The following is a 272,823-nucleotide window of genomic DNA, read 5'->3' as shown; positions in this document are numbered from 1 at the left end:
TATTATTAACTATTATAAGTATAGTTTCCTTATATAATATACTTTTTATATATATATAAGAAAATCATTAAGAATAAATTTATAAGCTAATTTTAAAGTAATACTTCTTTTCTATATCTTAAATTATATTACTAAATATATTTATTATACTATTATATAAAATAACTTAAATTCTTTCAAAATTTAGTAAAGTATATAACTATCAACTATGCTTACGTAAGAAATATAAAACTAATATATTATTTTAAAACTTTTTAATTAATTAAAATATTTACTTTTAATAAAGTATAATTATTATAAAATAATAATATTATATAATATTACTATACTTAGCTATAGTTATAAAGCCTTTATAAATAGATATACTAATAAATAAAAAAATCTATAGTATTATTAAACTTCTTATCCCCTAGTTTTAAAAGTAAATATTTAGTTTTTAAGAATAATAAACTTTTTTTTAAAAGATAATTAGAATTATCTTATTTTTAATTTCTAATTTATTATACTAGCTTATTAGATTATAACTTATACTAAGTCTTTTAAAGACTAAATAAAATAAACTAAAATAGTAAAAGTAAAATATAATTATACGTCTAATATAAGCTATTATATATTAATTTTAATCTAAAGATCTAGATTATAAATCTACTTATAAAGACTTACTTAGTTAAGTATTTAAACTATTCTTATTCTTAAAAGTTAAAAACTTATTAATAACTTTTATATTAATAAGTATTTATTATACTTACTATTATAAGAAATCATTACTTATTTCTATTCTATTATATATTATCTACTTAGAATAGTTTTAAAACTATTATTTATATTTCTATATATTATTTTATAATTATTATAAAATTATATAACTAGTTTATTTATTTCTACTTTTAATAATCTAATCATATTAGTTTTTACTAGCTTATCTTAAGAATTTCATAATATATTTAAATAATTTATTCTTTATATTTTGTATTTTATATTTTATTTTACTATAAGTATATCATTATAAATCTTTTTATACTTTAATTATTACTTTTATTAAAATCCTTATATTTATATACTTACTATAGTATATATATATAATAAGTTTCTTAATAATTCTACTAATTATATTACTATTTAATATTTTAATAAAAATACTTTTAGTTTTATTATTATAACTTTATTAAGAAAAAAAATCAATTATATAAATATCTTTTACTTTTCTTTATAACTACTTTTAATTTTCTATATATAAATATATATTATATTATAGTTTACTAAACTATATTTAAGATTATAACTATTATATTAATATATATTAAAGATTTATATATATTATATTAGTTAATTGTTTAATATTATTATATATTCTACTATTATTATTTAATTTTATTTAGTAAGTAGTTACTTTTAAGTAAGAAAAATATACTTATACTACTTTTATTTATTATTTTTTATTTTTATTAAGTCTTATAAAGTTTAAAAATAGAGTTAAATCATTATATATTATATTTTTTAATAATTTTTATAATACTAAAATAAGCTTACTTATAAGTAAATTAAATACTTTATATATATCTCTCTTTAAAACTATTAATTATATATATTTAGTATTTATCTAGTTACTATTAGCTTTAGCCTTCTTTGCGAATGATAACTGTTTATGCTTGTCATGCTTGTAGGGGACGAGAAAACTATTCCCATCATGTCATAGTGCATCTCTTAACAGGGGGTATGCATGTGAAAAAAGTGGATGGCCAGTCGGAAGCAAGGGAATGGAAAAAAAAAAAAGTGCAAGCTCTCCTGACCCATCTCTGCTGTTGCCCGGCAAATAGATGAGACCCCTTCTAAACAGACCCTTAATCCCATGTACAATTCCATCTTATCCCAATATTCTCAAAGTCTCGCCTATCGTTCTACGAAAACATTATCTACCAGTCCAAATTCCACATTTCATTGACGTTATCTATATCAATCAACAAAGAGAGTGAACAATATGCCGTACAACACTCGACGAAAGTCACTGTCCCTGCCCTCCCTGGGTATTCATGTTCCTGGAAGCCACGCGAGCCGCGTCCCTTCAACCGCCACTTCGAGTCGAAATACCCCCGACAATACATCGAGACGTGTTTCCATTGTATCAACAACCATAGTATCTCACCCCAACAAGAGACAGAAACGATCTCACCAAAATGAGGCGGCTGGGCGTAGGGTTGACTCCTCCAAAGGGCCCGACGAACAGGCGATGTTGGAGCACACGCCTCCGCCATCGCCTATAACCGACGAGTCAATGGAGTTACAACACACCGCCAGCATCGCGGCAGCATCAAGAAAGAGAAACCAAGAAGGTATCAACGACGAGATCGTCGAGGCTGTTATTGCGCAGTTACAAGCGACGGCTAATCGGCCACATCTGGTGAAAGAGCTTGCAACCGTCTTGTCAAAACAATTGTCAATTGTTCAACAGTAAGCCTAACTCGAAACTCTTTCCTGTTTCACTCCCTTCGTTTGACTGTCGTTCATCAATCCCCTTTCTTTTTGCACGCAAGTAGCGCAAAGCTTTTCACGATGTAGTTGCTAATTGTTTTTAGCTCCGCAAATCCTTGTGCTATAATCTCCTCCCGTCTTGCCGCCTACCTCAAGCGGTCGTCTTGGAGCGCCCTTGCGCCTTGTCCCCTAGCCAAGGAACTAGAAGTAGCACATCCTCGGCGGACGTACTTCTACCTTACGACCTGTCCAAGACAACCTTTCCCCGCCGATATGGCGGTGCCCCTAATCTTGCAGCGATCCGTGATTTCACCTTCAGTGTCCAGTGTCACATCAGGGTCTGATGATGAAGATGATCTGGATCTGCGCCGTAGGGAGTTGAGTCTGTCTCCAGAAGTTGATCTTTCGTCCCCGGAGTTCGACGACGCAGACGACGACTTCGCCATGCCCACAACGCCTGTTGGGTCACTTCCCAATACCCTGCGGCATGACAGGAGTCACCGCAGTGCGTCACCACCTCTCGAAAAAGACGAAAGAGAATTTACCCAAACTGCCGACGTACTCCAGAAGCGGAAGCTAGCCCGAGATTTTCCGCTGGTTGTTGCAGGAGAGCACTGTGCTGTCAGCGGCTATGACCAGGCGCGCGATGATGCCATATTCGACGAGAAGCAGAACATTACCGTGAATGGCGGCCCTGCTCCTATGCATTTCATCACTAGTCCTGCCGTTAAGGCATCACTTCCCTCCAGCACTAAAAGAGACGCTGATGGCGACAGCTGGTTGAAGCTTGGGACATTACTAGAGTGGGATCATAGCCCAGAGAACATTGAACTCGACGAGCTTGACTGTTTACTGGACTCGTGTTGATTGGCCCTGAGTGACGTGTAAGGTGAATATGAGAAATGCCCTATTGACTCTTTTCATCGTGCCGAAACTCTACGAAACTCATATGGGGATCAGCAGCGGCTGCGATACGATGCGATCAACACTTTGGATCTTGATCGGAACACTTGCATGCGTGGAAACGGAGGGGGTTATATCAGTCGCATGAATTTCGGACATTTGGGCGAATTAAAGGGGCGTCTTGTTTTGATAATTGTACAACAGCTCATCGGACATTATGCGTCTACGAAGGCTTGGTGTTAGGAATTGGGGATTAGGACTAGACAAAAGGAGTACTGAAGTTGCCGGGTATGATTGAAACGAAATAACAAACCTCTCCTGTCCTTACTTTGGCCCATGCAGTTGATACAAGCCTGTCGTGCCTCACTGTCCGTGGTTATCTTTGCGGCATGCAGCCTTGTGTAATCCGAGATATGAGTGGCGTTTAGAATTCCCCTGACTTCCTTACCCTCAGTTCAATCCACAAGGTGGTTCCTAGTTGGGTCAGGTATGGGCGCTCTATCTTGACAATTTCAAGACCTGGCGTCGATTTGGCAGTGTTTTCGACAATTTCGGCAATATCTCGATTCCACCAACAACCATATTTCTGGAAGTGGGATGCGGCTGACTTGTCCAGTAAACCATTGACAATACCCCACCATCCTCTGCCGTGCTCCACGAGGATGATCCTTCCAGTGTCTGGCTTTACCAAGCTGGCCAGGTTTTGAACCACCCGCTCCGGGTCTTGTACGCTGCAAAGGCCAAACGTTTGAACAACCGTATCGTATCTTGCTGGGGTGGATGTCTGCTGGGCCGGTGGAGGTATGGAGTTGTGAATATCTGTACGAATGAATCGTAATCTATCCGATAAATAAGACACAACGGTTAGGCCGCTCGTCGTCGGAATTTGCATTTTGACTGTTGGCTCTACGCCCTTTAGTTGAGGAACCGCCGCGGAAAGCTTTTCTATTGCGACCTCTAACATTTCGCCTGAAATGTCGACTCCAGTGAATGAAAGTACGCTTGCTGAAGCAGACTTCCGATTGGTCTTTTGCGCAGTCTCGACAGTCTTTGGCGAAAAGTTGGGTTGTAGGACGAAACTCCAGTCGTAGAATGACATATTTCGACCAGTGCCGATGGCGACCTCCAGGACATGCCCTGAAGCTTCAGCTGCTAACTTCTGCCGGAGGGATGTGATACCCATTAGCCATTCTGAGCCATCAAGGCTCTGGTCAAATTTACGCGCCGACTCTTTGGTGAATACGTTGGGCCGACCTGTCGGAACTGCACCTGGAGTAGTTTCCAGGCCATGACAGCTAGGCGAAGAGAAAAAGGAGGAGGCAAGCACACTTATATATACTCCTAGGCCAAGAGCAACCACACCGGAGGCTAGCAGGGGGATTTTTCGGGCCTTGAAAATGACATCGGCGGTCTCAAGGGCATTCGGGGCAGGTGTGTTCGCTGGAAGTCGAGCAGAACGGAGAGGAGAAGCAGGGTGGTGGTAGATTTTGGCAGGCCTCGTCCTACATCCGAAATTAGAACCGCCAAAGCTGCATAAAAGATCGAGCCTACGTTTGCGTGATTTGAGACTGTCTTTTTGATGCTCGAAATGAGGCTTGACGTCGCGCAATAGATGTCAAATCCAAACGCAGTGTCCAGCCAGGTTCTGAACCAACCCGTCGTGCCTGGCCTGCAATTGAAAATGTTCGTATAGTTTGATTCAGGGCCCCCATCATCGACAACACTTACTCACATTTCAACCCATGAAAAGCTTGGCTGTGGTAGATCTTGCAAGAGGCGATTACTTAATTGCGGCTGTTGTATGTTTTGGGTCCATCCCGCTGAGGCAAGATATTTCGGAAGATAATTATCGCATGTCCGCTCGCCCCTTGGCGGGAGACCAGGGCTATCGTGACTAGATCAGATCCTGCTTTTGGACCAGAGACACTTTCGGGAGGATTTCCTGTGAAAGACAACCCTATATCTGGATGTTCAAATAGCGAGGATTTGCAGAATTGATCGCAGAGCATTTGGAGATTGATGTTTTTGCTAGTATTCACGACGGCTGCTTGCCAGTCTTTGTATCGCCCGTATCCGAACATCGTTGGTTTTGAGTTTCAATGGCCTTTTCTTTTCCATACTCAACCCCCATCGACGCCGTATTCTCCTTGTGTCGAAGTTCCAATATAGTGCTCAGCTTTACCCATCCCTTTTCACCCCAACCCGAGGGCCCAGGTTCAACATCTGGCCTTACGGTCATGTACCAAGACCAAGCTCTTCGGTCCATCTCAAGTGGTGTTAGATGAGAAGCCCAGCTTTCAAAGAGGAGTCTCAATGCCCCAAGTAGACACCCCAAATATTTTGAACTCTGAGGCTCGACATTTGACCTACCCGTTTTCTTTGATTTCAACTTACAAGCGACTTCATTTTCACCTACGCTTGTCTGCTCTTCTGCCGAACGACCTACACTGAAGCTTTTCAAGAGGTATGCCCTTGCCAATTCAGGCCGATGAGTTACGGCCCCAGAAACAGTGCGGCCCCGATGGGTCAAGTCTCGGGAGCTACTCGCCTGTCCTCGCGGAGTTTCACTCTGGTGCTGTCGGTCGAGAGCCCACAAGGCAGTGTCGTGGCATCCAGCCTGACTGTGTTGAATTCGTAATCGTTCTGCCAACGCCTCCATCACACAACCTCGCATCAACCTCCAACGATCTGGTCCCAACATCTCACCACCGAACCATCTAGTGACCACAACTACGGCCCCAACCACATTGGCCTCTTTCATAAGTCGTAGGATAAATTCGCCACACCCCCTCTCGCCATCATCCCTGTAATCTTCCCGCACCTCTTGTACCCCTCCGCCAATGCTATCACTATGAACTTCAGACTTGACCCGGTAACCCCAGGCGTTATGAGTTGCCGTTCGGAGGTGTGGCTCACACGAAAATAGCGACCGAATGAGCGCTGCAGCGTCATTTGGGTGCTCCAGAGAGGAGACTCTCGCAACGAAGGTTGAAGATTTGTACGTGATTTGTTTGCTACTGGTCCACTGGGAACGACCAGGAACAATACTATTCTCATTGACCTGTGGCGGGGTAGTCGGAGCCGTCATACAACCCTCAGGCTGATTGTCAAAGTCTCCCCGTTTGAGGACAGCAATGCTTCTACCCATGACGGTTACCTTTGGCTGCCCCTCATTCCAGGATATATCATCGCGAAGGACGCTGTCCAGTCCAAGGATTGCAGCTTTGGATATGGAGTTGGCGCTAACCACAGCTTGAGCGAGGCTGAGACGACTGGATAGGGGCTGTTGAGGCATCGTGAACCTTAGAAGTTCGACTCCGAATGCGAGCATCAAAGGGGCGCGATTTATGTAAATAGAAGCTCTTGCTATTTCATCCTCATCCGTCACAAGAGGGAGAGCCAAAGCACCTTCTTGCTCTTTTACGCTCTGAGACTTGTGCTCAGTACTAGTGTCGGCATACTGAGCTGTTCTTAAACGTTTTGCGCTGGGATTGTTTGAAGTAGAGTCCCCCTCACGCTTACTGTTTGGCAGTTTCAAATAGGATTTGCAGGATGATTGCAGAGACTTAGCCGTCTTAGAATTCCCAAGCGCCCTTTCAATGACATCTGGCTGAGCGTCGGCAATTTGCTGAATACTGTGTGGCGAGTTAGCAAGCGTGACTTCCCGCAGCTGCGCCTTCAGTATTGAAATCTATCATCACACATACCTGCGCAGGTTCACGCCTTGAAGTGCCTTCACTTGGCTCATGGCTGTCATCATGGGCACTTTCCGGGCTGTAATGAGGCGGAGGAGCTCTTGGAGATCATTCTGAGAAGCCATCCTACTGTTGTTTTGCTTAGCGTGGCCAGACTGGGTGTACAGCACTGATGGTAGTACTGTGATAAATGGAAAAAAAAAAGGGTTAAGTGGCAGGACATTGCGGTCTAGCACAAATTAGGTAAGAATGTTGAAATCTTGATACCAAGTGCTGGAAAATCAAGTCATACTAAATCAACCTTTGAGACATCGCTGATAATAGTCTGATATCCTTTCAAACCCATTCAATGAATGCGAAACTTACTGCACCACTTTGGAACTCAATACATACTACTCCATATGATTGCATGTGTTTCACTTTCAAGCCCCATTCCTCACGTGCTCGATGCAATCCTCTGAGCGAATCATCGCCACACTGGCAAAGTCAATTACAGGCCATTTACAGCAACCGCCAAGCTTTGGTCGTACAGTTCTGCCGAAAGCCGCTTCTAGAGCTGTGAAAAACCGCCATATTTTTAATAATCTCATTATCTTACATTACCGACATCAATACCAAAGGCCGAATCCCCATTTGCCCATGCAGAAGAACGCCAAGAGTTAAGAATTAATCACCAGTAACCTCAACTCTGTGATAATAGTGCCTGAGACTTTTTCAAACCCCGTCTTTCCATAGGTAAGCCCGTTTAGCGTGGCATTCAATTCACGCCTTCATGTTGGCTGCGCTGATAATAGTGGGAGTCCGTATGTAAGCGTCTAAGCTCGCTGCAAAACAGCATGAAATCGTTCGATTACCTGCAGTCTTATTAGGTAAATGTTCCAAAAAAGTATGGACTCAACGTCCAGATGTTGACGATTGGACTTTACTTACCTCTGGGTTTGATTTTACGAATGGGAGGTCAAAGAACATGTACTTTTCATTCTTGAGCAACTCGACAACTGTCACCATCAGCCCCCATGGTTGGGGCCAGTATCCGATGAGGCGTTCCCAAAGCACTCGGGTAATCTGTTGACGTATATCTGTTTCTTCTGGATCGCTCATGTCCTGGCCAAAGATCTCCAAAAGGACCCGGCTGAAGTAAGTTGTATGTGCATTAGGAAATCGAAGCTGATTAGTTATGCTGGTAATCAGGTAGTAACGGGCCTCAGGAGGTAGCTCGTGAAGCAACAATGACATGACAGCCACATCCGAGGAGGCAGGGTTGAAAACATCAGTTCCCTTCGCCGTCGCTTGCTCCACGGCATGGTTTCCCACATGAAGGGTAACAGCCTCAATAACACGAAGGTTGGCATGGATTGGCACGTAACCGAAACCGGTCTCGGTGCGCTGACTCTCAACTATGGCTCGAGTAATATGTGCCAAGGTATCCTCCGATGGACCGTTTTGTAAGGCATGTTCAAGCACTTCAAGCAGGCCACAATCTTGTAATACGGTTGTTGAGTTGTCAAAGCTTTCAGGTGACTCCCGCACTTCATCCATACGACCCCCCTGTGGACCTGAAAACAAAGGATCTGTTATCTTGGGGTGAGCAGCGGGGTTGGCTGTCAGGATTGCGTTGATGAGCTGCTTGCAGTGAGGCGGGACGCTAACTGTGAGTTGGTGCGAATGCGCAGAGAGGTACTCGGAATAATCATGCTGCAAGATCACGAGCAGCTTGAGCGTGGCACGGTAGATCTCTCGTGCCACGTTAGAGGGCTCAACTGCCTTGACTTGTTCCCCAATGTGTTCCAAGAGCAGCTGAAGAAGCTTAGAAAACGCAGCCCAACCGGTTCGCTCCTTCAGAAGACTTGGGAGGAATACTCGGTGCTGAATGAGAGACAACCACCCAAAAACGAAACCCGGCAGATGTTGTGGTCCAAGATCTGCGAGCCTGGCTGCGAACTTGAGATAAAGTTCCAACCTCTCAGTTTCCGGCAGCTGTTCTGCTGTAGAATGGATTTCGTAGAGCAGTACTGACAACAGCCGATGGAAAACCCTCTGGTTGAAATGTTCAGCACGTTTGACATGGTGATGGTTAAGCACCAGAGTAACTAGTGCCAGAATCGAGTCCAGATAGACTGCTCGGCTTGACGTCACTGATGACTCTGGACCTCCATGTAGCCTAATGAAGATGTTGATCAGTTTTGCCAGAGCATCAACTGCTAGGAAGGCATCGGTCAGCGTTCCAGTGGAGTGAACAATGTGCTCAAATCGATCAACCGACATGTCTGTCGCGACTCTGATGAATAGGAATAGATCATCCTTGCTTTTAACGACACCCCGAGCCTGCATCTGCCGTACAAACATGACGGTGGACGTCTCCGATGCATTGGTGTTGTTACAAAGATGAATCCATTCGTCGAAAACGTACTCCATCTGATCCTGTTGGAACGCAATGCCGCCCTCTTGCTGAGCATTTTGGGGCAGTGTTTGGCCGGAAAGCTTGGCCTTCACACGTTGTCCAACTACCGAGTCTGGTTCGTCCTGAATCCAGACCCAGGCAGCTTCCAGCGTTCGGACGAAGTCTCCGTAGAGCACCAGCGGGCGGTTGCCAAGCAGTGTCAAATCAATCATCTGCTCCAAGAAATCCAGAGATCCTTCCTTTCTTTGCTGCAGTGCCTTGGCCATCGACATGTCGATATTCCTCCAGTCCAATAGATCGGTACGTAGTAACGCTGCTAGCAAAGGTAAATGAAGAAAGTTATTCCCAGGCTGCTGACGGAATAAAGCTGTGACCCGATTGTTAAGCGTCGGACCAGAGATCTTCCTCAGCGTCTCAAGGACATGTACCAAGCTCTCCAGCGCCAGGTTGTCTTCAACTTGATTGAATATAAGCTGAATGATCTGGTCGGCGGCATAGATCGCAAATTCCTCGGAAGATTGAGAGGCTTTGATCATGTGTTGCACTAAGGCGTCTACAACATCAAGAACGGGATGGGGTCTGGGAAGCTCTGTAAAATGTTCCTCACGTGCCTCAGTCGCCACACGCTGAAGCTCTATGAGCAGCTTTTGCACACGCTCGACCAACGCCCTACCATCCATTTGGAATGCCTGAGGTCTCCCACTTGCCATTCCGCCACTGTGGACGCCGGCATATTGTTGAAGCTGGGTGTTGAGATGCTGGACTGCTGGTACTTCTGAGGATGAACCTAGGGTAGGCACAGCGGAGAATTGGTCTTGCAGAACCTCGTTGGCAAGTGAGCGAGTCGCATCTGAGGCTGATGGGACATGAGATGGTGCATTAGAAGTGCTCGTTCGGGGCTGGCGTGCAAAGTCATCGTAGATAGCCATCTGCTCTGGGTTCAAGCCGCCCATACTGGGAGACAACTTAAAGGGGTTGGGGATAGTCCATGCCCATCGACTAAGGGAGGCATCAACGTACGGCTCGTTGGGCCGTTGCAACCTATGACGACGTCGCGCCTCCAGCTCGGGTTCAATCATTTCCTCAATCTCTGGAATAGCTCTCTCCTCAGCCTGTTTCTCGATGATGTTACAAGCGAGGTCGAGGTTTGAGTTGACGCACATGATTATTGTGCCTTCAGGAAGACCTTGTGGGAGATCGTTCGACAAATTTCGCATGTAATTTGTGAAGTTAGCTCTTAAAGGTTCCTTCGATGTCACTAAGGCCAAACTGCCAGCTGTGGCTTTGACCATGTTAACAGCTGACGTTCTCACTCTGTTTTCGTCCGGCTCAGTGGCGAAATCCTTGTGGATCATCTGCTGCGTAGAGATAGCAGCAATAGTGACTGAACGGTCGACCACAGGCTGTATGATGTCCTGCAGGGCCCGCGTAAGGGCGGTGCGTACGATCTCATGCAGGCGCGTAGCTGTGACTACCATCTCGTTTGTAGGAGGAATATGAATGAGAGGTCCCAGATCTGGTATCGAGGCTGCAGCAACCTGAGGTGAAAGACCAGCAGTGACGCCGGCAGCAATTCCATTGAGGGTTAAGTTTTCAAAAGGTTCTAGGGTTTCTTGCGGCAAGAGCTCTTGAGTCTCTTCAATAGCCGCACGATTGAGGATCTCTCCAGAAGGTTCGATGCTTTTGTGATCTAGATTGAGGCCCTTGCACAAAACTTCTATCTCGAATTTGAGGTTCAGTTTTAGTTCGGCGTGGTGGTATAATTCGATGAGCAGGTGAATAATATCCATAAGCCAAGGATTAGGCGGTCGGAAAACAGTCGAGGTAGCGCCTTGGATTAGGACCTTGCACACAAAGGGAATAACGACAATCAGCCGCTTCGTATCGTGAGCCTCGATAAGAAGCTGTTTGAAGGCAATGTGTTTATGCTTGATTGGCTTATCACGAGCAAGAGTCAGAAGTCCTAGCCAACCGCCGAGATTTTTCAGATGGGATCTTTCGGTCGAGTTTTGCATCGTTGCCTCGGAGTTGAGCATACGTGCAACACTGAGATATGTCTCTCGCAAAACTTCACCCCAGAGGACCTTGTCCTCAAAGAGCTTGACTAGCTCAAGGTATACCTGATGATAGTTTGGCTGCATTTTTGCTCGCTCTTCAACAAGATGGCTAGCGAACCATTGCTGGTGACGCTTTTCAAGTATCTCCCGTAGTTCCTGACACATTGTCTGCAGAGTTGTCTCGGTCAAATTGTTCAAAACGAACTGAATTTTGCCCTGTGTGTCGCTTGAGGGTTCTTCGAAATCAACGCCAGATAAGCGCTCAGCAGCATTGATAGACGTAAAAGAGGGTGGCTGGCGTTCTGTAGTCCTCCCATCGTTGTTGTTGTTGCCGTTCGTGAGGGGTTCAGCGTTGAATGAAGATCCGTGTGAGGGTGCTCCTATGCCATTGCGTGATCGAGAGACTTCCTCTTCATGATCTCGGACAACATCTTCTGCCTTTTTCCACGCCTCGGTGCCTTGCAAGCCAGGAATTTGTAACAGCTGCCGACAAAAGCCGGGCCATTCTCGAAAACGAGAGAAGAGCTGCATCAACGCCTGCAGCCCAAATTTGTACATTGAATCCTCTGGCAAATAGTCTCTGACAGCTTCCAAGATCATGCCGAGCCCAATTTTGAGCGGTAAGTCGGAGATTAGTTTGTGAGAGATGATGCCTCCAAAGAGCACCGCAGTTGTCGCGAGAGCTTCAAGAGGGTAATCAACATAATGGGCGTACTCGTCGAACAAGCCATGTATCATGCAAGCGAAGACGTCTTGATCCAATGGATCACGGGAGTGCTTGTAGCGGTCCAGGATCTCAACAATGTTACGTACTTGAATTTCGTCGCCGTACATCTTCTTGTAATGTTCTTCCATCTTGCTGTTGGCTGCACTAGGTAAAGCATTGCCATCCTTACCATTGGCATCGATGATGTCGTCAAAGCCCTCGCCATAGTTGATTAATCTTGGATAAACGGTGATACAGGACCGTTGGACCATGATGAGGTCCTGAAGTGGAGTCTTTGGCAGAAAGTCCTCCAATATCTGCAAAAAAGCGGCCACAGTTCTAACTTGAAGGGTCGTACTGGACTTGACAGAAGGTTGACCATCCGGGGGGCGCTGGTACTGCAACTCAAGGTTGGCCTTGATAAGCAGGAATTGAAGTAATGATCGCGCAATCTCGTTGCTTCTCTCGGCATTGCGACGAGCCCAGCTAGCTAGATCGAGGTATCCTTCAGCATGTGCTAAAGCCGCAAGATCAAGCCCAAATCCGTTTGGTAAGTACACTAGTTCATCTAGCCACTTGTGTTTAAGAGCGTGCTCAAAAATCAATGGTAAATCGGTTGGTTTTATAGCGTGTGCATCGATCAGCCGTTGAATTACCCATTCCTTATCTTTCTTCCATAAGCTGTCAAGAACAAAATCATATTCTGTAGACCGCTTGTATAGGAAACTCTCAAATAAGGAGTTCAGAGTATCTACTGCCATCGGTGGCCAAGGCTTCGGCACCCCAAAAGCAGATACAACGAAGATGTCCAAATTTGGCACTACAACCTCTTGAAAGAGACGCTTTGCTTCTACGCTTTGCGACGCGTGGACCGAGTGGAGTGCAACATGGAACACTGCCGACAACGCCTCAACAGATACTAACGCATGCTTGACTGCGAACGCTGCCCGTTGCTGAACCTCTGGGGGTGATTGCGCGTATGTCTCAAGGGTGAGCGTTGGTACCAAACCGGGTATAGAGCTAGCGTCCAATTGATCGGGCTGAAGGGAGGCAAAGGCGCATATGAATGAGAGCTGTGTCTCTGGGTGCTCCCAATTGCCACCCCACAGCTTCTGGATATCGAAACTTGGGTCATCCTGCGCGATTGGCAGTAAGGCGTTGTATAGATGTAGAAACTGCCGGGATGAGATTCGAGCAGATCTATGATCAAAATATGACACTACGTCTTGCCACCTAAAGGACGAGGAAATTACCCGTCTAAGGGCAGCGGACAGGGTTGAGGGATCATATTGCGGAGTCTGACTTATTGTGCTGTAGGTGAGGGCAATAGACACTTGCTCCTCACTTAGTTGAATACTTTGGGGCCGGTTCTGCAGATACGAGACGCACACCTCTATGTCTCTGGTGAAATCGACGCCGACTCTTTGGATGTAGGTAGCTAATGCGTTTGGAGGTTTATCAGCTAGTACCCGCATAAGATCGAGAGCTGCAAGGACTTCGGATGGCGGTGGCGCTTGGGTATCATGCCACCTTGCCTGTACTTTGTAGGCAAGTTCAGCCTTAGCCGCAGCGTTCAAATTCGGTGGCTGGTACTGGATGAAGCGATCGACGAGGATGGCAACGAAAGAATCCGACAAATCTGTGTGATCCTCGTGATCACGCTGGTTGAGAATATTGATGAACGTAGGGAAATTGGTCGACAATATAGCATCAGCTGGCATCAGGCATTAGTATTGGCCGTACGAAAGAACAGGCCGAGCTAGACTAACCTTTGGTCTTGAGGTCGGATCGTGATCCCATTTTGAAAGCCAAGGCGAGTATTGTCTTTTCGAGGGCATCTAGTTTGAAAGCTTCCATAAAGGTGGACATGTCGAAGTCACGAAATATGTCTTCTGTCCCTGTCTCGATGGACTCGGCAATTTTGTTAGCCTGGCTGATATCATGCGAAATTTTCTTCATCTCATTCATGAGCAGATGAAAGTTTCCATTGCCCCCAGACCGTGGTTGGCCATGAAAGATATGGGTGGCATGGGCCGCGACAAGGCGCGTGAAATACTTCGAGAAAACCTCCATTCCGTGTTCATCGATGAGCTAGAACAGCGAACGCGAGGAGGGTTAGCATGATATCGGACCAGGTTGTATTACAATAGCAAGTTGGTATAGGGTGGTGTTACTGCGTGCGTACCTTCTGTAGTTGTTCTGCTTGTGTCTCCCACTTAGCTCGGTCCTTGTCTTCCTTGATAGCTCCCAGGAGGAGATAAACCTGGGCAACGGCGATCTTGACCACGGGATTGGGCCCTGTCGGACTGCTAGTACTTGGACTTGCGCCTGCACTCAATGCAGCGGATTGTGACTGAAGGGGCAAGTGCCCGATTCCTGTCTGCAGTGTCTGTGAAGGATGTGGAGAGAATGATCCCGATCTTGTTTGTGGGACCATGGGATAGTATTGCCAGATAAGTGTGCGGAAGGCCGAGGCGTCTGTCTTAGGAGAGACCAGACCAGCTTCCCTTCGCTAAGGCTTCCTGTGTCGTGCCGCCCAAAAAAGCTGCTATCCAGAACGCCCACATGAACAATGGGGGAATTTCAAGAGTTGCGGCGACGCGGGGCTGATGTTGGCCAGGACTGACAAGCAACAAAGCCGGTGGTAGGAGGGTGCGGACGGGAAGTATGTGGATGTGGGTGAATTGTCGAGAGAGGTGAGGCTTGTGATACAAATCACTCCAGATCGGATTTGCCGCGGTGAAAGAAGGGAAGAGGAGGGGAAGGGACCTGGCTGCAGTGCCAGGTCAACTGAGAGCGCAGTCAGAAGGCTTGCTGGTCTTAGCGAGGAGTCAACCTTGCGGTTTTTTGATTTGTTCCTAAAACGTGCGAGAAGATTGAGCAGATAGGGAGGAGGGAGCGAGGTCGGCAAACGAGTGCGACGTTGATCGTGGCCGTCTGTCGTTTGGGACTGTGCTGGGAGGGCAGCTTCGCAGGAGAAGAAAATAGACTCTGGTTGGACTGGCCTACGTGAAGAGGTGGAGGCTCCAAGTCACAAGCAGGGGATCGGATTGGACCTGACCAAGAGTTGAGTGCCCCCGAAAGGCTGGCAAGGTACGAAAGGCCAAGGTAGCTTGTTGGAAGTACAGGCACTGCACAGTTACCAGATGGGATACACATTCCTCGATTAGGTAAACCACTTAGCACCACATCGGAGGCTTAAGAGCTGGGGGAAAAGCCGACTGTGTGGCCACTGGTACCCCCAATTTGCAACTAACCCGGAGAGCACGTGATGGGTTGTAAAAGGGACTTGAGCCTCAGGCTTCACCCAAGACTGTTGATTATATAATCTGGGGCGCTGACGTGGTGTAATAGTACCTTGGATATTGTGGAGACAATGACAGAGCACGTAAGCGGGTGGAGCATACAACGGGACCGGCTTTGCAATTTCCCGAAGCAGGCGTGCCAGGTGATAGAAGCCATAGTCCTTCATGGGCTCGTAGTTGGTTACCCAGCAACGCCTGTAAACAATATCCCTACTCTACCATTCGTCTAAATACCTACCTACATGTAGTCAGTTCCGATGCGTATCTGCCGGCAAGAGGTGCCCCATCAGTATCTGGAAAACCATCGCGACTATTTTGCCGTATCAACTTGTCTGTTGACCACACTCCATACGTGGCTTCCTTCACAAGCCAGTGAACAAACAACAACAATCTTCGACGGGCTATTGACAGCCAGAATTGACCCTGCCGGTTTGGCTTACAATCGCGGGCGAGATGCCTGCTTCGACGATGGAGGGTCCAGTTGTGGCTCTATCATGTGCGCTGAAAACTCATCATCGCTTGCGTTCGAACCTAGCGCTAACATACGTCAGTCGCAAACAACTTTTGGGGCAAGGAAGATGCAGGCGTGGGGCCCCTTCTCGACCGCATGCACGCAGCCAAGCAGACATGCGATGAGTTGAAATACTTCTACAGTGGTAAGTCTGCTAATACATTGCACATCTGTAACAGATCCCGCCATAGCTAATCAACAACTCAGCTCGCGCCTCGATTGAAGAAGAATATTCTCGAAAGTTGCTATCCCTATGTCGCAAGTCCTTAGGCTCCCAGGAGACGGGAAGTCTGAAGACTTCCCTTGATACGGTTAGAGGTGAAGTTGAATCGATGGCAAAGCAGCACCAGAATATTGCCGCGCAGATGAAAACCGAACTGGAGGAGCCACTTGCAGCCTTCGCTGGTGGTATGAAAGAGAGGAGAAAGATTGTTCAGAACGGCATAGAGAAGATTCTCAAGACCAAGATACAACAGACGCAGCACGTCAACAAAGTAAGTTGAGCCTTGAAAAGCTTGGTATAAATCAAGCTCGCCATTGACACATGACATAGACCCGAGACCGCTTTGAGCAGGAGTGCCTCAAGATCAAAGGTTACCTGGCTCAAGGTCACATGGTCATGGGCCAAGAGGAGCGAAAGAACAAAGCAAAGTTAGAGAAGACGCAAATTAGCGTTGCAACCTCGAACACCGAGTATGAAAATGCGGTGAAGGCCCTCGAGGACACCACGACGAGATGGAACCGCGAGTGGAAAGCAGCGGCAGACAAGTTTCAAGATCTAGAAGAAGAACGGCTTGACTTTACAAAAAGTAGTTTGTGGACATTCGCCAACATATCTTCCACGGTTTGTGTCAGCGACGATGCCTCGTGCGAGAAGATTCGACTCTCGCTGGAAAAGATGGATGTTGAGACAGACATTGTCAGCTTTATCAAGGAGCGGGGAACTGGCCAAGAGATCCCCGATCCACCAAAGTATATCAATTTCTGCCGAGGTGACGTTAATGATACGCAGTCAGAATCTTCTGATGACGACAATTATTCCGTTGCACAGTTCCCGAGGAGTATCAACCCGGCGTTTCGGACATCTTCGCCGCAGCCGTCAACTTATGAGTCACACCATGATCCGAACTCAAGCCTTGCACAGGATCTAGGTCACAAGGAACCAGTGCCGACAGCTACTAGGAATGGCTTTCCCGACATGGGACGGAAAGATACAAGCCCTGCCTCTACGAGACAGTTGGTGCTGGAGACAGGTCGTAAAGCAAGCCCTTCTCGAGACTTGGTACCGGATACCAGGCTAAAAGATGCAGGCTCTCCTTCCAGGAGCTTTGCACCGGATCTTTCTCACAAAGATGTCAGCCTCTCATCTAGAAACTACTCCCAAGAAGCTTCTCCCAGAGATGTCATGCCCCTTGCTACCAGGGAGTCTTCGAACCTTACACAGAGAATGCCACCACCTGTCGAAAAGCCACGCCAAACTGCTCCTGTTGCCCACCAAATGTCTCAGCAGACCCGGCTTCCCCTCGATGTCACCCAGCATGGCCCTTTCCCGTCAATCCCACATGAGCCATACCCTCTTGAAGGTATGACAATGTTGTGCCGTACCGGGCCTTCTTCGGAGCGTAGTTCACATCCTCCGTCAGTCCGGCCATCGAGTCGCGATTCTCAGAGCGACTATTCGAACCCAACCTCACTCTCAAGTCAAGGGCCTTCGAGCGGCAAAGTGTCGCCGATTAAGCAAGAACAGACAAGCGCTCAGGTGTCATCTTCTGATCAACAGGTCTTAAAGAAAAAGAGCGGCTTCTTCCAGAACCATAGTCCGTTCCGTCGAAAGAGCGTCAAAGAAATACAAACACCACCTACCAATAGAAACACCTGGCATCCCGTATCAGCTCAAGGGAGTCCATCTCGGCGACCTCAATTGTACAATCAGGACACTCCGAACCTGCTATCGGACAGGCCAACCATAAGCCCTGAGCCAATTGACGCAAACGCTAGTTTGGCGTTGAATGTAGGGCGCAATGTCTTCTCGGTCACTACTCCGGACCTAGAAAAGCGAAAGGGTTCTAATATCCAGTCTGCCGAGCAAGAAACGGACCCGATCGCTTTGGCCCTCGCCGAGCTCAAGGGCGTCGGTGTAGGCAAGCAATCCAGTATCCGCGTCTCAGCCGACCGCTATCATGGCATCGCAACACCTACGCCAGGCTCGCAGCCCTTTTCAAGGTCGGTTCCTCCAGCTGTTACGAATAATACCGTAGCTGCAGCGCTTCGAGGGACGCCGCCTCCTTCTTATGATCAGCAAGTTGTCCAGAGGCTCGGCGTCCCCCCACAAGCTGTAACGGCCAAGGCTATGAAGGAAACCTCACAAAAGTTCGCTGACCAAACCCGCACCATGTTTAACCCAGTAGCCCGTCCAGGGACTGGATATGCTGGATCACCTACCTCTCGGCCCATGACAAGAGGGAGTGATGTTCCTCGGGCAGCTTCACCAGCTCCACTTCGCAGCGCCTCCCCAAGACCTGTAGCAACTGAGGATTCTCGAAACAGCTATAGAAGTTCACCACGCAGCGGTTCTCCAAGAGTCCCGGCAAGCGATGATGTCCGAAGCGGCTATCGGTCTGCGTCGCCCAACCCTCATAGTCCTCTTGGGCGAGGCCCATCTCAGATGTCACAGATGAGCAGCACACCCAGAAGAGGCTCGGAGAAACCGTATTACCGCCAGAACTCGCCAAGCAATATTTCTAGAACGGCGTCGCCGGCATCCTATAGAGAACAGACGCGCCCAAGCAGCAGTCATACTCAGAATGACATGGCGGTCCAACTGGCGCCTGTGGGGGATGACAGCTACGGGTCGGTGCGCGGGCGAGCTGGTAGCCGACCAGGAACAAGCTTGAGCAACCGAGCTATGGGTCTGTACGAAGGCGGCGGACCACCGGGCCAAGGCGAATCAAGACAGCGAAGTAAAAGTGTGGCTGACCCCTCGCGACAGTACACGCGTGATGGCCGACCAATCCTGCACTTCGGTAAGTGCGTGCGACGGCATTTGCTGATATAGCGCTAACATGTCGAATAGCAAGGGCTTTATACATGTACCAGGCCGCTATCCCGGAGGAACTGGGCTTCTCCAAGGGTGACCTTCTTGCGGTGTTACGGCATCAGGACGACGGGTGGTGGGAAGCTGAAGTACACGGAAGCAACGGACAAATTGGGCTGGTCCCAAGTAACTACCTTCAGCCTTGCTAAAGAGATTGGAGGAGAGATATTATGACAACGAAGGGTAGAGACTCGATTCCATTTCTTGGAAGTGCAAGTAGCATGATCGACCCGCGCTGATGATGGTTTATGATGTTGTTGCGCGGTGATAGGCTTTGCTTGTTTTCGATTTTGTGTTCTTGCATGTTAGGAGTTCAGGTTTTGTATGGATATATATTCCATAATAATGTGGTTTTTTTTTCCTTTTCCTTTCATGATGGCTAGGCTTTGAGGGTTTGAGATTTAGTTTACATTCGTGTCAGGAAACGTCTGCAAGCCCCAAAGTAAATGACGATCTTGAGAAATTGAGGGCATGTGTAATCTAGTAAAGATCGATGACACACCAGCTAGAGCTAGAGCTCCTTGGGGAACTGGAATTAGCTAAACTGTGCTTGGATCAACTCATTCCAGCTGTTGGTGGGGCCAGTAGCCACATGCTAGTACTATGTACCTTCCGCATCATGGTCGTTTTCCCTCAGTAGCGTGAGTAGTTGATTACAGACAAGCAAACGTGTGAGGTAGCCGAGGAGAAAGCTACCTAGCACTACCTAATTATATCATGGCAACTAGTAGATAGCTACGAACAGTTTGATCCTTGGCTTCGGTGGCTGAAGACGTCTTGTAAGGCTCTTTTTAGCTCAGTTCACACTCGCTGCAAAATTGGGGTACATTCATGAGCACGCCCCTTGTCACCAAACCCTCACCTCAAAAGTACTTTCTCCCTCTAATCCCATCCAACATTTTTCCTCGGGGACATGCGCAAGGTCATCTCCCTTGCTCAACCATTAGCGGTCATCTTGTGCTTCTAATACCTGCGCGCATTTCAAACAGACATCACAAATAACCGTGCTTGCAACCACCCAAAAGCTTTGCTACGATTGCGAGCTGCCCCGAATGCCAAGTGGTTACCGGTCGGTCTTAGTCAAGGTGTCATACGGCCTGTGACAGCAACTGCAGCAATCCGTCTTTGAGATGATGGTAGGTAACCCCATCTTTGACATAAGGTAATGATGTTCAAAACTAACCATTCGCGCAACCGCGCTACTCTAGGAGGCTTTGGGCAAGGCATCTCGAGCGGCTGCCTCCAAGACAGCACAGCGGACTCTGGTGAACTTGAGCCTTCTCATGGGAACCTCTCTGATACTCCTGCCCTTTGCCGCCATCGCTTCCGTCCTCTTCTTCCGCAACTACCTGCCCGATCATGTAGTAACGGTGCCCGTGCATCTCCAGTATGGGTGAGTTGGCCCGCCACATCGATTTCTTCTTGCTTCTACCTGGTTGCTCTCGCTTATACAGATTTCTAGATCAGGGGTCAATCCTTTTGGGATAGCCACCGTCCCAACCTCTAAGCTGAGAACTCAGCAGGAGTATGACGTGTCTGTCACGTTATCAATGCCTCGATCGCCAGCGAACTCAAATCGCGGCAACTTCATGGTCGCACTCTACTTCCTTGACGCAGGGCTCCCATCAACAGACAGTAGCTTCGTGCAACCTCATACCCTCCCCGAGCCCTACGGTCACTTTGACGACAAAACTGTTTTGTTTTCGTCGCGTCGGCCAACTCTCGTGCCTTACCAGGATCCATTGATATCAATGGCGTCGCGGATTCTTTTTTTACTTTACCATATACTCGTTTCAAACTCACAAACATGCGTGCTCACAATACCTATGGCTGAGCGTGCTGAGCTGTCTAAGGGCTCTGTTCTTCCATCCTCGGCTTATCTTGAGATCCAGGGTGGCCAGACAATTGAGACGTACCACGCGTCGATAACACTTACAGCACGATTGCGTGGATTACGCTGGTTGATGTATCGATATCGCCTGTCAACGCTAACACTCGCAATCTTGCTGTTCTGGGGATTTGAGGTCTTGTTCATGGGTGGCGCCTGGTTGATCTGGTCTGGTCTTTCAGGCTCGGGCTGGGGATCGAACGGCATACCGGGCGGCGAATCTTCAAAATTGACAGCGCGGGTTAAGAGAGAAGACGCTAGCGGTGTCGATGAACTATCAGATGCGCCGAGGACATTCCCTACCTATGGTAACCAGGCGCCGTTGAGATACGAGCCTGACGTTAAGGAGGAAATGCAAGCAAGCTCTCGCATGGAGGACTTAGTGCCACTGGGCGGTGAAGCGGACGATGAGGAGGAGGACGATGGACGGGGCAGTTTCAAGGGTGACTCAGGAATAGGAACAAGTTACAGCGAAGGGGGGTCCAGCAGTGTCCGACGAAGATCATCGCATAACCGCTAGGATGATGCAACCGCAGCATGGTCCCTGGCGGAAAGGGAGCAGAGGCGGTTGAAGGACGAGCCACATCATCACATTCATGTGCGCGAGAATGAGAGGCCATTCTGTCGATAATCAACCACAATACACCAAGCCAGGCAAACATTGAGGTCACTATAGATAATTAAGCTGCCCAAGCCCAAGATACTTTGCTTCGTCATGATACAATAGTCTTGATATAGGTATCGTAGCCAATAGCTTTATCCAATCCTCTACATTGCAAAGTGCTTGTCCACATGAGGTAATCGCGCAGATGTTGCTGTTGAAAACATTTTCTCATCTGTGGTGGTGAACTACTCATTCAGGTGCAGTGTTTCGAATAGTCAAGCCCCGTAGTTTATTGAGTATCTGCTGTAAGCTGCTATACAAATCCGTGTGTTCCACGTCTGATGTGCCTGCATGCTTAGATAATCTGAAGTCTTGGTCCCGGCTTCCAGGCCCATGTTCACTTAGGCCCCGCCACCCCCTCCAACTCCTTCCCCTCCCACACTCACCGCACTTCACACCGCAAGGCTCAGTGGGATTTTGGCCCCTGTAGGTACGAAGTGTGTACGTTTTCTTTGGTTCCCTTCTTTTTCTTGGACGACACTGAGAAAGGAGGGGTTTGTCGTTTTTCTCCCCCACCACCACTCTGCTTCTACACTGCAGTGCATTTCTCCCCGGCCATTCTCGGGGTTTTCCTTGTGCAACTGACCATCACACACTACCTCGCTACTTGTTTACGGCTTGCTGCTGTTTATCCGCGCTCACACCGCTGCCCTGTGCTGTTGACTGTCCCGCTGCTTGATAAAAAAAAGCCTTGCCCTAGTATTGGCTAAGGCAGCAACTGGCGTCTCTCAGCCTTATCAGTTTTCTTCCGTTAATACTTTGTGTGGTCACTGACGTGCGAGGTCGATTTTCAGCCTGAGCTGTGTCTGGTCCCAGCCATTGGGGGTATCATGCGCACTCGCTTCTAGACCTCTCCGCTTCAGGTCCCATAACCCGTCAGATCCACTCAAGTCTATCAGAGACGGTGAGGGCCAGCAAACCTCAACCTTAGCCTCACCACCTTGGCTTCATCTGCGCCATCCGTATCTTTCCTCCTCTCCCTTCCTCCTCTCTTGCTGCTGCATGCACTCAATTTCCTCCTACTCAAGCTTTCTCAACGGCCTTTCTTGGCCGACATCAACGCCCACTTTACTCAGGGCATCCTGCCCGCTCCACCGACCCTTTCTCTTTCGACACTCGACGTCACTCGCGCGAACCCCGCCACTGCAATCCGCTCCCTCGGCCGTCCCCCGTGTCAAATCCTAGAGCCCTTTCATAGGCATCCTTACCTAGCGAGGCCCCACCCCCGGAGCCGCGCGCCTTTGGTTTCCACGCTTTCGCGACAACCTTGCCCTCGATTTATCGCTTGATCGCAGGCTTGCGTCGCTGCTGTTCAGTCTCTGACGAATCCTTTGTGGACGAAATAGTGCGACGCGCCAACGCGACATAGCCCTTCGCAATCATGCCCTGCTTCAAGGGCATCGCCGTCAGCATACATGCTAACGGCGCGCCTCTCCCCGAGTATGGCATGCAAAAACAATCTCGTCTGTCCCGGATTAGTACCTATATACCTGTGCCCCAACCGAGCATCAGCCCCGATTCGAACAAACCAGAACCTGCAAAGTTTGCCATATCTATTACTCTTTTGACACCAGGGCTACCGATCCCTTACTCGACACCAAAATCCACAGAGAGCAACCCCTACCCGAAGCCCCAGTTCGTTGGGGGTCTTCCAACCGCTGCCCATGGCCCATCAAAACTATCTGGCGTGGTCAATCCCTATATTCCCATGACCAACTCGGAAAACGAAACGATAGCCGCCTATATTTATTTTGATGGGAGGTCAAAGGAGGAGGTTGCTACGCTCCTTAGGCCTGGGGAAGAGACTTGGGTTAATAGCCGCTGGGTTCAAGTCCCTGATTCGGAGGGCGGTGGTTTGGCCGAACGCGAGTTTCTCTTTCGGGAGGTTGGGCTAGAGCGCTGGCTGAACGGACTGGACCTACAAGGTCACGATGCTGCAGAGAAGCTTGAACGTCGGCGGCAAAAGTTCGAGAAGCGACGCCGACGTCAAAAGGTTGCCACCGAGTCTTCTGGCATGCACGTCGAAGATGGACCCAATGGACCCCGCGATACTCTCCGTTACGGTGCTGACGATGGGTCTCCTGTCGAAGCCGTCTTCGGTGAGGATGACTCTGACTCCTTGTCTGATGATGATGATATTCCTGAGGCAACTGGCCAAATCAAGGTGCTCATGTTTCGGGTGCTAGCATCTGGGGAGATAAAAAAAGGCGAATACTCGCCACAGTTTGACGCTCACGATGACGATGACGATACGGATGCTGCAAACGAGGGCAATGGAAACGCAGGCGTTGATGCCGATGTCGAGCACACTACGAGCTTTGCTAAGCCCAAGACTTTGGACCCTAAAACCATCAGCACCCAAACTGTGACGGGCATTGATGGTCCGGATAAGCCATATGCGTCCTTTACCTTCTTCTATCGTGGAGAACGTAAGTCTAACCTGCTATGCCTTGGACTGCCCTGTACGCTTGTTTTGTAAACTGCTAACACTTCTGCAGGGCAACTCCAAAAGATTGGCATTATTGCTTCCTCAAGAGCGCCCCAAACAACCCCTGGCTCGGCCAAAAGGCGATCAGGCCAGCTGGACTTTTCCAGTCTAGGACCTCTTAAAACATCCGGTACTGTCGGCTTCTCGGCCTTCAGAGACCAGGATACAGAAGCTGCTAGGAGACGGAAGGCCCGCAAGAAGAGCAACGGGAATGTTGGAGGAGCCCTCAATGATGATAGTGAGGATGATGACGATGAGAGTGAACTCATTGGCAAGATGCACGAAATTGACGAAAAGGATGTTAACAAGACATTCGCCCCTGAGGACGTCCAGTTTCAAGGAGAGCTTGCTGAGGGCGTAGATCGCATCCATGTAGGTGGCCAAAACCTTGCTCTCAACCACGATTGCTAACATGGTGTAAACAGTTAAAGAGACAACACTCAGCTGAACCTGATCGCCCTGCTACTGCGGCTGCGACAAGCAATGTTGGTCTATTTGCTTCCCTTGCGAACTCCTCCTCGGATGCTAGAGCGACCACTGAACCCGGTCAAGCACCGACAGACCAGGCTGTTTCAGTGGAATCATCAATCGGTAGCCCTCTGAAGAAGCACCGACCGAGTATTAGCGTCAAAGATGAGCAAGGGTTGGGGAAGGCGACTAGTTCCAACACAGGATTTGATGAAATTTTGAACCGTTCCCACGAATCAACAACAGCACCGCCAACTTCCCTTTCAAACGAAGCAGACGAAGAAGAGTTGTAAAGCAAATCATATCCCAGAAGACGGTAGCCACACTTCAAATGGTTGCATATCCAGTTTCGTGCGGTTGCCTTCTCTGATTTTCCTAAATACCATAATGGAGCCAAACACGGTAGGCGAATGAAAGGTGGCGCGGTTGAAAGACCAATCAGACAGCATAGAAGCCGGCGGTTACTGGATTACATTATGAAACAAAGGCGGATTAGAGACAACCAGTTGACCGGCTAGCATGGGCATCGGCTTTTTGTCGTGTTGTTGACACAAATGATAAAGTACAGAATAAACACTCAAAGCTGCCAGCCTTAAACCATATGCTAATGCCAATATGCACAGGACTTATGCCCATGTCATGTGAAATCTTCTTTCTGTTTTATTCAGTTTGGTCCCATAGGTGCCTTCCCAGAGTCAGCACATACGTGTATGCTGACATTTTGCGCTATTTGTACTAACTATTGGATGGATAGACAGGCAATTGTGAAGATGAAATTGCGTTTCCCTTCCTCACCAGGGCAGAACTGGGGTTCTGTGTGATTTCGAATTGTAAAACCTGCTTCATGAGATTGATAATTTGTCAAAACCCGTCTTCCAAGCATATGCCTGATTAGAGGCAAAGTAACATGGCTGGCATTCACTCAGTCAATGAACAAACGGGGAACACCAAGCAGGATTACGAACGGTCATATTGGCACCACATCAAACATTTACATGCTTTGAAGCAGAAGTGATGGTTCATACCATAACTTTATACTGAGCATTTGCAAATACATGGGTGTAATGATAGCAGCTTATGATAGCAGCTTGAAAAAGCCACTGGCACCAAATGAAAAACACTTTTTTCCCTTCGACTTTTCCGCAATGCCTGCATGCGTCAGTGCACAGAGGCGCGGACGAGATAGCCAACCTTGGAAGACGCTTTTCGCAGCGGAACACGCGTTAGACGAGATCGGATTGGTGTCATTATCATGGTCATCGATATGCCTACCGTACTTGGTGTTGTTCACCGGTTGTGAGGTCCTACTGCAGCCACGCGTACATTATGTTTGATGCTCTGCATGCTCGGAACTCACAAAGGGAGGGGGGGGGACACCTTTTGAATGCCTTGCATATCTCTTCGTGGGAAAGTCAGGAAACCGATCACGGGTTCGCATGCCACTAATATCACGGGAAGATTTGTTATGATGTCCGAGTACTTCGGTAAACTCAGACTGGACATAATGTTGTATACTACCCCTACTATAACCAACATTTCACTCGTGAGCTGCTGCACCCAAATCAAGTGCGTCAAAACGCGTCCCCTCAGGCATAGTGCAGGCTTGATCAAATGACTAAGATTCTCACACAGACGGTCTACGCGTTATGTAACAAAACATTCTCTCAAGCCATTGAATGTTAGTATACATGTATGTACCAAGACAATGGTATCGCTTTGGTCCTGCTTTCTGATTGTTACTTCGCTGATGTTGTTTGCCCTGCGGCTTTTGGCACCATAGTCACAGAACCAACAATGCTCTGCAAAGTATCGTGTGCGACAAGCTCGACCTGCAAGTTGAGGATTATTATTTCTAGAGACGCACGCAGGCACTTCTCACAGTGGCTGGTTCACATGCCTGATATTAGGAGTTGCCAGTGAAGTCATGTTGTTGAGAGCTAAGACGAGGCCAATGCCATCTTCCCATACCAACGTCCGGCAGCACCAATTTCTCACGAAGCGGATTGTTAACATGTGTAGCACCTATCCTGTGGTGACCTCCAGACACGGCCCTCGACTACAAATTTACTCTAGTTAGATGTTGCCCTTGCGAAGCTGAGGGGGAAGTTCAGGAGCATCAAACACTAAACACACATCTACACGTTCTGAGACATGCCAGTGATTCCTCGGGCTAACAGTTCATTTCACCACACGTGGAAACTCTGAACAGCATCGATTAAAAAAAAAAAAAAAGTGATATTACAATCGTTGAGTATACAACAATAACAGACAGTGATATTAAAGCGATAAATCGCCATTACTGATGACATCTAACGCCACCACTTTCACGAATCCTCCACGGATCCATGCACGATCTAGTCAAATAAGACCAAAATTAAATTCGGACACCAAAACCACCTGAAGCATTTGTTAGCAGGGATATCCAACCAATAAATGTCTTGCGGATGAACTATAAAGAAAAGCTACAGTCAGACTGTTGAGCTTGATAAATTTGAATCAACATGATTATTCAGTTGGCCGTTCTTAAGAAGAGGTGATCATCAAAGTAGCGAATCGAGGTTGTTTGTTAGAGAAAGGGGACTTAGTAGCCTTACCTTGTGTGACGAGACCAGAAGTGTGGCAAACTGACGATTAGCAGACTTGTGTATGATAGTAACCCACGGAACGGACAACCTTAGTCAAAGTTGGACTGTCAATGCGGCACGTCGAACAGGATGTAGATGGATGAGAAGAAAACTGCCTCGTTCTCTGTTGAGAGCAAATTTGTAGCTGGAGCTGGACCCATCATTAGCTGCGCACGGTTCAGGAAAATAGGTAAGCGAGATTTTATGCCGAGTCTATTGCATGAGTCAATACGACAAAGACATAACTTGTCATCCTAAGCTGTGTAATTGCATACGAGTCTGAGCTTTTTTTACCCAGTGCGCAAGGGGTTGCCTCTTGCGACGGGCTGCCGAGATCCACTGTCAATAATCGAATGCATGGAATATGTAAGGTCAGGCAGCTGCTGTGTGTGCCCTGCCCCGCCGCCTGTGTGATTGTCAGGTACTAACGCCTGTCAATGAGAATGTACCTCCAGGTCATGCCAGCTCTTTCCACCGTATTCTGGCTGCAAGCTGTTGCACAGCGATACATGACACCTATCAGTGACTCCCCGTACCCATAGCAGCCTTGACCCCTCTCAAGGTTCCTTCCCTTCACCCACTACCACCTCCATTTACTTCCATCGGAGACTCACCCCTCTTCCTCTCAGCCTGACGAAAGCTCCTCCCACCAAAAGCCCACCAAAAGTGTTGCCCTCGTAAACACTTCGTTTGCCCATCGACTCGATCCTCAACTTACTTTAAACCAGCAATCTTCCCCCAAAATCAGGCAAAATGGCTGGCAGTAAGACCCCCTCTGTACCTTTGTTTTTCTTTTTCTTTCTTCTTTTCGCTCTTCAGTTATGGGCTTTGTGTACAAGAAATGATGCTTATCGATGCGATGCGCTACGCTGTGCTTCCTCAAATCCTCTCGTTTTCTTGCTTCTGATTGATGCTCTCTTTGTCTTGCAGCGATCACTAACCGCAGTAATTTGCAGATTTCGAAGACGTCGCAAGTAGGTGTCTTCCTCACGACCTCGCCACAGCTCCCCACTTCCCATGATTATCGACATTCAATACTGAGCCCAAAAAGCTGATTACGTCCACACGAACAGAGCAGTTCATTGAGTTCTACTACAACCAGTTCGATACGGACCGGAAAGGACTCGGAAGCCTTTATGTGAGCTGTAATGTCTTTGTTATCTAGCCTGTCAAAGCTGACTACGATGAATAGCGCGACCAATCCATGCTGACCTTTGAGTCGGCCTCGGTTATGGGCGTCAACTCCATTGTTGAGAAGCTTTCGGTGCGTCCGGTGTTACTGACACGCAGTCTTGCGCGCTATGGCCTTCCTTAATTTGATAACTAACTGTTCTCGCCACAGTCTCTCCCTTTTGAGAAAGTCAAGCACCAGGTCTCGACTCTTGACGCTCAGCCCACCCTCGAGGGCGGTGGCATCATCATTCTCGTCACTGGACAGCTCCTGGTAGGCTATAATATACTTTCTCTGCGTTTGATTCTTCCATTTGCAAGACAAGACGCAGCTAATATGTGAGCCCACAGGTCGACGAGGAACAGCGCCCGATGAACTACACGCAGGCGTTCCAGCTCCTTCGCGATCCCTCCGGTAACTACTTTGTCTTTAACGACATCTTCAAGTTGGTATATGGTTAAGTCCATGATTTGGGATGAGGACGCGCGCACCGTTCGCAAGCGGGATCCGCGAAGTGCGGAATGTTGGTGGTTAAAGAGATGACGACGTGATGAGAGTTTCGGTCCCAGTCACGAGGGTCTGGGCGAAGGTGGAATAGGGCTCCTACCCGGTTTCTTCTCCCACCCTTCTCTTGTTTGCTTTCCACTATTATCCGTGGGGTTCAGGCGAACATGTCGACAGATTCGTTATTGAATTTGTTGAAAAATTTAAGACGCATCTTCACAGCCACATGGCTCCTTTCTCAGAAAAACAAACCGAACCAGAGAAAAAATTACATTGTGCCTATACCAGACGCCACTGACGCCTGCATAACATTTGTTAACTACAAAATCATCCTTTCTCCAGGCATCTTGCTTAGTGGACTTCCATGGAAGCATCCCCTCCGTCGCGGAAAACCAATTGTGCATGCGCCCCGCGGACGATCTCCTCTTCACCACCCGTAGACACGATGCCTCGAGCCCCGCCCGCTTTTGGTGTTCCAAATCCCAGGTCTCTGATGCGACCGCTAGCAATATCGAATAGGCAGCCATGCACTTGAAGACCGCGTTCAATGACGGCGTCCCGAATGGCCATGTTAGCCATAAGGACCTTCACCCCAGCCTCGACGTTCAATTCGGCAATACGAACAGCACGTGTATCCTCGTTTTTAATGGCAGCAAGTTCCTCGGCATAATCAGCCCTAACGGCTTTGAGGGGTGTCAACCATGTATCAAGGACACCCCCAACACGTGAGTCACCAAGCGCAGCCTTAGCGCCGCCGCAGGCAGAATGGCCACAAAGAACGACATGCTTGACTTTGAGGTGGACGACGGCGTACTCTATGACAGCTGAGGTGTTGATATCTGTTGGCGCGACAATATTGGCTATGTTACGATGGACGAAGACGTCACCAGGTTGCAGGCCGAGAATCGTGGTCTCTGGTACTCTCGAGTCAGAGCATCCTAACCATACTATTACAATATCGCCATATGTTAGCTGAGAAAATAAGCTTCCTTGATGTGACATCAAACAACTCGGTCGTTGGGGACGGGGCGGCGTGAGGTGATGAACATCGTGAGGCGATTAAAAGGGGCAAGGGAAGCATACAGATAGAGGGCGATTGGCCAGATGCCAAGTTTTTGAAAAAGGCTGGATTCTGATGTGACTTGTATCCTGCCCAAGCCTGGTTAGAGCTGAGGGCGTACAGGAACTTGTTTTCTGCGTCAGGCGAACAAATTGAGTCAGCTCTCATGTATCAAACGCGATTGACTGCGGTCCATTGCCCTTTTGTTTTTGTTTTATAGACATATGAACAGGTACTCACGGTCATGAAAAGCCATAGCAGTCAAGTCCGCGTTTGTCTTTGGGACAAACGGATGCGTGTAAATTCGCAGCCCGATGGATAAATATCCGAACCAAGCCAGATAGTTTCAGTAGGAGGGCTAAAGGGCGACGGGGCGAAAATGGTCGTTAAGAAGTAACGATATCGAAAATAGAGGAGCTGAGGAGGTCGAGCGGGTTCGTTCTTGTGCCTGAACGGCGTGATTTGCGACCTAGCCGAGGCCTGCGGAAGTAGTAACACTGTTCAAATAGGAGGTAATTCTAATATAATCTCTTTGTCAGATATATTCTTCCAGAGCTAGGTAGGGGGAAACACCCGGGCCGGTTGCCAGAGCACCTTTCCGGTTTCTTGTTCTTCGGTTGGACCGGTCCAAAACCAAGCTTCCGCTGAATAGGGGCGCTGTGGCAGGAGGCTGCCGGTCGGAATGGACGGCAAGTACATGAGCATGGGGATGGGTTGGACAGGTGGTTCTCACAGCTGACAATCGCCACACCGTAGACAGCAGGTGGGTTGCTTAAACTTCAAGGTCTTACAATGATGCTCGCGTGGTGGCGGACGCCGGGTGCCGTGGTGTGACAAGATTTTTCTTGCAGAACTGTTGTGCCACACAGCTGTAAGATGGGAGGTTTGCTTGACTGGGCAAGTAACGATAATTAGTGTCCGTCGCAAGGTTTCAGGCATTCGGCGGAGGAATCAAGGGAGGGGGGAATTCCCATGGTTGTTGATTGGGTGGGGGAAAGGAGCATATGTGAGTGGCAGCGTAGGGAAAAAAGGGTAATGGCATAGGGTATTCATCCCATTCATGTATGATGTGTGTGTATAGGTGATCATCTAAAGGGTAGCCATTCGTGCTAAGGACATACATAAACTTGCGTTAGGATGGGCAGAGGCATGCAGCCAGCGTGGGATGTTCGGGGCCCCGGCTTCGTTGACGAACCAATAAGACAGTACCGGGACGCGAAAGTGACTCCTAGAGTAAAACGGAAGGCAGGGAAGAATGCCGCCGTAAGAGAGCGCCTGAATCCAGCAAAGGTGAGTTCCTGCAGAAGGGGGCGAGACAATGTACGAAAAGGGTGGTGGTGGCCGATGGTATATGAGCTTAGATGGAAGGCATGGCGGTAATATAAGTAGAGAATGCTAACTGATTCACAGGTATATCGCTGGCCACGGCGGATTACAAAAATATCTCTACATTCTGCGACAGTCCCAGTCAATGACACAGGTCTGCGCTTGTGAACCAGACTTGCGCGTCTCTGGGGGAAAAGCTCCCCGCACCGGGGGAAATTCAGACAGAGCCAAGACTCAACGAGTCGCCCGAGACCGTGCCATCCCAGGGCATAGAAATAGGTACCTGTGAAAATATACATATGGTCTGGTGCAGTTGGTCTGGCGTGCGGAGAATAATCGCATACACAAACGATGTATTGTCGTTCCTTTGGGTCCATCCTTGCGCCGTTTGCCCATGCAAGTTCGACTCAGCCCAAGCATAATAATCTACAAGGCAGTTTCCAGGGCCCCATGCTAATCATACTTGAAGCGACAAGGACTACACGGCAACCACTGGACCTCCCTGGACATCTGTCACTCATGTGGTCGGCGGGCTGTCTGACACGCAGAGCGGATGTCTGGCTCCTTGAGTGTGATAGGTTCATCTCGCGCACGGACGCCATATCTTTGTGATATCCACTCCTAGAACATGAAGCAGGATATGATTGATAATAGTAGCGAGGATGAACCAGATCCAGGGCTTTCCCCGATCATGAAACAAGTAGTCTCGAACTGTTGATCATACATAGCTTCATCTGGCTTCGAAGTACTCACTAAATATGATGGATGGGATATGCTGAATCCACTGCGATCTGTTGTGCCTCCCCAGCTTGACCTGTCTTCCTGCTCACCCGACGGTCGTACGCCTGAATTGTTCTGTGCGTACATTTTCTCCCTACTTCTTAAGTGGCACTTCCGATTAGGAGGAGTTGCTTCTACCGTTTGATCTGACACCAAGTACAAATAGATATAGATCACCAGACCAATTAAATAATTCCCAAGAGGGGGAAATACTCAACAGAGGAAAGGAAGCATGAGCACAGAACTTGGGAAATGACCTGGCTCACCACTTTGCCCAGCAGACCTGTTAGAGGCACCGAATTTTGGTACATCTGGGCACACACTTGCGACAACCACCCGAAGTGAAAATCGGACACAGGCGACGTGAAGATATAAAGCAAAGGGAGACGATGAAATGCTTAGAAAAGCCTGAGATTAAAGGTTGGTTTGCGCAGCGTTCTGCGGCGAGCTCCATGCTTTCATTCGTCCCCCATCTGGACCGTATTTGGCCAGTTGCGGAACGCCGCGACGGATTAACGCGTGTGATCAAGAGATGTTTAAGAATAACAAAGGCTAGAGGAAACGCTTTAAACGCCTGACAAGCAAGAGTATGGTTGTTGCATTGGCTTGGCACGGCAGTTGCATTCATGTAACGCAGCTTAGCAGTAACTAAAACAACCTGATTTCAGACAGTGATCTCGCACATATGGACACAATCCTCCCTGGTGAATCACTTTCAGTTTCTATTTACGAGGGCCTATGCTGTGAACTACCCCTGTCATTGACCAACCCCGCCATTCAGCCTGACAGCTGAACTTCTACAACTCCTGAGCAGGTTAGGATGTTACCAAAGAACCAAGCCTCAGCATAATAGCGGTAACGTATGTATTTAACCTCCAAAACAGTGAGAACAAAGAGCGTTATATGGCTTTAGCAGATGCTTGAATGCCTGGGTTGGCTGACGTTGAGTATGCCTCACTATACACCTCTGCGGGGGTTTTAAATATTAGTTTAGTACATGCCCATTATTTCTTCCTTTTCAAGTAACAGGTTTCCAGTACTTAGATCTCGGGACTAGACGTAGCCAGTTGCCGAGTACCCGCTACAATCCCTATGAGTACTGATGCCGATACAGCTATCAGTTCCTGGGGGATTCCTAGTGGTTTGCAGAGAGAATATTTCTATCACTTGGATAACAGCTGGTTTGCGTTTGATTTATATTCACCTATCTTTATGGTCCTCTTTTTTTTGACGTCAGTTGTGATATCGCCTTAAACGAAGAGAATTCAAAGTTGTCAGTCCATAAAGAGAAACAGCCGGTGAGTAGTTTCGTTGTGGGTGAAAAATCGGGTTTGTATACGAACTAACAATTAAAACCCCGGCGGAGGTGTAGCTGAGGTGACAAACGCCAAGACCGTGGTAACCGGGTAATGCATCTTCAAGTTTGACGGAAAGGTTACTATCCTGCTCTAACCAAAAGCATGGAAAGAGTCTGACATGGGCATGTAAGCGAAATCTGGGCGGCGAACGCAACTGCGACGTGGAGACCAAAGCTGAACTGAAAACCCAAGATAGTGATCCCGACGCCATGCCAATTTTTTATAAATCCGATAACCTCCAGTGACCTAGTCTCCTAATGCACTAAAAGCAAGCCGGGCAGTGTACTATTTAGACCTTAATGGCGGTCTCAAGAGCCTTCTTCTTCTTCTCGGTGCGCTTCTGGGCCTTGGCACCCATGATACCACCACCCCACTGTTTTCTCGCCTGCTCGGTCTTCTCCAGGTATCCATCCTTGATGGCAGAAATGAGCTTAGAGTGCTCAGTCTTGTCCTCGGAGCGAACCTCGGTAAGTGCCAACACGGCAGCAGTCTGAGGGAAAAACCACGGGTCAGCATACCGAAAACCATGCAAGATTCAACCAGCTCGAGGGATGTATTCATGCTTACCTTCTTGTGAACAACAGTACCAAGACGAGCCTTGCCCTTGATGATAGCAAAGGGGACACCCATCTTGCGGCAGAGGGCGGGCAGGAAGATGACCAGCTCAATAGGGTCAACATCGTTGGGGATCAGAACAAGGGACGCCTTCTTGTTCTCAATCAGACCAACAACGTGGTTCAGACCGTACTTCACAGTGTAAGGCTTCTTGCTAACATCCTCCTTCTTCTTGCCCTCCTTGATGGCAGTGGCTTCCTTGACGAGGCGCTCCTTCTTTTCGGCCTTGGTCTCGGGTCGGTACTTGTTAAGAAGCTTGAAAGCCTGGGCAGCGGTGTTGCGGTCGAGAACGTGCTGGAACTGGGCGATGGCGGGAGGGACCTTGAGGCGCATGCTCAAGATCTTCTTCTGGCGCTGGAGGCGAACATACTCGGGCCACTTCACCATGCGGGAAAGGTTGCGGCGGGGCTGGATGTCCTGGCCGATGCCAAAGTTGCGAGGCTTGCGCTCGAGAAGGGGGTTCTAGGTAGCATGTCAGCCTCAATTGACCTAAGCAGCGTTGACGTTCGTAATGGAGGGTACTGACCTTAGGGGCCTTCTTGGAGCCAGCCTTTCCCTGAGGGAAAGGGGCGGGAGCCACCTTCTTACCGGACTTGGGAGGCTGTCATTGAGAAAGAAAGACATCAGCGAGTTGTTCCTATCAACTTGTGTCTTCCTTGAACTCTAAAGAGGAGAACGGCAAAACAGTTCAACACTTCTCAGTGTTTCAATGCTTTGCCCTCTCCTCCAGCCAAATCAACATCAACGCCACGTCCTACATGTATACATGACAGGAATAGAAAGGCGGATGGAATTCCATAGCACGTAGAAACGTAGCTGGATGTTCTGGCCTCGAGGGCAGACAAAGTCGTAACTGCTCAGTGTGAACTCACCATTTTGTTGGTTGTCGTGATGCTGCCTTGGGCGGATGGTTAAGAGACGTCGCACTTTTTTCGAAGGCGCAAGTTGGCTGAACGAGGAAAATGTAAATGGACTGTGGGTGGGCAGAGGGAAAAAATTAGGGCTTCCCAGTGAAGTGGGGCCAGGTGCTGGCCTGTCAGAGAGACTGGTATTGTCACGTGATCGCATACACAATTGTGGGTTTAGCAACGAACTGTCCCGATTGGTTCTGTCTGAACCAGATATCGGTACATCAATCTGTTTTCCTTACTGTAACAAAGTCAGATATTAATTTTTGAAAGGTCACTTGTTTACCTCGCTCAGCGACAAGGAGCACCTTATTTTTGCTTTATTGCCTTTATATTGTATCAGTTGTCTTATCTAAGCTGGCCCTCTGCGGTGATCTGTATCAGGTTTCTATTCAACATTTACAGCTTCCATTACTGAAGACACTGTTTCGCCTCTTTCACAAAGTCATTGCCCGTTCAGTTTCGTATCTTAATCTTGTCAGGAGGAATTTTTCATCGCAGGATAACACTCTCAGTGATGTGGGGTATATGTGCATAAGTGAACAATTACGGAGCACTTTTTAGTGCTGAAATTTTGGCCCGCCCCCCCCCCCCCCCCCCTTCCTTTTGTCTTCACCCAGTGCAGGGCTCTTAAAGTGCGGGGCATTCCAGTTGCGCCAGACACAGCCTTCTCAAACACACATCGGAGTCTTTCACCAAGAAAGCGGCAAGTTTCTGTAGTACTCTTCTTTGTGTTTATTCCACTATAATCACTTCATGTAGGCGGTAGCATTTCTGCTGGTCTTCGCCCCGGTTTCCAATTTTGTTCTGCTTCCCATCAGCGTCGTTCTTTTGCCACCTCGGACATGGCGCCTGTCCTTTGCGCAATTTGCAAGACGCAGCGCGCTCTGGTGAAGCGGCCAAAAAACCACCAGAAACTTTGCAAAGCTTGCTTCATATCTGTTTTTGAAGAAGAAGTCCACCATACCATAGTCTCTTCAGCCATTTTCGCTCGTGGTGAAAAAGTTGCGATTGGCGCTTCTGGTGGGAAAGATTCGACCGTGTTGGCAAGCGTCCTGAAAGCACTGAACGAACGATATCATTACGGCTTAGATCTCGTACTTCTTAGTATCGATGAAGGGATAAAGGGCTACAGGGATGATTCGCTGGAGACCGTCAAAAGGAATGCGCTGCAGTACGATATGCCTCTGACTGTGGTAGGATACGACGAATTGTACGGCTGGACAATGGACCAGGTTGTCGAAACTATCGGCAAGAAGGGTAACTGCACATACTGTGGAGTCTTTCGCCGGCAGGCATTGGATCGTGGCGCCAGAATGTTGGGTATCAAGCACCTTGTCACTGGCCATAATGCTGACGATGTTGCCGAAACCATTCTCATGAACCTACTGAGAGGCGACTTGCCCCGCCTCGGTAGAAGTACCAGCATTGTCACTGGCGACGACTCTAGTGATGTGAAACGCAGCAAGCCTCTGAAGTATTCGTACGAGAAGGAAATTGTATTGTACGCTCATCACAAGAAACTCGACTACTTCAGCACCGAATGCATATACAGTCCTGAAGCGTTTCGAGGTACAGCACGCGCTCTTATCAAAAACCTCGAACGCGTACGACCTAGCGCCATTCTCGACATAGTCCGGAGCGGCGAGGATATGGGTCGATTAGTTTCAGGGGCAACAGCCAACTCTTCTACGTGTAAAGGAGCTGCTGCCCACCTCCTTGAAGAAGGTTCCTCGGGCGGTTGCGGTTCCCACAATGGCAGGGGCTCGAAGGGAGATATCGCTCAGCTGGACGCAGAATTGAGCCGGATTGCTGTTGATGCAGACCTGGCGACAGATTTCACGGGCTCAAGACCTGCAACTACTATGAGCAACGACAATAGCCATTCTGGGCCAGTAAAGCCTGCTCCGAGTCGCGTACCACTTGGTACTCCACTTCAGAGGCTAGGTAAATGTGAAAGGTGCGGATATATGTCAAGCCAGGCCATCTGCCAGGCTTGTTTGTTAGTTGATGGATTAAACAAAAACAAGCCGGAAATTCGGATATAAAATATAGATTTTTTTTTACGCCATGGCATCTCGCAGCACCTCTTTGATCCCAATTCCATGGTCTTCTACGCTTATCATCGGCGCTATGGACTCGTCGTATGACCCATTGGACGAACGGCTTGTTGTGACTTGAGTATGAAGTTTCATTGTATGATTGAAGTACGCGAGGCAAGGTGAGATGACCCATGGTTCCAGTAGAATACACATTTTCGTCACAACCTGTTCGTTAAGAGATACGTTTTTCTAACTATTTCCTGGTTAGCTGCAGTGACATCTAGATTTTTTTTGTTTAGACTTACTCTCCAAGGGTTGTTCAGCTCGAAACCTGGCGGAGCTTCCGCATTGTCAATTTGTCCTCGAAGATCGCCCGTAAGTCGTCGATCGCGGTCCATCACTAGAAGGCAATTGTGTTAGTTTGAAATTCGTTGGGCGACCCATGGACCATATCATAAGCGGCATACTTTGCTACAACGATGGCCATATTAGCATTCGTAGCCACTAAAATATCTGAATAGAAGATACTTACTCTATCCCACTGATCCAAACCCCAGCGAGGCTTCTTTCCACCGTTTTGGATGCTTTTGATGACATGCAAACCGGTACCAGTGATGCCGAACATCTAAGTGCTTTCTTAGCAACATGAAAATGACATATAACCAATTGCGGCTAGTATGAAGAGATAGCTCTTACGGCAACCATGATTCCGTAAGGAATCAGCGTCTCGAAAGGAACAGGCATTGTCGCGGGGAGGTATTCGGTCGGGGATGATTAATGTATGTGAGTCCGCGGTAAAGAAATAACAGTAGAAGAGATAAGATGGCCGCAAGCTGTTGCCTTGGCTTTTGGTCGAGTTCAATCGCGATATTGATGGTACAGAGGCCGGACTTCCTAACTTCGTCACGTCGAATTACTGAGGAGAGGCACTCCCATCCAAAATGGAGGTCCACTGGTCCGGTTGGGACACGGCTTCATCACGTGACTTCACTATCGGCATAACCAGTTTTGTGATTAATTTGATTGGCCCTTTCGATTAGCCATTGAGAGCACCGGAGCGTTGGTGTCGCGACTAGCAGGCGGAACACAGTGTTTGTTAAATTGCAGGGGCCACCAGACGGTCTTGCCAGCCCAACAGCCGCTAGAGAAGTTCATAAACATCTTCGAAAACTGGTGCCAATGCATTATAGACACTGTACGTGTCAGTCCAATGTCAGGCACATCCCTTCAGTGAAGTAGACCCTGGGTTTGTTGATCTGAGAATCGACAGCGTATCATCTCTTTGCTTTGCGCCAACCGAACTTGCCTCTGGGAGGTGCATCTAGTTGTGCAATCTCGACAAGCTCTTTAACGCGATACGTTGTGATACCCTTCTTCTGATACATGAAGCGCAACTCAACAGACTCTAACTCGGTATCTCGTACTCGTGTCGTGCACCGTTGTCCTCAACAGGCAGAGAGAACAATTATCCATAGTACGCCGTACCTTCGCAACACGCCCACGCGCCAACCCTATCTCTTTTCTCCATTTTGTGTCAGCGATGGGCCGCGAATATCCAATCTTGGAGCTGTCAGGACGCATTACTCAGCAATAGTGCGAACAGAAGCACATCAAATCGTTGCATACTTCAGTAGAACTATAGGAAATACCTCAGAATGGCTAGCACTCAGCTCACCGAGGAACAACTCCAGCAGAGTGTGGTATTGTCGGACGAGGACGCCGAGTACGAAGACGCCCCCGCGGCTCCTACCGAAAAAGCCTCCAGAAGCACCGAAAGCCCAACGAATTCCAACACCCATGAGGATGCCCTCTCAGACGCAATAGACGTTGTGGATGAGGAGAGGGACGCAAGCATAGTTGGGGAAGACTTGGAAATGAGTGTAAATTCGGACGAAGACAGCGACCTCTCCGAGGAGGAGTCTCTTGATGACGACACTGACCATAACTTTGACGAGGAGGACATAGACCCTCACTTGAAACAAGATAACGGGGAGGAGGGCTCAGCAGTCGCGCATAGTCCGGGTAGCAGCCTCTTGGATGACCTTGAAGAAGACGAGGCAGAAGGCGTTGGCGCTGTCAAGATCCGACCGGGAGAAACCGACGATGAGGCCGAGCTAGAGAGCGAGCATTCCGACTCGCAAAGCGATTCTGGTAACGAATCCGACGGAGCTGCAGCATGGGAGGAGGTTGCCGAGGAGGATGAAGATGATGAAGACGGATCAGAGAATGCTCCAACTACCAAGTGCGTGTTCTGCAAACAAGACGAAGAACACGACCCAGGCGAGGAATTCGAGGAATACTTGACTTGTGTGGGATGCGGCGACAACTGTAAGAATATCCGTGTGCATTCAGTGCAGAATCTAAAGCTGACTAGTACATAGCACACCAACATTGCGCCCGGGAAGCTGGAGCCCTCAGAAGTCCTTACAGTAGGTTGTTCCTCATGGTTTAGTGTAAGCTCACTGACACCTTCGTCTAGGTCCTCCCCACTGGAAGTGTCTTGAATGCACCGCAGCAGAAAATGAAGCGGTCATCGAACCTGCGGATGAAATACCTTACCGGCCCAATCCTGTGCCCGAAGTTGAACTAGAAGTGTCTCCCTCTTCTCACAGGCCGACGACATCTGAAGTAGCGCGGGAAATGCTACCTGCGCAAATCGCCCCCACCGATCCTGATTCCCTCTCAGTCTTCAACCAACCTGTCTTGGATGGTGATCGGGTCCTTCGGAAGCGCAAAACATCCTCCGTCGAGGCGGATGACATTGTTATGTCGCTTCGAAAACGCCGGCGAAATACCTCTAAAGATCGTGAATCAAGCCAGGGTGCAGGTGCTTCTCAAGACGCTCCAAGCGAGGCAGTAGAGAGAGAATCCCGCCGCAAACTACGTTTGAATCCTACCAGAAAAGCACAAGCAGTGACCATCATTCGCCGCCATCGTTCAACAATCGTTAAGATGCGCGTACAGCCATCTGTGCTCAGTCGCCTTCTCTCCAAAAAGTCTGCATCAAATCGAAAAAGGAGGGAGTCGGGGACGTACTCCCGTAGGGGTATCACAGCTGCTGGATCGACATCGTTTGCTTCGTCAGATTATTCGCATCCATTCTATTCCTTCCTCGACCGGGAAACAGATGACATTAAGACCAAACCATACGGTGGGATCCTCAGCGAGGCCGAAGCGGATACATCGAGGACACTGCCCACCAATGATGACCGCCGACGTTTTGACGAGGCAAAGCAGAAGGCTGAGGAGGTTTGGAGGGCACGCCTTCAAAGTGTCCAGATCAGTCTAGGGACACCCGCTAAGAAATCAAAGAAAAGCTCGGGGCCAGCGAGTCAAATTGAGTGCATCGACTTTGGCGGTTGGGAAATCGACACTTGGTATGCCGCTCCTTATCCTGAAGAGTACAGTCGCAATCGAACTCTTTACATTTGTGAGTTTTGCCTCAAGTACATGAATTCGGATTATGTTGCTTGGCGCCACAAACTCAAGTGCCCGGCCAAACATCCACCTGGCGATGAGATCTACCGGCATGGATCCATCTCTGTTTTTGAGGTTGACGGTCGAAAAAACCCGGTGTACTGCCAGAATCTCTGCCTATTGGCAAAACTTTTTTTGGGATCCAAAACACTCTATTATGATGTCGAGCCGTTTTTATTCTACGTCTTGTGCGAATATGATGCGCTCGGTTATCACTTTGTTGGATACTTCTCAAAAGAGAAGAGAGCAAGCAGCCAGAACAACGTGTCTTGCATCCTCACGCTGCCCATACATCAGCGTAAAGGCTATGGCAACCTGCTAATAGACTTCTCATATCTACTTACTCGCGTTGAGCGCAAGACAGGATCACCCGAGAAGCCACTATCGGATATGGGTCTAGTCTCATATCGTAACTATTGGAGGTTGGTATTGTGTCGCTATTTTCTAGACCACGTCTCTGGTGAAAAAGTGGCGGCTGCCGGTCTAAGCATACGGCGGATCTCCGATGAAACGGGATTGACCCCCGACGATGTCATATCTGCCCTTGAAGGTCTCCGATGTCTTGTCCGCGATCCACACTCGGAGTTGTATGCTTTTCGCGTCGACCTGGCTTATTGCAGTGAATACATTTCTAAGTGGGAGCGCAAAAATTATGTCAAGTTACAGCCCGATGCGTTAACCTGGACACCGTATGTTATGGGACGGGGCAACGCCACAAACTTCGAATTGGGGCCTGCCATCAGCGCGATTGCACCGCGTGAGGAAGACGAGATGCAAAAGCCTGTCGAGGAATCACTATCGGTGGTCTCTCATTATGAGCTGGCCTCAAACGGGTGTTCTGTTGATCAAACAGTGGAAAAGCCTATCACTATGGAACCTGCGCCGTCTGATGTCGTTGGTGTCGCTTGCGAAGATCTAAACGAAAATGCCCACCCGCAGCTGGACGTCTATGAATCAACAGAATCGCAAGAGGACGGCTTCGCAAACGAAGACAACGAGCAAGATGTGGCAATTGAAGATACATCACATGAAACTTTGGCGATCCAGGCTATTTCCAGACAGCTGGTAGGAGATGATTGGACCGCCTTGTACAGAGATGTTCCTCCGTCGAGATTCGAAGTCTACCCGCCACCTGGAGGCCGCCGTTCGGACCGACCGCGATCAAGTGCTTCTCGGCCGGCTGTGCCTCGAAGCACGAGCAACAGCTCACGACCACGACGCTCAGTTGGCGGCAGTGGCAGCACCCGAAGATCAACAACAAGCCGACCCAAGAGCTCTTCGTCGTCGTCTCGAAGGAAGACTGGGGGAACGGGGCGTGGACCAGGTCGATGGCCTAAGGGCACCAAAAAAAGCGATTATGGCAACGCCGACAGTGGGCCCGGTCTCCCGCCGGCCTGGATTAAGGAGAGGGCACGTCTTGCAGCACTTACAACAGGCAAGGGCAGTGAAGGGGAAGGATCCATATTAGAAAGTAAGGAGACCATTGATGTGGCTCGTGTGCAGTTCGATGATGGTGCACGGATGTTAAGGGTTACTGGCGGAGAAGAAACCACGGGGATTGACACCGATCACAAAGGTGGTGAGGGCTATCCAGAGGATGAGTGAACGCTACCGGTGATACCCTAATATTCTGGTCTCTGGCGTGTTTGAGCGGGATGTAACATGTAATGTAACTAATAATGCAAAGGCGATGGCCTTGATTGAGAATGACAGCCCTGTGAATAATTGTCTGTTGTCAGACCTGGGATGTTTTAAACTCAGGCTCAGATGCGCATAACCAGATTGACTGCATTGATGTTTTCGATATCCAAGAGAAGAATCAACTGGGGATACCAGGACTTAGGTGCTGACAAGCTTTTACTTTTTACTGGGTCTTTCTGAAGTACTACACCGACATGAATTTAGCGGCAAATGTGTTCATGTCAGTTTGCCTGGGATGCACCGTTGATGCAGAGCGTAAAGATTGGTGATTAAACTGGCACATATCGCCCAGGAGTTCGTACTGTTCCACACTTCATAACGGGCAAGACTTCAGGTAGGAAAAGTACTTACTATGTCTGTACCTTTTGGATTTTACGTGTCTGTACATGTGTGGGTGTGTCGTAATTTTCTCATTTCGGGAGAAATGGGCAGAGTAACGGAATGGTGGAGCAGGGTCTTGGAGGGTAATCCGTTTTCAGGGAAGTGCCCGCCGGCCTCAATCACTGGCAATGAACCTAGACACAGACCAATATATGTACGGATACCTTTACTTCCTTGTGAAGGCACCTTGCATGGCCTGAACGGTAGTGACCTCATTGCTCGTCCACTTGAATTGTCAGCTTACAGCTCACCAGTCACTGTCCTAAGCACTGTCTAACCTTTTCCTTGGAAAATTACACTTTCATCCCAAACCATTGGGACCGCAATGCTCAGCCTCAACTGGTTCCTAGTGCATGCACTTTTTCACCAAGACCTCTCTACCATGAGCTCTGCAGTGGGCACGGTATCTTCTGCTTGACTAATTCTCGGTCACTTGACCTAGCTGGGTCAACCCACAACATCGTACGGATCCCTTACCTTACCTAAGGCATTCCTAGATTTACACCCACAGTCCAAGGTGTAGCATGCAATAGGCTCCCGAGCCTCCGCCTCCGCCCGCCAAGTCGCATTACGCACCTTTCGCCGCACCTTGCGGAGGACAGGCGTGACACTGCCCACACCCGCCAACCAACCCTCAACTTGTTCGACACTGGAACTCAGCGACCCAGTCCATTCACTTACCTAACTTTGACTTCTCCAAACCCCATCATCCCCAGGTCTGACGTCCTCAATCGGCGCTCGTACCAGCACCAGCAGAAGCTGTCATTGCAGGCGACCCATCTCTGGCATCATCCGCACCTGCTTTGTACCGCCGTGCTTCCAAAGTAAGTTAGGTACCTCGCCTCGCTGCGTCCTGCGGCATCGAGGCTGCTCGTTGTCGCTACCAATGTTGCCTCTCTTATCGCCCCTCCATTGCCCTGCGAAAAGCGTTGTCCATTCGACTTCTTGAATGCCGGTAATTAATTCTTTGCTTCTCTAGGCTCTTCACCTTATCTCGCACCAAGCTCGGCTTGCGACACCCAACGCTCGGCCGTCATTTCGATTACTCGTGGGACCGAAACAGCCAACCACCAGCAGCACCACCAACACCAACAACACACCATTCACCTCTCTGCCCCTCCAGACACCTTTCGTGTCCCGTATTCATCGTATCATTTGCCGACCGCATCGATTCAATCGCTCCCAACTATCAGACACTTTCGATAACCCTTCCGCCAACTCACTTATTGTGTCAGCTCTTGCCTGCGTTGGGCCCAAGCGCTCCGTCGCCCAATTGCGCCTGGCTAACCTGCGCTGTTCTTCTCGCCGAACCTGTCGACTCAAGGCTCCTACACCTAGTCGCCTTGATTTCACTTCGCTATTCCCAGTCGGCGGTTTACTTCGAATAATACATTGCCCTCTGTAACGAAATCACCTGCGATCCCGTTGTTCCCGCGCCACACCTATCTGTCATACCAGAGCTTGCCTTACCACTACGATCATCCACCGCCAACATGTCAAAAGTTATCCGTAGCGTCAAGAACGTCACCAAAGGTTACTCGAGTGTCCAGGTCAAGGTTCGAGAAGGTCCGTTTTCCCCCTCCATGCTTCCCCTTTCAGTTGCGCTTCTTTATTTGCTAACTGGCGCTTATGTAGCCACCAGTAATGATCCATGGGGTCCGACCGGAACCCAGATGAGCGAAATCGCTCAATTGACCTACAACACGTAGGTTCCTCCTGTGTACCACTCCAGTTGAAATGCTAATGGTAACGCAGCTCCACTGAATTCTATGAAATAATGGACATGCTGGACAAGCGCCTTAATGATAAAGGCAAGAATTGGAGGCATGTTTTGAAGGCGCTAAAAGTGCTTGACTACTGCTTGCATGAAGGATCTGAGCTGGTCGTGACATGGGCACGACAGAGTATCTATATCATCAAAACATTACGCGAGTTCCAGTATATCGATGAGGACGGCAGAGACGTTGGTCAGAATGGTAGAGTTACCCACCGGCGATACACTTGGTACTTGTCTAACTAGAGAGCACAGTCCGCGTTGCCGCCAAAGAACTTACTGCACTCATCTTGGATGAAGAGAGACTTCGGGCTGAGAGAAGCGATCGCAAGTCGTGGAAGTCTCGTGTCACAGGCCTTGAAGAGTACGCACCCCAGCAAGTGGGACCTGCACAACCGCGCCCCCGCCGGCGCCCGAGCAATGATGACGACGCTGAATACAGGCTCGCCATCGAAGCTAGCAAGCACCAGGAAGAGGAGGATCGCAGAAAGCGGGCAAGCCGTGCAGTCAACGAGGCCGAAGACGATGACTTGGCTAAGGCCATCAAACTCAGCAAGGAAGAGGAAGAGCGGCGTCGACGAGAAATGGAGGACACCAACGCCTCCCTACTTTTCGACGATTCCCCCGTGCAAACGACGCAACCACAGTATACTGGTTTCAATCAAGGCTATCAACAGGGTAGTGCGGTTGATTTCTTCGCCAACCCTATCGACCAGAATCAGCTCCAGCCCCAACCGACCGGCTTCATGCCTAACGCCTACACTGGCTATCAGCAACAACAAGCAACTGGCTTTCCCAATGGCTATGGTACTGGTTTTGGAATGCAGCAAAACATGGCTATGGACCCTTACGGACAACAGCAAGGCATGCAGGGCTTTCAGCCTCAACCAACGGGCTTCAATCCCTACGCTCAATCGCAAATTCAAAGCCCTGCCGCTCAGGAACCCGTTGCGCAGCCAGGGAGCAACAATCCATGGTCGACAGGCACAATGAAGCAAGCGCAGCCGATGAAGCCAATGCAAACTGGTTCCAACAATCCTTTTGCATCGTCTTTTGGGCGCCCTCAGCCTCAGAGTCAGCCTTCTATGCCTGCTCTTGGTAGTCTTCCTGAGCAAAAGACACTCTCGACCTTTAGCCAGCCCAGTTATACTCAGCCCAGTTATACCCAGCCGAATCAAACGTCCAGTGCTTTTGGTACTCCACAAAAAGAATTGACCGAGCACGAGGCCAAGCTCAATGCTCTGCTCGCTGGGGGCGATGGCATGGATACATTTGGCAACACCGGCCAAACTCGTATCCCGGCCCAGCACACGGCACCCGGAACATTTGTCAACAGTGCAGGAACCGGCGCCAACCGGCTCACGGCGGAAGCGACCGGGAACAATCCCTTCCTACGATCGCAATTTACTGGTATGCCTAACATGTCGTATGGCGGCACGCAAATGCCCACTGCGACGGGCCCTGCAGGGATTAATGGCAGCAACAACCCATTTGCTGCAACGCGACCACAACAGCAGAATGGCCAGACGCAAGATCTTATACAGTTTTAGCCTTCTTTTCCGCTTTGCTTGGTTATACCAGGAAGAAGTTCTGTCGACTATGGCTGCTTATTGTCGGCGTTTGTCAGAACAGGCTGCAGGTAGCGAGATGACCAATATCAGATTATCATTCTTATTTTTTCTTTCTTTACTACCTAGAAGTTGGGCGGGACAAACTATTTTGCGGAGCTGCGGCATGTTCCATTGGGTGGCTTTAAAACTTGTTTCTGTTCATACTCGGTTGACGACTCGTCCTCTACGCGTTATTTACGCAGCTTGCGCATATCACTTATTCCACCAACCGCGCCCCATGTGTGTTCTTCGGTTTTCCCTCGGTCCTGAAGCTTTCATGTAGTGTGCTAGGACTTGTCAGTGTCACTCTTTCCAAAGTCGGCTGTGACAAGCAGCACCTGCAGACGGTTGTTGCTGACATGCGAGACTATAATTGTAATGATTGCAGGTCGTCATGCCATAACTTGATGGCTTTAAATTACCTAAGTAGTTATATCAGACCGGGAATTCACATGTACCGGACTCTAAGATGATATAGGAAGTATTGTAAAGGTCGGTTAGGGCATGACTGATTTGATCATATAGTGCACTGTCAAAGCTGATGTGTCATCATCAAGTTGGACGTCCCCCCAAGTGCAAGGAGAGATATTGGTCACAAGAGGTTTGTATAGAAGACAGACGTGCATAGATATGACAGGGACATAAAGTTTGACAAATGTACCGCTTTTTAGCTGTGCCTCGATTCTGATTAATGATTACTTTCACTAACAAGTCCTTCCTGAGTGAGAGTTGGAAAAAGAAGGGTGGCTGACCCCAATCATGATAGGGAACAACGCTGGCAGTGAGCAAGAATGGGGGAATGGAGTGGACTGGTTGCAGGCATAGCACTGTGACGCATCTCGAGGCAAGCTCTGCAGGCAGGCGGAACTGGAAAGTATTTTACTAATAAGTGTAGGCGGAAGCTACATCTGCCTGCTCCTGCCTAGATGCTGTTACCATGCTTTCATTGGCTCCCACCGATGAAGTCTTCCCTCTGGACGAATCAGGTAAGGTAGCTGTCCTCAGGCAGCAGCAGCATCATCAGAAGTTCCATACGTTCAACCGCAACATACTGGAAAATTACCTAAGCTCTTGTCTCTGATGGTCACCAACTGGGCTAAGCTGTCTGCCCAAATCACCAGCGCGCGGCCCTACTTAAGGTGGTGAACCCTTTGCATCAGTGGGAGAGATAGAGCTCCAAAACAAAACGCAAACACTGCGAGCACCAATTCTCTGTGGCCCCCATCGTATGCGCCAGCATATTTTTTACTGCTCCGCTGTCGTCCATTACCGCTGATACAGTTTAAGCTCATCTCGTCTTCTGCTGCTTTTGGCTGTGCTGTTTTTATGGGGCACCTCCCCCCTTGCCCTTTGCTCCTTTCTATACCTAGGTAACGCGCGCTGCGGCATACCTTTCACCCACCCCAGCCACTTTTTCTCCACGTACCTCTCTTTCCTGGTTTCTTTGCGTAGCAACCAGAGCGAGAAAAAAACTCGACGACTAGCTGTGCTACAACACCACGCCTCATACCACGTCACGTCGCCAATTCATTCATCTGACGCGCCCACCGGTCATCAACACCGACGGTCGCCTCCGATCGGATCGCACTGCATGTCAGCCTTTAATTGATTGCCAGCGATTCAACTGCGTTCGCGACTTGGGACCCTCGTCCGCGCTCTAATTCCTTTCCCATCATCGAGTTTATCACGGCCGCTGCTGGTAGCCCCCATCCATCATGTCCGGGTTTGGCAGTACCGGCTTCAGTGGCTTTGGCCAGTCCAATAATCAGCAATCATCTGGTTTTGGCGGCTTTGGTACGAACAACTCCAGCTCCAGTACGGGTAAGTCGAAACTCAACCCCCTCCCCTTCCTTCACTACTTTGGCACGTCGTTGCAAAGTTCCTAACCGCCTATCTTCTTCAGGTTTCGGCTCTGGCAACACCGCGAACAGCGCTTTCGGGTCTACCAGTAACAATAATACTAGCGGTGGACTCTTTGGCAACACAACTGGTGCGTTCGGTGGTACATCTTCAGGTACGTTAACCCAACCATTGCGACATGCTATGTTCTTACTTGTGTTGAGCAATGGACTAACTGCTGTCTCTTCAGGTGGCTTTGGATCCAATACGAATACCAGCTTTGGAACCTCGAAACCTGCCTTCGGAGCCTCCACCTCTACTGGGGGTGGCCTATTTGGCTCCTCTAGCAATGCAACTAACAATACAACCGCCAACTCTGGCTTTGGTGGCTTTGGCGCCAATGCGACAACGAATACGTCGTCTCCCTTCGGGGGATCAGGCGGAAACTTGTTTGGTGCCAACAAGCCTGCCTTTGGCTCTACCACCAACACCGCTGGTGGAACTTCATTGTTTGGTGGTGGGAACACCTCCAGCGGCTTTGGTGGCAACACTGCGACGACTGGTGGCTTTGGCGCATCCATGAACCCTGGAATTGGTTCCGGAGTTGGCGAGCCGCCTGGCACCGCGCTCACGCCATTTCAAGCGCATCAAGAGAAGGAGCCAACCAACAGTAGCCAGTCAAACTCCTTTCAAAACATTCTGTTCCAGGAGCCGTACAAAAAATGGTCTGCTGAAGAACTTCGGCTTGCTGATTATGCTCAAGGCCGTCGCCACGGCAATGCTAGTGGGACTGGTGCCTTTGGTGTGTCCAACTTTGGTGGCACTGGATTCGGCTCGACAAACCAACAAAGTACGGGATTCGGAACAGGCACTGCTTCTACTGGCGGTGGTCTGTTCGGCGCCGGCAACAACAATAACAACACTACTTCAACAACCAGTGGCTTTGGGGGTACTGCGACGGGCGGGTTTGGATCCGGAGGTGGTCTCTTTGGTAATCAGCCAAAGCCGACTACTGGAGGTCTTTTTGGTGGTAATAATACAACCACATCACAACCTGCACAGTCGACAGGACTATTTGGTACGAGCTCCGGAGGCGGTTTCGGCGCTTCAAGTACAACAGGTGGATTCGGCGCCGCCAACAATACCACGGCCGGTGGAGGCCTTTTCGGCTCTAACACCACCAACACTAACAACGCTGCGAATCAGAACAAACCTGCTGGCTTCAGCTTCGGAAATACTGGTGCTACTACTGGTGGTTTTGGAAACACCAACACAAACGGCACTTTTGGGTCGAGCAATGCCAACAATACTGGTACTACAGGCGGGTTGTTTGGTAACAGCAGCCAGTCCACAGGCACAGGGCTCTTTGGCAACAACCAAGCGCAACCTCAGTCACAAGGCACAGGATCGGTTTTTGGTGGTGGCGGCTTTGGCGGACAAGGTCAGCAAACAGGCTCATCCCTATTCGGTAACCAGCAAAAGCCTGCGACAAGTGGCGGCCTTTTTGGAGGGGGTGGAACGGCAACTACGGGCGGATTATTCGGCGGCGGTGGCGCTACAACTTCCAATTCCTTTGGCGGAACCGGTGCGAACAACACGACGGGCGGCCTATTCGGATCCAAACCTGCCGCTTCTGGCGGAGGGTTGTTTGGATCTAGTACGGCAGGTCAAGGGACGAACACTGGTGGGGGTCTTTTCGGAGGAATCGGCTCGAACTCCCAGACCCAGCAAACTGGCCAGTCATCTCTATTTTCATCCGCTGGTCAGAATCAGCCTAAACCTGGCTTGTTCGGCGCATCTCAGCCGGCTGGCAATAGTCTCTTTGGAGGACAAAACAACCCACAGCAAGGCTTGTTCGGGAACAACAATTCACAGCAGCAGCCGCAGGGATCTCTTCTTGGCAATTCCATTCTGGGAAACTCCCAAAATGCCAACTCTGGCCCACAGTCATTGACGGCCAATATTACAGATGTCTCAGCCTTCGGCTCGCCGTCATTGTTTTCTAACCTCGCAAGTGCTGAAACCCCTAACCCAGGCCCATTGGCAACGCCCCTTTCCAGCAAGTCGAAGCCGAGACGCAGCTCTATCCTGCCTATGTACAAATTAAACCCCGCGTCTGCCGCCCGCTTTGTTACCCCCCAGAAGCGTGGTTTTGGATTTTCCTACAGTACCTATGGTACTCCTGGCGGCAGCCCATCCAGTGCGGCTAGTACACCGGGCGGTGCCAGCCGCAGTCTGTTGGGGTCATCAAGCCTTAATCGAAGCTTGAGTAAAAGCGTGTCAACTAGCAACCTGAGGAGAAGCTTCAACGCCGAGGATAGCATTCTCGCCCCCGGCGCTTTCTCGGCGAGCTCCGGTCCTCGTTACTATGGTAACAATGGCAGTGTAAAAAAGCTGGTCATCAACAAGGATATGCGCAGCGACCTCTTCTCTACACCGACCAAGGACAAACCTACGGCCGATCAGCTGAACGGTTCTCGCAAACTGTCCAAAAGAGTAAGCTTCGATACCAGCAATGTCGAGGCTCCCCAACCCGACGAGGCCGATGGTGCCGTAGTGTCGACACCCAGGGGTGGCATCCTCACGCAAGCTTCGACCCCTGCGAGTAATAGTACCAATGGAGCCAATTCCTCAGTGGCAGCAACTGGAGACTCAGAGCATAGTAAGGGCAAGGAGCTTGCTATTGTTCATGAGGAGGATGGTCTAACTCAGACCCATGAAGTTGCTCATGATGGCTTCGACAAGGCTCCTGGCACTTACTGGATGAGCCCTACCAAAGACGCTATAGCCGCTATGAACAGGATGCAGCGCCAGCAAGTCGCAAACTTCACTGTTGGAAGAGATAACGTTGGCTCCGTCAAGTTCAAGGTTCCGGTTGACCTGACTAACATCGATCTCGACGAAATCTTCGGTGGGATCGTCATTCTGGAGACGCGCTCTGCCACTGTGTATCCTATTGCGGCCAAGAAGCCACCGGTCGGTAAAGGCTTGAACGTTCCGGCCACTATCTCATTGGAGCAGTCCTGGCCACGCGGAAGAGATAAGCGCCCCAGTAACGATGCCAAAAAGTTCAGCAAGCATGTCGAACGGCTGAAGCGAATCGAAAACACTACTTTTGAGGAATACAATCCTGATACTGGGGTCTGGAAGTTCTCTGTGGAGCATTTCACTACATACGGGCTGGATTATGATGAGGATGAGGATGAACCCGAACATCATGATGGAATTTCAGCTCTTGAACCTTCCTCTCAAATTCACTCTTCCCAGCAAGGCCTTCATGAATCTGAATCTAGCCCTGGGGACGATGATACTTTCAGTTTCCGCAGAAACAAGCGTCGTGCCCTTCCTGGTGCTTTTGATTACCGAGATGAAGATTTCGGCGAAGTCGAAGACGACAGTGCGTCACGCCGTTTTCAGAGCCAGCCTTTTTTAGGGGATAGCTTCGCGGGTTCGACGTCCAATGCGCTGGTTCTTTCTACGGAAGGCGAAACGGTTGCTGATCAGGACACCGGATATGGAATGTTTGAGGACGAGAATATGGCGGGCACTCCTCTCAGACACCATCTTGCCGCGGAGCAAACAGTAGACTCGCCTGAGGGTGACATGATTGTCCCAGCAAGCGAGACCCCCGGAGGCATTCTCCGAGCGAGAATGCGAGCCCTAAAGGGTTCAGCTACCCCTATGAAACTTCAGGTTGCTGGCGGAGACGAATGGATCGACATGCTGCAGCGGTCTGTGAGTCCCAAAAAAAGAGACCGATCATTTTTGCGGAGCGTGAACGAGACAGCTTTAATATCTACTACGGATGAATCAGAAACAGGCCACAAAGGCCGTGTCGTGTCAGACGGACGAGGCTTCGCAACAAGCATCGATCTTATGAACTCGTTGTTTGAGAAAGCCAAGGCTCCAGCTGCTCCAGCGCCGTCGAGAGGATTTGTTCAGGTTGGTGAATACTTCATGGTCTAGAGATTTCTCCTTCCCGGTGCTGCTCAGATTGTAGAGCCAGTGACTGAGCAGTCTTCTGTAATTAATTAAGAGATCCTTTGACTAAGATAAATGATGATTTAGTGGCCATATCAACGACAGACCAAATCTTTTGTGGACCAATCCGGCATGACTGAGATCGATCGCTCCTACTACAACTCAATGAGACCTAGCTGGGGACCAGACGGAACCTTGATCTTTGCAACAGCTTGCACAGCACTCGGGACTGCTAGCAGACATGCCAAGGTGGACAGCCTCACGATTGCGAGGAGTATCATTCAAACGCATGATCGAGAAATTCAAGCGGTGAAGTTTTCCAACGAGGCAAGTGATTTTCCCTTTTTGTGCCCTTTTCTGGAAGACTTTTTCACATTGCTAACTGATCCCAGGCTTCCGCGAAAACCCTCGAAAATCAAATCCAGATGACGAATGTTAAGCTTGTTGCGGGTATCCCTGAAGTGGCCTTGCGTACCAACAGTCTCAGGTCTATCTTTCATGACCAAGATACGAGCAACCCTGCGAACGCACACGAAAAACTGGTGTGGGAACTTGCCAGTATTCTTTTCGATGGTCCAGTCAGCACTAGAGAAGGCACGGAGGGCGCATCTCGGAAAAGTAGTTTGTCTAAATTCTGGGCAGCACTTGTCGACTCATCGTCGTCCCGATCGATTGCGCTAGCCAAGTCAGGCGAAGAGAAAGCTATTGCAGCCCTATCTGGGCATCGTATTCAAGACGCCTGCAAATATCTCCTGGATGGAAAAAATTTCCGTCTTGCGACTCTAGTATCGCTGATCGGTACTAGTGACCAGTCTAAGAAGGACGTCCGTGAACAACTCAACGAATGGCAGGAGGCCAATTTTCTATCTGAGTTTTCCGACTCTGTACGTGCGATCTATGAACTGCTTAGTGGCAATTCAGGCGTTTGTGAGGGCAAGAAGGCGGTTCCTCTTGAGGACCGCATTGAATCCTTCATTATCTCGCAGCGATTTGGTCTGGACTGGAAGCAGGCATTTGGCCTTCGACTTTGGTACTCTATTTCACATAGCGACGACCTCTCGACTGCTGTCCGTATTTTTGAGGACGACGTTACCCAGGATAGGGAACAGCGGCCACAAACTTGGTATCTAGAGCAAGGTATACCGACGCTCTGGGAGGACCAAGATCTCAACGTTCGTGAAGACCTATTATGGGGGCTCCTAAAACTTTACTCAAACGAGGAGACCGACCTGGAGGCTGTTCTACGACCAGAAAACAGTCAGTTGTCACCCCTGGACGTTCGCCTGTGTTGGCAGCTTAGCCGCGCCCTGGTATCTACCAACAAGGTTTCGTATGGCCATGACGCGTTAGAGAAGGCCGATGCTTTAACCATATCCTTTGCCGATCAACTTATCAACGAAGGAAGCTGGCTTGAAGCTACATTTGTCCTACTGCATCTTAGCCGAACAGAGATGAGAGCAAAGGCAGTGCAGGATAACCTCTGCCGGCATGCAGCGCTCTTAGGCCCAGAGGCGGACAAGGCCTTCACAACACTCACCCAGACTTTCAAGATTCCCTCGTCTTGGATCTGGGAAGCCCAGGCCCTCTACATGCGAGCCGTCAAAAAGGACGCAGCGGCCGAGGTGCAATGTCTGCTTCGTGCAGGCTCATTCTCGGAAGCGCATGAAGTATTTGTCCATAAGGTAGCACCAACGCTTGTTATTAGCCGTGACTACGATGATCTGGCCGTCACCCTTTCTCGCTTCGAGGATCATGATGATGCCATTCCTGGCTGGACCCTGGGTGGCGAGGTTTACAAAGCTTTCCTGGAGCTTGTGAGCTGTTGTAAACAGCGACAGCAAGTCCCTTTAACTGTGTTCGAGAAGCTTGTCAGTGGCCTGCCGGCTATGCGTGAGAATGCTGAGAGCACCAACATCATTAGCTTGGCAGCTATTTCTGAGATGGGGTCTATTGTGGCCAAGGTGATGGCAGATGTGTCGAAGCAAGAACAGGTAAGACACTTCTCAAATTCGATTCTTGGTTGAGTGCCATTCGGTGCGCTAACGGATCTGTTACAGCATGATGCTCCACGGGTTTTGGGTCTTCCCCTTACAGAGGACGCCCACCTCAAACACTCTCTTCACCTAAGCCTTTCATACTATGAGGGATTGGTGGCAGAGGCTAGGTAACAAAGTATCAAGTTTGAGCGAGACATGTTCATGGTGGGAAAAGAAAACGGGATGTCTAAGTGGACGGTATGGGGCTTAGCTTTCCTTAAAGGATCACAGGCCATAATGTATTTATTGTGTACGTTGTAGGTGTAGCTACGTTCTGGTCTATTCAGGACGTGATCTCTATTGCGAATAAAAAGTTTGTATCAGATTTGACACGTCCCCGTTCTGTCATTTACAGTGCAGGGCCTAGAAATTGGCGCCCGTTTGTAAGCGAAAACACACATACAGATTCAGGACAAGGGCAACGATTGGATTGGCAGACCAGCTGCCTAATGGCAAGTGGGTCCCATTGTTAGAATCAACTCTGCTCGGTAGTGTAGTCGGAACCACTCAGCAAACAAGACTAAGACAGCGAAACAATACACCTATCTGCATGCGTTGTGCCCAGCAAGTCTTATTTGAGCTACTTCTCTCGGTAGAAACGCTACATATTTTCTCAAGGCATCTGCATTTCATGGCGCAACCCAGGAATTGGCCGCTCGGCCTTTTGTACCTTCCAAAGCCAATGCACTCGCGCCTGTTGAGTGAATCTCAACGAATGTCTATAGGCCAGCAGACAGCGGAGCTGCCTGAAATCCCAGCTCATATCACCTTGTTACCGAGTCCTCTGGTGAAGATCACTCCCATTACAGATTTCAAACACCCAGCGAAGGGTCAGTTTGGGCTCTTTGCGGCCCGGCATATCAAGCCTGGGACATTCATCATTCCTTACCTCGGGACAGTGCATCCAGACGTTCCCTCCAAGTCAGACTACGACCTATGGCTGGATCGAGAAGCTGAGATTGCTGTTGATGCTAGTGAGAATGGCAACGAAGCAAGATTTATCAATGACTACAGGGGGGTCGCGGAGCGGCCCAACGCTGAGTTTCGTGAAGTTTGGAGTCATAAATTCCGGCAACGGTGCATGGCTGTTTTTGTGCTGCCTGAAGGGAAGAATGGGCGCGGAAAGGGCGGGATTGGCAAAGGCGAGGAGATTCTAGTCAGCTATGGGAAAGGGTTCTGGGGGCATCGGATGTCAGAAGAGTGAGGTAGGAAGTTCAGTATTTAAGTATGAGATCATGTACCGCGCGTGTATTTCTTGTCCCTGCGAAGCAAAGACCAACACGACGTATGCATATGAGAGCTTGCGAGCAAATGTGGCTTTCGGTATTAACCGACATGCCATACAACAGAAGATAGAAATTAGCTTTGCCTGCCTCTTGCGCTGCTCGCATGCGCCTGCTCAATCCATCGTGGGTTCCTGACCTTGTACCGGTTTGCATACTACGTATATGGCCAGTTACTAGTCCACTTGTATTTCTGGCCTAAAGTTCCCAGCATTGCAAAGTGATCTCACTTTCTCCATGTCCTGGTGATCTACAGGTAATCCTAAACAATCGAAGTGAGAGTGACTGGAGTAGAAATAGAGGCGAAACGAAGCACAGTTTGCAGTGGCCCAAGCTTTTTCACCAGCCACATAAAGGCACAATCAACCCCAATAAGGGAAGTTGCTAAGCTAGCCAGATAAGGCTTCTGGTTGGTTTGTGGGCCCGTGCCTCCTCTAGTGATTGATTGAGCTTCCCCAAAAAATTCTTCCAGTCAGACCGTATACCGGAAAAGCCCTGACGCTGGCTTTCCCCACCCTTGGGTTTCCTCGAGACTCGAGCTGACTGAGGTCCAAGGTCAAAAACTCCAGCGTGTCCCCGGATCAATCAACGCCTTTCAAACCTCCATCGGCAGGCTGGTTCTTCCTATTCCGTCCTCCAGATCGCCTCTAAGCAGATCCATCACGAAGCCCGCGTCGGATTATTTTTTTTTGAAAAGAGGTCAGTCAGCCCGAATTGCTACCAACCCCCACGTGCATTGCTGCCAATTCCTGTTTGCGCCGGCACCGCACGATGGAAAAACTTCTTGTCATCGTCGCAATGCCTCGCGCGCGGAAGACAAATCGTCGCCGACAACACGGATGAATCTCCAGCTCTAGCTTGAGCTTCTAGCCAAAGCTGTCGCGCGTAGACGCACGGAAAGAGGAAGCTTCCAAAGGGGTCTAAATGCTTTGCCTTTGCCGGAATCTTGACTAAAGCATGTAGTTTCGCACAGAAATTTTCACCCATTGAGCTCGTGTCGACATTTCAGGACTCGGGCGCCTTGTCGTGCAACGGTTTGCGACGCGTTCGTGCATGCGCGAATCCGAACCACACCAGTCGTGGACGCGCGACTCTACCTCACCGGCATCCCGCTCTATCCAATTTTTAGCATCAATTTCCTTTGACTCGCGTCGAACTTCTCATTGCTTGCCTGTGAGGCCTGTACCTCTCTTCGCACTTCGTAACGTCGATCAAGAAGCAACTCGAACGTTTTTGTGTTAGTGGTCTTCTCACCCTGTGAGCGCACAACCAAACTTCCGTGTGCAACGCCTACCATGAGTTCGACACGCGAAGGCGAGACTGAGGAGGAGAGGTTGCAAGCGCAGGGCCTTCAAGATGATGGGATTTCACCGGACGAGAGGCTTCCAGAAGACCGAATGCAAGAGGACAGGATAACCGATGAGAGAATCCCAGACGACAGACTGCAAAGTTACCCTTCTCCTTCGGCTGATACTCAGGATGTTGGTCCCTACTATCATCCACCCCCTCGGGACGATTCTCAACAGGAGCCGCCGCCACCGCCTACACCCCAGCAGCAGCCGTCTCACTCTGCCAGCGTTGAGGAATTACAGCTAGCTGCTCAGCTTGGTCAGGATTTGGCAGCAGAACCCATGATGCACGTCACGGATCCTGGCATGAATGTCGAAGATCCAAACCTGCGAAGCATCATGCCACACCCGGAGCAGCCACAGCATCAGCCTCCTCCCCGACCCTACGTACCCGAGGAGCCCTTGCCCGAGCCGCTTCCTCAGCATGTCCCCGTGCCTGTGTCCCTAGACCATCACCACCTCCCCCAGTCCTACGCCCTTGGGGACAGCACACCGCCTAGAAAACGATCCAAGGTGTCACGCGCCTGCGATGAGTGCCGGAGAAAGAAGGTCAAGTGCGATGCTCAGTCAGACTCTGGTGATAACCCCTGCTCCAATTGCAAGCGTTCTGGTATTCGCTGCATGTTTAGTCGAGTCCCTCAGAAGCGAGGCCCGAGTAAAGGGTAACGTGTTTTTTCCACTGATACTTTATACTTTAGAGGACACAACACTGACACGATTCTCATACAGGTACATCAAGGAACTGGCAGACAGGATTAACAGTATTGAGGGCAAGCTAGAGATTCAGAGTATGTATCTGCAACTCGGGCTCCAGTATGGACTCGGCATGTTTTGTGATGCATCTCTAACATAAATCTAGGCCCCGGTGACGACGCCAGTCGGAAACGACCTTTCTCCAGCATTTCCAGCGCTGATTTGTCCACTCCAGCACCTACGCGACAGGCAGCCTGGAGCACTGAACATCGTCCTCTCCAGCCCATGACTACCCAGTCTGATAGATATCAATCATCGCCTTTCTCCGCCAATGGCTTGGCTCCCCAGCCACTAGCAATCAAGAATGACATGCAACCGCGGCCGCCAGTAGCGCCGATGGACGGTGCTGTGACGGATATGCCAGATATTGATCAACCCCGTGATGTAGATGACGCCGTATTCGATGGGTGAGTTTTTTATCGTTGTAATCTCGCCTTGTCAAGGAACTATGGCTCACCGCAAGACATGCAGGTACATCAACATCATTCAGCCATATCTTCCCTTTCTGCCGAACAGCAAGGCTTTAATCCAGGACTACCTGGCCCAGTGCCCTGGGCTCCTCCGCGAAGCGTTTGTTGAAGCATTGGCAGGGACTATGCATTCATTCCCATCCTTCCAGTCAGGCAACCCGGGCGACGTCAGACTAGCCCACACGCTCTTGGTGGAGTGGGAGGCCAGTGACTCCACATCTCGGACTCCTGCGGCCAACATCGTGTTTCTTCAGACACTTCTTCTTATGATTGTTGAAGCAGATAACCGACCATTGGGCTCCATCGGTGCACCCAAGGAATCACTTTTGGGTAGAGCGGTAGCGGGCGCCAATGCTTTGAAGCTATATCAGGCCAGACTAGAGCCATCTGAGATGGAGCTTGGTTCGGATACTGATAATTTGATTCGCGTTAGAATCTGGTGGTCTCTGGTTCTGCTTGATCGATGGAATGCGGTGGGTTTTGCGGTACCTTCCTTGATCAGAGACGAAAGTGTTGTTGTTCCCCCAGGCCTAAAGTTGGCTGTGGGCGAGGTTCAGTTCCTCTTGATCCGTAAGTCTGCACAGCATGTGGCCGATCTGTTTGATTAGCGGTAAACTAACCTTCTGAAGGATCTTCAAAATTTCTGAGCCGTGCCTCGGTCATGATCACAAATTTCCAAGAACCCCTAAACCCCTCGTTTGGAGATCGGATGGTTGGTACTTTCATGGACGCTTGGGTCGAAGACTTCCGTGAAGACCTACCTGCTCATATTGAGCCAAGTTCATATCCTGTGGTTCATCTTGTCTACTGGCACTGTCGGCTCCTGGCATATCTGCTTCACCCATCAGCCAAATCGATAGATGCTCTGTGGCCTTGCCAAGAAACAATCAGCCTCCTCATCGAGCACTCGCAACTTATTACACCTCTACATCATCACTTCACCATACTTGTAGTGCTGGTACTCATAGAGCTGGCAAAAGTGGAGAGGACAAAGGAGGAAGCAACAAGACTACTTGATGTGTTCCGTGAATCATCTCTGCCTGCTTCCGTGTTTGACGGGCTAGTTCGAGACAAGATTGCTGATCAGCTCCGTCCATCTACGAGTGCGGCTGCAAGTTCGGCTCCCTCAGCAATGGAGGCGGCTGCAAGTCAGGGGCTTCAGCATTTGGCCGATTTGGCCACTCTCTCATCAGCTGCTGCGGAAAAGGCTGACGGAGCCTCAATATATCGCACCTCACCGAATTACGAAGACATGGGTTTCGATCCACGGCCTCTACTCCTTACTGGTTACCTCAACGTTGTCCGCGCAACGCAACAGTCGGCTTAGGATGAGGTCTGTCGGCTTGTGCAGACGGGATGGGATCATCGTGCTGATTACGTTTTTGCTTGGCATTAGTGACCCAAGGTACAAGTTCGTTACTTGCACACAGTAGAGAGAGAGAGAGAGAGAGAGAGAGAGAGAGAGAGAGAGAGTAAAAGCGCGGGTGTCATGTGCACGTACACCAGAAACCAGAATCAAGTCCTCGGCCTAACTAAATACTTCATCTGATGTGTAAGGTACGGCCTTGATGGGACGTTGTTTTGTATTAATATCACCCGTAATATACAATGGATTAAGTGTAGGCCAAAACCTTACGCATGATGCTGCTATCATGCGTCTTTGGTACTCAATTGCTTCAATAATGTCTGTATCGATGTACCGCAACTGTGCTTTGTGGTGTAGTTCGCGCAGCAACCACGTTGCCATTACCGGGCTTTACAAGCGAGTGGGTAGTTGGTCCGGTGGAGTGGTTGATAATGCACAATGCTGAACGCATAGGCACAAGCCGGTGGGTTCCTGTCCTTCCTAGATGCAGCTGAACGATGTTGTAAAAGCCGGTCAAGAAACACGGCTATCCCGCGGTCTTTCGTACCTCGAAATATGACCAAAAAAAATCAAATGCGACCGTCACCCTCAACATAGCCGGAATTGTTTGCCAACACACGCATACGCGATGAGACAAGCTGCGTGATAACTTCAAAAATGGACAAGCGAGGCGGAAACTCGAGGCCAACACCGACATGAGTAGACAGTACAAACGTGACAATCTGCTCCTAGTTTCTGGTGTGTTCATTCAAGGCTCAAGCTCGCCCTGCCTCTTGGATCTGAAGGGACAGACTTAGGATTTCTAATACTGAGAGAGGCACCAGTTTCCATTCTTGAACACTGACATCGATTAGCTGCCACTCTATCATTCCGAATCCAAAGATTCATATTCGCGACTCTGATGCCCTGTCGCCATTGGCTCTTCTTGGCTCCTTCTTAATCGCTCCCCGAGCACAGCTTCCCCAAAAGACACTTGTCCCTGACGCCGTTGGCTTAGGCCACCATTACCCATGGGTACATCCGTGTGAGAATTGCGTTGGTGAGCAGTGCCAGTGCTGACACGCTATGATGACACACAGCCAGCATCACATCATCGGCTCCATTTCCTCTACTTTAGCATCACCTCCTCAATCCAGAGGGAATAGCAATACAATAGTAATAATACTAATAGCAATAACAGCAAAGTCTAGCTAGAGGGTTATACAACCGCCAGAGCCATTTACGCACGGTTGAAGGCACCTACCAGGCACTTGCGTTCTGTCGTTCCTTGGCCTTGGAGGGCCGAGCTGGCAAGCGTTCTCCGGATCTCGGACCAGTGCTGACCGGGGCCACGGCGTCATGGGGAGGGGAGGGGAGGGCGAATGCTCAGTGGGGCACAACCGGGGGAAATCAGTGCCGCCCGTTGCCCTGCCCTGCCCTCTGGGCAGAGGGCCTGTGACGGCTACCCTAAGAGGCACCCCTAGTCATACCGTGCGTGCTACGTATCTGTACGTATGCACAACAGACGAGAACGATGACGATACTTGGATGACACCTGTTGACAGCGCACACATGGCCGCACCACAATACCCACCCACCTCGTGAGGACCTCACGAGATCACAGACATTGGGCCGGGCTCCCATCCGACCTTACAAATGCATTTCGACACTGGCCTACATTGCATTCAGACAAACACTTACAAAGCCATATATGCATAGACAAAGGGACAGTAGAGGCAGATGGCAAGGCGAGTAGCCGATGGCATGCAGGAACGTGCAGAACCAGAAGACAACTGCCCCACGAGGGCCCCTGCCCTGCTCTTGCCTGAGGTTACATCAACAACCGACTTTGCTCTGTACCTTGCCTTGCCCTACCCCTACGTATACTAGTTGGCGGCGTTTGACTTGATGTCAACTTACTTGCCTGCTTGTCTGCTTGTCTGCTTGAAGCTTGGCTGACTTGCTAACTGGCCCTCGATGAGAACTACTGACTGGCAAGCATGCCCTCGTTCATCCTTTGAGCGGATGAAAAGAGGTCCGCATAACTCAATCGCCGCTGCAGGCCCCTTTATCTGGTTAAGTGGGGCATTGATTGAAACTACGTAGCTTGGGTTCATTAGGTCGTTTTGCGTCTGCCCCTCTTTCATCTTACTGCCATCGTCATATCTGTGACAGGTCATCGATGTGTTTGCAAGGTGATTCTTCAACACCATGCCGACAGGGACCAACAAATATAAATATATTGACAATGGGGTTGCTTCTTATTGAGCAATCGGATATCGCCGGAAGTCGCCCGGTTTGTCAAGTCCCAGCAGGGTACACTGCACTTGTAGATCGTGTGTTGAGTGTACGTGTGCATGGGTTGTGTTCGCTCTGGTCCTCTCTATTTACCCTCAAGCTCTCCGAGGAATCTATATCGCTTGAGCATTCTATATACAGCTTGTCCATGTGCAGTAGAAGACACGCGAATGTCGTGAAAATGCATCGGTCCCGACTATGCTGTGCTCAACGAGCCAAGCTGGAAGTCCTTGTACGTTATCTGTCGTCTGTATCCAGTCAACCACGCCTTCACCCTCACCAAGCCCCACGTGCCAGACGCCATGTCCATTGAAAATGATGATAATGTCGAGATGCAAGACACCCTCTTTTTGAGCCGCCCCCCTTCTTTTTTGTTTTTCAATACCGAATCCAAATGATATAAGAACCTGAAACCCCACCAAAAGAAAAGAAAAAAAAAAGCTGCTGAAAGAGACACGACCACGCCGACTCCAGAAATCAAGATCATGAATGGCCATACAATTGTGCCGTCCACTTCGTATAGATCCTGTTCCTCCTATGCTCGAATCCCTTGCGCCTGTGCTTGCCGTCTATGTTCGTAAAGCCGGATATCATGGGCGTGTACGCTTCGAAACATGCTCATATCAAAACGCCTTATTGCATTGTCCAAGAGTCGGGTGTGAATTGCGGCAGGCCATCGGGTGATTCCGTGTATGTTGCAATGCCGTCGTTGAAGTGCTGACCCCAGAAGGCAGGATCATCATCAAACGTGAGAGAGCCACCAGCGATGGGGCCCCCATCATCAAAAGAAGACGGTGCCGTCATGAATTTGTTTGTTGACGACTTGACAAAGCTGTCATAGTCAATGGTGCTAAGGTCCGTCCCAGTCGATAAGTAGCTTGCCGGGTGTATGAAGCTGTTACTACCGGTTCCGAATCCGTCGTAGTCGCTGTCACCTGCGATGAAGTTGTCTTCTACCTCGGACACTTCGCCGGATGTCGACGTGGTCGCCGCCAACGTGGGTGCCGGCTCGGAGCCTGCGCCGAAGTCGAACATGCCGTTAAAACTGTGAGCGCCTGCTTGACTATAGCTGGATGGTGCAAACTTGTCAGTCTTGTCGGCAAGGTCGATGTGACTCCAATCAACCGATGCTGTACTCAGCCCGGCGCTGAAGATTGGCGCATCGTGTTCAGACGACAGGCCAGAGCCTCCAAACAGGTCAAAAGAGCCGTTCGGGACATATGTCGGATACTCGATGGCAGACAAGTCCAGCGGCGGGAGTTGGTTGTTGAGCTGCTGGAAGCTAGATGAGCCTCTCATTAACGGAGATGCAGCCTCAGACTTGACAAGTCGCTGCTGGTGACCGGGCGCGGCTCGGCCTGAAATCGAGTCTTTGAGGGTGTTTTCACCAGCGCGCTCGGGCGAGTGGCTTCCCAGACTACTGGCGCTGTGCAACGAGTTTACGCGATTCAGCTGATAGGGCCCGCACTTCTGAGAAGCTTTGTTGTGCTTGAATGCGGGTTTGTGGTGGCCGTTCTCATCGAAAGTCAACATGCCGTCCGAGTGAACAGTGTTTGCTCGGCGCCTGCGAATTGGCGGCTTCGGTCGAGGAATATTGGCATCTTTGTCAGAATCGGACTCGGGAACGGTATCGAGGCCTGGTTCCTTCTTGTGACTACAGGTACATCGGCCTCCATGATTGCAGCAACAAGTTTCTGAACGAAAAGGGAAAAGTGCCAGGTTAGTAGGCTGCTGTATTGTTTTTTGTCAAACGGGTGGTTGTCCGGGATCGACTCACCACGGTGACCCTCAATGGTGGGCTGCAAGTGAGCGCACTTGCTCGTCTTCTCGCCACAGTCGCACTTAACGTGGGCGGACCGCGACTTGCGCATTGAGCGACAATGCTGGCATTGGGAAACAGGGCGACCCTTTTTGTTGATGTGCTGAAGAGGACGATCTACAGTAAGTTGAAGAGTCAGTTGCGCGTGCCTATGTTGTATGTCTGCAATTTCACCAGGGAATTTAATCGGAAGAGAGCCATGAACATCAACCAGAACCAACATCAACAACATTTACGGGGAGGAGGGTGGAGGAGGGAAGAGGAGAATGAGGGGTGTTTTGACTTACCAGAGTGTTGGCAATTGCTAACACGGTGACCCCGAACACAAGCCTCGCAGGCGTACTTTTCCCCGTCAATAATCATGACGGGCAAGTGTAGGGCAACTCGCGAGAAGACTGGGAGAAAAGAGGGAAAAGAAAAGGAATCCAAGTTCCCCGCCACAGGAAAGTGAGGAGGAAGGATCGAGACGATCGGCCGGGCGGTCGGTCGGTGTCCAAAAGAAACGGTCGAGACGAGGGTAAGGTACAAGCGGGCAAATTGGTAGGCTGGCGGGCTGGTCGGGTCGGCCTGGAAAGTGGGATTGTATTTTTTTTTTTTTTGCCCTTGCGTGGAGCGGGAGCTCTTCGGTCTCGTTACAGAATGTTTGGCGTGGGCTGGGGGGGGCCGTGTTAGTCCCTGGTTGAGGTGCGATAGATAAATCAGGGCCGGCCGGTAGCGGAAGACCTATGTAGCCGTCTCGGGGGTTGACGGTGGGAGGATGGGTTGGTGTGGGTGGCGGCTGCTGCGCTGCTCCCTCTGCACTGATATACCTCAGCCAACAAGGGTGGCCAGGACGACAACGGAGACTGAAGAACTGACACCGGCCAATACGAGGGTTATGAAGAGGACATGACCGTGGGGTATATCTGGCAAGAGATTTACATAAGAAAGTGAGGAGGAGGGGAGGGAAACGAAGGGGAGAAGGAGCGAGCAGCAAGCACGAACAAGTCCCATAAAAGAACTTCAGGGCCGACACCCAAAAGTACAGTGAGTGCACATGTACAAATCCAATTGAGCAATGTCAAGGCCCGGAGATTCCAAGTGGCTAGTGGGTAACTTTAGTTGGGTGGGTATCAAGTGGGGATGCTAATAGGCTGTCCTGTCTTGCCTGACCAAGAGTGTAAGAAGGGAAAAACGAAATGATAATAAAATATAATAAGAGAGAGAGGCAGAAGCCCGGTGCAAGGCGCTAACAAGACGGGATGCGAGTGCAGCTGGCTGGACAGGCGGGAAGCAAAGCCGATGTAGGTGTACGTAGGTACCTTGGTATACCGTCGGGCAGGTCAGCCAGACGAGTAGGGGGGAGCAAGCAAGGGAACTTGGCGTCGCCCAAGTCGTATTGTGCAGAAAATTGACAGTTAATGGCGGCGCCGTGCGAAACTCCTTGCGGAAAAGTCGACCGAGCCAAACGGTCACCGCATCTGCTTCTTGCTGGTTGTACCCCAAAGCAACAAGAACGGCAATAACAATAACAATGATGATGATGATAATGATAAAAATAATAATGATAGTAGTAGTAATAATAATAATGATAATAATAATAATAACAGTAATAATAAATCGATCGGTGAGTGGAGGACCAGCAGCAGTAGCCGGGTTAGGCGCCTGTTCAGCTTGTCTCCTTTGACTTTGATTGCTCGCTTGAACCGACTTGGAGGGGGTTGTGAGCGAGGTCAAGCAGGGGACGGGTTTTGCTGGGCGGCCCTGGTGCTGGTACTGATACTGCAACTGGTACTGGGTCGCGGGAAAACCTTGCTGGCTTGAGTAAGAGGAGGAGAGTGGGTGGATGGTGGGAGGATCGGTGGGGTTGAAATGGTACAACGGGTGGGGGAGGGAGGATCTCGCTGGTGCACTGGAGCGGCGTGAAGTTGGAGGTGGTTAGGTAGCTGGAGCTGACGGGGCTTGCAATGTGACTCTCGTTTCGATGTATATACCGAGACGAAGGCTGTAGGTAATATTGACGGGACGCCGAGGGATGCCAAGGTATCTTGAAAGGCCAGGTGCGGATACTTCAAAGGCTGAGCGAAGCGGTTGAATGCTACTGCGAGAGAACGGAGACTATGCGACCCAAACCGGGATGAGTAAACCTATGGAGGCTACACAGATGGGTGTGGATATGAATGTGTTCTCCTTCTTCCTTTTGCGTCTCCCCTTTTGCCTTTTGGGGGGGGAAGGGTTTGGACCTTGGGCGACGGCGGTTGGTCGGTGGTTTTTGGTCTTGATCGGTGGTGAAGCCAGAAGGAGAAGGGCCTGAGGTCGGCCAAGCGCGGATCCAGGGTTTGGGCCAGCCAAGGTATGGCAACTGAATCTGTCAGAGTAGCTGAAGACACCTTTGGACACCCTTGATTGGATAGATAGAGAGCTGAGCTTCACGATGATTGGGTGCGGCGGACAAGTGCCAGCGGAGTACCACGGGGTCAGTCAAATACACCTGTTGGGCCACTGTCAAGTTTTCGCAGCTGGTGTCAGCTGCCAGAACCCTTTGGATGTCTTCCGTGAAACACTGCCTTCCTTGTCTTGATGGGCAAAGAGGGAGGGCAACGCATCTCTAACCTGCCAGAGCAGGAGACGAGACCGCAAAAAACGACGGAGACAACCAGAAAGAGAGAAACAAGAGAGATGGGTGAACACAGGCTGAGGGCGGATGAGGGATGCTATTTTATTGCTTCACGTTGGGGCGAAAGCGGACGACCAAAACGACGGCCAAATGACAGCGCGGCTTCTCGTCCTTTTACGCTACAGATACCGCTGATACATCTGATACATGTATTATTGCTGTTACTGCCGCTGTGTCCTTCCCCTGTTACTAGGCTGGGAATGTTACCTGGAGGCAATGTTGGTGTAAAATCTGATGCCTCTCATCGGCCCGCCCTGGTCGATTTGACAGCGCCTGGATTGGGGTTGCTGGGAGCAGTAACAAGCTGACCAGCCCCAAGGAGCAAATGCATGGGTCCGCCCATGGCGTGGGAAGCGATGGGACGATCGCGTGCGTGTGAGTGAGTGGGTGAGAGTGTGGGTGTGTGTGTGTGTGTGTGTGTGGAGGAAACGGGCTGGGATGGGAAGCAATGGGATGGAATATGGATTGGTCTGTGTGCCTGCCTGCTGTCTGCGTTTGCGCCTGCGTCGGCGCCTGCGTCGGCGTCTCGAGGATGGTATGGTGTCAACTGTGTGGTTGCCCATGGGGGGTGGTGGGGTGGCGTCGCCGAAGTGAGTGCGGAACATTGGGGCCTTCTGCGTCTGGGTCTCAATCCAAGGCCAAGTCAGGTAGGTATTCGTAACCTCAGCCGTAGGTAATCAAACAACGTGGCAGAGTGAGAAAAGCACATCAGCAAAGAACATCAGAGACAGCCCAGAGACACCTTGCCTCCTTCCGCCCTGTCTAGTCCTTGAACTCTCACTGCCGTAGAGGACGAGGGGAAAGTGCGCCGAAACATGCCGAAGGGTGCTGTGCTTCGGGCGAGCGTCACTTCACTTGTCACTTACTGCCAAGGCACTTGCTCTCTTCCTCTCTTGCACCGAGGGGCTTGCTCAAGTTAAGACTCAAGTGTGATCAACTCCCTCTTCCCTCCTTTCCAGTCAGCCTTGGAGCAGCCACCTGACAGTACGGATTTAAAAAAACACAACTGGGAAAATTGGTGGTCGGCGACCAAAAATTCGGGTCAGAAACGCACTCCGTTGTTTCGCTTGCCCATTTTAGCTAATGTTGCTAGGTAATGTGATGCTGACTCTGTACGTACTTTGACTTTCATCAGCTTACCACGAGGCACGGGTATTCCTAGTATCGCAAGCATGGCCCAGCTGCCCTCCACTCGCCTGGACCGTGTTGATGGGCATGTTACTGACAGATCCAGGGTTACCAGCTAGCTTGTCCAGGACATGTGCCAAGACCAGATTGCGACTTCACTGCCCCGTTAGGCCATTCTGAAGCCTCCCACCGATCGTTCCTCCTTTAAGCCATAGGCTAGCAAACTCCAGCCTTACTCTGATTACGATGGGCTTTGGACATTTTCTTCATAAAGCAGGGCAGCACAGTACTCAAAGTATCATTCATGAGGGACTCGCCCAAATCCTGCGTCTCACATGCGATGATTTGTAACCTCAGCTGATTCCCAACTTCTCATGATAGTCAAGACGACTGCTCAAAGTCAGGTGCCCAGCAACGGGTATATTTGTTATATGCCAGGAGCGAAAACACCAACGTCGTGTGTGTACGACGGTCGATGCCGATCTACGCAGAACGTAGTTGCTGGCAATTCTCATTTCATCTTCTCCCTGTCCTTCTGGTTGAAATGTGGTCTCACCAGTCAGAGAGACGCCCTTGGCGCTACCGCAGTGTTTCGCGGGGGGTGTGGGTGGAGGTGGGGGTTATGCTACGTGAGAGAGTGCGAGAGCAAGGAGAAGTCCTGAGGGGTTAGCAGTCGTTTAACATGCCTTAAGCCTCACCAATGAGGGTAGACTGCTTTGTCGTCATCACCTCGATCTGCACGATAGCATCATGGCTCCGGCGGCCGTCTGTAGGCGCTTGCACGGAGAAGCCATGCCAGAAGAGCCAAACGCTTAGCGTGGCAGCAAAAGGCTTGTGCCGTGAATGTAGTTATGGCGGTGGGCGCGCGTTTCGACGCACCAAGCTTGGAGCAGTTTGCATTGCAGCATCGCGAACAAATTCATGTTGAGCTGAGCGATCTGCCGCGGGTGGCGAGATATCCAGCCAATCCGAATCAAGCTGAGCGGCGAGACGCAATGTTGAAACCTTGGTAAAGGTCGACCAAAGACTGGAGTGATAGATGGTGGTAATGAAGAATGGAAGCAGAGGGAAGAAAAAAATTTTAATATGTAGGAAAAAGTAGTGTGGTGATTCGGGAGAGGGAAGCGAGGGTACGTGCGTTACAGCATATACTCCGGAACCTGAGGCACCCTCACATTTGGTGTGAAAGCGGCCGATAAGATAGACAAGCACGCAAGCGATAATGCTGATATCTGGCACCCCCACTATGCTAAAGAACCTTACGTATGAATGTATGTGCTTCGTGCCTAACACAAGATCTCTCTTAGCTGCAAAGTCAGAGCGTACATTTGACTTATTGGTTGGGCGTGTGCACGGGTCAGCTTCTAGAAAGACGCATGGAACCTGCCTTGGTGCCATGACGGAGCTAATGGACGGGAGGGTGTGCTCGAAAACCCAGTGGCTCGTTTCATTTTCGTTGGCTGCCATCTGTCCGTCAAATTATCGGAACAGCCTTGGCCTACCTCGCTATTTTAAAATCGCCATGGAATACGGAAACGCAGAACCATGTACACCGTCGGAGAAGAAGAAGATGGCGTATCCTTCCGACCTACATGATGCAGGTGCTGCCAGCAAACCAACCGCCGTCCGCAATCCCCCTTTGTGCGTAAGGACCTTCCTGGCTGCCTTCTTTTGTCACTGCGCTTGTGTTGGGTGAAGCTTCGTATGGCTCCTAGCTTAGGCTGCGCAACTTCGGTCCCTGTTTTGGCTTCCATGCGCAACGGCTATGGCTCATGGAGCGGTATGCCCTGAAATAGGCTGTTGACATGTCCATGTCTCTCCAAGCTTTTACCACGCAAGCCTCTATAGCCGCTCGGCACGGAAACGACATGCCACAATGAACAGCGGCGGCCGACAAACCGCAGAGAGGAACAAGTGCAGTGGTGCCACCACTATACCTGGCTCTGTCCGCTGCCTTGTCTTCATCTTGTAGAAACGCATTGCCTGCATTTTGCCCCAACATGCAGGCCGACCGAACGGGACCTGGCCTGATAGAGGACATAACCGACTGACTGCATACCGCAATGGACCTTCTGCTCATCCAGATAACACAGCCTCTCTGGGTTCGACGGCCTCTGCCCGTTGTGTAAAGCACAGTCCAACGTTTGCTTGACCACACGTACGCCAAAGGGAACACATCAACTAGTCAGGAACAACATTGAACGGTATCCGTCTGAGATCGTTGAATAACTCACGCTTAGTGGCCAGAAACCAACGCAAATGAGTCGATTTGCATTGAACAGATCAATCGGACACCTCGGGGGGCTATGACTGCTGGCATTCGTTTTTTTCCTAGTGAATGGGTGTGCGGAAGTCTACAACTTGTTGCAGTTTTGGAGCCTCGAACTCGAATTGTTATTCTCCATTAGCCCGTCCAAGGAACCTTTGTATGTGAGTAGTCTAGTTCAAATTTAGATTATCCGCAATCCCGCCGTTCCCGAGTTAGTAGATCAAGGGTGGCAGTGAAGGATCACAGTACCGTCGCAATTAGTCGGACTGGATGGCCGAGGAAGACATGAAGCAGCAGCTCCTAGACGCGGCCATGGTGAACGAAGCTGCTGCAAGTTGCCCAAGCAGGAAAAGAGGTGGTGTCATTAGCATACGCGAGGGCCCGATAACTGATGCTGCCAATTATCAACCCCCAGCAATCTGACGCGCATGAGAGAATGCACATTGAGCCCAGGACAGAAGAGGACGGCAGCGAGGTTCTCGCACGAGCACAGGCACCCAGCGAAGGGTCTCGCGCCTAGAGAAAAAAACAGGGGTAGTCAAGGATAGGAGGACAGCGGTGATTGGTGAGGCCCCGAAGTTCGACACCTCCGAACCTGAATATGAGAAGTACAAATTTCACCTTCGCGTGACAGAACACTCGTCTATTTCTCCCGCTGAAGCGTGAACGGCTTGTCCTCTACGTGGGTGGCATTTCGGTTGAAGCTTGGAAATAAGTCGCCTGGCTCTTGGGATGCCAATCTCGAAAAGACGTAACTGGAATCTGAGGAAGAAAGCGCGTACCCCACCAATGCTAGGGTCAGTTTGATCCCCGTCTCGTTTGGCTGAGGTGTCCCTTACTCCACACTTTTAGGAGGGTGTGGTCAAGGCGACCATTGGGGGGGGGGATAACCTGACCAATTACCCACTTATTTTGTGATTTGTGGGGCTACCCTGAGATCAGCTGACCATGGTCAGCTAGTTAGCTATGGTCAGGTTGAAATTCCTTAGCGCGGTTTGAAACCTCACCCTTGACATACTTTTTGTAAGAACATACGACATTTAAACGCTTCCAAATCCGTTCCGAATCGATTTACAATGGCTCTTCAATCGATTGAAAATCTCTTCCCTCGCCTAGAGGGAATAAGTCCTCTATTAGAACCTACTAGTCTTGATGCAGAAGCTGAAGAAGACTTAAATCTTTACTATCAACTACCAGCCCAGGCCCAGTCTGGCTTACCAGTAAATGAGGAGGTAGGGATATATGAGAACGACTTTGGAATTAGTTCTAAATCGATTCAGGATCAACTCGAAACCGATTCAGAAATACCTCCAACACTTGTTTCATCAGAGGCAACCCGTTCTGGGCATAATAGCCTCAGGGATGTTCATGTACTTGCTCAAAAAGTAATCTTTCTACCTACATTTATAGAATATCCAGAAACAAGTGAGAATGGAGTCCTTTATGTATCCAGAAGTAAGTTTGGAATCCCTTCTGAATTGATTCGGAATTGGTTTGGAATGCGTTGAGAACTAATTCAAAAGTACTTAGATGTGCAGAATACGATCGCCATCTTTTAGAGCAGGATACAGTGTTTACAACACTAGGAATCCGGCTTTCCTGGAAAGATGTTTCTATTATTAGCCGTTATAATACAGCTGCAAGCCGTTTACGTAAGTTAAAAATACTTTAATATTTATTAATAATTATTTCTAAATTATTTTAGAACTTAAACGCCAACGCCAGAGGGAATCCCGTGAGCAACTAGATAATGAACGTGTTGAAAGGCTTTTATCAACCCGACTCTTTACGTCTAGTCCCTCAAGGGGTACTAATTCAAGAAGTCCATCCTCAATTCCGAATCGATCCCGAAGTCTTTCAGAAGCGATTCGGAATCGATCCCCTCGTCTTTCCCATGCTTCATCTTCTGGGGTTATTAGGTCAAATACTCTCCAAAGAACATCTATTTCTAACTTAAGAAACGAAATCAGACAGGGACAACAAGATGACTTTGACTTACAGAAGCAAAGTCTAGAATTAGAAGAAAAGCGATTAGAATTAGAAGCAAGAAAACTTCTAGTTGAAAAACAGAAGCTTGAACTACAAGAAAAGGAACTAGAGTTAGCAGAGCGGCGGAGAAGGTTAGGACTTTGATAGCATATAGGATAGGTAGAGAATCGATTCTAAATCATTTCTGTATTGATTTAGAAATGCTTTTTTTAAAAAAAAGCTTAAAAACCGAACGCCCCGGGTATCTATAAAGAATTGATTCTAAAGCGGTTCCAAATCGGTCCCGAAAGAAGTCCCAAACTGGTTCCAAACCGATCCTGAATTGATTCAGGCCTCATCTTCTTCATCATCCTCAAAGCGGGCCCAGACCTCACATTCCTGATCGCGAAGGGCGGGAGGACATTCTGAATCGATTCGTAATTAGTTCTGAACTGCTTCAAGACTGATTCTAAACTTACTAGCATTGCGGGCAGTGGTGCAGTAGGTGCACTTGCCCTTGGCAGGGAAGCCGGCGGCGCGACGCATTTCGGCGAAGTTGATCTGTTGCAGAATCGATTCAGAATGGGTTCCAAAAGGATTCCGGATCGATTGAGAATCATGTGGAATCGCTTCTGAATCACTTACCTCGTTGAACTCGAAGGGAGGAAGATCCTCCATGCGGTGGTTCTTGCCGCCCTGGAGAAGACCTTCTTTGTAGGTCTTGTAATCGTCCTGATTCTGAATCAGTTCTGAATCGATCCTAAACCGATTCCATTGTACTTACAGAATCCTTGTATGAAGGCATGATGTCGGATTTCTGAACTGATTCGGAAGTAATTAGGAATCGGTGCGCCAGGGGGGGGGGGGGGGCGCATACGATTTGAAAGGGTTACGGAGGGAAAAGGAAGAGAATCAGAATAGAATAGGGATTTAAATATTAATATGGGGTATGCACCCTAATCAGTAGTGGGACGCAATCAGTAACTGGTCCGTGCACCTGACCGATTAAAAATTCCATGGTCAGGTGGACCCACTTCACCTCAATACAGCCAATCATAAAATTGGTCAGATAGACCCATAATTCATTTAAATAAGTGGGTAATTGGTCAGGTTATCCCCCCCCCAATGGTCGCCTTGACCATACCCTCCACTTTTAGTCCCAGCCCCAGCCCCGTGCCCTAGGTGTACGGACGGTATAGCCAGGAAAGGAAGTCTGTAGCACTCAACCTCGTCAAACCCCGGCAAGTCCTAATCCGGCAGTGCCGCCCAGACAACACAAGTCCAGGACGAAACTTCTTAGTCTGGTGTTGACAATCGAAACCCTTGGTCAGAGTCACTTTTTTTTCTTGCTACAATAACGTTCAAGCAGCCCAGGTAACGGATAATTCTGAAAACGGTTGGTCTGAGACTAGGCATAAGTTGAGATATGCAAAATGGTTCGGGCAAGTAATTGGTCGGTGTCAATATCCGACACTACCCAAGATATGTAGTTTCTCATGCTTCATTACACTTGCTTACTTCCGGCCCAAGATAGGACTTTGAGTAGGTACAATGACTGTTCTGAAATCACGGGCTTGTAGCATTGGGGCGACCAACACTTCCTATTTGCAGGTGGTTCATGGCCCATGATTCATCCAGCCAAGCGCATCTGGTTTCCAGTTTTATGATACCCGCCGTCGATGGCCAACGATTTGTACTCGAAGAAAGTAATTTCAGTTTGATGCGCTTCGCTAATGATATTCATAAGATAACACTGAAATACATATTGGATGTCAAGGTATTTATAATCCTGCGTTTCAGTCGTCTATGCTCAGGGACCGCGTTCCAAGCCTCCTGGAACAGGCCTGCCTTTGCCGGCGTGCAATATGCCATGTTTGATGAACCTTCCAAAGTTAGAATGCAGTATGGCATTGCGTGGTAATGAGTTATAATGTAACAAAGTATGTGAACTAATAGTCATTAAGCCATGTTATCGAAATATTGGTCACTGGTCCACAGTCCTGGGGAACTGAATGATAGGACGTAGGCATATACCACAAACGCAGCACATTCATTGTAGCGAGCATCATGTTTGGCTTTTGATGTATATTCCATTGGATCTAACTATAGGTGTTTTTTTATGGCAGCCGACGAGATCTACTTGCCCCTGAGTTCACGTTAAACAGGCTGGAGATGTGTATGAGCTAGTCCCTGTCTCCGAAGCACATGTTTATTAGAGACACTAGGTTTCAACTTCGCTTTTTGGTCAATATCTTTCTCGAACTTGATATGATGACGTTTACAATACCAAGGGCTCGGTGTGGTATGGGAGTATCACGAACCTGAACTGATTCATTTCACGGGGACCTTGACCCATTGATCTCTATGTGTGAGGACATTGGACTCTTCTGTTAGCAGGATGGTTCTTACTGTGCCACCTGTAAAACAGAAACCTTTCAAAAGACCACGTTAGACGACGTGCCTTCCCGCCTGCGATCTTTTCTTGGATACAACGGATTCTCAGGAACTTACTAAAGAGTCCCCACTACACCTTTTTGTTATACTGAAATAAGCCATGGAATGATGAATATACCCTTAAGTTGTGTCTAGGAGAGAGAGTGTTGCCTACAACTCAATTGTTGTGACGAAGAGGCTTTGTGACGCGGCAGTGAGCCGATTGACATAATGTCTCGAATCATTGAGACTAGCGGATAGTTTAGCCTAAATTCTCACAGAGAAGTGCCTTGGAACTGTTTTACTGTCTGGATTGTTCATTCCGAAGACCACTGTGCCGAGTTCCCGATGCGAGGTTTTGACGAGGAAGTGACCAAGCATTACCATCTCCGATTGAGCCAAGGACATGTAGTCAGTTCAACCTTCTATCGCAAGTCAAGAAACATGTGTTGCAATCACTGGGAGTAGCAGAGCCATGTATGTATTTATTCACATGTGCATAAGTGTATAGAGGAGTATGATGACAGAATCACCATTGAAACGCGGTAAGAAGTCCATCTTCTGGAGCTGGTTTGAAGAGAACCTCACATAACGACTCGGCTATTGTCTAGTCGATCGTTGTATCATTCATCATAAAACATGTCATCACTACTGAAACTGCCCCAAAATAAGTAAAGGCCCACCAAGGCACCTATAATAGCAAGAAGAAGACATGAAGACTGGTTGCATGCTTCAGAATCCAGGTCCAGGAATTGTAGACATATATTGTCTGGCTATCCAACGATGAAGCGACGCGTAAATTACCGTCATACGAGCCGTAAGCTGAGTATCATGGCAATATACATATATGCTGGGATTATTAATATTGGAAATAAAAGTATCTAAGATTGCATGTAGGTATTGTTAGACTGGAGCATGGCAACCTTTACAAATATATCTTGACTGGTAAATGTATGAACACCACTCAATGTCCGTAGTTGGTCATCTGGTGCCAGCTGTCACCATGTTCATGATGGCGACATCCAATGTGGGGCGTAACGGCTCTCCTTGTGCCGCATCAGGGCGGAACAGCTAGACCTCGGTCAAGTCGAGGTGCGACCGATAAACGATCACAAGCATACCAAGCACAGTATAATACACTTTACCCCTAACAAGTCGACGAGGACCTGCATCATTTTATCCATCCAAATCCAAGGCAGGACGAATGGCCTCAAAAGCTGAGAAGTCCAGCGACAGGTACGCCTGACCCCTAACATAACCTCCAGAGGTTGCGCCGTCACTCGCAGACCAAAGCCAATGCTGACGCCTCTGCAACAGTGCTGTGAATATTATTTTCATCGGAGCTGGCGCCGTCGGCTGTTTTTATGCCTCCCGTCTACACCACGTGAATCCCCTCGCGATCTTGAAGAAATGTATGCACAGTTTTGCTGACTGGTTTAACAGCCTGACCGCAACATACACGTCTCACTGGTTGCAAGGTCGAACTACAAAGCTATTAACGAGTCCGGCGTGAAGTTGCAAACCCATTCTTTCGGAGACTACGTTTTCACGCCTCAAACAGCCTTTCCGTCTGTCGAGGCTGCAGCGGCATTGAACCGGGCAGGATCGACGTCCCAGTGGGACTATGTTTTCGTGACGACGAAGGCGCTGCCGGACCGCTCCGATGACTCCGCCATGATTGCTCCTCTTATAAGTCCCGCGTCCTGTATAGTACTGATACAGAACGGCGTCGGGGTTGAAGAACCGTTCCGTAAACGATTCCCCAAAAACCCCATCGTAAGCGCCGTGACGGTTGTTAGCGCGGAGCAGACGTCCCCTGGCGTGATCCGACAGAATCGCTGGACTAGAGTTAGCATCGGTCCGCATACGAACGGTCTCGGTACAGGCGATATTGAACTCGGCCAGTTAGGTACGCGGGCTGTTGAGAATCTCTGCAAGTGGTGGGGGCCTGGCTGGGGTGATATACGCGATATAGAGCCGCACGACGAGGTTGGGCTGCAAACGGTGCGATGGCATAAGCTCTGCATCAACGCGGCCTTCAACCCGAGTGCAGTGCTCAGCGGCGGTAGGGGCAACGCTGATATGGTGACAGACCCGGAACTGCGAGAGCATGTAGTAGGTGTCATGAACGAGATCAGGGCAGCGGTGCCCAAAATCTTGGGCCGCAAATTTCCGGATGATCTGGCCAAGCCGGATCGGATTGTCAAAAGCACAGAAAGGAACACTGGAGCCAGGCCGAGTATGCTGCTGGATTGGGAAGCTGGCAGGCCCCTGGAGCTCGAGGTGATTCTCGGCAATCCGGTGAGAATAGCGCGGGCTCATGGGGTAGAGATGCCACGACTACAAAGCCTCTATGCGCTTCTCAGAAGCGCACAGAAGAGCCGCGAGGAGAGAACCATAAAGGGAAAATTGTAGAATGCGCCACGTTTGCAACGCCGAGGCTGATAATCCGGCTTGCCCTGGCCCATCTGGCAACATTTCTTGTTTTCTTAGAAACTAGCAGTGATTTTGTATCAAATCTGGAAATGTTATTGAGACATTTGAACACTGGGTTATAATTGACCGAAACAATCTCATAAATCTCTGGCTTATCAGCGTTTGATCACAGTGCATGCATAGCTCCAACAATGTAAATTTCGATAGAGCAATCAACAAGTTGGAATTGGAATGTTAGGGCATGCGAGTTAGTAGTACACGACACGACGCGCCGCAGTCTCCAGGCGAAGCACTCCAGCCGCATGCTGATCGGTGGCGAGTCTTCACTGACAAGAGTCGGCACTTTGCCGGCAGGCACGTTCATTTGGAGCGATTTGAGGTTTGAAGGGTGGCCTGACGTCGTGCTTCATAAGGCGATGACAAATCCGTGGCGGTGGCGCTTGATGATGTTTGCGTACTTCGTGGTACGAAAGACGTCAACAGGTCTTGGACATGTAGGGGGCAGAGCAGCCACATCTCGTCTCACATCAGCGCCACAGACAGCTATGGTCCACATTCAGTGGTGACAACAGCTACCAATCCATGGGCTTTGTACGAGGAGATGTGGCGGTGGGAGGGAATGGGCTTGTTTGGAGGGAGGGATTCTGCTGCAGAGGGCACGAGCCTTGATGACGACATGATTTCCTGTTTTTCTGGGGTGGGGGGAGGGGGCAGCTTGTGGAAGCACCCACAACACGACGGAGATGAGGTGCTACGTACACCAGTAGTTTACAGAAGCTACGGATACACAATGCTGCTGCGTACCCTTGTTTTCCAAGGTGCCCTAGCTTCACCATTTCCTCTTGGTCTGAGATGGGATTCGGCTGGTGAAGGAGCAAACCTAGTGGAGAAGCCCAAGAGGATAGGTGGCTCGCGCTTGGCTCGCGCATGGCTGGCCTTGAGCCGTGGGATATGCAAGTGATAGAAAGATGCGACGGGCCGGTCAGCTGAGTCGAGGTTACCGACAGAATAGGTGGTGTTGGCAGGTGTGGCACCCCGTAGTATCTGGTTAAGCCTTATTCTCTGTACCACAGCGTTCAGGGCTGCAGCACCTATGCTTGGGGAGTGCTATGTTGTGGTGGTAGGGCCGATTCGCATCGCTTCGCATGAACCTTCCAGCCTGCCCGCGAAAGCAAGGAACCTCACCCCCAGTTGAGTACATTATCCCGAGGTTACCAGTACCCACTTGAGGTATCGGCCTTCTCCTCACTAAAGCAGGGATCAACAATTGCACAACCCATCGAAGAAGCATGGGCATTTTAAAAATCCCATTCGCTTCGTGAGCACAAGCTCATCTGTCCTCGCCAGCCAAATCAACCGCCGCCACCATGGATGGAGGGGTTGAGGCCCCGCCCCTGTTTTTACCATGCAGCTGTATCGGTGTCATGTATAGAAGGACGGAACCGATATGATATCAGGCGTTGAATCCAGGATGACTGGGTTTTTGTGGTTCCACAGAGCAGCATCTGTTGTTTAGTGCGGGCAGTGCGCGGGCTACAACCGTTTTTTTTTTTTTTTTTAAACATCAATACCTGGGAACTATCGAATCTCGATCTCGCATTCGTAAAGAGCTAATGCGGGAAGACAGAGCATAACAGAGTCAGAGCTGGTGAGGGTATATGAAGTGGTGAGCAGACATGAGACGGCAAACGAAACCAAACACCAACAGCAATCAGCAATGGCGGTGGCTTCCGCCTGGTTTTCTAGCCAACACCTAAAATTGTGTCATTTTATAATTTTACTTTTGTCACCTGGGTGCCCTCACTCCATCTCTCTCGCCCAAAACCAGCCAGCCGGATACGTTATCCCCATTGGTGCAAGCTCCGTGGCGCCTGGGAAAAGAGTAGTGTAATTTCTTGCCAGGGCACTGCTGGGAAGGCAACCGCACAGGACACGATTCAAATCAAGTTTCGTTTAATTCTCCTTTAGTTGTCTTTGTCTCCACTAGTAGTTCTGATGGCGCTGTACTTCTTCGAAGGTGGCGGGCAGGCGTGCCATGCTCAGCTCCATCCAACCCTTTCCCCTCGTGCAGGGTGATTCCATTGTTTCTGTCGTCTGCTTGAACCTGTGGCCCGCAACATTCGATACCTGATCTGCACCCTTAGTTCGGGACTCTGCGGAGCGAGCGTCAATACGGGCTTTGGGGTCCATCGCTTCGGGCAATTGCCGCCCACAGCACAGGATGCCTTGGCTCTCAAGCCGGATGTCCGTCATGGCCGCTTCCCTAATCGGATTTTCATCATAGTCCTTATGGTTTTGCCATTGGGGAGGGCGATTTTTCTTGTTTGTGGATGACAGTTCAGTCCTGTACGAATATTGTTACCGAGACTCTTTTCCCTGCAGGAATGTCCCATATTGGCCGGACCACATGTGCAAAGACTGTTCGGTGTCACGGATGACAACCATTACACATCTGGACCCCACGTTAAAAGATCACCATGTTTGAGTATCTGGGAATGACCCTGCTTTGTACAAACCGAGCAAGGCAAGGCAACGCAGCGAATACCATGATTAAGACTTGTCGGTATGTATACCAACGTTCATCAGGCCCCACGCCCATGCCCAGACTAGGTCTGCAAGACCTCTGCTTGCTTGGGTGGTGCTCGGAAATGATGGGGAATTAACCTGTCTTTTGGAATCCGACAGAATTGAGTACGTCTTGTCTTGGTCGTTTGTAGTTGGTGTTTTGGCCGGCGTACTAAAATTGTTGGTCGGACCCTGTCTGTCCTGAGATCGTTACCCCCCCCCCCCCTCAACACAGCTACCTCGATTTACTGGTCGAAGGAACTACGCATTTTTGATCCGAATGTTGGCTTGTGAGTGTGACCAGGAGTTTGCACCAGAAGAGCTGCTGCTGGGCTGGCAAGCTGGCACAGCTGGGTACATACCTTCCTGCTATTCGCCCCAGTTCTAGCTCAGACAGGCACTTGGATTGACCAGCGCACCGTGCTTCGTACCAGCACTACTGGCCGGAGGAAAATGTCCTTAAGGGCGGGTCAGGTTCAGTGAGCTATCAGAAGAGAAAATACTACTACGTAGTGCAGTGCCCAGGGTCCCCAGTCCGCATTTCCAAAACCCCCGTTGTCTGTCGGGGTATTGGCCTGCGGCGCATCCAAGGTAGCTTGCCATATTTTTGTTTGTAAATACATCTCACCTTTGGCTGAGGTGAGTGGAAACGCCTGTTGAATGCTTATATAGAAGTGGTTGGCTTTAACGAAGGAGCACATATGCCTTAGTAAACGGAACATCGGATTGAAGTCTCCTATGGCATGCATCACCTCACCAAAGTTCTCTCACTGTTCAAGGAACGGACACGGACACAGATATGGGGGATGGTTTGGTATGTCTACGATGAGGGCCACTTGACCGCGGATCGACGCGCTAAAACAGCCTAGGCCGCGCATCCACGATGACTCTCACCAGTCCTGAACCTCAGCTGCCCCTTGTCGATAGCCGCCACTCTTGCGTCGGCTCCTGGAGCTTGTGCAGGTTTCCCTGCCCTGGTCATTACTGCACAACGCCTCTATCGGCTCGGCCTGTTGCTACTGGAACTGTGGGCTGTAGACTGGACTGGGCTTCAAACTAAGGTCAACTGGGACCACCTACCGCGCCCTATCCTTGCTAGCTGGGACTTTGCTGGGCTTCTGCTGCGTTTCGCTCTACCTGTGCTCCTCGGTGGTTAAATTTCAGACGGACCGGGGAATGAGTGTCATCTTTCTCGCCCTCTTTGTTCTTGTCTTGGACAACGTAAGTACCCGCCACAGATACCTTAGTTAATCTAAGGTCCTTTTAAAGGCCAAATACGTTTAGGAGGAGGAAGGAAGGAAGGAAGGAGGGAAGGAAGAGTGTAGAAGGGGGAAGACAGCCAGAAGTAACTCGATTGGCCGCCTAGGGACGCTGGTACCTCGAGGAGGGCAATCTATGTAGCAAAACCGCCCGCTATGCACTTGAGGTACCTAACTTTGCCATGCTTCGAAGCGCCTTGTCTGGTTTGAATGACCCTGCAAAGCCTCGCTTTTCCCCTGTATTTCCTCGTTCTGGCACTGGCTCAGTCTTCCCAACCTGCTTGATCTGGCCGAGCCTTCCTTTTCGCCTTCTGTTTTTTTTTCTTCCCTTTCCCCTCTCTCCTTCTTCTGATGATTCCTTGCCACTCTGGGGTTTGTGCTTGTGACAGCCCTTGTTGATGTTTTCGACCTACTGCCTCCACGGTACTGGATCGGCTACCACCAGTCTTTCTTTCTGGTTTCCTTACCCTTAATGGGACCACAGAAAAACATTGCATTGCTTGACGCTACCATACTATACCTGCCTTTTTTTGCCTTTTCTACTTCCTGCTTTTCTTCACTTTGCTGGGCTTTTTTGATGCAGGAGTCCGAATAACTACTGTTGTGTCGTCAGCCTTCTCATTCTTATTCCCCGCGTCATCTCAAAGCCTGTGCTCTTTGTTACTACTAGTATTACCACTAGTATTACCACTTCCACCGCGACCACTACCACCGCCACATATCAACAACCAAGGAACTCGAGGGTGAATCTCGACATCTCCCTCTCCACACCCCACGTTTGCCGCACATCTGACGGATCAACAAAGGGGGAAAGAACGGGAGAAACGAAGAAGCAGACGGGAAGAAACGTCTTGCCCCTGTCGTTGTCCACAGCGAACCGACCCTGCGCATCCCACCTCACAACCCCCCGGCCGAGCACCGCCAACCTCGTTGTGCAGAATTGCATCCCACCCCCGACTTTCCCATAGCCCGCGCCCCTCTAAATCCGAATGATTGAGTAAACCGCCGCTTCGCAGCCCACAACACCGGGAACCAAGGCCCGCACCACCGCTTAGATCGCGCCGACTGTCCGTTGTCGTATCTCCAAGACAATTCACATCCCTTTCTACTCCTACCTTCACCCACAGCTTCCCGGCCCTTACCTATTGCACTTTTCTTTGGTTCAACCCACAAAGCGCCCTGTCGCCTCATGCTAGGCCTGTCTGACTGCGGACCTTTGAGCCTCTGGCGGGGTCTCGTCCAGCTTGCATACCAGCAGGAATCCATAGACTTTTAGGTCTTCCGTCTTGCCCCTCAAGTATGGACGACCAGCCCGACGTCCGGCGGCCTTCTGTTTCCTTTGCCGACAACTCGACGACAGACGAATCCTCCGAAGCAACCCCGATCGCGAGCAATCATTCGGGCGCCGCTGCGCCACAGGTGGCAGACTCATCCGCCCCTGCTGCCGACTCCGCCAACGCTGCCGCTCCAGTTGCATCTTCCGTATACGTCTCCGCCAATACTGCGACTGCGACCCCCAGCTGCTCCTCGTCATGGAGTGCTAGTTCCGACCGACAACTCGGGCATGGCGCCAGTCCCGATCCTTCAGACCGAGTCTTTCCTATTCGTTCTGTCGTGAGTGTCGACCGTACCGGTCGAACCTCTGGCGAGCACGACTATTTTCCTCGACTGCCCGACCATGGCCAATATCAAGCACCTCGACCTGGCAATCCTCGTATCGACACTGCCGCTCTTGAGGCCGTTCCTCGTCGCGATTCTATCTCTGTCTCTACCCCTCACTCGCTCCCTTCAACACTTACATCGCCAAGCGATCGACAGGCTATTTTGACCAGGAGAAAGAATACAGGAAGTGGGCCATTGTCTAGCGTCCAAGCTGACGCCGCACGCCACGCCATTTCTAAACCACTTGATATCTTCCAAGATGCCCCGTCTGATATTGAGGAAGATTCGGCGCAAGGTGATGAGTCCTCTCAACTTCAGGCTTCTAGCTCGACCAGCCAGCTCGGCGAAGCGGGCAATGAAGGCCTCTTCACGACACGCTTCAAGCATGTTGTGACTGATGAAGGACATCATGTCATCACTGGCACCGACAGCTTTCTACAGCGATGCGAAGATGAGCCGATCCATACTCCCGGTGCAGTCCAGGGTTTTGGTGCCCTAGTGGCCATTCGTGAGGAGACTGATGGCCGGTTTTCAGTCCGCTATGCTAGTGAGAATACCGAGAGGTTGATGGGCTACTCACCGCAGCATCTGTTCCGTCTCAACAGCTTTCTCGACATACTCACTGAGGAGCAACAGGATAATTTGTTGGACCACATCGATTTCATTCGCGACGAAGATGCTGACCCTGCCATTAATGGGCCGGAGGTCTTCAGCCTTTCCATTCGCCCGCCCAAGAAGAAGAGTGTCAAGCTCTGGTGTGCCATTCATATTAATCCAGCACACCCCGAATTGATCATTTGCGAGGTCGAACTAGATGACGACCACCAGTTTCCGCTTCGACCACCAGAAGAGGCTACCCCGAATACGCCAGAAGATACGTTGCAGGCGAATCCCACCATGGAGGAGCTGGCTGAAAGTACAGAAATTCTCAGCAAGCCATTGAGGGTTCTCAGAAGTGCACGAAAACGCAGAGGTGACGCAGGCGCTATGCAGGTATTTGATATTATGTCCCAGGTACAGGAGCAGCTAGCGGCAGCGCCGAACCTGGAAGCATTCTTGAAGGTCTTGGTCGGCATTGTCAAGGAACTCACTGGCTTTCACCGAATTATGATTTACCAATTTGATTCCTCGTTTAATGGAAAGGTCGTCACCGAGCTTGTCGATACCACACACACAAAGGACTTGTACAAGGGCCTGCACTTTCCTGCCTCCGATATCCCGCGGCAAGCTCGCAACCTTTACAAGCTAAATAAGGTGAGGCTTCTCTATGACCGGGACCTGGAGACCGCTAGGCTCGTTTGCAAAGCGAAGGAGGACCTGGATCTACCCTTGGACCTCAGTCATTCCTACTTGCGCGCTATGTCACCCATTCACCTGAAATACCTCGCCAATATGGCTGTACGATCCTCAATGTCGGTTTCTATCAATGCATTCAACGAACTATGGGGTCTCATTGCTTGCCATTCTTACGGTCGCAAGGGCATGCGTGTGTCCTTTCCAATTCGCAAGATGTGCCGCTTAGTCGGAGACACGGCATCAAGAAATATCGAGAGATTGTCATACGCAACCCGCCTTCAGGCTCGCAAACTCATCAACACTGCACCTACGGAGAAAAATCCGTCCGGATATATTATAGCTTCGTCAGACGATCTTTTGAAGCTTTTTGATGCTGACTTTGGTATGCTTTCCATTAAGGGAGAGACCAAGATACTGGGCGATATTGAGCAGTCTCAAGAAGCGTTAGCTATGTTGGAGTACTTGCGCCTACGCGAACTTACATCAGTCGTCACTTCTCAGGACATTCGGGAAGACTTCCCCGACCTACGTTATCCCCTTGGTTTTACAGTCATTGCCGGTTTGCTGTACGTTCCATTGAGCGTCGGTGGCAATGACTTTATCGTCTTTTTCCGAAAAGGGCAGGTAAAGGAGGTGAAGTGGGCAGGGAATCCGTATGAGAAGACGTTACGCGAAGGCACAGCCGCTTATCTCGAGCCCAGGAAGAGTTTTAAGACTTGGCACGAGACGGTTCTCGGCAAATGTCGAGAGTGGTCAGAGGAACAAGTTGAGACAGCAGCTGTGCTATGTTTGGTCTACGGCAAGTTCATCGAAGTGTGGAGACAAAAGGAGGCTGCATTGCAGAGCAGCCGCCTTACGCGGCTTTTGCTTGCGAATTCGGCGCACGAAGTACGCACTCCTCTTAATGCAATCATCAACTACTTGGAGATTGCCTTGGAAGGCTCGCTAGATCAAGAGACCCGCGACAATCTTGCTAAATCGCATTCTGCATCGAAGTCTTTGATTTATGTCATCAATGACTTGCTCGACCTGACCAAAACGGAAGAGGGGCAGAATCTTGTTAAAGATGAAATTTTTGACTTCGGAATGTGTATTCGCGAAGCGACCGATCCGTTTATGAACGACGCCAAGAGGAAAGGCATCGACTACCAAGTCATCGAGCATCCTGGCTTACCTCGTCACGTCTGTGGCGACAGTCGGCGTCTCAGGCAGGCTATCTCCAATGTGGCGGCCAATGCGGTGCAAAACACCTCCAGCGGTTATGTTAGGGTTGAACTCTATGTTAGCGAGGTTCTCGAAAGCCGCGTACGAATCGAAATTGTCGTAGAGGACACGGGCAAAGGAATGACGGCGAAGCAGCTGGATACTCTTTTTCGGGACCTGGAGCAGGTCAGCGTCGAACTTGATGAAACCACTCCACCATCCCAAGACGATGGAGTCGGCAAAGAAAGTAGGATATTGGGTTTGGGTTTGGCCGTTGTTGCAAGAATTGTCCGGAACATGGATGGTCAGCTGCGTTTGAAGTCGGAGCAGAGCAGAGGTTCGAGGTTTGTTATTCAGTTGCCCTTCGATCTTCCGGACGATGAGCCCGCACCTACAGAAGGTACCATAGCTTCGAAACCGAATACTGCGTCCAGCGTCGCGTCAGTCACGACTGCGGTTATGCCGGACAACGATGGCGAAATGATGCTCATCGACCGCGGAAGCAAGCTGACCCACAATAATGAAGGCTTTGGGGAGACGAACTCTGGGTGTGCAGGCTCGAAAGCGGAAACCCTCAGTCTTGGGAGCCAGAGAAGCGCCGCCACAGGAGCCAGTCGAACGAGCGACAGGAGTTCCAGAAGCGATGCAGATCGGCTTATTGATGCGATACAAACGCCATTTTCTATCGGTGATGTCCACAATAACCGGCCGGTTTCTCAACGCCAGTTCTCGAAGGAAACCTTGCACCGGCCGGCATCTTCCGATGATAAAGATTCGTTGGCCTCAGCCGCCAGAGTTCTGGGATCACCAACTTCACGGCGAACAAACCCTAGTGGAATTACCTCGACCGAACCAACGCAGCCATCCGAAGTTGGATACACCAACGTCATGGACACAAGAACCCCCATAAGGGCAATCAAAATACCTGATGAGTATTTCGACCAGCCATCATCCAGACCCCAAGAGAGCAACTCTTCCCGAGTGCTCTTTGAAGTGCCAGAACGGCCTAAGGATCCGGCAATATCAGAAAGCGGTACTATTGGGACAGCTACCAGCATCGTTTCGGGGGCAGATGACACCAAGCTGCAGGTGCTCATCGCCGAAGACGATCCCATTAACTTGAGGATTCTGCGCAAGCGATTAGAGAAATCAGGCCATCAAGTATCACATGCCGTTAATGGTGAAGATTGCGCAACAGTTTACCGCGACAAATCCAAGTCCTTCGACGTTATTTTGATGGACATGCAGGTATGTGTCTTAGGTAACCAGGCGTACACTTGTGTTCTCGTTCTAACTTTCGGGTTTTGCAATACAGATGCCAATAGTTGATGGGCTTACAAGCACCAAGATGATACGGGCGTACGAGCAGTCCGAAGGCCACGGGGGTCACTCCACGATAGCCACCCACAACGGCAGAATCCCTATATTTGCCGTCTCCGCATCACTTATAGAACGCGAAAAGGACAAGTATGTCGACGCTGGTTTTGACGGATGGATTCTCAAGCCCATTGACTTCAAGCGGCTCAACACCTTATTGTTGGGAATTGTGGAGGATGGTGTTCGTACGTCGTGCCTATACGCCCCCGGGCAATGGGAGCGTGGTGGCTGGTTTAATGTTCGAGATCGCCCTGATGATGATTGTCAGAAGCATCAGGGGCCACACACAGAAACTCTAACCAAATCCTCATCAGAGGAAGAAAACGGGAGCATGCCAGAAGCTGACTTAGCAACTTGACCTTTTCCTTACTTGCCCCAACTTGCCAAGTGACGGCATGGACGGAGGTGCTGATGATTGAATAACGCAAGTTGTACTGTCAACCTTCGCATGTCTCCCCCAGCTTCTCTCCCTCTCCATGAAATATGTGGCACGAGATTCTGGAGGCGACAATGGCGATGGTCGAGATTTGCATGGCCGAAGGAGATTGTTACTTTTGTGCGGTTCTTATACGAGTAACTTTGATGCAGACTGTTATGAGAACGCAAGCGCCACACTGTCTTCAAGAGGTTTTGCAGACATGGAGTTTATGAAGCTTAAGAGAGGGACAGGTTTGAAAACAGGAGCTAGCTTGTTGGAGCGTAGCGACTTAGATCGGGGAAAACGGTACGGTTACCATGGCAAAAGCATACGGATTGCATGGGGAGGGAATGGGCAAGGAGCCCGGCACTGGCAGGCGTTCTAAGTGAAATTTTACCTGTTACGTCTCTCGGCCTTAAGTGCAATATACCATCACGGGGTTATTTTTACTTTTTCCAGGACATGGCGCAGGCTTGGAGCTGCGGTGAAAGCGGATCAAGAGTAGTTGTTCGATGAAACGACAAGATGACAATATCACCTAAACGACGCACCACAGTTACATTTAGTAGATCGTGGCTGCGACGTTGATAATGGAACACTTTCAGAAGTTACCAAACCGGCGGGTTTCCCCTCTTCACGGTGTGATTCCAGTGTCTGCACAATGAGGATTAATTTTACAGGTTCAGTTACTGGGTATTATTGTTTGTGTGGAAGGTCGAGAAGTAAAACGCAAGTGACCTGACTTGGCAACTCAGTAGCCATTCAAGCTTCTTTCGGACTCGTTTAGCGTCTCAGAGCCCGTTAATTGTATTAAACCTTGGGCTTTAGGAGTAATGATCTAGTCATTCGAGTAGGTTGAGTTAGTAATTCAGAGGAGTGGGCGGGCCAGGAGTTCGTTCAATACAGTGAGAGAGATGGAGAACGTGGGTATGGGTGGGTTGGGGAAACTAGCGTAGGGAAGCATATGTGAGAGGCTTGGGTTTCATTCCAGACGTGGCTCCAACCACCCACGCCGTGCATGATGATTCCGAGGACAAGCAGTTGTGTACGGAGACGTGGCAGCCAATGCTACTCAATACTCACACGAAATGCGTCAAGTCTTCAGTCTCGTATTTCATAAGGTGAGACATCAAGTCTTGGGAGGTAGACGGCTGCAAACGGTAGGTAGGCCCCTGTCCATCTAGAATCAGCCTGTCTTGGAAGCGGCAGCAGCAACGACACTGACAGCAGTGAACGGTATATATATAATAAGGTGAGTGCCCACTATCGTGGATGAATCACTCTTTCACCGAAACCGATCACTGTCCAGCAGAGCATGTGCCATTTGTTCTGCTTGCCTGACCTCTAGTTTCCCTTAACCAGGTGAGCAGGTGGGAAAACGATAATCAGTAATGCGTCGATGGAGTTTTTCATGACTGAAACATAGAGGGTCTAGTACAGTTCACCCTTACTTAGATACCGCCTGCCCTCGTAGCCCTCCTTATACAAGTTATCACTGGGTGGTAGTTCGGAAGTAGCAAGAGCCGGGCGGCATAAGAAGCGGGCAAATCCTTGGATATATGTGGCGATGTAGGTGCAGAAAAAGACGGAGAAAATGTAATTTGAGAGGCAGTATATACACCAGAGCCATGAAAGAAGCCATTAACTGGTGAGCGTTTGATCGTGCATATGCCTTTTGGTTCTGATTCGTAGTGTCCAACAAGCACCATCCAATTGACCAGCAAAGTCCATCGGGGATTGATACCCGTGCACTTCCCCTCTTACTCCTTCAGTCATGATTGGCGTGGCCTGTCGTTACTGTTCGTGATTCGTGTGTCTCTGGAAAGTTAAAGTGCCCCTCTACACCAGCGCCTCGTCCTGCTGCAGTAGACGGCACTTCTATTGTGTACCCCGGCCTCTCTACTTATTCAACATGCAATCATCCCGTTTTAAATCAGAACCATCATTTTCTGTAGTTCTCACGAGCCTTTAACATGCTTCCCCGCTTTCCACTGTCAACCTCCCTTGAGATGGAAATAGCAGAAAAAGGTAGACTGCGCCATATTATATGGTATCTGGATATAGGAGGGATGATGAAGATATTACTAGCCAGCATATCCTTTTTAGTCTGGCTTTAGCTAAAAGAGGATCCTGGCAATTGGGCAACTCTGTTTAGGGACCGGCGGTTGGGTGGGCAGCGGACAAGGAAAAGCCGAGCACGGCAGTTTCTTTTTGGGTTTCCTCTGTGCTTCTCTCAGTGGACAAGTGACCAGCATTGCGGACCTTATATGTATGAAGAGAACGATGTGATGATGGGGTAGAGCAGTGGAAGTCCAACAAACTTCTTGACAGCTTTTGCTGATCAGCGTCCAACTCTCGTCAGCGTTTGCGTTGGCTACGACTTGATTTAGGAGGGATGCTTGTAATTCATCACAGCCTTTCCGACTAACGCACTCCCGTTTTTCCGTCTTAGTCTACTGAATGAGTACTCCTCGCCAAATCAATCAACTGGATCTCATCTGCTTTCTTCGCACACATACACATCCGCACGCGTGCGCACTCTTTCCCTCTCCCTCTCTGCATCTCTCTCGTCCTGCGCCTCCACGAATCAGAAAACGACATGGTCCAAGAAAGTCTTCCTCCTGAAGCATACGATGACAAGAGGGCAATCGTCATCGGATCAGTGGTTCTCTGCATCGGGCTTCCTGCAATACTGGTTGGCCTGCGAGTGTATACAAGGACTGTCGTCATTGCATTGTTCGGCATTGATGATATCTTTGCTATCTTTGGGCTCGTAGGTGATGTCTATACAAAGTAAAATAAGGCTGAACTGACATCCGAGCAAAGATGGCTACGACAGGCTGTGGTATTGCTATAGCTGTGAGTAAGTTTCGACCAACAACCCCTTCGCAAACCTGAATACCCGCAGTTGGCTTACCTAGGCTGGAGTGACTGAACATGGTCTCGGAAGACACATATTGACCCTAGATTCTTCTGTTATACCAGATTATCTTCACGTAAGTAGAAAATCAATCCCTTTCTCAAATTGATGTCCATTTCGCAATCAATGAGCTTACTTGCATGTCCCTCAGACCTTCTTTGTCTCCATCGTTCTCTACAACATCGCTCTCCTCTGCATCAAGTTATCTTTTCTGTTCCAGTACTACCGAATCATGGCCGTACCGAGAATGCGACGGACCTATGCCCTTGCCATGGTTGTCATCGGAGCATGGGCTGTCTCTCAGGTTCTCATTGCTACGTTCACCTGTATACCCGTTGAAGGGTTTTGGAACAAGACCATTCAAGCAAAATGCATCCCCTCGCAACCGCAGTGGTATATTAATGCAGCGGGGAACATAGCTACTGATGTTGCGGTATTTGCGCTACCTCTTCCCATTTTCTGGCATCTCAGCCTGCCGCGGAAGCAAAGATTACTTCTGATGGGTATTTTCAGCCTCGGCTTTTTGTAATTCACAAACCTTACCCTCCATCAAGTATGTTTGTTGTCTGCTAACTTTTTGTGAGCACCGTCGCCATCTCGGTTGTCAGGACCAAATACCTCAGCATTCACAAGGACTTCACATGGACTAATGTTGATGCATCACTCTGGTCCTTGGGAGAAATCGCCTCAGCCGTTACCACCGCATGCCTCCCTACCTTGCGACCTTTCCTGACTGCTATGTTCCCAAAAATGATGGCCCGGGTGAACTATTCGTTCCACAGTCATCAGACTGACACTCTGGGCACGTACCCCATACACCCTTATTCTGCCTTCACTGCCGACCCAAACGACGTCGACAAATCCGCAATGGAATCGGCCGTCTCTAGTGCAAGATCGAGCCATATGAAAGATGGCAAGCCGCCGACGCATGAATCGCCCTTTCAACATCACACCACTTCCACTGAAAGCATCTTCGGGTTGGCAAGCTTACGGGAGGACGCCATTACCCCCATGAAGTCTAACTCAAGCCCCACAAGTCCCAGGCTGATATGGTATCCTTCCAATAAAACCCCCAATCGCCTGGGGGGTTTTGACCAGCATGGTTCAGTGATCTGAACTTGTACCTGGGCTGTGTGGACGGTTCAGGCCATAGGCTGTAGAACCTCAAGGGGGCGAGGTAAAGTAGCACTGAACTGATGATAGTCCCAGAGATACGACCCTGAATTTGAGCAAGAAGAGGTGCTGCAGTACTTTTGCTGCGAACGGTAACGGTTACCAGATGCTTTATGGGCGGGTAAGGAGTAATTATAAGTCATTAATGAGAAGACCTAGGAAGTGACTCGTCTCTTCTTATGTCGTGGTATCTTTTCCGCAGCTGTAATCGGCGCCAGAAGGGGCCCCCGAGCGATAATTCTATATATTATGTACAATAATCTCTGTCTTGGGAAATCAACGTCTAAACTTCCACCATGGCTTCTTCTCCGACTCCTTGTAACCTTCTTCCTTGACGTTGTGCTTTCCAACGATGGTAAGAAAAACTTGATCGAGTGTTGTCGGGCTAACACTGTAATGCATGATGCCCAAGACTTCTCTCTGCTCTTCTAGCATGACTGCCAACTGACCAACTGCGCTAGATGACACATCCTGATCTGCTCGGGTGATGTCTTTGGTCTTGGGGCCACCAAAGGCCCCGAGAACCTCGCTTGCTGGCACAGAAAAACGCATCTGGCCATGGTATGTCTTTTCCTCCACCTCAGCCCCAGGAAATGTACTCTTCACCCAGCTGCGGAGGCGCTCGGTTTCATCCGGAGTGGTGTGTGGCGCTGTTTTGCTAATCAAGTGGACGTGAAGCGCATCTCCAAAGCGGCGACGAAGGTTGTCTGTCGTGCCAAGGGCCAGCATACGTTTCGCCAGAATTCCCGCCCGGCTAGCGAGAGCGTCTGCTTCCTCCATACTGTGAGTAGTGAGAAGAAGCGATCGGCCTGGAACAGTGGCTGCTAAAGTCTTCCACATAATACGCTTAGCGGCGGCGTCTAAGCCAGATGATGGTTCGTCTAGCAGGACGACCGTAGGGTTGCCCATGAGAGCGATGCCAAGGCTGAGCTTGCGTTTGTTGCCGCCTGATAAGGCGTGGGCCATACGGGTCGAGAAAGCCTGGAGGCCGACGGCGTGAATAACGGCATTGACATTGTGGTTGATGTCGGGAATGCCTCGGATTCGAGCGTAGAACTCGAGATGCTCTCGCACCGTCATCAAGTCCATAGCGTCATGCTGGGGGCAGACACCAAGATGTGCTCGAGCAGCGGGCAAATTGTGAATGACCGATTTGTCTTCAACCAGAATTTCGCCACCGTTGCGGCTTGGCTTGAGGTCCCCGCGAATTAAGGAGATGGTGGTTGATTTTCCAGCTCCGTTAGGTCCTAACAAGGCGAATACTTCTCCCCGCTGAATACCAAATGTGACGTTATCTACAGCAGTATTCCTGCCAAAAGTTTTGGTGAGATGCATCACTCGAAGTCCATCGTCATTACTTTGTGTTGTAGTAACCCTTGCCAACTCGTTTGCGAGCTCTTCATCGGATGCGGCAGGGTCTTCTTCCTCACTGTGCCGCCGCTGCCATAGCCGCCTTAATGATGAGCCAACAGAGCCGCTGTCACACCATAACAGGATGGCAAACAGAATGATCGATTGTAAAGCCAAATAGAGGATAGGGCCTCCGTACTGGAGCATCCCTCCTGGGTTCTGTGCAAGCTCCCGTCCGTCGCAAGCTGTCGAGAAGAGGTTGAGCGCCAAAAACATGGCCCGCACAACTGAGCCAATTGGTGCAACAGCAGAGATGACGAAATGGACTACCAGAAGGTAGTCGTCGACCTTGGTGACAGGTGCGTAGGTGACGGTGCACATATACGCAACCAGGTATATCAAAAACATAACTGCTTGCCCGGCAGCGACCCAGGCATATGTGGAAAGCTGCGTTTTGCAGAATAACGAAATTACGTAGGCCAGGAGAATGGCGGTCAAGCCGTAGAGCATGAATATGAGGAAGATGAAACCGACATGATACCAGATGCTCGATAAGGTAGCCCAGAGAATGGTTACCAGAGTAGTAGAGGCAAGAACGACAATGAAATCAAAGGCGAGATACGCAAGCCACAAAGGCAGCGGCCGGACGCCGTTAGAGTATTGTAGTCCGCGAACCATCCGTCTTCTTTCCAAGCTCGGGTATAGCGCGAAGAACCCGGGGTAAGCACTGAGAGCAATGCCGGTGTATACAAGGAATTGCAGCGAATTTCCAGTATCAGGGTCCCAGGGGGTTGCGAAGGGAGCCCAAGTCATCATGACTGTAACGTTGCTGAGCAACATGTTCATGAAATTTTGGGATAGCAACGGATTGAGAAGGCCGTTATAGTTGGACATGTAAGCAATGGTAGGTGCAACAGTATCGTCACCCAGCCAAAGACCACCTGGCAATGTCTCAAGGCGCCGATCGACAACTGTTCTTTTGAAAGCGTCAAATGTGTCTGCAAAGGTAGCATTCTGTTCGAGTAATTGCCGGGCGAATTCTAAGCCGGCACTGGGGTCAGAACCGGTGCTGGACCCAGAGTTGCCAGAAGCTGCGTTGAACACAGGGAGAAGAACGCTAGCAGCAGTAGCAAGATCAAGACTAGAGGCTGGCCCAATTACCAATTTCCAACTAAATTCGTTGAGGCTGAATCCCTGGCTCTGGTCAAGTGATCGCTCCTCCGAAGGAGCACATCCAGCTTGTTTTTGACCCTTGATGAATAGTGTAACAAGGCCAGCTGCTGCCACAGGAAGGATAAAAGCTGTGAAATGAGGGACCCAATTTGTCTTGAGAATGGTAATACGCTTGCGAAAGAGAACAGCAGCCTGCTTGAGGTACCCGATGCGGTGACCGTCTAGCAGCTGCAACCCTCCCTGAGGTACAGCGCCGACAGGAAGAACCTCGTCTGATGTCGCTTTCTTCTCGTTGTAATCCGAAGATGTATCAAGTGTGGAGTTCTCTGTTTCCCCGCGGACCTCTTCCGCCAGCTGTAGAAACACGTCCTCAATTGTAGGCCCTGAGAATTTGTACTCTCGAATGCCGTTGGCCTCCAATGTGCGGATAACCAGAGCAGCCAAGGACGAAGACGGGGCGATATAGCTCACAAAATCGAAGGAGATCTTCTTCTCAACACCCTCCACCTCAGGAGCGTTCTTGATTCCAGTATCCTTGTGAACATGAACTCGGTATCCGCCTCCAAGTCTGTCTTTTAGCTCGACTGACGATCCATCAGCACGCAGTGTGCCTTTAGAAAGAACGGCGATGTGGTCAGCAAGGAGATCAGCCTCATCCAGAAAGTGCGTAGTGAGGACAATGGTGCGCCGTCCGCGTTCAGCTAATAGGATGTCCCAGATTTTTCGCCGACTGAGAGGGTCGATGCCACTGCTAACTTCATCCACACAACACACTGCACTCCCTCCTGTAAGCATCATTCCTAACTGGAGCTTTCGTTTTTGTCCGCCAGACAGAGTTTTCGACATCGCTTTCCGTTTCAGTTCGAGATCAACAGACTTGATCAGGTCAAGAATCTCTTGTTTAGTTGCAAGGTTTGTAGGGGACTTGAGCCTGTTAAAGATCTGAATATGCTGCTCAACCGTCAAGTCGTCCCACATAACATTCTTCTGAGGTGCTATTCCCAGCCCGCCAGTCCCATCGATAGTGATTGAGCCACCTGTTAGCTTGTTGGTACCGGCGATGGAGTCCAAAGTGGTAGATTTACCACTACCGTTGGCACCTAGAAGGGCTAAGATTTGGCCTCTGCGGACGTTCAAAGTCAAATTGTCGACCGCAACGACGGGTTCGCGAGGGGTTGAGATGAAGGAGAACAAGCGACGCAAAGCTGAGGGCCTGTAGATTTTGGTAAAGCCTTCAAGGCGTACAGCGGCGTCATCTTCGGGGTTTTCAGTCGAGCCGAGTACAATGTTCCTGCCTTTAGCAGTAGTGCCGTGTAGTTTAGACTCAATAAAAGCTCCAAGTAAGGGATAGCCGAAGATTTGAATTATGAGGTAGATCCAGAGCACAATTCCAGTGAGTTCCCAGGGGCTCCCCGGTGCAACTTTGGTGAGATTCGTCGGGGCATCTTGAGCCTCCCAACGGGCCATGTATGTAATAAAATAAACGTAGTTGCACGGGGCAAAGAGAAGGCTGAGAATGCCGACGGCGGCGGTGTTGGGGTAAGAAATGGACTGCGCGAGGATGCCGAGTATTATACTCAAGAGAACAGCCGCAATACCGCTGATCTGGGCCTTCTTGAAGAAGGAAGATGCTAGAATAGAGAAGGAGGCCATGGAAATGCCATTGAGAACATGGTAAACCAAAACAGTGGCCACACTGGTCCGGGCGAAGACGCCCGCGCGCAATACCAGCGAGCCGATTACCCAGCCAGGGAGATAGAGGACGGTGAAGGCAAGATGATAGGAGACGATACGGGCAGCTTGAGCGTGCCATCGGCGTTTGACGGGCATCATGGCATCGAGGAGCCGGGTCATGCCACTCTCACGCTCGGTCGCAATGAATCCGGTGAGATGATAAGTGACGAACATGATGCTGGTCATAAATGCAACACCCATCCAATTGGTGATGGCGCTTTGATATCTGATGCGAATCTGAACGGCGCGCTCCTCTTGAGTTATGCTGGTGAAAGGATACTCGTCGACAGGGTCGGGCAACGAACGTTGCTGAAGTTGCGAGGATTGTCCAGATGCCGAACTCGCCTGGACGGAGGCGATAGCGGCATCGACTGCGCGTTGCAGCGGCAAGAGGTAGATTTGGGCATCGTTTCTGTCCGAGTCAACGTCAATGACCATGGATCGCAACGCGCCGTCGCTGCGAAGAGTGTAGTTCCAGTAGTCGCCAGGGCCCTCAGTAGGAGAGGCCTGAAAGACAACAGCGCCATAGCAGGTCGAAACTCCCCGGAGGTTGCTTCGGCAGTCGGTACCGAGGTCAGCCGTTGATGACCGGCGCAGGGCTGTCTTGCCGGTACTCTGTACGGAATCGACAAGAATTTCGATGACTCTATCGATATCGCCGCCGGCGAGACCATTGTTGACAAACACAACCGTCTCTCTACCGGCGCTGGATGCAGCGTTGAGAGCATCCGGGAGTGCGCGAATGTGTCTTGGATCAGATACACCATATGTAGACGGTGGGACAAAAAGGTTCTTGGCAAAACTGAAAAAGGTCGTCAGGGCAATCGGCAGGATAAGTGCGATGAATATGGCGGCAATAGAATGACGACTGACAATCTTCCAGTTCTTGCAAGTCAGTGTCCAAGTCTGGCGTAGGAATGCCATAATGACAGGCGTCGCCCAGAGCGGTTGGGCAATGAGTCGCTCGTCGTTTTCGTTGTCTGCGGATGCTGATGGTGTGGGCACTGACCACTTACTTCAGCGGCTCGCTCCAACACCGGGAGATGGTGTTTAGAACAGGACGACCACCGCTGAGGGAAGCAAAAATTATCGAAGAAAATGATTATCAATTGGTTGACCGAAACGTCAGGAGTAGTTGAGCAAAGAAAAAGATGGTGGTTGTGTGCAGCAAAGCGGCTCCACGGAGCGCCCACACGGGGAGTTCGTGCAGACGGGGTGTGGTTAGGACCGGGCTCAACTGGTTCGAGAAATGTTGGATGTCACCCGTCGTCAGAAGTTGGGAGAAGGGCTGCACGGCGTCGATCGTCCTCGGCCTGGAAGCCTGACCAGAAGACGAGAACGAAGAGACGTGCACACTTGAATGAGAGGAGAAGAGCAGTTTATGTATCGACAAGAAGATATCGGTTGTATAGGATGGAAAGATGAACAAGGGTGCGAGGATTAACCTTCATGCCACAGGGCAGATAGCAAGCATGAGATAAGACTGGGAAGTAGGTGTTCGTCCCAACAACAACGTTGGATGACAGACCACTGCGTAAATCTGTTCTCGGTTTATGCGACTGAGTCTTGAGACTCGGAGGTGATGGAAAAAAACGAAAATTTCTCCTGGCGTCGTGGATCGAGGCAGAACAGGAATCATGCCCGGATAAGAAAAAAAATCGCGGTATTCTGTACTACCTTATGGAAGGCACTCTTCTCTACTATATACGTACTCTAGCGAATTGGGGCGCCGCGGCCCGCTAGAAATCAGACCGAATCCCGGGCGGTTGTTAGCATCTGTGCCTCTTGAACGCGCCTCTTTGCAGTATTTGTTCAGGCATTTCCGGGCCACTTGGCCCACATCATGCACAGACTCACCTCGCTTACCACGTAGTGTAGGTAGTACCTGGGCTTCGAGCTTCAGAGCTCCATACATATAAAATGTGCAAGTGGCTTGGCAAAGGACCGTAGTAAGCTTGGCTGGCTGCACTTGTGGCTGGCCTACCATGACATGGCGACGTCTACCGGACCGTACAACTGAGCTCAGTGACTCTGCGTATTGGGGTAATTTACTCAGGATGGCAACAGTGCCTTGAGCAGATGGCGGTCATGATGTGTTCCAATCCTACCCAGAGAAGTAAAGTGATGGATGCCTGCTCGTACCATCTACACCAAAACGGCTTTCACCAAGTCCGTATTTGAGCCAACAAATGAGAGGGTCGCAACATCCCGCTCCTCTTCACTTCATCCAAATGAATTGATTGTTGTTGAGCCTTCATCTTGCCCGCGCGGTCTAACACAGCCCCTTTGCGCCAGATAGCTGCTATGTCTCGGGTGTCCGCCGTTGGCCACTAGTATACTGTGTTGCTTTAATCCCGGGCGTACCTCGCACAGAAGAGACTTGGGTCATCAGGACGCGTGTCACCGATGTCCAAGCAGCTACTTTTTGAGCATACAATTGCACAATCGTCAGCGTCGTATCACACATCTAGTCTCTGTCTCTCTTATTTTTTACATTAATTTATTTTTGTTCATTATTTATTCCGAGATCAAATGTTCAACACCTGGGAGATTTAGGACCATGTGGCCATCTGGCTTCGGGCCAAGCCGCCCTGAAAATCGTTGACGTCGGTCAAGAATGCCTCGGCTCTATTGGGGAATATGAACTACCAATCACGGTTGTTAAATCCTCCACTCTTCACACAACTCTGTGTCGCTTCTCGTGGTCGGATTTAGCCTCTCGCAATCCACGTTACCCACGCGGAGACATGCCCACTAAAACCACTCCACTGCGATCTCTCCGTCTAGTGTAAGTTAATGTGCATCGCGCCATGAAGATAGCTTGCTTTCTTCCGCCTCGCTCAAGCTCACCCCCTTTAAGTAGGAAGCACCATAAAACAAAACAATATTCATGTATCTTCAAAGTTTTTCCTGAAATCTCGCAGTAAATTTATTGACGCGAGACTACTGCCTTGAGAGCATACAGATCCAAAGGCTCTGCGTCGTAAGCTCGCTTGTCGTAACTCGCTTTGCGACACGCAAGGTGATCCTCGTCTACTCCACTAGAAATCCTCCGCCACCCCCGTCCTCTTCCATGTCGTATTCTTCGGTAACGTCGCTTGGTGCATCCTCAAGCTCGTCTCCATGTCTCTCGAACCCACCGCTGTCGTCTCCGGTCCCCATAACAACTCCGTCCTCGTCTCCGTGTTCGTCCTCAATCATGAATCCTCCACCACCATCCACTGCAATGTCATCTTCTTCCGTCCCCGCAAGCTCTTCCGTGATTCTTTGCTCCTCCTCGGCCCTCTCATCCGGATCCACACCTGCCCATACACGCTCTCGGATGCGGAGTGCTGTGAGGAACCGCTTCCAAACTCGGATTGCCATCAGAGACCGTTTGCTCTGCTCCGCTTGTGCATCCATATCCCCCAAGCCATCCATTACTGCCTGGACTGCCTCTTCATACTCTCGGGCTATTACCACGCCGTTAAGAACCGCCGTGCCGTGTTTGCCTTTGAATTGAAAACCGGTCAGCGCAGGTGCGTAATCAATGCCCAGAATGTAGGCTGCACGTGCAGCAGTGTCGAACTCGTCAGCGACGTGAACGCCCCCTTCGGGTACCATGCTAGGCACGTAAATATCAATATTGCCAAACTTGTTCTTCGGCACGCATCCGTTGACGACTGGTGATGGACGGTAGAGCTCAGTTTGTTCCTCCATAAACACCGGCATGCCTGCTGCATCTCTCTCATCTCCACCATAACCATCATCGACGTACTGGCCAGGTTTTGCATTGGACCTGCGAGGAAGGAATTTAACTGGAACCTCCATGGGCTTGACTTCGCGTCCCATGCGATACCACTTGTCTCTGCTCCTCGCAACGCGCACGTCTTTGCGACGGTATACCTTCTCTAGCGGGGCCTTGCTTCCGGCCGCAACTGTTCCTGCAGGTTGTGCTCCAGGTATGAGGACTTCGTTCCGCCGCAAGTGCCTTTCCAGCGCAAAGACAGGATGGTCTTTAAAGTCTGCCACATTACGTGGCATGGGCTCACGCCCTTCAATAGCAGTGAGCTCGTTATCTTCAATTTGATCAAGATCGGTGGGCCAACGCCGGGCAAATGGTTTCAATGCCTTGCGCCACCACCAGCTACCTTTCTCATCCGCTGTTTCGACGCGCAATCTTCGTGTCTTTGCGGCATACGCCTTTGCGTATCTTCTAGTCACGTCGCGGACAGTACCATCGGATTCAAAGGCAACTACATAACTCAGGCAGTTTTCTCGGTCAGAGGCTGGCGGCTCCAGTGCACGAGGTTTCCACATTGAATTAGTCACCAGGGGATCAACAGGTTGCCATTTCTGATGAGCAACATCTAAAACCTCTACCCAGTAGACCGGATATGGAGATTCCCGGATTCTTTTGCGGGCTCCCGCATGTTTGCGGGCGACTGGTGCCGAGCCTGGCATCAGTGGTAACTGGTATGCCGTAGCGTTTGGGTGTCCAAGTCGTTGCAGAGGCGAGGCTTTGCTCATGTCGGAGGATGAAGATGCTTCCTCGGGAGCCGAGTACTGAGACAGCTGTGCCTGAATCTGTTCTGCCTTGGTGGGTTTTGTTGCGGTCTTCGTATCACGAGGCTTGGGGAGTGTTGGCCCGCTTTGAGAAAATGACAAGGGTTGCAAGGAACAAACCAAGCGGGCGCGTACTCCGGCAGATCGTAACAGAGCGCAGTACAACTGAGCACCAACGTCTCGAGAACCATGCAACTTTCTGGCAGTCTCCCTGAAGTCTTGCCGGTCCATGCATGAATCCATATCGCTGGGGAGCTCGTACTATGATTTTGGCACTCAGCTATGCTGCATAAGCGACAGAGGACAAATGCACTTACTTTGACAAGATGACCTGGGTCTTCTGACCATAGAGACCGGCGCAATCCCCTCTCTGTGACCTGAAATTTAGATTTGAACATTGATCCCGCTTGTTGAAGGCCTGTTTTCAAAGATTCTGTCTGACCAAACTGTGGGAGAGTGGGCGCTGGATTTAAGTAATCGATAGTCTTTTTGGACAGTAGAGGACGTAGAGAAGCCAGGACCTGTTTGTCACCGCACCATCGATTTCTTAAAGCGCAGTGAAGGAGGAGACACAGTACATGTGCCTTATGGACTGATACACGACGTTCCCTTTCCTCCTTGGTAATTGGTTTCCGCCTGTCACCGCGTGTTTTGGTAGCCGCTGTTGTTCCTGCATGGATCGATAGATTAAGAGTAAGCTTCTCGGGTTCTTCTACTGTCCCTGACTCAGCCTGCACAGCACTGAAGTCAACGTCCTCGAATTCGACCTCTTGTTCGTCAGATTCTTCATCATCAGAATCTCTGTAGATAGTCTGGACAGTGGGTGCAGGGAGAATAACATCTTCGAACTGGATGTCTTCTTCTTCTCCATCATCATCATCCTCATTCACAGGCTGCCCTGGGGATTTGATAGAGTCAGGCTGTGCCTTTCTTTCCCCGGGCCTTTTCAGCTTTTTTGGAGGCGGTTCTGATGAGGCTGAAGGACCAGCATCCGCGGCTGCTTCAGCTAGCATCTCCTGATAGACATCTGGTAAATCAGACACTGCGGGCCTTCGCTGAGAGGCCCTGGTTCGTTTACGGCCAACCATTAGTGGGGGCTGTGCGGTATGGAAGAAAGTGTATCGGTTGTAGTAGTATAGAGGAAGTATTCCAAGCACATGTGAAATACGCTTAGCCAATACTGAAGATTATTGGTTGCTTAAGTATCCGTATGTTCACTAATGGGTCGAATAGGCACCTTGTTCTGACTGACTCCTTCTCAAGCTGACAAACTAGTAGTGCAACGTCATAACGCACAGGCCATTAACGCGAAAACATGTGACAAGACACCTGACAGTCCCATTCCACTCCACTGAACCCTGTCTATTGGTGCTCCAAGCAAAAACCCTCAGAGATGTTGTGTGTAAAACCCCCATCATTTACAGTGACCCTTTTCTCCAGCTTCCATCTCCCAACCTTTCACTATAAATATCCAACTCCCACACAGGCATATGCGATGATGTTTATCGTTCACTCGCATTTGGGTGAAACTCGCTCCGCCCTGTCAATCTGCAACTTAAACCCGGTCTAACATGTTTTGCAATCTGGCCGACACCGAGCATGTTTAACTGCGCACTTATGCCATATTGGTGTAGCGCCGGTTTCGCTTATAGCAAAATATCCTTTTGGGTTGGGGGCGGGAGGCGAGTGAGCCTCTAATTTTAACTGGTGACGTCTTCATTCTACTAGATGATTCATTACTGGCCGCGATAAAAAAGGGTCGTGTCCAGAGGCAGTTTCTCGCCCATCCATATGGCTCTCTGTGTGTGGTTACGTAGTTCAACGGCATTGTGATCAACCCCCTCTTCGACCGTATTAGGGTGGATGAGCACAGACAAAGGGCCTCTGTAGATAGCCAACCAGGGGATGAACGCGCCGAACTGGGCGGGCGTGAAGAGATTGACCTCGAACATGGCGACAGGGTGTGGGCCAATTGGCTTCTCCCAGAATCGGTAGATCCTCAGTTCAGGGACTGTACGAGGTTCAGTTTGCTGTTCACTCGGTTTAAATTAAGAGACTCACACTCCCTACGAATTCGCTCCCACAGTTCCTTGGCATGCTTGACTTGGTCTGGATTGCTCTGGAAGTGGTAAATATGAATGTCACTGAGGGCTGACTGTCAGCTCTCGAATCGCCAACCTGAATGCTGAGGGTCTGACTTACAAGCCTCCTCGACGTCCATTATCCAGTGGGGCTGGAAACATATCATATGCCTTACTCAAACCCTCACGTGGAGGGTTTTTGAAACTCTTCCCATCCTCGTTGACCTCATCGGGCAGAGGTGAGGCATTCTCGTATCCTTCAAGAGGGGAAACCCAAGTGTAGCGCGGGGGATTAGAGGCCATTGTGAGGGCTAGGTTGATTTAGTGACTCTATGCGTTGGGTACTTCAGCTTAACACTAGGTTTCCTGACAGGAGCGAGAGTTTTTGAAAAGACGTCAGACCAAAGGACCGATCCTAACGTTATATAGCCTCGGTAGCTAAAAGAGAATTAGATTGCCGGGCTACTTATACCACACTTTACGGAGAAGTTCAATTAAAGAGTTACTTAAAAGTTTTAGCCTTCAATGTGCAACGTTGTCTCAAATCACCAGCTGACGCCATCTATGGTAATCCCCCGACAGGGTCCCACCTATTTCTAAGCAACCGCGCGCGCAGAAAATCGAGCACTTCGCTAATCTGCGGCCATCCACATGCGGCATATGGCACCGCATCTTTCTGCCGCATCCGGCGGGTCTTCTGAAGTATACGGACTACTACCACGTATTCCCTCCTTCCATGCCCCATATGCTTAGTCAGTCACCCTGATCGACAATACACTGACTGGTCCTGGAAACATCACCTAATCCCATAACCAACACCACGGCGGCTGGCTTGTCGCATGAATACTTCCTTCGTCCAAACTTCGTCTCAGGGTCATCGGAAGCCAGATTGATCGTGTGGGTACCCTTGACTGTAGCATTTATTTCTACCCTCCTTCCGCTTTGCACGGCTAATTTGTCGTCGAAGAACTACTGATCTTTGGTGCCTGATTTGAGAAACCAAACAATGTATCTTACCGTTTTGGATTTCGAGTAGAAGAAAATTTGAGTTGTTTTGAATGAGGCTTACCTGCCCGTCAACCACCTCAAGGTAGGTTCTTTGCCTACCGAGTTCAGAACACAGCTCGCAACCATTATTACACGCAATATTTGTCTCCGAGCAACTTGTATCCGATGCCCCCGTAATCCATGCAAGAACAAGTTGCTCCCATAAGTCGCAACCTGCCGTTGTCGTTCGAAGCAAGAAAACGGAGAGTCTAACGGCAGGTTTTCCCTCACGCCCATCCCTGCGTTCTCGCCTACTGTGTTCAAGTGTTCATGAAAACATACAGCCAAACCGGCCTAACCAGATAGCTTGGTAATAGATCAGGCCGTGAAAATTTCTGGTGAATTCACTGTGGCAGCTCTTGTGTTTTGTGAGTAAACTTCAATGGTAGTTGATGGTAAGTGCAGGCAGATCATTAGCAACACTACTTCCAAATGGCTTTAGAAAGCATTGAGTACGACCCTAATTATAGGACCACCAGCACATGAACTAACTATAAACTGCTCTCAACCGGTGCAGCTTATTCCCCAGCCAGTTCACGACTCTCCGCGATATTCCTCCACCTAAATGAAGCATGTATCGCTGTCCTGGCAGAGGCCCAAGCACTAGTCCAGGATTCCTTTATTACCTGGTGGTACTATCCTATGTAGTTGGGCAACGGCAGATTCAGTCTCTGAACTGCCCTTGTGGGTCGTATTTCCAATCGGATATATACGCAGGAGTTGATCCAGATCCTCCATTGGTGGTGCAATAAACTCCTAACAGTACCCCTAGTCTGTTGTCAGCTCAGGCTCTGGTTTCCACGTATCTGGTTGTAAGGATCTTGCCTGTAAACCCCCAGCTGAGTGCAGCATTGGAAGCAGAAACGATTGTTTTCATCTGAGAAGCCGCACCGGCAGGGCCAGCAGAAAATGTATAGTGCGTCATATTAGCAGCTTTGATTTCTAGACGCAACGGCGTAGCCAGCCATTCCGATGGAACTGGTGCAACAACATCGGCTGGAACAGAAGTATACGACATGGCTCGGAACCTGAAGTGAAGCTTCAGCTCGTCGGGGTCACTGTTTGCGGACAGATTGCGCCCCGGGAACTCCTGCGTTCTCGCGCTTGCTGGCAGCAAAACTAAGCCCAAGTCGAAATGATGATTCTGAGTAAGAAAGGAGGATACGCCAGCTTCCTCCTCTTCCATTGTCGGCGCAAAATCAATAGTGACGCCGTAAGTGAAAAGGGTATCCTGCTGTCGCCTCCCGACAAACGTTAGCCCTGATGGGCCCGCATAATTGCCGTTGAGTGCTGTCAGATTGAGGTTTGAGGGTGCCAGGCGTAAGCTGTTAGGATACTCGGGTGGAGAGACTGAGTATGAGCTTTCGATAGGGTAGCGCCAGTGAGTGAAATGGGCAGGTAGTGCTGACCCTGGTACAAAATTAACGGCATCTCTCTCAACTTTACCCAAACGTATCCAGGGTCTATACTGTCAGCTAGAGGTCTGGAGATAAGGGACGGAGGCGTCTTTACCCAGGGCCCTCAACATCTAGATTGCTTGGGGGCATCCTCCATCCAGTCATTTTGCCTTTGATGGGCGACATATATGGCCACTCCCCTTCGTTCCACGTTACTGGAGTCAAGACTGTTTCGCGAACCATGGGAAAGTGAGAATATTCTGGTCCGGCTCTAGTCGATAGGGCAACGCACCACCTACTACATATTAACACAACGAATTGTCTGCAATGGTTTACTTACCAGTTCCCTGAGGCATCTTGGAAAATGTCGGCGTGTCCAACCGTCTGAACTGTGTAGTGTAATTCAACGTTAAAGAGGTTTTGGGAGAGGTTCCAAGTCACACTTACAATATTGCGTCTTGTTGGCGTTGGTTAGGATTGGGTTTGCTGGGTTTGACTCGTACGGTCCGTCAATATTCCTTGAACGAGCCATTGTAACCATGTGATCAAGCCCGGTCCCGCCTGTGACATGATATGATTTAGCGACTTGAGTTTTCACGGATACTATGCATACCTTCAGCGGCTAACAAATAGTAGTAGCCATCCTTCCGGTAAATATGCGGTCCTTCAGGGGCCTGGAAAAGCATGAGGCGTTTATCAATCAGCAGCAGTTTCCAGGAGACTCACTGTACCCCCCGTCCCATTCCAAACGGTTCTCCAACTCTGAACCTCACCAGTGTGTAGATTTGCCCTCGTCTGCTCGATACGAGGGCTTGCATCAGTTAGCGGTGGCTATAATTTAGTTGCCTGGCTTGCGTCTGAGTCTCACCCTACTTGCCAGGCATGAGCACCAGTTATGTAACTATTGCCTTCCTCGTCCCAGTATGGCTCCGTATCATACCCTTCAAACTCGAAATGGACGGCGTTAGACCAGGAGGCAGCGTCATAGGGGTCTTTTCCATGGAAGATAATCTGCTTCAAAGTTGGTACTCAATCACTTATCATAAATAATAGAAGTAGTTATTACGTTATCCCATCTTGACGGGTCATCTTTCGGCCTGTCATCATCGACGAGTGTGGTCACTAGCCAGAAGGTGTTGTCATGAAAGCGCAACGTTGGGGCCCAGATGCCACTGATGTTGTCAGATTTCGTTCGGACAGCTGCAATGCATCACATACCTCGTCGAGCGATTGGTCTCAGCAAGACGTGGAAGTTGTTCCCTTCGATTGAGTACATGCCCTGCGTTGTCTAAGCTAGAATTTGACACGACGAACTATGGAATACGAACCCACAAGTTTCCAATTCTGCAAATCTTTGCTTGCGTGAAGTGGAATGCCCGGGAAAGCATTGAAGCTTGACGACGCACAAAAGAAAGTATTGTCCCATTCTGGGAGAAATATGCAACTTGGATCAGGATGAAAGCCGGGCAGAATAGGATTGTAGAAAGTCGAATTCAAATCGTGATACGAGCTAGATTGACCGAGAGAAGGACATATCGAAGCAACGAGCCATAAAGCAGAAACTACGTGAAGTAACATTTTGTGTATTCTGTCTCACATGTAGGTAGTTCCAAGGGGTACATTTCTTTCATGAACGACCAGTCCGGCTTATATCAAGATCTAAAAGTATAGGCTAAACTCACCTGTGGGCCACTGCATGCCAAACGTTTACCCTGTACCACCCCGCATCATCCTCATGGGGTGACATCACCGGCTAAACATATTAGTAGATCATATGTAGTATATCATAGGACCAGGACTGACTGAGCTATCTTAACTTATTGGCCTAAACCTACCGGCCGGCTTCACCGCTAGATAAATGTGAGGCAGTCCCAGACATACCTTGAACGATTCGTGGAGCAGAAATTTTGATGACAGCCAGTTACACTTGACTTTTTTCCTTATTTAAACACTGATGACAATACGACATAGAATTGGAATGGACTTGGGTCCCTAATCCCATTGGTTCCAGTCTGAAGGTTGGGCACTTCCCCGCCATCAGGTGTGACGTTGCGAGCAGGCCAAGTTGGAATGGACGGTGGAGAAAACGTACATACCGGCTCGTAAGGACGGTGCAATCCTACTAAATTCACATGGCATAGGAAAGATCAACGAGTCTCGACGGTGGGGAGGTCAGCAGTTTACTGCCAGCAACCGCTGGGGCAGATTTACTGTAAGCTGTGAAAATCAATTTTAAAGAAATCATCAACATTTAGGTAGTATCTACTACGGATGTATCAAGAGATCAGTCACAAAGCTAATAACAAAAGGTATATGGGCTTTCGCACAATAACGCACATTATGTGGGAGCAAGTCCAAGAATGCGGTCTTTGAATCGACTGACGAATTACATGCAGTCTATATTCTGTCTCCCGAACCCAGAAATGCAGCGGCCGTCGAATTAAGCCTATACATCAGGCACTGTCGCCTGCAAAGAGAATCGAGTTTCGAGTTCGTTGGCGGCGTGAGTATTTTGTTTACTTCCGTTACGCACCCTCCTCAGCCAATTCTGTACCCCTTTTAGAAGAGTTGAAGCGGGGAAGTGGCCCCAGAACGCCTTCTAGCTTATGCAGAGCATCCACCTTGATCGTTGCACCTCGAACTCCGTCATCTTGCCCCATCTCGTAGGCCCTTCCATCTGGCTCGACGTTGATTTTCTCGCCATGGTCATGCGACGGGCTGCATAAGTCGCACGAACTCGAAGAACGTATCATCTGAAGCGCTCTCATTTTTCAAAGTTCTGACTCGGCACCGTTCGTCTCTACGTTCATCGGACTTCCGTTCTGTGTTTGTCTCTGTTGACGAAGACGTGCGTTGCCTCGGAGTGTGCGTCGTCGAGGTGCCGGCCGCCCGTTACCGTTCATGTTTTCGTCCTCTTCATCCGAATCCGGATGCTCTTCCGCGTAAATACGTGCCTCATCCAGCTCCGTCATATCATCTGGTCGGTCTCTAAGCCACTGCATTCGAGGTCCTGATTTCGCTATCTCTGAGACGCGGAACCCATAAATCCGAGGCTCGTATATCCGACCCGCGCCCAGTCCTGGCGCAATGTTCTTGGAGTACATGCCGTTTATCATCTCAAGGGAGTCGTCGTTGATGCGCGCACCCCCACTGCTGAGGACTTCAGCACCACGCTTAGTCAGGTCGTATTCAGGAAACGTAAGAAGAAAGAGGGCGCCAAAGGTGCGTCCGAAAAAGGCTCCGTCTACAGTCTGAAAGCGACTGTTGGGAGGAACATAGACGTCAAGACAAGAAGGGCAAAACAGCTTGACTGTGTCCTCGCCTGGTATGTCAGATAAACCAACGGGAAGTGTCCTTGCTTGGTCACAGTTCGTGCGGGGGCAGCAACCAAAGTGTCCCAACTCGTACTTCTCGCTCATTTGCTGTATTCCTGCTCTCGAGCAGATGAAGCGCTGGTGGATCAGACCGTAAAGCATCTCAGATGAGGACTCAATAACACTGAGGTCACTGGCCATCCGGCTGTGTTGTCTCCGGTCATGCCTGGGCCCAAGACGATCTTGATCCCCCGAGTCGTTATCTTCCTCGTCTTCCTCTTCCTCTTCCTCATCATCCTCATCCTCCTCGGGTTCCACATCGAGGATCATCTGTGAGAAGAAAATATTAGATCCAGGATATTCCTAAAATTTGGGGGGCGCTGCGGATGATAGGGCGTGGTATGGAAGATAATGGCAGAAAACAGTGATAACGGTAGGTGTTACCTCAAGCGCTTCCTTGTACATAGCGACTTGGTTCTGAAGACCCGTAAGATTAAAATCATCTTCGATGAACTCCTCAGACACCTCAGCGAAGTACTCGTGGCCGAGTAGAGAACAGAAGGAAGATATCCAAGACTCCGGGGCCCCCGAAGAGGTGGACATGTCGTCGAGATAATCCAAGGTGATGGTATTGACGGGGTGTCGGGTAGAGCAATCGGAGATGTTGCGCGAGGAGATGCTCGCGTTAGCCGGCGAATGGGATCGAGATCGCTGTTATCCGCACGGGTAGGATGGCTGGTTTCCCAGCAGGCGAAGATGGCGGGGTACGTAGGCGTAAAATGTCAGACACGGCGCATATCGAGCGCGAAGAAAAGGGACTTCGGTGAATATGATCGAATCAGAGTTGGTCTCGCAGCAGGTCGGAAGTTGTGCGCGCTGGCTTATTGAGTAGAGGAATGTGTTTTTAAGGGGCGACGTTCTGCTCTGGGCAAAGGAGGATGTATTTTGGGGAGCCTCTCAGCTTTTGCTGAACTTGGTGGGTGGGCTGTGGATGGTGGTGCCTCTCGACGACCAGCCCGCTTAGAGAAGCAAGATACGTCCAATCAGTTAAAGGTCCGTGCACAATCTGTTCACGGCAACCGGTCTAGCTTTAATCCGGGAGACCTCACCGAAGGTGGAATATCAGTTCACCGAGAAGACCGTACATACATCAGATCGTCTGCAACCAATGCCTCTCAAGATCTCTTGATCCTTGATAAATCGGAGAATTCTCTTCTTTCATTAGGCTTATGGAATAATTTTTTTTAAAACTCGACGTTTATTTGGAAAGAACAACGACTCGCCCGCTATGAGAGTGCGCCTGTCAGGCTGGCACCCACAGCTTGGACCACCAAGAATTCGTCTCTTACAACGAAGCTTTTCCACCGTCAAGTCCGTCAATACCGCTGAGACGCCTTTTGATTCTGTAGATATCACAGAATTCAGAGAAAATGCATTCAAACCGGGGCAGCCTATGCATTTCAGATGTCGCAAGGAATCGAGGAATCAGACACCTCTTCCAGCGTCATCAAAATGGTTCAAGCAAAATGAATCAATTCAACCCCTAACCTCACAGTCGCCGCCATCAATTGAACTTGCGCCGTATTTGACACAATTTTCTCATCATCTATTTCCTTATGAACTTATATCCCCGCAGCTCTCCGATGAAACGGGTCTTGTTATCGACACAATCAGCCAATTTCTCACCTGGCTCGCCTCAAGCTCTGATCCCATGGGGGCTGTGCTAGCCGGTATTGTCCATGCCGCTGCCCACCCTAACGCCACGGAACCGAAATTCTCTTCCTTCAGTGCACCCCTACTACTACTTTTGAAGGCTGCCGAGTTCAATACTCTACACGACAAGAAAATCAAGCAACTTTATATCGCCCAAGCTCAACTGCCTGATCTGCCTTCAGAACTGCAGGAGGATCTTCCTCCCCCTCTCATCGTGCGAGAGGCTGGCAAGGGCGATATTTACAACTCGAGCATATGGCTTGGGCTGGAGCCGACATACACGCCGCTCCATCGCGATCCGAACCCTAATCTCTTCTGCCAACTTGTAGGCAAAAAGATTATAAGACTGCTACCGCCAATGTCTGGTGACCGCCTTTACCGACGAGTACAAACGCAGATACAGCAGTCCGGTAGTAGCCGCATTAGGACGTCTGAGATGATGGAGGGTCGGGAGAGGCTTGTTATGAACACCGCCATCTGGGGCATGGAAGGCCCAGAGGATATAATTGAGGCAAGATTGGACTCAGGCGACGCCTTGTTCATACCAATGGGTTGGTGGCATAGTGTAAAAAGTGGACATCACGATGGGCGATTAAATGCGTCCGTCAACTGGTGGTTTCGTTAGTCAATGTAATCATAGGTGAAGGACGATACGGCACTATCCATTCCTGAAATATCATACGGTAACGCTGTACAAAGGTTAAGATAGCAATTCAATGCGAAGATTATAACAACTGTTTGTACTTGAATCATGACTGGAGGCTAATGGCTCTCATGAAATCGTTCCTACATGGCTGGCATGATCTGTATCTCAAAGTGAAAATTCATCTTTGATATCAGTCTTATATCAAAAATGCCTCCACTCAAAACCATCAGTTCGACCCACTTACGGAAGCACAATAGCTCAGGGGTAGAGCGCTGGGCTCATAACCCAGAGGTCCCTGGATCGAAACCAGGTTGTGCTATGAGAATTGAAATTTTTGTTTTTTAATCACCCTCTTATCTTGACGAGTATCTTGAAACGAAGTGAAGGTTCTCTCCTTCAGCTGGAATCTTTTATCTATTACAACCGAATGACAAAAAGCCGGCATCCAGTTGCGTTTCGTTTTACGCGGTGTAGACGTCGATATTGCGTCCGGTATCACTGGATAGTCAATGTCCACGTAAGACCACCTGGCTTATGTATTTAAATAAATAGGTCAGTTGAGGACTTTGATCCTGTTGTGCACCACACAAGGCAGTCCTTCCTTCATCGGAAGCGTGAGACTACTCTTGCTAACTCTCTCCAACTCATCAACCATAACAAAGTCAAAGTACCCCACGACCGTAGCAATGACTTGAACGGCAATTATCTCAGCCATCCTTTTACCAAGGCACATCCTTGGGCCTCCGTTGAAGACAGGAAACTCGGATGCGGTTTTGTTAACAACTTTGCCATCGACTAGCCACCGCTCAGGGCGAAATTGGGCCGCATCCGGACCCCATGTGGTGTGGGAGCGATTCATAGCCCACGTACACCATACAATGACGGAGTTTTTGGGGAGAAAAGTACCATCCGGAAGGGTTGTTGCCTGAACAGCCTGTTTGATCTCGAAGGGTATGGGAGGAAACAAGCGGAGAGCTTCGCAGAAGACGGCAAAGGTGTATGGCACCGATATTGGGTTACAGGTTCTCGAGATAGTCTGCTCAAGGACACCATCATCACCTGCCGTGACGAAATCTACCTCGTCACGGATCTTGGCTGCAATCTCGGGATGCTTCATCAGCATGTAGAATGTCCATGTCAATGCTTGTGCCGTGGTGTCTCTACCCGCCGAGAGGTAGTTTAGTGCAGCATCCGCTACCAGTTGCTCGTCTCCAATCGAATCTAAGAAAGACTGAATCAGGCTCCCCGATATGCGGTCTAGCTTGCCGCCAGTGGAATCTTCATGAGTCTTGGCCTCCATCTTATCGGTGCGGGTTTTCCTGTCGTTCATAGCACTGGAGACGATACTCCGGCCAAAGGACTTGACGATAGCAATGGAACTGCGTAGTTGAGCTCCCGTAATGAGTTCAGTGATGAGCCACATAGGGTTCTGGAACCGCTCAGCTGTTGCGCCAGAGGCGTAGTCAAAGGCGACGCCAAACTCATCTTGGGCATGCATTTCCATCTATAGCTAATGTGTCAGCCAGGGGATGTTCTCACGCAAATGGCCTCATTGAAAAGCCGCAGAGGTGCCTACGTTATAAGCCATCTTACCCATTAGCTGGGTTGTAATTTCGTGAAAGACAGCCTGTAAATCAGTTGTAACGCCATTCGCGGCTTGTCCCTTTAAGAAAGTCACGCTTTGAGACAAGTACTGAGGTAGGGCGACATCTGTCAAAACCCTCAAGTTGGCTGTGTTGAGGAAGTTCAAGCCGGCTTTTCGCTGGACCTTCCACAGCTCCCCATCGACATTGATAATCCCATTTCCTATAGATCGTTAGCAGGTGATTGTTCACAGACAATCTTGACTACAAACCAAACAAGTCCCTTGAACGTCCCTTGAAGAATTCGCCCTTGGCAAATATTCCCTCGTTCTTAAATACATAATCGAGGTTCTTTGGGTCACTGATGATGACTCCAGGCGGTAGACTGGGAACCGATATCTGTAGTGTCTCATAGCCATACAACTGCTCACACTTTGTGAACCAGTCAAAGAGCTTTTGACGGTCTTTAAGGAAATTGATTCCATTCCCAGCCAGAGGCAGAGTGTTGGGCGGGCGTCTTTATTACAGTTAACATGCTGTCGCTTTATGTGTTTCGTTTCATAATATATCTAATAGGAGATACAACCGATCACTTACCTCAATGGGATGCCGTTTCGTCTTAACTTTGTCTGTCCAAAGATACCATAGAACAAACAAGCGAAGGCCCCAACCAGGAGAACTACTGGTGCATTGATCAGGCCCATTTCTTGGGGTAGCTATCTATTGTGTAGATGTGCTTAGGGGACGACGAAAGTCCGATGGTGTCGAGGTCGTCACCAAGGTACAGCAAGTAAAGGTATAAGAACGTGTGGAGCTCTGTAGGTCATTTACGCTCATTTGCGTGATAAGGGAGGCTGCCAAGGGAAACTGACTGTTGTTGAATGGAATTGAGGTAAGTGTGTCGTGATCCAACGTCGGCTGCGGCAAGGTTACGTAGATTGGGGACTCAACGACTAGAGTCGTCCAGTCAGATGAAGGTGATTGGGGTTGACTCTGGGTTGAGCAGGAGGCCCCCACTGATTCCCAGCGGGTCATTCTCCATTACCTACCCCATGTGTCAGAGGGGCTTGGGTAGCCACCTGGGGATGCCGAATCCCTGTTCTGGAGCTTTTGCTGTCTCAATTGGTGTGCATACAAGCGGTAGGAACACTAGCGAATGCGATAGCTCCCTTTCCCGCTGGAGCTTCGGCACAAAACAGAGCAAGGTACCCAACGCTTATCGCAGTCCTTCTCAACAAGACCATCCAATATATAAACGTAGCGCAAACACTCAAAGTCGTCATTGGCTTCGCATTGGCTTCGCAAAAAATCAAACCTCGGACTTTTCACATGTTAAATTTCTCATAGTAACTCTTTAGCCATATCAAGAAGCCTTTAATCTTTTCACCCACTACCTCTCTTAATCCACCGCCTCCAACTCGAGTTTGTGCAACACGACTAGTCAAATACCAACGTCATTGCGATGGCACCTCTCATCCCGCGCTTTCACCTCTTTGAGATTGACGACCAGCCATGGTGCGTATGCATAACCTAGACGCACAGGCTGCACCTCTCCATGACAAGCTGTAACTAACACATCGCGCTTCAGGTTCCCTTCCTTCCTTCGCGCCCATGTCCAAGAAGCCCTTCACGCAACGTGGGTTAACCAATTCCCTGTGCTCCAAACCGCATCTCCCGCGCGCATCGCCGCTCAAATTCTACAACATACTCTCGGCTCCCGTCTTGCTTCATATACCTTCATCGACTTCTGCGCCGGTTCCGGTGGTCCCACACCTGCCATTGAGCGCGCCGTGAACCGTCATCTCACCACCCAGAAACAGCCCAACGTGAACTTCGTCTTGACGGATCTGTACCCGAACCCGGAGAGCTGGGCCCGCGCTGCTGCTAAGAGTGACCACATTGGCTACGAACCGAAGAGCGTTGATGCCGCCAATGCCCCCCGAGACTTACTGGCTAGCTACGGAGACAACGGCAAGAAAGTCTTTCGCCTCTTCAACCTAGCCTTTCATCACTTTGACGACCCGCTAGCTACGGCCATCCTGAAGAATACTCTGGAGACCTCAGATGGCTTTGCCATCTTTGAACTCCAAGGCCGTGACCTCTACTCTATTCTTATGCCTGCCATCCTCGGTATCGGCACGTTCCTCATGGCGCCCATCTTCGCATGGAAGCTGCGGTCGCTGACAGCCTTGATTTTCACCTACCTTATTCCCATACTGCCTTTCGTTCTGGTATTCGACGGCTACATCTCAGCACTGAGAACAAGAACACCCGAGGAGGTTAAAGCCCTGATGAGGTCATGCGGCGCGCGGATGGACGGCTGGGAGGTTAAGAGTGGAAGAGAGACGCACATGCCTGGCATTGGATATGTAAACTGGATTGTGGCAGAGAAGATATCGTCAAAAGACTGGTAAGATTGCGTGAGTGGGAATAAAAAAGGATTCGATCACAGCCGCGAACACTTGGTGAAATCCAGTGACGAGGAGCGACACATGCAGGAAATCCGTAGCTTCTTGCAGCGACGCATTCACCGAATCAGGATATTCATAAATTTGGCCTGCTTTGGCCGCTAATCAGGACAGAGATATTTGCTACGCGATCCGTTATGAACTGGCTCATACCGGTACTGTGATGATCGTCTTTTCGAACTGCCTCATCTGAACTGGCGCCTTGCTGCGTAAACTTGCAGTTCTTGCTGGTAACATAACATGTAAAGGCGCCCTGTACTTGGGCCCGAACAAGGTCAGCTAAAAATATGCCCGCAATGTCTTTGGTGATGTTTACTCTACGTCACTAGCGAGAGCATATGTCCTTGTTCGAGATTGAGACTGAGACGTTTGGTTTCAAGTAATTCTTTATTTTTTTCAATCTATCGAATGAAACCCAGAACAGATGACTCCTGTTTTTCCAGCATAAAACCCAAGGCCGCGATCCCAGCGGCATCGTGACGTGTCGAGAGCGTGTCATCGACATCGCAATTTCCCGGAACCCAATGATTAGAAAAAAGAAAAAGAAAATCGTTATAGCCCATCGCATGTAAAACCCTTTAAACCCAACGCTATACCAGGCATGCGAGCTGCTTAAACGACGGGGCCAGCCTTGACGACCTCCTCAGTCGCCTCGCTCGCGTACTTCTTGAAGTTCTCGTTGAAGAGAACACCAAGCTTCTTGACCTCAGTCTGGAAGCTTTCACCGCCAGCGGTCCAGGCAGCCTTGGGGTTGAGGAGCTCAGAGGGAACACCAGGGCAGGTCTTGGGAACCTGCAGGTTGAAGGTCTCGTAAGTCTCGTACTCAACGTTGGCGAGCTCGCCGGAGTGGATGGCATCGAGGATAGCGCGAGTGTACTTGAGGGGGCAACGCTTGCCGCCCTGGGCAGCACCGGCACCGACCCAACCAGTGTTGAGGAGCCAGGCGTTGGCGTTGTGGTGCTCGATCTTGTCCGCAAGCATCTTGGCATAGCGCATGGGGTGGAGAGCCAGGAAGGGCTGGGCGAAGCAGGAGGAGAAGGTAGCCTGGGGCTCGGTGACACCGTCTTCGGTTCCAGCCATCTTGGAGGTGTAACCAGAAATGAAGTGGAACATGGTCTGGGCACGGTCCAGCTTGGAGATGGGAGGCAGGACACCGCGGGCATCGCAGGTGAGGAGGACAATGTTGGAAGGGTGAGAATCGGACTTGCAGGGAATCTTGGCGTTGTTGATGTACTCAATGGGGTAGGCGCAGCGAGTGTTCTCGGTCAGAGTGCAGTCGTCGTAGTCAACAACACGGGTCTCGGGATCGAAAACAACGTTCTCGAGTACAGAGCCGAAGCGAATAGCCCCGAAGATATCGGGCTCCTTCTCGGCCGACAGGCCAATGGTCTTGGCGTAGCAACCACCTTCAATGTTGAAGACACCACGGTCGCTCCAGCAGTGCTCATCGTCACCGATCAGAGCACGCTGAGGGTCAGCAGACAGCGTGGTCTTACCGGTGCCGGAGAGACCGAAGAAGAGGGTAACGTCGCCGTTCTTGCCCTCGTTGGCGGAAGAGTGAAGAGTAAGCACATTGTGCTTGATGGGCATCTCGTAGAAGAGAACAGTGAAGACACCCTTCTTCATCTCACCGGCGTACTCGGTACCGAGGATAACCATCTCCTTCTCGGCGAAGTTGATGGCAACGGAGGTACCAGAGGTCATGCCTTCGGTGTATCTGTTGGCGGGGAAAGAACCAGCATTGTAGATGGTGTAGTCGGGATGGAAGTGCTCCAGCTCCTCACGAGGAGGGCGGATGAGCATGTTCCTCATGAACAGAGCATGGTAGGCGCGGGCGCAAATGACACGGACACGGATGCGGTACTTTTCGTCCCAGCCAGCGTAACCGTCGACGACGTAGATACGATTTCTTGTGTTGAGGTAGTCAATGGCACGCTCACGGTTGATTTTCCAGACCTATTGGATCTCACATGTCAGCGTTCGTTCAGTGAGTGGTCAGCCGAGTTCGGAAGTGGAACCAGGCCCGGGAAAAGCAGGAATATGGAGGCTGCGGCATTGCGGGGGAGGTGGGCAGGGGTGGTAAAGTTTAGCTCGGCTTGCATAAAAATTGCGGGGCCGTAGTCTCGCTTTTCTTGGGTTGGGGACCACAATGGGATAGGAGGGGTTTGCAGCCTATGACGACACGCTTGTTGTCGCAAACCGCGTGCCCAACTCGATCAGATTCTAGCAGCCCAGACCCAGTAAAAGGTCACTAATCTGTGTGAGACCGTCGACCACAATTACAGGAGCCAATGCGCATCACTCTGCGCAGATGGACCGAGTAGAAGTGGAAACATGGCCAGAAGTTGCAGCGCCGATCTGAAACATGACGTATCTGTCGACGACAAAGACTTTGGGAAAGCTAGCATTCTGACTCGGATTTGGACCGAGTGACAGACATGACGAGGCCAGTTTCTCATTGACGCTTTCCGGTCGACAGATGGTCGTGTGACAGTGGGGGGGTGCGTGCTCCTTGTGCAGATGCAGACGCATGTGCTGGGCTGGGCTGGGCTGGCTAGACTTGGTCGAGCTGGACTTGGCCGGGCTGAAGGGCAAACAAAGAGTGCCGACGAGAACCGCAGCCGCAGCTGGGAAGGTTGCGGCTGCACCATGACTCGATTTGGAGTTTTTCTTACCTCGGGAGACATGGGCTTGTTGACGGGACCCCACCTGCAAATGCATTGTTAGCAAATGGTTACGCACTTGATGGTCAGCGACAGCTGAAATGCTGCGCACCGACTTTCTTTCAATGCTGGGGGCTCGAGGACTTACCAGATGTCGTTCTTGGAGCTGTCCTCTTCAACAATTCGCTTGTCCAATGGAGAGCGGCCAGTCTTCTTTCCAGAGTAGGCGGTAAGGGCACCACTTGATGTGATGGCAGAACCAGTCTCATACACCTTGAATCTGTGTAAGCCTTGCAGTTCAAAGTCCAGATCTGTGGATAGAGTCTTTCATACCAGTGCATCTTCATACAGAGCCGGAACGGAGGGGTTGGGGATCTGGAGTGTTGCGTCAGCATCTTGGTCGATAATTTTCTCTTTTCTTTTGGACGCTCGTCTTACAATGGCAACGCGGTTGTAGTCAATGTGAGCGGTCTCGTGAAGCTCCTCCTCTATTCCAGTAAATCAGACAAATTCACACAAAGTGTAACATATACCGCTGCAGAGGATCGGCTCGAGGAGGGGAAAGGCTGTGCATACCGAGCTCAGTGTGCTCCAGGTGAGGACTGCAATATCAATTGTTAGCGCGAGCTCACTCAAGACTGTTTCGTGTCACGGAACACAAAGGCTGGGTAACATACGCGACACCACCGGGGTGGAGAGGGGTCTTGTTGACGTTGCTGGCGATCACTGTGAGGTTCGACATGTTAGCTGCTGGAGAGTGTTGTAGTATTGGACAAACAGGTCAGTCTAGAGGAAGTGGCCGTAGGTCATGTTTTAAGAGACTGAAGGCCATGACGTAAAACAGAGTTTGCGTCTAAGTGGGAGAAATCGGGTAAGAGTTGGGGAGATGACGAAGAATGGACGAACTTTTGCGTATATCTACCTGGTTTCCGTCGAAGAGGATTTGTGACTTGGGGCCCTTTACTGCTGGATCAGTGTAGGGAGAAGCGCTTCTCTGGACGGGATCCTTCATAGTTATAAAGATTCTGAGGGGAGAAAGGGATCGGGTGTTGAAGGCTTGGAAAGGGCTTGGAGGCTTGTATTCTCTTCCGCTTTCAGGGATCGTAAAGGAATCGTATCCACTTGGAGAAGTCAATGGACAAGGCTGCTTCGTGGCTTGCTCAGACCGGAACCGAGGATAGAAGGGCCAGGACGGGGTTGTCCACTTATAAGAACGGGCGCGGCGAGTGGAGTCGCGGGGGCGAAGGCGGTGATGTAACTGGTTGGAATATCGTCGTTGCACGCTTCACGATATTATCTCGGGTTCGTTGAACGGGAGAAGACCCTTGCCCGGGTTCGGGATAGAGGAGGAATAGGGAGAGAAGGGGGGTGAAGGAGGGGGAGGGACGGGGTGTGGGCGGAATAGTGGGTGTGGGCGGTGCAAATCTACGGCGATGAAGTGAGGTGCAGAATATCTTGGATTGCCTCATCGTCCCAAGATAGCGATGGCCCGACCCTGTCAGCCGTATGTTCCTTTTTTTTTTCGGGCCATGTTATCGCGGGGCCGGGGCAAGTCGTAGCTGAGGGGGCACGCTAATCGCCTTGGGTTTGATGTTGGCCAGTCCCATGTAGGTGGGACTGGGCACGACAGCAAGTACCTAGCCTACATGACCAGTAAATTGGCCTGGTTAGCGCAGTTGGGTTGGCGACCTGATGGAAGAAAAATACACGTATTTGCTACGGAAGAATAATCCATATCCAATACGCTGTGTGCTAGCAGCCAATAACCAAGGATTGTGATGTGATGGAGGGGAACACGGGTGTGTCACGGCGGAGGAGATGTGGAGAAGCCTCCCCACAATCTGCGGTTGTCCTCCCGTACGTCTCCGTTGCGTCGGCTTGGAACTCCCGAATCCTGGCTATTGTGTGGCCGATTTGGAAAATTTGAGGTTTGTGCTTAGCACCCTTTACCTCACATTTTGCCTATCGCGATGCTCTGCCCGCCTTCCTAGTACGTAAGGAAGTGTCTTGTTTGCTTCATAGAGGGGTATGATTTGTTGTTTTCGCCCCTTTTCTTTCTTCTCTCAGCATTGGTGCACGTCTCTCTGTTGGCATATTGTTACCATCAAACCAGACGGCTTGACCTCCGTTGTATTGCGCTAGCCATCTTTCGACGTTACTTTTATGTAGCAGGAAAGGTACGTCACCTTCACAGTTCGGGCGGCCTCCGGGGCATGCCTGGATTCTCCAGACTGGAGGTAACAGGCCGAGTATATGTACGTACCTTGTCACTATTTCATAATTATTTTGTTTTATTTTATTTTTCTTATGGACTGTTAATCCTAGATACCTGGCCGGCCTTGTATGCTATCCTACACACTGTTTACAGCCTGGATAATCATTCAAGTTCCTTTCTGGGACAGCTAACCACGGCTTTACTCTGTGTAGCACGTAAGAACGGTTCGCTTCAAACATATTGTGACTTTTCTTTTTCTTCCTCTTTGGGTCGCGTGACCGAGTCAGCCTAAAACAGATGGCCTTGCTCTTGTCAATATATGGTGTCGAATACAGACTCATTCCGTACCTTACCGTGCCTTGCTTTAGGAGCGCCGCAGAACTGTAGGCCACCTGGTACATGCGAGGTTGGTGTTCCTGGGTAAGGGAACGGACGCTGTAGCATCTCTGCAGGACCAGTCTGGTACAGATGCTGTTCCCATTGGTACCTTGCCGCCAGCGCAAGCCCAGCGTCTCTCCCCGCTCTCCCCGCCTCATCAGTGAGCCAAGCCTCCAAAGACAAGCTTGACATGGGCGTACCCCCCCCCTCCCCCCTATTTTTTTTTTTGTCTGATTTGGCCTGCCTCCTCGCCCTATGGCTCCGTTCGTTACCCTGCCATTGTTTCCAATTTTTTCCGCTTCTCGAACTCGGGAACGCTTGCACGGAAAGTCTAGTTGTTAATTTTTGCAACATCGGCTTTTTCCTTTGAACGCCCGTTTCTAGCAATTCTTTGTTCCCCAACTCTCCTCTCTGACCGGCACAACGCTGCCGTCCGTACGTTACTTTTCTTTATTACTTGCTATGTCTCTTCTCGTAATGTATCAAAAAAAGCTGAAACGACATGCACGAATTTTTTTAGGAACAGCCTGTCCGATGTTATGTCTGTTACCGATGGCAGCGGCAATGCAATGCGAGAAACAAAATACCATGTTTGTCAAAATAACCCTTTTTTTTTTTTTTTTTTTGGTAATATTTTCCCCTTCCTTTCCCGTCCTTCCCTACAAATCTGCACTGCACACACCCCCTTCATCTTTTCGTCTCGGTCGCATTTCTCTTCTCCATCGGGCCTTCACGGGAATGCATACCTGGTCATGATCGATAGAAGGCCTAAATCTGTTGCGGGTGAACCCCAAATCTTGCAAAAGATGACGTTCGGGTGCTGCATGAGAGCCGCTTAGCCCCGCCTCAATCCCACCTCCCACCTCACACCCCCAAAGTAGCCGAAAATCTAGTGCAAGTTACCCCGCGCTCCATCACCCATGTCCAATCACAGTCGCCCTTCATGCACAGAGGCTTACCTTTATCTGTTTGTTCCGACATTCTCCGGCAGACAATTCCAACTTCCTTCGTTCGCTGCCCTTCCTAACCTTTGGTCTCGGACTGGTCAATGTAAGGGCCCCAGATAGATAGGGGGGAGTGTGCGAACACGACAATCAAACTGACTGTGCTGTCCCATGTGGCTCCTGTCCGTAATTATCATCCATGGTCAAGTCTGGCCAGGGGGGTAGCCACTTGGCTGAATGTTGATCCATCGCCGCTATTGCACCTAGGGGGTTCTCGCTTTGACAAACGTTGCTATTACGTACATGCCTGCTTTACGAGTCCATGTGACTGACAGAAATCCAGCAGAAAAAACAAAATAGTCAGGCGCAGACTGCCATCATTCATGGGCACTGTCACTTGACCTGGCACGTTCCTCGAGGGTGCTGGGGGGGAAAAAAAAAGAGGAAAAGAAATGAGATGGCATCGTTTGTGGACTGGTCTGGCCAGCCGCATACCAGATGCGCATGCGTCAAGGCAGACAAAACCCCACGATACGGTGTTCCTTCCCGCTGTCTTTGACCAACAACACCACTAGCTGTCAGTGACCAACTAACTAACTTCCCTCCTGACTTTGGACTGGGCTGGGCTGGGCTGGGACGTCTCCGTTAGGCCGGGGCCCCCTCGGCTCCGCCGCCCCACCTCGATTGCCGTGACCCGTCATATCTCGGCTCCATAAATTTCTGCCCGAGTCCCTCACCCCTGCTATTGGGTGTTTCCAAGTCCACTTCGGCACGAGAATATCTCGGAACCCCCCAAGATGCTAGGGCATCCTTATCTTTTCCTTGCTTGTCATCATCGGTCCCGAAAAATGCCCTTATCATCGGGGCTTTTCGGAAATCCCACAGTTCCAGACTGTCCCCTCGGAATCTGTCAATCCTAATTTCCCTACCTTCAGAGGGTCAAAACGTGAAGCCATCGTCATGCGCATGTTTTGTAAGGTTTGAGACTGGTTTTTAGTTTTATTCCATTGTTCCATCCCTTCCATTCTCCCAGTGCCACTACATTTCTATCATGCCGGCCCTATTGCCGCCCGTCCGTGTTACAGAATTGCCGCTTTCCATGACGTCGCTCTGTCCTCTTTTTTCAACCATTTCAGGCCGATCTCTATGCATAGCGGCCACGGCCCAGAATTCCTGTATATCTCTCTACTCCTGGCTGGCCCGTCCACCATTTTGAGAGGAACTCAAATCAGCCCCTACCCATTGCCCGAAGTCGACCTATGGCTTGGTATCAATCATTGTGAACTTAAGACGTCTCATCGGTGATTAGCTTGGTAATCTTGCCAATGGCAATGGTTTGTCCCTATTTTTCCATATGTTAGCCATTAGGTAAACGATTAGCGGGGCCATCATCACGAACCTGATCTCTCAGAGTGAACCGACCCATCTGCGGGTAGTCCTCGAATCTCTCCACGCACACTGATCCAGCACCACCAATGACTTGCATGCGAGCAATGATGCTGTCGCCCTTCTTAGCGTGTGATGGCGGCAGCTTGCTCTTTCTGTTGGTACCCTTTTGCAGCTTATGAAGCAGGGCGGCGAAGGTCACTTCTTCAATGGCCGCATGGACGTGCAGCACGCAGTTAAATCCAGCAGTCAGGATGCTCTTGAGCTCTAGGATACGGATCTGAGCCTCAAATGTCGTGACGTTGTGTACCAAACGCTTAGGCGAGCACAGGACGAATCCTGGCAGAATGTCTTCTTCTTCAATACCCCTGAGGCGGATACGGACCTGGTCACCACATTGCGCAACCTGGGTTTCCTCCTCAGTCTCGCCATAGACAGCCGACACATCCACGCTCTGCTTGTTGGGCATCATGGTGAGCGACATGCCCTTCTTGATGACACCTGCTTCAATCTTACCCTCAACCATGGTACCCAGGTCGCGGTACTTGCCGGCCACTGCCATCATGAAAGGCGCGTTGACCTTACGCTCGAGGGCCTTCATGTTATCAAGGAATTCGAGCAAAGAGGGTCCCTCCCACCAAGGAGCAACTTCCTTCGGAAGCCTCTCCTTGATATTCATGGACTGCTGAGCGGCAACGGGCAGGAAGAAGACGTCGGTCTTCAAGTTGTAACCAGTGCCCTTGAGGAACTGAGACAGCTTGGTTGTGCATTCCTTGTAACGTTCGTGCGACCACTCAACAGTAGGATCGTCCATCTTGTTGATGGCCACAATCAATTTGTTGACACCCTGGGTCTTGGCGAGCATAGCATGCTCTCTGGTTTGGCCGCCTCGCTCGAAACCGGTCTCGTACTCACCCTTACGGGCGGAGATGACCAGAATACCGACATCGGCCTGAGACGCACCACCAATCATGTTGGGCACGTAAGTCTTGTGGCCCGGAGCATCGAGGATACTGTAGCGACGCTTTTCCGTCTCAAAGAAACCTCTGCCAACCTCGACAGTCTTGCCCTTGGAACGCTCCTCCTTGGTCAGATCCATAACCCATGAGAGGTACCAAGTGGGGTTGCCGAGCTCCTTGGCCTCGCGTTTGTATTTGTCCATCGTCCGCTCGTCGACCATGCCAGTAGCGTAAAGAATGGAGCCACCCAGGGTAGATTTGCCAGCATCGACGTGACCAATAAAGATAATATTGACGTGCTCTTTGCCGTAGATTTCCTTGAGAGTCTCTTCGTCAACATCAGCGGTCTGCTCCTTCTGCACAGCATCGGCCTCTCGAACGACACCCTTGTTGCCACCGCCAGAAGGGCTAGAGCGACCAGACGAGGGAGAAGGAGAAGTCTTGCCAGACTTAGTGGTCGAAGCTCCCGTCTTCTCAATAGCCTTGGTTGCTGTAGCCTTGGCTCCGGCCTCAGCTGCTGCGTTAATCTCCTTCTTAGGCTCCTCTTTAGGCGCCTCTTCCTTCTTCTCCTCCTTAGCCGGAGCGGTAGCACCAATAGAGAGCACCTTGGCCTTGGGCTTGGGAGCGTCACCACCGATGCTCAGGACCTTAGCACCGCCCTCCTTCTTCACTGTTGGCTGAGGAGCGGGGGCATCAGAAGTGGAAGCAGGAGCGTTGGCGGGACGCTTGGCAATGGTAGGGGCAGGCTTCTGGGTTTGAGCCTGGGGTTGTTGTTGCTGCTGCTGGCCATATTGAGGATATCCTTGGCCTATCAAATATTAGTATTGACGAAAGAGTCGATGATATCTGTACAAATGTGATAGGTTGTAATGCACATACCGTATTGCTGCTGGAAGCCCTGTTGCTGGCCATAGCCTCCGTACCCAGTTTGTCCGTACTGGTTAAATCCTTGCTGGCCTCCTTGCTGGCCTCCATACTGGGGAAAGCCACCACCGTAGCCCTGGTTGTAGTATTGCTGGTACTGAGGAGCGTAGCCACCATATTGCTGACCGGGCTGGAAAGACGAAGCGCCTGGCTGGAAAGACGAAGCGCCAGGGCGGAACGAACCGGCTTGAGGATTGTGTTGGTTGAGGTTAAGCTGCTGCTGGGCCTGTCGCGATAGGTTATCGTCCTGGGCAGCAGGATCATCTTCCCACGAGTTGAGGTTCGACATTGTAATGAACTGCGGCGGGGCGGCAGATGTAGCTGGGTGTCGAATTCGAGGGGTGTGAGGTGAGGTGGTGAGCGAGCGGATTCGGGAGATGCGGTCAGAGCTGGAAGTGGGATGGGATGTTAACGAGATGCGCCGCCCAGGAAAGATTTAAAGAGGGGCTGGAGGGCTATTTTTCCCCAGAGGCAAAAGAACCGGTAGCAGTACAGTGGGATTGAAGGCTGATTTGGGCTCAAATGACTCACACTCGGATTTGATGCCTGCCACGGGCTATTGAAAGGTCCAGTAGCAAAATTTGATAATGAGGGTGTAGGAAATTTAGATGCTGCCGCTCTGTTAACTTTTTTTCCCTCGTCTCTAATCATCTGGCACAGCTGTTCAAGTTTTGCAATCGAGACCAGCCTGATCCACTACACGGCGGGGTGCTGCCTTACCTCCAGTGACGTCGCACTGTAGCACAGCCAATTGAGGGGTAATTGTACCGCCAAAACCCACCGTGTCCCCCGCCAGCGCACGTGAGCGTCCTGTATTCGTACTGTGTTGCGCACTGAACCCCTCCACCCAAATCGGGCACCTGCGCCTGCATCGTCACTGGCCCAGCTCACTCACCTATGGCAACCTGCCTCAGGTATCCTGGTCAAATCCGATTACAAGTAATTATTCTCTCTTTGAAAGCCCAACTTCTTCGCCGAAGCTCCTCTTTCTTCTTTCCTCACTCTCTAACAACGTCATTCTGTTGACCAGGATCGTCATTTCCCTATGCTAAGTCTAGTTGTAATAGCATGGGAGGAAGTTATTGAGCAGCCATGGATGCCTTACTTGCTAAGCTGGGAGCTCAGGCGATGAACATGGCCATAAGGTCAGGCATTGCTTTGACTTCAACCTACGCCTTTTCTCAGTGTTCGCGTCTCATGAAGACTGTAGATGACAGAGGTGTTCGTTCTGAGCTTAAAAGGCTCCAGAAAGTACTGGATAGCAAGTTAAAGGCGAGGATCTGAGACAACGCCGAAGTGCTATATTTCACTAACAAGTTATGTAGGTGGTCTCTCCTGCAATTGATCTTATCGAGTTCAAGTAACTACCTCCTAAAAAACTAAACCGATGTCGGTCGCTAATCTCTTTGTAGGTCGGGAAGAGGAAATGCCTTCCTCGAGTCAGCTTTACCCCTGGCTAAGGGTCTTCACCAGGACATCATTGCTCTTGGCCGTCGGGTAGAGCACGCTGCCGAAGCAGGTGAAGCACCTTGCGGGTCTTCAAAAGGCAGCACCGACGGAGAACAGCAACTTGGCGAGCTTAAGGCAATCATCAACGACATGAAGGATCTCCTAGCCCGAATCGACAGGGATATCCCCCTCTTGCACATGGCAATCACCGCGTCGGGAGAGAGTCTCAATTCCTCAATGTCTCCAAGTATATCTCCATCCAGACTATTGCAAGCTGGCATGTTTCTCACCTTCGGGGATACTCAGTACGCCGCCGACCCTTCTCGACCTGTGCAAGTAGGGCCTGCCTTTACATTATCACTCTATATGCTCTTTCTGGGCCATTCTACAACCCGTCCCGAAGCTCGACCGCAGCAAGGAGCACAGTCGCCCCAAACCCCCCAGACACCTCAAAGGAGCTTCCTGGGAGAGCCAAGAAATTCCTACGGATTTGATGAAGACCAGAGGAAACCCGTGTGGCAGGAGGTCATTCACAAGGCTAGGGTGCGACTTTGCAGAACACCCATGGGCCATGTGTTTGACGCGGATAAGGGTTTTCAGCCACCACAGAGAATGAAAGAGAACTTTGGACCATCAGACCACTTCGGTTCTTCTCACTCTAGAGGGCATCATAATGAGTATGCATATCACTTGGAGATAATAGAGGACTTGGATGACGGTCGTGCTCACGACGATTCCGGGCAAGCTGCTCCCTACGACGAAATCAGCTGTGCAGGAATCAGGGAATCCATACCGATTCATCAGATCTCCAAAATCTTCTATGCAGACACCGGTCGCATTCTCAACATTGGCAGTGACGGCTTGGACAATAATCCCATTCTGTTGTTAAAACGGGACGCCCTAGCGAAGCCTCCATCACAAATTCAGAAAGAGATGATGGCATATAGAGACGATAACATATCAAATACAGGTGCTGGTTCTGAGAGCAGTTCGGATGAACAGGAGGACGTTGACCGACAACTTCGTGAAGAGAGTGCGGCATTAGACGTTTTGGATGAACTGCCCAAGTTGCCAACAGCCCCACCCCGAAGGCAGTTTCCCAGCCATCTGGACCCGGAATGGATCGCGCTGGAGGTCTTTGAAGAAGATTACATGGAGAGCAGTGATACGGAAGACGAAGATTTTGTGGAAGAGGAAGGCAAGCTGCTAGCGGGCCCCGCACTAGCGTTCAACGCAGCAGCACCAAAGGTTGACACTCGACCGACAAGATCCTCGTTGGATTCGAATCTTGTGGCTCAAATCCAAAATATGTCTCTGCACTCTTCGCCTTCCACAAGAGACATGCACATGCCTTCGCGGCCGTCTCACCAACGTTTGGCACATCATAGAGTGGACAATAGCGACTCGTTTGTTCAAAGATCACCCTTCGGCGCCGTCACCACATCTCTCTCCTTGATGGAGATGCTCATAAGGCTTACAAGCTTACAAGAGTTTCAGCAAGCCTCACATCTGACGATTCATGATCATATTCTTACATTCTTTCTTGAGGAGACATCCACGACTGGGTTGAAAGGAGAGGAGAGGTTGAGGGCTAGGACAGAAGCGAAGCGTCGTGTTGGTTTTGATCCGTACACTGATACCCCATCTAGATGATAAGAAATGGTAAATTCAAAAGCGAACCTGAATAATAATCATGATCAATGCATCCATCCTACAAAAATTGAACAAGACTCGGTGAACTCGGTGAAGAGGCGCTGGGTTTTAACAAGCCGGGTGCGATTTAACGTTGCGCGGCACTGTGTGGATTAAGGAAGAGTCTTACGCGGAGTTAAATGCTGCTAAAGCAGCACCAAGCAAGGAATGTGCACCGCCACTTTGGACCCCTCACCAAGATCTCTATTCTCCTTGTGGCGTAGCATTGGTTGCCCGTTGCTGGGGAGAGTGAGGTATGTCATTCGTAAACGGTAATTACTAGCTGCCCTCACTTCCATTCACATCTAAACACAATCTTGTCACATTTGCACCCATTTACGCGTCTCGGCCATTTCTACGCGACCAACCGCTTTCTCATAAATAGAACTCTGTCGCTCGCCCTAAATTACCAGAGTCGCCTAGCCAAGGGTATCGTACCAGGACCTGCAAAGTTTGTACACCCCTCATCCATTTGTTTTTTTCTCAGGATTGCAATCCCGATCACTGACCTCGTTCTGCAATACAGAAAACTAATTACGGACGTTACCCCCCACCAACAAAAAAGAAACCATACGACGACAAGAAATCTAGCGTATACATAGTATCTTGCAAGTAGACGCTAGTTTCTATCGTTAGCTGCGAAGAGAAGCCGTGACCATCATATCCAGATATGGTCAACCAACGCAGCCCTGTTAAGGGCCCTTTACGCCAGATCAACCCTAACGAGGACTCCCACTCTTTTAACAGTCATGATTTCTCCAAAACGACGGCAATTGCAAAAGAAACACAAGACGATTCTAGAAGCTCTCCCAGAACCGAGAACCGCGATACGTCTTCCTTCGATCCCGATTCGCTAACTGCGAGATTCGACAATATGCGTGTTTCAACAACGCTGCGAGAAAAGTCGTCGCCAGCTGTCACTAACATGTCGGCACGACGCCTTCCGCCTGCACAGCGCTCAACAAGCCCCGACCTGATCGAAATAACTCGCGATGACTTTACACAACCCTCTCGGCCTAGCTCTAAGGAAAGCCAGTCAAGTTTGCAAGAGCAATCAACTCTACACTCTGATGCACTGGAGTCCTTCTTCTTGGACGTCAAGCGCCACGATCCCCTTCACACTTCCTCCTCCCAGCGACCAGTTTTCGGCCACCCGACAAAGATGATGTCCTCTCTTAAGCAGAAGGCTACCGGCATCTTCAATGAACGGAGGTCCAGGCCGGAGCATCACCGAGTTCAGCAGGTCTCCGTACCAGCCGTACCCCTCTACCAAGATAGGAAACCTGAGCCTCGTACACTCTATAGTTCCATTGGCCCCGACGCGAACCTCGCCACATACAGGCCTACAGATAAATTCGGCGACACTGAGTTTTACACCGACCCTTCCAAAGCATCTGCCGACTTGAAGGCTCTCTTGGAGGGTGGCATGGAGGATGAAGATGCAGATCAGGAGAAGCAAGAGACTACAGCGGATAACAAGGACGGTAGTATGGAGGGCCTGAAGGTGAAACTGCTGCCTCATCAAGTTGAAGGTGTGGAGTGGATGAGAGGCCGCGAACTGGGTCCTGTGAAAAGAGGAAAGGTTCCCAAAGGTGGTATTTTGGCAGACGACATGGGTCTTGGCAAGACTCTTCAAACTATTGCGCTTATTTTGAGCAACCAAAAGCCCGCTAAAGGCGACAAGGGATGGAAAAAACATTTTGACAGTACCGAGAAGACGACACTCGTTGTGGCACCGCTTGCTTTGATAAGGCAGTGGGAATCAGAGATTCGAGACAAGGTGTCGAAAACTCATGGACTCAAAGTCTGCGTTCACCATGGGCCACAGCGAACCAAACGATTCAAGGAACTCGCCCAATATGATGTCGTCGTCACGACCTACCAGGTTTTAGTTTCCGAGTGGGGACACTCCTCTGAGGATGATAATGGCGTCAAGGCAGGATGTTTTGGTCTTCACTGGTGGCGCGTCGTGCTTGACGAGGCACACACCATTAAGAACAGAAACGCAAAGTCAACGAAAGCATGCTATGCCCTGCGGTCGGAATATCGCTGGTGTCTTTCAGGAACACCAATGCAAAACAATCTAGAAGAACTACAGTCTCTTATCAAGTTCTTGAGAATCAAGCCCTACGACGACCTCAAGGAGTGGAAGGAACAAATCGAGAAGCCCTTAAAGAATGGCAAAGGGCATGTTGCTATTCGTCGCCTTCACAGTCTCCTACGTTGCTTTATGAAACGTCGTACCAAGGACATCCTTAAGGAAGCTGGCGCGTTGAACCCCGGAGGCAAGCCGTCCAAGGAGGGCGAACAGTCAAGTACTGGTTTTAAAGTCACGGAACGCAAGGTTGTCACTGTCGCCACATCATTCTCCCCTGCTGAACGTCGTTTCTATGATAGACTGGAAGCTCGAGCGGATGAGAGCATTGAAAGAATGCTCAAGGGAAAGGTAGACTACGCTAATGCATTGGTTCTACTACTGCGACTCAGGCAAGCTTGCAACCACCCAAAGCTTGTCGAGGGCAAGCTGGATAAGGACAAGGATGCGTTGTCAAATGACGTCTCTCAGAAAAACGTAACGGCAGATATCGACTCGCTCGCTGACATGTTTGGTGGTATGGGCATTATTACAAAGACTTGCAGTATCTGTGGGCGCGACTTGCCTAAAGATGTCGTCAATAGCGATAGAGATACTTGCCAGGAGTGCTACGACGACCTAGCCTACTTCAAGGAGCATGAGACGCCAAAGAGAAAGAAGCCCAAGCATAAGAATGGCAAGGTGAAGAAGGTTGTGGAACAGAGCCTGCTAGCTGATGGCGAAGAAGATAGTCCGCAAAAGCCCAGGGTGCGGCGACCCAGAAATCGGAATGTCATTCTTGATAGTGATGATGAGGAGGCAGACGGCAGCTGGCTTGTCCCCGAAGATCAGCAAGGCCAATTACGGCTGGGTAAAGCAGGCGGGGAGGAAGATGAGAACGCTGAGGGTGGTGGCGACTGGATTGGGTCTGAAGACTCACGACACGAGTCGGAGAACGAATATGATGGTAGCCGACTTGACAGCTTCGTTGTTGATGATGAAGAGGTCAAAAACGAGCATAGCGTGGATCAGAGCATTGTTTCTGATGACAGCCTTCCGTCGATTGCGGCGATAGCATCGCAGGCCAACAGGAAGTGCAAGTCATCACAATCCTCTCAAGCCAGTTCGAGGTCTGATTCGGAAGGGGATACCGGAATCGATGAGTCTGAACTTTACTCTGACGACGATACAAACTACAACCCAAATGGCCAGGTGTCTCAGATTCTGGCTTCCGCCAAGATTCGCCAAATGATGCAGTTACTGCATAAGGAAACTAAAGAGCATAAGTTTATTGTTTTCTCGCAGTTTACCTCCATGATGGACCTTGTGGAGCCATTTTTTCGCAAAGAAGGCTTCAAATTTACTCGCTACGACGGTAGCATGAAAAACGATGAGCGTGAGGCTAGTTTGGACCGCCTACGCAATGACAAAAGCACTCGCATCTTGCTCTGCAGTCTCAAGTGTGGCAGCCTGGGTCTCAATCTCACGGCTGCCACCCGTGTGATTATTCTCGAGCCGTTTTGGAATCCTGTAAGTTTGGACAGCCTATGCTTCCCTTTTAATCTTTTTAGACTAACGTATGTTCTCCAGTTCGTCGAGGAGCAGGCTATTGATCGAGTTCATCGCCTTACCCAGACGGTTGATGTAGTCGTCTACAAACTTACTGTCGAGAAGACGGTCGAGGAGCGCATCCTCCAGCTGCAGGAGAAGAAGCGGCTGCTTGCTGAAACGGCTATCGAAGGTGGCATGAAGAAGGACGCCTTCAAGCTCGGCTTCAAGGAGATCATGGATCTATTCCGCCGCGATTCTCCCAGTGGTGGCGGTGCTGGCGACAACAGCTATGTCGATCAGTCACGAGCCTCGGCCCGAAGTAGCAGACAAGCTTCTCCAGAGGTGGGCTTGCTGCAGGGCAAAGCCCGCAAGGCTGCCCCCAAGAGGGCAGAGCACGAGATGTATGGCCGACGATGGTGATTGGGACTCAACAGTATATATCAGAGCTCGGCGGCATCATTTATTACTTTACGATCAGCGAAAAAATTGGACTTGAGGAGAAGGCTTCGCGTGCTGTTGATTATGAGAGGCTCATCTCTTCTAAGCATGATGCAGGAGGTCATGATGGGGGCGTTAAGGGCGTTTCGTTTGGCCACTCAATGGCTGGTTAAGTGTCGAAAGGGGGTAAAAGTAAAGGTTACTGGCAACACAGAGCAAACTACACGATGATTCAATTGCCCTTTATGACATGACCACACGGAGTCGTGACACTGCGAATGTTTATACTCTCTTGAAGCCAACAGACATATCAGTCGTATCAAATCCAAAAAAAATCAATAGAAAAGAGAAGCCAGCACTTGGTATAAGTCGCTTAATTGAATGAGTATATTACAGTGTCTTGCGTATTATGTACCCAGCCCCCCATCCACCATACCCTTCACCTCCTATCCAGTCAGCAAACTATACGCTATATCTTGGTAATACCGAAGTTTAAGGGCTCGCGATATACATCGCCTCCATTCTTTGCAACTCCGGCGGCGGTGGGAAGTTACTGCAAAATACGAAATCCCCAAAGTGCCACACCAAGGAGGAAATCAAGAAAGTCGCTAGCGTCGCAGGGAAAAAAAGAATGTAGTCATTAAATAATCAGATACCCTCCCGTTGGACTCAAATTTGTCATTGAGTCGTGCTTTACTGACCCGTTCCCAAGCTCTAGTAGACGCCACTCTGGCGATAGTAGTCATTTGCAGAAGGCGCACTTGGTCCGTCGGCGGCAGCGCCTGGTGGCACATATGCTCTATACTGCGGCTGCATTCCCTGGCTGGGCAATCCTTGCCTGGCGTCGTAACTCGCACCACCGGGTTGCAGAGGTGGCGGCGTCATAACATCAGACCTGCCTGCACCTGGAATGGGTGGCGCAGCTCCGATTGGCACTGGTGGTGGTGCCTGCGTTGGGGCATTGCTGTAGTTATCCGGTCCCGTTCCTGGTGGCTGATAGCTTTGGTACTGGGGCTGAGATTGTTGATGCTGCTGCTGCGGCGCAGATGGTTGGGATGGCTGAGGTGGTTGTTGTTGTTGTTGCTGCTGCTGTTGTTGTCCAGTAGGTGCTGATGGCGGGAAAGACGATGGATGCGGTACATTGACTGTAGAGTTTCCTGTCACTGGACTAGACGCATTGTTATACGGGTCGTCCTGGGAGTATACAGATGAAGAGTACGTCGCGGCCGAGTTCGGGTTATGGGTAGCGATAGGCGAATCATACACAGAGGTCGCCAACTCCTGAGCGCCGTACGTACTTTGCGGTCTCTGGTTAGGCGGCTGTGAATAGGCACTGTAAGCGTTGGCGGGAGGCGTAGGCGACGTATTGATTGGCGCTGGGGCTTTGCCTGTGGACGGCAAGCGGGAGTTTTGGTCACGCTGAGGGTACTGCTGGTTTTGCGCAGGAGGCGGTCCACCCGCCGAGGGCACTTCGGCGCCGGCTACGTAGAAAGGGGCGGGCGTTGCTTGTGCTGGACGCTGGAAATTCGGCGAGGGCGTGGACTGGGGGTATTGTGGATGTTCTATGTACAACTAGTCAAACTCGATGCACTCAAGAAAGGCTATCAAGGTAGTTCACCTTGTGGTGCGGGAGTATAGTATCTCTGCTCCTGCTGCTGCTGCTGCTGCTGCTGCTGCTGGGGAGGCCCCTGAGGAGGGTATCCTGTCCCTGGCCCGCCTGGGTAACCACCAGGACCCGGCCTCATCGCGTACTGGTGATAGCTAGGCTGAGGTGGGTGCGACATGGAGGATTCAAGAAGCGATTCATAGTCACGACGAGCCTTGATGAACTTCTCGTTCAGCTGCGTGAAGTCATCTGTTTCTGGTTAACTTAAGTTCTGGTCCAGGTTGGGAGGGGAGGGGACGTCACCTTTCTTTTGCGAGTACTTCTCGATAAGCTTGATCAGCTTCGGCCGGATAGCCAGCGTCTGATGGTAGAGTTTCTGAACAGTTGGTGTCAGCAACCTCTGTTTGTATGGGGTCCTCGTCCGTGACTTACAGATATCTCCTCATTATCCTTTTCTCTCGGCGCCGTGTTAGAAGTGCTCAGCAGGGTAAGCAACTTTTCGACGTTCTTGATCTCCGCAAACACTTCGGCCTCCATCTGAGCCTCGCGTGCCAGCTCATCGGGGGTCGGGTCCGTAAGTTTCTCGACGTAGTTGAGGGGGAAGATACCCGTCTTGCCCTTGAGCGAGCCCCGCCACCAATCCTTATAAACGGACTCCAAGACGGCAATAACGTCACCCTTCTTGAACTCCAGCTCCCCAGGTTCCGATGGGACAAAGTCATACAAAGCTCGCACTCTCGACACCGTAGCAGCTGTCGTACCAGCAGGCACAGGTGTGGGCTGGTTCTGGGGTTGGGCCGCCTGAGCGGAAGATCCTGGGGCGGCAGATGATGCCGATGATGATGCTGCAGCGCTAGGCTCGGCCGCCTTCTTCTTTCGCTCCTCCTCTTGCAGCGATAACTTCAAAGCCATCTGCAGCTCGTCGTCCTCCTTTTGACGGTCCAAGTCCGTCAGACCCGTCTTTTGAGGCGCCGAGGGGGCTTGCAAAGTTGGGTTGCTCTGCTTAAGTCGGAAGTAGGCGTCGTACATGATGCCGAGGTCCGCATCCTTGCTGAACATGTCAGACCAGTCCTTCATGCGCTCGATGATCTTGGCCTTGACCTGGTTATGGGTGTTACGGTCGTTTGCGAGTTTAAGAAGGGCGTCGGTGAAGGCTCGGCTGGAAAGCTCGCGATGCATATTCTTGCCACAGTTCTGGCTGAGGGCGTTTGCGAGCTAGACAGCAAGCGATGAGGTCAGCGACGTTCGCGCGTGCCGCCAAGAATGCCGTCAGTGCGAGGCAGGAAAGAAGAAGACTCACCTCAAGAGTGTACAGCTGAACATTGGCGTTGCGATGTGCCAAGCGTTTAATCATGGCTTGTACGACCTCTTTGGGTCCATTCTGATCGTTGCTTACGCGGTCGCAAACTTCGATGATGGCTCCCCAATCTTCCGAGGTCAGGTTTTCGTCGGTCGCCTTGGCTACACGATACAAGCGAATTAGCAAGCTGTCCAGGTATTTAATGTTGTGGATGCATCAAATGCGATCACATACCGACGCCATCGTCGAAGGGACCGGCGGCTGCAGCTCGAAACATATTGGGCAGAAGCCGTGAGCCGCTGCGAATGCTCTACAGTGGCCGTTTTACTCAAAGCCGTTTCGTAGCAGGTAGCAGATGTTGAGGCAAACCAAATGTGTCGTGCCGAATATATCAGTAGGCAAGTAGGTTAGCAGGACCAGCAGGTTTTCAGTATATCCCGTAGAGAATTATTGTACGTGAAGCACAAAGTATGGCGGGCAGAAGAGGGTTGTGAGTGATAGGATTGAAGTGAAGTTTGGCCAGCTCAGGTAGGTTTGTCAGGTCTTGGAGCCTGGTTGGATGAGCGCGCACGGCCTGGGTTGTGAAGTAAGCTCGGTGGAGAGGCAGGCGTGTCAGTGTTCGTTTCCGCGGGGCAGAATGTAGAAGGGGAAGGACAAGGTAGATAGGTCACCAAGATTGTTCAGTAATGGGTACGTAAGGCCGCCTAGCAAGAAGAGGCGAGGTATGTAAGGTATGTGTGTAGGTTGGTAGTCAGGTATTGGGGGGGTGGTGGACAGACCGACAGGTGGACATGGACATCGATGGTTGGATGGATTGGGCGGGAAGAAAGCAGGTGCCACAACCCATGAGGTAAGTAAGGTGCCTTGGCTTAGAGAAGGAGGGGAAGCACCATTACGCTAATGGTAGCTAGAGACAAGGCACCTGTCTCAATGTACCTCTCCATAGCAAGTATCTCCAAGAGTGACTTTTGCAAAGCCGCCGCGCAGGCCCACCGACCCACTAATATACCTTGGGAAGGCCCGTCGTCATCATCGATCCGTAAAGGCTGAGCGGTTTCGCCCATGAATTACGCGGACTTCGTCTTCGCACCGCCACATCTGTGGACTGGACCTGATCCCACCTCCACCAAAATGGAACCTCTCACTCACATTTGGGAAAACCGAGGGTACGTAAACAAACTCGTGGACATTGCGACGCGACAGTATCACGAACAATAGAAAGACTGCGATGCTTCGTTTATTCGTGCTGCAGCTGATTCATTAATTCCGTATTGATTTATGTCGTCGACCGTCACTTCATGTGTCCGTTTCTCACTTTAGCATTGTATATACACATTCATCCGTTCACTGCACGTTACGGCTTCGGTCGTCGCTCATCAAACACGATATTGCCCCTATATTGTCAACATTTCCAATAACAACCTTGATCCTGTCACGAGACCTTTGATGCCTACTTACTTGTAAGAGAAGAAAAAGACCAGATCTATAAGGGAAGGGACAAAATAAAACCTCGCTGCCCTGCCGTTTGGCATGGCAAAGGCGGCGTCAGCTATGCATGCGCCATACAACGACTGCGGGGCGAGGAATGAGCATGTTGACAGGGCCAACCAAACTCACAACTATCAAGCCACATCCGATTGCTTGGCTCCCATGACCTTGTCCTCTCAGTCATCCAGTGCGTGCTTATTTATCCCGAAGCGTACGCAGTGGCTGATTATAGAAACCTTACTGGACTCACCTCGAACCGGCCAGCCTAACGTCAAAGATTTTCACTCCCACTCTGCTACCGGCCAGTTGTTTCGCGATACAAAACATTTCTGCCTAGACAAGTCCCCCACGCGTACGTAACTTCAGACGAAGCGTGCTATAGCCACATTGCTTCCTATCTAATTTTCGTGTATCGTTGTGAGAATTAACTTGCATCTACCTCACGACAAATTACACAGCACTTCTCTAAGCCTTCAACTTTGTTGCTGTTGAGTGGGTTGACACTCGCTGAATGTGTACATGGCAGTCTTTGTACATTCTCTATCATATCTGTAATCCCTAGCCCTACTCCAGTCTTCTTTGCTAGCACCAAAATACCATCATCAGCTAGCCCAACCAACGCCAAAGTTCCTTATCCCTCCAACCGTCATATATTTATATAAATTGTGTGTGTGTGTGTAACAGTGACATCGTCTCTGGCAAGGCTCTTCTGGTCTTGCCATCACGCCGTTCCAGGCTGTAGGGCCCATTCCTCAACTGTAGTTGGACCGCTCCGAAATTGCTACAACCGTGCGCCCCGGAAACGTCCTGTATCGTTAAATTTTGCAATTGTATGCCTCTTAATCGACCAAGACAAGGCTGATGAGATAATGCATGGTCTACCATCCTCGTCGACTGATGCCTCGGGGTTCAAAGTCGCCACGGCTCCCCGAGCCAGATCCAACGTTGCCGCCACCGCGTCCTTCCTCCAGACTTCGACGTGACTGGGCGTCCATTTCTGACATGTCGAAAAGTAGCGGCTCCTCGTCGACTAGGTCATTGTCACCACGTCCGTATCGTCCGATGGAGCCTGTGAAGCTTCCTCTTGATGATTGGGGGGGTGTCTGGCCGCGGCCACCGGTTGATGCCATACCAGCATATCGACGCCTTCCAAACGGCGAGCTGGACGGTGCGACGGCCATAAGACCTCCTGGTGGCTTAGACCCTTCAGATGAGCCCTGCCTGATCATATCCGCCGAGCCCGATGACTGAATGTCAACTGCTGGCTGTAGCGATGTCCCCTCTCTTCGGGTAGATGACTCGGCTTTTGCTTGCCTACCCAGCAGCATACTGAGGGTGGGCGGCTCACGGTCTTCGGCGCCCAGACTGATGCTACGGTTAGCTGCAAAAGCAAGGTCACCATCGTCTTCATCCGTTAGTGCCCGGTTCTGCTGGGCCACGGAGCTAGAACGCCTCGGATGCGTGCCTATTCTTGGAGAAATGGGTATATCAATAGCAGTAGTACCATCTTGAGTGATTGTGTCTTCTCTATTAATCTGCGTGTTTTCTGCACTGCTGTTGCCTCGCTCGCTTCGAGGTTGACTGGTGTTGTAATTAATGATTGAATTCTCGCTCAAACGTGAAGGTACTGCAGGGGTATGAGGAGTGTGTGGCGAAAGAGGTTTGCCAGGGGAAGATGAGACCGATATCGAAGCGGGGGCGGCCATGCTGGGAACGTTGGAGAGCTGTCGGCTTGACGAACTTGATGATCTGTGCATCTGCATTGAAGAGGTCATTGAGTCTGTGAGAGCGTTGTTTGATTCCTTCATCATGTGGAATTTGGAGAGCTGAGCAACCGTCCTGTTCGTTGCCCATTCGCCTTTTTTGCTAGGCTCAAAGCTCTTAAGAGTTTTCTTGCTGTCCAGTGCCTTCAGAAACTCAGAGATTTGGTCGTCATCTGTTTGCAGTGACCCTGAACTACCACCGCCTCCTGCTTCGGCCAATAGCCCAGAGCCAGGTTGCGCCACAGACGAAGAGAGGCTTTGTCGCCCGCTGCTACCCTGCTCGTCATCCACCGCCTTGCTCGTACCGCCGAAGGAAAGCCGCCCTTTGCGATGGGTAAAGCTACTGCTATAGCGGCTCGTTGAGGATGGCCGAGGGGAGCCCACTACAGCTGCGTCGCTTGCCGGAGGACCGCCTCGCAGAGAGGCAGGCATACCGGCTGTCAATGACGTACGGTTGCGAGGTTGCGTGAGCGCATTCAATGCTGCGGCCCGTGACATGGGTGAGGCCGGTGACTCAGAATCCAACGTTCGAGGAACTGGAGAGCCAGACAGGGAACCAGCTTTGAAAGGCTGAAAGGAGACGGATGGACGCCGGCCAGTGCTACTGAAGCCCTTGGCAGATGGCCTCGACGCCAATCCCGAGACAGGCAAAGAGTTTGGGGGATTTGGCACAACACTCGCCGGGACAGAATCCGGGGGCGAACTTGTGTCAGAACCAGGAGGTCGTACGGCCTTCAGAGCTGATATAGGACTGGTGCCCAAAGGACCATCGCCGTGAAAGGTTGAAAGGCTGCCATATGTCTGGTGAATGTCAGACAGGTTCCTGCTGCGTCGATGAGACGGTAGAGACCCGACCTCGGGGTCGTTCCTGCGGCTTTCCCTCCTCTGAGGCAACGAGGGCTTAAAAAAGTTCTCGTCGACGCCCATGAAACGTGAACTCAGGAGCGCCTCGGAATCATCCACTCGAAAGTTGCACTCATTCCTGTACGTCACCGATGCATACAAACGACCGACAGGGACTTCCAAATCACCAAACACATAGTCCGTTACAACATCTGGCCGGCCATCATACAGCGGATGCCTGAGGCGATCGAGGCCGTCGGTATCTGGCTCGCCGGTTCGAATACGGCATCGCGGTTCTAGTGAGGGGTGCACGCCTTTACTGAGGGAATGCTGTGTGAACTTCCAAACCGGAAGGATCCTTGTTGCGGCAAATAGTGACCGAAAGAAGACGATGCTTTTCTTGTATATAGTCGGTAATGTTGGGCCGAAGTCATTTAGGCCATCGGATGGTATTGTCTTCAATTCAATGCGCCATCTTTCCAGAATAACTTCGGTCTTCTTTTTTGCAGCAACGGGTCGGCCATCATCGCTCGAATCAGAAGAATTCAGTGCCTCCATGGCATCCCATCTCTTTCCATTCTCGTCAACAATGACCAAGGTTTGGCTAGCGGTCAGGCGTGAAGTGTCAAGATATGTCTCAATGATCAAGGGCGGCGGCTTGTTTTCGAAGCTGCCGCAATTTCTCCATACACGCAGCTCATCTTTGAAGTCGTCGAACTCTTCGGTCTCGATTTGGAACTGTCAAAGAAAGCGGTATTAGCATCTCATCGGTGGAGAGTGCACCAGTTGCTGCAAAGGATTAGAGACTAACCCATTTGTTCAGCTTCTTGCTGCCAGACCCACGGGTTGTGTATATGGGCTTCAGGTTGATGCGCGATTGAAGGACCACCGAGGCAGCCTTGGTGTGAAAGTTCTGCTTCAGTTTAGCATAGACCCAAGAGTATCAGTCTTAACCCCCCGAATCGGCGCACCTGGATTATCTGGTCCAACTTTTTGATGGCATCGGCAGGAGGGCCAACCCCTGGAGGAGTCTCGAGAGTTGGAGAGGCAGCGACTGCGGGTTCACGGCCAGAGGCTTCAGACCCTGATCTTGCGCGAGCACCCAGTATTCCTTCTCTTGGATTGTTCGTTCGGGAAGGGTTTGTCTGGGGTGAAGAAGCGGGCGATGAGACTCGCGGTGCGGGTCGAGCTTGTTGATGCATTTTGGTCGGGGTTGAAGCCCCAAAGGGCGGGGGATGGTCGAGGTTAATCTGTGAAACCGGCAAAAGCTAGCCTGGATATAGATGTTACGACGAGAGCGAGTTGCGAGGGTACAAGGCGGTTCTAGGCGGATTACGGGAGGGTATTCTCGGTGTCGACGTCGGGGTGGTACCGAGCTCGCTCATCCATCCTTCATGACAACTAGAAGCCGTTAAATCGGTTTGGTGCCTCAAGTCTGAAGCGTAGGGCGGGGTGGGAAGTCGCTCGAAATGGACAAGAATAAGATGCGATACGGCGAAAGAGCTCCAGTGGGGTGGGAAACCCTTGGTAGGGTGCGGCGCGGGAACGAGGCAGGCAACGGCGGGCAGGGGCAACGTCGAGGAGGGGGATTCGATGCGACCGACGCAGAGGTAACTGGGTGCCGCACAAGCAGGCCAAGGAGGCACCAGGCAGAGCTGCAGGATGAATGGTTGAGCTATCTTAGGCGGCTGTGGCTTTGATCATGGCTTTTGGTCGCCTGGGGTAAGCTTCGCTTCGATTTGGTTCGCAAAAAAAGTGACGTCCTCCAAGACACATCGGCCGGCGACAACAAATCTGTCGCTCAAAGGTAGAGAAGGAGGGTTTCTCAGGAAGGACTTGGGTGGCACTGCAAGTCGATAATGCGGAGACTCGGCGCTGCGGTGATGTAGTCGGGGATTAACGGCGTTGGTGTCATCCGCTCAATGGATGGCAAGTCTCGTGATCGTCAACATGAACCCTTCCGTCATGGAGTCACCTGGTGGACTTGCTGGGCTTGGGATGCTCAAGCGAGTACACAAGGATAGGCAAGGCAAGGGCAAAGCGGTGTACTCGAGGGTAAGAGGTTCGTGACGAGACGGGGATGCAAAGGACGGCAAACCAGAAACAGGCAAAAGATCAGATGGTAATGCTAACTCGAAGAAAGGGAGGGAGGGAGAGAGAGAGAGAGAGACGGATAAGAAGAGGTTGGAGTATGAAATGGTGAGGTTGCAAGAAATACACGGTAACAGAACGGGATCCGAGTCAAACGCAGAAAGACGCAAGGGCTGGAATTAATGATGCAGAAACGGCAGGAACTAGGCACAACAAAGGGTTTGTTATTGTCTGGGAGTTGCTAAGGGCAGACACACAACGCTAGAAGGTTGAAGAGAAGGGGAGAATAAGATGGGAAAATAAAGAGGTAGAGGGAGAGAGAGCGAGCGCTCAAGGTTAGAAATGGGAACGAGTTAGAGGCAAGAAAGGAGCAGACAAGACAGCGGATGACATGGATGTCTCTGGGTTGCTGGAGCTGGACAAGGTTCAATCAGGACCAGGGGGAGGGAGCAATCTATGGTCCAGCAGAGCGGGATAGTGAGGAGGGGAGGGAGGAGGAGGAGTAGGAGGTGCAGGCAGTAAATATGAGCGAAAGCAGGGCCCGCCCAAGTGGTGGCAGGTAATAATAGGTAATAGTACCTCACTAGGGGTTGGGGGAAAGAGACTGGGTGCAGCCGCTGGTACTTTTCACTCATTTTCTGGTGCTGCCAGTGGCCCTGGGCCTTCTTCCAGTGGCAGTAACAGCAACAGACAGGAGCAGCAACAAGTAAGCCAGCAATGTACGTGGTGCACCCTCAAACAAGCATCCGTAGACCACCACGGACCATGAGGTGTGGATGAGCGTTGGCGCTGTGGACGGTGCAGGTGCAGCTAGGCAGGTGCAGGTTACAGGGGGGTTGTGGAATAGGATGGGATGGAAGAGAAAAGGGAACAAGGAAATAAAAAATAAAAATAAAAAGACCAGGGGATTTGGTCGCCTGCCTGCACTGATGCTCAGTTACTCAGTTGCTGTTTTAATGCTTGGCTTGACGAGACTAAGTGCATCTTGTCCCATTGCTAATATCGAGTACATTGTGTTAGTGTAGAAGGACCAACGGCCACAAGAAAAGAGACTACTTTGTGTCATCATCACCCACCCCATCAAGATGCGCGTGTGCATGTACCTAGGATCGAGCAATTACCGGCATCGGCATAACATACTCGTTCGTCACGACCAAAGAGTGGCAGACACGAGACATGCCTTGGCCTTCTCTCTCTCTCTCTCTCCCTTTCTCTTATCCAACTTGATCATTTGAACTTTCTTCCATTTAGTGTTCTCGGTATCCCCAAATGGTCATTCCATTTTGTCTACCTTAGCCAGCAACAGATTAACAACTCTCTTCCAGCTTGACGGTAGTTTACAATCTCTTCTCTCCTTTTCATTGACTGCAACTTGTCTCAGGTAACTTTGCTATCCTGGTAAGTTACCTCACAGTGACCGCCATTGACTGTTTTCCGTTGTGGTTCCAATTGTGGCAAGGGGATGTGGAGGGGGCGATGGTCTTGGACAAGCCCGGACCTCAGAATGGCCTCAACTCCTCCTCAAAGCTTCGCTGTAACTGCCAATCTCTGGGGCATGATGAGGGGGTGGTCGGGGTTTCGGGGGCTCTGCTCTCTGTACTGCTGAGTCACTGGGGAAGTTCCTTCCTCGTGTGCTGTGGCTTGCTGGCCGCACGGCTCCATCAATCACTGCATTACAGCATAGTACAGCTCGGTAGCACGCAATGCTACTCCGCTTAAACCAGACCCTCCCGATTGGCGCCTGACAGCTGGCACCAGGACAGGGTTCCCCATGGCCGATTAAACTGATGCTCTATCTGTCTGTCGGGGCTCATCAAGCCATGACCTGCTTGTTATTCTTATTCTACTTCATGGCACCATTCCCTTTTGCCCACGGAGGAAGCCTTGTTCTGCCTGCGGCTCTGTCACCCTCCCCCCCCCCCCCCCCCCCCCCCCCTTGTGAATCATGGCCAACAAGGTCGTCGGCCTGGACCAGGACAACAGGATGCAGCCTGGGGCCTGCAGGAGCAGTCGTACATAGCCCCGAGATACATACATACATAAATAAATTTCATTCCTACCTACTACGTAGTACCTTGCTGTGCCAGTTCATGGGCAACATGTGCCCGGCCTTCGGTTGACACCGGGAATCGACCTCCCAGCATGGCAACTTAGTTGCTGCCCGTAAAAGTCCAGGACTCCCTTATCTCTTCTTACCTCAGATACGTCCCAAAGAGCGAGCCATATCGCGTCATGCCACGATCCGATACGAGTTGGCGGCATTCCATCTCTGCAGCCTATCATTTTTCGTCATTTGCTTCCTCAAGACTACCTACCTACTCGATACGGCCGTCGCGGCATCTGCGGCTGTCCCAATTCATCAGCCAAGCGTAGCATGTGTCGAACGAGTCATCGCCGCCCATGAACTAATCCGCATAGGTATCATCTGGTCTTTCTTCTTATCATTCCCTACCTCGTGCAGTCCCGCCTCGATAGCGATAAGCCTATCCGTCGTCCCCAACAGGCCAACCTACCAACCAACCAACCAACCAAACCGACTTACTAGCCACTGCTAGGACTTTGGTGTGTGGTGGCCTTCATGCACATGCACATAGACGCTCTTTCATGCTCCTCTCTCCGCAGATCGGACCCAGTCCCGGGTCCTGCGTAGCGTTTCTGCTGTGAGAACGGAGCGCCTGACATTAGCGCCGCCCATTCATCACCCACTTCCTCCTGGCCTCCGAATTCCGTAAAATGGACATGGTAAGACATCCATCAATAGACGGCCTTGCGACTTGGAGCAACTCTACCCGGCGTCATTCCCCGTCACATGAGACAGTCACCCTACCGTGTTGCTAAGCAAGTTTTTGATGTACGAGGACCCCAACCATGTCTATGTTAGTGCAAGTGTGCTTGTCTGAACAAAAGTCTTTTCTATATTTCCAGTCTGCGAATCGTACTGGTGTGACAATTCAAGAAGCATCTCCTCATATGTAATGTTTGTGCCCAATAAAATATGCCTGAACATGTGTTCTGCTTTAGCCCCAAGACTCCCCAAAACGCCTACGAAATCATGCAAATCACAATGCAGATGCCGATGCTGATGTCGATGTTTTGCCGCCTCTGCCCCGGCCTCGGTGACTCCGTCCTCGGTTGTTGTTCGAGGGTCCACTCGGCACTTTCTGCGGAGCAGCTACCTCGTTGCTGCCGGGTCCATCAGCTTGGCCCGTAGGTGTACTGATACCCTTCCCTTTTCCCCCTCCTGCCCCTCCTCCTCCTCCTCCTCGACCACGCCTGCCTCTTCTGCTATCTTTCGAGTTTCGCTCCCCCTTCGCCTTATCCTTGGCCTCCCTTCTAGCTTCCTCTTCCTGCACGCGCCGTGTCTCCTGATCCCACCATTGCTGAAACTCTTGCTCTTGCTGAATCTCCTGCATCGACCTTTTCGCAACGGCTTCACGCACAATTTCTTGCTCGCGCTTCTGTTGGCCAATAATGTCTGCCATACTAAGTCCCAACATGGGCTCGGCTTTGGGTGCGGGAGTGATGTAAGATTTCGAGTGGGGGATGAGCGGCTTCGAAGGTGCTTGGCTTGACGAGATATTCGTTGTCGCGGGAGGGCTACTGATGCGAGACTGGCCAGGGAAACGGGTGTCAGGCGACGCGGCCCGTCTAGGGCTCGATTTGCCTGAAGACTCCACCGAGAGTAAAGACTTGGCGCCCGTTGTAGGCGGTGTCGATATTGGCGAGGCCTTGGCCAAGGTGTCCTTGAGAATCGGCTTAGGACCACTCGAGGCTACCTTCCATGGTGCCGTTTTGTTCCCAGTCGACTCCTTATCCCACGCCACCTTGGGTTGTTGGGCCTCGGCCTCCAAAGCTGCTTGTGCCGCTGCCTGTGCCTGTTGCTGTTTCTTGCGCTCCTTTTGCGACAATCTCGGTTGAGATGGCCTGGGGGACGCCTCCTTGCTCTTTTGAGCTGCGATACCGTCCGACAAGGCTGACTTGGTTGGAGTCTCTGTCAAAGCCTGACGCAAGTCCATCTTTTGCGTCGGAAAAGCTGCTGGGCCCCAGGGACTCCCTGCCTTCGGAGCGCTAGGTCCGCCCAGTCCCTGAGGCGATCGCGATGGGCTTAAGCCAGACTGCGCAGGTGTGCCCATGAGTGGACTGGCAACTTGAAGCTGATGTGTGTCGCCTGCGGATTGCCCCTTGAGATCTTTCCAAGGACCTGGCAAGGACGAAAACCGTTCAGGCTCAGGTCTGCCCCTGGCCTTGGATGCCTTGTGCAAGGGGGAGACCGGAGGACTGCCCATGGATGGACTCTCCTCATCCATATCAAAAATGAGGTCAGCGTGAGACTCCTTGGGTCGCAAGCTAGGGCTGAAAGGCTCGTTACGACTAGTTTTAGACCTCCGACGGCCCTTTTCCAAGCTAGGAGAGGTGATAGCAGCAGTGTCCTCCAAGCTACCAAATTTCGTCTTCAACGAAGACGAAATCTTCTTTTCCTCTTCTCTTTGATTTGACCGGAACGCCATCTCCCGTACCCTTCGTCGGCGTTCCTCGTCAACGTCAAGGGCAAGGTCCGGGTCCTTTTCGAACAAAAGCAACTCCGCCCGACCGCTTCTTGCGAAGGGATAGCGAGCCAGCTGGTTCTCCCGGACGACGTGATCGAGATCTTCGAGTAAGTCCTCTTCCAAATCATCCAAAAGATGGTTTTCAAGCATGGACTCCATCTGCAAGCAAATGTACTCCAAGCCAGCATCTTTGAATTCCGTCACTGAGCAGGGGCTAATCTCGTTCAGAAGAAGGGCGATATTACGTGTCGTAACAAAACGTGCAATCACAAACTGGCAGATCTGTGATAGCCTGTCAAGCATAAGTTCATTTGCAATGCTCATGACAGCCATGACCAGGTCGGAAAACTCGTCAATATTGACAGCGGTTGTTTGGTTAAAAAGCTCGGCGCCAACGTCTGCGTAAAGATAGCGCAAAACGTAGTGAAAAGCTTGGGGATCGCAGTGGCTTAAATCCACTCGTACCAATTCTTCATCGTCCAAAATGTTGCGGCGACCTGCAAGCCATTGGCCCCGAGCTCGACCGTGGAAAAGCCCTTCGAAAAAATCGCACCTCTGGCGCATGAGTTGGCTGTGAACAGGTACTTCCTCGCCATCTAACTCGACCAACGCGTCGGCATCCTCGAAAAACGTTGGATCCTGGATTGCTCTGGCGAAGTCTTGGTCCAAAGACTTGTCAACGGTTGTCTGGAGACGAGCAGCTGCCTCAAGCTTCGTCATATCGAGCTTTGTAGCCAACCTCATCAGCTCATTTCTAACCTGGCGATATCTGTGAGCTAGAGATGGCGCTTGACGTGTATGGTTCCACGCCGGAATGACGGTGTCGTCATAGCAATAAATGAGAATGTTGAGCAGGGAAAGCAGGTCGATCGAGTCAAACGTGATCACGGTTTTCCCGCCTTCTTCTCCAATCCGAAGGACTTGCGGTATCTCCCCCTCGCTGCCATTCCGATACTGGCTAAGAACTCTTCGTAGGACTGAGCTCCGGCCTGTGAGAAGCCATGGGTGTATCGGTATCTTGAGCTCCGGGCACGCTGAAGTGCGGAGCTCCATATCAGTCTCTGGATCTGGTACCATTAGAAGGTATTGCTTAAGGTCGCTCTCCAGATCTGATGACTTCAGAATCTCGTAGGGAAGCAATCCGATACGATACTTCAAGTCCTCTGATTTCCAAAAACCAAGTGTATCTTTGTCCCCACTACCTGGTGTCGATGCTTGGAAATCTCGAAGGATGAGAAGTGGTGCCAAGTCATCCCAAAGCGATTGCTCATTAATATTGACCTGTTCCTTCATCACATCGCAATCTTTGCGAATCGCCGCAAACGCTCCAAAAGTGGAACTCCTAACGGCTACAGCATTCGTTACGCTAGGTACTCTCTGGAATTTGAAGTCTTTCCATTTGATATCGGCTGAGCCAGGGATTGCGGCATCTTTTGCTTTGGCACGTTTGATACGTTTCCAAACTGAGCCTGACTCTGTACAGATAATGACGGCCCCGTGTTCGCCGACACTAGCCGATTTGACGCCGTCTTTTCTGGCGTTCCATACGCACTTTGGTGTCGTAACAGCACCTTTAATTTTTGAAGGGTTTGTGGTCGATGTCGCTATAGGAGTCGAGTCGGTATTGTGATTCAACGTCATTGTAAAAAGATCACCTCTGGTAGTGAGAGCAGCGATGGTGTCCCCTCCTGATGTGATGCGGTTGACCTGGTTCCGAACTGAGTCGTATCGCGTCAACATGGACGCGGTGAATTGGTGGTTGACAAAGACATCAGGGGAAGGAAATTTAACAAAGTTGTAGCCATAACTGGTGAACACACAAACCGTACTATCGGCTAGCAAACACGTCGTCGCTTTATCAATAGCGGAAACGGCGGCTATGGGTGACGAGAAAAGAGACGCAGCGACTTTTCGAGGGGTTTGTTGGACTTCCAGAGATCTCGAGTCTGCATCCATGAGTGCCAGCTGGCCAAGGTTTTTGCCCCAGCAAAATAATGATGTAGAAGTGTGCGCCACGGAATGCACAGCAGACGCCGCCACGCCAAGTACAACCTCCTTCTTCAGAGTCCCAAACACTTGTCGTGGGGTAGCGCTCATAGGCTCCTCGTCTTGTCTGGCCGGCGGTGGCAAACTGTATCCTAGCTGGGAATTGCTATTTGAGCCCCAGGTCCAAAGCTCACCTGCATCAGTGACTGCCATACTGTGATTTTGACCAAGTGCGACTTGCACTACCTTTTTGTCGGCGAGGCCTCCCTGCACAGGAACGAAGCGGAATTGGGTGTTTTCGTTGCCTAGACCAAGGCGCCCACCACGTCCGACGCCACAGACATATAAGTTGGAGACAGGATCAGTCGTAAGAATCGCTGTGTGCAGTTTGGAAAGGACTGCATCATGGATCCGGATTGGGCGGTTTCTGATTAGAGCCGGAATGTCTTCCATATCCATGTCTTCAATAACAGTGGCTGGTTCGTGAGAAAGCCCGTTCTTCGTCTTTGCAAGATATTCTTGGAAGAACCTTCGCACAAGCTGGTCCGGTCGTTTAAGGGTGATCCTTTCCGGGAACTGGCGGTCGTCTTCGTCACCCACTCCAAGAGAAAGATTCCGATTACTACCGAAGACGAAAAGCTCAACGCCTTCGGAAACGCCGTCTAGTGCAGCAACAGATTTCATCAGCACCTGGCCTCCATCAGAGCTGCCGTCCATGTCTGAGTCGACATCTGAATCGTCTGAGTCTCCTGAGCCACCAACCATCCGTACCGCAATGGTCGAATTGTAGAGATCGAAGGGACTGTTACCCTCTCGGTCCTTCGTCTTAATAAGCTGACCAACCTTGGCCACTGAGCTTCCAAGTGTCTGTTCCGTCAAGATCTTCCGCTCCCTTTCGAGCAGCAAGCGGGCTATCGCGATGTTTCCGGTATATAGGGCTCTGTGAAGAGCATTCCATCCACTCTCCAGGTCTTGCACATATAAATCGACCGCAGGATGTTCGAGAAGCGCCTGAATGAATAGAATGGCGTCGGAGTTTGTGGAAGAGGCGGCCCGGAGGAGGACGGTTAGACCGGCATGGTCGCGACTGTTGATCTCAGCTTTTCCCAGTGTGGTATTGGAGCTCTTGGAGGGGCCAGCATTGACGCCCACGGCGGAAGACTTTCGCAGCTTTGCATTCCGAGGGGAGGTCCCGTATCCTCCGGGACTTCCCCCCAAAGGCGAGGCAGCTACCGCTGGACTCCTTGTTGCAGCTTGTGACGTGTGCCCGGCCGGGGCCAGTAGACGTCGAAACCTATCGACATCGTTTTCCCAATAATATTTCCAAAGTAGGTGACTCATGGGCGGGGGTAAGCAAAGGACCCTTCAAGCACTGGGGTAGCACCTCGCTGTGAATCTCTTGGATCACGGCCTTTTTAAAGGTGCAGTTCCGAGCGCGAGAAGAGGAAATGATCGATTACCGATAAACTAGAGGTCGTAATCGGTCGAAAGGCGCAGCAGATCGATTGCGAGTATTGCGAAACCCTGAAAGAAAGGATTTGACAAAAGGTCGCCACCTGGCCGTTTAGCTTACAGCTTCTCGATGATGTATGGTAGTGGCGTTACTAGTTAAGACGAATACGATGGAAGATTCGGTGTCGCGAGAAGAAGGGCTTCGATTTCGGCAGCTAGAAGAATCGATTTGGACGGTAAGGCGAGGGTAGTTGGGAGATTGAAAGAGAGAATGCTCTCGAGGGTGGGGTTGACAGTCAAGGAAATTGAGGGCATTGTGAGTTGTGCGCGTCAGAGCCCAGAGTCCGCCGCGCCGCAAATTCCCGGCTCCACGGGTGTTTTCGTCTGTTATCGTTTAGCCAATAGGACACCTAACTTTGAGCTTGTGCTTTGGTTGCAGGCCAGACAAGCTTCATTTCAGGAGGCTAGCGTGCTGTAGAGTTACAGACTACAGCACTGAAAGGTGCTGAAGCAATTGAATTTATCCGGGTGAAGTGGGGGTTAGGTGTACCTAAAGCCTGGATCAGGTGGAGTCGCTATACTATGGTACTTCTGATGCCCTGTGGATCATCCGAATCAACGTTGGCCCTGCGTGGACAATGAGAACACGCCGTCAGTTTTGTTAAAAGCCGAAACAGCGAGATGTTCTTGAAAGAAATCAAAGGAGTGTTTGGTTCATCTTTATCTAGCTCGGAAAAGTCGTATGCTGGCTATGATAATAACTAGCATCTTGGCTGCTGTGTTTAGAAATGGGATGAATAGCTCCAAAATGTTTCTTTTCGAAAATACGTCCGTGAAACAATCCGCGGACACCTGCCAAGTTGGTTTCGCGAAGAACCCAGGAAGGTACATTCAAGGTATCCATATCCGTACACCGCGCGACCTTAATCTTCATTGTGGGGAGCTACCCCCCGCCAGCTCCTGTACCCCGCCTGCACATGTGAAGCGCCTGGATCGCATTAATACGTTCGTTGACATGCGCACCTCTCATTTTCCTGCATTTGTTCGGCTTACCGCATTGCGACTGGACAGGGGCCAAGAACATGCTTCAGCTTAATTGGACCGGATTGTTCGTAGCACAATGTTTGGGCATTTAGAATAAGAAAATAAGACAACTTGACTAATGAACCAGGTTCAGAAAGAAGTTTGTTGAGGGGCAATGTAGCACAACATGCGCCGCGAAAGCCAGTTTGGTCTCTAATGGATGCATTGGCCCTGAGAAACACCTGCGCCAAAGTGCCGTCCGTGTATGATGAAGTATCAAGGCGCATAATGTAGTCAACTTTTGCAAGTCTAGAAGCCGGATTCAGGGCAACTTTCAACTCGACCATCAAACAACATCTAAACGCTTTGCTCAGTGACCGAGAGACAAGATTAAATCAATCGCGATTGCTTCGGAATTGTCGCCCGAATCTCGGGAACAGATGGAGAGTCAGAGGTGCAGCAGGTCGACACAGCGCAACATGGCCCATGCCCTAGCAGCTTGGGTCCCTGGGGGATCTATCTTTACCCCAGGCTGAAAGTACTGAAAACCAAGACCAGACCATTGCCAATACGTAATCCCGTCGGACCTTCACCGTGACCGACGCAGTACACCGAGGATAACCCAATCAAATCCTCCTCAACTGTCAGGGACTATGAGCACGAGCCCGTCCTAGTGGAGTCCGGCGCGGCTCGGTAACTTGGGACAAAGCCGATAAGGGACGTCCACGCCCGGCCCTTGCGATAAGAATCCAATACCCGCTAATTCTTGTCGTCGTTCGATTTTCGCTTCCCCAAACCTCCCACCTGCGCACCAAGTCTGCCAGTTTTTATTCCTTTCTGCTCCTCCGTGAGTTTCGATTCGCACTGCCCTTGCCTAACCTCAGCTGACCGAACCCCCTCAAGCTGTTTGATCCGTCGAAATGTCGTCCGAAAAGCCTCTTCCCTTTGCCTACCAGTTCGCCGCAGGTTTGTTCACGAAATCCCCACTGCCGCGATATCGGACCTAGACCACTGACCGTTGCATTCAGGCGCCATTGCCGGTGTCTCGGAGGTCAGTAACCTTGCAAATGGGTATCCAGAGATGCAATTACCATAGTGCTTACAATTCATCGTATCTAGATTCTGATTATGTGAGTCTAAACTTCGTTCGAATATATTCCGTGCTCACCGCTGACCAACCTCAGGTACCCTTTGGATGTCGTGAAGACCCGAGTGTGAGCTCCGCCCGCTTGCTTTATTTTCAACCGCGCATCGACTGACGACCCCAGACAACTTCAAACTGCAGGAGCAAGCGGTGCCGACGCCTACAATGGCATGCTCGACTGCTTCCGCAAGATCATCCGCAACGAGGGGTACGCAACGCATTTCAGCCAGCATTGGGGGATCTTTAGAGCTTACAAAACACAGTGCCTCGAGGCTATACCGCGGAATCACCGCCCCCATTCTCATGGAGGCCCCTAAGCGTGCGACCAAGTTTGCTGCCAACGATGAGTGGGGAAAGATTTACCGCAACATTTTCGGCGCCGCCAAGATGAACCAATCCCTGTCCATTTTGACCGGTGCCAGCGCCGGTGCTACTGAAGCCTTCGTTGTTGTTCCCTTCGAGCTTGTCAAGATTCGTCTGCAAGACAAGGCTTCTGCCGGAAAGTACAACGGTATGCTCGACGTCATCCGCAAGACCATCAAGACCGAGGGTATTTTGGCCATGTACAACGGTCTCGAGAGTACCATGTGGCGCCACGTTCTCTGGAATGCCGGTTATTTCGGCTGTATTTTCCAGGTCCGCCAGCTGCTCCCCAAGGCCGAGAACAAGACTGCGCAAGTCACGAACGACCTGATTTCGGGTGCTGTTGGTGGCACTGTTGGTACGATCCTCAACACCCCCATGGATGTTGTCAAGTCGAGAATCCAGAACAGCCCCAAGGTAGCCGGTCAGACGCCCAAATACAACTGGGCTTGGCCTGCTGTCGGTACCGTTGCCAAGGAGGAGGGTTTCGCAGCTCTGTACAAGGGCTTCCTTCCTAAGGTTCTCCGTCTAGGCCCTGGAGGTGGTATCTTGCTCGTTGTCTTTACAGGCGTTATGGACTTCTTCCGTAACATGAGAGCCGAAGCTTAAACGGCTGACTGGCGGCAATAAAGGACTAAAAGAGGATAGAAACCTGGGTTGTACATCTTATACAGGCAGATACCAATACTGGCTTGGATTTCTGGCGCTCAGCAATGCAAACTTCAATTCTGACAAAAACAAAACCCAGAGTCTACGCACGAAGGTGGTAGCTCTTATGAAGTGTTTCCCCGGTGATTGGCCTGACACTACTTCTTTTTGCTGTGACAGATTGTGTTGACTAGACCCTAATCCCAGACTCACTTTTATCTATACCCTCTTCTTCGTGGCTAATCGTGAGAAGGAGGGTGTCAGTGGTTGCCACTCCCACTACAATATGCTTCTTCTCATTGTCTTTGTATATTTGTATCGTGATCCGCCCATAACTCGGAGATTGCACTGATCCCTGCGATTGCAGTTGCTTGGCCGTGGTTTCCTAGTTCGTGACCACTTTCTTCATTCTTTCCCTTGTATCGCTTTGCTCTAATATATATGGTGAACCGCTGCTATCCCTCACCTTCACTGCTAAACTTTTCTCTTACTGCTTTACTGCTTTCTTCAGCTTTCCAGGTTTTTCTTAGAATGACAACTCGCATGTGCTAAAGATTTCAGACACGACACCATTCTTTATGGCGAGGATATCAACCTTTCTATCACCTACAACTATTACTTATGCACCTGTGAATCTCTTCTCAAACGTCTCATTAAGGAAACACCCCCATACTACTACACTGGGCCTCACCTGCTTCAACCAGCTTCGCCCTCAATACTTCCACAAGGGTAATTATTTCCCGTATCTGGCCACCGTAGTCGGTAAACCGGCCCAGGAAGTCTCACTTGTCGCCTTCGCCTTCGCTTGGTTAACGAGTGGTTTTTCGTAGACAAAGTGCTCCCCAGTCAAGGCAAGTGAGCTGTTCGCTCCTTCCACTGATGGTTTGAGTACTTCCAAGCACTTATCATGGCTGTGTTCCTCGCCCGCCACCTGGCTCTAAATCTCATCCTGCCTCACCCTTCCACGCAAACGATTATTTTCCCTCACTTAATTACAACCTTGCTAACATCTCATCACAGTTTTCCTTTCAGAAAAAAGTTTGATTTTGCTTTATCCTCTTCCAATCTTTACAGCCTTTGCCGCCTAGCTTCTTAATATTAGCTTAGGCTAAGTAACCACCAAAAATTACAGCGATCAACAAAGCGTCTCGGCGATGTCAGTGCCTTCGTCTGCCGGAGACCATTCCTCTTCGATCTTGCCGTCGAACGAGAATATGTCCGAAGATATAGGACATCAAGACCCTGGCGATGCAAGTGGTCTCAACGCCGACCTTCTCACGGGGCAAAATACATTTTCACAACTTATGACGCCTTCAGCATCTCCCAATGATTATTTTGATTCGGTCAACGGAGGTCTTGATTTGAGCCGCTTGACTATCAATTCCTATGAGAACGAGGTGCCAGCCCAGCACTACGATCCTGATCGGGATGAGGTCGAGTCACAAGATGGAGCGGGTTCGAATGATGATATGAACGAACCCGATGAAAATGTCGTTGATGGAGAAGCATATTTAGGCAATCAGAACGTCCAATATGGCTTTGAGCAAGATGAAGAAAGTCATGCACCAGAAGACGTATCGATGATGGATGATTCCGAAGACCAGAACTCTGACGAAGAGTCTTCGATAGATCTTGACCATATCGGCTGCAATGATGAGTGCCAACAGAATCTTCAACGAAGGTATGAACAATTTAATCAGCGAATCCAAGAGCTTCAAAATCAAGTGCGGAGTTTAAACAATGCTTGCAACCAGAAGGATGCAAGAATCCAGGCTCTGCAAGCCGAAATACAGAGGAAGGCTCTGGGCCAAAGCAAGACCATTAGAGTAAGCAGTTACCCTCATTCAGGTATAGAAATAAACTGACAACAATCATCACAGAGGTGGCCAACCGAACTTCGCCGTCACTTGGAGAATCATCCACAGGCACTAACATACAACAAAATATACGCGCTATGCTGCAAAGAGGAGAATATGAGTTGCAAGACCCTTGTCGTCCATCCCAATCTTCGGCTTCGAAGACCAACCAGCGCAGAGACTGAGGCCGCCATCTCACATGCTTTTCTTGCTAGTGATTCAGAGAGCGAAGCTGACGAAGCAGAGGGCCATCAGAACGGTGAGAGACCCGTGGATCACTCTCCCAAGCCAGACGAGATCTTTGTTCGAGAGCAAGAACCCAACCAGCATAGGCAAAAGTCAGTGGGATATCAGCTTAGCGGGGACTCGCATCAACCTTCCAACCATTTTGCATTCCAACAGCTTCCAGTCAATATCCGAGTCAACATTCTTAAGTTTACACTCGTCCAGGAGGACAAATTGATTCACTGCATTTCCCGCCTCGACCCATTTATATGCCCAGAAAGCCCTATCGAACCTGATGCCAGGAAAAGCGGATTACTGCATCGATTCCATCTCTCAGGAGCGTCCTGCAATGTATCTTGCGCCATTAAACCAAACGAGCATCTTCGCGTTCTTTTGGTGTGCAAGGAATGGTGCTTCTTAGGTGTACATGTGTTTTATGGCCTCAATACCTTTGCCTTCTCAAGCCTTGGAGAGTTTTCTAGTTTTTGCACCGGTATTGGACAGGCTCGCAGAGAGAGAATTCAACACATTGAGATGTTGTGGGTTGGTAACCAGCATCTTACCTTTCCGCGCATCTATAAAGGGAATTCTACTCAGCCAAAGTATACATCCCGAAGAACTTGGGCCTGTTCGCTGCTTTGTGAAATGCCCCAGCTCAAAAGTCTTACAATTCATATTAATGAGACTGGCGCTGGGTATATTCGGCGCAGACATGAACCCTCGCAAGTCATAGACTACATGGCGTCGAACACAGCTGGCCAACCTAACTTCCGACTCACAAGATCACTTCGGACTATCCAGGGACTGGATTACATTACACAACTTCGTGGGATGAACTTTGTCCGTCTGTTTGACTTCGAAATGCATTTGGAGTTAGGTGGTCGTCATGTGATACGGGATTGGACCTTTACCCGGGATGTGCAGGAAGTGACTAGCCATCCCAAGTCTGTTGAGAAAGCTGAAGCCGCCAAGTTAGAAAACCTAAAGCCTGTTTTGCGGCAATTTGAAGCACATGCTGGCCACTTGGAGGCGATCAAGAGATATTACGAAACAAGCAGGGCCTTTGACACAGCACATTTTTCTCGGCCAGGAACATTAAGTCAGTATGAAGAAACTCAGTCACCAATCGCAGAAGAGAATGTCGACGACGACATTCAAATGAATGCCGTTCAAGACCTCGATTTCGAGCGTGGCGCCGCAGCCAAAGATGAAGACAAAGAGACGGCTAAGCTTCCCCTTAATATTCAGAAAGAGGCTGATGGCTCAAAAACGCATGATCAATTTGATTCGGATTTCAGCGCAGAAGGTGGTGAGGCAAATCCCAGAGTAGAAACTCCTGACGATCAATCAATTACTACGGGGACAGACTTGGGCACGTTGGGACCTGACAAGCTGCCTGAGGATGAAGTGTCATTGGCAGGATCAATTGCCAGCAATCCCATCGACATCGAGCAGTACACGCCCAAGTTTCAGGAGGGTTGGAATCATATCAAGCGAGAGGATTCAGTTACGAGTAGCAACGAACTATTTGTTCGTCAGAATACTTACGATACTTGCTTTCAGTCAAATCAACGAAATGAGATGGGCAGACGCGATAATCTTTCACCAACGCCACTATATGACCTAGAAAGCTTCATGGGATTTGATCAAGAATCAAGCGCTCTCCACAAATCGCCAGTACAGAGCCTTCAGCATGCTCAGAGAGGTCAATGTGATTTGCGCGAGGGTATGGGTAAGCGAAGATGTCAAGATGACCAAACGCCTCAGTCACTTGAATCAAATGTCGGCTCGGAGCGTAACAGCGACCAAATGCCTTTGTCTACAGACCATTCATACACTGGATATTCTCAAACCAGTTCTTCTCGTGCTTTACCTACTGATTCAACTCGCTTCATTTCCTCCGATCCTCTCACATTTTTCCTTCGTTCCGGGGACAACCCAGATAATGATCCCAACCCTTTTAAGAAACAGAGAAAACAGTAAGTTGAAGCTTTGGCACGTTCTGCTAGCGACGCTTACACCAATATTTGATGCTCCGACTTTATTTCAAACATGGACCTCATCTCACGGAAAACGAGCGCGTCGGACACTGAATTTTTCATTACAATATTCTGCGATAACCTTTTTTTATATTTGCAAAATCAATTTTCACGTCATCTCAACATATGGTTTAATGGAGATCCTAGAAACCTCGATTAACGTGGAAAGGAAGATGCAATGCGATAAAACTTCTGCAGAAGCCTAAGGTGCAACAGGCAGTGCTTATTTCTGGACTGGACACTTGGTTTGGATCCAAGAACGTTTAGTTCGGTCGTATCCGAGTTAGATGCCCTACTCCCAATAGCTAATAGATTCACAGCGTGTGATTTATCATTAATGGTATCCAAAAACCGTGACCTAGAATGTAATCTTTGTACCTGCGAACGCAGCTGTGGTTTGTGACTCCTTGGCCTTCTTCCTCGCCTCCCAACTAGGATGAAGCGGTCCCTCATCGTCTTTCTTAGGACGCGGCCTCTTCTCAAATGTGGATTGCGACCTTTGGTCTCCCCCGCCACGTTCTCGGCCCTGCCCCTGCCTGGCAAGAGGGTCCGATACGCCCCGCTTCCAAGGCTTGTTGCTCCCTGCTTCGCCATCAACAGCTCCCTTCTTCATGTCCCAGCCGTTGTCGCGACCCTTTTGCTTCTGCTTTTGCGCCTGGTTCTTGACGTGGTTTGCTTGGCTTCCGTACTTCTTCTCCCAAATGGCCTGGCGCTGCTTCTGGCCCAATCGCTTCTTGGGTGGTGCGAGGTCGAGATCGGACGCCTCGGACTCGGAGTTCGAGATATATCCACCCATGAGCGAAGGCAGGAAGGTCGTTTCACCGGCCTTTCCAGCTGCCTTTTTGCTCTTGGGTTCCTTTTTCTTCCGAGCTGGTGGGGGTGATGGGGATAGAGATACATTGGCTGCGTTGATCCTTCTCATGCGATCCGAGTCCATGCCTTCGTCATCGTCGTCGTCGTCGTCGCCAAGATCTTCCATTTCGATTCCCTCTTCGTCGCTTTCGTCGCTGTTGCTTTCATCGTCCGCAGTATCTCCATCCGCAATCTCGCCCAACAAGGCCTGATATTTCGCCTTCATATCCTCATCCCCACTTTCCTCCTCATCGGAGCCACCAAGCATAGCCTCCATCTTCTCGAGTGCCCTCTCCTCATCGTCTTGATTAATCTCCGGTTCTTCATCGCTCCCGGCGTCCTCTTCATCGCTGTCGGACGGAACCTCGTCGTTCATCTCGTCGAAAGGATTCTCTCCCTCCTCCTCGGCCTTGGCAGATTCCTTCTTGGTAGAAACGTCCTTGGCATCTTCTGTTCTTGCCTTCTTAGCATCTCTGAGCTGGTCGTCACGATCAATTTCCTGAGCATCAGCGCCCTTCTTTCCCTTCTTCTTCTTATCCGGTATAGGCACGTTAAGGGCCAGGCAGACACCTCTTACTGCCTTGTCGACGGCTTCCCGGACGTGCACACGGTTGAACAGTCCGCTGGTGACATTGTGCAGAGCCGCTTTCTCCTCTTCCGAAAGCTCTGGCTTCGGCACACCTTGTTTTATTTGTTCGGGAAGGGCAGGGCTCTCGGCAATCTGCTTTACTTTGAGGAGGGACGAGTTGAGATGGGCGTCTGCCGTCTGTTGGAGATCGAGAGACTGCGGGCACATATCGGTCAGTGTATGTCCACAGACACATGAGGAGTAATAGTGACCATTTAAAGTACCTTCAATACCAGAATCTCACGCTCCAGTCTCTTAATCTTGTCGGGCGTGGATTTGTCGTCGCGCATGCGTTTGCTGTATCTTTGGCGCTCGAGGGCCTTTGCGCCTTTTAGGGCGCGGAAAATTTCTTTCCTGGCCTCTGTGAGCTTTTGCTCCAGGTCGCTTTCGCGAGACCTCTTGCGTTTGACCATTATTTGTGGTGTGTTTGTGGTGCCGTTTGCGTAATGAGGCCGTCGCTGGGGGGATCCGACGAAAGCTCAAGCTGTGATGCGACGACGATGGAGATCGAAAAAAAATTGTGGTTCAACGGCTGTCGAACCCAATGGCAGGGGCGGAATGTTTCCGACAGCTTTGTCCAGGGTGGGGGGTAAAATACGGTGCAATATGATTGGCCATAATTCAGATGTCTGACAGTGAAGATATATGATTGGCTGAACAATGATATTTCCGACGACATGGATGACGTTCGTTTTGGAGGGGCATCTGAGCACCCCGCGCGCAAGCTTGCTGTCACTACATTTAAGACTCGATGTCTGATTTTGTCACATTCTGATTCGGCGAAACACAGTTTTACACCAACCGGCTCTTACCATGGCAAATTCGGGAAACACCAAGGATGAGCTTGCCGCTCTCGGCGCGGGCAACCTCTTCGCCGTCAACGGCTTGGTTGCCGCCGTCACAGGTGGTGGCTCTGGTGAGTAATACTGGACCAGAGCATATCATTGCTATCTCACAGTTTTTAACAACTTTATACAGGTATCGGCCTGATGATGGCCAAGGCCCTCGCTGCTAATGGCGCGGAAAAGGTTTACATTCTCGGCCGGCGGAAGGAGGTTCTCCAGGAAGCTGCCTCTTCTGTAGGACCGAATGTTGTGCCATTGGTCTGCGATGTCACATCCAAGTCCAGCCTCCAAGAAGCCGCAGCAACGATTGAGAAGGAAGTCGGTTTCCTGAACCTTCTGGTCTGCAACGCCGGCGTTGGCGGCCCGCAGGTCAAGGCACCCTCAGCCGAGTTGACGGCGGCGGAGTGGGCGGAGCAACACCTCGCCCACGACACCGCAGACTACACAAAAGTCTTTGACGTCAATGTTACTTCAGTGTGGTACACCACGATGGCGTTTGTGAAGCTGCTTGACCTGGGCAACAAGAAGGGCAACCTCACCCAGAGCTCGCAGGTCGTTTCGACCAGCTCCATTGCGGCCTTCAACAAGAACGCCCCCGGCGGCTGGGCCTACGGACAGTCCAAGGCTGCCGCGACGTTGCTCATCAAGCATCTGTCGAGTAACTTGCCTCGGTGGAACATCAGAGCCAACTGCATTGCGCCTGGACGTGAGTGGACAGGTTCGGAAAGAGTGGCAGTCTCGGTCTAGCTAACCTCGTACTCAGTGTTCCCGAGCGAGATGTCGGCGCCTATTGCTAAACTTTACAGCGGAGACGGCAGTGTGCCCCCTGAGATGGTGCCTCTGCAGAGAATGGGAGATACCCAGGACATGGCCGGTGTGATGCTGTATCTCGCGTCTAGGGCGGGTGCCTACTGCAATGGTGCCGTCATCACCGTGGACGGGGGTAGGCTCGGAAATTTCCCCACAACATGGCATGCTTGAGAACTTTTATGGTGTTAGTTGTGTAGGTGGGAGGCCCGATAAAGCACATAGACTATGTATGTACATGTAATTTCGTACCTAAGAAAGTATCAGTTCTCGTTCGCATATGCCACATGCCTAACTTTCTTCAACATTAGGTTCAGAATTATCGGCCTCCAAGAATCATGATTACCCCCACCCACGGTGTTGCTTTCGTCATGCTCCGGCGTTCCCCATATTGTTTTCGGTAGTTTTGTCATTCTCCATGATCACCATCCCGACTTAGGCTCCACTCTCATCTGCCAAGGAGTATCCAAACTGAATGTGAATACAACAAGGCGCAATATGCGGCATCACTTGAAGGAACCATTATTTTGAGTCCCGAGTTCGGTTGGCCAAAGTTCGCACAAGTCACTGGCAATTCAATATTTAACATCTCCAACCTGTGTCTAATTTAGCTCACTTGTTCGGTACTAATGCGGTCGGTCAAGATCGGTGGGAAAGTGGAGACGGGAATTGTGCTTAGGGGGAAAGGACCAACATCTCAGCACCTGTACAGGTATGCAACCACACGGCAAAAAAAAAAGAGAAAGAAAGAAAAAAAAAAAAAAGAGTTGTCTGCCAGCACCCACAGACAATGTTGAGCTACGCACTGTCACCCTGCTATCACGCCATAAAAGCCACTTTGTTCTAACAATTGTTTGTTCGATTTCGCGCAGGGGTCTAAAACCTCCATGCCTTTGTTTGACGATGTATGTACGTCTGTCTGTCCGAGTGGTATAAATCCAAAGAATACTCTTTGCCTCCCATTGAAAATGCCAGCATTACACCCTAAGCGCCGTACGGGAGAGAGACTAATTAAAGAAGCAGCGCACCCCGACAAAATGGGCGTCGGGATGGCTTGCTCCTGTTGCTGCTCCCCGGGTAAGAAACAAGGAAAAAGTTTAACCAAATATAGGAACTCCCGTGGGAAAGGGAGGGTCGTCGTTTGAAGGAGCGAATGTCGTTTCGTGCATCAGTCGTCTACTTGGTGATCCAGCCAAGGTAGTCAGCGACAATGAGTGTCACCATTCTGTGGGGAAGCACTATTGTTAGTACAGGGGGTTTCTCTCGTCAAAGCCTACGGGGTTGATAATGTCCACTTACGCATGGGGAGCAATGCGGATGTAGTATGTACCGAAACCGCGGTAGAAGCGCGTCACACCCTCCTGCTTAGCCACCTTGGCGAAGCAGTCCACCATTGATTTGTACGGGAGCTTGCCATCGGGGCCCTTGGACTGCTTCTGCAGGCGGGTCTTGACGAAGTCGAAGGGGAGGGAGAAGAAACTGGCGAAGAAACCGGCAATGGCGGAGGCGGTAAGGGTCTGGGTCTGGGCTGACAGTTGGGTGTTCTGCTTAAGCTGCGACTTGGCCTCGCTGAAGAAGGCGAGCTGACCGAAATTGAGGGCCATGGCGCGCACAATGGTGGGAGCGGCACCGGCCCAGAGGGCAGCGACGCCTTCCGACTTTGCGATGCTGCTGAGGGCGTCGATGACGTTCTTGTAGTTCTTGCGCTCGGCCAGGGGCTTGAGTCCGTCGCTCTGCATGCGAATCAGAGCCAGGTCGGCAGGGTTGCCAATCATGGCGGCCAGGCCACCGGCAGCGAGGCCGGCGGTGGCCCGTTCGCCGAAGCCAACGGCCTTGCCCTGGTCCTTGGCGCGCTGGCCGAGCTTGCCCATGAAGGTGTCAAAGAAGCCCAACCGAGCCGTGGTGTAGACAGCTTGACGGAGGAGGCCGGCCGACAACCCGGTGTAGAGGTCGAGTGCCTTGCCGCTGGCAAGAATCTCTCTTGTGACGGACATGGGGGTGGGCTTCGGGCCGCCAGCGACACCTTCGCCTGCAAGCTGGATGCGGACCTTGATCATGTCGACGGGCTGGATGACGGTTGTGGCGACCATGCCGCTAATACCGCCGTTGATGAAGGGTAAAGCTGCCCTCATCAGCGGGGTGTGGAGGAAATCATTGGCGACGGCAACGGTGTCAGACTTCATGACTTCGGAAGTGCGAGTCCTAGCTGCCTCAGCTGCCTGCTTAAAGGTACTGGAGCTCATGTTGATGCTGATAAAGGGCACTGTAGCACGAGGGCTTGTAGTGTTCGACGTGGGTTAGGCTGAGAAGATGGGAGTTGTCGTCGAGACTAACAGGCACTGCGAGGCAGGCAAGCGTTCGAGAAAAGTTGGGGTGGTAGTGAAGCTATTAAAAGGAAAAGGAAGGCAACTAGTCAGCCATGGTCCAGACTGTAGGAGGCATCAAAGGCAGCTTTATAGTAAGTGAGCTCTTGTCCCTCCCTCCCTCCATGCCTGGCAGTGCCGTGTGTTAGACAAACCCCCGGCATGCGGTAGCAGAAGTGGTGGGGGTCCAACAAATTCATGAGACGGGACGCAAAGACGCAATTCCACATCTTGACAGTGGCAGGACCCCACATGGGCGAACGGGCGCACGGCGGGCAAAGTATGCAGCTGTGTGGTGTAGACTTCCTCATTTGCAAGTATAGGGAGAGGCAGGGTCTTGGCCCAGGCCGAGCGTGATGCCGTGGCCCGAAATGACGGGACCGGGTCGCATCGGCCTGGACGTCGACGAGGCGGTGGGGGCGGAGGATGTCATCGGAAAAGATAGGGACGGGGTATGTGATGACCGTGGTTGAAGGTAGCCCGTCCACTGGAGCAGCGCAAGCAGGGGGGGGCAGGTGAACAAGGTGGACAAGGAGCTTAGCCATGGAGATGAAGTCGGCAACTGGGGGGAGGACGAGGACGAGGAGGAGAATGGGGCCCACGATTGGCGACAGGGAATGCGCACTACGCATAGCACAGCAGACTGCCGGCCGGACTGCAAAAGAGACAAGCCGTAGCGGGGGTGGGGTTGGGGAGGGGGAACGGGAGGGAATGAGAGGTGGGATTGGGATTAGCTCGGTGCCCTTGTTGAACGCCTCACATCCCCAATAAAAGCCCCAGAGACATTTGAGAGAAACGGTAAACTCGTCCAACTTACAGAGGTAAATAGATAAACACAAAATGTGTCTCGTGTAGGTGGGATGATTTGTCCCCGATACAGCGGGTTACACTGAGAACAAGTGCGCTGCAATAACTTAAAGTGGTGGTGAGTGTTGGCCGAGGTCGCGTGCCGTTGGGGAACGTGTGTGAGGATGAGGAGGGTGGTGGGTGTTAAGAGCTGGAGCTGAAGAGGAGGTGGAAAGAAACAGCAGATCCAGAGAAGCCACAGGCCGGACAAGCAGGCAAATAAGCAAGTTTGCAGCAAGTCAGAGAGGCGAGCTTGTGAAGACGAAAACGCCGGTTATCTATGCTGAGCAGTTACTTTTCCTCGTGGGCGCTTCTTCGGGAACGGTCGGTAGCTTAGACGAAGATGTCAGGTGCTCTCGGGACGATCAAGGTTCGGCAGTAGCAAACCCAGATGAGACTAGTAAAAGAAGGCGGGTGGAAGCCGTTGATCACCAAAGCGGAGGTAGTCTTGATTGTGTTGGAGAGGAGGAGGAGGAGGAGGTAGACGAGGACCGAGGCTTGACTCGTTCAAGGGCAGACACAGTCTTAAACAGACGACTGGCAATACAAAGGCTGAGGCAAGTTGGGCAGTACTCTGTCGCGAATGGGAGAGTAGGGTGTGCGAGAGAGAAGGACATGGCGTGCGGAGCTGAGGCAGTCGAAATGATATTTATGAGAGAGACATGCCTTGTTGTGCCACATACAGGAACCTGGTTCAGGACATGCCTTCGAGTGCAAGTGTACATGGACGAGATACTCGGTGGTGATGGGCCAGGTAGGTACCTTGACTCCGTATCCCATGTCAAATCATTTTGCCAGTCCATTCAAGCCAGAGAAGCCGAAAAGACCCAAGCAAACAGCCCCAAGCCCCAAGCCCCGAGGATGAAGGTGTATGGGGAAAGCTTCCCACCCTCCCATCCAGACGCCGCTGTCCCTGGTCTCGGGCACCACGCCAATGAGGCCGTTGGAATTCTCAGCGGCAGGACGTGGGTGCGAAGCCAGGCGCATTGTGTGTCGCGTCGCCCTGGGTTGTCGTCCGGATGCGGGGTTAATGGGTTTCGGCACACCTCATTCATCAACGTGACGAAGAGGGTGGGAGGGGGATGCTAGCAGCTGGCTGGACGGATGGGATCGATGGAGGCTAAGTGTCACAGGGTAAATATGGATGGATACCTGGGGTGGTGGGAATCGCTCGAAGCTCGGGGAATAGCACGTTAACGACGACGAGCTTGTTCCGTTGTTTGTATCATGCATTCTGCATTCAAAGGGAGGATTGGTGGATGGACGGCGGTAACTGATAACCCGACCAGGAAAACGTCACCAGAGGTATCAGGAGACGAACGAACGACAGAGTACGACAGTAAGGCTTTTCGAGGAAGCATGCACCCCCTGTTGAGCGGTTCTACTACTCCTTGGAGAATTGCTGTCAGCAGTACAGTCCAGTCGTTAAAGAGGGGGAGGGGGGTCTGTGTAGGACGGGCCTAGCTCCCTCGCCTTGGATCGCTTGGATGACGGCACAAGAGCGACAGAAATGAAACTGATGTCGATCGTTGTGCTGACTTGGACAGCTTGGATTGCTCGCTGGATGGCTGGGCTGGGCTGGCGTCGCTGACCGAATTGAATTGCTGCGCCTAGAGTACGGCGTATGTCTTGTCCGCGGACGAAAAAGAGGGCAGGCGTTTTCGTTTGTGTACGGAACTTGAGGGTCCACCGATGGATTTGAATTGCGTGCATATTGTTGTTGTTTATTGTTATTATTATTATTATTATTATTTGCTTCTAAATAATTGCCCTGTTGGCCTTGCCTTAATCGTCTTGTGGAGAGACATGCGGAGGGAATTTGCCATGTGTGGTGTACTTTGCTGCTGCTTCTTCTGCTTCTTCTTCTTCGCATGCCATGCCATGCCATGCTACAGCATCGTTTATGGGATTCCTCGTCCTCCCGAGAACAGACGAGAAAGCCCCGGTGATGCCGATCAAGCCGTTGTTACACTTTTGATCATCAGGTCCAATTCAGAGTTGGGGTAAGGTAGCAGCAGTACAGGCATTGGGAAAGGCAAAGGTGCCAGTGCCAGCATGAAAATAGACAGTGACACGAATTAATGGCGGCCTTGGGAACGAAAGACGTCGGACATTGGGTTAGCATTGGACGGCCTGGGATTGGATCAGGTCGCTGTAAGTGCACTGCACAGGACTGGGACTGGCCTGGGAACGGCCTGCTGCAGGAATGCGGGGTAAATGCACTGGCCATCCAGGCCCCACTAACGTGCTTAAATACTCCCTTTATCTAAGTCATTATCGATAACATGACAGCGCACCTGTCAAGCTGACCGGTACGGTACCTAAGCTGCAATGGCTAATAGCTAGCTACCTTTTTTGCTCCTGCTCGTCCTGCTCTTCCTCATCCTTATCCCGAATGCGTGTGCGTGTGCGTAGGAGGAGTACTGCCTTCTCTTCTCAGAGCACACCACTACCTTTATTTGCTTGCCTGGATTCCCAAGGGAGGCAATACTGAGTGCCCTTCGTCTATGGTTGTTGCCATCGTCTTACAATGTTCCGCCCGTTTTAGATAGACACGAAACCTCGACCAACGACACAGGAGTAATGAGCCAGAGGGCAGCATACAGGTTTCATCTCCCAGGCGCTATGACGTATCGATTGTGACAGTCACAGTTGATAAGGGGCTTCCACCGAAATGTCTTGTGTACTGTTTGGTGGCCTATCTTTACTCCCAATAGCAGCACTCTTGCTGTCGCTACCGCCACCGCCAAGTGTTCTACGCAGTGTGCTCTACATGCACTAAGCAGTGAGCGGGTGAGGGGTACCAGGCATGGTTCACTCAACCCTAGACTCTGGAATCGTTTACCCAGATGCCAGGCCACCGAGCTTGCACGGTTGAATTCCACTGGAGCTCACTCAACCACAGCCAGCCAGTTACTTGGTTCGAGCCCCATGATTGGGCCCACCACTCTTCGTCGCCTTCACCTTGGCTTCACCGAAATCCTAGCCATTAAAGCGCTGGTCGGGGGAGTCAGAAACCAACACTCATAATGTCACCGTATTTCAAATGTATACTAACAGCCACTATCAGCCCAGGGCGTTGAGGCATACACACACGCACGCCGCTCACCTTGCCCACCGTGTCTCACCGAAACGGCTTTTCCCGTTGGAATCATTGAGAGAGACCCCCCCCCCCCCCTCCCAAAGCTTGGAACTCAAATGTTGTTGATTCTTGCTGCTGTTGTCTCTTTGGGGGCCCACCCTCCCTAAGAACCAAAACCGTTTTATTCCCGTGTAATATGCGATGTCTTTAACGCCTCTCGCTATCGCTGACATGCAACACTTGAACCTGTTGAGTCACCAAGCAGCCCTACCTTGTTCTTGCGGTCCCCAACGAAGCGAGGTCGTCTCAGTCGGTGAGCTAATCTCGACCCTCAACCGGACGACCGAGCCCTGCTACGCCGTTTGGGGACTACTGCGGAACCACTTCCTGCGTCGCTTCGCAGGTCCCCTCCAAAACTCTAACCTGCCCATCAAGGATGGTGATCGGGCAACAATGAAAATCAATCAACAATTGAGGCCTCCTCCATTGGCAATTGCCCGATACCGCAGCGGAAACCTGCGGACCAAAACATCTTGTCTTGGAGGGGATAACGACACCATACCATGACAAGGCAAGGGTCCAGGATGAAGGCGCAGACTCTTGGCCTTCATCTTCACATCAGCGGCCTTCAACATTTTCACCTTGAGACCGAAGACGCGAGATGACAAGAGCCTCACCATTATCACCCGTGCGTCATGTCATCAAACCTTGTAATCCCAGCGAAGGCGTCGTCGTGTTATTCCCGAACGCTCGGTTCGGGCGACGCACACTGGTGGAAAAAAACAATCCCACATCCTTAAATCCAGCTATCCACTGACCGGAAATTCCTCTTGACGAATCCGAGCTCTTCGCCAGCCCATTCCGGAAATATGCAAAGCCTCACCTCAAAATACAATATGCACCTCGGTGTTTCCTCTCCTTACCAGTGTCTCGGTGGCCTGTCAATGTCAGGGACCCAGCCCGAGCTTAGGCTTGCGCCCCATCCCGCGGGATGACGCTTGTCCGTCTCAAGGAAACGGAGATCCAGGGATTGGACATGGAAACGTCCACGGCTCTTCCATCGTGGAAACCCCTGTCTGGGACCCTTGAAACTTCGATCGAGGTACTGACGTGGTGCGGCTCATCGCCGAACTCGACACATATTCACGTCACCCGTTTTCCGGCTACTCGCCCCCGAGAAGCCGGCTGCGAGAGAGCCTAGACAACTGCTCGGTTATCACATCCCACCTACATCCTGGCACCTCAGCTCAAGAACCCGTGGGATGGCTCCCCAAATTGGGCTCCCAAGGGAACCAAAAGCCTAGTTGCGATACCCAAATCGGACTTGACCTTTACCGACCCACTCCCCAACCCGGATGCTCCCGCATCTTTGGAACTTGGGCCGAGAGACCTCAATTTCTCCCCTTCTTGCTTGGCTGCTTTCCGGCTTCATCTGTCAGCTAGGCGCCCAGTACAGCTAACCGCGGCCTTTTCACGGCCGGAGAGACGCTATTCATCCTTGCCCATCATCCGCATCCCTGGAACTCGGCAATGCCATACCGCAATTCCCACGAAAGTCGCTCATTTTTCACGGGACATTTGCGAAAAGGCACGGGGTATTTCCTGCTTTCTCCGGCATCATGAATACAGATTGGGATTTGACGAATAATTGAAACCATACACCACTCGGGCCTTGATAGTCGGTCTGTACTTCTGTAGCCGATCAAGAGCCTTCGGCCGAGGACGAAGTTTCTTATGCAGATTAAGCCAGTCATGGTGATAAAGGCCGACACGTGTGTTAGATTTAATTCCCTGGCCCATTTCCCATGGACTAGTACTGTCATTCCTCCACTGCTAAGGCCCGTATCCCCTTCAAACATCAACTGAATCGTGCAACGCTTACAACGTGGCGGTTGGCAATGGAGCTGTTCGCGTGTTATAGTTGAAATATTTTGGCAGCTTGTCAGGTGCGGGAATCCTGCTGGCAGGCTCGAAATTGCTATTCTCTTTGTGCGATGAGATCCGTGCCCCATTTGCTTTCACTTTGGATCTTAGCTTCACAATGCCGCTGGGCTGCACAGCTGAACGTGCGATATTCGTTTCGGTGTGCGATTGACTTGATTTGACTAGCTCGTATACACGATGTTTTGCCCATGTTAGTTGACATGCCAATGGTAAGGGATTAGAAGCGCCCTTTGCACAACCATCATGAGCTTTCGTCTGATAGTGCGCTATTACAGACAATATCTTGGAGAATGAACTAATTCCTTTGTCTGCTATTCCATTTCTCGTCGCCAGTGGTAGTTGGCTCTGTTTTCGTGTATTCGTGACATTCCTGGCCTAATAAGGGTATTTGTCCAATAGTTCTTGTTGTGCATCTTTCCTGGACAGTTGAAAATGTGTAAAATGAGATAGTAATCTCTTGGTAAAGATCTCGGATCCACGGCTCGAAGCTGTGTACGTGGGCTCGGGCGAATCCCTAGTCAAGTTGAAACCTGACCACCAGAGTTTTGTTCGAGATGTCGAACGGAGAATTATACCAACGATAGTCGTTCGCCTTTATTTCTGTTTTCTGCTTTCTGCTTTCTGTTTTTTCTTTTTTTTCCGATGATGAGACGGCCGAATTCTAAATTCGCAAACGTGACTACGACATGTCATCCTCGTTGAAACTTCAAGATTCATCTTTTTGTACTACACCATAGCAACTCGACTGCATTCAGAACCGAGTCACTTTACGAGAAAGGTATAATAAAGAGGAATTATAGCGATGTGTACAAGACAAGCTTTTTCTTGATTAGAATAAGACGCGCTGGCGAAAGTTGCAGGGATATGCAATGGACAGATCGAGGCTGACAACCTGCGGCGATTCACACAATATGGAACTCAAAAACAACGTTGATTCCCGGCAGCATTTACAAGAGTATAAATCATTCATTCATAAACACTTATTGCTGCAAAGAACAGATCCATGTGGCTCAAAGGTGGCAGATTTTCTCGAGACTTGGCTGAAGGGACAGCAATCACCCCGAGTAACGCTTCGGATGAACATACGAGACATGTCAAACGGCATAGTTAAGGACGGATTCCAATTTGGTTCAACAATCACTGGCACGCGACGACTTAACGAGTGTTTGGGGCGGTAACTACCAAATGCTCGAGGCTACATCGAATACATGGTACATTATTTATTCATTTATCTAAGAAATCCGGGATCTACGAGGTAATTACTATGTTGATGAGATGACTGCACGCCTACGAGGTCAACTGCGGCCGAGTTCGAGACAAGGCAAGGCTCATTCGGTAGCAGTCACATAAGCAAATCACGATGGAACAGAAAACTACACTCTATGGACGAAAGGTTGCGGTGCTTGGCCAGACAGGAACCGCAAACGTACTCGGCAGTTCATTGAAGCGCTCGGTCAGCTTTGAAGAGAACGTGAGGGGATGGGGTTGCTTACCTTTCAACTTGGCAACGGGTTATATAGTTAAGGAAGTCAATTAGTTAGCCAAAGCCAATACATGCTGAAGGGGTGTTTGCTTACCTAAAGTAGTGTAGTTTTCTCTTGGGCCGGATGGGAGTTTCGTATAAAGTCAGCAAGCTATAACTTGAAATTAGGGAGGAAATACTTACCATTTTGTTTGATGCTTCCACTCGCCACATGGGGGTATTTCATCTCCCATGTGGCACATAAGTGAGTGGCTTTTCCTTAGGAGTACAAATACCCCCCCAAGAAAAGAAAGACAAAAAGAGAGTCAATGAAAACAAAAAGAGAAAGCGAGAGGAAGCTTGCCATTAGCGAAGCTGAGAACGATGCCCATGTCTACGGATCTTGACCCGACGGACGATCCGAGGAGCTGATATGGGGACCGGAGAGGGCGCAGGCGGAACCGGATCAGCGAACGAAGGAGGAACCCAGTCGGGAGGGAGCTGTTCGCCATATTTGGATAAGATAGAGGTGGCAGCGGAGCGAGCGAACTTCTGCAGCACCTGGATCGAATTGGGCGATAGAGGAGGAACCGGAGATGCGGAAGATCGAGAGACATCGGGCGAAAGAGACGAAGATGCAGTCGTGGAGGAGTTCCACTCAGCAACAGCAGAGGGAACGGCCGAAGTGAGAGCGTGAGTTTGGACCTCTGAAGGAGTCCAGGAGTAGTGAGCGTCGGGGGGGTCGATCGTCGAATCAAAGTCGGAAATGGTGACAGGAGTCGGCTCTGTGTAGGACTCGTCATAACTCTTCTCATGGGGCTTAGGGGAAGGCCAACTAGCCAAAAGGTCTTTGATCTGAGCCAGTTTTCGCTCCGACTCCAGAGCGATCTGGTCAGACCGCAACTTCATGGCAGCTACTTCTCTGTCCATGGTATCACGGCTGGGGGAATGGGCAACGGAATGGGCAATACCTCGCAAACGCATCTCGCGCTGCTGGCTTTCAAAGAGAGACATGACAGCGTTGAAGCTGGGTGCTGTAGAAGTGCTAGAAGAAGAAGAAGAACAAGAAAGAGGGCGAGAGGGGGAAACGAAAGGATCAGACAGAACGGCAGGCTGGGAGGGGTCAGAGGAAGAAACGAAAGAAAAGACAGAAGAAGGCTCAGGTATAGAAACAGGACGTGAAGGGGTGACAGGAACTGGGACATGGGAACGAGAACCAACGCAAAGGGAACGAAGCTTGCGTTGCTGATCCTCAACAAGAGACATGAGAGCATCAAATGACACAGGAGGGGATACAACAGGAGGGGATACAATAGGAGGGGATACAACAGGAGGGGGAACAGGTGAAGAAGAAAGGAAATCTAAAGAAACAGTCCAAGGAATGCGACGAGGTGTCCGGGGCCCAAATGGCGAACCCGGAGATATAAGCTTCGCGATACAACAAGTATGAGGGGATGGAACAAAAGAAAGTGATGAGGGTGCAGGAACAGACGAAACCAGAGGAGAACGAACAGAAGAAATGGGGGAAGGGGAAACATCGCGATCACGGAGATCATCAAGCCAAGAAGACACTGCAACTGTGACTGAGCGAGGAGTGAGGGGGGGTCGAACAGGAGAAAAGGAAACAGGCAAAGACCGCGAGGCGGCAGGAACATCCACAATAGCCGAAGCAGAGGGGGATGGAGAAGGGGGATGGGAAGACACACCAGGCAAAGACAATCGAGGACTGGATGAAGTTAGTAGGAAGACCAGACAGTGGTGATGGAGGCATGGAATGTCCCAGTGAGGAAATGGAGTTATGTTGCTTACCAAAATCTCCTAAAGAAGGGGACATGTCGAATCCACCGGATGGCGACGGTGGCACAGGCGAGGGGAGGTCGAAGAATAGAAGCGAGCAGGCGGAGGCAAGCATTGGCGGCTGGGACATTAACCCAGGCCCTCTCAAACGCGGTCTCAGACAGGCGCGGAGGGGGCGGCGCAGGCGATCGAAAAAAACCAAGCATCATGACAAGTCAGATGAAAAGAATCGGAAAGCCGTGAGGTGTAAGAGGGATCGAGAATGGCCCCCCACGCCAGAGAGAATATATATAGCTGGGGAGATGTGGATACAGAGATCACGGATCAGTAGCACGCTATTGGACGATCTTAAAAGAATCCGGGGTAAAGTGGGTAGCGCTAAGCCTAAAATGGAGGGTACGTACACAGTTTGATATTTTCGAGGAACACTGTTTACGCACTGGGAACAGAGAAATCATGATGAAATTCGACCATTGAAGAGGCGCAAGTAGAAATAGATAATATTTGAACGCGTCATAGTATTTATAGTGTCTACCTTATCTATGTTCCAAGTTTTCCGGCGAAAAACAAGCGGCGCAGCGTGGTGTTGGAAGGTTAACGGTTGCGAAGCTCGGGTTGAGGCCAAAATCGCGTGTTGACTGATGTGACGAGGGTCGCGAGCGCCGTTAGTATTGACTGAAGGCCGCGTATAACCCATATTCGATCTAAAGTGGCACCGTAAGAAAGAGAATATCGAGGAGTACAATTCCTGTGTTTGATACATCGGCGGGAGGAGGCGTTATCGCGTGACTGTGATGCGTCTGTGGAAAATGGTAGGGAAAGCATCGGTTTCGATGTTTTGCTGGATATTTTCCAGGACGATGATGGAAGAAAAGTAGTCGAAAACCGCCGTACTGTGGTTTAGAATGCACTATGTGATGCAGAATAATGCTTATATAAGTTTGATGCGACATACAGGGCAGGCCGACGGGTTGTGGTTGACTGCTTTCTCATCGAAGTGGCGACCCCTTTCCTGGAGTCCAGGTCGACCCTGCCCCAAAGCCATTACTCGAGGACTGGCCAACTCTGGACGGTGTCGTGGGGGCCACTGCTGCCTCGCTAGGAAGCGGAGGTGGAGTATCAATCCTTTGAACATCTTGGCCTCTTTTTGGCGGCTTGAAATTGTTCTCTCTGCCGGCACGATAGATGTCTTGAAGCATTGGCTCTAGCACACCCGCGTCGTCGAACTCCAAGTACTTGCGATACAGCTTGAGTGCCGTCCTTGCGTCCTCAATTGAATCGTGGGTTTCCAGCTGGATGTCCTCCTTCAGCAGATACCAGGCCAGGAAAGCCAATGATAGCTTGCGCAAACGGGATTTCAGGAAGAACAGGTCAATTGTGTCGATAACCTGAGACCTGGGGATGTGGATATTAATAACTCGGAAATCCTGCTTGAGGCCGTGGCCAAGAAACTTGCAGCCTAGATTCAGCAAGATCCACAGCTTCTTGTACACGACTTTCAGAGGTACGAGGTTGTGCTTGGACACTCGAGGGTCAAGATCGTCGTGTGTGATACCGGAATATGATGTAAGATAATCCACGATGGGCTCTCTGATGGAGATATAGTCATCAATGAACGGGAGACCCTCATCCTCTCCTTGACCCCGAACGACCGAAGCTCTCGCGAGAGCGTACACAATCGGTCGGATAGTCTCTCTCTCGCCATCCGAGTTCATTTCGATTTCCGGCTGACGAACAGCAACAAACTCGGTATCGAGCGCGACGATGCTCTCTGACCCAGGCTGTTCGGTCACTGGATCAAGCGCGCGATATGTCTTGACATCGACATTGGGGCTATCACGAGAATTAGCATCTTTGCTAAGGCGAAAAGACTCGGGTCAGGGGACAACACGCACTTGTTATCCTCATAGAGAAGAGAGGTGTCAATGTTCTTTTTCCAATCATTGTCGATTTTGTTGTTGGCCTCCTTTAATTGGAACACAATCACTGACGGCATTTTCCATGCAGGATGGAATGAGAGCGCCTCTTCAGTACTTACGGGCCGTACGAGGAAATCATTAAAGAGATGCCACTGGCTTGCCTGGGGAGCCTGGGGCTGGGCGTGGGCAACTAAACGATCTGTCAGCTCTGCCGCCTCGCAATGTGATTCGGTAAACAAACCATTGACCATGGCAACCAAATGTGGCTTCTGTCCTGGACCAGGATCGATGTTCACAGCCATACCGACCAAAGAGTACACTGTGATGTTATGAATACCACGCTGGAGATGGAGCTTCAGGTCTTCGCCTTCGTAGCAGAAGAACTGTCCATGATCTACTATGACGCCAATTTCTTCAGGCAGGAAACCCGGCGTCGACCAAAAGCGTCTATGTTCCGGGCTGGATATAAGGGTGTTCAAGATAAAGACAGCCGGAATACTGTGAACGGTCTTTCTAGCTGCAATGTTCTGGTATCGCTGGCATCTGCTACACCAGCCCTTGGACGTCGTCTCCCTCTCAACACTGGACTTGAGGATCTGGGAGAAGGTCACCTTGGGAGTCTTCTGGTTACGACCTGTAGTCTTCTGCCCATCATTAGCGGCTGAACGATAAAGAGATGTCTGAAGAAGGCTGCATTTGCGTTTTTTGGCCTATCAAGAGGCGTTCCCGAAGCAACATCAATCCCTTTCGGCATATTCAACAAAACTCACATTCGCTTGTGGATACATCAGATCATTGTGAAAGCCCGAAGCTGGTCGAGTGTACTCGCTTCTGCAATTCATGCACCGAATTGAACTTGTTGCTGAAGTTGCCAGCATCTAGAAGGAGTCAGCAACTTTCAAATTGTCACAGGTACGAAAGAACGCATACTTGATCTATCGAACTCGAGCTTGGCTGTATCGACTTATAATCTTGCACAATCTTGTCCAGAAGAAATCGGGTCAGGCCTTGTAACATGACTGTCAGAGTGGAGCCGTTGGGATCTTCTTCGAGAAGACCAAGAGGGCCAGCTTGCGAATGTCAGCTTCGGGTTTGACTTCGAAAACAGTTGACACGAACCTTGGGGGTGATGGCTAAGCGTCTTGAGCATATTAGTTGCCTGGCAGATGGAGCCTTCGGCTTTCTGTAACATATCAAACAGAAAACCGAGTTCGCATAGTAAACATGTGTCGGCAACGCAGGCAGTCGCTGCGTGTTGAAGAGCCGTGTTTCGGATCAGAGGCGTAAAATGCATGACCTGAAGCAAAGAGTTTGCGTAAGAGTTGGCGATGTGGATTTCGAGTCCGGAATACTGAGTTCTGTTGTAGAATCTGGCAAAGGTAAGCAAAAAGGACGCTCTATATGGCTTGGAATTAACGTACCCAAAGTCAAAGTCATCAACGCCAAACTTGCTGTACTTGATCTCCACATTCCGATACATTGGAGGGCACTCCGACTTCAAAGGATCAATCTCCATTTGCATCAGCGAGTTTGCAACGTCTTCGGGCATTTCATCATCGCCTGTAACCGGGGTCTTCGCAAATTCTCTGGCCTTCTCACTGAGGAACTTGGGCGCCAGAATGCCCGATGCATTGGACTTGTCCAAGTTGCGAGTGTCTTCTACTTGGTTTCTCCGAAGGCCTCTCGAGTTACGCCCATACATGCCAAAGTCAGTTGCCTTGAGCCCGGAAAGAAACTGGGGGTCAAGTTTGGTAGGAGGCGCTCCAACGTCGGAAGCAAGGTCTGGCCAAGCCGAGAGCAATACATCTCGGTAGTAAGGAGTGCCAATAGAGTTCAAAGGCCTGCTGGAAAGTCAGTGGAAGGTAACGGCGAAACTAAAATTCAGGGGTCGACCAACGTATCAGCAGTCCACTCCGTGGTTGGGAGCGGCTCCTCAGGGGTCGCAAACTCTGTCTGTGATGCGAAATCAACAAACCGGAGTTTAGAAGGAGAACCCCAGATGTGAATGTTGTAGTCCGCATCTGCAAGGGCAACGGCCTCGCCAGATGGTGCAATCTCGAACATGGTGAGATATGTCATCGTGTTGGCTTGCCGCACATTACTAGTGTTTGGATTCATCAAGTCGACGACGTGCATCTGGCCACTCTGAGACATCACGATGCTAGTGGTCGACATTCTCGGATGCATCCTGACAAAGGCGGCACCGGCGGGAAATGGAATTGGCGACATCGATGACATCTTTTTGATATCAAAGACGTTCAAGAAGGGATCCAGCATGTAATTCTGGCCTTGGCGCAGGGAATAACCGCAAGTCACAATAAAGTCATGCTGAGCGTCCATGTCGCTGATGAGGGCCGAGTGTGCATTCCAGCTTTTGACAAGCGAGAAGCTGACAGGGTCGATTAGGTTGACGGTGCCGTCTTTCGTTGCAGCGCAGATGTATCTGCTTCTCTTCATGACTTTATAAGAGTGTGCCGTCGGAACCTAACGGTATCAGCAAGGCCCAACACCCATGAGCTATATGCCACGGACCTGTTTAACAACTTCGCCCCTTGCGAGATCGATCACAAACATGGTGTCCTGAAAACCGGCGACAAGGATCTCGGAAGTCCCTTTGGACGTAAAACTCATGCATCGTAAGTCTTTCATATCTTCGTGTCTGTATTCACATCCGTCAGGCGATGTTCCCATATGCTCTTCCCAGGATTAAATACCTAATATGCCAAATAGGGGGCCCCTTCCGCGAGGCCATATGAATATCTCGAGAGCCCAGCACCACAACTCCCTTATCGTTTACTAGGATTTGTCGTACTGGGCCATCGGGGGTGGTATGAGCTTTGAAGGAAGTATATCGTTGGAGTTCGCTGCCATAGAAGGACGTGACTCGACCCTATAATCCGTCAGACTAACTTCAGTCCATACCTCAAGCTTGGATACAGATACTCATACATAATCGTTTCCAGTCCACAGCAGCTCCTGCGCCGTGTCGAACGTCATGGTCGTCACGGGCGTGGCCATGGCGTGGACGCCCGGAGGCGGAAAGGGGATGCGGGCGACCTAGCGAGAGGGAAGCTCATCAGCAAAACTTGCCATATAAAACGGCGACACGCATCCTAGAAGGTGGGCTCATTGCGGTTGGGGATATACGCGTGGCGCAAGATTGCAACTCAATATGTTTTCACAACGTCAAGGAGGGGTTCAAGTCCAATTTACCTCGTCCCAGTCTCCGTCCATTTTGGTCTGCGCTTCCTCGCCCAAATGACCATAGTTTTGAACCGAAGATACAGGCCCAAGACGTTGCCGACAGACGGGTCGCAGCTGGGCGCTTTAACACGTCAAAAAATGCACAGAAGAAGCACCGGATCGCGACCCCCGCAGCTTCGCGCAGCTTGGGCAAGTCGCAGGGCAGAGACAAGGTGTTGCGCCCAAGGAGCTAAGCCACTTGCATAAGCCGGACAGGGCAGGGTGGGCGAATGTGGGGGAGGCTGGGTTTGGGTATTGACTCTCAGAACAACTTCTGTGTCCTCTCAATCCATCGTACCCGGAATATTTCCGAAACCTAAGCTAAGGTGAGAACGTACCCCACCAGGGTACTGACCGAAGAGTCTACAATGAGATGGTCTCCTGGAGCTACCATCACCCGTTCTCGCCTTTTCTGAGTGGAATTTACACATAATGAATCAAATGTTGGAATCTAATCTGAGATTAGAGGCTGCGTCAAAGGGATAAATTTGAGCAAAGTGATCATTTCGAAATGAGAAGAAATGAGGAAGGGAGAGATGTCACTAAAGTTGACATGTTAATTTGGACGTTTTCTGTAATTCTGCCCTCCTGGCCTGGCTTCAATCCTCTCTATCGCGGCAGTATTTTATTCTTTCATCACTCAAAATATCAGGAAAGGAGGGGCCACGTGGTGATGAGATGAGAAAACAACACGAGTGAACATGGGTGTCATTAATTGCTACCTTTTTATGTCCGGCCATTATATCTTTCTATCTGAAGTGCCCGCCCGTTTTGCCCACAAGACAAGGCGAATATCAAAAAGAGAATTGACGCCCCTAATCAAACCGCTTCCATCATCCGTCCGTTCATAGTACACCGTCAATATTAAAACAAGCGCTTGGCGAGTCTAAAAGGTCCTGATACTCGTCCCTGCGTCGGAGAAGAAAGAAAAAAACAAGTAGCAGTGAACGTGAAATTTTGGGCGATAACGAAATCGCCGAATTACAAATGTCTCAACAGTATGCGCTGTATGTCAACAGTCGTCGAGCAAGAATGAAATCTTGCCCTTTACTGGTTGGCACGTCCTTCTACTCTTGGCTGGCACTAAGGTCCAGATTCTTCTCCCACAGATTTCGCAGAATAGCTGTCACGCCTTCGTCCTCGTCTCCACCGACGAGACTTGATCCGCTGAGCCCCTGAGTTCCGGACCCCTCGTGCAGGGCACGGCTGCTCTGGTGGTCATCGACATCAGCCTCGAAGCTGGATCCAGCACCGTTTGTCCGAATCGACTGTGCGCGCGGCGTCGTTGGTCTCCTGCCAGTAGCGGCCGCGCTGCTCTCGTTGAGACTTGAGTTGCGAGTGTGTTGGCCGGACACAATACCACTGCGCATCGAAGCCGCCTTGCCATCGACACTGGCGGTGCCATTGCGCGGTATACGCCGGTTCTTGTTGAGGCGATTGACCTGCGCCAGGCGATCTAGCGAACGAACCACAGGGTTCTGGAACCTGCGGACACTCAGATACTCCATCCCTGTTCGCTCCAGCTGCTTTGTTACTCGTGGATCGCGGCTGGTGCCGCCATCATAGCCTGCCCCTCCTATTCCCACGAGCGGGCTTGCCCCAACTGCCCCAACACCTCCCCCAACTGCTTGCCCTGGTTCGATCACAGAGCTTGCGCGCTGCAGGTTAAGCTTCTGTTGAGTTCGCGACTTTTCCGCTGGCGGAGCGAACCGTCTACCTGACCGCGGGGCAAGCGCCGTGCCGTCCTCGTCTTCTGATAACGTGGGGTCGCGCTGTGATGGTGGTCCGGAGCTTGAAGACTGCGGTCGTCGCTGAATGTTGTCGTCTGACCTTCGGCTGCTGGGTCGAGTCGGGAGTTGGTAAAAAGATCCTTCGCGAGCTGGGCCGGAACTGCCTGCGCCAACAAATCTCGAGATGAGCTCATCGCCGGAGCTTGTTCCCGGCAGGGTGCTGATGTTGTGCGAGTCAGCAAGCGTAGAAACGCGGCTGATGGAGTCTGGAGACTGGGATTGGCCTCGTCGCGAGACAGAAACGTTGTCTGCGGTCATCTTGGGTGGCGCGCCGTGTGACGGGGTGCGCTGAAGTAATCTCGATGTAAGATATTCCTTGTGCTGAACGGTCTCGCGATCAGGGGTTGACGCAGCAGGGGGAGATGATTGTACGGTGGGAGTTTCTGTTCTTGAGTTGTTGGCGCTGCTGTCGTCTGGTTTGGCCGAGGACTGGGCGCTGGCCAACGACCCTCTCCTCGATAGGTATGGCGAGGCGGACGTACTGGCATCAACCCATTCGTCGTCTTGACCGTCGTTGCCCAAGTCAAAGTGAACTTGCGACTTTTGCGATTTGACCTTGTTCACGGCGGGGTTCGAGTTCGTACGCTTTAGTTTGTCAGAGGACTTTGACCTTTTGTTCACTTCGCCGTGGGACTTGTTACGCCGGAGACTCGTGGAGGAAGTGTTCTTGCTCAGGTTAGTTGATGAGCTATCGCGGGACAATTTTGCGTCAGATTGCGCACGTCGATGGCCGGCTATAGAACTTGGTTTTCGTTCGGGCGAGGGAGATGCTATGCGTCGATGGTTCGATTTAGAAGCTGTTGAGCCATGGTGTTTGTGCAGTGCTTTGGAGGAAGGGACGCGTGCATGCAAGCGACCGGCGCCAACGACGTGCTTCTGAGGCTTCGGTCGGTGCGGATGATGATGTTCCCTCACGGCGTGGTCGCTGTTTGTCGAATCGCTCTCCTGATGATGAAGGGCAGGGCGTTTTGATTGGCTGACTGCCGAGGATTCGTCGCCATCTCTGTCTCGAACCATGATTGCTTATTTGCCCCTTGAATACGTATATAACAGTTGGGGTGTTGGTATGGTAGCAAGGCTTGTTCTGATGCGCTGCCGCTGCCGCTGCGTGGGCGTCCGGAGAAGCGATAGATACGTTGGTGGCTGCCGACCTGTTTCAATTGTCCAATGCCTGCAAATGCGCTACAGAGCGCCGGACACCGCGAGACAGCCAGGACGCTGCCAATTGGGCGGCAGGACTGAGGCTGGCTATGATGTGTTTTTCTCTGTCGTAAGGCAGTTAAAAGAGGTAGCAGGGGGATGGAAGAGATCGGGATTGGGATTATATAACGATAAAGTAGCTAAGTAGTTTGCGAAAAGACGAATGGAGGGAATGTCGAGCTTGTCAAGGTACCCGAGAGGAATACGCACCGCACTGGCGCCGCAACCGGGACTCCCAAAGCTCCAGTGCCAGTGCCTGGATTACAGCGTTGTGCCAACACACCCGCTAAATTGCGCCTGGACCGATCCGACTTCAACCGCCTCCATACCCCTGTATTCCAGATTCCTAAAATCCACAGGCGCTTCTGGGGGCAGCCGAAACAGGCATGCTGTGATTGGCCTGCACCTCCAGAATTATGTCGCGCTTCAGCCAAGGATTCTGCATTATCTTCACGTGATCTCTGGATAAGCTTGTTACCATCCATTACTGCACCCTCGGGGCTGCATCCGCCACAGGTTCGTTACATAGAGCGCTACCACCTCGACTGCACCCATACCTCTACAAACATACTCTGCAGGAACCCCCCAGAAATCCCTTGAATTTCTTTTCTTTGCATCTTGGTTTCTTTAATACTAGCAGCCTGGGACCATATCTATTTTCACGACAGCCGCCAAGATGTCTAGTCAAATTGCGACTCTGGAGGAAGATCGCAAACAGTATCAAGAGCAGGTACGTGCCATCACGCCCTCATTGACAAGACCAACAGCTGCTAACTTGATTGCGCCAGCTCGACGTTGTTTATGCCGGCCTCAAAGATGACCCCGATAATGCTGAACTTAAAAACCTTCAGGCGGAGTTGAATGACATGATTTCCCTCCTAGACGAGTCTCTTGCTGAGCTGCAGCCGAAGCAGGCACCCAAGCCCGCACCTCAGAAAGCCGCCAGCCCGCCGCCTCCCGAGAAGTGGTCCAAGGAGAACCACCCTGCCTTCAAGAAGGTCGCTCCCGCCCCCGAAGAGAAGGACGATGCTGCGCCCGTTTCATACCAGGTGAATGACACCGTCATGGCCAAATGGGTTTCGGGTGACAGAGGGTTCTATCCTGCGCGCATCACCTCCATCACCGGCTCGTCAACTGCGCCCATCTACATTGTCAAGTTCAAAAGCTACGATAATACCGACACGCTGCGGGCTAAAGACATCCGTCCCATGTCCACTAAGCGCAAGGCTGACGGAACACCAGCGTCCGGACTAAGCACTGCACAGCAACCCGCACAACCCACACCGCCGAGGCACACCGGGCCATCAAATGGGGTCGTCACATCTGCTGCTGCCAGCCTGTACCCAGAGCAGCAAGCCAAGCTTGATGCGGAGAAGAATGCTGATGGAGCTCCAAAGCCCCCCAAGGCCAAGAAGATCAAGGCCACCAAAGAACTGGAGAAGGGCAAGAGCAAGTGGCAGGAGTTCAACTCCAAGTCAAAGTTCGGAAAGACTCAAAAGAAAGACAGCATGTTCCGCACGCCCGACGGTGTCCACGGTCGAGGTATGTGAATTATCCCCCACTCATGGCTTACACTCCTACTCACAAAGCTACAGTTGGCTTCACGGGCTCTGGCCAAGCCATGCGCAAAGATCCCACCCGAAGCCGACACGTATATCAGCAAAACGAGGAACTTGACTAAACATCGCTTTAGGTTTCGCATGGGAAGTGTTATTATCAAAAGTGGATGCGAGGCTTTGGTGGCGTTTATGGGTGGTTAGGCAGTCTCGTTTCTTCCATGGTAATGTGTCTTGTTTTCGCTTTACATAGGCTAACAGTTTGTACACGAGATTATCCCTCCAGATGCGAATGGGGCTGATCCGTTATTTGGATGTCAATGGCGCAGAGGGACTGTTAATACAAATACATGAGATGCCCTCAATCCCCCAGTTTTAAGATCATGTTGACTAAACGTTCGCTTACACAGGGTATCCTACACTCATCACACTGGCATCTAAGCCCGTGCGTCTCCAGGCCTGCGGCAATGAGTAGGCAAATCAATGTGAGCGTAGGTCAATCTTTGGGGCAATGTCCTTCGCAATCTTGAGGAAGATCTCCGCCCTCTCGCTTGTTGGCTCAGACACTACAGTGGGTTTTCCTAAATCTGCGTCGTCGCCAATAGCTGGGTGCAATGGGATGTCGCCCAAAAAGTTGATTTTATGGTCTTGACACAGGCGTTCGACTCTGTCATTGGATCCAAAGACATGTGTTTCTCCCTGACAGTGTGGACACTTAAACAGTGACATGTTTTGGATCAAACCCAAGATGTTCGTGTTGACTTTGTTGAACATGTTGACGCCCTTTACGGCATCCTTGACGGCCAGCGTATGAGGTGTAGTAACAATGATGGACCCTGACGTCATTTAAGAGGTGTCAGCAGTCAAACTTTAGATTGGATGCAAGCCCGAAAAGGCACCCAAAAGTACGGACATACCGTCAAGAATGATTTGTTGCGTGATAGTCAGTTGTGTATCACCCGTGCCAGGAGGTAGGTCCAGAACCAGGATGTCTAGGTTACCCCAGTCAACTTCGTGAAGCAGTTGTTGGATGGCTTTCATGACCATAGGACCCCGCCACACCACCGCGTCGTCCTCTGGAACAAGATAGCCCATGGACATGGTCTTGACACCATAGTTTGTCATTGGCACCAACTGGTTGTCTGAGCCAAATGTCAATATGAGTTCCCGCTCGGAGAACTATGTAGCAAGCTCTTACTTTGAGATAGCCTAGGCTCTCCAGACAGATTGAAAAGAGTCGGGATCGAAGGGCCAAAAATGTCCGTATCAAGAATACCTGCACGGTAGCCTAGACGGGCAAAGGCCAACGATAGATTGGCTGGGAAAAGAAAATGAAAATCAATAAACTAGTCTTATAATTCGGATAGTGTTTCCTTATTTACCTGCAACTGTACTTTTGCCAACGCCACCCTTGGCGGATGAGACGGCAATGACCTTTTCTACACCGCGGATTTTACGGCGCTCAGGTCTTCTGGGCCAGTGTGGCGGAGTGCCAGATTTCGGAAGGCCCTTGATTCTTATGTCAGTGACATCTTGCGGTTGAGGAAGAAGAGGTGCTGTACCAGGGGATTCTCATGGCCGAGAGCTCTTAGGGTGGATTGGAATGGGCGAAACAACGTCGGTCTCATCTTAGCGGTTTTGAAAACAGATGGTAGGTCATCGATATCTAAAATTACAGCAAAGCGAAGGACACAGTGATGTCTCCTGTGCCTTGTAGCAGAGGTGAAGGAAGATTAAGGGTGCAATTGATTGGTCGCTCCCAGAACCAGTTCCTAGTCGGAATTTCTTCGGGGATAGCGAGAAAAGTTATCAAAATTCCGTCAAAAAACGTACAGGATGGCGAATAGACAATAACACTCCAAGGAAGAAACTTAGCAAAACTGTACTCCCATCATATATGCCAAAGACGTGAGTGCACATTGCAATGCTGAAAATGCTAAGGCTCGTCCTTGGTGCTTCGTCGAGACCACGTGACTTAGCGGTCAACTGCTCCACAATTTCCGTCAAGCTGAGCTTTTATGGTTAGATACGTACCCTCTCACCGCGCGCCTCAAGTTCGCGATGAGATGAATGAACCGTGTACCGCGCTGAGCCTGCTCTCAGTAGAATAGTGACCCACAAAGCAACTGCCTCCTCATGTGAAGCATGGAATCTCACAGAAGCAGATAAAACACTTTTTTTACATCAAGAAAGAATCGACAACACTTGAAGCCCTGATACCCTTTCCTTGTTCTCTGTTGTTTCTCTTAGCAGGGCTACCCGTTCTGGTCTCACTCTCAGTCTCGCCGACTCTGCGCCCCTCCCATATCCCGAGTTTTCGGGGCCGAGTGACGGCGCAACTAGCACTCTATATACCCGGAACACGAGTTCCAACAGCCTACACAAGAAGATACCATGACTACCGCGTCATTGTTCGACATGGCCCAGGGTCGTCGCGACCTGGCCTCGCTGCCGACAGACTGGCAAAACAATATCAGAGAAGCTGTAAGTCCTCAACGTCCGCCGTCCGCATCCTCATACTGAAATGAGACGCAGTGGGAGGTAGTCGACCAACAAGGCCTCGGTTCACTTAACGCGCGTGAATGGCCTTTTGCCCTTCGCGCCATCGGCTTCGACCTGCCGCGGACAGAAACTTACGCCCTACTGGTCGCCCACGGCGTCCCTCCCCACGACCACGACCCGGCGAGGGGCCCCTGTAGTCCATCACGCCTGCGCATGCCGCAGGAGCACTTTTCCGCCATCGCCGCGTGGCTGCTCATGCGCCGTGACCCGCAAGAAGAAGCCGAGGACGCGTGGAAGATGTTCGACCCGCGCGGAACGGGGCGGATCACTCTCGAGTCATTGCGCGCCGTCTGCTCCGAGGTCAACAGCACACTCAGTGAGGCAGACATGCGCCGCATGATCGACATGGCCGACATCTCTGGCAAGGGGTGGGTTAGCAAGGAAGAGTTCATAGAGGTTGCCAAGGGTGGCTTCAGTCGAGGTTGAGTTATATAGGTGGCAGCGAGCAGATGGTGATATTGGGTTAGTGGAGGGATAGGTTATTTTTGTGTATTCTCGTTTGGTTTGGAGAGTGGCTCAGAGTATATTTCCCCTCACAGGAGTCTGTTTTCTTATCCAAAGGTTTGGATTTAGCAACTACATCGGATCAACATAGCGAGGATGCTCTCTCATTCATTCATCCCGGGCAGTAAACCGAGCCATTATCGTACTATTATTAAACGGTGACTCCAGGGGATTTGCGCAACGGCAAACCAGCCTTTTCATAGGCCATGTCAATCATCTTCATCTGCGCGATACTGTCCTCTCCATCAACCCACGCATTGGTCGCCCGTCCTTTGACGCGGTTGACGAACTGCTCCAGCTGGTGCCGGTACGTGAGCCAGTAATCCTCACCCACGCCCTCCATACCAGCTTCACGGAAAGTATACGCCTTCTTCGACTCCCTCTCCGTCCACTTCTTCACTACCGCGCCCGTAGTCTTATTTTTGATGACATACTCATCCACCACGTCAATACGATGCCAGAAACCACCAATCATGAAGTTCACAACGTCGATTTTCCTCCTCCGCGTTTTCTCGTGTTCAGCGGGTAATTTCGCGTCCTCAACAACCGTCTCCTTGTGCGTAACTCTCAGTTTGGGCGATTCTATCTCAAGTAACCCAGCTCTCAGAGTCCCCTCCGCCTCCGCCGTTCCACCGTTCTTCATCCGCCAGGTGATCTTCCAGTCGTACTCGGAATTCTCCTCAGGCGCAGGCATCGTCTTGAACTTTGCGTCGAGGCACTCTTCCGGTTCGCACTGGAAGGTCTGCCTGATGGCGCTGACACAATATGTGCCCAGGTCCATGAATGCGCCGCCAGCAAGGCCGTACTGGAACCGAATATCGTCATCACTAGCCACAAACCAGGGAATGTGCGCACTTGCGCGGACATGCTCGACGTTCGGCGCGTCGACCAGCGTCAAGTAGCACTGCCAACTAGGTTGGAACCGATAATGGAATGCCTCTAGCAGCACCGGCGCCGTGGGGCCTTTGAGCAATGGCAGTCGAAATAGCGCCTCAGCCTCGCTTGCGTTAGCGACCGACGGCTTCTCCAGCAGGACGTGCTTCCCTGCCTCGAGCGCCTTAACGGCCCACTCGTAGTGCAGGCCATTGGGCAGGGGAATATAGACGCAGTCAATGGAAGGGTCATCAATGATCGCCTGATAGTCGGGTAGGACATCAGGAATGCCGTGTTTGGCGGCAAAGGTGGCAGCCCTCTTCTGGTCCCGCGCCGCGACAGCCTGGATCACGACCTCGGGGTGGGATTTGGCGGGTATAATGATGGCCAAAGGACTATGCTTGGTTTAGCGCGCCTTCTGCGGACTCCCCGCCCTCGCAGCAATTGGGTGGTCCGACTTACGCAATATTGGCGGCGCCGAGAATGCCGAAGCGGAGAGCTCCATCTTGCTGGGGCGCGATGGGTGGGTTAAACGCGAAGTAGTTGCGGCGGAGAAGACCCCAGACTGAAGCCATCTTGATGGGACTGTTTGCTGGGAGAGACGCAGTGCTGAGACGTTTGCTATGAGATAAACGTTGATGAAGAATTGTAATTGAGTCCTGGATGAGAGGAGTTGATATTTTATCTAGGTATGGACCTCGGATGACGTTGAAACCCTGGACGGACAGGTCGGGGTTATCGGGACAGCCGGAGACTCAATATTCCAGGTAGGGGAGCTATATTCACATAAAACTCAAAGCTGTCTTTGAGCAGATTAATTGTCCACGATAATATACCTATGAGTATGGTTTTCAGTTAGCCAAGCTCTCAGAAAATGAAATATTGCGAGCTGTCAAGGAAGGGAGAGACACTAAGTCGCAAGCGTAAATTACACCCACGTGGCGCATCTTCGGCACATGGCGGCACACGGCGGCGGCACACGAAATGTAAGTTTTTTTTTTTTGCTCTTTTACTTCAATTCAAAGCTACGTAGGTAGGCGTCTTTTGACAGCTATTTCCCCACGCAACAGATCCTGCGACCCGTCATTCCGGTCCAGTATCTGCAGAGGTATCACCCATTATCATCCCTTACAAAACGTTCTCGGCCTTGAAGTCAATCAAAGCCTGCTTGACACGGTCCTTCATAACCTTCTCACCCTCGCGAACCCAGACTCTGGGGTCGTACTTCTTCTTGTTGGGCTTGTCTGCGCCCTCGGGGTTACCGACCTGAGTCCTATAGAAGGGTTAGACATTGCGTGCGGATTGTGTCGCAGAGAGAACGTACTTCAGGTAGTCAATGTTCTTGGTGACGTAGTCACGGACACCGGACAGGTAAGCCCACTGGAGGTCAGTGTCGATGTTGACCTTGACGACACCGAAGGAGATAGCCTTCTGGAACTCCTCGACGGAAGAGCCAGAGCCGCCGTGGAAGACGAAGAAAACGGGCTTGTCGTCACCGTTTCCAAGCTTCTGGGCGACGTACTCCTGGTGCTTACCGAGCAGCTCAGGGTGGAGCTTGACGTTGCTGTGAGGGTGTCAGAATTGAACTAATTCCAGTAATGGATACTGTAAATACATACCCAGGCTTGTAGACACCGTGGACGTTGCCGAAACCAGCAGCAATGCTGAAGTAGGGGCTGATGGGAGAGAGGGTCTTGTAGATCTCGTAGATATCCTCAGGCTGAGTGTACAGAGAGTTGTTGTCTATGATCATCAGAAACCGGACTTTCTAGTGGGAACTGGATCGCTCGTGACTTACCGACATCCTCGTTGTTGACACCGTCCTCCTCACCACCAGTGACTAAAGGTTACGTCAGCTACCGAACCGACAGCAAATTTCAAAGGCATTGCTTACTTCCGATCTCCATCTCGAGCCAAAGCTTCATGGGGGCGGAGCGCTTGAGGTACTCAGCGGTAGTCTTGATGTTGTAGGCGACCTCCTCTGTTGGATGTCAGCTTGTGTTCACAATTGTTTTACAGCTTTGAGAGGTACGGACCCTCGGAAAGGTCAATCATGTGGGAGGAGAAGAGAGGAGTGCCAGAGCGCTTGAACTCCTCCTCATCGGCGGCGATCATGCCATCGAGCCAAGGCAGGAGCTTCTTGCTGTGGGACGGGTCAACTTCAGTATGAGCAACGCACAAGCTGGGAGCGGAGCAAACTCACGCGCAGTGGTCGGAGTGGAGGACGACGGGAACTCCGTAAATGGGAGCAATGGAGCGGATGTAGTGAGCGGCGGCGACGGAGCCGGCGACGGAAGCCTCCTGCTTCTCAGCGGAGTTGGGGATGGCCTTGCCGGCGAAGAAGGCAGCACCGCCCTGGGAGCTAAGAAAATGTCAGAAACAGTTTGGGCGAAGTCGAGAAGTCGAGTGCAAACGTACGTCTGGAGGACGATGGGAGACTTGGCCTCACGGGCAGCCTCGAGGGCAGCAATGGCGGTGGAGGAGGAGGTCTAGAAAGCGGGGGTCATTGTTAGCCGATTATCACCAACGCCTCTCTTTCGTTTCCGCGTCGTCTTTTCTCGCGGACATCTGAGCAAAAGCGCTGGGCGGGGATGAACATACGACGTTGCAGGCGGGAATGGCGAAGCCCTTCTCCTTGGCGTAGGAGAACAGCTTCAGGACGTCATCGCCGTAGATGACTCCAGGCTTCAGGTTAAGCTCTTGCAGCAGACCCATGATGAATGAAGGGGGGTATCTGATTTTCGTAAAGAAAGGGTAATGTCTGTTGCGCTGTACAGATGCTCGAGAACAAGGACGTTCGACAGAGCAAAAAAAAGGTTGCGAGGTAAGGAATTGGAGGAGGAAAGATTCAGGAAGAAAGTTTAGAATCAGGTGGACGTGGACGAGTTAACTATGTTTGGCTACTCACACACAGACACACACACACAAGCGGGATTTTACTCGGGCTGAGAGCAGCCAGACCCGGTCCATCGCTCCAGTTACCAGTCTTTTTTTGGCTGGGTCGCGGTTGCATAAAGGTGAGGTGCTGGACCCGGAGGTACATGAGGAGCTCCTCCTTCTCAGGTCACTTCCGGCACTGATATGATACATTGATATTGCGTAAGTGCATGTACCTTTTGGAGGGGCAGCATTTTCTACTACGTAGGAGAAAGTAAACAATCCGGACATTCACCTCAGAGATACACAAGGCTCAAACATCAATTGAACAAAAGCAAAAAAGCGCCTACAGACTCGAAGACAGCCCGTCAGTTTGGCATTGTGATATTTGCGCTACCGGAAAGACGGTCGCTGTAAACAATGGGAGACAGTCTTTCCACCTGTCTCAACCAGCACGACTTGTTGAGGGGGGAAGCAAAGAAAAAGATACATGACTCTAAGTCGCTCCTCTTCCAGTGGCTAATTCACCGAATCACAGAGCCCCTCTTACCACGTCAAACGCGAATAACCCCTCCCCCCACTCGCCATCCAATTGACGTCAAAAAAATGCTGGTGCACCACTTATTGCAGGGATCCAATCACTCACTGCCCTGTGCTTCTTCCAGGTTGAGCGAAAAGAGGGGCACTGGATGGCGGGGCCCAGCCCAGCTGCCTTGCTAGCAAGTGCTTTGGTCTGTGCTTTTTGCTATTGATGGCACCGAGACCGCACCTGCTGACTGCTACTGATTGAAGTATGGGCATTTTCAACTTTTTCCCTCGCCAGACATTTCGGCCTTATTTCTGCTTGTTGAGATATTTATTGTCCAGCCCTGACTCAATGTCCACAAGCGGATATGAATGCTACAAGGGTTCTTCTCACCGAGATTTCGGTATACCCCTTATTAGGAGGGTAAAAAAAAAAGGGAAATAACAAAACAAAATAAAAACCAAAAGTGCTTAAATATATCCCATACCCCTCCAGGGATGGATACATCGTGAACATCGGAACCAACGCCGCAACAACAAATCTCCGTTGCATCGTTGGACCACCCCCCCATCCCGGCCCCAAATGCACCGTCGGATCTCTCCTCGTCAATTCCCTTACCTCATGCAGCCAGGCCCCGGAAAAGCTAGACCAATCGCACCGCTCCATGACGATACCATCCCCGGCCATGAACTCATCCTTCCCATCCGTAGCCTTTTCCACCCCAGCCTGAACGCCTTATCCATTGCCGAAGGCCGGGAAGATGCGGGATTGTCATCACCCTCAACCCCCTTTGCCCGCAGAAAACCGAAGCACCGGCGACCGCAACGGGCAGCTCGCCGCCTTCTCTTCCTCGGTCAAACCTTTTGCATCCCGTGATGCCTTCCTTTATTGCCGGAGAAATTCTACGTCTCTCGGCTCATCTCGTGTTCTCTGATATCGTGGCCTCCACTTCCAAGAGTTTTGACTGTCCACCTGCCCGGCTCTAGCTCGAACTTCATCTCGGTCCCAAACCACGAGCCTGCATATGCCATGTCATGCTTCACGGCATCTCGATAACACTCCAGCCAATGGCGTGGTCTTTTGGGAGATTCTTCATCTCCATCACTCAGTCGTGCTACTGTTTCGATTACTACCACTTCTTCCTGCCCATCGTGGCTGAGCCGGCCCAGACTGACAAACCGTCCGTCAGTCCTAGCAAGCGGTACCATGTCGTCGTAAACAACGCCGTCGCGCCAGGGGTATGTATCCGTACATCTTCGTCGTCCACACTATATACCGTCGCTTCTCCCCATACGTCTTCACCCGAGTCCCGTCCCCCGCCATGCCACCGCCCCTCAGTCTAGGTCCAGGTCCTCTAGCGCTTCTGCGACAAAGGACATATCCCCGTCCCGTCCCGAAGGCGACTGCCCCTCCATGTGCGCTCCACCATCGTCCCCAGCTTCGCTTCTGCTACCCTCGCTCTCTGTTTCCGGCGGCGTCTCCAGTCCCGTAATGCCCCGGGCCCCCAGATTCCGCTTCAGCATGCACATCTCCACCGTGATGCCGGGACCGAACGCGCACCCCACCACGTAATCACGCGCCCGGCCGTCTGGGGCAATGGCATCCATATCTTTGGACCTCAGCCGGTCCATGACGCTGAATATTGTTGCCGAACTCGAGTTTCCGTGGTTTATGTATCTGTCGTAGCTCGCCCGCATATGGTACGGTGTGATGCCCATACATCTCTCGGCCTCTGATAGAATGGTGGCACCTCCGGGATGCATTGCCCAGTCGAAATCATCTGCTTTCTCGTAAGATGGCCCCAGGAGAGGGACCGAGGCAAGAAGCTCTGCGAAAGTCGAGGGCACCGAAGCCGAGGCGAATTTCGGGACTCGTGGTGAGAGAACCACCTTCCAACCTGGTTTGCTTGTATTAGCCTTACATCCGTGGGTCAAAGGATTAGAGTCCTACTCACCAACAGGATCGACGTCGAAGCCTAGATCATCTTCAGTATCCGGAATGACCTTGTGTTCCCAGCCTAGCAAGGAGTATACAGATTGCGTCGGCTCTCCGATACCGTTGCTTAGCACCACCGCGCTGGCGCAATCCGAGAAGAGCGCCACACCTATCCTCGTATCCTGAGTCTTGTCGATGCTGTCAAGTTCACTGCGCACCAAGGTCGTGCTAACCTCTAGCGCAATGCAGAGTATCCTGGCAGGCTTCCCTCGAGCCTTGTGGCCTAGAGCCAGGTTTGCCGCTGTTCTGAGGGTCGCCAGGCCTCCGCTACAGCCAACACCATGCAGGAGAACCTTTTCGACCTGGTGTGTTATTCCTAGATCTCTAACAACGTAATGGTCGAAACCCGGGTTGGCGCTGTCGGTGCAGGTCGTCGACACGACGTGGGTGATTTCGCTAAGGTCTATGCGAGCCTCTTGGATAGCTTTTTGAGACGCCCTGACGGCAAGCGGAACGCCATCGCTCATGAAGACCTTATGAAGGTCTGCTATAGATGGTGGCTCTTTCTGGTTCACGATAGGGTGTTCTGGAGTGCCAATTGACGAGCGTTGCTCGATGCCGGTGAATCGGTTAATAGACAGGACCTTCTTCATACTGCGACAGTTGTTGTTAGAATCCCGAGTGCCAATACGCCAGAAGGTTGCGATACTTACGCAGGAGATTCGGGATAATACTTCTCACTGAGGTAATCAATCGAGCTGGGCGCCAAAGAATGAGGCGGGTACTCAGTGCCAACTCCAATGATGTCGAGACCAAGGTCCCCGAAGCTGTTGGGAGCTGCCATTGTAGATCGCAAAGTGCGGGGGAGGGGTAGCTCCTAATTTGATCGCGTGGCTACTGGATGGGCTTCTATCAGAAGAGAAGATTGGGTCAACGACAAGATGACGAAGAGTTGAAGCTCAAATATGCGAGGAGGGAGCTCTAAGAAAGCTAGAGTAATGAGGCGAAGTCGGTCGCAGTGGACAATGGCTAAGCAGGGAGGGTGCTAGGTGGCATGAAGTGATGATATCACTACGACGATGCTACACAGATTAACCGAGCAGGGCAGCACAACAGGCGCTCAACGGTTTTTGGTGCGTGCTAATACCAGGGAGAATATGGAGAGAGAGAGAGAGAGAGATAGAGGGAAACTCGCAAGTGGTCACAACTCGGGTAAGTCTTGCGCACCAATGAAGTGAGTAAGAGGCGAAAAAGTCGGTCAATCGAAGTCAGGACAAGAGAGAGAGACAGGCAACGCTCATGCACAGAAGAAACATAATGGTGACGGCGCGTAAAACATGGGTGGGTGGGTGTGGGATAGGATAGGAGATATGTACTCCATGGACACAAGCGGCATCGGTTGCCTTCTGGTGACCATTTGCCCCCTCTCAACAAAATACGCGCCGGGGAGACGGGCTAGGAGGTAACCACGGCCAAGAGGACAGCTCACGGAGGAACATGACCATTTCAAAGTGGAAAGAAGGAGGTGTCTTGTTCGTCAGGGGGTTTAGAACCATGCTCATTGCGCGTTTCCTCGTGGCGGGCTAACCAAACAAGAGGCGAATAATGGCACCCCAAAAAAAGAGAGAGAGACGGAGGTTGTGTTGCACCGGTTTGATTTGCAGGGTTCCCCCGCCGATGACTGATGTACCACATAATGCTTTCCTCGACTCAGGGCTGTCTGCCTCATCCCTGGGATTGAGTTGCGGTCTGCACCAGCGCGGGTTGGCCATGCCGTGCCATGGGGGGTTTTCGAATATGTGGCTCTGTCACTGAACAGTGATGGTGCAAAAGGTGACCCTGAGCTGAAACATGCCTGAATCTAAACTTCGGAGCCGGCTTTCATGAGTGGAGACGCCCTCTTTAATCCAGCTGTCAGAGGAACATGGCCTGGAAGCCCTCTGTCGCGCTGTCAAGCTGTGTATACCTAGTACACTAGTGTAGATTCGACCCCTGCTTGATAGCTTGCCACCTTGCCCAGAAGCTCTGAGCTTTTTTTGTTTTAATTCTTACGCGTTTTAATTCTTACGCGAGCTGTAGGTTATGAAAATTACATGCAGGCTTTCAAAGTCTGGAACTGAAGCTGGGGGAGTGGATCTCCAGCTATTATTTTCTTCATATGTAAGAAAATAACCAGGTAATTGTTCGTAGTTCTCAAGCTACCTTTCGTCCAATATGAGACTGTAGAAACAACAGCTAATCGTCTGATGCATTTCCCCATCCGAACTCACTTTTTGTTACAACTGACACATTTCTTGCCGTCGTTTTTCTTCTTTTTATCTTCTTTTCCCCCCCTCTTGTTTCCACGCTGCGAGCTTCCACAAGAACGACCACGGCCCGCGATGGCAGGCTAAGTCTGACGCTAAGATCTACAATCCCAGGAAAAGGTGGTCTATCAAAAGGCTCTTTGTGGACATTTCGCGTCATAACTGATGGATTTGGCTCCAGCCCCTCCTAAGCTTGCTTGCCCGTTGTGGCAGGTGGCTGGCCACTGAGTGGAAGCTCCCTTGCATTAAAACTCACTGACGAGAATTCGACGTAACTACTTCCGCTTTGACACGATGAAGAGTATCCCTTTATTGTTTTCCCTTCCTTTTTCTCTCTTTAAACTTGGAACGAAAAAATCAGGAAGTAACTTACATTATAATTAACGGTCATGTACGCGTAATGTACTCCCAGGACCCCAGTCATTTCATGCCTATTGGCCAGTTGGGTGTTCCGCATTCAAGCTTACTTACCAGGTACCAGCAAGGCACTGGGAAAACAATGTGGCCCTTTCGCATGCTAAACAGCTGTACGTTGCCCCTGGCTGATATCGAGATCTACAAGTGAGAACGAGTACAAATATACTATACTTAATTATATAATATATAATAACTAGGATTATAATATATTTATTATAAATGGCTTAGATATTCCCGGAGCTACCGCCGGCGACACCCATTGGCATTTGGACCGCCTGTAACGAATACGAATCAGCCACTTGTTGATCCGATAGACTTTAGAGGCAACTCTCCGCTCGGGCAATTGATTACTCCATCGAATCTCCAAGTCTCGCCGCCCGCCGCCGGCCATCTGCAACATTTCCAGAAATTCTTAGCTGCTTTCTCCGGAGTGGGCTCCGCCACGCCGACTGAATACTTTCTTCGCAACCACCACCAACACGCCGCAGAAAAAACGGGCCAAGAGTTTGCCCGTCATGCAGCTCTCCAACCTCCCGTTCGTGCTCCATGTTATTATAGAGACGGCTGCCGCTGCTTCTTTCATCTTCAAACCAGCCAGCCAGTTACCCAATCCTTCTGTCGCCGCTCGGCTGGTGTTGGAATCCTTTGGGGGTTTGCTCCTGACCACAAACCTAATATGCCTGATCTTCGTGTCACGTCCCGAGTTTGACGGCACCAGCAGGCTAGTGGCCATTTCTTTGGCATTCTGGCACGTCTGGCCGTGTCGTCGCGCCTATGTAAGATTGACGAATCCTGCGGTGGATGGGAAGACTAGCGACCAGGCCAAGACTCTGGGCGGCCCGGCAGCGCATCTTGCGGTGCATTTTGCGCTGTTCTCGCTGTTTGTCGGTGCTGCGTTCTTTGGATAGAATTCTGCGTCTAATAGTGTATCACCGCTTAACGGCTTTTCAACGGATGTTGTATGTCGGCTAGCGCATTCTTTACGCGCCTCCTTTCTATTGGGATATCCTCATTTATACACACAAAACTTTTCCATTCCCTTAGCTCCTGAACAGTCTCAGACCCTCCTCCTCAGCATTAGCGTCATCTTCCTCCATGTCATCATCCGATGCCTGCTCAGTCAGCTCCATCTGCTGTCCAAAGAGCGTGCCAAACAGCCTGTCAATGGCGTCCTGCTCCCAAATCCTCCGGTCTTCAGGGGCCATGAAGTTCTGGAGCTTCTCGTGGACATTGAACCGCATCTTGCGGCCCTTGCTTGCCCTCCTGTCGACATGCTTCTTCGTCTTGGCCTCCTTCATGGCCGCCCACCGCACCGTCGGCTGTGCTGCTGCACCGGTGGAACCGTTGTCGTTCGTTCGCTGCTCAACGAGCTGCTTGAGCATGAGCTGGTAAAAGTCGGCGTCGTCGTAGATCTCGGGGTCCTCGTTGACCTTGTTCACAACCTGTGCCGGCGCACACGAGCGCGGGACACGCGTCCGCTTGATGAGGCGGTCCGCGTTGAGGAGTTGCTCCTCAATGCTGGCGACGATGGAATGCTGCGACGAAACGAGATTGCGGCTCTTGACCTCAACGGTCGTGCTGCGCGTCTTGTTGGACCAGGTTTCGAGGACCTTCTTGCGGTACTTGAGCGCGCGCTGCTCGGCCTCTTGGATGCTCTCCCAGATGGCCTCGTCAGACATCGACGCGTCCACTTCGCTGCGCTTGCGCTTCTCTCCTGCTTGGGCGAGTTCCGCGGGAAGGAGGCTGGATCGGAAGCTGTCGAGGGTGTTGAGCAGCTTCAATGCCGCCTCCTCCGCGGCCTCGTACGGCTCGGAATTCTGCTCGGCTTCGTCGTCCATGTTGACCGCGGAGAAGGAGTTGGTAGCAACGAGGGCCTTTTGCAACCTGATGCGGATATTGAGGAGGCCGTCAAATGTCTTGCGCTGCTCTCGGACAGCGACGCCCTTCAGCGCATCTTGTTGCGCGGCGGCGGATATCGTCGCAGCGAGCGCCTTTGAACCCTCGTTCATCAGCTTGCGCTGCTCGGCTCTGGCGTCAGTCTTGCTAGACTTGCGACGAGACTTGGTGTCTTCGCCGTCAGAATCGTCAGAGTCTTCCTCCGAGTCTTCGGCGGACTCATCCTCTGAGCCTTCCTCATCATCTTCCAACCCCTCGAGGCCGTCCATGAGGTCTTCGTCACTACCATCCGAGTCTCCTTCTTCTTCATCGTCCTCCTCATCGTCCTCCTCATCCTCATCCTCATCATCTTCGTCGTCAAGATCGTCACCGTCTTCGTCTTCGTCCTCCTCGTCCGAGATGAAGTCGGCGGCAGTGGGTCTATTGCTGCGCTTTCCCTTCTTGCTATCCTTTGGCTGCGAGCTACCACGGAACACAAACTCTCCAAGCTTTTCGTCGTCGCTCTCGCCAAGAGCATTGTCGCTCTCGATCTCGAAGTCTTCGTCGCCAGCCTTCGCCTCGTCCGCTGCCAGGTCGGCGGTCTCAGGATCATCGAACTCCTCATCATTTGAGTCGAAATCCTCTTGCGCATCCTCGAAGACGTCGCTGTCGTCGTTGCTCGAGTCGTTCAGGGCATCTCGGCTCACGCGCGAGCCACGGTACTGAGGGCCGAGAGACACGCCCTCCTTCTCACGGAGCTTGCTCTTGCTATCTAGTTGTTAGTTATGTTCTTTTTTTTAAAAACCAAAGCCGAGATAAAAGGTCGCGTACCCAACGGTGACATAGTGTTCCGTGCCAGCGTTCTCGTCTTCGCTCTCCTCACTGCCGCTCTCGTTTTCGCTCGCATCGACAGGCTCGGCCTCAGGATCAAGATCTGCGGGACATTGTGAGCCAATGTGTTAGAATTCAATTCGAATGGGTTGCTTACCCTTCGGCGCCTGTTCTTCCCAGTCGGAAATTCTTCGACGGCCCGCCATTGTACTTGATGCGTCGCAGTTGTATGGCAATGGGCGGCGGAATCCACTAGGCGAATTTTCTGGGCTTCAAGAAACTTTTTGACGGTGAGGAACGGCAGAATCCGGGACCCCACCAAGACTCCATTACATAAGCATTCCAGGCCTTTATTTTCAAGTAGCGCACTTATCTTTGAATGGTGCTATGTACCTCTGTCAGGATCAAAAAGTTTAATTTTGTCCTTTGCTATTTATTTGAGGTTTCTTATTAAAATTCCTCTCAGGGACCTAAAATGCAACCTCACAGGAAGTATTAATACACTGTCGTGACAATACCCTCCGTATTCTTAGCTTTAGTAAAGGTTCTCCCACCTAGTTTCCTACGTTGGGAGCAATCTCCAGAAAATACTGGCCATATAGAGCCTTCAGCGTCAACGTGTGGGCCAATCACAAGCTAACTTTGATAACCCTGACAGAGGTATACTTCATCTTGAACAAGATTCATGAACTAAACTGTATCAAGGCCGCCGAAAAACAAACGCCCCTTGACAGAAACCAGATACCTAAACTCCAAGCTTAAACAGAACCAGTGCAGGAGCTTGCCTCGATCAAGCTGTCTAGTGCCTTTACTTTTCCCATGACTCCAATACCGCCGCGCAAAACCACTTTACTTCTTGTCGTCGCCTCTCAGGGCATATAACGGCTGCATCTTTCCGTTGCCATCACAGGCCCCAAACTTCCACCAGTCGCGGTGGGCCCACCAGGTGACATATCGAACAACGTTGACGATGAGCTTACCAACCGGGTCCGGAGGGATATTCGCCCATATGCCTCCCTCGTATTCGGTATCTATGGTGGTCAAGGCCCACGGAAGGCCATCGAAAAAGCCAAGCTCCCCCTGGATCTGTGTCAGTTTGTGTAGCAGACCAGGACGTATTGCTCAACACACCATGACTTCTTGACCTTCTTGCCTGAGAACCTTCTCAACAGGGCCAATTTTCTCAAGACCAAACTTTTCAAGGCCAAGAATTGTGGGAATCTCCTCTTCGAGGTGAAGGGCCAGCTCTTTGCCAAATGCGTCTATTAGCGAAACGACCTTTTTGCCGTCGTACGCCTCTTTTCGGGCAATAATTGCCTTGATGTATTCTGCGAAAGCCTCAAGTCCGTCATGGAAAGCTTTATGCTGCTCGATATTGATGTCCATGTACCCAGTGGTACCCGTAAGCTTGTCTACTGAAGGGAAGAACAGACGTTCCTCGCCTCTGTGATGGGCATCTAGAAAACGGTACCACTGGAACGCATGGTTTGCGAAGCTGAATTCATCCTGGGGCTTGATGTGAGGCGCTTGTAGGTAGATGGCGTTCAGACCACGAAGAAGGTAATTGTGTACAATGGCCATTTCGGAAGCCATCTGATGGAAAACATCGGGCTGTTTACATGGTCAAATAACGTACCTAATTGCGTAGCCTGAGTAAACATACCTTGACGTCTTTGGGAAGTTTCGAGATTGGTGTCGTCAACAGAGCGAACGGATGGTCGGCGTAAACAGGAGCCATCTTAAGACGATGGAAGCCAACGACGCAAACAAGAACTGGTAAACCAGGGGCGGTATTCGAAGCGTCTTCTTTATTGTTGGGTTTACCAGGGGGAGGCAGATAACATTACAATCCCATACAAAGGAGGCCAGCTGTTTTATACCATATTCTCTCATCGTGATAGCCTTCATGTTCTATAATTTCAGCCAGTGATGAGACCCTTGAGACCGGTGAAGCGAATAACGCAGGCATATAGCAAGGAATAGGAAGTATGCCAGTGAGCACTAGCACCCTTTTGACGTACGACTTTCTCAATCCAGGCACACATCAGCGACCCCAATCGCGGTCGTCAGCAGCCACGGGAGAAGGCAACGAATCACGCCAAACCAATTACACGGCATTCCCGTTCCTTCAGCAAAAGAGACCAGTAGCATTGGAAGGGTTGAGATCTAATCCAAGTAAGGGTACTGGGCCAAGTGATAAAGTAGCCGGACGAGTACCCGACAGAACCCAAAAAGGGTGTTCAACCCTACCTAATGCTTATGGGAATGATGATGGCGAGTGCGCAGCACCTGTGAAAGCCTATACGTGTTGCAACGTAATAAAGATATCATTTAAGCATGAAGACAATATCGAAATAGCAGATAAGCTCGATTCAGGGCAATCCGGAGCTAATTGGACAGAATGTCAAATGGCGAGGACGAGCTTTCACCATTGAGGATGATGCCTAGACGAAGCGCGGAGGAAAAGACGAAAGTTATAGGCACTGCGCTTCGCTTCTGAGATGGAATGATGAGTGCAATTGCGATTCATTCTGGCGGATGCGTTGCAGATTGTGATGTAAGTACTTTTGGATCAAGTCGAGTATTCGTACAATTCGTACAGTGTGCAGTGATTCGAAAATAAACAGCACCTCTGATCACGTATTTTGCATCTGTTTCACACTGTGAGCTGTGAGTTGCTCGCTCTTCCCGAGAAAGACCCGCGGTTGTGGTGATAGTAGCCAATCAGCCGCTGATTAAATCGACTTACAGTGGGCTCAAGACTAAGATGGCAACAAGTGCAAGGCACGAGGAGCTTGGGTGCTCAAGTGCGGATCCGACGGGCAAGCGGATATCGTCCCGGTCACGTGCGTCAGTGTGACGGCGGAAACAGTGAGGCTATGCCTGCTGGAGGAGGTACCGACATGGCTGACCTCCGAGGCAAGGCAGGGGAGCGAAAAATCGCCATTACTCGCTGTCCCCATCTCACGATTGTCACTCACGAAAAGCAAGGCCAACAGGGAAAATCCAGCCGCGGGGGCCTCGCAATGCAATGGAGCAAATTGAGACGCAGGTCAGCGACCTGCACTATTTGACCCAAGCAGCAGTCCCTCTGCCGCCTGACCGCGCTGCCGCTGCTTATTCTCCACACACTCAACAAGCCCATTCTCCTCTTTCCGCGACCCCCGGAGACAATTCCGCTCACTCAGCAGGGGGAGCCCGCGCCACGACTTCTGCTGGAACGCCAGGCGCTTCCTCTGTATCTGGGTCTAAGAGGAAGTCTGAAGATGAAGGAGCTGTCGCCAAGCAGCAGAGAAGTAAACGGAACAGGGTTCGTTGTCTTTCTTCCTGTCGCCGTCTTTGTGCCTGTACCTATGTCGCGCCTCCACTCCCGCTCTGCCCTGTCTTGTCCCATCCCATCCTCCCTCTTGTCCCTGTACCATGTCCATCCCTCCAAACTTTGTGGAACTCCGGGAAGCTGATGACGGTTATGACAGTACATTTCCATAGCCTGGTAAGCTTGCCTTCGGTCCCTTTCGTACCTTCATACCCGATTGTTGCCAAAGTCTCTCCCCGGCGCGAGCGACCGACTCAATACGACACCGACCTGAACTCCGAATGTCATATTGGTGTAGCCCATCAACCCAGCTGGTCGCCCGCAGGGCTGAATGTCCTTGAGGTTCCTTTGCTTCACCAAGATACGCAGTCACTAATACGCTTTCCAAACCCGTAGTAATGAATGTAAACGACGCAAAATCAAGTGCAATGGCGAAACTCCCTGCCAACGATGTGGCAACCTCAACCTGGCGTGTCTTTACGCCCCCAACTGCTGCTCAAACAACTTCAAGGATTCGGATGAGTACAAGAACATGACAGCGCAGATGGCGCGGCTACAAGAGCAGGTCGACAGCCTCTACCAAAATATGAGCGTCCTTCGTGCCGAAACTCTGCGTCTTGCGCCTATCCAAGACAAAGTATTACCTTTTCCTTCGAGCACCACCCAGGCCTCTCCGGCGAGCTCACTGTCTCCTCTGCACCGGCTCGAGTTGACCCAACCAAAGCAGGCACCCTTCCGTGGACCCACGAGTACAGCTTTCAGTCTGGACGTTGCAAATACGACTATCCACAACATGGGCTACAAAGGTATTGGTGATGGCGAAAACCAGAGCACATCCTTATCTGTGCCCGAGGACAGCCCTTCCCGTATGGCTCCCCAGGATAACCCAACTGATCCCTTGTGGGACTTTGAAAAAGATGAGATGATTCGTCTATGCCGTCTACACGAGGAAGAGGTTGGTATCATGTATCCGGTTATCAAGATTCAGTCCGTCATCGAGCACGTCCGCAACTTGTCTTCATACATGGAGTCAGCCAGGAAGCAGGGCATCATGCCAATGATCAATGACGACAAGACTCTTCAGCTCAAAATCGTTATGTGCTGCGCCTTGGTCGTGGAAGAGCATGGGCACAGTGAGAAGGCCATCAAGCTGATTGACAGCATGGATGCCGTTGTCAACCGGAAACTTATGGTTGATGCCGTCGATTTTACGAGTCTCCCAGCTTTGTGCCTTCTTGCTGGTTACAAATTTCTGGCCAATGAGGAGATCGCGGCGTGGCGTGTCATGGGCCAAGTTGCAAGATTGTGCTTAGAAATAGGCATACATCGCCGGACGGGCCTCATGAGCATTCAAGATGAAGAGGAAAGGAAGACTGCACTCAACAGCTTCTGGTCAGCCTACGTCTTGGACAGGAGGTGGGCATTCAACACAGGACTACCTTTTGTTGTTCCTGATGAAGAAATCGATCCAGACCTCCCAATGCCCGTAAGTAGCCACTCCACGTGAGTTGAGCCCAACTGTTTTGACTGACAAATTCCCAGGATGAATTCCCCTATCTTGTCGCCATGGTCACCTATTCAAGATTGGGCGCCAAAGTTTGGCGTCAAGTTGCACATTTCGGTCCTGTTCTAGCTCATGAGCTTCGGCACGAGGATATGGAGCGGCTAGACCAAGAAATTCTACAGTGGTATGAGAATGTGCCCGAGGAGGTCAAGCTTCGAAACTGGGATAAACAGAAGCAAATGACCTTGACGCCGTCGTATAACCTGCAAAGGCTTCGAATTTGGACATATCTTCGATTTAATCAGGTACGCCCTTCACAGCTCCTGTTTACCGAGGCGGCTCGTCTCTAACCTAGCCACAGATTCGCATTTGGCTTTACACCCCAATACTTCACAGCGCTACTAGCATCATGAGCCATATGACCCAAGCCCAGCGGGTGGTGGACTTGGCCAAAGATACGATTCGGTACCTTAGCCACCTCAACAGCACTACGAATCTATACCGCAAAATTCAGGTTTTCTATCACCAATTCCTCACCTCGGCTATTTCTGTTCTCTTTTTGGCTTCTGTGCATGCACCAGTCAAGTTCAGCCCTACATGCCGCGAAGAGTTCTACATGGCCTTGGACCTTGTTAAGGATTTATCTGCCAAAAGCTGGGTTTCTCAGCGTCTGTGGCGAACAATCTCGTCCCTCAAGGAAGTTGCTCCTAGCATTGGTCTCCGCAACCAACAAGACGAAGATCCGCACAACTCAGCTGCGCTCGCCATGGCCGGACTTGCGACAGGGCGTTTGTCAAACAGTCCTGCTTCTATCACGCCGTTCGGCCATTCTTCGATCCAGTCTTCGACGCCAGCGATGACACAACAGCAGCAAACACCAACGATAGACACGGTATCATCGCCGAATAATGGAGCACGTATTCAAACTGAGATGAGCCGGATTTTCGAAGGTTACATGGGGCTCAACGGTTTCTCCACGGGGGAGGATAGTTTTGGAGGACCACCAAACACAGGAATGACCCCGACGACAACAGGAATGCCGAACCCATATGTTGACAATGTTTTTTACCATTTCAGGGAAATGTTTTAGCCACTGCTGCATCTTCCTGGTTACTTTTTTTTCTTTCATGTCTTTCATACATCTCGATAGCAGCCATTCTGTCTTACGCGCTCATGCTGTTGGATAAGCTGTAAATGACATCTTGCATTGAAGAAAATAGGGGTCAAATGCGTATTCAAAAACGCTAAGCTGTGGTGTGGTATTTACAATCCAAACCATTTAAGGTCCTCATCTTCTTGAACTGGTACGGTATGCCCAACGCCTTGCGCAGAGTAGCCTACCAGCTTCTTGCCGTCCCCATAAACAATCTGCGTGTATCCACTAAGAGGCGTGTTGGTGTTGTTTCTGGTGAAGCTGACGCCGTGGATCGCCGACCATTCCTTCAGCTGTTCGCCCAAGTTGGGGTACTTCACCAGCGAATCCGCCGTACCATGGAACGTCTGCATACGTGGATAGGTACCGCTGTAGCCAGGATACATCGCACGCACCTGCGCAGCCCACTGCTCGCCCGTCTTGACGATCTGACCGTTGGCACAGCGCGGATCAGCACTGATGGGACTGGAGCCGGGCGAGCCGGCGAGACAACCAGCCGCAACGCCCGAATAGCATGACGCCGCAGCGAACAGATCCGGGTAAGTTGCTGAAAGGACGTTGGTCATCATGCAACCTGAGGAGCTGCCGGTTACGAAGACACGACTAGGATCAGCGTTGTAGCGGTTGATGGTATACCGGATCATGTTTGCTAAACCGGTGGAGTCACCGCCCCCCTCACGAGTGAGGCTGCTGGTCGAGGCAACATCCCAACAGTTGAAGTCTCTCTTCGAGGACGGGTAGATGACGATGAAAGTCCTCTTCTGCTCTGACAGGGGTATGTACTCAGCCTGACGGGAGTAAGTCGGCCCAGAGCCACCACAGCCGTGGAGGGCGAGCACAATGGCTGGGGAGGGAGAGAGGTTGGGTGGCACTTGAATATACATGCTTAGGCCGGTTGGGTTTGATCCCCAATTGCTGACAAGCTGGAGGGCCGCGTAGGCTGGTCCGAGGAGGAAAAGAGTGGTGAAAGTAGAGTAAAACATTTTGGGTTTTCAAGATTGATATTGATTGTGACTTGCGATTTGAAGGTCGATACTGTTTATTCTCAAGTGACGAAACTTCAGACTACCCAAGTGAACTTTATAGATGAGAGCCTCTATCGCGGCACTGGTTGTAATACTCTTAAGGAGAACACAAAGGCCCAATTAGCCAAAATGCCATGCCTCGGCTCAACTTCAAAGACGACGAACGAGGCCTAAACAAGACTAGACAATACGAACAGTCATATTCGAGCAGGCGAAAAGGCGAACCTAGATCTAAATCATGAGGGGGATATTGAAAGTGAGGTTGCAGAGCTTTGACACGACAACGCGGCTATATAGGGTGAACGTTGCGATTTGCTGGTTGACGTGACGTCCGTTGGAGACCGGCAACAGCAATCGGTAGTTGAGGCTGGTTCTTGGCCTTGTGAAGGATAAATTGCACAAATAAAATGATTGGTGGTAGTCTGGAAACAGGAGAACGGGTTGAGACAATATGAAAAAAACCAGGGTTATTGAAAGGTGGTTGTTTTTTCCCCCCCTTCCCCTCCATTTTAACCCCGCAACCAAAGATGCCTCGGTTTGGCGTAAAGAATGTTACATCCCGAATCATGTTGGTAAATGATTTGCATTGGAAAAATAAAGATGACATCAGGAGCCACTGAGTTCTCCTCAAGAGCATGCAAACTCTCGAGTTCTCGGAGGGTAAGGCCGAGCCGATTGTTCAGATAGCCGGCGCCAAGTGGAGACAAATTCGGGAGCGGCACGGTCGGGTAGGGCCGAGACATCATCCGACCGGTGCAAGACCTGGAATTGTGCCGGCCGAAAAAGCAACAAGGTCGAAACTGTGTGATGGACCCATGGCTTATGACTGCGGAAAACAGTGAAATTCAATGATCGTCCCTACTAAATGTGGATCAGTGAGGAAACCGGAGTGAGAGAGAAGGGTGGGCCGAAACAGCCATGGAATAGGCAGCAATGACACTCTGCATGCTAAGGGCGCATGAGATTTGGAGCATGGAAGGTTCTAGCCACCTAAATCGGAAACTTGACCACTTCATGAAAACCAACTCCCTTCTTCTTCATTCTTCTCTTGTTCGTCATGTCAATCTTTATGTGAGATCTTCCTCTTTTCTCTGTCGCTGTCTCCTGTCTCTGTAAAAGCTGTCAGCCAAGGCGGTAGAGGCAGACGATCACAACACCAAAGACCAGAGCATGGACAATGAGACGTGATACCAGCGATTTCAAAAACACTCCTCACAATAGCAAGAAAAAGTTGACTCACAGTAATGGTCTCGACGATACCAGCGACACAGATACGGTCAGACAAGGAGCCAAGAGCAAACAGTCAACATATCAGTCAAATTGACGGCACGGCTGATACCATGGACGTCAGCGTTAAGACAGAAGGACGGTGCAGCTTTGAGGAGCTGCCATTTGATGTACACCGTCTAATTGCCTCCCATCTTCAATACCGAGACGTGCTAAAAATGTCGTCCACGAATACTTTCTTTCACAAAAATTTGAATCCCAAGACACTCCTTCCCAGGGCCACTCGATCTAAGTTTCTAGCAGAAGCTGACTTTTATCGGGTGAATCGTCATCATTGGGCGTGCTTCGGATGCCACAAGTTTCTTCCCAAAGACTCTTTTGGTGATAGAATGAGAAAAGACAAGCGAGATAAGAGAGGTCAGAAAATGAGCCGTTTGGGTCTTCGGCGGTGCTGGACCTGCGCCATTAACGAAAGGTTGTACACGCATCTACAGCCGGTCAAGAAACAGAATATCATGTACTTTCTTTGCCACAAATGCGGCCGTATGCAGCCGGAGTCGCAGAGGTGTATGGAGGCCGGTTCTTCTCCACAGACAGGAGAATTGCAAAACAATACCTCTTCGATAAATGCGGCTCCGGTAAAGGCCTCTCTGGAAGCAAAATCTTTTCACGACACATTTTTGACCACTGTCTGTTTTGATGAGACAGCCGAAACTGTTGCTGCAACAAAGGGTTTCACATATCAGGCCCCTTTCGAACGGCTTCCACAGGATATCCTCGAAAACATCGTCCAGTATACTGAACTGATCGATGCAATACATCTTCGCCAAGTCAACCGCATCCTGAGAAGAATGATTAAGACACGTTGGGTGCCTCTTCACAAGCGTTTTGAATTCTTGAAGCAGTGGGAGCCCGTGGTGAATTGGACTGAGGATGAGCATAACCCTAGGTTGAACGAGAGACCGAATCTTCCCTGTTATGCATGTTTTGTTGTCAAGTCTTACAACAAATTTCCGGGTTTGCAGCACAAACTCTTTGAGAAGTATCCCGAAACTTTCTGGAAACGCCGGTGTGAAGCTTGCGTCGACTTCTTGCATCGAAAGTCTGCCGCCGAGGCCTTGCGTGAGTTCAATCTCCGCACGCTGTGCCAAACCTGTCATCACTTAAAGCACACCGGGGAAGCGTGCCAGGGTTGTACTCATAGGCCACGTATCGACGTCTTCGAATCCGATCCTCTTACTCCTGCAAAATCAATAGAGGAAGTAACATGTCGGATAGGTCAGTTGTGAGGGCATTTGGAGACGAGGCTATTCGGGCACATAGCCAAGGTGAAAGCCTGAGTATTCGGTCTGATCACTGTAAACGGCTGTGTAGAAGAATATGTTGGTCTCATCACTCACTAGGATATCCAGTTTTTCATTTCCATCAGCTTCGCGGCTATCGTACCAATTTATCAAGTCCTCATTGACGCCACCTTTCTTCTTCGCCTCAATATCGTACATCATGGTGCATACGTTTCTTTCTCATCCAGTGACAGATAGACCTATGTAACGCCCCCCCCCCCCCAGGACGTACTTGAGTTCTGGACTTTGACGTAAATGAATGTAATGGTTCTATTTGGGCTCTAAATCGTGAATGCGATGTCATTACTGAGAAATAAGGAGTTGGAGAGTTTCGGTGACAGTCGTGTGCGTCAGCTAAGCAACACGAATCGTCTGTATAGTTGTAAACCCATGTTAGAACATCATTTGAGGAGAGCATGATAGGAAGGTTCAACTTAGTTATTGACGTGGTCGCCATATTAGCAGGTGTATGAGGAAGCAAAAGGTAAGTACATGCCGAAGCTACAAGACTTTGTCAAGGGAACCAGATTCAAAATGGTAGGCCATTAACTGAAAAAGCATAACTGCTGGTCTTTGTTACAGCAGGGCAGGGTTTATCACCGATATACCTCCTTCTGTGGATGTTGCGTTTCCCAATATTTGGAGTACATTTTCTGTGAATACTCTCTGGAACCTCAGTAACACATGAGCACTCCCTGGCCAGCATCAAAATGATCTGACGCCGTGAGGCCGAAGAACGAACCCAATATATCAACTATCATAGAGAATGCAACCTGTGGCGACATATAATAACTCCAAATCGGGGTGTCCGGGATTTGAATGGGAGAGACGATGAGTCAAAAGCTTTATTTGGTAATCCCTTCTCAGACGGCAACAAAGCCGATTTGGTTTGTGAATGATGTCATAAGTCAGAGATGGATTTACTCTTAAACGATGGTGTGCAGGATGCATGTTTATTAGTACTGCAATGTCTCCCTCTCCGCTCGCTGAAATATCTGGACTTGAGGAAGCCCAGGAACGTTAGTCAAGCGCTAAGCATGCCACACACTCAACTTAAAATTCAAAAGCACCATTACTTGAATACAAGGTATTTGGTTGACTATATGATCATATGCGATATGATGTGACCGTGGCTTAATGGTTATGCATGAGCAGGTATCCCTTCAAGGAGAGCATCCTTCTTATAACGAAGTGCATAACCTTAACAGATTTGAATGAGATCGAGATGCCCAAACAGATCTAAAAAAAAATACGCGTGCTCCGTAGTTTTCACGTGACTGTCCTACGGAGATTGACCGATGGATACTGAACCTTACTGCTGGGTTGAGATGAATGGGCCACCTTTGAGCGGAACTCCGCCCATAACTATTAACATGCTTATCATAAACTTAACATTAACTACACTCATTTCACCATCGAGTTTTGCATTAAGGCCGACTGGGCAGATTCAAATGTTCCTTGTTTGGGCTCATTGAATAAAGATGCTAATATTTGGATATGGGTAAGTTTTGGATATAGTCGCGTGGCTCACAATGCAGATTTAGCACTGGCGTATACATGAAGTTGACGACCTTGAAGATGCAAATGCTTCCCGCTTACGAGTAGGGAACCGTTAATGCTACGAAGCTTGTCTACAAGTGCATTGAGATATCGAAGAGCACCGTGTTGAAATACCAAGAAAAAGTCTGATTATCAACAGAAAACACATGTGAGTTAGACAGTACTGCAACTAACTTTACATTTAATTTCCGAAAATCTGGAGTTTCTGGACCCAACCAAGATTGAGTTGTCGGGCCGCTTCCAGGCGAGATATACGCGCCAGGAAAATATTTTCACCCATTACAATCCGGGGCGTACATATGTTAAAGTATTGTGGTAGTAGGAGCGGAGATCCGGCTGGGGCGGCGGAGCGAGCGGATTCAATCTGAGGATATCGCAGGCTGGGTTTGTTGATGCTTACTGAGATCGGCGGAGCCCCGAAGGTCACGGTCCACGGCCGCGCACCTCGATGAGGCAAATTGAAGTGCAATCAAGCTTTTGACTCCCGACAACCCCACTGCGTCTTGATCAAACTTCTCATGGGCCGGCAGATCTGCATGTCCATTGCAGCAGAGGGTTAATGAGGGGGAGTACGACGCTGGTTGTGACAGGGGTTTTGGCTTTGGTTTCGGGATGTGGGATGCTGCAATGGGGCTAGTAGGTGGAACTTGCATCAATGAATGCACCCAAGTTTAACTGAATAAACGTAACATGTTTCTTATTTCCCATCATTGGCTTGATAGTTCTCTATATGGCTTAGTAATAAAAGGCTCTAAATATCTAAACGGCGTCGTTGACAAGTTCCCGCGCCTTGTCCGCTGCAGTTTCCTGAGTGTGACCAGGCACATCACTGTTATCTTCATACGGCTTGACACCCATATTTAGCCATGCTCTTTCGATCATCAGAGTAATTTCCGTCTCCTTTCCACGGAAAAGCAGCTCGGTGTCTCCGCTTCCAAAGGCTGTAATAGACTTGTGCTACGAAAATGTTAGTTTAAATGGCATGTTTCAGTGCTGAGTTCTTAAACTGACCAGACCAAGAGTCAATTTAATGACTCCATCAGCCCACGCAGGGCTATAAAGATTCGAGGGCTTCTTTCCTTGGAGAGCGAGCACAAGGTTGTCCGCAGCAAATATGGCCTGCTTCATGGCGGCTCGTCCGTTGGGATTTGTGACCCCTGCCTCCGCAACATCACCGCAAACGTAGATGTTGGGAAGGGAGTCGACATCAATTTGCATAGTAGGTTTTACTTTAATGCGACCTGACTTGGCAACAGCTTCAGGTGCTAGCTGACTGACCAAGTGAGACGACGGTTGCTGGCCAACGGCGTTGACCTATAAAGGGTAAGAATTCGCACCTTTTCAGACCCGAATAAGAAAGACTCACCAGAAAGTCACATTCAACCTTGCGACCAGAGCGAAGTGTGACGAACCCGTCGACTGGAGCATCAGTAGTTGTTCGATCGCCTAGAATGACTTCGATACCAAGGTCCTTCAGACCCTCATGAGCTCCAGCTTGAAGCTCGGGACCAAAACGATTCATAACAGCGTCTCTAGAATGAACCAAAGTAACATTCTTCTCGGGATACTGGTCCTTGGCGTCGGTCGCAAGTTCAACACCAGCAGCGCCGCCACCAACAACAACCAGGTGCTTAGCAGCCTTGATGCGCTGCTGAAACTCTTGCAGAAGCCGTACACCCTCGGCCTTTTCTGTTGAGCCCACCCTTGATGGCAGAGACATGCCAGCACCTGATCCTGTTGCAACTACCATAAAGTCATAGGAAATCTTCTCGCCTGTCCCTTGAATTGTGACCGTCTTCTCGTCAATAGTTGATGCACGATCATGGATCCAACGCACGATGGGCGCAGAGTCGGCAGGAAGATAGGGGCCGTAGGGGATGAAAGTCTTCGCCTCATGTCCCCCAATGACACAGAATCGTGGCAGAGTCCATGTGAAATGCCAGTGACGGTTCGGCTCGATGATGATCAGGCGGTACGGCCCGTCGGTTGGGAGCGCCGATGCAATCAGTCGGGCAGCATGGTATCCAGCAAATGATGCGCCGATGATTACAATGTTGATCGTTTCGGCGTCAGAATTCTTACTGGCAGGGCTGGTGGATATCTTTTTCGTGTAATAGCTGCGCGAGAAAAAGTCCACATACATTCCCAGCGTGTAGCCGACGAGCTTCACGAAAAGAAGCGCTTTCTTCACCGGTTTAAACATCGTGGGCATATTTCGGACCTCTGGCTCCGGATGCCGAATTCGGAAGAGAAAGCCCAGGGTGCGAGTCCAAGTATGAGATGCTTCCGAATCTCAGATTTCAGGGTCCGTCGGTAATTGAAAGGTTTCCCGGCAGGCAAGAGGAAATCCTGAATGAGTATGTGTGAGGGAGAACACGGGCTAGGTCTGATTAGATGGACATCATAATACTTATCAGATGCATCTGATTAGATGCGGGAAGGGAGCGTGTATTGTTAGCGTAGCGCTAATTGTCCGGTGACCGAGTCGGAGTTTGATTGCCCGATGTGGTTTCGGCCGAAGTGACTACTGAATATTCTCAACCTTTGTTAGCTTAGGGCAAAGAAGTTGGACCCCTACTGCTTCAATCGGATCATACATGAATGCACACTCTTTATTACTGACAGGCTGCTGACGGGCACCATTTGCTGCTCAAATGTGACCAAATGTTTTGAGGGTTGCTCCAATGGAATTCCCATCTCCAAATGTCAGGGCAATTTGCTAAAAACCAATAAACCGGAGATAATTCGATCAACTCAAGTACGGCCAAAAGCTTGGGGCCGAGATATGGCACCAGAATCTGGTCTGATGGACTGATTCAATTACGTACAGGTCGCCGTTCACAGAGGAATCCACCTTCTTACTCTTTGATTCTTCTCCGATACCACCCAACCTGCATAGCCAGCCCAGCAACTAGTCCCTCTCTTTTGCCCCCTGCTCCAATTTCACTAGAAGCTCAGCTGCAGGGGTCAAGGCTCGCAAGCGGGCAGACTTGACCAACGGCAGCCGACGGCTTCGTTAACCGAAGGAATCGCCTAGGCCTACCACCCCTGTCCTAGGCACTTGGGTCTACCTTGGAATGTCTTTTTGACCAAATACTCCGTCGACTCTCGGTCATTTCAGGGACGAGTCATGAATGTGAACAAACATCTAAGAGAGGGGAAAAAAAAAAAAGGCAGAGCATTTTCACGGTAAAGCATGATAGCAATAGGGAATCTAGCAAATATTTAATGCATCAACTAAGGTAATTACATATTGTAACTTTAGGGGAATCATTATTGCCTGAACCGAGAACGCCGCCACCTACACGTTGATTCTAAACCTGCACTTCCTGGACCTGGACATCGATGGCCACAGGTCCGCTACCAGCCTTCTTATCACCCGCAACAATGTTGACCACGGGTGTAGCCTGTACCCTCTTAACCTCGCTGAAAGGGGGGTAACCTGCCGCACGCCACTCCTTGAAGGTCATGCCGCCGGCACATGCAGGCATCTTAACCATCAAAGGTACTTCGGTGTCATGAGGGGCCCCAGTCACCTCAGGCTTGTGGACAATTTTCTCATCCAGGGTTTCGTAGCCCATCTTCTCGTACAGCTTGTAGGTGGAAGGCGATGACTCGAAGTACATGGGGATTCCCAGACTGTCACTGAGATCCATTCCCCACTTGCACCAAAGTGCACCGGCCTTTCTGCCCTGGTGTTTCGGGTCGATAGCAATAACATGGGTATCTAGGTTCTCCCAATTAGCTGGTTGCCAAGGTTGATCTCCCTTTGAGGCTGTTAAAACTCACAGATGTAGCGGCGCCCGCCAAACAGCTTCTCTCTAGCCTCGTGCAATGGGTTCAGGACAGCCTCGGCGCGCTCCCTCTCCTTTCCCTCAAGCCAGCTAACGCCGTGGTTCTTGCGTTCTTCCTCGCTGCGCTCTTTCAGATAAATGTCGCCGAGAGCCATGCCGACGATTTCTCCCGTATCGGTATCGACGCACTTGTAGGTGTATTGTGTATCGGATTGATGCCACCAGGACAAGGTACCAGCCGCATGTGCTTTGCGGAATTCTTCTGACTCCGTTCCGCTGGGGAAGAGAATTTGTACCATGAGCTCGCCCATGGCATCGCCCTTGAAGGCTTTGAAATAGGTGTCATAGACCTTCTGAATATCAGGGATCAGTGCTGGTAAGATAGCGTAGCCCATTGTGACTGGTGTTCAAGGAACCGGAAAGAAGATTGGGGTATAAAAAAGTGGCGAGAATATGAATGTATCTACAGAAAAAGTCAAAACACCAACAATAGCTTGAGAGGACGGGCATCCCTCATATATACCGTGGCCTTGCTCTCTTACGCGGGACTTCATGGCATTTTAGGGCCCCGCAAACTCCGACTCGGGTAGAGCTCTTGAGTTGTCACCATCCCATTCAATCTCCAAGCGGGGTTACCAGTTGGCCTGGCCAACGCTCCCATCGGGAAACTATTGCCTACGAAGGAGCCATCTGATGTGAATCGCATGTACTACGTAGTAAGCCGCTGATGCGGGCCAAGTCTGCTGTATGAGAAACTCGGTCGTGGCAAAGCTCTTCAACGCCGCCCCCGTCCTTGGCTACATCGCAGGCCCGGTTAAAGTTATCAGATCCGCAATGTTAGCGACAAAAGTTTTCTTCCCGCAACCTCGTGTTCCCCCGCTCTGTAACGCCCTAGACCTGTTCAATTATGGCTAGGACTGAATGGGTTGCATCTCTTGGAGATGGCGCGAATAGAATGAGCCGATTTTGCCCTCCCAAGAGGCCGGCACGGCCAGATCCCTGGCACATGCTAGCCGGCCGAGGCAGTAAATCGACGGTCATCCCGTGCAACCTACCTTTCTGGTCCTGTTTCCGTCCGACGCCGCCGAGCCTTGGACCTTTGGTTCTGACCAACAATTCAAAGCCGGTGGATCTGTTCTGCAGCTGCAGCAGCAGCCACCGCCGCAGCTCATCACTGTTCCTAGAAGTTGTATGTGAACGCACTCTTTCAAAGTCCATGTAGCTATCAATATTGCGCGAAATACATCACTCAAGCTAATTCACCTAGTAGTGTAAACGCCACTTGAACGGTTTGATGCGTGACACTCGCTAGCTTCCAGCTTATGTGCCAAGTCATGTTATCTGATTCGGCTCGCTTCCGTCCCAGCCGTTATCTGATTCAAATGTTCCATCTGAACTCTAGGGTCAAAGCGTCTAAGGCAACCTCCCTCCCGGAGCATCGGTAAGTTTAGGACTAGTGTTGCCCCGTTGACAGGGGTCTAAATCGTTGGGGTTGCATCTCTTTTAAGCGAAGGTCCAGAGGGTGATGAAAAAAGTTCATTGCATCCGGGACATGACTTGGCGCCTTCTTCTTGGAGCAGGAGACCGATTTCTTCGAATGGGGCAACACTTTCGTATCGTGTTGGAGCAAGGATCCTCGAAGGGGTACCTCTGCTGAGATGGGCTGACACTGTGGTCAGTACATGTATCCACACGACGGTAAAATATGTCGTCGATACGGACGGATCCCTTTTCAGCCAAGCCTTTCTCTAAAGACAGCAGCCACGAGGGAATTTGAGGTGCCCCAGTCCCTTGTTGGTGGGGTCCTACTATGTACGTTTTTTTTTAAGTAAGGCGTTGAAATTCCTCAAGGCGGCAACCTTGGCTAATACTAACAATCCGCCCGCATCTGTCCATGCCTCCATTCTTCAGTAGGCTATGATCAAGGCCCAGTGGGGTGGAAGCACGCTAGTTGTTGAGCTCATAATTATTAAGTTATAGAATTGGTCTTGCAGACTCTCATAGTATGTACGGCCTCCGCGGAGGCCCCTGTCCCTTTACTTTGTATGGTGGTTCCTTCGTAGAACTAGTTATTTTAGCGCCTGATACGAAAAAGAAATTGAACCCATGGTGATCTTGGTCCGTCGGAGCAATCCCCAAATCATACAGGTACTTGAAGATTGCCAAGATGTTAATGCCTTGGCACGAATTGCCTACATTATCTGGTGGCCAGAAATATTGGCCTAGGCTTTGTCAAGATGGTGTGACTCAACTTGTCAAATTTGCCACAAGCCTGGGTGTGGAAAATATTCGAGAGCATCTCTTTCTTGGAGAGGTGGAAAGAAACATAGAGTATCTCATACCCAAAAATTTCGAAGGAGATTTCGGATCCAGGCCATGTAGTAGTGATGCCCCGATACCTGAGTTTAATGTAAAAAATAACTTAAATTCATGTCTAAATGTGAAGAGAGATAATTTGACTTCATTTGCAGTTGAATTGAAGCCATAATGTTTGACTGGATTAGTTGTTCAGAACCTGTTTGCGTTTACTGCGCCGGAATAATTCTGCCGACTTTCTGATAACGTCACTGGCCAACAACGACTTTATATGCCGTTCTTTCCATTGTCGGTTGAGGAGTGATAAAACCAACTATCTCTAAGCAAGTTCTGCTGTATTTCAGGAAATCAAACTAAAATGAGGTTCCTGTTCCTGCTCCGATCTGCCTACCTTGAGTCCTATCTACATAGTTATCATCCAACAAGTCTAGTACGCCTTGCGCCATAGTACCATATCTTGTTACGACAATGGTAGTTCAGACTATTAAAAGCAGCTATATTTACTGAGAATATGCTATTTAAAGACTTGACGGCCAGTCACAGTGGCCTGATTGTCGGCGTTCGAGACGAAGCGAGCTTCATTCAAGGTCGCCCTCACCTTTGGAAAATATTATAGTTAGCCTTTCATTTATACAGCATGAGATTTATTTGACTACAAAAAACCTTCCTCGGCGATTCAACCTGATACTTGAGTTCATCATCTCCACTTAGTACAAGGTGAAATTAAGTGCATACTGAAATTACACTTGGTTCCACAGACCACTCTGTTTCTTGAACTTATTTTGTGAGGTTTGTATAATTCTTCGCGAGAGATTAGCCAAGGCCTTCCAGGGCTGTTCATTTTGAAAATGGATCCCTGAGTAGTGATCGGGGTTTTAAACGGTTGAGGATGTTTCTGTTGGTTACTGGCCTTCGAAAGATTGGGAAGGGCCAGTCCCTTGTTGGGTGTATCAGAGCATTTGTCATATGTACTTCTAGGTGTTTATTAGGTGGGACCGCCTTGCGAGATATGAATGTTTGACAAGGATGTTTTCCATCTTCTAAATGGATGGGAATGTTTGACTCTTAGTTAATTAGGAGTTTGTAGTATCTTTCTTCGTTGAGGAGGTAGACTAAAGATGCTCTTTCTATTTAAACCATAGAAGACTATGCGTACGTCGTTTTTCCGTCCGTCTATGGGAATCAATTCTTTGATTATGTGGACATATGATCGATCTTGGGTTGAAGCGATACCATAATTTGCTGTTCCCAGACCAGATTAGGGCATCATTTCCAATTGCTGGTATTTCTCGCTGTATTACTAGATTCTCTAGTTGTGTGTATTCTCGTCTCAGAGATACTATATTAAATTTTCACTCAAATGGGAAAGTGGGCCTACTATAATCTCATCTCAGACAAGTGTCCGCCTTATGTGTTTTGGGATGAGTTTAGGTTGAAGCGACGATGAATTCACAGATGATAGGAATGGCATATTCCAGGAGTGAGTTGACGATGTCTCGGTATCAATTGAACATATAGATTTTCCTCCTTTGTAGATATAGAGCTAAAGATGTTCTTCAGAGAAAAGCAGAGGAAAGGGGGAAAGCTCTTCAACCTCCCTTCAGGACTACAGCTGAGCCTAGACCCACCCGACAAAGATGCCCGACGAGACGGACCACTCCCTGAAGCTGATTTCAATTGTAATCACTATAGATATGTCACTCGGTTGCACAGTATGGATTTCTGCCATTGAAAAACCCCTGCTTTTCAGAACGCGTGGATTTGGGAACTAACTTGGGAGAGTATTTAATACAATTAGTAAGATATCGAAGCTACTCGTAGAATAAGAATACTAAGCATCGTTTCCACTGTTAGTATTGATCTCGTTAAGAAATCCATCTCTTTCCTGACAATAAAGAGCCTTCTCGTTCCGAACTACCTTGAAATCGAGAGGTAGACGCCCTGATAAACCAGATTCTGTATTGGCTAGTCTCTATCAGTGCGTGTCCCAAATCAACGATTTAGAGTTGTTTGCTTACAAAACAGGATGGACGCGAACTCAACTAGTACAGATATCCACGGGGTAAGAGCAAGTCCCTGGCCCAAGCTCCAAGATACTCCAGGTTCCCACGAAGCACCAATGAAGAAGATAAGTAGTACGACCAAAGCACCCCACATACAAATGAAGTTTGCGCCAGCGTACATCACCATGGCTCCCTTGGAAACCTTCCTAAGCCATTTAGCCTGCCACATCTTGCGGCTTTTTCCTCGGTAGAAGCAGAGCACGACAGCGAGACACAGACCAAAAAGTGGGGGAATCCAAATCATGGCGGCCATAATAAACATGATACCTGAGACTGCCCCTTGAGGTGGTCGGTTCTGAGGGCATGTGCTTAGTATATCTTGGTTGTGGTCGTAGTCTACTTGGGCATTGTTCGTACAGAGAACCCATGCAGCAGTGTGAATGATGAAGAGTCCAACTAAAATAGCACCCTTAAGCCAGTTTCGACGAGAGAAGTCGAGAATGAGTGGAACCATTGCTGCTAAGGGGAAGAAAGTGAAAGCCGATATGATGAGCTGTAGGGAAGAGTCGAAGCGGTAGTCGGTAGAGGTCACTTGGCGATAGATAACAGTAGCTTGTATGCCAAGGGAAAGGAAAGCTGCTGCATCGAACATATCGTATCTGGTGCATTTGAGACCCTTGCTGATACGGTTCAAGGTACCATGCTTGTTCTGGGAGGTATCTGTCTGAGGCTTTTCGGATAAGTTGGTGTCTCTTCTGCCTCGTCGCATAGCTGTTAACACAGCGAATGCACAGTAAACGGTCAACAAGATGGCCTCGAGGCCATAAGAAACCAGTAGCTAGTATAATTGAGCATGGGTAACTGATAATATGGCAAAGAAGCGGCTTACCCCCACGCCCGCAAGGCTACCATCAATCTCAGATCCAATGGCCTGGCATACATTTAAGCGACACGATGTGATGTCGGCTATTTGACCAGCCAAAATAGTCCGGTTTGAGCGAGCCCACTCATGCCAATCAATGATTTGGTTATTGGTTGTTTGTGTGGAGTTGAATGCCGGCACAAAAGTCCGCCAAAACGTTGCCACGATGGGAAGCGGTGGTTCATTGCTGTTAGTCACTATCCACCCTGCATAGGCGCCAAACACCGAGCAATTTCTTGCAAAGTCAAGTTCGTTCCAGAAGGGGCCTCCCCATGGGACACCAGACATTATCGTGGCGATTTGTTAGGGGCAAAGAGGCCGCTTGCCCTTTGCTGATGATTGCCGTGTTGGCGGTGGAAGTTCTCCTTGACAAGGATTTCTCGCACCTAAATGACCGATGATGCTGAAGCTAGGAAATGATGGCGCCGCCTGTAGACGATGTAGACGAACTCATTGGCTTTTAACGTACCTATGTGTTTGGAACCAAGCCCCTGAAAAGGATCTATCATTTACCATGCCGCACTAGGGTCAGACTCCTTCGGGAGTGAAGTGGGAAACTTCCCGAACCAAACGAACAACAAATTTAAAACATCCAGCAGTGGCTTTTATGCCGTCATATTATTGGCCAAAATTGCGTGCACTTGTGTTCATGCATGTTCAAACATTCACCCAATGAAGGACATTCTGCTAAACCTCATTAGATAATCAGCCGGAAAACTAAGACATGGGGGGAGTATAATCTCGGCAATCAGTCGTTGTTAGTTCAGTACAGCACACGTTATAAGAGCGAGCCGTGGGTTTTACCTCCCGTTCGCACTTCATGGAAGCCTTCGAATGCGATGAAGCCGTCAGGCAAAAGACCTAGGCAGCACGGTTTGAACGGACTGTAGCCAAAAAGCCCATCTCCCAGGGTTCCAACTTGCATCCACGAGTTCTCAGTTACAACACCTGTTTCAAAAGGATTATGCTAGATCAAATGATACGACAAGCAATTCTAGCCCTCTCATAAAAAGACGAGGCACAGAGTGTGTCACACCCGGGTTTCCTTCCTGGATATCTGACATGCTAGAAGCACAAAGATTCAGACCGCCGGCTGCAATTGGGTATTGACATTCAGACCTTGACATCTCTTTCAGGTAGATCCATATTATTGAACGTATCTAAGCTCGCACGCCCTCCTCAATGTTACTCATGTTGATAGAATCGAGCCTGCTCCAGAAAATAGAACATCCGAACTTTTCGATCTCTAGGCAAAGGACAGTTAAAAGTCTTGACAGCTTGTAAAATATACTCGGAACATGCAATCTGTTGCAACAATCAGGAGCCCTAATAAAACTGGCTTTGTGTTTCCGCCCAAATTGCCGGCTGGCAGCCACACAAATCCCAAGTGGGTAATCGACCTCAACTACCTACATGACTGTCAACCGGTAGAGATACATCTCTTCCACCCACAAAACCTGCCCTTCTACGGCTTCTTCGTCAAAATGTATAATAATTTCATCACAATAGAGAATAATATGTTACAGGCTATGCCACTGTTGATGTGGCGTAAGCTATGTCTACGCATATTCCCTACCAAAGTGCAGTCAAACAGCAAGTAAGCGACTTGCTGTTACGTATTTCTTTTGCGCGTTTAGTTCAATAGAATCACACTTCTATTTTTACACGTGCTGAAAGCTGGTGTGCAGCTGACACTGAACCTCTGTAGGCGGTGTCTGGCCCTTCACAGAATCACTCTTCCTATGCCAGTGCGGGTATTCCTGGGATAAACACATAACTAAAGACAAAAACCCCACAAACGTACCCGGGTGGACTGGCATGGAGGGAACATTTAAGATAACCGCATTGAGAGAATCAGTCCTCTGAAAACACTAATTAAACAACAAGTCACAGCTGAAGATTGTGACGTGAAGAAAGTCTTGTAAGCGAAAAGACAAGCGAAGCACCTTTTTCTCTCTTTAGCACATGCAAAAGAACCAGGAGTTTTCCTCCGCCAAAAGAAGAAAAGGCTATATAAGAAACAGTCCTCCTGCGGTGCGGCGTGGCGACGATGTGTGACATCCTTGACTAAAAATGAGCAGGGTTCTATTTGGGCAAACAGGAAAAACTATTTGCGTCTTCGATGAGGCGCATGTGCTTCGAATTATAAATGGCAAGGCTCATTCAAGGAGAAACTAATACGGAGCACGATGCCATGCTGGTGTAGCTGTGTCGAGTCATACAACGAAACCCAAATTTTGGAGCATACTGTCAAAAGAGAAAGATGAAGACAACTGAGTCTCAACCATCATGCTCTCTACTTGTTTTAGCACCGGACGTCCGTCTGATTGGTTTGTTAGATTGACTGTAGAGTGTGCTTGTTGAAGGGGTTAAGTCTACAAGGGTTGACGTCTTCTCTCACCTGCATTCAACTTGTGTTTCTTCCTTCGCGAACCTACCGTTACTGTAGATGTATTACCACAGGGTGCGTCGATCTCGCCGATGGAGCTAACCTACGCCATGCTAAACTAGGTATTGTCCGTGAACTAGGTAAGGATCTCGATCGAAATTGTGCTGGTAGTGCACCTTGGGCTTGAGCAACATATCATGACATCTTTTAAATGGTTTAACCCAAACAGGGTGGCGCGACTTCTTGTAATATACTATGCTACTGAAGATTTTTGATTCCTTCGACCATTAGATTTTTAATGAAGTGTATTCGACACAAGTGCGCTATCTAAAGGTTTTTTCCACAAAAGTAAAGTGCAACATAGACGAAACACCTTGGCTTGGACTTTGCGGTTCTGATCTATCACTTGCAACCTGAGTCCACAGTGAGTCGGTTTTGGCATCCCGTTTCCGCAATTGTGTCAAGACTTCGTTCTAGCATGCTGTATGTAGATCCACTTCTAGTGTGCGAAGCGGAAATCGAGCCTCTGCTGACCTTCGTCTGTGGTATTGAGGGCATAGTCTTCCTGTTGCTGTTTTGACATGGCATTCCACCGCCTGTCACGTACCTTGTTGCGCCAGATGTAGAAGAGCTTGACAAAGTAGAACAAAACAATGTTGAAACAACAGATCCCGAGAAGTATCTTGTTTCCGCGGCGATACAAGGGCTGGTCATCATCTCGATAGATGTTGGACGCCGCAATATTGCCTGCCTGTACGAACATATTGTACAGCGCTGCGCTAACGGCCCTCGTTCGCACCGCGTTACTGTTCTTTGCGTTCCATCCGACCAGAATCGCATGACAGTATGGATAGCTTAACAAACCCGTCAGAAGGGCGTACCTGATCCAAGTGCTAGCAGTCGCTGGCAACGCCACAAGTGCCACTAGCCAAGGGAAAATCCAGATGTTGGATATTGATGAAACGATCGCTCGCTCCTTGAACTTTCCAGAGACCCAGGAAATTATCAAGAGATTAACGGCGAACAAGAACTGGGATGGAATAGCCAGAAGATTGGCTTGAAAGACGGAGAATCCCAACTTGCGTAAGATATACGACAGGTAGTTGCTCGGCGGGGATGGCGGGATGTACGTAGTTAGGCCAATGAGATACAGAGGCCACTGTTCCCAGTCCTTGACCGCCTTGAAAAGGAGGGACGGGCCAACAGCTTCCCGATTGTGCATGTCACCCTTGCTCGGATCGTCCCGAAGTAAGCGATTTACCATGATGAGTTCTTCATGGTCGGTAAACCAGCCTTTCTTGCCGCGGAACCAATTCTTTGTTTGACAAGGACCAGGGGGCATCAAACCCCACGAGAAGATGCCGATGATGAGGGTCACGATACCCTCCAAGAGAAAGCTTGGTCACCGTTAGTGGTGAAATACAATCCCTGTGTGGCGTTGACTTACAGCCATCTCCAGCCAGCCCACCCTGCGACTCCTCGCATTTGTAGAACCCCTGCAGCGATCAGGGATCCTACGATGTTAACAGTACTAAGTGCAGTCCAGAACCACGCCAGTCTCAATGGCAGCTCATTGGACTTATAGAAGTACGTAAGCCACAAAACGATATCCCTGGTTCAAAGTCAATAAGGTTGCACAACCGTCAAGAATACCGTATGGCTGAGCTCACGGGATAAAACCACCCATCAAAAGTCCTAGCAAGGCCTTGATAGCGTAGAATCCAGCTCGGCTTGACAAAAATGCCTGGCAGCCAGCAGTAATAGACCAGCCGACCATAATGAATGGGATCCACCTGTCGGCACCGAGCTTCTTGCTGATGAGTCCGCTCGGTAACTCCGCGGAGAGGAATGACAGGAGAAAAATCTACCCCAAGAGTGTGAGCCTATCAACAGAGCTTATTATCATGTCGAATATACTAACCGTCTGGCCATAATTGTAGTCGTTTGTGTTCATCCCGAGCTCAGGAAGCTTGATTGTTATAAATAATCAGTCGATGTTTGTTCCATGCAAGCATTCGTCGCTTCCAATTCTGCTCACCATGTTGTCGGAAATGGCTCGATTGATGTTTCGCCGGTGAAGGTCAAGAGCGCAGAACATTATCCACGCCCACACCATGATTCGCTTATCGATCTAAGCTCACACTATCATATTAGCTTCCGTTTGACGCCACATATTCCCGACTCAAACAGGGGGGACTCATCGTACTTTTCGAACCAGCTTTCGCTCATCCTCGGCCGACCATTGGTAGTTGGGATCGAACCGGTGTCTATTTTCGTACTGGGCTTTCTCGTACACCTTGCGCCAGTAGTCGGCAATGCTGGGGTCTGAGAATACATGCTCCTCTGTCGAACCGTATGCAGCCGCGGACACTTCTCTCAAGGACGAGGTTGACGTGTCTGTAGCCTGCGATTGAGCAACATTCGCTTCCTTTGACTCCTTGGTCTGGTCCTTGAAAGGACCGCCAATGTCGGTCGAAGTCATGAGTGAGCGATTGGCAACACCGTACTTGTAGATTGCCTCGGTGACGCAAATCTGTATAAGTGTACCTGAAGCCTCGACAGCTACATCGCCTGCTCTGGGTACCAGTCGCGCATGGCACCTCCGCGGAGATGTAAGAACCTTTATACACACCCTTCATGACCCAATGACCTGGGCGGTGGCATTTACGCGATACCCGTCCCACCCTCCCATTTTGGTGTTGGGCAGCAGGGGTGAGAACAGCACACTTTGAAGGTGTCGCGATGATTCAAAACGATCGCATCATAAGCATGTTAGAACTTTCGACGAATGAAATGATTTATGAATGGTGCAATTATGTGACAAAATGACACCGTGCATCAATGGTCAAGCAAGTTGTACCAGAATCGTGGGGAGGGTGGGATCTGGAGTGGTTCCGTAGATGAGATGAACGTATGCTAACTGGAGTACAGCGCTGACCAACAACACTTGCAACAGAAACAGGAGAACCAGAGGCTAAAGCCAAGCGCAAGATGCACCATCTTGCGGAAGAAAGCCCGCACAAGCCTCTGGGGTTTACTCATTTTCGGTGTGTATGCCGCCAATCCATCTTGCTGTGTGGTGAGTTGACGAGTAAATTTCCACTTAAAGACAATGTTTTAAAGACAGGGATAACCCTTAGAAGCTTATTGGACCTCTCCATACATATCGAGCTGCATTCAATTCGTCACTTCTTTTTACAACAAGGGTTGAGAGCAGCATTGCGTGATTCAGGCCATGACATTGCGACAGAGAGTTCTGCAACGAATCCAAAGGAATTGGCCAATCAGACAACAGCTACAGATACGGCCCGCATTGGAGCCCACGGACCTTATCAGAAACCTATCTACACCTCTGAAATGTGTCGGATGTCACTGTAATTGGAGATTTAGCGGGGGACCGGTACATGATCTTGGCATATGTGGTATGAGGCGGGAGAAACCCAGTCGAAAATAGCCTCAATGAGGTGAAATCATACTGACCCCCACGAGATAGCCGAGCAGCTGTCCTCAACTTGACATGTGTACCATTGCATGACTCGACAACCAACATGCAATCCATGACCATCATCTATGAACACTATCTGCAGCTCACCGTGGCTGAGTTCAATGAAGACCAGACTGTATTGGAAAGACTGCCTCCTTGACGATGGGTGAGTGACTTCTGGCATTGATACACATGGCACGTTTAAAGGTCTCTTAAGCCCGATTTTACTTAATCTCAAATTGTCATATATCATAAGTACAGCTCTTATATAGCTGGATCGCAGCCACTGGCTGTCAGCGTACAACCCTCTTTGGTTTGATCGCCATTTTAGTTGACCTCGCTAGTCTGCTATGCATCCATCACAGCTCCGTTCTATCAAATCTGCTGAGTGAGCCTAACCCTTGAACGGTGTCTCATATGGCCGTTCCGCTTGAGGGGTAATTCTAGCGAGATGTCTCCGGGAACCGTTGTTCCAGTCAATGAGCGCTGAGTGTTGAGTAACACGGTTGTCCCAAACAACGACAGTTCCTTCTTCCCACTTAACACGAGCATGGAAGTCAGCGCCCCAGGCGATGTGCTCGTAAAGGAACTTGAGGATGGCGTCTGACTCTTCCTTCTTCAAGCCCACAATCTCACGGGTAACTGCCATTCTGTTAGTAAAAGACAGGAAGTCGGTTCATTCAACAGCACTTACATTGAGGGTTAATGTAGAGGGCCTTTTCTCCTGTTACGGGGTGAGTTCGGATGATGGGATGTGTGTTGGCAACCGGCTCACGGCGCTTGATGCTTCCCTTCTTTACGGAAGCAGCAACCTGCTCAATACCGGAGTGGACGGCCTGCAGGCCATGGAGTCTCTCCTGGAACAGAGGGCTTAGTCTGTTGTACGCCTCAACGGCGTTGCAGAACAAAGTGTCGCCACCCGTCTCGGGCTTGTCGAGAATGTAAAGGAAGGTGGTTCCGGGGGGTTGTGCTTCATAAGACACATCAGAGTGCCAGGCAATGGAACTGGTACGGGTGGCAAAGAACTTTTCCGCTGAGCGGTCGCCAGCTGCTCGATGAACCAGGTGAATCTCGGGGAAGCCCTCAGGGGATCCTGAAGTCGGGTGGATGTGGTGACGACCGAAATAACCTCCAAACTCGAGGGCCTTGTCGATGGACAAGTCGGCGAAGTCTTGAGCGCGGAAGGCGACGACCTTACGCTCGGCGACGAAGCGGGCCAGCTCGTCCTTTCCAGCATCACTCAGTTTGCTGAGCTGAATGCCTCTGACTTCAGAACCAATGGTGGGTGTCAGGTCAGTGACATCGGCCTGACCCTTGGGAAGAAGGTTAGGGTAACTTGGGTCCGCGTTCTTGCCGTGCTCGATGTGCTGGAAGGGTTCTAGTGGAGGATACTGTTGCTCAGGGTTCCACGTGGGGAGATAGTGAGGGTACTACAATTATAACAGTTAGTCATTTCCATCGGGCGGTTTAGAAGACCGTGAATGGATGATATGAGACTGACCTTTGCACCTTCGTGGCCCTCTCCTCCCTTCGCTTCGGCCTCCTTGTCGTAGACAGTGGGAGAAAGCTCCTTGTAGTCGCCCGAACCATCGGCGTACAGACGGAGATTGTTCACCGGCAAGTTGGCCGGATCAGCCACGGTGGCCGTTGTGGTCGCTGAGGGTGCCATCTTTTCGTATTCAAGGTTACTCTCTTTTACTATTCAGCTGGATTCAGCTAGATGAATACATACACATGCGTGCCGGCCGGCTGCTCTAGAGTTCAGCCCTTGGTCTTTATAAGTTGCCTCGAAATAGTCAACAGCGTCGGAGCATCTCCGATGAGGGGCACTTGGTCAGATGAATTGCATGCTGACAGGGATTCAATTGCGTTGTGTCCGTTTCCTCCATACAAATCAATGCCCAGCCGATGCGGTCCCGACGTTTGGGTGATGCTATTGAAGACGATTGGCCTCTTGCAGACACACGAGACAACAAGACGGAGGTTTTAGGGCCTGTAGAATAGAGGGGAAATGACGCCATCTATATCATAAGGGTGATTTTTGAATGGTGGGATGAAGCGGCCTCAATACCGGCGCTGATTAGAAATGGTGGCCGCGCGATGTTGCTATCTTGGGAGGCAAGCACGCAATCCACTGATGTAACTCCGTGGGTGTTTGGCGACCCCGCAAACCTGCACAGCATCGGCTTGCTTCCGGGAAGTTTTAAGCGCTTGATGGGATTGTCCGATCTTATCTTCATGTGCGCATAGTGTATAAGATCACTCAAACGGGAATTGACTTTTGTTGGACATATTGGTGGCAAACGTCGTTTCGGGCCTAATCAGAAAATAATTAGAAGCATCTCCGCACATGCTGTTAAAAGCCAAGAGATTCTCCCTTCATTGTATGCCTCATAGCATAGATGGGGTTCGTAACGGTCGGCAGTTGGGTCTGGACAAAATCGGGGTACGACGTGTGGATTGAGCCGCCGGAGCCCGGAGCTGGTAATTTTGTCGGACCATTTTCAAAGGAGGGCTCCGGCATCGGTCGGTCATGTAAAGATGAACCCGATGTTTGGTACTTGTTTCATTAGTCATTTTTGCCGTGTCTTCCTCCAACGAACCTGCTAGCTTTGATGCTTGATTATTGGCTATTGCAGGTTCCAAATCATAGATGAAGATGTCATTAAATAGATTTAACTGTACGATGTTGTGGCGGTAGAACTTCATTGGATCTTTTCAAAAAAAGAAAATACTTATTAATTGGCATTGAATTGGCCCAGCGTACTGTTCCAGCCTACCTACAGTCTACCTAGAGTCGTTTGAAAACTGGAATTCTACGTAGACCGTCGGGGAAACTGTCTACGCCGCCCGCAATCCTTCCGGACTGAATGAACATTACTGGCCCGCTGATGACAACCACACCACCACTAGAAGATTTCTGACCTAAAATTTACAGAGAGGCTAGAGAAATTGATCCGACGGGACATTCACGGGAACGGACTGCACTTTTGATACTAAAGCTCCGCGTCCGCTTCTCCTTCTTTGTTGCTGACACGTCAAATGGGATCCAGGGAAGCAGACAATGCACAAAAAGGCCTATTAAGCTACTGAGAACCATTTCACGATTTAGAGAAATTTACGGGTTCGTATTAACATAGAGAGTGAGAGAATCCTTTCCGTATTGCATTACGCCCTTATCTTGCGCCATACTGCGCCTACATTAGCTTACAGGGGAATGCTTCTTCTTGTTTTGTTACTCATCGCAAGCTCTGCTCACCAAAAACAACGAGACGATCCCTATCAAAAAGGCTATCAACTAGCCTTAAGCTAGTGAGTCACAAGAACACCACTTAAACCATCATGTCCTACTCCACAAACATTTCAGGGGGTATTCAACAACCCCGAGAATATGACATTGTTTTGCTCGGTGCTACTGGTTTCACAGGCAGGTTTAGCGCTGTTCATCTTTCCCAGGCCGCCAAGGGACGTAAATGGGCTATTTCTGGTCGATCAAGTAAGAAGTTAACCAAGCTCGCTGGAGACCTTGGGTGCGGTGTTCAAGGCGGCCCGGGTAAGGCACTTTATCAACCCGCTGTAACAGTTGCTTGTAACCTGCGCTTACACTTGATTAACCCTAGATACAATACCTGTTGATTTTACAGAAGAGTCGTTGGGTGCGTTGGCCCGACGAACCAAGTGCCTGATTGCGACGGTTGGGCCATTTCCAATTCTTGGTGTGCTTCCGTTCAAGGCCTGTGCCGAAAACGGAACCCACTACGTCGATGTGTAAGTTTGAAGTAGCAAGTTGATATTGCATTCAAGTTCTGATTGTGAGTAGAAACGGCGAGACTTCCTCGGTTCTTGACATGATCAGGGCTTACCATTCTGTTGCTAAATCAACTGGAGCAGTCGTAAGTAACATAACACAACTTTCGACTCTCACCCCATTTCTAGGTGTTGAGTTTGCATTCTCACTGATCCTACGGTCTTAGATGATACCCTCATGCGGAGTTGGTAGTCTACCAGCAGATATACTCACTTACCTCATGGTACAAAGCATTAGAGAAAAGTTCAACACACCGACTTCGGCCGTCCTCTTTTCGATTCATAAGTCAAGAGTCCAAGCAAGTGGCGGGACTTTAAACAGTCTGGTGACTTCTGCTTCATTGTCCGGCCTCAAGGATATGTTGGCATCTAGGAAGCCTTGGGAATTGTCTCCGGTACAGCCGACAACAGATCGAAGGACGCAGAGCAGAGAGGTCACTAAAGAAACCATCAATCGTCTTGGGCTTGGCACTCTAGGGTTTGGAATGTCGACAACACATGATGAAGCATTGGTACAAAGAACATGGGGCTTGTTCCAACAAGGAGAAAGTAGCGGCCTTGGAATTTTGTCGTATGGGCCAAATTTCAACTTCAAGAGTGTCCAGAGATATCAGTCTCGATTTCACGGTTGGGCATTCTTGGCCCTTGTTTGGGCCATGACGATCCTACCTGCCGTGTTTCCACCCCTGCGTTGGCTCGTACGATATTTTGTTCCGCCAGGCACGGGACCAACGGAAGAAGAACGAAGGAAAAACTTTCTGGAGTACCGAGGTGTGGCGATTGCAGATTTTGATGAACATTCCTTGAGTGGCCTTCCACCAACAACTTCGCAGATGGGAGTGCAGGCAACGATGAGATACGACGGTGACTCTTATGTGTTCTCAGGCGTCTTGGCGGCTGAAGTCGCCATGGCTCTACTGGATCTTACGACAGAGACTGCTGCGCACAAGTTAGGAGGTGGTGTTTTGACAGCAGCAGTGTTGGGTCAACCTCTGGTTGACCGGCTCATAAAAGTGGGCACAAAGTTGGATGTTAGTGAGCTGTGAGGATTACAAATGAGCTTTAAAGGGGCTCTGATATAAGGCTATGAGAACCTGGAAATTTTCTTGTCGAATGTATATCACGCCTGGCGGGAAACAGGATGTCAGCAGAAATGACAGCATTCATGAGCCCTGGCAGGTTTATTCTGAAACATATCAAGCGGCCATTACAGATGCATGTTCCTACATACCTTAGACATTTAGAGATTGTAGTACTGAACCACATTTACATCTTGGTACACCTAGCGTCTGTTGGCTTCATTAAGGCCAGAAGTTCAAGATCTAGACTTTCTCAGTGCCAGAACGTCTAAAAGTGAGATCTTATACCATTGAAGACAGAACCGAGGTGCGAAACTTGCTGTTCCTTCCGGGTTTACGTTATTCTTATCATGTCTAGTTGCACATTAGATCTACCGTGTTCATTGATTTAAAACTCTCTCCGTAGGGGGAGGTATACCTTAATTACTGAAAGGCACTTCATGGATTTTGTCACTCACGTAACTGAGGAATTAACTATATATATTCAAAATCATGATACACACTAGATATCATGCCGTAGGTTTCCGTCGTTGCGCATAACTAAAGCAACTTCACAGTTATTATCGCCTGTGGCGACTACTTCTACGTAGGTTTCGTCTTTTGAATAACTTTCTCCTATGGGGGAATAGGAAGAGAAGACTGTTGTTTTGACGCCTCGTGCAGCCCAAAGCTCATCATTACTTCTTTGAGACTTTGATGACAACACACCGCCTCGGAACGAAGCGGTGATCAACCAGTCGGGATCCGAAAAGTCAAAAGGGGAGAGGCCCTTCCATCCCCTCGTTCGCACAGTCTCCACGAGGACACCAAGAAGGACTAACGCGTTTAGTACTGCAACGGCCACAACATAAACCTTTTCTCCGATGACAAAGACACCAATCGTGACGTCTGCTTCTTTCGTCTCAGAGAAGTTGCCAACCATCAACTGTGCCGCGCCATAAGCGGCCAACATTGACTCTGTCATGGCCGTAATGGAGTTCTCGAGGCCACGCAGGGTTGCCTCTCTTTCCGTAAATGTGTCGTTTTCGTTCGAGGACATGTTCCAGGCGGTGATACTGGATAGAAAGGCGTTGCCCAAAATGGACTCGTAAAAGTTGGTTAGGTCATTGGAGATGAGCTCAAATTGTCTCACAACCGTCCGCGTCATGTTGCGCTGAGGATCGATGTCATCAATGTCGGCAAAAGGAACAACGGTAATGTTTCTACCCCTGATGCCAACCGACACGTTGAAGCGAGTGGGGTTATAATCGACAGTGCATTGCGTGGCGTTCAGTGCGAGGTAGCTCTTGCCAGCGGCAATAGAGATGTACCTGCGGGGGGATTTGTCGCTGTGTGCAACTCCAACTGCTACGATAGCATCAGGGCTGTGTCCGACATACTCTGAGAATTGAGAGCCCCCGACGCTATCTGGAACCCATCCAGTGACGGGGAAGATTCTTTGAGGGAATTGTTTTCGGATTTGAAAGTCCATGCTATTGTTATAAGAGCACTGAACTTGCGGTATGTAACCGTCCTCCTGGAAAGAGTATTTTATTGCCGAAGTCCTGTTACTGATAGCCGAATCCTGAATACCGACGGATGATCCAACGCCGTAAGAGCGGCCCTCGTAGATGTATTGTGTGTTATCGATCTTGGGATGCTTTCGTACCGAGCCATCAGGCGTTGTGGCGGATGCTCCAGACGCGATGAGACTTCCCAAGAGCTTAACCCCAACAGAGTAAGTAAAGAGACCTTGTCGCGTTGTCACAGACGGCCCCGCGCGCGAAATCTCCGAAGGATACTCTTTAATGAGTGATGTGTTCTTGAAAGAAGGAACTCGAATGGTCTCCTGTACGACGATGGTCCCGCTAACCGGCGTCATGGCACCGACCCATAGCGCCGAGGATATCAAACCCAGACAAGAGAAGGCCAGAGTCGGCAGGAGGAATCGAAGTCGGATATCCCACCGGATTCTTGGGATTCCAAGGCACATTAGACCTTTGAGTGTTTGCGTTGTTGACCCGCTGGTTTGAAAAAAAGCCAGCCTGGTGCCATGTTGGATGAGAATGGCAACCGCCGAAGTATGGATGAGGGCGAGGAGAGCCGCAATGAGCTGTATACATGATTGGATGGCAGCGCGCTTCGAAGTGATTGTCGCGAAGGAAGACTCGTACCAGGAGCCATTTACAGTCCATCGTTGTAAATGCGCAACGATGAGGACGGAGCTGAGTGCAGTAGGGAAGAGTAAACAGAGTAGCACAGCCCACTTCTCCCAAAACCCAACCCCTCTAGAATGTCCGACGTTGGCTACGGCCATAGTCTTTCGCTTTAGTGAGGATGGTCTTTTAGAGAGAGACTGCAGGGGCTTGGGGGCTTAGGAAAACATCCAGAACAGAGGAAGATCAACAGCTAGAAAACATGCGACAAAATAGTGCGCAGCAGTCAACATGACGAACACTGGAATACAGCGGCAAGACGGGACAATTAAATCTAAAGGTGACAAGAGACACTAGCCATGTAGCATCAGGGGGACCAGGCCATTGATACGGCCAGGCCTCAGCGCCGAATAAATTTAGGGTCGGGGAACCTGGAAGCGCGTCGCAGTCGCATGTTGGTTGTCAGAGCCAATTAAACAGAGCGATTTGACGCTCAGGGGCCCAACCCCTGGACTGGCCCCACGTCGAAGCCCGCATTCTTGTGTATGTTGATGCAGGTAATTTCTATGGCTGGTTTGGAGTGTGTACGAATGCTAGTTGTTGGACTCATTGCCGCTGGGTACAACGTTTGAGCGGACCAAATGCGAATCACGATCCGGGCCCAAATGCGGCCGGCCGGCCGGAGGGCCCACCTGGTCCACATTGCCGTTTCCGTGTAGATAACTAATAGAGGGTCAGAAATGGCCGTAGATATCGGGGTTTGGATATCTTTTGATAGTTTTACTTGGATGTATGGAAGATCTTCCCTTGAATGTTGGATGATGGAATCACGTGGCCGTAGAGCAGAGCAATGATACAGACTCTTGCAATAGTCAGATTTCCTGGTTGGAATGGCTCCGTGGCGCCCTGCCACCAGTCGGACACTGACAGCAAGACTTATGCCACTACCTTACTTGATTGAGAAGAGACCCTCTTCTTATGCCTGTACACCCCTTTGATTTCAACACAGATATCTGATGACTTTCAATTGACTAATAATAGTGACTTTCTCACAGCCTAAGGGACAATTAGTGTCAGTTACTCAGACGTCGCCTATCGGTTTTCAGAGTATAGATTTTAATATTTTTATTCTCTTCAGAGATACATACATATGTGAGCCTTCAAGTGCGAACTTATTTTAATTTTGTTTTATAACACCTTTATTGGCGGTAAGAAATGCACAATTGACTCAGTAACCTGTCCCTACATCGATCGTGCTAGTACGATGGCCTTCTCCAGACAATTGTCCATTTGTTGTCATTTAGGTGGGTAATTACTATCCTGGCCCAGTTTTACATTTTGCCTTTCACTCAAATTCACAGGCCGCCATGTTTGTTCCCTTGCACGAGGAAAGAAAAGTGAGCAAGCACGTGACGTCATAACTGTACTGGGATGAAGCACCCCAGGCTACGTCATACAGCATTCTCTGGTCGTTCCTGACAATCAGATGCAGCTTCCATTCCAGCCTCAACTACTGCCTCAAAGTATCCGCCTGCTTTTGTTGGGATAAGCCCGGTTGAGAAACAACGTCAAACTCCAACGGCTTGGTCCTTGTCCTTCACATCACCACTTCTAATCCAACACATAGCCGCTCTACACTAGAAAGACCAATTTATTAGAAAGAAAAAGCAGCATGGCAGAAACAGTAGCCGGTGCAATTGTTGCAGAGCAGGTTGTCTCGACTGGCCTCGAGGCAGGAGCTGCCGTTGCCGTGGCACGCCCAACGCAGCCTCTCAAGGTCTCCCTCTCCCAGATCGCCACTACACCCGAGGACGATTCTTCGTAAGTCTTGAGAGTTATCGGTTTTACCCTTAATCCTGACATTTTCTAGGCTTGCCCTAGCACGCTCTCACCACTCAGTCACCGTCATCAACCACAAAGCATGTATCTTTGGTGGAGAGACGGCAGATGGCCAGCTGTGCACCACTGACTTCCACGTACTTTCTCTTCCCGCCGTGACCAACGGTGAGCCACGAGCCGCATACGCCTGCTATCCCGCATTTGCTATGCAGGATGCAGAGACAGACAAGACCTACGTTCCAGCCCCGCGTACAAGGCATGCAGCCTGTGCCCGCGGCCAGTTCGTCATTATCAACGGTGGCTCTGACGCCAGTGGCAACCCCATCGACGAGACGTGTCTGTGGCTATGGGACTCTGAAAGTCTGAAGTGGACAAAGATTGAGGGTTCAAGCCAAATTGGCAAGACTCTCACTCCGAGATTCGACCATCACATTTTTGTCGATCACGCTCAAGACATCCTCGTCCTTCACGGTGGACGTACGTCAAAGGACCAGAAGGCCAGCACCGAAACCTGGCTTTACAACTTTGACACTCTTGCATGGACAGAATTGCCACCTGCTCCAGGCGCACCGACCGCTGCCGCATTTGTGGATAACGTTCTCTACTCTGTCGGAACCGAATCAGATATGAGTGGTGCAATTCATTATATGGACCTCAAATCCAACGCCACCGGCCGTGAGAAGCCGAACGCGCTTGAATGGAAGACTATCAACTTCCCCGCGAACCCTCTAGTGCCTGGACCACGCCCACGTGAAGGAGGAGCCCTCGTCCCTGTTGACACCGGAGTTGGCCGACACTATCTCATTTACATGTTTGGCAAGGACAGCACTGGGGGAGAGAAGGACTTCCACGCCGATATTTGGGCATTGCAGCTTCCAAGCCATGGATTCACTGCTGCAGCAGTGAAGGATGCAATTCGGAATAAGCTGCCTCGCGCTGAGTCGGGGGAGTTCAGCTGGGCTGAGGTGGAACTTGTGCCTGCCGAGGAAGTCAAGACAGAAGGCAAGGCTCATCCTGGTCCTCGAGGTTTCTTTGGCGCAGGCGCTGCGAGCGCGAAAAGCCTCATTTTCTGGGGCGGCGTCAGTGCTAAAGGCAAAGAGGGCGATGGATGGCTTCTTCAAGTCCAGTGAGAGGCGTAGCGTAGCGTCTGCAGGATTGAGAGATGAAAAAGGACAATTAGCCTTGAGTCTAACGTTAGAAAAGGAACCACAATACATTCCATCACTTCACAAGATGTTACTCAAGTTCGAAATGGCCATGACCGAAGTACGCCGTGAACATCTGATAACAATAAGTCTCTTACTGACCCGAGCTTGTAAGTAAGGGTTACATTCCTCCCCAAATCAAGAGCCAGTAGAATTTAGGCAATCCGATGCTGCCTGCAGGCCAGATCATGCAGTAAGCTGACGGCTTGAAGGAGAATGGAAGCGGGCAGGCAAGCACCACACCGGCAGCCTTACTTTACCCACCTTCGCCGGCCGTACGAGCCCCAACCGACAACGGACTTTTACGATTCGCACGATCGGGGAAATGGACCGCTGAAGAATCTGGAATCTATTCCGCAATTGAACTAGCAGCAGTGGCGCAGGCATCCGCAATTCTTGCAGCGCGCATCCCACATAACCGTGGATTCGTGACAAACCAGGGGTCGACGACCCCATCCAGACGCCACGCATCACGTCAAAGGCTTTCGGCAGAATCCACCCCTCGTTTTGCATCTCAGAGTCGCTTACCTCCGAGTATAAAAGAAAAGCTGTCTGCAGCCGTTATAGAAACATGGCAGTTTGAGTCTTCTTCTCTGGGTCATCACCTCCCAAAAAGACATCTACATCTTGCACGCCCCCGCCCCCCCTTAAAAATGTCTTCCGACGCAACACCATCTTACGAACCCCTCCCCGCCCCTAGGCGGATCATCACAACCCACAATGCTTCCGGCCAGGCAGTGATCGACACCAGCATCCCCCAAGAACTGGAAAAGACGGCCGCTCCAGGCGCGGACCTGTACCTCGCCTACACGGCCCCCTCACTCCCCGCGCAGCTCGCCGACGACGGCGAGCTGGTGTTCTACAAGTCCAAGCTGCCCCACAACGTCGGCATCGCGGTCCCCGGCGGGCTCGTCACCCGTTTCGTCGACTTCCTGCCGGGAGGCCCCGAGGCGCCGCTCCACCGCACCGAGAGCATCGACACGGGCGTCCTGATCGAGGGCGAGCTGGAGCTGTTTCTCGACAGCGGGGAGACGCAGGTGCTAAGGCGCGGAGATGCCATTGTGCAGCGCGGCACGCTTCACGGGTGGAGGAACAAGAGCGAGACGACGGTCGCGAGGTTGTTTGTCGTCATTGTGTCGGCGGATTTGCCTACCGTCGAGGGGAAGAAGCTTGGGGAGTACGTGCCTATGCCGGGTCTGGAGGCTCAATGAGTTACGCTCATGATTCTTGTTTCGTTGGGATTACCTGTGAACCGGAAAAGTGGTTTCACCATTGGGACTGTATTTCTGGTGAAATGGAGCTAATGCTAAAGAAAAAAAAAAAAAAAAAGAGCTTACACAAGATGAACGCCTTTTAGCCTGCCATTCGTCTATGAGCGTCGTCCAGCATCTCACGTCTAGTCTCCTAATCAAGCGCAACATTCTGGAATTCCGCAGGTCTAGACATGTCTGAAATCTTCTTCTCGAGTTCCTCCACATGCGCGTCGATTTTGGCAAACTGCCACGGCCAGTTGACGACGTACAAGAACGGTCGGAGGTCGTGCCGGTTGTCGTCGGGGTTGTAGGCCGAAAGATGCGGAGAGGGAGTCAAGATGACGGCCTTGTGGCGGTTGATTGAGTAGAAGCGGAAGAATCGTTTAACTCGCTCGGCAATCTCACTCGGACCGTAGCCCGGTCTCTCCTTCCAGTCGCCAAGTAGCCGAAGGTACGTTGACCAGGGTCCCAGCTTGTGGACCTTTCTCAGGATGCCGAACTCGGAAAGCTCGCTGGAGAGAAGTAAGTCACTGACCTCAGTAGAAGTTGGGGAGCATACCTGTACGTCAAACCCATCTCAGTATCTGCCTCATCGTCCTGGACTCCCGCTGAGAGGGGAAGTAGTTCGGCGGAGGGAGTTGCCTCGATGAACTCATCCATGATGGGCAGGTCCCAGTTGTCTCTCGCCCAGGCCTGAAACTCCTTTGCGTCTGTTTTGGAGATGCTTCCCAGGGGGGCAATATCTGCAGATGAAGCATCACTAGAACAGTCAGTAAGTCCCTTGCTGGGCTTGGACACAAGATCAAAGTTCTTACTATTTGGTGTAATAACCACGAAGGTTCTCATCAACGTTGCCGCTTCCCAAAACCAAAAGGGCCGCTCCTGCTCGAGAAAGTCCTCGTGCCGTCGTCGAAAGCTGGGCAAGTTCGTATTGAACGACCAGGCGATTCCTCGCCTGGATGTTTTGACGAGCAAGCTCGAGTACATGTTAGCCAACGTCTGTTGAGGCTTGTCAGGAAGCCATCAAACACTCACATTCTCGGCCGGGCTACCGCCCTCAATCTGGTACCTGGGCTTGAAGTTAAGAGTCTTCTCAATGATCGCCTCGTGAGCCAAAACAGCCTCATCGATTGAGATATCTGAATGGTATGCGCCCAACTTCTCTGCTAGGCGGAGGGCTCTCGACCTCGTGTCATCGCCAGAGTTGATGGTGCCCATGTAGCAAGTGTGCAAAAGACGAGACGTAATCTCCTGCGCCGACTCGGGCATAAAAGTCTTCTCCCCTGTAACACGTCGCAGATCCTCCAATGTAGACATTTCCCCGGATTCAATAGAGACCAGAATAAGATTTGACATGCTGTGAACAAAAAGTGCAACGGTCGAAGAGTCCAAGCCTCCACTCAAGGCGAGAAAGTAGCCTGGTGAGTTAGTACGGCAGAGGTATTGCCATAAGAATACTGCCTGTGCCATGGCAATCTCCTCCATGGGGTCAAGGATCTTAAGTTGGATCTCAGTGGCGATGCGGAGGCGATCAGATAGGTATACCTCGTCAGCAGGCCGTGTGAGCCGTAAATCACAGTCAACTCTGGGAAACTCGGGTTGGGCGGCAGCTTGAACATTTCGTGAGATGCTTGAGCGAAAGCTTCTGACCTCCTCGACGGAAATGGTTGCGGTAATGACTTCGACCGGCTTCAAGGAGAACTGAGAAGACTGGGCTAGAACTTTTCCGTTGGCAAGAACCATGCTGGAGCCATCAAACTGGATTGACGACTGTTAGCGTTTACTTGAGCCCTAATAAATAGGGTCGATAAGAGCAGAGGGACATGAACGCACCAACATGCGCGCCTCACCGTCGACTCCAGTTGCGTTGGCGTAGACGTAGATTCCACCCAGCTTGCGTGTCGAGTTTGCGATGAGATCGAGACGGGTCTTCAGCTTCCGTAGTTCGGCGTGGCTGGCACTACTGTTGAGGATGATCTCGGCTCCATTGAGACCCAGGTACGTGGAAGGGTTTAGGGGCGAAAACATCTCTTCGCAGGTCTCACAGCTCACGGCGGTGTCCAGAGTGCTGAGGATGAGATCACCAATGAGAACCGTCTTTTGGCCGGTGGCCTGGACAGCAACATCCTCCAGGTAGTAGGTCTCGGCCTCCCGATGCTTCGTCCATGCTGAAAAATGCCGTGCTTCTCGGTAAAGACCGTCGTTCGCCAGGCTTTGCTATTGACTGTTAGCAAGTTCACTAGAAAGCCCAGCTGGCATCGTGCCTTTGGTCTGATAAAGAAGATGTGCTTGTAACTGCATAGAACGCGACAATTGTAGCGCACGTTGCGGTGGCGACATCCCAGCCCCAAGTCAATCAGCATGTCCTTGCAAACTGGATCACTGATGATCTCAGCGAGGACTTCCCAGCTATGGAGAAAAGTGTCTCCTGCAACATGTCAGCTTCACAACTGAAACGGTCAACTACAGGACAAGGTTCCTCAAAGAACCTCTCCTATGAGGCATACCTTCCAGGTGATGATCAAGGCAGCCATAGCCGGGAATCTCGAGCTCTGGGCCAGTTCTGAGGGTGGCGCCTTGGGCCTTGGCGATTCGGATGGACTCGAGGATCCTGTCGCGGTTCCCTTTAAAGTCCAAAGGGACACTCGGCAGGGTTGCCGCTGCCACGGTCACAAAGGACATGATGGGCAAATTGTTCACCTAGGGTCTTGTGGTAACGTTTCTGGTGGTATTCCAGGGCAGAAGTGAGCTGGCACTGCAGACAATGAGAGGTGGGCGCGATAAGATAAGGCAAATACGAATGTCTCATTGTCGCTTTTAGCCGATCATACCCATCAACGGCAGGAGTAAAGCAACGTTCCTGCCTCATACATCGTAAGTAGTTTAGCTTGGGGGATGTGCAGGGGAACGTTTGGGGGCTTTTGAGGGTATTATAGGCTTTCAATCCTGCTAATATTCTCAGAATGAATGTGTACTTTTGTCGCCTATCTCAACAAGAATGCCTCGGCCAGCGAACAAGGAAATCCTATGAGATTCAGCAATGCATACACCAGCTCAACGCTTTATATTATATATGCCTGTTCTCGATATCTGAAACCTGGCAGTCCCTCCCTACCCTTGCTGGCTCAAATGCTGCCTTGAATGCGGCCTCTAGTCGGTCACACTTGGACTCTACCTTGCTGAGGTCTCTGGTTTTATGGGTTCTTTAGTTGCCTATCATATACGAGTATGTGATAAAGTTACCGCCTCAATCAGAAGGAGAAGGTATTGCAAGAAAATATGGGAAAGGAGGCTGAGTTGGTGTCCAGGAACTCCGTGCTAGTGCGTGAAGCTGTCCTGATGACGTCCAACAAAACTTCTACGCCCGTAACCAAGATCATCCTTGTCCCATTTCTTGATAACTAAGCCTATCATAGCGCGGAGATGGGCGTTAACGCTGCTGTGTGATGAAGCTACGCCACTACGGCCGACAACTATTCTTAAGCGTTAGGCGCTCAGATGTAGGTTCGAAGGGCATCGGAATTACACAAGTTAGTGGTTGCGAACCTAATTCTTCCAACATGGCGATGGTTGTGATAAACCTGGGTCTTGTTAAAGTCTGTCTAATAGCCCATCTTAACTTGCATATAATCGGACGGCATGGATGGCGCTTAATCTGTAGATAACCTAGTCACTGGTAAGATCTGGCGAGCACTTGTGCCGTATCCATAAAGTTACCACTTGAAATAGCTAATGTGTAATGTATATAGAGCAACTACAGAAAATCATTGAATTATCCCTATCGCCTGTATATATCCGTCGACTCTTCTAACTATAATGCCAGCGGAGCAAGCGGTGATTTGTGCCTATGATCAGCTCTTGTATCTGGGACTAGGGTAAAATAGAGAACAGTTGTCAGAGGGCACCTTAATGTGACTTTGAAATGAACTTCTCATTTCGCAGAGCTTAGAAGAACACTGGATATCCGAAAAGTGATCCCGCAACCCATGTACAACTGCCCAGGTATTGCGCTCAGCTGGGACTATTCGTTACTGATGTCTGCAAGACCACCCAGTCCATTACTTTTAACAGGCAGTCAAGCTTGATAAACATCTTCCGTGACTCAATCTCTACAAGCATCAAGGTTCTAAAAGAAACTCTTCTGTGGCATCCAGTTGGGGATATGGTTCCGCTAGGGTAAGGACATCGTGCTAGATAGGTGCCCCGCATTTGACAGTTCTCGCCACCACGAATCGAGGTCCCAAGATTTCGAATTGTCCAGTGGGATTGTCTCTACGGGATTTTAAACCTGAAGATTCGAGTTGTATTGACTAAAGTTCCCTTGGTGGATTATCCGTCACAATAGCTGGGATTATTTCATGCCTCTTGCTTATCGTAGCGACTTGTAATATTTCGCTTCACTCTCGTCTTTTACTTGGAAGAGTGCCTTCATCTCAGGTGCATCAAAATAGATTGCTCCACAGATAGTACACAATCGCGACACCCCTTAGCCGAAGAACACTTTCAGCAACAACAGATCACTTTGTATTTCTCCCGAGTTGTCACAAGCAACTTTCGGGGATATTCCAACCGACGCCTTGGCTGAGACTTCTTCGAATGAAACCATAGAAGAGGGAATAAAGCACGGGCCACGGGTGTAAAGTTCCTTGACGCATGCAGAGGTAGAAGAGCTCAAAGCTTCGATGAGCAGCAAACACCTCCATACCTGTTGGCCTGGGCGCCCAAAAAAAACCCCGCTCCAATGCAAACAAGGGAGAGAAATGATCGTCCCTTAGCTGCTGACCCCGCGCGAACCCTTTCGTTCCATGTTCCCAGTTCCCTAAGCGCTGACGCCTTTGCTCCCTCCCTCCCTCTCTCTCTCCCGCTCTCTCACTCTCCCATGCCCCGTGCACACTGTTGCTTCGGAGTTGCCCTGCCTCGTATCTAGACCATGTATCATTACATGTACCAAGATTTCTCCTCTCCTTGACATCTCAGAGACAGCATCCTCTCTTTCTCTTTGCTCGATCGCGGCGGGTGGGGGCTCGGCGGTCGGTTCTGCTATAGCGCAGTTTCTTCAAGTAGACCCGATTAGCTAAGTGCTTTTCGGATTATAAGAGGGTATGTCTCACGGAGCAATCCAGCTCTTTTCGCCGGTTCATTGCTAGCTAGCTTCTTTGGCGCGGATTTCGAATCAGAGAGGGGGCGGGAACGTGGGAATTCCAGCGCATGTTCGCTAGGCGATCTGAGGTGGGCTGCTGACGGGTGGAATGGGGGTGCAGGACGCCGGGGAACCGGGTAAATTGTGCCATAGTTTTCCTCTCGAGGATCGCTTCATCATGCATGGGGAACCGAACCAGTTTTGCCGGGACGTTGGAGGTCCAACTGAGCTATTAGCAGCAGAGGGAGATTCCGCCCATACTTACTACGATCCAAACCAGACTCTTTTAAATACCTATCCATCCGGAGGGGAGCGCAGTCGCGGGGGGAAAGGTGAAAGATGAATTTGGACTGGAATTCTGTTCACGTTGGAGATACAGGTACGCTGTGTCATGGGAATCGTCTTCAAATCTCGTAGCGGGCTTCTTCTTTCTCATGAGCCATGTCTGGACGGGGAGGGAATCACTGCTGGCTGGGTGGGCGCGTGAGCAGGCGGGTCGGGATCTCTAATCGGGAGCGAAAGCGGGTACGTTGGAATGCGAAATGCCGAACGGGACGTGCGGGAAACTGGGGCACTTTTGGTGCTGGCACTACGGCGGGAATGTGGGGACGTGGCGACATGGCATGGCATGTTTGCTTGGTTTTGGTCTGCTTTGGCGGTGCTGCAGTCGGGCAGTTTTGGGGAGCGGGGGATAGAGCTGGTGCTGGTGCTGGTGGTATGTGGAGGTGCCGAAGTCAGTATTCAGAGGTGAGGTGACATGCCATGATGGCTTCATCAGAAAGCGGTTCAGTCGTGGACTATGAAACGATGCGCGAGGACGATGGACGATATTGGCAACATCAACGAACGCGATGGGCGTGGACAGGACGACGAGAGTACAGTAGGGACCGGGAGCGAGTGGTGGACATGATGATGGTAGTAGAAAAGAGGGCTCCGCTGGGGGCGAGGACTGTTGCAGGGCAAAATGGGCAGGGCGGCTGGATCTGGGTCTGTAGGGATCCGCATGGCTTATATTGAGTCGGACCACGGCGAGGTGGTGTGAGCATCTCTCAGCTGTAGCCTGGAAAGAGGGGGGAGAAAGCTCACTCAGCCGATCTGGATGGACTGGACAAGAAACTTGATGACACCCACCCTTCTTTGGTGAACCTTGGTGGATCAGTCGCCAATCAGCCTTGAATCCGGGCCATACCTCGCAAATAGAGTCTTTCGTGTAGCACACATAATTAGTTGGTAGGGGGTAGGTATACATGACACTAGTGTAAACAGGAATCACTCACGTGGCGCGGCAGATCAGTCGGCGGTGCTGACTAGGCGAAAAGCAAAAGAAAACAAACAAATCACCTCATTACGGGTGGTACAGATGAGTGGTACTGCGTAGACTCACTGATGTGACTTGTCTCAGTGTCGGGAGCTCGGGAGAAAGACAGTGACAGATACATCAGGTGAGGTGAGAGCGTGGGATGGGCTGTTTTGTGGTTCCACTGGAACGGTGTGACCCGCCCCGCTGCGGAAACCGGTTCCTTTTTTACAGCGGCCTTGTGGGCAGATGGTAGCCCCTGGAAGCACACCCCACCTGAGCTGCTGCTGCTGCTGCTGCTGCTGCTGATGTTTGTCACTGCCCGCGTTCCCTGATGAATTAGGTGATTATGAATGAGATCTTGCATTGTCAATCTCCCAAGACAACACAAGCACTCACCACACACACACACACACACACACACACATACATACACGCACATCTCAAGATGATCTCAAGATGCCCTTCTCCCTCCCACACCACGACGGGAAGCCCAAAACCGTCAAGGTCAGCACTGCCAGTTCTCAGGGCAGCTCTGTCAGTGGACGAGCAAGGCGTCATAGGGCCATCGAGAGTGGGGTTCCTGTCCCCGTCAGAGCAAGTGCCCGGCCTATTTTTGCCCTTTCCCCAGATTTTTACCCCAGACTCGGAGACCGCACTAAAGCCGATTTGCGCCCTTGCCCAGCCTGTGGCAGCAGGAGCAGCAGGTGCAGTGGATGCTGCAGCAGGAGGACCTTCCTTGGCCATCGCCACTCCTCCCCCTTTTACGTAGTATTTGGGGAGTGGCTTACGTCTCTGGACTCTACATAATTCATCTAACAGAGATAGACGTCTGCTGAAGTAAGCACTCTGTATTGCATAACACAGCACACAGCACACAGCATACAGTACGTACCCAAGACGATGATCATTCTCTACCCACGCCATGCCTGTTTCGGACAATCAGCTAACCAGCAGAGCTACCTACCTTACTACCTACCCAAGAATTGACTGACTGACTGATCTCATACCGTACCACCGCAAGCACCCAGCACCCAGCACCCAGCGAAACACAAGAGTCCCCACCGTTGGAGATAAGCTAGCTAATGTGTTTCGAGATGACCTACGCGGCAGGTACGGATATAACCCTCTGAATCTGTACTGCTTAGCTGGGCCCACCCGCCCGGACCACCCGTCACCTGCCATACCATGCTCATGCTTGCATGCCATTCCTATCGTACCTACTCTTGCGTACCTATGTACCATGCCGCCCGTGCCTCGCATCGCTTCTCATGAGCTCCAAAGTCACGCGATCGTCTGCCGACGCCATTGATGGGCAGTTACCCCGCCCGGTCTGACGAAACCGTAATGCACCATCACTGCTAAAGCTGTTGCTGCTTGGGGGGCAGAGGACAGACGGAGCTGAGGTACCTTCCTCGTCATACACACCCCCCTCGTTACTTGGCCCTCCCATGTATCGTCATGTATCGACACCACTCGACTGCCACTTTCAACCCCCCTCCACCTCCCCATCCTCCCCATCTCCCCATGCAGGGAGCTGCTCTCTGCCTCACCACCCGACTCGTCGACCGACACTTTGTAAGTCCGACCCTTTTCTCTTCTCTGTCTGGTGCATTTACTGCCTCCAGTGAGCTTGGTCCATGTACCTATCAACCTTGCTCCCTTCTTCCCCTTCCCCTCCCCTCACGCCAGCATACTATAGGTATCCAGGGCAAGGCCAGGTCAGGCGCCCCGACCCCCCTCCGATCGACATCTATCTACCTCCTCCCTCCCCCTCATCCTCCTTTCCTTCTTATTCTCCTCTCCATCCCACTCCTCATCCAACCATCCATCTACTCATCAACTCAACCAACAATCCAAGGTACTTACCCCCTTTTCCCCCTTCACCTTGTCCATTGAGACACGCAAGACGGAAGAAGTAGCAAGAGCTCCTAGCCTCCATTGGAGTTGGACCGTCATGAACAAGCTACTCCGAGGGAAACCATCCAGAAGCTTACGTGAAACCTGGTGACAGATAGCAACCAAACCACACGATCTTTTTTGATCAAGTAATACCACACACAACACATCACCATCATGTCGGAACCACTCAAAAAGGTAGACTCAGCCGTCCAGGGCCTCTCTGCCTCCCCGCCCAAGGAAGCGAAGCGCAGGCAAAGCTCCGCCGCCGCCCCCGGTGTGATGAACGTCAATGACCTTGGTATGTCATCGCTCTAAACCTAACCCCGCACTTGCTCGGGTACAACGGAACACCACTAACATCGAGTGTTCTTTCGCAGAGGAACAAGGCATTGAGCTTCAAATAGCTATTGAGACACAAAAGACGGGATGGTAAGTGCTTCCCCTGGTCTGACCTCTGCTGCCTCTTGCCTTGTTGGCCGCCGAAGTCTTTGTTATCGAGCCATGGCTGATCGTGCCCCTTCCTTACAGGAAGATCAACACTTCCCCCTCAACAATAGAGGAGAAGGAGATCCTCAAGAAGCACCTGACAGAACCACCAGTCAAGAGAATTGACCTGCACTTCCCTCTCGGCATGGAAGTAACAGCACGCAACCTCAAGGGAGTAACAATCAAGGATGCCCTGGATGCCATCCACAAGGCATACAAGAAGAGGGTAAGCAGCCACAACCCCGCAGTCACTACTCTGCTCGCTCCCGGAACCCGCTAACAACTACTCTTCAGTCCGATGACGAGCTTGACAAGCCCTACCTGATGGGCTTCGAGTGGGACAAGGAGGAGTCATGGACCCGCCTTGTCGTCCACCTGTCACCCAACTCGACACAGGCAATGTCTAGCGGCGGCAAGAAGAAGAAGAACAAGAAGGACGAGGAGTAATGAGCCAATGCCAATTTTCCCATATCTTGTCCAATACTTCCTGATTACAAACACTGGCTTGCTTCGCTCTGGCTCGTATGGCGACTTGGCGCAATGGGATATTGCGATAGATATTGTCGGAGGGGTTTATCGGTTCGACTCTCTTCTCTGGGGCTTGATGCTTCGAGTTGTATTAGCTAGGAAATCCCGGAACGTCGGCGGCGCTTCGGCGGGGGCTTTGGTGGTAACAGCTGTGGCTCCTGGCCTTGAATTGACCTGTTTGACGATCACTTAATTGAGTCCCTTGCGCACTTTGTCATGTTTGATGTGTGGTAAGCGTGGTGTCTTTATACCCAGTTTCTCAGCTAGCACCGTTCGTAATCGTCTTGTGTCGAAGTAGACATGTCGTCAAGAGTGGGCGGGTATGAGGAGGAGCTGTGTCTTGCGGCTTTGCTGCATTTATCGTGACCCACCACCCGCCGAGCTAGGGTCTGACGCATCTTAGCGGGCTTGCCTATCTATCTATGTCCAAATCCATGTGTACCATACAAGTACGTAGATGGCGATTTGCTCGCCAACCATCTGGAGATTCACGGAGCTCAATTAACGCAAGCTTCGAGCTTTAGCCCCGCGATTGCCTTAGCAAGAGTACTAAGATGTCAAACCAGGAACCCCTCTTCTTTCAAGCAATGGCGGGGTAATGTGATATCACATTATCATATTTGGGAGTGATTTGACGAAGGATCTGTTAGTGCAGTATCTTATTAGCCAATACCGTTTGAAGCCACAGACATCACTGGAAACACCAGAAAACGTCTTCAAGCTGGAAAGCAATGTCTCAATAGCCGGGATAGACCAGGACTTTACCGGAAACTACGAGTCTTACGTCCCTGGCCTGAACATGTTTCTCAGTCAGCACCGTCTCTCCAATTCGGATGTCAACGGATACTACCGATTTCCCCCCCCTCCCCCGCGGGGTGAGACGCACCAGCCATGTGCCGAGCGGGATTTCGGAATTGGAAGGCCTAAAGGATACACCAACCGGCGCCCGGCTAACGTCGGCAGCCGCCGCTTCTCGACGACTTTACACTTACCACCACCGCGGAATTCAGAATAGACTGTCGGCTTTGCAAGGTACCAAATTCCATCTCACCTGGAAACGTCATCACAGACTCCCGCTCTGAGGGGGATATAGCTCAACCATGGGCCCTTTGCTTTTTGTAGTAATTTGTTTCGTCCCTCCATCATTAGTCTGAACAGAAGCCTCGGGATTCTAGCTTACCCGTTACCATGCCTGTTACAACTTTCGACTTCAAGGAAAAATACCGTTACCAAGTCGGCTTCGACTCCCAGCTTGAGTTCGTCTACCCCTTATCCCCCTCCCCGCATGATTCGCTCTTTTCAATTGCGGGCTTGTCATCCCTCTCCCCACTGACACCATTTACCCCAGGTCCGAAGCCGTCCCCGGAGCACTCCCGATCGGCCAAAACTCCCCGCAAAAGTCGCCCCACGGCCTTTACGCCGAGAAGCTCTCCGGCACCTCCTTCACGGCACCGCGCCACGAGAGCAAGCAAGCCTGGCTATACCGCATACTCCCTTCCTGCGCACACCCGCCCTACGCTCCCACAAAGACCCCAGAGCCCAAGGCCGAGCCGTCGAAGCTCCAGTACATCCCCAACCAGTTGCGATGGGACCCATTCGACCATGACGAAGCGAAGCACTGGGACTTTGTCGAGGGCCTGCGGCTCGTCGCTGGAGCTGGAGATCCTACGCTGAAGCAGGGTATTGGCATGTACGTGTACGCCGCGGGCAGGAGCATGGATGAGAAGTCCGCATTTTACTCTGCCGATGGCGACCTCCTGATCGTCCCTCAGGAAGGCGTTTTGGATATCCGGACCGAGTTCGGCTGGCTCCTCGTCAGACCGCTCGAGATCGCCGTCATTCCGCGCGGCATCAAGTACCAAGTCCACCTGGCCTCCGGCCCGGTCAGGGGCTATGCGTTGGAGCTGTACCAAGGCCACTTCATCCTGCCGGAGCTGGGGCCGATCGGTACCAACGGCCTCGCCAACCCGCGCGACTTCCAGGTTCCCGTCGCATGCTTCAGCGAAGATTTTGGCGCCACTGCTCACGAGGGATCTAATACGTACTCTGTCACGGTGAAGTTCAACAACGACTTCTTCCAGACGAAACAGTCGCACACGCCATTCGACGTCGTCGCGTGGCACGGAAACTACTACCCGTTCAAGTACGACCTGGGCCGGTTCAACACCATCGGCACCATTTCCTACGACCACCCCGACCCCTCCATCTTCACCGTTCTCTCCGCCCCCAGCGGCGTCCCCGGCACAGCCATTGCTGACTTCGTCATCTTCCCGCCCCGTTGGCTCGTCGCCGAGGATACCTTCCGCCCACCTTACTACCACCGCAACACGATGTCCGAGTTCATGGGCTTGATCACTGGCGGGTATGACGCCAAGCGCGGCGGGTCTGGAGGCTTCGTGCCCGGCGGCGCAAGTTTGCACAACACCATGAGCGGTCACGGGCCCGACGCTGAGAGCGGAGAGGGCGCAAGGAACGCGGAGCTGAAGCCGGCCAAGGTCGGCGAGGGGAGCTGCGCCTTCATGTTCGAGAGCTGTGCTATGGTTGGCGTTACCGAGTGGGGTCTGAGGACGTGTCAGAAGGTTCAGGAGAAGTATAACGAGGAGAGCTGGGGAGGTGTGCCTGTGCACTGGAAGAGGCCGGAGGGGGCTGCCTCGGAGGGACACTTGCTGTAGATAATCGGGGATGGTACCATACATGTATTTTCCAAAATGGCACTTTGTAAATATGACGAGGGGCCTTAAGGTAGCCTCGTCTAGGACAACACAGCACAAAAGTTTCTTTTTCCAAAGCAGACAATGCACACGAAATGATGAAGTCAAGGAACAAGTAATTTTAAAGAGATATCTAATGGTTCATTATCTCTATTAACATAGTAGTTTGTGGTCATTACTGAGGTTCATATCTATCCCAACAGAACAAAAAAAAAAAAAAAAAGAAAAACAAGCCACCGCCCCAAAAACAATTCTAACCATGTTCTAAAAAGATGTGAAAAACACTTGGGGAATTTGCCTTTGACCCAGAAAAAGCACAATCATAGCCTTGTTTTGAAAAAAAAACCGTTTCCCACGTTTTTTTTAAGGCTTGCTAACCTGCTCCTTTCTAAAGAACTTGAAGTAACCAATGCAAATGAAGAGGTTCAAAAACAAAACGACCCAGAACCATGCGTTGGCGAACGCGGTTCCCAGGCCCTCGCTGATATCGGGGAAGACGCTCGCGGGGCCGACCTTGTTGGGGGCGGTGGCGCGCGCGAGCATGGTGAAGACGGATCCGACGACCTGGGCGGCGGCACAGGCGGCGGCGACGTGGACACGGGTGAGGGTCAGCATGAGGATCATGCCGATTCCGGCGCCCTGGAGGCCGTCGAGGACGCCGAGCCACAGCCAGAGGATACGGCTCAGGACGGCGCCGGCGACGACGCCGCCGGCCCAGGGCATGTAGACGCCGATGCGGGAGGTACCCCACCAGATCTGGGCCCAGCGGGGGGCGCCGAGGCCGACGGCGAACATGGGGAACAGCCAGGGGTGGCTCTCGCTCGCCTTTGCGAGGCCCCAGAGGACGAGGGCCCAGACGAAGATGAAGAAGAAGAGGGCGAGGATGACCATGCTCCAGACGGGGACGTGCTGGGAGGAGAAGAGGAAGAACCAGTTGCGGCCGAAGAGCGGGGAGAGGAAGTAGTTCTGGATGGCGACGGCGAGGAGGTACCAGGCGATGGTCTTGCGCTTCATGAGCGACTTCCAGAGCTGGGGCACGGGGCCGGGGGACTCGCGGTAGAAGTCGGGGAGGCCGAGGAAGAGGACGGCGCCGACGGCCCAGAGGAGGAGCGCGACGGGCAGGCAGATGGCCAGCAGCGCCGGCGAGCCGGCGAGCGTCGGCTTGGGCTGCGAGTTGGCCTCGGCCTCGGACACGAGGCTGCCCCAGGCCCAGAGGCCGAGCGTGTAGAGCTGCGTGAGGCCCTGGATGATGGCGAGCCGCTGGATCCACTTGGGCACCGTCGAGCCGCCGTCGGTGCCGAAGTTGAAGGCGAAGGCGAGGGAGCCCGACGACGACGCGAACGCGTAGAGCCCCGTCGCCGCGTTCTGGAGCCAGACCTGCGTCGTGTTGTCCGCCGCGAAGGGCGAGCTGCCGAGGATGATGAAGGCGATGCCGTACACGATGTACGGCGCCGTGAGCGGGTAGAGGAGCGGGATCGTCCGCGACATGGTGTACCAGACGATGGAGGAGACGAGGTAGATGGACGCGATGATGTAGAGCTTGGTCGCCGTCTGGCCGACCTCGCCCGTGAGCAGGGTTACTTGGTACGAGTTCGTCGCGATGATCTGGTTCAGGGCCAGGAGCATCGCGTAGATGGGCCAATCGCCGACCTTGTACTGGAGGTATCTTTATGGTCTTGTTAGTTGACTGTCCAAGGAGAACGGGAAAGAGGGGAAAGAGAAAAACTTACTTCTTGACACCAGTAGGCGGGACGTAGTCGTCGGGAAGGGCAAACTGGGAGTTATAGGCGCCGGGGGAGTCGGGTGGCGTCTGGTCACCGTATCCGTCGCCGACGTTGGCGCTGGTCGCCAGGTTGGAACGTCTGGGACGGCCACGCTCCATGGGCAAGCTCAGCTTGGAGCTGGACTTGAGGCCGGCGAGGCTGAAGCGCGATCTCGAAGGGGAACGGTGTCTGGATGCGGATCTTCTTCCCGAGGCAGGGGACGCCGGGCGGGAGGGACGGCCGAGCCTTGCGTCGAGGTACATGTCGAACCACTCCTTTTCACTCTTGATGAGGTAGTCTTCGATGCAGAGGTCGGAGATGGAGTTGCCGGCGTTGAGGTTCTTCAGCCTCTCCTCGAAAGCCTGGTAGAACTCGCCCTTGGAGTCGGTGAAGAAGGGGTCGACCTGCTGGAGCTTGTAGTCGTGACGGTCGCCGACGACGTCCTCGACGCTGAGCATGGAGGTCCTGGAGGAGTTGTCGTGGACACCCAGGCCGGTTACGGGAGGCGGCAGGGGCAGCGTGTCGGCCATGGAGAAGCCGGACACGTTGCGGCTGTGGTTCTGCGCCTCGTGAGCGGAGAAGCCCGAGTAGTTGCGCTGGTGGGCGAGCTCGTAACCGGAAACCTGGCGGCTGTGGTTGCCTGGAGGACCGGGCGAGGCGGCGCGGGAGTTACTGTGGGAGCCGCCGGGCGAGTCAATGTAGGCCGGGGAAGGCGAGATGATGGGGGAGCCGGGAGTGCTGGAGTAGTATGCGGGGGTCTGCATGCCGGCGGGGGTGTTGCGGCCGGTGTTGAGAGTCGTGGCGTCGTCGTCGTAGTCCGAGACCTGCCTCATCCAGGCGGGGGAGCGGTCGACGAGCTCGACGTCCTCGCGGAGGCCGGCGTGGGAGCTGGCGCGGCTGTGCTTGACGAGGACGTTGCCCTTCTTGATGCCCTTCTTGCCGTACTTTGCGTGAGCCTTGATGACGCCTCCCTGGAGCTTCTCGAGCTTCTCGAGCCACTCGGCGACGGGGAAACGCTGCTTGGCGGACCAGGCGCGCATCTCGGCACGGGTCTTGGTGTCGGCCTTGAGAGCGGACTCGATGGCGTTCTTGAACTGCTTGGTAAGATGGGCCGCCTTGGTCGACTCGACAGTGTACCACCAACCGGGCATCTGACCGAGACCACCGACACGGGCACCGACACCCAGGGCTCCCTTTCTGCCGAACTCGACGGCGACCAGACCGAAAGGCTCGTCTCTGGAGGGGATCAGGGCGAACTCGGCACCGCTGAAGATGTAAGGGGGGAGAGCGGTGAATTCGGGCTTGCTGAAGACACGTCCGGGGTAGAGTTCCATGAGCTTGGCGAGCTTGAGCGCGGCGAAGCGTCCGTAGAGATCGATGACGGGACCGATGCAGATAAGCTGAGCCTTGGGGTGGTTCTCGAGGACACCGGGGAAAACATCGGCGATAAGATCAACACCCTTCTGCAGAGACCAACGTCCGACGAAGACGAAAAGCTCGGCATCGGGGTCGACGTTGAGGCCGGCCCACTCCTGAGCCTGCCTGCGGAGATCACCACGGCTGGCCTCGTAGGCGGGGTCGACCTCGACCTTCTTCTGGTTCATGAACTCGTTCTTGTCCCAGTCGGCGGTATCGGTAGGATCGGGGTTGGGCAGCTGTCCGACCTTGGACAGGCCCCAGAAGATGGGGTAACGGGCGAAAGAACGGTCACCGTACTTCTTGGACACACCGACTGCACCGAAGCCGTTCTGGTGGACGCGGAGGTAAGAGGCGGCTGCGTGGAGCAAGTTGAAGACTGGGGACGGCCGTCAGCTTCTGCTAGATCAATGATATGGGAGAAATTGGGGGGTGTAAATGCTTACCTGAACCGTACTGAACGTACTTCTTGACAATCTCAATGTCCAAGTTGTACGCCTTGCAAACCTCCTTGCTCTCCTCGGGGGTACGCATGGGCCAGAGACCCTGGAACTCGGCATTGTGGAGAGAGAGCGCAACGGGAATGGTCCTGGGAAGAAGGTACAGAGGGGCAATAGATCCGTGGTAATCGTTGATGTGGTAGAGATCAACGGGGAAACGGTTCACGGTCTCGGCGATACACTGGTTCCTATTCAATCTGTTAGAGAATTTTCGTTTGGCAGGGATGGGAAGAGACTGCGTCAACTTACCATGCAGAGTAGTAAATGGCAGACTCCAAGTCGTCCATACGAGGAGGGTACGGCTCAGACTTGGTCTGCTTGCGGAAGACGGGGGCGTCCAGCAGAACGTAGGTGATGTTGTCAACGACGTGGTACTGCACCTTGATCTCGTACATCTGGTCCATGATCTTGACGAACATGCTGGGAGCAGGAGTATCCTCGGGGTAATCAACGTCACCGACACAGGGGACAACCCAGATCAGGTCCTGGTGCTTGAGCGCCTTACCCATCAGCTGGGCCATGACACCCAAACCACCGATCTTGATCTTGATGTTCCAGTCGTCAATGTTGTACTCCATGGTGGCGATCAGCACTCTGCGCCGCTTGTTGGCGGTAGTGGCCGCGGCCGCGGCCGAAACGAGATCAGTCGAGCTTCGCATCTTCAGCGGCATGGCACCGGCAGCGCCGATGAAGGCGTTGCGTGTCTTCTCGACAAGCATGCCGAGCTTGGAGGACTCGTGGACACCGTGCTCGTTGAACTTGACCTTGTAGAAGGAGCGCTTGAAAGCCTGCACGGCGGCGAGACCGCCGAGGACGGGGACGATGAAGAGAAGCAGCCAGAGGAAGAACTGGATCCACATGTCGCCCTGGGGGATAAGCTGGTACTGCAGGGTGGCATCGTTCAGCACGACGCGGTAGGCGAGATGCGGCTTGGGCGGGGCAGAGGTGATGTTGATGGCGTTCTCGAACAGCGAGGAGGGGGGAAGACGCTCGATGACGTTGTCACCGTCGACATCACCGTAGATGAAGGACTGATCGGGCATCTTGTCCGGGTTCATACCCCAGATGCTGAACTTGAAGTAGTTGGGCCACTCGTCCATGTAGTGCCACTCCCATTGCGACTCGCTGACGTGCTTCAGGGCCTTGGTGAGACCGCTGTCGTAGCCGAACTGGTTGAACTTGCCGACGGCGAACATGTGAGGGATGCGACGCGGGGTGTCGTAGTCGAGGTCGCCGTGCACCTTGTACGCGCTGCTTCCGAGGATCTGAGACCAGTACTGCACGACAACGTGCTCACCCTTCCACTCCTGGTCCTTGGTTCCGTTCCACTCCTGCTTCTTGACGACAGTCTCGGTCTCGTAGTTCACCCAGTCGCTCCACGAGGACTCGAAATTGGTCGAGTAGCGGAACTTGGAGGCGCCGGGGGCGGTGTGCTTGATCTTGATCGTGCCGTCGCTTTCCTTGGTGAGGAGGGAGGACGAGTAGTTGGCCGTCGCGGAGAAGACGATGGGGTTGTTCTGGGCACCGATGCGGAAGAAAAAGTGGTCGGTTGCGTTGGTGTTGGCGGTTCCGCCAACGGCCACGGCGTTCTTCACGGTGACTTCGTGGACGCCGTGCTTGACGTTGACGAGGTTGGCCTTCCACGACCAGACGGAGGGCAGGGTGCCGGTCCACTCGACGATACGCTCAGAAATGTCGTTGCACTCTACGGAGTTCTTATCGATGGAGGGGACGCTGTTGTCTTCGGTGTGGGACCTCAGAGTGACGGACTTGATGAAGTCATCGCAAATCATCTTCGTGTTGGCCTGGAACTCGATGGGGACGGTGTTGCTGGTGTCGTTCGTCTCGATGCGGAAATCGTGGCCGGGGTTGAACTTGGTGAGCACGACGGGGGGCTCCTGGAACTTGTCCTCGGGGACGAAGGCGCGGAACTCAAAGGGAGCCATGGTAATGTTCTTGGTGCATCCATTGAAGCCCTTGTTGTTGGCGTAGGTGAGCTTCTTGGTCGAAGCCTCGAGCTTGATCGTCTGGTGGGGGAAGAAGAGGTTCTTGACAGTGGTTCCCTCCTGGAAGGGGGAGATCAGAGCGGTTTTCTCGTCGGAGCAGTCGAAAGTGTAAGTGTAGGTGTGGTTTCTGTTGGAGTACAAGAACCAGACGGGCACGAGATCTTTTCCAAGGTCCTGGACACCAAGCTGGTAGCGAAGAACGCTGAAGAGACCGGTAGTGGTCGGCATCTTAGAGTTACCGGGAAGGTAGATATCCTCCGTGTGGTTAGACATCTGCTCCAGCCACATACCGTCCTGAAGGACGGGGTATTGCTTCCTCATGCGATACATGTGCTTGAGGACAAGTCTGATGGGGTGAGTGGGGTCACGGTGATCCCAAGAGACGGTAGGGTCACGGCATCCCTCACGGGCCTTGGTGAGAGGCATCTCATAGTAGAGGATACCCGGCATGGAGTAGCATCCGTGCTGTTGCCAGGCAGGGGCAGAGGACAGCGGCTGACGACCGAACATGTAGTTGGTTGCCGTGTTGTCGAGCACGTAGTAGCCTTGCTCCTCACCCCAGGTGAGCATGGGAATTCCGGGCAAGTGAAGAGTCGTAACAAACAGACCCATGAGACTGCGCTCGTAGCCCAGTTCGATAGCAGGCCAACGGAAGGTATCCTGGTTCATGGCGCCGTACATGTGACGGGGGTCGACAACACCCGTGTTCGCATTGATCATGTCGTTGGATCTCAGCACCTCGTTCCATGCCTCGACGAAGTTGCTGGGGACATCGAAACCGGCAACACCAGTACCGTCCATACCCAGGAAAATGACGAGGAAACGATAGAACGAGTAGTGGAAGGCGGCGGAATCCAGAGCCTGATGGCCCTCGTCGCGGATGAAAATGTCCTGGCCTTCAGCTTCGCTTCGGTTCGTGCTGTAAGCGGTGTTGATGTCCTTGAACCACTGTTCAGGGTGACGACCACGGCCGATGTAGATGGAACCCATGGTGTTACCACCTGTAATCTCACCAGGGAGGAAGAAGTTATCCTTGCCGACGTCCTTTGCGCATTCACGCATCATCTTGGAGAATTCACCCTGTGCGTCAACCGTGACTTGCAGCGCCTTGTCGTATCTGAAGCCGTCAATGTCCAACCTGCGATTTCGCGTTAGTAGCTGATAATAATGACGGCTAATTTCTTCCGCTCGGCGGCTTACATCTTGATCATCATGCACGAGAAGTGGCCGAGCTTCTGGTTCACGGCGGGAACCCATTCTCTCAATCTGTCCTGAACGGAGGCGAACTTTGTCAACTGACGTCGGTAATCGGGGTAAACGCCGAAAGCCTCAGTGTCACCAAACTGGTCAAAGTCACCGTCGTAGCAACCCTTGAACATGCCGTAAACCTCCTCGCCGACTTCATAACCACTCTCGTAGTACAATCTCGGGAAGTGCTCGCAAGTCTCGTTGTATTTCGTCGGGAACGTCCAGTCAAGGTAGTGGCGGTCGGTCTTGTAAATGGTCTCCAACTCAGTAGGCTTGAAGGGCGCCGTGGTGTTGAGGTAGTCCTTGAAGCCGATCAAGTCACCCAAAGTTGCGACTGTGTTGTCGAAGACGATGTACTAGTCAAGCCAGTCAGCTCCAATAAGCCCCCTCCTTCAGAGTTTCCAATATCCACACAACTTACCATTCCACGCTTGTGAATCTCGTCAATGGCGATTCTCCATTCTGTGATGTTGCCAAAGTGAAAGTCCAGGAGGGTGTGATCCAGCGGCGAGTAAGAGTCGTAGTTCCATGGCGCGTTGATGAGCATAGATCCTCCAAAGTACAGTCCTTGGATGCCCATTCCCTGGAGGTAATCCAACGTGTCCACCAAACCAGCGACATCACCACCGAATCGCAACTGGGTGCCCGAGATGTCCTGTTCCAGAACGGTACCGTTGGCGTTATCGTTGATTGGGTCGCCGTTCACGAAGCGGTCGAGCATGAGTGTGTAGAAGGGGAACCGCCAGTTGTCTGGCGACTTGTGAAACTCATGGTTCTCCCATTTTCCATCGTATAAGATGGGATCTGTTACTCCCTTCTTTGTGTTTAGGTTGAAGTCGACAAATTGGTCGTCGTACACGAGGCCATTAACATTATGGGTTAAGCAACCCAATAACAGGAGCGCACTCCCGAACCACATGGTGGCTGCTGATATGTGATGTTGAGGACGCCCGGGTGCTCCTCGAAGCGAGCGTACACGCAAACCGCTGCCTGCTTGCTTCCTGTTCTATGATGGGGTATCAAGCTGTTTATGACCACACTATGAGGTAAAAGGAAAACAAACAACAACAACCACAAAAACGAATAGGTGATGAGATAATAGTCACGAACTGGCTAAAAGCGAGTGATGCCAGTGCGTGTGTATGCTTGCTAAGGTTTGAACGAAAGACGAAAGTATGGGAAAGGAGACACTTGAGCGATTGTAAAGATCCCGTTCCCACACAAACAACGCAGAGCAAGAAGCTAGAGAGCAAGAAAAAAGTAGATCCCAAAAAAGATACGTCAGAGGGGGGAGGGAATCTACACCTTTGATGGAGACGGAAATCTTTTGAACTAAGGGGGGCCGGGAATCGATACTATGGAATACATGGGATACATGGCAAAAGAGGCCCAGACCCGCCCCGCGTACAAGGCATCGCCTCACGAAAAGGGACATCAGAAGCCCGTCATGCCCGTCAGCAGCGGAGCCTACCATTCTAGGATACGAGCTCGAGGGTTTACTCATGTCTGCATCATAAGCGGTGACCTGTTGCTTCTCTGTCCTGGGTTGGCCTTTCTTTGGCCTTTGCAGAAAAAAAGGCAGGGTAGCGGAGGCTGGCCGATTGGGTGCTATGAATATCCTTTCCTCCTCATGGCCCCATCGCCGCAGTGTGGACTGGCCAACAATGCAGATCTTCGGGACTTGGGGACCCCCCAAGTTCAGGTTTCGGGGGCCGTTCACTCTCTCTCTTTCTTCCTTTCCTTCTTTCCCTCCCGCCGCCTGGACACTGGGTGACTTGTGAGGAGGTCCCCGGTTACGGTACGGTACGCTTGGGTTGGGAACAGATCCGGGCAAGGGGAGTGGAGCGGCAGAGTCGAACTTGTCACCCTGTACCGACCAGGGTAACACCTGGGAACCCAAATGATCCTTGAAGGATCAGGGATCATTAACACTGGCCCTCGGTTTTTTTTTTTTTTTTCTTTCTCTTGTGTCGGGCACAAGACACGTTAAGGCGCCGAGCCAGGCCAAAAAAGCTTCAGCGACTGGGCGGGAGACGTCGAAAAGCACGAGGGGGGTTGCTCAGTCACGCGGGCGAGGCTAAAGTCCAGAATGCTGCAGAGAAGACGTGAAGACCCTATTTCTGGATCACTGTTAGGGGTGTTTGGAGGGGCGAACAATGCCATTCGTGCATTACCTTACATTGCATTGCATATTTTCTCGTGTTGTGCCAACTAGACGTTGATACTTGTACGGTGTGCTCCGTGAACGGTAAGCAACAAGCGTTGGTTGGCCCATTTGCCGAGTTTTGGGTCCCCTTTTTTTTTTTTTCCTTCCCTTTGCCGCCTTTTTTTTACTGCATTTTTTGCACATGCAAACATGGATACTTGGGAAGAATTTTCGGGACGACTTCGATAAGCAGACAAGCGAGTCAGAGGGAGATCCACACAACAGTTGCCAGGATGAGACGGACTGAGCGTGATTGTGGGCTCTTTTTTACTGGAGAGGTGGACAGCACATCGTTTTGACGTCACGGCATTAGCCCGGCTCATACGGGTTATGCACTAGAAGAGAATGGCATAAGTGCCAGGGTACTTTTGCGTTGTTAAGGTGGCAAACGGCCGTTGGGATTTTGCAACGGCGGCAGCTAGGCAGAGTTCAGTTCAGTTACAATCAGTACAAACTTGCACTGCAACCTTCCATTTCTTCCCTCATCCAAAGCGGTACATCAAGTCATATCATTGGGTGAGTGTACTCTTATCTCTATATCTCTCTCTGTCTCTCTTTCGGCCGTTTCTACAACAAGCGTGTGCTCCGAGGAAACGTCTGGCGCCATCATTCGTTCTTGGTGCAGAATCAAGAACAATGCATAGAGGATGATATAAACAGTGTATCCGTACCTCGTCTGATGTTCGTATTCTTCATCCGAACAGCTGGCGGACTTGCGGAGGTGCTGTCCTTGCAAGCTGAAACTCAAACAGCAAAAAGGAGGCTGGGCTAGACTCGTTAGACAAGGCGGCGGTGTTCCTTTTTGTTCACAATCGAGATGCGTGGTCCAGTCGCTAGGTGGAGAGAGTGTATGGGAATTAACAGGAGGCTTGTTAACTTAGGGCCCCCCCTCGTCTCTGCTCGTGATAAACTAGCCAAGGCATACAGAAGCTTGTTTAGTCACCCCCTATCATGGGTTAGCATGACGCGGCTACGAGGGAAATACGGTCCGTAGTGGAGCGGTTTTTTGTGCACATACACAGCCACTGGCCTGTGTGCCGCAGTGCCAACATGCCAAACACACAGGCAAACATGCCATAATCCCGGCATCTATATGTCAGTAGAGTACGTGTAGGCTGCATGTGCATCAACTTGAAGGCCTACTCAAGCAACCCTGGGCATCGCAAACAAACCACTACAATTAGGTTTCTGGTCATTTCCAGTGTTGCCGTGCCCTCGGAAAGAAGGGGGGAAAAGGGACGACACACACAATTGGCAATTAATTCAAGCTATTTAGTGTTGAATTTAAATCCTAGTAAAACTCACTCTTTCAACAGCTAGTAACTCTGTAGGTTCCGAGACATGATTTCCTTACAAAGTTTTATTGACTGCGGTGCATCCGTAGTAGTATAGTTGTGATTCCTCTTTTTTTTCTTTTTCTTTTTTTTTTCTTTCTTTATCTTTTCGTTTCCCTCGTAAATTAGTACTATGTATACGTTCTTAACCGACGTATTCCCTTGTCTGTTCGTATCCTGCCGCCCTGCTGTGTGCCTCAGCTTTCAGCCACGCGATAATCAACCCAACTTTGTCATCGGTCTAGAAGGATATCGGCATATCGGCATATCCGCCTCCCCACTAAAAATGGTCCCAGAGTACTGGAGACAACCCCTGAAGAAGGCTATTTGATTGGTCCAAACTCGGTGAACTATTGGCCCTCCGGTCTACCCGAAGCGGAAGGGCATTAGGGCGCAAAGTGGTCACAATCAGCCCTGATTAAGCTGGTTATTCTGGCACGCCAGAAAAAAAAGGCTGAGGGAATCCCGCCGGTCGGTACTCCGTATCGCCCGCAGTACCCGCGGCGCCTGTGGGATATCTGGTAACGAGGCCTAATCTCGTCATTTTTTGCCCGAGGCCGAGGGCCATGATTCTGCCGTAGCTCCAACCTAGATCCGTGTCCCCCTGTGATGATCGTTACTATAATTATCATCATATTGGGTGGTTGGCAAGGAAGAGTCGTTGACTTTTGCATCGTTGCTTATTGGTGCGCTCCTCTGCCAACTTTTTTTTTATTTCCTTTCTCCCATCCAACAAGTTTCCCACCACTTCTACCGAGTGGCGGCATGCATTACTGTGTGTGTGGCTGGGTAAGTTGGATGTGCCCATAACAAAGTCCACTCTCCTCCCGTTCTTCATCTCGGTGTGGCGCTTCATACGGAGCAGTCAGGCCGGAGAGAAAAACTGGATAAAAGAAGGGGGGCCCGTTCATCCAAAAGCCTCCTCCCCATGGTTGTGGGTATGGTGCCACCCCGAATACTGGGAACTGGAGCGATTGTGCACCTTGCCCATGTCGGCTTCGAAACCGCAAGTTCTTGTACGGAGTAGAAGGGGGATCAATCTGATACCGCCAAACCCGTGCGGCTGCGTAGCGAAGTAGCAGAGCAAATTGATGTGATGAATAAAATGCCCATCGGTGCCCAGAATTTTCACCCCCTTATTTCTCCTTTTGCGCCCATCTCTACACAATCGTGCAGGCGCAAAACCGTGCGCGAGATTTGAAAGGTTCGCCAAGTCTCCACGATGAGAGAGCACGGATGATGGGGGGGGGGTGGTGGAAGGGAGGGGAGATTCCATGATCCATCCATCTCGCCAGCCGTTGCACGTTTTGGGCGTTTATTGTCAATATTTCGTCGGCAGACTTTCCCATTCTTGATATCGATTCATTCTATAGTGCATATGCTCTTATTCCTTCTGGAATTTTCTGCGCTTGTCTAATCTTTCGCCGTCGAAGCTCTGGCCCCGACCAATTGGGATAACCGTAATTGACACAATCACAGTTTTTTTGTATTGATTTCTGATAGTTGTTTTTTTTTTATTTACTTTTCAAGGATTGCAGAACCCATTTTGGAAATCAGCCATCCTGTTGTCAAGATTACGCCGCCCAGCCGGAACGGTTTGTTCTGTTAACCGATGCTTGGCCTCAAATATCTAGACTAAACCGGAAAACTCTTCAAGCGCATTCGATGCTCGGCCCTTTTCCATCTCCTTCCAATTCAATGCCCCCCCTCTTCAAGTGTACTTTTGAGTACTACTCCAAAGGACACTTTATCGTTCCGAGAAGGCTGCCTGGATATGTCACAAAAGCCACCCAATCACCCCAGCCGGTTGCTGGCGTTCACACCGAACCACGATGGGGAGACCTCCACTTAACGTAGACACCTGGGACAAAGGGGAACCGTCAAGGTGATCAAGGTGAGGAAAACGTGGGTCTTACTCAGCACAGCAAAATCAGAAAAGGTACCGGGCCTCAGTCCCGATGTGTCACGGAATGGTTCCCTCAAGACGAAGCGAGGTGGGGGCGCAACGAGCTCTTTCGCGGTTGGAGGGGGGGGGGGGGGGGGGGGGGGGGGGGGGAGCCGACGCGCGGGATGTTCGTAATGGTGTGGTGGTGGCGGGCGTTCCAGTTCCCAAAGTGCCCTTTCTCAGTCCCTTTTCCTTTCCTTTTTTTCTTATTCGGAGCTAACCCCTATACCCGTTTTGTGTCAAAAGCGACCCAAACGGCGAACCGCGCAAGCCCTTATGGCTTAGCGGGTGATGAAATCGACAGGTTGTAAAGGTATGCGGCCTTATCACGTCCAATAGGGTTATTCTCTCGATAGCATCTGCTTAATTGCCGTTATCACCTGTGCGGTGAAGGGTGTCCGTGAGTACGGGAGTCTCAGGTGAGGATGCCAACCCTGGGTGGAGGAGGGGGGGGGGAAGCCGCTGTTGAGGTTCCCGATCTGGGCGGTGACCTCCAGTCGCCGTCTTCTTGGGTCGAATGTTTCCGAAGTAGCGTACGTGGTAATTAGGTGACATTTGAAGTAGATTAGCCGTCTTACTACTCCCCGACCGGCAAGAAAAAAAAATCCTTTTGGATTCCTTCCCGCCCGTGCGGCTCACGTTTTGAGGCTATCGTCCAAAAACCGGCGCCGCAACCCTGCAGATGGCTCAGTAACGGTGACCAATGGGACTGACGGCGCCTCTTTTGGGAATGCACGTCGTAATCATGAGCAAGCGGCGCTGACTGAACGCTTACAGAGTTGATGTCGGTCTCGACTCTGTAAGCAACTTGTAAGGATTTCTTCCAGATACTGGAAGCGCGGCTGTCGCGAAAAAAAAAAAAAAAAAAAAAATAAAGAAAAGGAAAAAGATGGAAGCCAAGATGGGATTACCAAGGCCATCCAGGATTATTATTGAACAAAACATTTTGCGGTGTAGTGTGGCATGAGTTGATGACTAGTTCTTTGGACGAAAGGTTTGCGGCTTACCTCACGCCTACCTATTGCAAGAGTGAGACAGCGCATAGCAGCCAATAATGTGAATTAGTCCCATCTGTACGGCCAAACGTAGAGACGGAAATTTGACTAGCAGAGCAACTAGTCTCACTTTGAAAGGATATATCCAGACCGGTAAAGAACCAGGTTGGATGCTGCAAATAATCACCTTTGAAACCTTGACAGACGGCACCAACCTTATTCAACAACAAGCAATCATCTTAAGACGTTCATCCATTTCCCAAGCCCTCGGGTATAACCCCCCTCATCAAATGATGGTGAGATGTGACGATTTACGTCTCAACTAAACGAACAGTTCGAACCATAACGGTCCCAACTAATTGATCAACCAACTCTCGCAGCAGTGGGACGGACTCATTACTCAATACCCCGTGGGAAAAGCAAGGTTGCCTGTCATTGAGCACGAGACAAGAGTTCCTATGACAGGTGCTGTCCTAGTAGTAGCATGAAATACGAGCTTTAAAACGGGCGATGTTTACGTAGATCTTATCAAAGCGCCCTCAATAGAATCGCGTTTCCACGGCGAGTTTCAGACCTTTTTTTTTCTTTTTCTTTTTCGTGAGCAGGTAGGTAGCATCGTTACTCTGTTAAAGTTTCCCTGGTGCAGGCGATCTTCGGCGACAGATTCTCCGTTCCACGCTGTAGTGGAACGATCCATTCCTGGACCCTGCAGCGGAAGTTCTCTGCCGCAATGAACAATAACATTTGACTTTTTTGTAATGGAAATCGACCATATTGACGCCCTCATAAGCCTTAATGGTATCCTCTGCCCCAGTAAAAAATAATTGAGTGCAAAAAAAAAAAAGGCACCTTCCGCATCAGCTTTAGGCACGGAATATTGGCGGTTGTAAAGGGTCCACTGGTGTCCAGCATTAGCCTGGCCGGATTCCAGGATCCATCTGGCTACGACGGTCCAGGCCTCAGGTGCCTTTTTCTTCTGTTCGTTGAGTTGAGCACGTTACGAGTTGTGGGTATGCACATCTGCGTTGTATATTGTGTCTGAATAGTTCCAGCAGATGATGTCCAGTTGCGAAGATCCAAATTTCATGCCTGAAGATGAAACAGTTGAGTCTTCGCGGTTTACCGTTGTGGTTGCAAACGATCAACTTCAACTTGTTATAATGTCCTGGGACTTGCCTCAATTAGAAAAGAAAGACCTAGGGAGTGGGAGGAGTTGCGACTTCAGTCCAGTCCCTATAATATTTTCTTTACAAGGTTATTGAATCTTTAGCGTTCAACTTGCATATTTTATAGGAGGCATCGTTTCTTAAATCTTTGAAATTGAGTTTGTATACATGGAGTATAGGCAATTACTTCGGGTTGATGTTAAACCTGTAATTAGATCGAGAAAATGATGACCCTGCAACTCCATACCAGCCACTGAGGCTATGAAAACTAAAACAAAATAGTGATGCATCTACCAGGAGAAAATCTGCTTTTGGTATCCCTATAAAATTGGAGCATGTCATGTCGTCTGGCGGAAGTGGCAAGTCTTCCACACGAATTTTTGTACATGCAAGGCTGGCGCTTTCTGTTCTTTCTATTATCAAAGATGTATTGGTCTTTAAGAACTGAAGCTCTTTGCTCGAGGTTACCGCTGGTGTCACAGGATACTCGTGTCGGTGTAGGAAGTAGGTTCTCCTCAGAGTAGTAGGAAGCCTTATTCAGATTAAGAAGCTGTAGGGTGGCAGATTGAAGTTCGTGGATGAGACATCTCTTCTAGTTGCTCGTCACATGAGTATGTGTCACGGCCAGCTTGAGTAGCGGTAGGTCTGCTAACAGAAGCTGAGGTAGTAAGACTGACAACAGGTCGTAGGGTATAGTAATAAGGCAAACCAATAGGTAAAGGGTTAAAGTAAGGCATTTAGTCTTATACTAAGTAATCAAAGTAGTAATAACATCATACTACTATGTTACTTAGGCTAGAAGTTCTTTGAAGTCAAAACATGAAGTTAATTATCTGAGATCTAATGTCTTGAACTAAGTACTTAATCCTAGTCGATATACAAGTCCTATATCCCTAGATATCTTATTGTATTATATATTTAGGGAGCTAAGAGAGTTACTCATCTACCTTATCAATTCTCTTTCAATGAGTTAGTTTAAGAAACGCTTGAGTCTGACAGGAATGGCGTAGGACACATCCAGCATGTGCGATCCATAGAAGGTTCAAACCTGTCCGCGCAACCAAAAAATCGCTAGTGACAGTTTCTTAGTGCCTTTTTGTATCTCATTGTATCCTCTTTAGATGTTGTAGAGTACTATGACTGCCATTCCTGCCGTTCTCCTTTGATGACACTTGTTGCTGTAAGGTTTTTGTTAGGTTGTTTTTTTTGTACAAGTTTTGATGCTCATTTAACTCCATACTACCTGCAACGAATCATCACTTGACCTCAAATAATGTCAACAGTGAAGGTGTAGGTGTCCTTTTCCTCCTAGATATGGAGATGTCGTTTATCCTCCTCACAACCTTCGGAATAATCTCATGACTGTACTCGTTTTGCCAATTATTATCCAACTTAGCCTTGAGGATACTTTCATGGAGATTTGCCATCTCTCGGCTGTCCCACAAGCCTTCCCTCCTCCTCATTCTTCGAAGTACATCGACGCATCTTCTCTCCAATATCTCATTGCCGCAAAAGGCGCATATATACGATAGCGTGGGAACAACGTCCGCCGCCAGAGAGAAAGTCGGCCTCAAAGCGCTTGGTTTAGACAAAACGAGGTCTTCAGCTATATCGACAATCTCTTGTAGCTCCGCTTTATTTGCGTGCTTCATCTCGGAAGCCGAGTTGGCATAGTTAAGAACTTCCCAGCTCCGCCTAGAAAAGCGTAGTGATTCAAACCCCTCTTGGTCGATCGGCTTTAGGTGTTCTTGGAGTAGCCCATCAGAGCTATCGAAGCGGATGCACCACATTTTGAAACGTGTCTCGGCCTCTTTTAGTTCAGCTTGTTTTGAAACCGGTGCTGTTGACACCTTGCTGGCACACGATGCCGATGATTCTGCGTCGTGAGCGTCCATCACAGTCCCGCCATACGCCTTCCAGAACAATACCGCCACCATGTGGAATTGGAAGCGAGCCTCTAAAGCATTAGCGAATGGCTTAGTTTGGTCTTGTTTCTCTTGTTGCGTGAAGAATGATAGATCGGGGATAACGTTTTCTTTCATGAGCATCGAAGTATCCATGCCCACAAATAGAAACATACTGGCAATATCGCAGAGCTGATCATAATGTTTATCAACAGTCTCAGCTAGACACTTATGGTAAGTTGAAACCGAGGCTGGGTTGTGCCGATACGCTAGTGCTGCTTGATGAAGTAACTCTAGCACCTTCGCCCCAGACCTTAGATGTTGAACAGCCTTATCATACTGACCTCGGACAATCTCATAGCAGATGAATACCAGGCAGCAGATAAGGGTGATGCGAATATTAACAGTCGACAAGTCTGCCATAACAAGGATGGCCTCGGAAACGGCTCTTTGATAATGTTCTGTAGCTAAACTGCTTAGCCCCCATGGATTGTCAGCTTTGTGCGACGCAACAGAGGAATCCTCCAAAAACGCCTTATGTGCGACACCGAGGGCCACGATAGCATGCTTGACCGAGTCTGAGTAATGGCCTAGGGGTAGGATGTAGTTGTCCCACAGCTTTGCGAGTGGCGTTGAAGTTGTCAAATCCGGAACCGTACAGCTGTGGACGTGATAGAACATTAACCTCTCTGTACTCGTCCCTGAAATACCCCAGTCGACCGGTGGCGATAAGAGTGCCATTGATGCCTCCGATCGGTGCGCTAGTACAAATGATGCAGCCGTAGTACCCCGTGACCGCTTGGTTTGTCGGGTGTTACTGGGGTCTAAGTATCCATCGCACTTGATTTTGTCCTTCCTGCATCTCTTACAGGTGGGCTTTTCCTCATCGCACTTGAAATGTCGGGCCCTGACACCTGGTTATTCCCCACAAAGCAAGAAGAGAGAAATATGAGAGATCTTACTTGCTGCATTTCACTGCGTCAGTAGATATAATAAAGACGAGACCGAATCACTAACCATGTTAAACATCCCGTCTTGACCTTTGGATGTACTCGCCCTAGTCCACCTGGGTTTCTGCGACGCAGAGTTCATATGAAAGACTCCGGTTCCTGGGATTCGTTGGTCCGCCGGCATTTTCACTCCGACATGCACAATGGCGTTCTAGACACGTCGGCCCCTGCCGACGAACGAAAGAGTAGTAGATATTTACCTCAAAGTACAGCTCTCGGTCAACGGATTCCGCGGGGCTGAGACAGGGTATAATTCAAGGTATTGTTTTACGGCGGCATCTATTATATAACCCAGATCTGCTGATTCTGTACCATCGTGCTCTAAGGGTACCGGAAGGCCAGGCCGAAACACTAGCTCATCAAGGAAGCGGGCGGTCAGACGCGAGGGTCTAGTCATTTTACGGCGCAGCAAATCATGGGCGGGTCTCAAAGTTCGAGTATGGTTAACTATGGGTTCGCCAAAGGGGCTAGCTATTATGCATGTGTCTAAATGTCTAATACAAGACGGAACAAGGTTCTAAGCCGATCGTTGAAACGGCAACACCGAGAAAAAGTTGCGAATTGCAGCCCTACATGGAATTGTGCTAGCAAACCCGCGAGAATTGCAGCCAGTGTTCCCCTTGACGCCTACATTGCCAAGCAAATCCATTTCAGTAAATGCTTGGAAAGTCCCTTTGGGGAAATTTTATAGGCGTTGGCCAGAGCACCCTCAACACCGTATCCCTGTTTGGGCATCACTTCTACGATACATACATGAACTAGTACATATGGCTCCCACTGGGCACAGTGATGAGAGGGGAGAACACTAGACACTGAAGTCACAATTGGTGTGAGCATACTCGATGAAGAAGATGGAACTAAAACGTGAAGTTAGTAAGAGAAGAAAAAAGATCCCAGACGTAACGGATACTGGAGCGCCCGAGTTCGCCACTAATGTCTCCAGAGTCTGGTAGCCTTGGGCGTTTAGAGTGTAGGATTAGGGCATAAGAGAAAAATAGAAAAGAAAAGTTGAGGCGCTCCTTGTACCCTGAGGTCTACACCCAATCATGAGGATGAGTCAACAGCTTCGAGCTCGCCTCAAGATGTACCAGGGCCTGTGGAGCTCTAGGAAGGATTTATGCGCAAGTGAGGACATACGAGCTGGGTTATCCACTTGACTGACAAAGATATCATTGTATTGATTTGAGTAGGGGCCTAGGAACTCCCCAGCCCGAAGCTCCACTCTCTCAGCAGGTTCGGCTGTCATCTTCATGTGTTTGCCGAACGTTGCTGCAGTAAATAACATGAATCATGTGAATGTAATCAGAAGCCCATAGAGGCAAGGATGTAGGCCAAGGGAGTTTTGGATTGTTGGATATCCGTTCAGTGTAGGCAAACTTATTATAAAAGCCCATCTCCCAGCTCAAGTTCACTTTTGTGCCTTCCCTCATACTCTACATGTCAATCTTTGTACTATTAAAAGTCAACCACCTTCGCTGTTCTTTTGTTCATTTCTTTTCACTCATTAGGTTGATCTCCTTCACTCTTCCCTCCTCTTCAATATGGGTTCGATGTCTATTCTCGCACTTTTCGGCCTGCTTGCGGCCAAGGCAGTTGCCCAAACCACGACCTCCTCCTCTGCCATGCCCACGGCTCTTCCTTCCCTTGTCTCTGAGATTCCTTCTTGCGCCATGCCTTGCTGGAATGAGGTCAAGACGAAGATTGGTTGTGATGCTGGAGACTTGAAGTGCATGTGCGAAAAATTCGGACGAGTTGAATATCAAGATGGGAATCTGTCTTCCTGTCGGCGATTGCACAAAAGACCAGATCAGTCGTAAGTCTACCTCGCCATCTAGACTTTGTTATGGGAACATTATACTTGGCTGTTTTTTTCCGTAATGAACGACGAGGACTGATTACTTGGCTAACTAAATCATAATCTTTTAGTAACGGACAACCCCCTGAATTCAATTTGCGACACTACAAACAATAACAGCAACAACGACGCCATCGCGTCTGCCTCCAAAATACTTTCGGGGGCTGTAGCTAAGGCAACTACGACAGCCTCGTCAACCTCGAAGCCCAAGGCGACCAATGCTGCCAGCCCTTTGGGACAAAGTATTGAGCTGGCTCTCGTTATCGCCGCTGCTGCAGTCATCCTTTAGAGGGCTTTACTGAAACCGAGCATGGCAATGGATAGCGGTTCTTTGTTTCGGTCTTTTTGTGCATAATCAAGCTTTGTCTTGGGTATCAGGGACCTACAAAATGATAGTCTGAAGATGTCCGTAGGCCTGTTAACATTGCGGACTTCTTCAGCTTTACCAGGGACAGAGACACAGTGACTACGCATATTCAGTACATAGCTTTACAGAGATATATCTTCCCCCAATGTGTTTTTAAGCACATTGAGGTTTAGATACGAAAGAATGCCTATTTAAGCTCAAAAATGCTACAACTGTTACTGCAGCATCATTTGCAAGTCTTTTACATTTGTAATCACGATGAATTGTAGGCCTTTTCCTACTACAATCAGACTAACAATGTCACCTAGGACTTCCTGCGTAAACTAGCTACGGTCGTGCCCTCAGCGAAAGAAAACAAAATTGTCACCAAGACCTTAGAAAAGGAGGTTTGGCCAGCTTCCAACACACATAGGAGGAGCTAGAGGTGCTGTGGCGGGATGTTCACTAATTCCAACAACTGATTTAGCATTAACAAGACCATAGAGAACATGGATATATTCTTCTTAAGCATATGCCTAGATGAACGATTTTCCTAAAGAGGTTTTTTCTCTGTGAGAGCCCCAGGGGGCTGTATGACGATACTCGGTGTGTCGCTATCAACGATGAGGAAACCAAGACGTTGGCAGCCGATTTGAACAGCAGGCTAGCCAAAGGCCAAGGAAGACTTCCCACGAACCTATCCGTCACCTGAGCCACATTTCGAGCTCAACAGCGGCATGCCTTGACGCCAGTCTGTGTGTCAGCATCACGCTCACGGTTGGCAGCGGTAGAAAACATTTGCAACACTGATTTCAACGAGAGCGATAGTACCATAATATGAACGAGGTTCTGAGGAAGGATGGATACGGCGGCCCAAAGCACGTGCTCGCTCGTGTTGATGGAGGCATCAATGCCGGGCCGGCTGCTACAGCAGCGGGCCGAGAGGAAGCTTGACAAGAAACCGGTTCCAACATCCAGCCATCCACAACGGCATGGATAGAAATAGCTCAACAGCAGGACATAGACCGGTTTCGGCATATTGAGAGACCCGCAAATGGCAACTTGAAGTAGCACAGGCAAGGCCGTCGTCAGCACTCACGCAGTATGCAGTAACAAAGTTGGACGGGCTTTTGAAGGTGGCCAAACTACTAAGATCCGTTACATTTAAGACTATGAGTAACATACGTCGTATCACCGAATAGGAGAGATGGGTTCCCACTCAAGTTTCGTGTCCAATTCCACAAACGACAAACAGGATTTTCTTATCGAGTGCTGCCAGAGCCACAGCCACGCTACGGACCGCAAACCGGTGTCGTAGTTCTCCAAATCCTACAAGACAAGAGGTACGGGCCTCAAAAAAAAAACTCTCATGGTTTCTTGTCGACTAGTTTCAACTCAGCATGCTATGTACCGGCGGCAAAACAGCACCTCCTGGGACAAATCTGGACCCGGCAGGCCAAACTTGCCAACAAAACCCCACAAGTCGCCGACATCACCAGTTCCCACCGGAACAACATCTGGCCGGTTGGCCCAATGGCAAGGCGTCTGACTACGATTCCATCGTGCAATCAGGAGATTCTGGGTTCGACCCCCAGGCTGGTCAATTCTTTTTTGAATTTTTGTCGATTTGTCATGGCTTTTTAATGTTGCTTGAAGATCTGCCATTGACTACGAATAGCCGGCAGTTATAACAGAGAAAGGGCCGTGCTCATCGGCGTAGTTTGCCCGTGACATTGACATTTCAAATGTGAAGGCAATGTCACATTGCACACGCCTTTCTCCGTGCTGTCTGTCCTACGCAATAAACCACGGGTGATGTCAAACTGTTGGCCATAGCACAGAGTGTGCTTCATCAGTTCGGCTCTGTCAGGGACCAAAGACGTGTGTGTAGTGGCGAGGTCTAGACCGTAAACATGCTCATCAGATGGTTGATATTGGAAACACATACAGTCTCAATCGAGCACGGCAGTTCACTCCTCGAGAGCTTTTTCAATGGCATTCTCCTATAAATATAACCCTCCACACCATCCACTCTCCTCCCCGAAAATAAGCTTTACGACTAGATAGGATGGCAAAGCGAGCCAGAAAGTCATGTACTCCTAAACCCCGGCGTAGAGCGGGCCATGCAAAGCAAGCAAAACAAGCCGCCGTAATCCTCATAACCTCATGACATCTGTCAAAAAGCATTTTGTTAAAAAAAAAAAAGAAAGCAAGAAACCTCCAAAAAAAAGAAAAAAACTCCGCCATCGCCCCGCTGCGATCACAAAAAAGAATTCGTAGGATGCCAATGCCGAAGCTGCCGCCGCCTTCCGTCGATAATCTCACCCCCCTGAACCGATGCAGTGCCGTTGTGATGATGATGTTGATGATGATGTGATGATAATGATGCCAGCCCGCCAGCCGGAACCCCCCCCCCCCTATGCAATGCCCCAGATACACCCGTGTCCAAAGCAAGTACAGAATTGGGAAGGGGAAGCGTCCCCTCCCGGGAATAAAAAAAAATTGTCATAAAAGTCCCAAATACAAGCGACTCTGCACCGCTCTCATAGGCAAGGAAGGCGCACCACTAAACCTCCCCCTCTTTTTTTGGCGTTACGTTGTTGTTGTTCTTATTTTTCGATTCGTCGTCGACCAAGGCTCAACTCCGAGCCTGGGTTGGTGCGTTTAACGGTTTCCGTCCGTACACGGTTCGGTGGTTGAAGTAGGCGTGGAACGACTTGTTCGCGACGTGAGGCCTCACGTTCATGAGGAAGATTTCGATTTGCACCTCCGTCCACTGAAGAGCCCTGAAGGGTCGTGTCGCCAGGCCCTTGAGGCCGTCTTCGATCGTCCTCCGCATGAGACCGCCGGCCTCCCGCAGTTCGGGCTTCGCCGCCCAGTCGCCGATTGGGCATTTGCGTCTGTCCTCCGTGACGTCCTCGAAGCCCGCGGCGCGCATCTCGTCTGCGGCATATCGGATGCCGTGCATTTCGGAACCGAGGACTCGCATGCCCGCCTCCAGGTAGTTCGTGAACACGCGGAAGCCGTAGTTGTCGCCTTCTGGCGTCGTTCCATCGTCGCAGAGGGGAGAGAACTCGAGCTCTTGAATCTCGAACCAGCCACCGGGTTTCAAGTGTCTAGACAGGTCAGCTCCAAGTTCCAGGTTCAAGTATGGCTAATTCTGCTTTATACGCAGGTGACGAACCTGTATGCTCGGTCCATGAGTTCTGCGCGATCGCGAACGGAATGAAGCGTATGTCGAAGGTGGATAAAGTCGTAGAATTCCTCGTCGAGAGCCCATCCGTTCTCATGCTCAAAGTCATCAACCATAAAATGCACATTTGGAGGAACCTCGGTTGGCTGGATAGGCGACAGGTCGACACCGAGGAATGTTGAGTCGGGAAACCACTCAGCGACTATATCGAAATGGTGTCAGTAAAGCTCAAGCAGGACTATGATCAGCGGCACAGCTGTAATGGCAGCCTATAGAGGGTGCCATTTTCGCCGCCGAACCCGACTGGGAAATTGAACGGTTGCTCACTCACCCTCGAGGACCCAATGGCCTGGACCAGTACCTACAGATTGCGCAGTTAGTCAGGATGCTCCGAAACCAGGTTGAAAGGCTCAAAGGTCGGCTAATGAAGAACCGCTCAGAGATACTTCGTATCCCTGAAAGTACATGCAGATGACGTGAGACACCCCTGCAGCGGCTCATGATCCGGAAAACTCAACAGGAGCCCTGCCCCGGCGGACCGGCCGAGAAAATAGATGTAAAGCAATGCCAACACGTACCCAAGTCAAGCACTTCGCCACCTCTCGCAAGAACGTCGTCCACAGGCGACAGGTACCATCTGTCGCACAGTAGGTTGCTGATGAGATGCTTCATGAAATCGCGGTCTTGCTCGACCAGATCATTGGGGAAGGCGTATTTCCCTGCGCGGTACGCATGGTAACGCAGTCGATGTTCGTACATGTGCTCCAGCACACTCTCGGACAGACTTTCGGTCTCGCGCCCTTCGTCATTGTGAGAGCCGACGGTGATGGCGGTATCGGTAGAGCTAGGAGGTGACATGGCGGCGGGGGCATAGTCTTCCGGTGAAGGAGGCCCGTCGTCGATTCTTCGTCGTTTTTCGGGGGCTTCCTCGTTTGCAATGGCGCCAAAGACCGAGACAGGATGTGTCTTGAAGCTTTCAGATGGTGTTTGGCGGAATGAGTTCGGAGGCGAGTTCATTGTGAACTAAGAATAGGTGCAGAGGCGACTCGTGACGGATTAACTCATGTGAGTGGGATTATGAGTGGAAGTCGGTTGAGGTCTCGATATCGGGTTGTTGGGTCGCTGCTTAAACTGATGATGGGCGACCACCTCGACAATGTCGAAAGCTTGCGCAAAGAATACCGGTGATGCGCAGAGGCAAACACGAAGAAAACGAGTCAAGGCTTGGCTTCCCGACTGTTAGGGGGTGTGTCAAGGGTTTTCTTCAAAGGGAGAAAGAAGGAAAAAAAAATCAAAAAAAAAATCTCAAATCAGGGACCCCTACACCAAGGCCAGAATGCAGGCGATGACGTCCCTAATTGGCACCCGGCTCCTGTTCCCAACCGTCAGAAAATTAATGTCCCGAAGCGGCACGGGAAGCGGGCGAGCCGCTTGTGGATAAGTGACAGGCTGAATAAGGAAAATGTTTGACGAAAACGTCGATCCGGAGGGGGGTTGGAAAGGGAGGCGAGAACGAATTGGCCAGGAAGACGACAACGACGTGCGTTTGCTGTGTCTTGGAAATCCGGAGAAGACGATGAGGAAAATGAAAGGAGAGAGAAAAATAAACTGGAGCGGGTGACAAGGAGAGACCCGAGACAATGGTGTGAGGGTTTATTTGGTGGAGGGTTTGTGTAGGTATGTTAGGCAGTGTAGGATGGTGTATTCTTAAGACGGGAAGCTTGCGCCGACAAGCGGTCACGAAAAGTCTCGAAGAAGGGGGGATCAGAGTTTGATTCAACTCCCCCCGAGGAACTTCTGACAAGCTATTCGATGGGGCCTAGCCGTATTATGAGTGAAAGGGTATAGTTGTGTGTCTGGTGGTGGTAGTGTCCGGCCAGCCGAGAACGCCGCAGCCGCCGCCGCCACCGCAAGACATGGCTATGAAGGTAACTGGGACTAAGGGTATCGAGAACAAGGGAATGGGATCCAGGGAGCAAGGTGAAGGACGTCGAAAAGGATACGTACCGGCAAGGTAGGCTGAGACTGACTAGGAACCCTACTGCGATGCGGTCAGGGTTGCAGGCCAGGAGACGGATTCTATTGAACGGAGCCTTACGGTAGTGAAGAAGAACGAGAAGGAGACTATTGTGTAATGTGGTTTGTGGTGTTTGCAGTAAATATGACCGTCAACTCGGGTTTATCGATAGTAAGGATCCTCAATACCGATATAGAAAGATTCTCTCTTGTCGGTCGATACAGCCTGAAGGATGTGGCTGAAGCAGGGAAAACAAGAGGTGAAAGGACAAAAAATCGATTCGTTTGACGAGTGACCTTTGTGTTGAGAAGATGTGTTGCCGGCCTAGATAAGTCTGCAACACCTTACAACTGTTTCGAGGTGTAAGAATGAGGGTTGTTGGTGACCAGGGGGGGCTGAAAGGGTATCGGACGCCAAAGAAGCAGAGCTGAGGCGCAGCAGTTTGAGGGGAAAGGGCACTTTGATTTTCCCCCGTCGGGATGGTGTCGTCGACGACGATAGTTGACGATGACGATGTCGATCAACGCTGGAAGTAGGGCGAGGAGGGAATGATTATGTAGTGCGTCAGCGTCAGTGACGAAAATGAAGGCAGGTAGCAGACCCAAGAATCATGGGAGGATGGATGGATGGATGGAAATGAATGGGATCTATGTAGGTACCTCAATCGGCGAAAACAAAGAAAGGTCACCAAAAGATGGATGGAGGGGGCAAGGTCCAGGTAGGTGTCTTGTGCCCCCGAGTCCCTGCACGGGTCGCTGTGGCCCCCCTCTAGACGAGAGAACCTAAGGAGAAGTAAGGGTAGTCAAGGTACATAACGGCCCAAGGCTTGGTCAGGTAAGGTAGCGGGCTAGGGATATTGCGCGGGCCAGGTACGAGAGCGAGGGAAAAAGAACAAACAGAGGGACGACGCTCGAAGCTCAATATGGCGCCTCACCTACAGCTCCGCATGGCCTAGTAGACCAAAATTCTTATTAGACCAAGGCAGATCTCGGATAAAGACGAGGTGGACGGGTACATGTGTCTGATGAGAGGGGATTCTCTAGTACCTACCTTGAAAAGGAACCAGACGGCTGTTTGTTTCCACTGTGGGGGGGGTTGCTTCAAGGGTGACTTTGGCCCTGCTTGCTAGAACACTTCTACATATGCGCAGGCAGGTCATTACGGATACAGAACAAAGTCCACACACTGAACGAGAAAAGCCCCAGTAAAAGGTGCAGATAAAAAAGCTCCTGAATTCTGGCTGGCTGATCAAGCTGAGAGGCCCTGTCATGGGCCCTCTGGGGGCCACCCCTGAAATCCAGATCTAGTGCAAAGAGGACGGGCTAGGCAAGCAACGAAACGGTCCAGGACAGGGCGAAGCAGGACAGGACTGGGCGTGGCAGGTAGTGTGTGCTAGGTACTTTGCAGGCAGCATGTACTCGCTGACCGGGCCAGCGTCAGTGGGGTGGCTGCGCACAGCAGCGGGAGAGAGCAAGGGCATCAGCGTCGGAGGGGGGAAGGGGAGGAATCCTTCAGAACAAGCTGTCGGGTCCAAACCTGACGACGTGGGGACCCGGGAGAGAGGAACGAAGGCGTTAATACCGGCTTGCCATTGGACATGGGCCGGGGGGCCGAGTGGAATGGGTGGAAAGAAGCACATCTGTTTTGCGCCAGAGGTGGCACACGGGTCAATGTAACCCTGTCCTGGCTGCATCCAGCGACGGGAGCCCTGCCTGTAGGGTGCCCGCGAGCAGTGCTGTGAAGAGAGAGAAGGGCCGGCAAGCCAGAGGCATAGAGACTGGAAAGTCTTAACCCACACAAGCCCCCAGTCTCGTCTGTGCCAATCAACTATTGGGCTACTTCGGCCTTCTATGCCCGGGCAGAGATATTAAGGAATGTTGAAGATGAGAAGAGGGGAAAGAAGAGAAAGGCTCGGGACTGAGTAGCCAAGCGATACGCATAAGGAGGGGTTGGATGAGGGTTAGGTGGGATGTTGTTGTCGCTGTAGAGTTGCAACTGAGGTGGAGAGATGTGTCGCCCTGCCTTGCAGTAGTAAGTACTACGTAACATGGAGTTGTTAAGGTACTATTGTAAGGTCAGGAAGGTCAGAATGTCTTCCTTGCTCTGCCTTCTGGTACTTGGTATGCGGAAGCTGGCTGGCTGGAGCAAGGTGAGACGGTGATGAGAGAGAGGGTCTGAAGCCAGAACTGGAGTCGGAGTCGGAGTCAAAGCCGGAGCCAGAAGTTGAGCCACAACTGGTGGGTTCCCCAACACAGAGACGAGACACGACAAAAAAAAAAAAAAGATGGGATGTTTTGCGAAAGAGACGCATACTTGCCCTGTTGCCCGAGATGCGGTCTGAGAGGGCTGGATGTGCTGGCAGACATGGCTTGCCTTAGGGCTGCGACCATGGCTGTGGTGCCGGCGGCGGTAGGGCGAGTCAGGGCCTGCCAAGACGTTGGATGAGACGGGCGACGATACGAAATGTATGCATCGAACTAACTGTGCTAAGGCGTCATAGGCCGTGAAAGCATATGGGGTTGACTTGATGCGTATGTGGCTTCGGCAGGAACATGACATGGAAGGGAAGAATTCGACAAGGCCAAGAAGCAGACGGCGATGAAACTGAACACTCGCCAGCAGCCCGGCATAGTGGGCAGACACTTCAGCAGTCAGCAAAATACCTAGTAGTTGAAGGGAGAGTATTGTAGCATGGAGTACACTACGCGCGCACAGGGCGGGATTCGAGCAGAGAGCAATGAATCCCGGGCCATTCTACCATGGCAATGGGGGCCATCTCCAGCAGTGTTTTGGGGGTTTCTTGGGGTATCAGTAAGTACCTGTTATGCATCTCTTTCAAAGACTTGCTTGGGGGATGCTACCAGTCCCAATATGAGCTCATGCAGCAGAATGTTGAACAGGCATCAAAGTCCTGGCATTCTTACCCTCGTCTTTTCATTTCCAATATATTGTCCATGTGCAGCACTGAGGTCTGCTCTTTTAGCTGTAAAAAGGGGGAATAGGCCTAGGACGTGCAGTAGCATCTATGGGGGACCAGAGGTACTCTGCGGAATCAAAGTACCTCTGCATCTGTCTCTGGCAGACTAGGTCATTTTCCCCCGCCCCGACCACCACAGCCCTGTTTGCTTGGTTGCTTGGGTACTGTTTCCATGGCCCATGCTTAATTAATCAGCATACTCTCCACCTTGGCTTGGTGGAATATATACACCCTTACTAGGTAGTATCACATGGTATCCATTGGGGGTGTACCAGCACTGCAGCACCGAATCTTTTGGACGGGTTTCTCCGTCGTCGTCGTCATAACACACATCTCGACATTGCTCTATTGCTGGACCGCTGCAGCATGTCTTCAACCCTTCCCCTTGCCAGTTTGCGCGAACCCACATGGGAGTATGGCGCAAGACGAAGGAGATGAGGGCAGAGAGAGAGAGAGAGAGAGAGTCACAGACTCCCGAGGGTGTGGTCAAGGCGACCATTGGGGGGGGGGGATAACCTGACCAATTACCCACTTATTTTGTGATTTGTGGGGCTACCCTGAGATCAGCTGACCATGGTCAGCTAGTTAGCTATGGTCAGGTTGAAATTCCTTAGCGCGGTTTGAAACCTCACCCTTGACATACTTTTTGTAAGAACATACGACATTTAAACGCTTCCAAATCCGTTCCGAATCGATTTACAATGGCTCTTCAATCGATTGAAAATCTCTTCCCTCGCCTAGAGGGAATAAGTCCTCTATTAGAACCTACTAGTCTTGATGCAGAAGCTGAAGAAGACTTAAATCTTTACTATCAACTACCAGCCCAGGCCCAGTCTGGCTTACTAGTAAATGAGGAGGTAGGGATATATGAGAACGACTTTGGAATTAGTTCTAAATCGATTCAGGATCAACTCGAAACCGATTCAGAAATACCTCCAACACTTGTTTCATCAGAGGCAACCCGTTCTGGGCATAATAGCCTCAGGGATGTTCATGTACTTGCTCAAAAAGTAATCTTTCTACCTACATTTATAGAATATCCAGAAACAAGTGAGAATGGAGTCCTTTATGTTATTGATATAAGGACTTTAAATGAGGAGGATATTAAATCGCCTTGGAGAATGGTAAACGAACTACTTTTGAATCGATCCGGGATCGATCCCGAACTACTTCAGAACTAATTACATCACAGATTTAGTACAACCATGCCCGGCAATTCCCACCAAAACGGACGACTTCAGCATTCCTTCAAAATGCTGTTTGTTTACGTTCAACTTACACTTGTACAGGTGGAAAGGCATGCTCTTATTTCGATCAGAATCTTCCATGCTGGAAGCATCAGAAAGTTACCCCAGAAATCTTGCAAAGTATTGAAGCATTACGAACAGAGGTACTACAGTATGATCTCAAACGGAAAGCAGTTTCGTAAGCATTCAGAATCGATTCCGAACGGGTTCGGAACCCTTTTAGAAATAATATACTAATACTGTTGAATGGGCTCTCTGTACGATCGTACTGTCATAAATGTAGGGTGAACCAAAGATTCTATTTTCCGTGATTACCTTTCCTAACTAGATGTTGCCTTCCGTACGAACAGATATATCTCTGTCCATACCTAGACACGAGTCGTGCATGACAGGTAATAAACCATGATCCCTTCCTCAGACATTTAGGTGTTACAGGTGCTAGTCATGCCACCTATACACCCCTTTGCCTGTGACAGCCTTGTCGTACGGTCATGTGATTATCGTTATTCCAACAAATACTTATAAATAGATGGGCACAAGCACAGATAAAACGTTTCCAACAACATACCGCCTGCCGACCGTTTACAGAAAGATGTAGTCTTGAAGTAGTTAATACAGAGTATGGGGTAAGAAGCCTTTCTGAATGGATTGGGAATCAATTTGGAACTGATTCGGAATCACTTTAGTATATTCCAGGAACTTCCCAGATTACAGCCCGCTGCATCTGCTGGTCACAAAGTCTCCAAGGAGAAAACCATTATATTGGCTTTCCTCCAATCGAATTCCAGCTATATTTACCTCTAATCAAAACTATACTTCAAGGGGGAAGTATAGAAGAAAGCTCCCCTACTGATAGCTGTTATCTTTTTGCTAGCAATAAGAGGAGAATTACACGATGCGGTAAGTAAATTAGTATCGAATCGATTCCAAATGGGTTCCCAACTGATTCTGAATCAATCTAGACGCTAATCATATCGTTCCTGAAACAATTCTTCAAATTACGTGTTCAGTAAAATGGAACTTCTGGGTCCCGCTTGATCTAGAAGCTACCCCAGTTATTCTTCTAACTTCTCATGGGGTCCATTTACATCCACCACCACCACCAGTTAGAGCCCCAGCTGGTATTATATCTGGGCTGCAACAGGTAGTCCAGAAGATCAATCAACCTAGAACGGGGTTAAGTGAGAATCCTTTTAGAATCGTTTCCGAACCGATTCAGAACT

General features: G+C 50.6%; 75 protein-coding genes across 75 annotated transcripts; 35 read left to right on the top strand and 40 right to left on the bottom strand.

The window, feature by feature from the left end:
• Positions 1-1,978: 1,978 nt before the first annotated feature.
• On the top strand, positions 1,979-3,336 carry CTRU02_211007 (mucin; the record flags this gene model as incomplete). Its single annotated transcript, XM_036721753.1, has 2 exons — positions 1,979-2,448; positions 2,574-3,336. 2 exons carry the CDS (start codon positions 1,979-1,981, stop codon positions 3,334-3,336), a joined length of 1,233 nt encoding a protein of 410 aa, XP_036586125.1.
• A 460-nt stretch (positions 3,337-3,796) lies between these two features.
• CTRU02_211006 (uncharacterized protein) lies at positions 3,797-7,192 on the bottom strand (the record flags this gene model as incomplete). The annotated part of the gene is made up of 4 exons (XM_070205564.1): positions 3,797-4,874; positions 4,924-5,041; positions 5,767-7,007; positions 7,080-7,192. The coding sequence occupies 4 exons, from the start codon at positions 7,190-7,192 to the stop codon at positions 3,797-3,799; spliced, it is 2,550 nt and encodes an 849-aa protein (XP_070060807.1).
• Positions 7,193-7,882: 690 nt separating this feature from the next.
• On the bottom strand, positions 7,883-14,668 carry CTRU02_211005 (CCR4-NOT transcription complex subunit; the record flags this gene model as incomplete). The annotated part of the gene is made up of 4 exons (XM_070205563.1): positions 7,883-7,921; positions 7,998-13,945; positions 14,001-14,322; positions 14,417-14,668. The coding sequence occupies 4 exons, from the start codon at positions 14,666-14,668 to the stop codon at positions 7,883-7,885; spliced, it is 6,561 nt and encodes a 2,186-aa protein (XP_070060806.1).
• A 1,321-nt stretch (positions 14,669-15,989) lies between these two features.
• Positions 15,990-19,290, top strand: CTRU02_211004 (uncharacterized protein; the record flags this gene model as incomplete). The annotated part of the gene is made up of 5 exons (XM_036721756.1): positions 15,990-16,032; positions 16,088-16,192; positions 16,255-16,541; positions 16,601-19,070; positions 19,121-19,290. The coding sequence occupies 5 exons, from the start codon at positions 15,990-15,992 to the stop codon at positions 19,288-19,290; spliced, it is 3,075 nt and encodes a 1,024-aa protein (XP_036586128.1).
• A 981-nt stretch (positions 19,291-20,271) lies between these two features.
• CTRU02_211003 (cell division control protein) lies at positions 20,272-21,549 on the top strand (the record flags this gene model as incomplete). Its single annotated transcript, XM_036721757.2, has 3 exons — positions 20,272-20,277; positions 20,350-20,534; positions 20,604-21,549. 3 exons carry the CDS (start codon positions 20,272-20,274, stop codon positions 21,547-21,549), a joined length of 1,137 nt encoding a protein of 378 aa, XP_036586129.2.
• A 1,525-nt stretch (positions 21,550-23,074) lies between these two features.
• On the top strand, positions 23,075-24,942 carry CTRU02_211002 (uncharacterized protein; the record flags this gene model as incomplete). Its single annotated transcript, XM_036721758.1, has 3 exons — positions 23,075-24,122; positions 24,192-24,553; positions 24,607-24,942. The coding sequence occupies 3 exons, from the start codon at positions 23,075-23,077 to the stop codon at positions 24,940-24,942; spliced, it is 1,746 nt and encodes a 581-aa protein (XP_036586130.1).
• A 3,084-nt stretch (positions 24,943-28,026) lies between these two features.
• Positions 28,027-28,905, top strand: CTRU02_211001 (nuclear transport factor 2; the record flags this gene model as incomplete). The annotated part of the gene is made up of 6 exons (XM_036721759.1): positions 28,027-28,036; positions 28,230-28,247; positions 28,347-28,411; positions 28,466-28,537; positions 28,616-28,717; positions 28,795-28,905. The coding sequence occupies 6 exons, from the start codon at positions 28,027-28,029 to the stop codon at positions 28,903-28,905; spliced, it is 378 nt and encodes a 125-aa protein (XP_036586131.1).
• A 394-nt stretch (positions 28,906-29,299) lies between these two features.
• CTRU02_211000 (carbonic anhydrase) lies at positions 29,300-30,264 on the bottom strand (the record flags this gene model as incomplete). The annotated part of the gene is made up of 3 exons (XM_036721760.1): positions 29,300-29,895; positions 30,032-30,142; positions 30,249-30,264. 3 exons carry the CDS (start codon positions 30,262-30,264, stop codon positions 29,300-29,302), a joined length of 723 nt encoding a protein of 240 aa, XP_036586132.1.
• A 3,497-nt stretch (positions 30,265-33,761) lies between these two features.
• Positions 33,762-34,962, bottom strand: CTRU02_210999 (60S ribosomal protein eL8; the record flags this gene model as incomplete). Its single annotated transcript, XM_036721761.1, has 4 exons — positions 33,762-33,962; positions 34,040-34,549; positions 34,614-34,688; positions 34,960-34,962. 4 exons carry the CDS (start codon positions 34,960-34,962, stop codon positions 33,762-33,764), a joined length of 789 nt encoding a protein of 262 aa, XP_036586133.1.
• An 878-nt stretch (positions 34,963-35,840) lies between these two features.
• Positions 35,841-37,043, top strand: CTRU02_210998 (pp-loop atpase superfamily; the record flags this gene model as incomplete). Its single annotated transcript, XM_036721763.1, has 1 exon — positions 35,841-37,043. The coding sequence occupies one exon, from the start codon at positions 35,841-35,843 to the stop codon at positions 37,041-37,043; it is 1,203 nt and encodes a 400-aa protein (XP_036586134.1).
• Positions 37,044-37,269: 226 nt separating this feature from the next.
• CTRU02_210997 (small secreted protein) lies at positions 37,270-37,781 on the bottom strand (the record flags this gene model as incomplete). The annotated part of the gene is made up of 5 exons (XM_036721762.1): positions 37,270-37,290; positions 37,343-37,437; positions 37,478-37,508; positions 37,570-37,662; positions 37,734-37,781. 5 exons carry the CDS (start codon positions 37,779-37,781, stop codon positions 37,270-37,272), a joined length of 288 nt encoding a protein of 95 aa, XP_036586135.1.
• Positions 37,782-38,692: 911 nt separating this feature from the next.
• CTRU02_210996 (moz sas family protein) lies at positions 38,693-42,119 on the top strand (the record flags this gene model as incomplete). Its single annotated transcript, XM_036721764.1, has 3 exons — positions 38,693-39,365; positions 39,419-39,466; positions 39,517-42,119. 3 exons carry the CDS (start codon positions 38,693-38,695, stop codon positions 42,117-42,119), a joined length of 3,324 nt encoding a protein of 1,107 aa, XP_036586136.1.
• Positions 42,120-44,089: 1,970 nt separating this feature from the next.
• On the top strand, positions 44,090-45,920 carry CTRU02_210995 (epsin-like protein ent1 2; the record flags this gene model as incomplete). The annotated part of the gene is made up of 4 exons (XM_036721765.2): positions 44,090-44,167; positions 44,210-44,301; positions 44,352-44,572; positions 44,626-45,920. 4 exons carry the CDS (start codon positions 44,090-44,092, stop codon positions 45,918-45,920), a joined length of 1,686 nt encoding a protein of 561 aa, XP_036586137.2.
• Positions 45,921-47,695: 1,775 nt separating this feature from the next.
• On the top strand, positions 47,696-53,968 carry CTRU02_210994 (nucleoporin sonb; the record flags this gene model as incomplete). The annotated part of the gene is made up of 5 exons (XM_070205562.1): positions 47,696-47,801; positions 47,860-51,761; positions 51,888-52,127; positions 52,193-53,791; positions 53,861-53,968. 5 exons carry the CDS (start codon positions 47,696-47,698, stop codon positions 53,966-53,968), a joined length of 5,955 nt encoding a protein of 1,984 aa, XP_070060805.1.
• Positions 53,969-54,467: 499 nt separating this feature from the next.
• Positions 54,468-55,040, top strand: CTRU02_210993 (SET domain-containing protein; the record flags this gene model as incomplete). Its single annotated transcript, XM_036721767.1, has 1 exon — positions 54,468-55,040. The coding sequence occupies one exon, from the start codon at positions 54,468-54,470 to the stop codon at positions 55,038-55,040; it is 573 nt and encodes a 190-aa protein (XP_036586139.1).
• A 1,374-nt stretch (positions 55,041-56,414) lies between these two features.
• On the top strand, positions 56,415-59,018 carry CTRU02_210992 (C6 finger domain-containing protein; the record flags this gene model as incomplete). The annotated part of the gene is made up of 5 exons (XM_070205561.1): positions 56,415-57,130; positions 57,198-57,256; positions 57,328-57,628; positions 57,693-58,261; positions 58,321-59,018. 5 exons carry the CDS (start codon positions 56,415-56,417, stop codon positions 59,016-59,018), a joined length of 2,343 nt encoding a protein of 780 aa, XP_070060804.1.
• Positions 59,019-61,967: 2,949 nt separating this feature from the next.
• CTRU02_210991 (copper fist DNA binding domain-containing protein) lies at positions 61,968-63,516 on the bottom strand (the record flags this gene model as incomplete). The annotated part of the gene is made up of 3 exons (XM_036721769.1): positions 61,968-63,028; positions 63,112-63,270; positions 63,441-63,516. The coding sequence occupies 3 exons, from the start codon at positions 63,514-63,516 to the stop codon at positions 61,968-61,970; spliced, it is 1,296 nt and encodes a 431-aa protein (XP_036586141.1).
• Positions 63,517-71,522: 8,006 nt separating this feature from the next.
• CTRU02_210990 (uncharacterized protein) lies at positions 71,523-71,979 on the bottom strand (the record flags this gene model as incomplete). The annotated part of the gene is made up of 4 exons (XM_036721770.1): positions 71,523-71,599; positions 71,654-71,735; positions 71,820-71,906; positions 71,959-71,979. The coding sequence occupies 4 exons, from the start codon at positions 71,977-71,979 to the stop codon at positions 71,523-71,525; spliced, it is 267 nt and encodes an 88-aa protein (XP_036586142.1).
• Positions 71,980-74,811: 2,832 nt separating this feature from the next.
• On the top strand, positions 74,812-76,022 carry CTRU02_210989 (putative 2-dehydropantoate 2-reductase; the record flags this gene model as incomplete). The annotated part of the gene is made up of 3 exons (XM_036721771.1): positions 74,812-74,843; positions 74,925-74,991; positions 75,051-76,022. The coding sequence occupies 3 exons, from the start codon at positions 74,812-74,814 to the stop codon at positions 76,020-76,022; spliced, it is 1,071 nt and encodes a 356-aa protein (XP_036586143.1).
• Positions 76,023-78,026: 2,004 nt separating this feature from the next.
• Positions 78,027-78,296, bottom strand: CTRU02_210988 (uncharacterized protein; the record flags this gene model as incomplete). Its single annotated transcript, XM_070205560.1, has 1 exon — positions 78,027-78,296. One exon carries the CDS (start codon positions 78,294-78,296, stop codon positions 78,027-78,029), a length of 270 nt encoding a protein of 89 aa, XP_070060803.1.
• Positions 78,297-79,491: 1,195 nt separating this feature from the next.
• Positions 79,492-79,668, top strand: CTRU02_210987 (uncharacterized protein; the record flags this gene model as incomplete). Its single annotated transcript, XM_036721772.1, has 1 exon — positions 79,492-79,668. The coding sequence occupies one exon, from the start codon at positions 79,492-79,494 to the stop codon at positions 79,666-79,668; it is 177 nt and encodes a 58-aa protein (XP_036586144.1).
• Positions 79,669-81,166: 1,498 nt separating this feature from the next.
• CTRU02_210986 (sensor histidine kinase response) lies at positions 81,167-85,763 on the top strand (the record flags this gene model as incomplete). The annotated part of the gene is made up of 2 exons (XM_036721773.1): positions 81,167-85,276; positions 85,344-85,763. 2 exons carry the CDS (start codon positions 81,167-81,169, stop codon positions 85,761-85,763), a joined length of 4,530 nt encoding a protein of 1,509 aa, XP_036586145.1.
• Positions 85,764-88,422: 2,659 nt separating this feature from the next.
• On the top strand, positions 88,423-89,859 carry CTRU02_210985 (uncharacterized protein; the record flags this gene model as incomplete). Its single annotated transcript, XM_036721774.1, has 5 exons — positions 88,423-88,596; positions 88,650-88,682; positions 88,745-88,819; positions 88,895-89,268; positions 89,328-89,859. 5 exons carry the CDS (start codon positions 88,423-88,425, stop codon positions 89,857-89,859), a joined length of 1,188 nt encoding a protein of 395 aa, XP_036586146.1.
• A 333-nt stretch (positions 89,860-90,192) lies between these two features.
• CTRU02_210984 (ABC transporter) lies at positions 90,193-95,097 on the bottom strand (the record flags this gene model as incomplete). The annotated part of the gene is made up of 1 exon (XM_036721775.1): positions 90,193-95,097. One exon carries the CDS (start codon positions 95,095-95,097, stop codon positions 90,193-90,195), a length of 4,905 nt encoding a protein of 1,634 aa, XP_036586147.1.
• Positions 95,098-97,206: 2,109 nt separating this feature from the next.
• Positions 97,207-98,961, bottom strand: CTRU02_210983 (DNA repair protein rhp41; the record flags this gene model as incomplete). The annotated part of the gene is made up of 1 exon (XM_036721776.2): positions 97,207-98,961. The coding sequence occupies one exon, from the start codon at positions 98,959-98,961 to the stop codon at positions 97,207-97,209; it is 1,755 nt and encodes a 584-aa protein (XP_036586148.2).
• Positions 98,962-100,454: 1,493 nt separating this feature from the next.
• CTRU02_210982 (dopa -dioxygenase) lies at positions 100,455-101,102 on the bottom strand (the record flags this gene model as incomplete). Its single annotated transcript, XM_070205559.1, has 3 exons — positions 100,455-100,729; positions 100,780-100,865; positions 100,921-101,102. The coding sequence occupies 3 exons, from the start codon at positions 101,100-101,102 to the stop codon at positions 100,455-100,457; spliced, it is 543 nt and encodes a 180-aa protein (XP_070060802.1).
• Positions 101,103-102,510: 1,408 nt separating this feature from the next.
• Positions 102,511-104,821, bottom strand: CTRU02_210981 (glycoside hydrolase family 43 protein; the record flags this gene model as incomplete). Its single annotated transcript, XM_036721778.2, has 11 exons — positions 102,511-102,614; positions 102,672-103,309; positions 103,359-103,538; positions 103,584-103,632; positions 103,691-103,810; positions 103,842-103,917; positions 103,970-104,054; positions 104,112-104,254; positions 104,310-104,415; positions 104,462-104,522; positions 104,572-104,821. 11 exons carry the CDS (start codon positions 104,819-104,821, stop codon positions 102,511-102,513), a joined length of 1,812 nt encoding a protein of 603 aa, XP_036586150.2.
• A 1,193-nt stretch (positions 104,822-106,014) lies between these two features.
• Positions 106,015-107,160, bottom strand: CTRU02_210980 (casein kinase II subunit beta-1; the record flags this gene model as incomplete). The annotated part of the gene is made up of 2 exons (XM_036721780.1): positions 106,015-106,887; positions 107,002-107,160. 2 exons carry the CDS (start codon positions 107,158-107,160, stop codon positions 106,015-106,017), a joined length of 1,032 nt encoding a protein of 343 aa, XP_036586152.1.
• A 685-nt stretch (positions 107,161-107,845) lies between these two features.
• Positions 107,846-108,895, top strand: CTRU02_210979 (JmjC domain-containing protein; the record flags this gene model as incomplete). Its single annotated transcript, XM_036721781.1, has 1 exon — positions 107,846-108,895. The coding sequence occupies one exon, from the start codon at positions 107,846-107,848 to the stop codon at positions 108,893-108,895; it is 1,050 nt and encodes a 349-aa protein (XP_036586153.1).
• A 574-nt stretch (positions 108,896-109,469) lies between these two features.
• On the bottom strand, positions 109,470-111,203 carry CTRU02_210978 (Cytochrome P450 94A1; the record flags this gene model as incomplete). The annotated part of the gene is made up of 4 exons (XM_036721782.1): positions 109,470-110,420; positions 110,493-110,722; positions 110,772-111,016; positions 111,097-111,203. 4 exons carry the CDS (start codon positions 111,201-111,203, stop codon positions 109,470-109,472), a joined length of 1,533 nt encoding a protein of 510 aa, XP_036586154.1.
• A 758-nt stretch (positions 111,204-111,961) lies between these two features.
• Positions 111,962-112,913, top strand: CTRU02_210977 (uncharacterized protein; the record flags this gene model as incomplete). Its single annotated transcript, XM_036721783.1, has 2 exons — positions 111,962-112,014; positions 112,088-112,913. The coding sequence occupies 2 exons, from the start codon at positions 111,962-111,964 to the stop codon at positions 112,911-112,913; spliced, it is 879 nt and encodes a 292-aa protein (XP_036586155.1).
• Positions 112,914-113,579: 666 nt separating this feature from the next.
• Positions 113,580-116,372, bottom strand: CTRU02_210976 (phosphoenolpyruvate carboxykinase; the record flags this gene model as incomplete). The annotated part of the gene is made up of 7 exons (XM_070205558.1): positions 113,580-114,923; positions 115,643-115,676; positions 115,779-115,903; positions 115,964-116,005; positions 116,069-116,118; positions 116,207-116,232; positions 116,308-116,372. The coding sequence occupies 7 exons, from the start codon at positions 116,370-116,372 to the stop codon at positions 113,580-113,582; spliced, it is 1,686 nt and encodes a 561-aa protein (XP_070060801.1).
• Positions 116,373-120,452: 4,080 nt separating this feature from the next.
• Positions 120,453-122,725, bottom strand: CTRU02_210975 (eukaryotic peptide chain release factor gtp-binding subunit; the record flags this gene model as incomplete). The annotated part of the gene is made up of 3 exons (XM_036721785.1): positions 120,453-120,509; positions 120,567-122,320; positions 122,392-122,725. The coding sequence occupies 3 exons, from the start codon at positions 122,723-122,725 to the stop codon at positions 120,453-120,455; spliced, it is 2,145 nt and encodes a 714-aa protein (XP_036586157.1).
• An 803-nt stretch (positions 122,726-123,528) lies between these two features.
• CTRU02_210974 (RanGTP-binding protein) lies at positions 123,529-125,538 on the top strand (the record flags this gene model as incomplete). Its single annotated transcript, XM_036721786.1, has 3 exons — positions 123,529-123,657; positions 123,762-123,796; positions 123,849-125,538. 3 exons carry the CDS (start codon positions 123,529-123,531, stop codon positions 125,536-125,538), a joined length of 1,854 nt encoding a protein of 617 aa, XP_036586158.1.
• Positions 125,539-126,247: 709 nt separating this feature from the next.
• On the top strand, positions 126,248-129,622 carry CTRU02_210973 (snf2 family helicase; the record flags this gene model as incomplete). Its single annotated transcript, XM_036721787.1, has 2 exons — positions 126,248-129,181; positions 129,242-129,622. 2 exons carry the CDS (start codon positions 126,248-126,250, stop codon positions 129,620-129,622), a joined length of 3,315 nt encoding a protein of 1,104 aa, XP_036586159.1.
• Positions 129,623-130,354: 732 nt separating this feature from the next.
• Positions 130,355-132,823, bottom strand: CTRU02_210972 (class e vacuolar protein-sorting machinery protein hse1; the record flags this gene model as incomplete). Its single annotated transcript, XM_036721788.1, has 6 exons — positions 130,355-131,202; positions 131,259-131,495; positions 131,550-131,622; positions 131,679-132,461; positions 132,547-132,707; positions 132,781-132,823. The coding sequence occupies 6 exons, from the start codon at positions 132,821-132,823 to the stop codon at positions 130,355-130,357; spliced, it is 2,145 nt and encodes a 714-aa protein (XP_036586160.1).
• Positions 132,824-134,912: 2,089 nt separating this feature from the next.
• Positions 134,913-137,842, bottom strand: CTRU02_210971 (autophagy protein ATG13; the record flags this gene model as incomplete). Its single annotated transcript, XM_036721789.1, has 3 exons — positions 134,913-137,378; positions 137,452-137,553; positions 137,612-137,842. 3 exons carry the CDS (start codon positions 137,840-137,842, stop codon positions 134,913-134,915), a joined length of 2,799 nt encoding a protein of 932 aa, XP_036586161.1.
• A 3,948-nt stretch (positions 137,843-141,790) lies between these two features.
• Positions 141,791-146,605, bottom strand: CTRU02_210970 (BTB/POZ domain-containing protein 1; the record flags this gene model as incomplete). Its single annotated transcript, XM_036721790.1, has 1 exon — positions 141,791-146,605. The coding sequence occupies one exon, from the start codon at positions 146,603-146,605 to the stop codon at positions 141,791-141,793; it is 4,815 nt and encodes a 1,604-aa protein (XP_036586162.1).
• Positions 146,606-148,659: 2,054 nt separating this feature from the next.
• Positions 148,660-149,855, top strand: CTRU02_210969 (mitochondrial 2-oxodicarboxylate carrier 2; the record flags this gene model as incomplete). Its single annotated transcript, XM_070205557.1, has 5 exons — positions 148,660-148,705; positions 148,768-148,790; positions 148,910-148,953; positions 149,008-149,100; positions 149,156-149,855. 5 exons carry the CDS (start codon positions 148,660-148,662, stop codon positions 149,853-149,855), a joined length of 906 nt encoding a protein of 301 aa, XP_070060800.1.
• Positions 149,856-151,048: 1,193 nt separating this feature from the next.
• Positions 151,049-153,958, top strand: CTRU02_210968 (uncharacterized protein; the record flags this gene model as incomplete). Its single annotated transcript, XM_036721792.1, has 2 exons — positions 151,049-151,720; positions 151,775-153,958. The coding sequence occupies 2 exons, from the start codon at positions 151,049-151,051 to the stop codon at positions 153,956-153,958; spliced, it is 2,856 nt and encodes a 951-aa protein (XP_036586164.1).
• Positions 153,959-154,372: 414 nt separating this feature from the next.
• Positions 154,373-155,907, bottom strand: CTRU02_210967 (cellular morphogenesis protein; the record flags this gene model as incomplete). The annotated part of the gene is made up of 2 exons (XM_036721793.1): positions 154,373-155,650; positions 155,719-155,907. The coding sequence occupies 2 exons, from the start codon at positions 155,905-155,907 to the stop codon at positions 154,373-154,375; spliced, it is 1,467 nt and encodes a 488-aa protein (XP_036586165.1).
• Positions 155,908-156,307: 400 nt separating this feature from the next.
• On the top strand, positions 156,308-157,320 carry CTRU02_210966 (uncharacterized protein; the record flags this gene model as incomplete). The annotated part of the gene is made up of 3 exons (XM_036721794.1): positions 156,308-156,410; positions 156,473-157,045; positions 157,103-157,320. The coding sequence occupies 3 exons, from the start codon at positions 156,308-156,310 to the stop codon at positions 157,318-157,320; spliced, it is 894 nt and encodes a 297-aa protein (XP_036586166.1).
• A 1,002-nt stretch (positions 157,321-158,322) lies between these two features.
• CTRU02_210965 (mitochondrial dicarboxylate carrier) lies at positions 158,323-159,389 on the bottom strand (the record flags this gene model as incomplete). The annotated part of the gene is made up of 2 exons (XM_036721795.1): positions 158,323-158,371; positions 158,446-159,389. 2 exons carry the CDS (start codon positions 159,387-159,389, stop codon positions 158,323-158,325), a joined length of 993 nt encoding a protein of 330 aa, XP_036586167.1.
• Positions 159,390-167,209: 7,820 nt separating this feature from the next.
• CTRU02_210964 (uncharacterized protein) lies at positions 167,210-167,773 on the bottom strand (the record flags this gene model as incomplete). Its single annotated transcript, XM_036721797.2, has 1 exon — positions 167,210-167,773. The coding sequence occupies one exon, from the start codon at positions 167,771-167,773 to the stop codon at positions 167,210-167,212; it is 564 nt and encodes a 187-aa protein (XP_036586169.2).
• Positions 167,774-169,629: 1,856 nt separating this feature from the next.
• On the bottom strand, positions 169,630-172,797 carry CTRU02_210963 (pab-dependent poly -specific ribonuclease subunit; the record flags this gene model as incomplete). Its single annotated transcript, XM_070205556.1, has 8 exons — positions 169,630-170,473; positions 170,536-170,749; positions 170,801-171,212; positions 171,330-171,437; positions 171,490-171,629; positions 171,679-171,929; positions 171,981-172,400; positions 172,457-172,797. The coding sequence occupies 8 exons, from the start codon at positions 172,795-172,797 to the stop codon at positions 169,630-169,632; spliced, it is 2,730 nt and encodes a 909-aa protein (XP_070060799.1).
• A 2,072-nt stretch (positions 172,798-174,869) lies between these two features.
• On the bottom strand, positions 174,870-176,609 carry CTRU02_210962 (uncharacterized protein; the record flags this gene model as incomplete). Its single annotated transcript, XM_036721799.1, has 1 exon — positions 174,870-176,609. The coding sequence occupies one exon, from the start codon at positions 176,607-176,609 to the stop codon at positions 174,870-174,872; it is 1,740 nt and encodes a 579-aa protein (XP_036586171.1).
• An 859-nt stretch (positions 176,610-177,468) lies between these two features.
• On the top strand, positions 177,469-178,473 carry CTRU02_210961 (Splicing factor spf30; the record flags this gene model as incomplete). Its single annotated transcript, XM_036721800.1, has 3 exons — positions 177,469-177,522; positions 177,581-178,334; positions 178,388-178,473. 3 exons carry the CDS (start codon positions 177,469-177,471, stop codon positions 178,471-178,473), a joined length of 894 nt encoding a protein of 297 aa, XP_036586172.1.
• A 355-nt stretch (positions 178,474-178,828) lies between these two features.
• On the bottom strand, positions 178,829-179,976 carry CTRU02_210960 (Iron-sulfur protein IND1; the record flags this gene model as incomplete). Its single annotated transcript, XM_070205555.1, has 5 exons — positions 178,829-179,187; positions 179,266-179,490; positions 179,547-179,666; positions 179,731-179,857; positions 179,911-179,976. 5 exons carry the CDS (start codon positions 179,974-179,976, stop codon positions 178,829-178,831), a joined length of 897 nt encoding a protein of 298 aa, XP_070060798.1.
• Positions 179,977-180,742: 766 nt separating this feature from the next.
• CTRU02_210959 (cell division control protein 31) lies at positions 180,743-181,336 on the top strand (the record flags this gene model as incomplete). The annotated part of the gene is made up of 2 exons (XM_036721802.1): positions 180,743-180,832; positions 180,884-181,336. 2 exons carry the CDS (start codon positions 180,743-180,745, stop codon positions 181,334-181,336), a joined length of 543 nt encoding a protein of 180 aa, XP_036586174.1.
• Positions 181,337-181,565: 229 nt separating this feature from the next.
• CTRU02_210958 (fructose-bisphosphate aldolase) lies at positions 181,566-185,002 on the bottom strand (the record flags this gene model as incomplete). Its single annotated transcript, XM_070205554.1, has 11 exons — positions 181,566-182,682; positions 182,750-182,908; positions 183,420-183,560; positions 183,612-183,851; positions 183,907-184,030; positions 184,086-184,127; positions 184,182-184,268; positions 184,324-184,430; positions 184,491-184,649; positions 184,706-184,776; positions 184,889-185,002. 11 exons carry the CDS (start codon positions 185,000-185,002, stop codon positions 181,566-181,568), a joined length of 2,361 nt encoding a protein of 786 aa, XP_070060797.1.
• Positions 185,003-187,024: 2,022 nt separating this feature from the next.
• Positions 187,025-188,469, bottom strand: CTRU02_210957 (chalcone and stilbene synthase domain-containing protein; the record flags this gene model as incomplete). The annotated part of the gene is made up of 3 exons (XM_036721804.1): positions 187,025-187,587; positions 187,645-188,279; positions 188,339-188,469. 3 exons carry the CDS (start codon positions 188,467-188,469, stop codon positions 187,025-187,027), a joined length of 1,329 nt encoding a protein of 442 aa, XP_036586176.1.
• A 2,394-nt stretch (positions 188,470-190,863) lies between these two features.
• On the top strand, positions 190,864-191,256 carry CTRU02_210956 (uncharacterized protein; the record flags this gene model as incomplete). Its single annotated transcript, XM_036721805.1, has 1 exon — positions 190,864-191,256. One exon carries the CDS (start codon positions 190,864-190,866, stop codon positions 191,254-191,256), a length of 393 nt encoding a protein of 130 aa, XP_036586177.1.
• Positions 191,257-191,388: 132 nt separating this feature from the next.
• Positions 191,389-193,260, bottom strand: CTRU02_210955 (TRAUB domain-containing protein; the record flags this gene model as incomplete). The annotated part of the gene is made up of 3 exons (XM_036721806.1): positions 191,389-192,991; positions 193,055-193,157; positions 193,212-193,260. The coding sequence occupies 3 exons, from the start codon at positions 193,258-193,260 to the stop codon at positions 191,389-191,391; spliced, it is 1,755 nt and encodes a 584-aa protein (XP_036586178.1).
• Positions 193,261-193,903: 643 nt separating this feature from the next.
• Positions 193,904-194,792, bottom strand: CTRU02_210954 (hemerythrin hhe cation binding domain-containing protein; the record flags this gene model as incomplete). Its single annotated transcript, XM_036721807.1, has 3 exons — positions 193,904-194,134; positions 194,186-194,665; positions 194,703-194,792. The coding sequence occupies 3 exons, from the start codon at positions 194,790-194,792 to the stop codon at positions 193,904-193,906; spliced, it is 801 nt and encodes a 266-aa protein (XP_036586179.1).
• Positions 194,793-196,085: 1,293 nt separating this feature from the next.
• Positions 196,086-198,964, top strand: CTRU02_210953 (fungal specific transcription factor domain-containing protein; the record flags this gene model as incomplete). The annotated part of the gene is made up of 4 exons (XM_036721808.2): positions 196,086-196,364; positions 196,750-197,856; positions 197,913-198,179; positions 198,236-198,964. The coding sequence occupies 4 exons, from the start codon at positions 196,086-196,088 to the stop codon at positions 198,962-198,964; spliced, it is 2,382 nt and encodes a 793-aa protein (XP_036586180.2).
• A 173-nt stretch (positions 198,965-199,137) lies between these two features.
• Positions 199,138-200,010, bottom strand: CTRU02_210952 (feruloyl esterase b precursor; the record flags this gene model as incomplete). The annotated part of the gene is made up of 1 exon (XM_036721809.1): positions 199,138-200,010. One exon carries the CDS (start codon positions 200,008-200,010, stop codon positions 199,138-199,140), a length of 873 nt encoding a protein of 290 aa, XP_036586181.1.
• Positions 200,011-201,296: 1,286 nt separating this feature from the next.
• On the top strand, positions 201,297-202,568 carry CTRU02_210951 (uncharacterized protein; the record flags this gene model as incomplete). Its single annotated transcript, XM_070205553.1, has 1 exon — positions 201,297-202,568. The coding sequence occupies one exon, from the start codon at positions 201,297-201,299 to the stop codon at positions 202,566-202,568; it is 1,272 nt and encodes a 423-aa protein (XP_070060796.1).
• A 2,373-nt stretch (positions 202,569-204,941) lies between these two features.
• On the bottom strand, positions 204,942-206,385 carry CTRU02_210950 (uncharacterized protein; the record flags this gene model as incomplete). The annotated part of the gene is made up of 3 exons (XM_036721810.2): positions 204,942-205,139; positions 205,194-205,496; positions 205,549-206,385. The coding sequence occupies 3 exons, from the start codon at positions 206,383-206,385 to the stop codon at positions 204,942-204,944; spliced, it is 1,338 nt and encodes a 445-aa protein (XP_036586182.2).
• A 1,111-nt stretch (positions 206,386-207,496) lies between these two features.
• CTRU02_210949 (putative acetyltransferase) lies at positions 207,497-208,371 on the bottom strand (the record flags this gene model as incomplete). Its single annotated transcript, XM_036721811.1, has 2 exons — positions 207,497-207,909; positions 207,972-208,371. 2 exons carry the CDS (start codon positions 208,369-208,371, stop codon positions 207,497-207,499), a joined length of 813 nt encoding a protein of 270 aa, XP_036586183.1.
• A 3,752-nt stretch (positions 208,372-212,123) lies between these two features.
• On the bottom strand, positions 212,124-213,505 carry CTRU02_210948 (uncharacterized protein; the record flags this gene model as incomplete). Its single annotated transcript, XM_070205552.1, has 3 exons — positions 212,124-212,264; positions 212,303-213,133; positions 213,185-213,505. 3 exons carry the CDS (start codon positions 213,503-213,505, stop codon positions 212,124-212,126), a joined length of 1,293 nt encoding a protein of 430 aa, XP_070060795.1.
• A 2,600-nt stretch (positions 213,506-216,105) lies between these two features.
• Positions 216,106-218,088, bottom strand: CTRU02_210947 (allantoate permease; the record flags this gene model as incomplete). The annotated part of the gene is made up of 6 exons (XM_036721813.1): positions 216,106-217,003; positions 217,054-217,218; positions 217,277-217,470; positions 217,528-217,575; positions 217,645-217,737; positions 217,813-218,088. The coding sequence occupies 6 exons, from the start codon at positions 218,086-218,088 to the stop codon at positions 216,106-216,108; spliced, it is 1,674 nt and encodes a 557-aa protein (XP_036586185.1).
• A 1,396-nt stretch (positions 218,089-219,484) lies between these two features.
• On the bottom strand, positions 219,485-220,759 carry CTRU02_210946 (alpha-ketoglutarate-dependent taurine dioxygenase; the record flags this gene model as incomplete). Its single annotated transcript, XM_036721814.1, has 3 exons — positions 219,485-219,732; positions 219,785-220,520; positions 220,592-220,759. The coding sequence occupies 3 exons, from the start codon at positions 220,757-220,759 to the stop codon at positions 219,485-219,487; spliced, it is 1,152 nt and encodes a 383-aa protein (XP_036586186.1).
• A 1,673-nt stretch (positions 220,760-222,432) lies between these two features.
• On the top strand, positions 222,433-223,943 carry CTRU02_210945 (het domain protein; the record flags this gene model as incomplete). Its single annotated transcript, XM_036721815.1, has 4 exons — positions 222,433-222,643; positions 222,711-222,858; positions 222,911-222,983; positions 223,065-223,943. The coding sequence occupies 4 exons, from the start codon at positions 222,433-222,435 to the stop codon at positions 223,941-223,943; spliced, it is 1,311 nt and encodes a 436-aa protein (XP_036586187.1).
• Positions 223,944-224,478: 535 nt separating this feature from the next.
• Positions 224,479-226,272, bottom strand: CTRU02_210944 (uncharacterized protein; the record flags this gene model as incomplete). The annotated part of the gene is made up of 1 exon (XM_036721816.1): positions 224,479-226,272. The coding sequence occupies one exon, from the start codon at positions 226,270-226,272 to the stop codon at positions 224,479-224,481; it is 1,794 nt and encodes a 597-aa protein (XP_036586188.1).
• A 1,511-nt stretch (positions 226,273-227,783) lies between these two features.
• CTRU02_210943 (kelch domain-containing protein) lies at positions 227,784-229,080 on the top strand (the record flags this gene model as incomplete). Its single annotated transcript, XM_036721817.1, has 2 exons — positions 227,784-227,932; positions 227,982-229,080. The coding sequence occupies 2 exons, from the start codon at positions 227,784-227,786 to the stop codon at positions 229,078-229,080; spliced, it is 1,248 nt and encodes a 415-aa protein (XP_036586189.1).
• Positions 229,081-229,808: 728 nt separating this feature from the next.
• Positions 229,809-230,366, top strand: CTRU02_210942 (cupin domain containing protein; the record flags this gene model as incomplete). Its single annotated transcript, XM_036721819.1, has 1 exon — positions 229,809-230,366. One exon carries the CDS (start codon positions 229,809-229,811, stop codon positions 230,364-230,366), a length of 558 nt encoding a protein of 185 aa, XP_036586190.1.
• Positions 230,367-230,559: 193 nt separating this feature from the next.
• CTRU02_210941 (glutamine-dependent NAD(+) synthetase) lies at positions 230,560-233,090 on the bottom strand (the record flags this gene model as incomplete). The annotated part of the gene is made up of 7 exons (XM_036721818.1): positions 230,560-230,920; positions 230,968-231,168; positions 231,224-231,384; positions 231,444-232,166; positions 232,242-232,625; positions 232,673-232,836; positions 232,916-233,090. 7 exons carry the CDS (start codon positions 233,088-233,090, stop codon positions 230,560-230,562), a joined length of 2,169 nt encoding a protein of 722 aa, XP_036586191.1.
• A 5,831-nt stretch (positions 233,091-238,921) lies between these two features.
• CTRU02_210940 (uncharacterized protein) lies at positions 238,922-239,680 on the top strand (the record flags this gene model as incomplete). The annotated part of the gene is made up of 4 exons (XM_036721820.1): positions 238,922-239,045; positions 239,125-239,176; positions 239,276-239,459; positions 239,528-239,680. The coding sequence occupies 4 exons, from the start codon at positions 238,922-238,924 to the stop codon at positions 239,678-239,680; spliced, it is 513 nt and encodes a 170-aa protein (XP_036586192.1).
• A 1,269-nt stretch (positions 239,681-240,949) lies between these two features.
• Positions 240,950-242,433, top strand: CTRU02_210939 (homogentisate -dioxygenase; the record flags this gene model as incomplete). Its single annotated transcript, XM_036721822.1, has 2 exons — positions 240,950-241,017; positions 241,110-242,433. 2 exons carry the CDS (start codon positions 240,950-240,952, stop codon positions 242,431-242,433), a joined length of 1,392 nt encoding a protein of 463 aa, XP_036586193.1.
• A 402-nt stretch (positions 242,434-242,835) lies between these two features.
• Positions 242,836-250,324, bottom strand: CTRU02_210938 (alpha-glucan synthase; the record flags this gene model as incomplete). The annotated part of the gene is made up of 6 exons (XM_036721821.1): positions 242,836-244,138; positions 244,203-246,030; positions 246,098-246,339; positions 246,401-249,295; positions 249,358-249,761; positions 249,827-250,324. The coding sequence occupies 6 exons, from the start codon at positions 250,322-250,324 to the stop codon at positions 242,836-242,838; spliced, it is 7,170 nt and encodes a 2,389-aa protein (XP_036586194.1).
• A 447-nt stretch (positions 250,325-250,771) lies between these two features.
• Positions 250,772-251,179, top strand: CTRU02_210937 (uncharacterized protein; the record flags this gene model as incomplete). Its single annotated transcript, XM_070205551.1, has 2 exons — positions 250,772-250,922; positions 250,950-251,179. The coding sequence occupies 2 exons, from the start codon at positions 250,772-250,774 to the stop codon at positions 251,177-251,179; spliced, it is 381 nt and encodes a 126-aa protein (XP_070060794.1).
• Positions 251,180-258,307: 7,128 nt separating this feature from the next.
• On the bottom strand, positions 258,308-260,089 carry CTRU02_210936 (C6 zinc finger domain protein; the record flags this gene model as incomplete). Its single annotated transcript, XM_036721823.1, has 2 exons — positions 258,308-259,846; positions 259,997-260,089. 2 exons carry the CDS (start codon positions 260,087-260,089, stop codon positions 258,308-258,310), a joined length of 1,632 nt encoding a protein of 543 aa, XP_036586195.1.
• Positions 260,090-261,729: 1,640 nt separating this feature from the next.
• Positions 261,730-262,109, top strand: CTRU02_210935 (HET domain containing protein; the record flags this gene model as incomplete). The annotated part of the gene is made up of 2 exons (XM_036721824.1): positions 261,730-261,778; positions 261,892-262,109. The coding sequence occupies 2 exons, from the start codon at positions 261,730-261,732 to the stop codon at positions 262,107-262,109; spliced, it is 267 nt and encodes an 88-aa protein (XP_036586196.1).
• A 2,695-nt stretch (positions 262,110-264,804) lies between these two features.
• On the bottom strand, positions 264,805-266,376 carry CTRU02_210934 (methyltransferase domain-containing protein; the record flags this gene model as incomplete). Its single annotated transcript, XM_036721825.2, has 4 exons — positions 264,805-265,282; positions 265,351-265,561; positions 265,691-265,720; positions 265,938-266,376. The coding sequence occupies 4 exons, from the start codon at positions 266,374-266,376 to the stop codon at positions 264,805-264,807; spliced, it is 1,158 nt and encodes a 385-aa protein (XP_036586197.2).
• Positions 266,377-271,054: 4,678 nt separating this feature from the next.
• CTRU02_210933 (uncharacterized protein) lies at positions 271,055-271,551 on the top strand (the record flags this gene model as incomplete). Its single annotated transcript, XM_070205550.1, has 2 exons — positions 271,055-271,477; positions 271,546-271,551. 2 exons carry the CDS (start codon positions 271,055-271,057, stop codon positions 271,549-271,551), a joined length of 429 nt encoding a protein of 142 aa, XP_070060793.1.
• Positions 271,552-272,823: the final 1,272 nt, after the last annotated feature.

This window comes from Colletotrichum truncatum (assembly GCF_014235925.2).
Source record: "Colletotrichum truncatum strain CMES1059 chromosome Unknown Contig_0007, whole genome shotgun sequence".
Lineage (NCBI taxonomy): Eukaryota > Fungi > Ascomycota > Sordariomycetes > Glomerellales > Glomerellaceae > Colletotrichum > Colletotrichum truncatum.
Note: the sequence above shows the minus strand (reverse complement) of the source record. Positions and strands in the feature narration are given on the sequence as shown.